At 36.1% G+C, this 209,776-nt stretch overlaps 29 protein-coding genes and 2 long non-coding RNA genes across 42 annotated transcripts; 19 read left to right on the forward strand and 12 right to left on the reverse strand.

The window, feature by feature from the left end:
- The first annotated feature begins 6,789 nt into the window (after positions 1-6,789).
- LOC140792952 (WRKY transcription factor 6-like) lies at positions 6,790-9,131 on the forward strand. The gene is made up of 6 exons (XM_073144214.1): positions 6,790-7,170; positions 7,270-7,368; positions 7,490-7,651; positions 7,747-8,049; positions 8,133-8,246; positions 8,348-9,131. The coding sequence occupies exons 1-6, from the start codon at positions 6,946-6,948 to the stop codon at positions 8,963-8,965; spliced, it is 1,521 nt and encodes a 506-aa protein (XP_073000315.1). The 5' UTR covers positions 6,790-6,945; the 3' UTR covers positions 8,966-9,131.
- A 515-nt stretch (positions 9,132-9,646) lies between these two features.
- LOC140792955 (uncharacterized) lies at positions 9,647-14,164 on the forward strand. Its single transcript, XR_012109851.1, has 2 exons — positions 9,647-10,742; positions 13,846-14,164. It is a non-coding gene; the product is annotated as an uncharacterized lncRNA (long non-coding RNA).
- LOC140792954 (receptor-like serine/threonine-protein kinase At1g78530) lies at positions 11,055-13,984 on the reverse strand. The gene is made up of 6 exons (XM_073144216.1): positions 13,861-13,984; positions 13,483-13,630; positions 13,066-13,404; positions 12,725-12,979; positions 12,505-12,638; positions 11,055-11,461 (listed from the first exon to the last, which is right to left on the reverse strand). Exons 2-6 carry the CDS (start codon positions 13,613-13,615, stop codon positions 11,294-11,296), a joined length of 1,029 nt encoding a protein of 342 aa, XP_073000317.1. The 5' UTR covers positions 13,616-13,630; positions 13,861-13,984; the 3' UTR covers positions 11,055-11,293.
- A 578-nt stretch (positions 14,165-14,742) lies between the features above and the next one.
- On the reverse strand, positions 14,743-16,981 carry LOC140792953 (S-type anion channel SLAH1-like). The gene is made up of 2 exons (XM_073144215.1): positions 15,727-16,981; positions 14,743-15,140 (listed from the first exon to the last, which is right to left on the reverse strand). Exons 1-2 carry the CDS (start codon positions 16,921-16,923, stop codon positions 14,877-14,879), a joined length of 1,461 nt encoding a protein of 486 aa, XP_073000316.1. The 5' UTR covers positions 16,924-16,981; the 3' UTR covers positions 14,743-14,876.
- A 6,598-nt stretch (positions 16,982-23,579) lies between these two features.
- LOC140792360 (uncharacterized) lies at positions 23,580-30,444 on the reverse strand. The gene is made up of 4 exons (XM_073143312.1): positions 30,137-30,444; positions 29,717-30,045; positions 29,518-29,599; positions 23,580-23,911 (listed from the first exon to the last, which is right to left on the reverse strand). Exons 1-4 carry the CDS (start codon positions 30,249-30,251, stop codon positions 23,907-23,909), a joined length of 531 nt encoding a protein of 176 aa, XP_072999413.1. The 5' UTR covers positions 30,252-30,444; the 3' UTR covers positions 23,580-23,906.
- A 1,418-nt stretch (positions 30,445-31,862) lies between these two features.
- LOC140792662 (membrane protein PM19L-like) lies at positions 31,863-32,921 on the reverse strand. Its single transcript, XM_073143783.1, has 4 exons — positions 32,649-32,921; positions 32,276-32,495; positions 32,150-32,195; positions 31,863-32,075 (listed from the first exon to the last, which is right to left on the reverse strand). The coding sequence occupies exons 1-4, from the start codon at positions 32,773-32,775 to the stop codon at positions 31,980-31,982; spliced, it is 489 nt and encodes a 162-aa protein (XP_072999884.1). The 5' UTR covers positions 32,776-32,921; the 3' UTR covers positions 31,863-31,979.
- Positions 32,922-34,594: 1,673 nt separating this feature from the next.
- Positions 34,595-37,399, forward strand: LOC140792637 (uncharacterized). Its single transcript, XM_073143744.1, has 2 exons — positions 34,595-35,062; positions 36,760-37,399. Exons 1-2 carry the CDS (start codon positions 34,780-34,782, stop codon positions 37,140-37,142), a joined length of 666 nt encoding a protein of 221 aa, XP_072999845.1. The 5' UTR covers positions 34,595-34,779; the 3' UTR covers positions 37,143-37,399.
- A 6,875-nt stretch (positions 37,400-44,274) lies between these two features.
- LOC140792988 (mitogen-activated protein kinase kinase kinase 18-like) lies at positions 44,275-45,770 on the forward strand. Its single transcript, XM_073144280.1, has one exon. It carries the CDS (start codon positions 44,377-44,379, stop codon positions 45,721-45,723), a length of 1,347 nt encoding a protein of 448 aa, XP_073000381.1. The 5' UTR covers positions 44,275-44,376; the 3' UTR covers positions 45,724-45,770.
- A 2,194-nt stretch (positions 45,771-47,964) lies between these two features.
- Positions 47,965-49,387, forward strand: LOC140792848 (mitogen-activated protein kinase kinase kinase 18-like). Its single transcript, XM_073144069.1, has one exon. It carries the CDS (start codon positions 48,041-48,043, stop codon positions 49,385-49,387), a length of 1,347 nt encoding a protein of 448 aa, XP_073000170.1. The 5' UTR covers positions 47,965-48,040.
- A 3,035-nt stretch (positions 49,388-52,422) lies between these two features.
- LOC140791713 (probable phosphoinositide phosphatase SAC9) lies at positions 52,423-74,252 on the forward strand. The gene is made up of 13 exons (XM_073142344.1): positions 52,423-52,715; positions 54,381-54,979; positions 60,172-60,304; positions 60,682-61,925; positions 63,210-63,317; positions 63,450-63,620; positions 64,570-64,809; positions 66,461-66,925; positions 67,812-68,624; positions 71,188-71,385; positions 72,080-72,547; positions 72,638-72,868; positions 73,755-74,252. Exons 1-13 carry the CDS (start codon positions 52,703-52,705, stop codon positions 74,034-74,036), a joined length of 4,965 nt encoding a protein of 1,654 aa, XP_072998445.1. The 5' UTR covers positions 52,423-52,702; the 3' UTR covers positions 74,037-74,252.
- Positions 74,253-74,804: 552 nt separating this feature from the next.
- On the reverse strand, positions 74,805-77,182 carry LOC140791715 (uncharacterized). Its single transcript, XM_073142346.1, has 4 exons — positions 76,725-77,182; positions 75,945-76,540; positions 75,340-75,855; positions 74,805-75,110 (listed from the first exon to the last, which is right to left on the reverse strand). Exons 1-4 carry the CDS (start codon positions 76,981-76,983, stop codon positions 74,955-74,957), a joined length of 1,527 nt encoding a protein of 508 aa, XP_072998447.1. The 5' UTR covers positions 76,984-77,182; the 3' UTR covers positions 74,805-74,954.
- Positions 77,183-81,311: 4,129 nt separating this feature from the next.
- On the forward strand, positions 81,312-87,310 carry LOC140791714 (ABC transporter B family member 9-like). Its single transcript, XM_073142345.1, has 12 exons — positions 81,312-81,727; positions 82,040-82,094; positions 82,419-82,594; positions 82,804-83,025; positions 83,119-83,357; positions 83,451-83,976; positions 84,060-84,333; positions 84,451-85,123; positions 85,257-85,485; positions 85,582-85,848; positions 85,954-86,217; positions 86,369-87,310. Exons 1-12 carry the CDS (start codon positions 81,437-81,439, stop codon positions 87,011-87,013), a joined length of 3,861 nt encoding a protein of 1,286 aa, XP_072998446.1. The 5' UTR covers positions 81,312-81,436; the 3' UTR covers positions 87,014-87,310.
- Positions 87,311-88,283: 973 nt separating this feature from the next.
- LOC140792456 (uncharacterized) lies at positions 88,284-90,970 on the forward strand. The gene is made up of 4 exons (XM_073143470.1): positions 88,284-88,876; positions 89,365-89,729; positions 90,604-90,648; positions 90,752-90,970. The coding sequence occupies exons 1-4, from the start codon at positions 88,440-88,442 to the stop codon at positions 90,874-90,876; spliced, it is 972 nt and encodes a 323-aa protein (XP_072999571.1). The 5' UTR covers positions 88,284-88,439; the 3' UTR covers positions 90,877-90,970.
- A 143-nt stretch (positions 90,971-91,113) lies between these two features.
- On the reverse strand, positions 91,114-91,568 carry LOC140792849 (uncharacterized). Its single transcript, XM_073144070.1, has one exon. The coding sequence runs from the start codon at positions 91,566-91,568 to the stop codon at positions 91,164-91,166; it is 405 nt and encodes a 134-aa protein (XP_073000171.1). The 3' UTR covers positions 91,114-91,163.
- A 1,366-nt stretch (positions 91,569-92,934) lies between these two features.
- On the reverse strand, positions 92,935-94,101 carry LOC140792850 (putative pentatricopeptide repeat-containing protein At1g10330). The gene has a single exon (XM_073144071.1). The coding sequence runs from the start codon at positions 94,099-94,101 to the stop codon at positions 92,935-92,937; it is 1,167 nt and encodes a 388-aa protein (XP_073000172.1).
- Positions 94,102-95,502: 1,401 nt separating this feature from the next.
- Positions 95,503-99,075, reverse strand: LOC140792740 (ribonuclease 3-like protein 2). Of its 2 annotated transcripts, XM_073143901.1 has the most exons (5): positions 98,589-99,075; positions 98,354-98,518; positions 97,833-98,203; positions 95,829-95,958; positions 95,503-95,732 (listed from the first exon to the last, which is right to left on the reverse strand). In XM_073143901.1, exons 1-5 carry the CDS (start codon positions 98,967-98,969, stop codon positions 95,709-95,711), a joined length of 1,071 nt encoding a protein of 356 aa, XP_073000002.1. In that variant the 5' UTR covers positions 98,970-99,075; the 3' UTR covers positions 95,503-95,708. The 2 variants fall into 2 exon arrangements, with proteins under 2 accessions (XP_073000002.1, XP_073000001.1); XM_073143900.1 differs by lacking the exon at positions 95,503-95,732 and having other exon boundaries at positions 95,770-95,958; positions 98,589-99,055.
- Positions 99,076-99,577: 502 nt separating this feature from the next.
- Positions 99,578-101,829, forward strand: LOC140791754 (GDP-L-galactose phosphorylase 1-like). The gene is made up of 7 exons (XM_073142401.1): positions 99,578-99,796; positions 99,995-100,077; positions 100,154-100,213; positions 100,305-100,547; positions 100,626-100,811; positions 100,893-101,141; positions 101,250-101,829. The coding sequence occupies exons 1-7, from the start codon at positions 99,682-99,684 to the stop codon at positions 101,499-101,501; spliced, it is 1,188 nt and encodes a 395-aa protein (XP_072998502.1). The 5' UTR covers positions 99,578-99,681; the 3' UTR covers positions 101,502-101,829.
- Positions 101,830-105,064: 3,235 nt separating this feature from the next.
- LOC140793042 (uncharacterized) lies at positions 105,065-109,082 on the forward strand. Its single transcript, XM_073144377.1, has 7 exons — positions 105,065-105,179; positions 105,854-105,916; positions 106,035-106,114; positions 106,992-107,100; positions 107,882-108,041; positions 108,140-108,303; positions 108,399-109,082. Exons 1-7 carry the CDS (start codon positions 105,177-105,179, stop codon positions 108,750-108,752), a joined length of 933 nt encoding a protein of 310 aa, XP_073000478.1. The 5' UTR covers positions 105,065-105,176; the 3' UTR covers positions 108,753-109,082.
- Positions 109,083-114,064: 4,982 nt separating this feature from the next.
- LOC140793084 (DNA mismatch repair protein MSH2) lies at positions 114,065-123,171 on the forward strand. 2 transcript variants are annotated; one of them, XM_073144450.1, is made up of 14 exons: positions 114,198-114,340; positions 114,428-114,477; positions 114,558-114,590; positions 114,926-115,010; positions 115,270-116,343; positions 116,644-117,198; positions 117,276-117,386; positions 117,471-117,560; positions 117,644-117,715; positions 118,007-118,117; positions 120,262-120,388; positions 121,431-121,627; positions 121,858-122,010; positions 122,716-123,171. In XM_073144450.1, exons 2-14 carry the CDS (start codon positions 114,428-114,430, stop codon positions 122,914-122,916), a joined length of 2,859 nt encoding a protein of 952 aa, XP_073000551.1. In that variant the 5' UTR covers positions 114,198-114,340; the 3' UTR covers positions 122,917-123,171. The 2 variants fall into 2 exon arrangements, with proteins under 2 accessions (XP_073000552.1, XP_073000551.1); XM_073144451.1 differs by lacking the exon at positions 114,926-115,010 and having other exon boundaries at positions 114,065-114,340.
- Positions 123,172-124,718: 1,547 nt separating this feature from the next.
- On the forward strand, positions 124,719-125,744 carry LOC140792851 (geranylgeranyl pyrophosphate synthase, chloroplastic-like). The gene has a single exon (XM_073144072.1). The coding sequence runs from the start codon at positions 124,719-124,721 to the stop codon at positions 125,742-125,744; it is 1,026 nt and encodes a 341-aa protein (XP_073000173.1).
- Positions 125,745-126,314: 570 nt separating this feature from the next.
- On the forward strand, positions 126,315-132,419 carry LOC140792990 (uncharacterized). 3 transcript variants are annotated; one of them, XM_073144283.1, is made up of 9 exons: positions 126,315-126,442; positions 126,527-126,746; positions 127,392-127,573; positions 127,651-127,825; positions 128,239-128,441; positions 130,997-131,122; positions 131,206-131,309; positions 132,001-132,141; positions 132,228-132,419. In XM_073144283.1, exons 1-8 carry the CDS (start codon positions 126,400-126,402, stop codon positions 132,121-132,123), a joined length of 1,176 nt encoding a protein of 391 aa, XP_073000384.1. In that variant the 5' UTR covers positions 126,315-126,399; the 3' UTR covers positions 132,124-132,141; positions 132,228-132,419. The 3 variants fall into 3 exon arrangements, with proteins under 3 accessions (XP_073000384.1, XP_073000383.1, XP_073000385.1); XM_073144282.1 differs by having other exon boundaries at positions 132,001-132,419; XM_073144284.1 differs by having other exon boundaries at positions 127,672-127,825; positions 132,001-132,419.
- Positions 132,420-132,496: 77 nt separating this feature from the next.
- LOC140792717 (uncharacterized) lies at positions 132,497-135,703 on the forward strand. Its single transcript, XR_012109798.1, has 3 exons — positions 132,497-133,032; positions 133,970-134,062; positions 135,139-135,703. It is a non-coding gene; the product is annotated as an uncharacterized lncRNA (long non-coding RNA).
- A 4,857-nt stretch (positions 135,704-140,560) lies between these two features.
- Positions 140,561-142,534, forward strand: LOC140792469 (receptor-like protein 32). The gene is made up of 2 exons (XM_073143494.1): positions 140,561-141,954; positions 142,409-142,534. Exon 1 carries the CDS (start codon positions 140,666-140,668, stop codon positions 141,938-141,940), a length of 1,275 nt encoding a protein of 424 aa, XP_072999595.1. The 5' UTR covers positions 140,561-140,665; the 3' UTR covers positions 141,941-141,954; positions 142,409-142,534.
- A 494-nt stretch (positions 142,535-143,028) lies between these two features.
- Positions 143,029-148,161, reverse strand: LOC140792470 (peroxisome biogenesis protein 2). Of its 2 annotated transcripts, XR_012109759.1 has the most exons (9): positions 147,980-148,158; positions 147,778-147,891; positions 147,523-147,679; positions 146,366-146,502; positions 146,179-146,279; positions 145,464-145,581; positions 145,107-145,273; positions 143,450-143,779; positions 143,029-143,300 (listed from the first exon to the last, which is right to left on the reverse strand). XR_012109759.1 is itself a non-coding variant. In XM_073143495.1 (8 exons), exons 1-8 carry the CDS (start codon positions 148,106-148,108, stop codon positions 143,674-143,676), a joined length of 1,029 nt encoding a protein of 342 aa, XP_072999596.1. In that variant the 5' UTR covers positions 148,109-148,161; the 3' UTR covers positions 143,378-143,673. The 2 variants fall into 2 exon arrangements, 1 of the variants encoding a protein (XP_072999596.1); XM_073143495.1 differs by lacking the exon at positions 143,029-143,300 and having other exon boundaries at positions 143,378-143,779; positions 147,980-148,161.
- Positions 148,162-148,972: 811 nt separating this feature from the next.
- Positions 148,973-153,004, forward strand: LOC140791642 (eukaryotic translation initiation factor 2 subunit alpha homolog). The gene is made up of 6 exons (XM_073142249.1): positions 148,973-149,683; positions 150,421-150,507; positions 150,585-150,731; positions 150,936-151,040; positions 151,795-151,893; positions 152,645-153,004. The coding sequence occupies exons 1-6, from the start codon at positions 149,255-149,257 to the stop codon at positions 152,798-152,800; spliced, it is 1,023 nt and encodes a 340-aa protein (XP_072998350.1). The 5' UTR covers positions 148,973-149,254; the 3' UTR covers positions 152,801-153,004.
- A 747-nt stretch (positions 153,005-153,751) lies between these two features.
- LOC140791844 (protein PTST, chloroplastic) lies at positions 153,752-162,281 on the reverse strand. 5 transcript variants are annotated; one of them, XM_073142525.1, is made up of 10 exons: positions 162,106-162,234; positions 161,293-161,331; positions 160,991-161,127; positions 160,332-160,647; positions 159,210-159,299; positions 157,905-157,973; positions 155,832-155,937; positions 154,895-154,983; positions 154,156-154,268; positions 153,752-154,077 (listed from the first exon to the last, which is right to left on the reverse strand). In XM_073142525.1, the coding sequence occupies exons 4-10, from the start codon at positions 160,584-160,586 to the stop codon at positions 153,975-153,977; spliced, it is 825 nt and encodes a 274-aa protein (XP_072998626.1). In that variant the 5' UTR covers positions 160,587-160,647; positions 160,991-161,127; positions 161,293-161,331; positions 162,106-162,234; the 3' UTR covers positions 153,752-153,974. The 5 variants fall into 5 exon arrangements, with proteins under 5 accessions (XP_072998626.1, XP_072998627.1, XP_072998624.1 ...); XM_073142526.1 differs by lacking the exon at positions 162,106-162,234 and adding an exon at positions 161,570-162,103; XM_073142523.1 differs by lacking the exon at positions 160,991-161,127 and having other exon boundaries at positions 162,106-162,281.
- Positions 162,282-162,557: 276 nt separating this feature from the next.
- LOC140791845 (GTPase activating protein 1-like) lies at positions 162,558-164,867 on the forward strand. Its single transcript, XM_073142528.1, has 3 exons — positions 162,558-162,931; positions 163,528-163,623; positions 164,351-164,867. Exons 1-3 carry the CDS (start codon positions 162,818-162,820, stop codon positions 164,639-164,641), a joined length of 501 nt encoding a protein of 166 aa, XP_072998629.1. The 5' UTR covers positions 162,558-162,817; the 3' UTR covers positions 164,642-164,867.
- A 238-nt stretch (positions 164,868-165,105) lies between these two features.
- Positions 165,106-170,402, reverse strand: LOC140791636 (RHOMBOID-like protein 9, chloroplastic). 2 transcript variants are annotated; one of them, XM_073142235.1, is made up of 8 exons: positions 170,254-170,381; positions 169,998-170,102; positions 169,256-169,884; positions 168,219-168,450; positions 166,912-167,077; positions 165,885-166,055; positions 165,569-165,723; positions 165,106-165,484 (listed from the first exon to the last, which is right to left on the reverse strand). In XM_073142235.1, exons 2-8 carry the CDS (start codon positions 170,033-170,035, stop codon positions 165,247-165,249), a joined length of 1,629 nt encoding a protein of 542 aa, XP_072998336.1. In that variant the 5' UTR covers positions 170,036-170,102; positions 170,254-170,381; the 3' UTR covers positions 165,106-165,246. The 2 variants fall into 2 exon arrangements, with proteins under 2 accessions (XP_072998336.1, XP_072998337.1); XM_073142236.1 differs by lacking the exon at positions 169,998-170,102 and having other exon boundaries at positions 170,254-170,402.
- Positions 170,403-171,948: 1,546 nt separating this feature from the next.
- Positions 171,949-179,924, forward strand: LOC140791929 (protein SUPPRESSOR OF K(+) TRANSPORT GROWTH DEFECT 1). The gene is made up of 8 exons (XM_073142656.1): positions 171,949-172,897; positions 174,381-174,486; positions 175,845-176,043; positions 178,823-178,891; positions 179,002-179,076; positions 179,178-179,276; positions 179,355-179,510; positions 179,614-179,924. The coding sequence occupies exons 1-8, from the start codon at positions 172,429-172,431 to the stop codon at positions 179,737-179,739; spliced, it is 1,299 nt and encodes a 432-aa protein (XP_072998757.1). The 5' UTR covers positions 171,949-172,428; the 3' UTR covers positions 179,740-179,924.
- Positions 179,925-185,428: 5,504 nt separating this feature from the next.
- LOC140792627 (AP2/ERF and B3 domain-containing transcription repressor RAV2-like) lies at positions 185,429-186,717 on the forward strand. The gene has a single exon (XM_073143730.1). It carries the CDS (start codon positions 185,448-185,450, stop codon positions 186,552-186,554), a length of 1,107 nt encoding a protein of 368 aa, XP_072999831.1. The 5' UTR covers positions 185,429-185,447; the 3' UTR covers positions 186,555-186,717.
- Positions 186,718-197,693: 10,976 nt separating this feature from the next.
- On the reverse strand, positions 197,694-200,414 carry LOC140792806 (transcription factor NIGT1-like). Of its 2 annotated transcripts, XM_073144011.1 has the most exons (6): positions 200,094-200,414; positions 199,784-199,989; positions 199,535-199,706; positions 199,309-199,385; positions 198,668-198,743; positions 197,694-197,900 (listed from the first exon to the last, which is right to left on the reverse strand). In XM_073144011.1, exons 1-5 carry the CDS (start codon positions 200,215-200,217, stop codon positions 198,672-198,674), a joined length of 651 nt encoding a protein of 216 aa, XP_073000112.1. In that variant the 5' UTR covers positions 200,218-200,414; the 3' UTR covers positions 197,694-197,900; positions 198,668-198,671. The 2 variants fall into 2 exon arrangements, with proteins under 2 accessions (XP_073000112.1, XP_073000111.1); XM_073144010.1 differs by lacking the exon at positions 197,694-197,900 and having other exon boundaries at positions 198,508-198,743; positions 200,094-200,389.
- Positions 200,415-209,776: the final 9,362 nt, after the last annotated feature.

Consider the following 209,776-nt stretch of genomic DNA (forward strand, 5'->3'; position numbering starts at 1 on the left):
AAATTTTCCATTCTTTATGGTTTTTAGTTTATACATAAAAAAATGCTTATTTACGAATTGGATCTCACTTAAATATATTTTACAATCAATCACTCATTTGTGTATATTTTGGTCAAATTTTGTATAAAACAAATCACGTGACAAGTTATACACAAAGATTTATCGCACGTAGAGGTGTGCGATAAAATTATGCATGTATTTTAAGCCAAAAATTTATTATAATTAACATATTTACTCATAATTTAATAGCTATATATATATATATATTCTTACATAAACGTATTCAAAGTAATTATTATATTTTACAATTAAATAATAAAATATGAGTAAAATTATAGGTGTAACTAATTTACATTTACGTGGAGGCGGGCACAGAATTCTTCAACTTAAAAAACACAAAAAAGAAAAAAAAAATAGAAAAAGCAATATAAATTGAAACTCTAGATTTTAGCACACAAATTTTTGGCACTTCCTAGTTGAATGTATAAAAATCATAGAAGAATTTCCAATAGAGCATCTAGAGTTCAATTTAGTTTCTCTTCTAAAGAGTTCATTCTTTATAGACTTCTCAAAGGTGGAAAAAAAACAGGAAGATAAAAGACTTCAACTGCATGGTGACATAATAGCATAGTTATGGTTTTAATTCTCTTTAATAATGTTATCAACTAACAACTAAAGCCTACCCATCCATATTACTGTACATGCCAAAAACTAATTACCCTGTGGACTATTAGCAAGGCTCTAATTAATCTAATGAAAGTGATGGTATTGTCCTTGAATGAGCTATGATGCTAATAGTGCAATTAGTCACATTAATCCAGATAGTTTGAAGGAGCTTAATCATTGAAATGGACATTACCACCAACCACTATCATCCCCTAAACTAGGGTTAATTCAAAGTAGGTCCATTGATAAAAAGCTAATTACCCTCTTATATATTTTTTTTAGATTTTATCTAGTTATCCTTATATAAAAAACTTAGATGGTCTATTACAAAAAAAAAAAAAAAGGAGTCATAAATAAACTCACATGCAACTTAGTAAACTTATTGAGCTACTCCTTAGCTATTGAACTAGAAAAGCATGCAAGCCCAAGTTGACATGTAGATAAGAGATAAGAGAAAGTGATGTATTTCTAACTAAAATCTTCTCCCAAACTTGAGAAACTAGCTAGTAGCAATCCAGTTGTCTTGGATGGTCTAAAAGAAACTAAATAAAAGAAGTGGGCCAAATGGGATGTTAATATCTCAACAGTGTATTAAATGAGATGACTTGTAGAGTAGTTTGATAGATGCTTTCCTTCCAGGAAAGAGTCATGTGGACTACTACTAGACTAAAATATATAGTTTGGAAGACGATAGAAGGAGATAGAAAGCCATCAACCACTTGTTAGTTTTCCTCACTTAGTTGCCAACATAGTGGAACTTTGGCCCCATAGGAATAATTTTTCTTAATTTGTCTCTTACTATAAGATCACTCTCCCCTAAGTCTGAGATTTTATATATAGTTTTACTTCTGCAATATCATATGTCAGTATAACGATAATATTTTTTTTTTCTAGATGCATAACTTAATTCGCAGCTTGTGCATCCACTTGCTTTATGACCAATAGATAGTATCTTGGTAGAAGATTGATTTTTTATTTTTTACTTCTACTATGTTGGATGTCAATGTAATAGTATAGAAGTAGTACACAAAGTAAGTATGATATTTTGAAAATTTGTAGAGGCAATTATATAAAAAAAAAACTTTATTTTATTTTCTCTCCTTGTATGAGTTGGTCGGCAAAACATGTATCCACACGAAGGTGTTAGCTTATGGACAATAGATAAGATCTAATACGAATACTAATTTTATATCATTAGCTAGTCTAATATGTTCAGATGTCAACATAAATAATAAAATTAATACGTGGTATAAATCTTCTTTTATGATAAGGTATAAATCTTCTTTTATTTTATCAAAATAGTTAATAACGGGTCCAATAAACTAGCTATAATATCTTCCTTTTTTTTTAACATTTTTTTAGAAGACTCCTACGTGCCGATTTCAAAGGTGGATCAGTTCATTCATTACAAAAACGATGACCAATATATATATTATATATAAGAGAAGAGATCAAAACCCTAGCTAGGGCATGCATGGCCATAGTTTGCCTTTAAAGAGAGTCCAAAACAAAGACCCATCACCAAGAGAAAGCCCCTAGGAAGAAGGAAACAAGGTAGCAAATTGTTTTGCTAATTACTTAATTAATTAACAACGTGTTAAGTATGAAAAGGACGAGACTAAGACCAACTCTACCACTGCATGCGTTGACATGCGTGCATGCATGCATTCATGCATGTGGGGGAGAGAGAGAGAGAGAGAGAGAGAGAGAGAGAGAGAGAGAGAGAAATAATAAGAAGAAATGGGTCAGTTTCTATACTTCCAAACTCTTTTTTTCTTCTCGTTTGATCATCATCAACAACTCACAGCCCGACTCTGAGGAGGAAAGGTGGTTGAATTTCTTGTGGTGGCTGCCCACTGCATTGAAAGCTGTGGGGTTAGGGCTTAGGGTTAGGGTTTAGGGTTAGGTGATTAATTTACATCAATGAAGGAAGGAGGTTGTGAGTGTTGTATGATTGATCTCTTGCTTCAATGAAGAGTACTACTCAGTCAAAAAAGTCTTCTCCTTATGAGTTTCTCGACTAAATTCGTACTGATATGCTGACTTCTAATTTAATTTTTTTTAATTATTTTTTCTCTAGTTAAATATAAAGGATAAAAAAGAAGAAGATAAATATGCTCTTATGAATATAGAGTCTTAAATTATAGTCTTGGAAATAATATAAATCAAGGAGGGGGTTAAAAATAGAGATTTTCTCATAATTAATACTTGTTAGTGGAAAGAAAGAATAATGGTGTAAAACCATGGGGTAGTCTAAGAGTTGGGTGTAATTAGGGAAGTCTAATTCTGTGGGAGGGAAATTAATTAAGCAGCCCACTGGCTCTTCTCCCACTTTCTAGCCAATAGAAGAGGGCCCATGGATTTAATTTATTCTCATCTACCAAAGTCCAAGGATGTCAAAAATAAAATAAAATAATATATAATATAGGAACTTTTTTGTAACTTTAACTTAATAAATACAAACCCCCAAAGCCCCACTGATGTCAATGATGTTGAAATTTTGTAAGACTTCATGTCTCCATGTGAAGGTATATAGTTCATTTCACATCCTATATTATATATTTATTATGGTTTATACCCTGTAATTAATTATTTTTAAGGGATTCTTTTTTATATCATAAACTTTTTAAATAACATAATTATCATTATATTCTCTAAAATCTAGCTAATGATAGTCAAAATTGAACTTAAATTTTTTTAAAAAAAATTAAACTCTAAGAAGAAGGGTAGGAATTTTCAACCATATAAGGATCATTATGATAATATTTATGAGAAATAAACTTATTTTTAAGCCATAATAAACGCATAACTTAGAGTGTGAAACAAAAGAAAGGAATCAAATAATATTTTTCCTTTCGTTTTCCTTGGGTGTTTGGTTGGAAGAGTTTGTATCCACGCGTTGTAATTTAATGTGACAAAATATATATATATACAAAATATCTCAGTCCATATCATCTCCATCTCCAAGTACTCGTTTTCTTCTCCTACTCTTCTCATGGAATCTTCTTTGAAGTTTCTTCTACTTATTGCATTAATTACTACGTAACATATTGTTGTTTAATAATAACAATAGTAATAATAATAATAATAATAACCTTGGTCGTTGGGAATAGACTCTACTTTAGTCTTCGTGCGTTCAAGAGTTGGTGTCAAAGACTAAACTAATTAACGTGCAAAGGAGTTGATGGAAAATAAGAGGACAAAAAGTGGCCATAAGGCTCACCACTTTGAATTCCCAACACTATAATTAAAATCTTCTTTAGAAAATGAACAAAAAAAATAATTAAATAACTAAATAGAAATTTTATTCAAAAAAAATATATTCTATATTTTGTCTTTGTTATCATTCAACATAATCTCATTTGTCTTTATTTAATATTTTTTTGTCAATATATATGTTCCTTCCTTATGGTCTATATATAATTAATCTCATAAATAAATCTTATTCTTTAGGGTAAAAGGGAACAATATTTTGTTAATTAGAAATATATAAACATCATACACTAATCTCACATGCCCACTTAATTAAGAAAAAATAATAATTTTTTCTTAAAAGATGAGCAGAGATATAAATATTATTATTAATAAAACCACCAATTAAGCCATGATCTCTTGCAGCAATTTATGCGGCATGAAACAAGCCTCTGCTTCATATAAATATATATAATCACATGATGAGGCTGTTAAGCATAGTTCTATATCTTTTTAATTATACATATATATATATATATAGTTACCTAATATTTCATAATTTTCACATTGGATGCCAAAGTCATTCCCTTGTGAGAGAAGCTTATTCTCCAATTTCACCACAATATCTCAACTTCTCCAATTAATTAATAGGAATTTCCTTACACCTAATCCTTGAACATTTATTAATTTTTGGTAGCACATTATTTTTTTTTTCTTTTTTAACTATTTATTTGAGTATAAGATAGTCATATTTGATAGAGCTTAGAGGTCAGAGATATTAGATAAACAAACAAAGAAATAAATAAGGGAGTTTAGGTGTAATTAGTCCTTGTATTTGTAATCAAATTAGTTTCTAACTTTCTTTTAGATATTTTACAACTCTTAATCTATTTTTTCTTCTTCAAACTTAGCGTAAAAGTAAGTTAAAGATAGAGAAGAAAAATTAAAAGATGAAGCAAATAAGCTTGGCCTTGATGACTTCTCTTCCCTTGCTCACATGCAAGTGTGAGAATACGTTTAAACTATAAACATCAACATTAAATGTCGATAATTCCAATGGTCTCCATTATGATGAATTATTACGTATTTTCACTTATATATTTATATATATATATAATTTATTTATCATAACATATTAACCCTTTCAAATATATACATATATTTATATATGAAGAAGAATATTTTATCCTCAACTTGAACGGCCATAAAAGGTCAATAAAGTTGGCCATAAAAAATAATCTAATAATAATTATCATATATTAATATATTTTTTTTAAAATAAATAGGTTTTAGGGATAAATTCTATTTAGACTTACTACTGAATTATTATTTATTTTATATATTTTAGGAAAATTTATATATAACGTCTTTGAGTTAAGTTAATTAAATTTAAAAAATTATGAAAATATCATCGATATTTTAGTTGTTTTAAAAATAAAATATCTTTACTTAACGGAATATTCTAACGGTGTTACTTCAAATAAAATCCAACGTATTTTTTCTTACACATATTAGCTAAATTCTATGGCTCGATTTGTAAATACTAAAAATATAAGACGTAAACTATAAAAACAAAGTGTTATATAAAAATTTTCTTATATTTTTAAATATATAAGAATATAATTATCTTCCGAAGCACAGATGCTCTGCTGCTGCCGGTCACCACCCGGTCAAAGCCGCGGACACTCTGCCATCTGGCCCGCAGTCCCGTTACTGCTTACGCTGCTCCGCGCTGATCCCTCGTCGCGTGTGGGGCCGAGTCAAATGTATTGACGCTTTCTCCCACGTGCGACGCGCCGGCCCAATCGCAGGCGGTGCGGTGGATTGTATTCCTCCAACCGGTCCTCTCACCCCCCTTTGACTTTCTCTTTTGCAGATAACCCCCTGCGTTTCAACCAAATAACGGATGGGTCATCTAATTAAACGAGTTTTTCTTTTCTTTTCTTTTGATTTGATTTGAAGAGAGTTTGAAATGTAGGTCTCGAATTCAAACAAACGTGACTCGCAGAATAAAGCGAGTTTGCTTGTCAAAAAGTTGGGTAGCAACTGGCAGCCTCTATGACTTGCAGAATAAAGTGAGTTTGGATTGGAACTTTAAAGTGGGTTAGTGAGCACTAAGTTGGTTTAGTATCTAAACGGTAATTAGTTTAGGATAATTTACTCTTAAACTCCTTCTTCTTTCAGAATCTAATTACCATTTTTGCGGTTGAAAGTACATCAATTCAATTAATTATTATTTTAATTCTTCTCTCGCTCTTTCTACTCTCTCATTTTCTTGTTAATCCACCGTAAAAGAGTATTTTAGTCGTTTGATAATATTTTATAAATTTAATTCTTTTCAACTCAATTGATTTACAATTAAATATTATATTTTCTAAACCGACTTAGGCCATCTTATTCAAGTATAAAAAATGAGTGTAATTAGCCAGGTCTAGGAGTTATGTACTAATCCAAATGACACCCAAAAGTTCAAAAGGCTTATATTATTGGGTTAATTACAAATATATTGTAAATTATCATCTTTTTACACGTAAATTCTTTTAACTATTAAAAATATATTAAACAACCCTTCCATAAGGTTTTCATCATCTTTTTTATTTATAAACGATCAGATGGAAGTCCTGTGAACAGCTAGCTATATAACATGCTTACTTTTTTTTTTTAAATTTTTTTTTAATTTACCAAAAATATCTTTTTCTTATGGCGGGATAATTTAATATTTTCACCATTTAATTCACATACAATGCCAAAGTAAATTAATCAAGTAAATTAAGAATTAATTTTACAAGGGCATAAATGTAAACAAACATCCTCTCTTTTTTTTTCTCTTTTTTTTTTCTTTTCCTTCAATCCAATTCTCAAAATTAACCGCCTCAATCTTCTCGGGTTGCACCTCATCTTGACGCACCATCTGTCGTCACTCTCTCTCTCGCTCTCTCTCTCTCTCTCTCTCTTTCTTCACAACTTCTCAAACTCTTCTCTATTTATTCTCCAACCCATCTCAGCGTTAGAAGACTTCAGACCTCCCTCTTCTCTTCTTCTATTCAATCACATACCCTTCTCTAGTATTAATCATCCATAAAGTTTATGGACAAAACTAGTGGTGGTATTGGTGGAGGTGGGCTTACGTTAGACACTTCGTTGTTCCTTCACTCTGCTACTAACTTCTTCTCCCTCAAGCGCAAAGACAGCTTCGCCATGGATCACTCCGTCGAGCTGGACTTCTTCTCCGACGACAAGAACAAGAAGCCCCGCGTCGCTGACTCCGATCCCGATCTCAAGGTCCCTAAGAAGGAAGACCTCACCATCAATGTAAGTCCTTCCACAGCTCCTTACTTTTCCTCATAGTTGTTCATTGTTTGTTTTAATTAGTTAATTACTAACATACGTTATATATTTATAAATATATAGACCGGGCTGCAACTTTTGACGGCCAACACCGGCAGCGACCAGTCGACGGTCGACGATGGCATCTCGCCGAACGAAGAAGACAAAGAAGGCATCAGTGAGGTAATATATATATATATATATATATATATATTTTTTTTTTTTTTTAATATTCTTCTTCTTGATGATTAGTTTGAATGGTTAACATAGAGTTTGTAACTTTTTTTTTTGTTCTTTTGTGTAGTTAGCAGCGTTGCAAGCTGAGGTGGGACGTATGAATGATGAGAACCAGAGGCTAAAAATGATGCTGAGCCAAGTGACCACCAACTACAATGCTCTTGAGATGCATATCATCACACTCATGCAGCAAAGGAATCAAAGAACTGCTAACCAACAAGATCATGTGGTAATTATCAACCTTTCTTAATATACATAATAACTTGATTAAAATTACAATGTAAAAAAAACCCACATAATTGTATACAAATTTGTAATTTCTAGGCTGTGAAGAATGAAGGAGCTACAGCGCCAAGGCAATTCCTGGACTTGGGTCCGGCCGACGAGCCGTCGGACTCGTCGACGGAAGGCGGCAGCCCCGACCGCTCCTCCTCGCACACTAACAGAGATCTAGTCCCCTTCGATCATGAAAAAGCTACTACTACTACTACTACTACTACGATTACTAGAGAAGATACCTCTGACCCATTGCCAAAATTTTCAACTCCCAAAGGACCCGATCAAGCCCAAGAAGCCACCATGAGGAAAGCTCGCGTATCAGTTCGTGCCAGGTCCGAGGCTCCAATGGTAAGAACTAATTTATTAACTAAAAGAAATTACAACAATTGATCGATTGCATTGGATTCAAACTTAATTGTTAACTCTTGTAGATCACTGATGGATGCCAATGGAGGAAGTATGGGCAAAAGATGGCTAAAGGAAATCCCTGCCCTCGTGCTTACTATCGATGCACCATGGCTACTGGATGCCCAGTTCGCAAACAGGTATTATGATTTCTAATCATTAATTTTGTTCTCTTTTTTCTAGTGTTGTTAATTTTATTGATCATTAATTGCATGATATGATGATTTGAAAAAAAAAATAGGTGCAAAGGTGTGCAGAAGATCGTTCTATATTGATAACAACATACGAAGGTAACCACAACCATCCATTGCCGCCGGCCGCGATGGCTATGGCGGCGACGACATCTGCAGCAGCGTCGATGCTCCTCTCGGGCTCGATGCCGAGCGCCGACGGCATGATGAACTCCAACTTCTTGACGAGGGCTATTCTGCCATGCTCGACGAGCATGGCGACGATATCGGCGTCGGCGCCGTTCCCGACCGTCACGTTGGATCTCACCCAACCCCCCAACCCGGCCCCGTTTCAAAGGCCGCCGCCGGCCTCCCAGTTCCAAGTCCCCCCGCCCCAGATTTTCGGGCAGGCGATGTACAACCAGTCGAAATTCTCGGGGCTCCAGATGTCCCCGGAGTCCGACGCCGCACAATTCTTGAACCACAGGCCGCCGGTAGCCGCCCCAGCGTCGCTAGCCGACACAGTCAGCGCCGCCACCGCGGCGATAACCGCCGATCCTAACTTCATGGCCGCTATCGCCACCGCAATAACCTCTATTATAGGTGGAAATAATAATACCAACAACAGCAGCAGCACTGCGAACGCCAATGGCAATGGAGACAACAACAACAACAACAAAGGCTGCTAATTCTTGAAGAGCGTCAAAAATTCTTTTCTTTTTTCTTTTGTTCTGATATCAAGATATACAAAGATATTTTTTTTTTTTCCTTTTTGGTAATTTTTATGTGTAATCGATCATTTACGGTAAATAATAATATAAAGAGATGGAGATGGGGAAAATATATTTATAATAATTAATTTCTGGAGTTGCTTCCATGGGCGGATCTCTCGGGAGTTGGATCCAGAAACGTCGTGAGGAAGGGGTCAAAGAAAGCGCCATGCACGTGAACAACGTGGGTTGCTGGTTTGACACGGAAATGGCCTTTTTTTTTCCCCCGAATCCTTTCATTGGGCCGCACTGCGGGGCCCATCTTGACGAGGAGATAACGTGGCAGTTGGTCATTTGACTGGTATGCTGATTCGGTGGAATTAGGAATAAAAAAAAAGAGTGCGAGAAAAAGATGGACCGCTTCTTTTTGCAAATCACCCCTCACCTCTTTACAATATTTTTTTTTCCACCATTTATATCACAGATATAAGACTAGTTTGGTGTCAAAAAACTAAGGATAATTCATTTAGGCCAATCTGGACATCAAAAATATATGCATTTAATGGTTAGCCCCCCACTAAATGCCAATTGGGAAATAAAATTATCTCTAAGAATTTCACTTCCAAGACAACTTGAAAATTAATAGTTGCGTCGAGAAGAAGAAGAAGAAGAAGTGAGAGAGAGAGGAGAAGACTTAAGGAGGAAGATTGGGCGTTGACGAAAAGTACACCGGGAATGAGGACAGGGGGTGGTGACGAATTTGGAGACCACGACGGCACCGATTTGCAAATTAAACGATAAAGAAATATCCTTTCTCCCAATTTTGTCTCTTTGTGAGGGGTGGAATTGAATAATGCATGGGATAAGATGGATAAGAGCGAGTGGATGACAAATCGGCAGAAAAACTTGGAGTCCGATCGACGTATGCGAGTTTAACACCGAGGAATTTGAACGGAAGATGATAACAAACTCCATTGTCTTCTCTTATCCAACGATGTGTTCTCGATTGCATTATTAAGCTAATCAAGTTCCCGGACAACGATGTTTCTTATCCGTATCTTTTTAATTGCTACCGAAATTATAGAGCTCTTTTTAAAAAGATTTCAATGGGAATGATGTAAAAGCCCTTGGTAGATGTATACATTTTATTCACAGAAAAGCACTTCCCTCTTGAGAATTTTTATTGTTTGTTAAGATTTATGTACATATTTTAATCTTTCATACATGCTGAAGATATATCGCTAGGATTCACCTTGCTTGTGGGACACAATTGGTCTTGCAAATTATGCACGCCAACTGTTTGATTATTTTTCTTAACACATTGGTAGATAGAAAATGTACTTCCATGAGGTGTTGAAGAATGTCTGAGTATTGTTTCTTTCCTTCTGTTGTTTATTTGTATTACAATTTGATAAACGAAGTGTGGCCATGAAGAGTTGACGAACAGTTTTGTGAACCGAAGGGAGCATAATTGAGTGTTAGTGTGCAGAATAGAGATTAAAATGTTCGTAAAAGTGTCGATAATCATAGCATTGTTCTTTGATAAATTTATTTGGTTTTGTAAAAATGTAACATTGGCGTTGTAGAATTGTTTTCAGTTTAACAGACAGACTGTATTCGTTGTTATCTGACCTTGACTATGATTTATCTGCTGAATAATTATTTTGCATCCTTTTGCTGCAGTCGAAGAGCTGAATACTTTATGGAGCTCAACTTCCTGGTTGTTTGGAGTCATCCTGAATTCTACTTGGTGCAGGTGTGCAATTCTTGAAACTTGTGAGAAATTGTAGGACAATGGGATGGGATTTGAAATGTGAAGTAGTTTACTAGATTGATTAGATTCTGAAAGTTCCAAAGTTTTGCAAAACCACTCAAACATGTAGTTAAGAGATAAATTCCTCCTACCTACACTTGAAGATTCACTTGAATAAATAAATTTTAGGTTAGTATAGCTTGTAATTCCAGAAAAAGAAATATAATTTTAGACTTTAACTACCTGAAGTTTCATAAAACCATATCTTCTGCATCACTGAAATTATTTTGTTGACTAATTATAGCGTAAAATAAATTTGGAAAGAGAAACAGTACCACAGCTCAGATATTCTTTATGCATGTAAGATAGGATCAGTGTATATTCAAGACAGCACTTTCTCTTATTACCTGCAATATCATAACTTGTTAATTTCTTATTACACGAGGGACTAACTAAAATTTGGCTATTTACTTCAAGGGTGGTAAGAACAGTTAGTAACAGCGACGGTTGATTGCATTGGACAAAACAACTTAAATATAGGTTATCTAACTTATTTATTCAAGCATCTTAAGAACCTCAGCCATTGTTGGTCTCATGGAGGGATCTGATTCTAGGCATTTTTCTGCGACAAGGAAGACTTTCTTAATTTCTTCAATTGGGAAATCTACAAGGGCCTCATCAATTGCATGTTCTTCCCTCTTTTCTTCCATGATTTCTTTCACCTGTTACACCACATTTCACAGCATTAAGTCATTAGCATGTTGAAATGCAGCTTATTAAAAGAAAGGGACTGGAAAACCTGTACGATGTTACACTTTGGTGACATACAACAAATAAAACTATTATCTAGAGTAGAATGCTCAATGAAAGGCAATGTCATGCTTATAGTCCTGTAGTGCTCATCAAAGCAATGGCAATTTCTTGTCAGGGCAATGACATGCTTATAGTTCTATATAGCTCAATTTATTCATAGCATAGTGTCATACTTTAAAGGGGAAAGTGTTATTCATGGAGAGGCCCCATAAGGGAAAAACTGCAGATATATGGTGGGTGGGTGGGGGGTACAATTGAGTGAAACAAGTAAATAGAATAGAAAAAAGGCAAGTAAAGGTACAGTTCAAGACTTCGAAACTGGAAAGGTTTAGACAAGGTAATTCATTGTATCCTAGAATGGAAATAAGCATATCATCTAAAACCAGTAGTCATGTTATAGTGAAATAAGAGAAAGTGGCCAGGCACATAGAATAGTGAAACAAGAATTTGGGCAGGTTGACACTGACTCTAGTGTCTCATTTTATTTGAAGAAATAACACTACCTTCTGACAGTGTAATTCTCTGTCTCTGTTCAATATCATGTTGACAAGCTATACTATGAATAATCTTTTACCAATCTGGGATGGGTTCTGAATACTATTTGTCAAGGAGTTTCATACTAACAAATCCAATAATTCGATACAATTAGGAGATCAAAAAAAATCATGGAATAGTGTTAAAGTGAGAGAGAAGAAGATAGTCTAATTTATCTCCACTGACAACATTTATGATTACTTAGAAAGCTAAAATTAGCTCAGGATGCATCTTTTGTATAAAAATGAGTTTGCAGAAGAATATAGAAGTATGAATTATATGCCCTTGGATAAAAGAACTTTGTTTGAATTTATATATTTGCGGAGATACAAAAAGAAATGCATTATTACTAGTGGTATGAACTTGGTTACTCAAAAGTTTGACTTCTGGAAGATAGACTTATGAGTTGGAAAGTTACCCAGGTCACCAACTTTGTGCCATTCTCGATGAATGATTCATCGGTTGGCCTTTTTCCGGTAAGAAGTTCAAGCAAGACCACGCCAAAGCTGTAGACATCACCCTTTGTCGTTGCTTTGCCCGTGTCGAAGTATTCTGTCAAGAATTCATAATAATAACGCACTCTTTCTTCCTAACATTTGTGGAAAATACAAGAAAAGAACCATTATCTAGCACATTACCAGGAGCAAGATACCCAAAAGTTCCTGCAACAACTGTTGATACATGAGTCTGATCTGGTTCCATCAGTGTGGCTAGTCCAAAATCTGATACACATGCCTCCAAGTTATGATCCAATAGTATGTTGCTTGACTTAATATCCCTATGAATTATATGTGGAATACAATCGTGATGAAGATACGATAAGCCCCTTGCTGCACCTACTGCTATTCTGTACCTTGTAGGCCAATCCAGAGGTTCTTCTTTGCTAGATTTGCCTGTATCAGTATGTCATAAGCATTTAGAACTGAAAAAGAATCTTGAGGACAACATATTCTCATTGGCTAAGTTATGGTCATACTACCATGAATTAGTGTATCCAAGCTTCCATTTGACATTAATTCATAAATCAGAAGATTAAAGCTTGGTGCTATATAGTATCCATGGAGAGGGACAATATTTCTGTGCTTTATGTCACCCATTGCATTCAGCTCTCTTTCGAATCCACACTCTCTGTCTTTATTTCCCTTGTTCAATTTCTTCACAGCAAATGCAATAGTATCATCTATCACTAATCTGTACACAGTGCCATAACCTCCAGAACCAATGATATCCTTGTTTGATAACCTCATGGTCTTCTTCATGAAAGATTTGGCGCTGAGAGACCGCGTCGTTGCAGATCGAAACATTACCATCTTTCCACCTGTTGGCATACATTTCATTCTCTGTTCCATTTGTAATTCTTGAATTTTGCACTATATGTAAAGAAGAAATAGATTACCTGATAAGCTATTTTCAATAATTCTTCGCTTCCGAGCCCACTTTTTGTAGAGAAGGCATGCCACAATAATCTTGGATATCACAAATGCAGTGCAGCAAATTGTAACGTAGAGTGCCAAGGTAGGACCAACCATACTTCAATCCTGAGACTACATAGTAAGTAAATAACTGTTAATTTAGACATACCATTCTGAATTGGTTTTTCTTCTATGATGCAGAATTATTTCCACTGTCAGCTAACATACTCCTACATTCCTCTCACATATTGAAGCAGAATAAAAACTTTGTTAATACTTGCAATGATGCCTACATCTTACAGCATAGAAAACTTCATGCAAATGTATTACTATTTGAATGCATGCAGATTGCGGAGGCTTACCTACAAGAGAAAAACCTTGGAGATGGAGAAGTTTGAGCTCAGAAAGAGAGGAACAATGGAAGGTACTACTACTCTCCTTTTTATGTGGACTTTGGAATCACCCAGAATGGGAAAAGAGAACCAGTTTGGTCTCAGGAGGAGGGCCTATGTGGACATGTGTCCATTGTGTGAGGTGTTAGGTGTAAAAGTTAGAAGATCCAACCAATCAAACGGGTTGAATCATGTGAAACTCTGACCTATACCCTTTCCCTTTCTCTATTTGCTGGCATATCTCCAGTTTTTTTTTACTCAATCATTTTTTTCATGACGTGTCTAAACGAAGTGGTGTCCGACCGGACACGTCAGATGTGATGCACTGGTCGGATGAGATTTTATTGCCACGTGGCCTTCGTTTATTAGGAAAATGTCGAGCAAATTACATTTCACACCCTACATCTTCACAAATCTACTATTCGTCCACTTTCTTCTTACTATTTACAGTTTGAGACGTATGAGAACAAATATATGAGGGCTTGGACGTAAAATCAAGTTTATTACCTTCCCTTCAACTTTGATTAATTAACTTGGGGTGTGAACTGTAAACTTGTAGAAATATAAAGGTGTGCAAGAAAATAAATATTCAAACCCATTTGATTAATAGAAAAGGAGCTGTGCGCCTGTGCATGCATTTTGATGTGATACCTGCTTTAATTATATAACTAAGTGTAGGGCTTGCTTTTATAGCTATTGTCCTATTTCTTCTTATTTTTTATATTAAATTATAATCGATATATTAAAATAAATGAACTTTCTTTTTAAAAAAATGTTCATACTTCAATCAATTTATGGGAAAATAGTGCTTCTAGTCTTTCATACAATCCATCACAATGGAAAGAATGGTTATAGTAGGCATGCATGATAAACTCATTGTACCCATAAATATATTTGTTACACTCTTAAATGCTTCCTTCGATCTCGCTAAAATACTACAATAATTCATGTACAAATCATCGTTGCCGTCGATCATCATCATTAATTTATTTCATTATCCGCGAGCATGCAAAAGGATCGTCGTGCGGTAATATCTCGTTCGTTTTGATTGCTGTGAATACTAACAGAACCAAGGTGACGACAACAGAGAGCACGGAGAGGACCAACATGAGGAGGTCCGCCATCCCTCCCTTCACCTCTTGGGCATACTCGGTGGCGGCGAGGGCGAGAAAGGTGAGCGGGAAGGAGTAAGCCCACCAGGCCACGTTGAACCTTCTCATGGATTTTTTGAACAAGGCCGGCCTCGAGACCTGCATGCATTGCACACATATTATCATTTATTGTAATAGATTTATTATAATTTTATCATCTAAAATGTAATCAGTATTATCTTTAGTATATTAAAAAGTTTATTAATTTATCTACAGTTTTGTTTTTAATGAGTATTTTCAAATTCGACATATAGATTAATTAAATATAATAAATAAAAACTTTTAATTCAAATATAATCATAAGTTGTGAAGTGAATTTAAGTGTAGTGAGGTGCGAGTAAAATGTACTTTTCCATGAATTCAAATTTTGCTTCTCTAAATATAAGTGTGTTAAAAGTTTTTGTTTTGCCCGAAGGAGTGGAAAACAAAAGGAGAAGTGACGTGGTAGCGTAAGTGGCCATGCAACACTAAATTAAACAAATAGCGAGAAAGAAGGAGAAGACAATGTCTTTAATGGGTAAAGCTAAGAACACAAGAAACATTTTGTCACCCGTAGAAAGCTAAAGAAAACTTAATAAGATGGCAAGAGATGTTTTAAGAAATATATACGTATACTAGTAATGCAGTCGTGAAGTGAATTGAAAAGGATAAGATTGTATAAGAGGAAAGATTGATTATTAATTACCAGGGAGGCGAAGAGGAAGAGGGAGAGGAAGAAGAGCATCTTGCAAGAGGTGTCAAAGGAGTGATTGATGGAGTCCCAGGCGAGGCTGGCCATGCTCGGCGCCGCGAAGAAGAGGAAGAACACCGGCCGGAGCATCACCGGGAGGCTGTCGCTGCCGAGGAACCGTTGGTACAGGGTGACGAAGAGGACGAGGTAGTGGGCGATCCCGAGCGAGAACATGCACACGGCGCACTCCCTCCGGCCCATCTGGGCAGCCGCCCTGGCGCCGACGAGGTTACCGATGACGGTGATCTGGCTGGTGGGGTTGGCCATCATGGATAAGAACTTCTTCCCCTTGGTGAACCACTGGCCGTAGATCTTGACGTCGAGGATGAGGATGGGGAGGGAGAAGAGCCACCAGAGGAGGTGGTAGCAGTCGGAGTTGGGTCGGAGGAAGGGAGTGGATTGGAGGAGGAGGAGCCACGAGATCCAGGGGGCGAAGAGATAGTTCATGCCGACGTGGTGGGCGAGCTCCGCGCGGATGCGGCGGGGGGCGAGGAGGCAACGGGCGGCGAAGAGGAGGGAGAGGGCGGCGAGGGAGAGGAGGGCGAGGGACCAGAGGAGGACGAAGGCGGCCGAGGGGAGGAGGCGGAGCAGCGGCCGGAGGGCGTGGGGGTCGGTCGTCGGCTCGCTCAGCGTCTTCCACAGCAGGGCCTGGCCGCAGAGGGACAAGCTGATGCGGAAGTAGCCGGCGTGGAACCGCTTCAGCATCCCCCCGAATCCCGGTGACGACGTAGACGACGACCCCTTGCACCCTTTCCTAGTGCCCTGATGATTTGTTGTTGTAGCCTGTGCAAACAAGCCATCAATCATCACCTTCCCCGAGTCCAATGGCAACCCCTTTTTGATATCTTTATAGTCTGTTGTGGCTTGTGTGGATATACTATCAATCATCATCTCTTCAAGTTCCAATGATGACTCATTTCTAGTATCTTGACAGTCTGTTGTGACTTGTGCGGATAGATAATCAGTCAGCATCTCCTCAGAGTCCAATGACAACCCCTTTATATTATCCAGATGGTCTGTCACGGCTTGTGTCGACGAGCAAACACTCTTTCTATCATCCGAATAATCCATAGCGGCCTCCGTAGGCGAGTGAGGAATAGTGATGAGGAGGTGGCGGACTTTGGCGTCCTCCATGGGAGGAGGGTGATGCATGGATGTTGGTTTATTTGGGAGGAGCTCTATAAGCACACAAAGGGATAAGTTTGAGGATGCGTTCATGGCATAGTGCATGGCTTGGTATTTATAGAGATTTGGAGGGGGAGCTAAGATGGATGGTGTCCAGTAGATGCTGACCTGGATGCAAGTGAGCAAGAATAAGCTGACTAGGTGCAACTGCAGCTAGAATTTTTATTATAACTTTTAACTATTCACTAATCACTATTAATTAAGCTTGAGAAGGACTTAAAATTAATAGCCTTGGCTAAGTTGGCTCAGCTTTGGAAGCATGGGCTAAGCTAAGCTAATTATTCGCTGACTCAGCTTTGGCTTTAGTTTTTCTTCTTATCTTGGACTATGGCAGTGACGTTGGATTATACGTCTACTCAGGTTGCATGGGCGGCTGGAGTTTTTTTTTTTTTTTTTGACCATTATAAATCTTTTAAAATTTTTTAATTACTTCATTAATTTATCTGGAAACTTAAATATGAGACTAAAAAGAGTTGCATGAACGATTTTGCTGATTTAGATGGTGTTTCATTTGTACATAAGGGATACTTATTTATGAATAAAACTTACTTAAATATATTTTATAACTAAACACTTACTTATTAATGAATTATGACTCGCATGATAAATTATACACAAAGTGTGACAAAGTTATGTATATTTTTTAAGCAAAATTTTTAATTTAATTAATATGCTTATTTATAGTTAGTAATTAAATATAAAATTTTCACATAAATTTATTCAAGGTGATCATTATGTTTTACAATCAAATAACAAAATGTAAGTAAATTATAGATATAATTATTTTATATTTAAAAGATGTGTATAAAATTATGTTTAGAAAAAAACTTATGCACTAAATAAAAAAAATCTAGAAAGGGTTAGTTTGGTAAAAGAAATATTTCAAATAATTTCGCCATATAAATTTTATTTTATATCACTGCGGTGGAGGTATTATCGCAGATAGTAAAATGTCTTAAATAACCCTACTTCAATTAATCAAAGATGAGTATAAATTACATTTCTTCTTGAATCTTGTCAGGAGTAATGAGGAATGCTTAGTTAGTAAGTTAGGATTAATTACCCTCTGTTTTGAAAGAAAACTAGGTTTAATTTACATGTGTGGACATCAACAGAGTCTACCTTAAAGGATCCAAACCTGACACAGCCCTTAATTTTTTTTTAAAAAGTGCAGTAATAAAGTGTAGTAATATTATATGGCTGTGAAAAAATTTAATCCCCAAATCTTTTGCTTTTAGAGGTGACAAGGTATGGAGTTGGTCAGAATTTATAGCTAACAATGTCCCAAAAGGAGTGTAGTAGCAGTGGAAGCCTTAAAAAAAGAAGAAGATAATCTATAGTTAATTGCAAAGTATAATGAGATAATTTGAAAATTAATCTAGGATAAAAGAATAAAATGAGATTTTTTTTTTACCAAATCAGTCTTTATATTTTTGACTAAAATGATACCGTTAGATTCTCTGTCCAACGTAAAATGCTAAAATACCATTTATATTTGCTAAATAGATTGATTAGAGAGAAGGATAATTTGGGTATTTTACAATTTTACTTGATTTGTTATATTTGGTATAGATGAATATTTTAGTAATTTGTTCAATGAAAATTTTAATAACTAGTTTGATAAAAAAAAAAAAGTTGTATAGAATGGTACAGTAATGTTGGATATAATTACTTGAAGGTAAATGATATTTAATTTAAAAGATAATTTTACTTTGTAGGTTGTGAATGTTCTTTTTTTGTCCTCAGTACCTTGTATTGATCAGAGATTTATATTAGATAACCTGACTTAATAGCTTAAACTATTAGCTTATATTGTGCCCTACTAAATATCAATGACGAATTAAACCCAAAAATGGTTCAAGTGGGCTTAAACTAATTCCAAATTTGAGATTGGATGGTGAGGATTATGAATAAGTCTAAAGTTTCATTGTTTCATGACTTTATTTTCTTTGTGTGATAATTCAAGAGCCCGTGAGATATAGACCGGATAATTAGGCCAAGGCCAACCCTCTTTACTAGTTTGCAGGGCACGTGCCGATCGCGTTCTTCTTTCGCTATGGCATTATCGAGAGGAGGGGGAAGGAAAATACCAGTGACGAAGAGACCTCATCGTCTTCCTCTTTTGCGGTGCGGTAATCCTCGTGCCACCTGCCAATACTACTAACACGGCATAACGATCGTTGCTTTTAATTATTAGATTAGATGACTTATGTCAACCCCCTTTCATATAGAAATAGACCCACATAAGCACTTAGACTAAGATAATATATGCTAAAAATGCGACTAATTTATAAAGGTCACTTGGAGAGTCTAGACTCTTTTAAGTAGAGGCTAAATTAGTTCCCCAAAGGTGTCTATGACCAATATGATTAAGCTAATCATTTTTTAAAAATGTTCAATCTAAGGCATGCATGAGGATTGTTAGTGCTTTGTTCATGATAATTTTTTCTATTACTTTTGGTAGACTAAGCAATTCTCTTTCTACAAACAGGTCATGAGAGTCCTATTTCTTTTAATTTCCTTCCTTATATTATCCAGGGATAATGATACCTAGAGCTCTTAGAATTATTACTTTTGTTTATAATGTTAGATGAAAAATATCAAATAACCATCTAAAAGAATAGTAAAATGATCCTTAAATTGCCTAGTTATATAACAGGTCACAATGATATCTTTTTTAGCTAAGAAAGTTTATATGCCACAAAACAAAACAAAAAACAATAGCTTGAAAGATCTAAGTATAACTATCTTTATAGTCAAGCTACTTAACATCAAGACAAATAAAAACAATGGGATTATTTAGGGTATGGAATAGACACCAAAGATATGCCCACAGGATCAAATCTATCTTTGGGACTATGAACAAAAGTCCAAGGCACCAAAGATCTCAAAGTCATAAAGAGGTAATCTCATTTAAAACCTAGTTGTACTTTCCAACCCTAGTGCATGGAAAAGCTAGCAGCATACTTTGACTCTCATAACATAAGCATAATAATAATAATAATAATAAAGTGCCCATAAGCAAAGCAACTTATGAGAAGCCACACATCTTATCCTAGGAATATTTAGTGCACAAACTTAGTGGTGGACAGTGACTTTGCCTCACTAAGGCACAGAGCTGAGGTATTCTGACCCACTCTTTACAAAGTTGGAAGATATAATCTAAATATAATGTATATCTTCCATGTCAATATACCCAAGAATATATGTTGCTTTCAATTGACCTTATTTCTTTCCCTCAATATATATATATATATATATATACATTTTTTCTAATAATTGGGACAAAGTGGCCAATCTTGTAAGGTAACTAGCTGCTGCTATCAGATTGATCCTAGGAAATATATCATTTATCTATGTGAAATTTTGTTAGAATAGTTCGCCTAGAGCTTAAGCTTTTAAAGTAGCTGACGAGTTAATATAATATTATATCACTGTAGAAGTCTAATCAAACCTATTTATTATTTAAAATAGAAAATCTTAAGTCTAGGAGTGAGAAAGATTTCGGAATGTAAAAGATAAAAATATGTGGTTTTCTAATAGTTTAAGCTTTTAGAGTAATCATCGAGTTAATTAACAGTTCATTTAAGTATCACATTAGCATCTATTACTTGGAAGTCACTAATGCTGTCTCCTTTTACTTGATCAAGAAAAAAAGTGTAAGGATCAACCATATCCACTTGTAGGCATGGGTAGTTTTACTATGGAACACTTTCTAAAATTAGGAGTCCTCAATTGGATCCAATAGGAAGTGGATATTGGAGGACCATGAAATCCACTAAATGGAAGAATTAGGTATAAAGGAAATGTTATGGAAGTGGATGATAGTAATTAACAAGTTGGCTAAGTAGCTAAGCTAACATCTATCTATCAAGTTCTGGCTTGTGCCAAAACTACTATTAGCTTTTAGAAAATAATTAGTGGAAGTCATCATTCCACCAAGATTATCCAACTTATAGTAGTTCATAGATTGACTTAAGATTATCCAAGCCATGAAGCTTCTATGAAAGCATGCACCCTAAGATTATCCAATCTATATCTATCTATGTATATATATATATGACAGTTTTAGTCAGTGTATCTCTATCCTTATACTTGGAACTATTTCTCTTCCTCATCAAGGAATTTGGTAGGAAAAAGAATTGGAGGACCAACTATGTTGATTCTTTTTTTATTTTCTTAAGAATGACACAAGTATGACAAGACCCTTTACTTCTTGAAAGACTACACAAGGATGCAATATAAGGCAATATAAGAAGGTACCCAAATGGCATTGCCTAAAATGAATGGCTACAAAGAATTATGATCCCCTAGCTTCTATTATAAGGTTTTCAGGTTAAGTTTCCTTTTAATTAACATGATCAATTATTTTTATTTTGTTATTTTTTCACAATTTAGGTTTCAAGCTGAGGGCTAAAATAAGTCTGTTTTAATGTATTTGTCAGAAAAACTTTTAAATAGTTATGATATAAAAGGTTTTCGAGGTAACTTTTCTTCTAATCAATATGATCTATTATTATTATTATTTTTTTTAAAAAATTTAGGGTTTCGAATTGAGGGCCGCAAACAGAGTTGCAATATAACAGAGGCTTATAAAATGATGCAACATGACTACCAACCATCAAACAAAGAAAATATTGAACATTCTTAGGCTGCTTGAAAAGGCAATTCATTCATGGCTGAGATCCTTTCAATTTATGGTCTGCCCTACCATAATTTTTTTTTTCAAATTTCTAAACACTATTCAAATAAGATATAAGATTTTCAAACTGTTGGTGGGCCTAGGGTTTGCATGTAGATCCATTTGTTGTCTGCCTATAAAGAATGAGGTGGATTTCCTCTTCAGAATTGACCAACCAAAACACAACTTAGTTCCTTCAATCCTTGACCACACCTTGTGCTGTCCACTTCACTTCATCCCCTTACCCACTTTGCATTAGAAAATAATAATAATAATAATTTAATCTCTTTTATCACCTTGTTTTAATAAGTGGAGGTTGCACAACTTGAGATTCTTAAACTCATGCATACACCTAGCAATTGCACCAGTTAGGTCTAATATTAGGTTGAATAGTAACTCCCATCAATCCCTTATCCTTTTATTCTTTCCATCCATTGTCCAACAGTCCATATATCAACATCTCCATAGATTTTAGTGCATATTGGTTTCTTTTTTTGTGAGTGCATGATCTCTCTAAATTCATATTGTTCTTGGTGGATAAGAGCATAGAGATGTGAGGATAATAAAGTAGCATTATAAATATAAAATATAAAAATTATTATTTTCTAACCGTTTAAGATTTTAAAATAGTTAGTGAGTTGTTATAGTATAAGATCATAAGTTCAAATTGAACTCATATGTTGTTAAAAATATAAAAATCCACTTTGAAATATCTCAAACCTAAAAAAAGTGAAGTGCATGGATCAATCTAATGGTTGGTGATACTACACCACATTAGAGTTCTTTCATGTTATTTAAGTAATTCACTTGAAGAGAGTTTACCACTATAGTGCTAAGATCTGACCTAATTGGCTATGTCATTAAGCATGTAAACAAAATTAAAGATTATAATAGGTTGTCATAGAACACCAAGAAAGTGTTGCAATTTTTTTTTTTATGTAAAATGTTTTGATCAATGACTGGATGCATGAACATTATTAAATCCTTAGATTGCCAAAAGATAAATTAAACCCTAGAAGATCATCATGTCCACAGCTGGATATGAACACTTTTTCTAGGTCATTCCTTGCTAATTATTATGCTTCTTTGGTTGCTAATGATGATGATAATTTTCTAACCCTTTTTTTCCATTCAAATATGATGGGAGGCTACCAGATACTGATAGAGACTTCGAAGGTACAACTAGTAGTAGTATCTTCATTCCACCAAACATTGGTGCCTAGTTTGGTTGGTTGGTGTAAAAGACAATAAGGGATTTATGCATATTTTTATAAGAAAAGAGGTATTGATAAAATTATCACACCAGCTAAATTATGAACATTGATCTAAAGAGAGAATAGTGTTTGAATACTATTAACAGAGAGTTAATTCATAAATAAGAGAAACTTTGTGCACTAACCAATTAAAGCTGAGTGATTAGAGAGGAAAAAGAAACCATGAATTAGAACTTTCATGTGTTAAGCTCAAAAAAGTTTGATGAATTTTCATGGGCTAAGCTTTATTTTTTTTCTTCTTCTTCTTCTTCTTCTTCTTCTTTTTCTTTTTTTTCCTTACACCCGAAAATCAGGGCTTTAACTTATTGTCATAAAAAACTGGCCTTAAGAGTATACAACTTTTGAAGGGCATACAGGAAAAAAAAAACTTTAAAAATTTAGAACCCCTATTTACTGGGCTAAGCTCAAAAAAACATTCAACCAATATGAAACTCCATTATTGGTAAACAGAAGATAAAATTATTGAAAATGTACTTGGATAAGCCTGTGATACTTCAACACTATACCAATACCCAGTTTCAAGCTGGACTAGATTAAGATGCCTCTCAAAAGACAACAGATTGAGGAAAGAGCTTTCCAATTTCTAATAATGGGCATTGTTAATATAGCATCCACATATCCACACTCCTCTGAACTGACTATATCATCAAGCTAAATGAAAAGAAGAGTACCAAGAATTTAACGAAGATTTGAATAAAATTTTCTCGGAGTTTATCTATGTTCACAAGCATATAAACCAGCTAGACAACCAATCTACAAGCAATAGCAATGCCAGAACCTTGAAGCACAAGGCATCTAGCTACTTCAGGTGTGGATTATACCAGACTATACACGAGAAGACTGATCACAAGACTATCGATACAAAGAAGATAAACAGCTAACCAGAAAGCAAACACACAAACATCAGATGGCGATTACCACCAGCTTCCATCCTCGATCATTAATCCTCTAAAGCTTCAATAATTAAACCTTTATTGGCAGCTCTCGTTCATGTATCAATCTGCTTGTGTGATAAATGAAAAAGAATCATATTATACAGGGTATTGTAGTCTTGAGAGAAATGCTACATAATGAAAAGTATGAGCAGCAATGTATTTCATTTGTACTAACAGGTATTATTTGTTCGACATTATGAATGGCAAATAATCTTAAACTAATTTAGTTAAAGAAAAATTGATATAAATCACCTACTTTCCTTATAAGAATCCAATTGAAGGTAGAGAAAAAAGGGATAAACATTAGGAGGAAGTATTTAGACTATACTGTGCATGAGAAGAAAAGTACTTTGATTAGACATGTTACATCCCTAGCATATTATTTTTCTCATAATTTAGCTGCCACCTATGAAGTACAGATGCAGATATAGAATACGGGGATACGAATACAAAAATACGACAAGTTTTTAAAAATAAGATACGGATACTGCATTAATATTCTAATAAATAATATATTTTCAATATGTTGTCAAGCAATATAATATATGGTGAAAAGACTACATCCTAGAAATGATAGGATAAAAGAAAAGAAAGCTACAAATTTAACATCTAGATGCCCTAAACTCAAGAATAATACTGTAACAAAAACTAATATGAAATTCAAAATATTAGTGAAACATTAAAACCTAATTCAATTATTTATCTATAATTAATTTAGATTTTTAAATGACTTTCAAGTTATATGTTTAATTCATTATTAAATAAACAAAGTCTTAAAATATCATGAAGGATTAGATAATCATATATGCATATAAACTATATGTTTTTTATCATATGTTTAGCCAAAATAAAAGGATTGGATGATTAAGTAATATATCGGAGTCGTACCACGCCGTATCAAAAACTAAAATTAATATTTAAATTTGAATACTCCTCCAGTCATATCCGATACGTGTCGGGTAGTATCGGAGTCTGATACATATCAAATACTACTACAGAGGGGTAAATAAAGTATATGTGCTTCATAAACTACCACAAAGAAAATGATATAAAACAAATGGTTTTAAAAAGTCAAAGCATAACAGTTTTTATACATTTGACAACAAAGCTAATAATCTCAAGGACAAATTAAAACAATTAGTCTATTACATTCAAAAAAAGTAATAGTGAACTAATTTATCATGGTTTTATAGTAAATGAGTCGAGCCTCAGTGAGCCAGCTCTAGCTCAGGCTTGGCTCAGCTCAAATCGAGCCGAGCCAGACTAAGCCCGAGTTTGATTGGAGGAGGAGGAGGCCGATGGAGAAGATTGGGTTTGTGAGGGAGAATATTATTAGATTTAGGGTTAGATAGAGATAGGAGCCATTTGATCAAAGATCTGATAGTTATAAATATATTTATTATATATAATATTAATAAATATTATATTTGACTTGAGCCTAAGCAGGCTCGCTCAGGCTCGGCTTGCAATTCAAATCGAGCTCAAGAACATGTTCAGGCTTGGTTCAATTCAAGCTGAGCCGCGTCAAGCTTGAGCCCGAGCCGAGCTCGGATTACTTCCATATAACTCCATCTTTTATGTTGCAAAGTTATTAGTACTACTGGAAAGCAATCATCCTGACCACCAGAGGCACATCTGAAAACATTTTCTGTTTGTACCATCACTCTTTTTGGTCAGATACTTTTCATGAACCAACATAAGATTGACACACAATTGCTTCTTGCTCTTCCTAAATTTTAGAATATAGCACTCTAATAGTAAATCTTTACTCCTACTTTGCAAGAGGCACATCTGAAAACATTTTCTGTTTGTACCATCACTCTTTTTGGTCAGATACTTTTCATGAACCAACATAAGATTGTGACACACAATTGCTTCTTGCTCTTCCTAAATTTTAGAATATAGCACTCTAATAGTAAATCTTTACTCCTACTTTGCAAGCTTAAACCTACTGAATTTATTGTTCATCTAACAGAGGATAGTCACAAGATAATCAAATTTCCATGAGCTTTGACCTTAAAGTTCACAAAAAGGAAAGCAAGAAAGTGCCAATAATCCAAGAGAAGCAGCCAAGCACTAACAACTTGCTGACACCATGATAAATGAAAGATAAAATCATAAGCCTAAAAAGCCACAAGAAAAAAATATTAACATGCCTAGTTAGATTAAAACTTTCATTTTATAACAGACCTTCTGAAAGAAATAATTTAAAACAGCACGCACAGTTTTCTGTGATAAACAAAGCAACATCAGTTATCTCACAACTTAAAGAGGAAAACTATAAACATTTTTTAATCCTAGTGTATTTTTAAAATGTGTAAGCTAATGGAGAGGATTGTTCCTTCATGCAATAAAAATTACCAGACTAATTAGAGAATATTCATGATGACACAGGAGACAAACAGTAAACAAGGAATCCCAGCATAATGTTCGACTAGTTAGGTTGTTTCATTGAATCAAATCCACACCACCAGGGACTGTTTATTTGGAAGCTTTTTACTTATTGAGCTCTATCTTGTGTGCTGCCCTCTGAATAAAATGGGCCATCCTAACTATCTTTATAGCCAGGTACTTTTTGATCTTCCACTCCCATTCCAATATCACCATTTATACTAGCTCATTTCTCCTTACCCATGTACTAAGTCTCTTTCTTTGAAAAAGAAGGATCAGTTGGATCATAGTTTCAATTAGACTAATTTAATGTAGATTTACCAGCTAGGCTCTTAGAGAACACATCGATTACCTCAAAACTCCCTAATGCAAAGCAAATGTGCAAAGCAGTACAGAAGGAAAAAAGATATGCTCAATCAACCAAAGAATAATGCAATATGGATGTCAGGATTCAGCTTGATGGTGTTTCAAGTTCCAGTTTAGATGCCCACTGAAATATTTCAATCTCAGAAATAAGAGATGGTTATCATTTTTAAAATAGGTACTTGCTTTGTTGGTATTAGATGAAAATTTGAGTTGGCCATCTCTCCCTATAATGCCTTAGTTGTATAAACAGTTTTATGACAAAGAATCTGCCTTTTCATAACAATCACTTCAAGCAGTGGAAACAACAATAATAAATGAAGTGCATCTTCCTATATGTGGGATTCCGTGGTAGTAATCTAAGACTTCAAAAGCCAGGTGTTAGGCCTAAGCCAATGGTAGTGTGAGGCTTCTAGGTACCACACTGGTTCTTCTACCCTAGGCTTATGTTAATTATGATTTCTTGTGTTTCTCACATTAAAACTTCACATGTGATCTTTAAACTAGTCTAATCCCTAAATTATCATATCCAATTAGCTTTGCACCTTCTGTCTATTAACCTTTAGATTTTTTGTATAAGAGAGTTTAATGTTTAATTGATGATGCAGTTTGAATGACATTTAGACAATTATATAACATCTTTGATAAATCCAGTAATGGTAAACCTTAAAAGACGTCTCAGGTAAAACTAAGGAGTACACTTCTCTAAAACAAGGACATTGTGGATTTTTTATGTTTATTATGAACTTTTCCCCATCCCCATGTTTGCATGTTTCTTAATGAAGTATCCATCTCACCCACTTTCCTAATGAATTATCCAGTCAATCACTAAGGTGGAATAGATGCAACTCATCCCTTGCCCCACCCTATACACTGTGCTGTTGGTTGACATGAGTAGCATCCTAGGCTTCCTCAACACCTTGCTTTGCTACCATGTTTGCCACTAGTTCTTTCAGTTTTTGAGCTCTTTACCTCTTTCGAGCTCACGTCTTTCCATACCTCACTATACATATCTGACAGATCTTCAACAGAAACCTCCATTTAGATGATGTCTCTATGCTTATGGGGATGACCACCCTACAGCCTTCATGTTATATTTTTACAATATATATACCACTCTGAGAAAAACCCCGTTCTCTCTCCTTGTTAATGGTTGTGACTTTTGAGATCTATCCACCATTAGAACCCATGGAAGATGGAATAGAGGGATGCGGATTCAAGATATTGATTTAATAATTGGAGCTTAAGTAAACCTAATAAAATAGATACTTTGACAGTAATAAACACGATGTTTCTCTTGGAATATAATGACTAACTGGGTAGTCATTCTAGGAGCAGCCATGTGACCCTATTGCTTGCTAGTTATTCAATAGCATAATGTTGTGCTCCTCTGCATAGTATTGATTGGGTGGTGAATGACGGATTCTAGAAAGACGCATATGACTTACATGGCATATTGTCAAATCTCTAATTTGTGGGGAAATGGCTGGATGTATATTAGGTTGATGCTATAATATTAAACAAACTAAGAACACGAAAACAAGTGTTTCAAAAGCTACTACTGAAAAATGCACCTAGAAATCAAGGCTATGACCTCTATTCTGCACATGCACACAAAAAACTAGCATTTAGCAACCAAAAGACCCATAAAAGTGAATTTAAGCACAAAAATAGAGCAGCGGTTAATTCATTATAGAAGAAATTGGGATGCTTATCTTAGGCAAGCTGAGCAAGAGTTGCTGAATTTGCACCAATAAGCTGAGGTCAGAATCAATGAAACAAGGGACAAGATCAGATGGAGGTTTGATAGTAGAGAAGTGTACTCTGTCAAGTCCTTGTATAAGTTCGTAAAAAATGGGGGTATGATCATCAAGTTGAAGGTTACTTTGAAGATTAAAAGCATTTCAATGGATGGTGGGTTAGAGCAAATATGTCCTTGTGAGAAGAAAGAATCAATGAAGCGTCTGTCTTCTGAAGTACTGCTATGTGAGGACTAGAGATTGGTAGGACAGGAGGATGGTTTTCTGAAGTGTTTCCATGTGTTGCTATTTTTGGGAATAGGACTCTGGAACATATTAAGGATGTTTGGTATGTGAACTCTAAATTGGGTTTGAACTTTGAAGGGTGTTACAAAATGGTGGAAACTTTAGATGGCTCAAATGATCTGGTCAATTTGATTAGAACAGAATAGAGTTGTGTTCTGTTAGAAATGGAAATCTTGGGAGGAATTATTCCACAATATTAAAGCTCTATTCATGTGTTGCGCAAGTGTACAAAGAGAGGAAAAACGGAAGGCTAAACTGCTATATGTGTATCAATTGCTTCCTTTGACTTTATCAAATTCTTAACTAGGAAAGTACATTTAAGGACACATCTAATTTTTTTTTAAACGTCCCATATCACAAGTACCGCCGAGTCCGGGGCCATCACAAGGAAAACCATAACCGAAATCTTTTTTATCCGGTATTAATTTCGAACCGCGTGCATCTAAAGCAAGGGATTGACTTTTTTCTATGGGGGAGTGAAAAATGAAAGATGACCGTGGTGAATGAAGCTGGATGAAGACAGAGCTCGTGTGATCATTCTTTGTTTGTTCGTTATACAGTTGATGGTATGGTACTATGGTTATTTTGTTGGTCGATGTTGATAAGGTATCCCTTGCTTAATTTGGCAAGCTCCTTCCTTTGTGGAGGGGTGAAGCCGAAACCGACATAGCAAGGTAAGGTCAGGAATTAAACTTTGTAGCCGAGCAAGGTGCTATGATGCTCAGTACGAAGACTATAAAGAGTTATCTATAATAACTACTTCCGCATGTACATATGTAAAAAAAGAAAATCTAGGTATTCATCTCGTTCCCGTAACAAGGCCTAAGAATAAAAAGGATTAATTCTAGTGGACAGAAAATGAAAAATTTTACCTCTCGATCCTGCGAATGCATCTAATAATCCGCAGCAATTCCAAAAGGAAGTCCGATGCTTTAAAAGTGGCGCAGCAACCATCTAAAGAATCCAATTGAACCCCCAAATAAATAAAGAACATATTCCAATCAAATAACGGAACAAGGAACAGATCAAATAACTCAAAAATCGAGGGAAAAAAAACTTTTTTCTTCATACCTGAGGAGTAACCACCTCTGTTTCCCCACTCTTTTCACACACTTCTCTCCCCTCAGGAATCCCCTCAGCCGCCGCAGCCGAAGTTTCCGAAACCACCGCCTCTTTCGCTTTGCTCTCGATCTCATCACTCACCAAAACGATCTCCTTCTTCTCCTCGATCCCGATCTCTATCACCTCCACCTGCTCCGATTTGACCAACTCCACGCTCACGGCTTCCACCTCCTTCGTCTCAATCTCCTTCTTCTCCTCTCCGATTCCCCCATCCGCCGCGCTCTTCTCCTCCCTCTCGTCACTGCTGGTGCTGACGGAGCTCAGATCGCCGTTGTTCTCTTCAAATCAAGAACAGGACACAACAAGGAGACAAATCTCAAGACCAAGCATAAGAATAAAGGAAATCGAGATAAAGGATATGGAGACTACCATGAGAGGAAGATGTGGTAGGAGAGTAAGGTGGATTGATGGCTTCCTTCTCCTTCTCCTTCTCCTTCTCTTGCTTCCTCCTTGCTGCTTTCCTCTTCTTGGGGCCTGACGGCATGGCTGATGGACTCGATTTCTTCTTCTGGTCTCCCGCCGAATGGATTTGAAGGATTGGGAATAGGAAGAAGAAGAGAGAATATTAATGGCGAGAGAGAGAGAAAGAGAGAGAGAAGAGTTATCTAGAACTGAAGTGAAGAGGAGAAGATGATGAGATTCCGTGGGGTTTTGATTATTTTTCCTTCGTTTTCATTGAACAATTACATTTCCCACCCTGTATTTTTATAATTTGTTTTCTAAGCTACATGTTATGGATTGTATTACCAAAATGCACCTTATGTTAAATTCAATTGACAAAATGCACCTCAGAGTAATACGAGAGGGTTCCAATAAAATGTTCTTCTCTTTAAGTTAAATCTTAAATTATTTTCGAATATTTCTTAGTTAATCTTAAGTTTGAACCTTGCCCAAAAAGTGTTAAAAGAGTGTTCGGTCGTAAAGCTAAAAGAATTAGCAAAGTGTAATTATATGTAAGGTAAAGTGTTTGTTTTATTTTAAAGTAAGATACAAAGGAGGAGGAGCAAAATGTAGATATTGAAAGGATAGGGTTCTAAAAGTAAATTCATGAAACGTGGGGGTGTAAAGTATAATATTTCTACGTTTGTCCTTTCCTAGTATTGTTTTGTAATGTTCTGGATGGATCACGTGCGCAGTTCGCTGCCAGCCACGTGTTGGAGATTGAGTGGGGAACGAGGGGATTCTCGCGAATGACGCGCGTAGTAGTCGGCATAGTTTGGACCTTAGATCGGTTTCGATGGCGTTTTCAAATTTGAATTAAAGACCGCCTTTGCAAGTAGACCCCTTTCATTGTATTATTTTACTGACAGCTCCTCCTTTTTATCCTTTTCTTTCTTTCTTTTTTTTAACTTAGTAATCGGGTCGGATCAGATCGGACCAAGCATAACCCTAAAAATTTAGATTATTTGGAAATCGAGAAAAGATAATTTTGGTCATCGGATGTTAGAATGCACTTACGGGGATAAATAATATCCGATGAAAAGTACCGCTATTGAAAGGTAAATAATGCTTTTTGAATGCACTTATGAATTTTTACTTTTATGCAAACTTCGTGTGTAATCTTTTAGAACTATTTTGATTATGCATGACAGATGTATATAAAAGAGTTTTAACCTAACTTAGGAGATCTGGTCTAATATCTTTTAAAGATCATTGTAGATCACCTATCTTTGGGACGATCCATGATTGAGCATGCTGATCAGTATTTTTATCTATATCATAATTTTCGGATCTTAAAAACTTCATCTCAAGGGTCATTGAGATTAGAAATCAATTATAGAAAGCAGTACATCGCGGATTTGAACAAACAAGATCTTATTAATATAGCCGTGGGTATCAACGACTATCTATAAGTCTATTTTGTAACTGTTATAATTATTTAGAAATTGGTTTGATCCCGAAAAATGAACGGCAGTATCTAACCTAAGTTTTAGGTATTTTTTATATAAAAAAAATCTGTGTGTTTGAGAATTGAGATTGCCTTTTTCTATGTTCATTATTTTTCAATTTTTATTATAATAAATAAACAAGATGGCTTGAGAAATCTACCCATTCTCAGGCTTATTATCAACTCTTTTTTTCTTCAGATAATCCATAAACTAAATCACTGCACACTGGATTAATCACAAACACCACACAACAGAGAGAAGAAAGAAGAAAAATCAAACAATCAAAAGCAATCATAATTCTCAAATTGGAAGAGTCTCCAAATTCAATTCCTGACTCTTCTTTGATGTCCTCCATGGATGGCAAGAATGTAAACAAACTGAGTAGCTGAGAGGATGATCATAAAAGACTCCATTGTTCTCTGCAAAGCAAATGTTAGCAATTTCAAATTAATTGATTAAAAATTGATATACAATCTCTGTCTTAATATCTTACCAGTTTTGCATTTCTTCCACCAAGATTAATTTCCTTACAGGCCAAACTGCCATTATAGAGATAAAGACCCAAGTTTAATTAGATCAACCTAATTAGTGTAATAATAGTCTTTTAATTACTACTTACCCCATGGCTACAAGGGTGAGAATCCATGCAATGAGAGCTGAGGCTGCAGCAGGCTGCAAGCTATCATAATTCCAAAACCTAATGTGATTAAATCCGGCGATCGCCGCAGCGGTGCCGATGGCGCCGGCGATCACCGCAAAAATCACGAAAAATCCGGTGGCCATGTTTCCAATTGGGAAAAAGATTGGAGGGAAATTAGCTGGAAGTACTAATTCTGGACCTGTCAAACTTAACAATCTCAGTCCTTTATAAGTCTTGAAGAAATGAGGTGAGACTGTATATATATATATATATATGAGAGCTTCATGCACTGGGATGCAAGATAGTAATAATGAAAAAAAAACAAGATTAGTGAAAGATTAGGGAAATATACCTATGATAAAACCTCGATTAATGGCGAGGTTAATGGCCCATCCACCAATGACTGCAACAATGGCATACATGCAGAAGTTGAGGAAGAGAAGAAGGGAAACAATGGGCTTTAATTGCTCATTAGCCATTGATGAAATTTTCTTATGATGAGCTTTGAAGAGAAGATAGAGTAATGGGATTAGATGAGAAGGGTTACTTGTTCATCATCATCATCATCATCATATATATATATAGTCTAGTTTGCAACTTACAACTATAAAGTTTTGTTCTTTTCTTGCCAATCCTTAGAGCAAGTTGGTTTTAAGGAGGTTGTAAAGATGAAGAGAAGAACTTCAAGTTCAAGGAAAGAAGCTAGCCATGGAGTTGGTGTTTTTATTTGAATTAAATTTTCACTTCTTTATTCCATATTCCTTTTGCTTCCTTTTGGTAGAGGCAAGAAGAATTCCCTTTAATTAATTAGCTTTCAGTGTAATTAGCATTGTTTGAAAGTTAATTTGAAGGTCCAAAGTAAAAGTTAGAGACAAAGCTGCCTTTATAAACTAAGCACAATATGATCTAGAGGTTAGAGAAAGTAAAGAATAAAGACCCTTATCAATGAATTAGGGATCCTATTATTCATAGTTTCTGCTTAAAAACCATCAAATCTAATATAACCAATAGACTCTTTATTCTAGTTTTCTTATTCTAACTTAAAATTAGATAACAAACCAAAGGAGAGGACTCTCTATCCTAGTATTGGAACATAATAGAAAATATAACTCTTTTTTAAACCACAGATAAAAAGTAAGTATAATATTATTCATGAATTACCTTCTTCTTCAACCATAAAAGTGAGCATATTAATTCAACTAACCCAAATTGACTAGTGCCATTAATAACAAATTTAAACCATTAAAACGACCATTAACTACCTCAAGATTAAACTACTATTTAGATAGGTCTTAGCAGAAAAATAATAGATACATATACATCTATATATATATATATATATATGATAATTTTTATTATATAAAGAGCAAACTTAAATCTCGTTATCTATAATGACTTTTTTATCTTGTAATAAATTCATCTAAGAAGAGCAAAAAGTAAATCAAATACTGCACTGTAAAATATCAATTCCCATATTTTGTAGTAAATTAAATTTGATATTTGAATTCATTGAAATACTACGTGAGCTTTGAAACTATTTCTGAGGAATAGATTTGGCGATGTATTCCCACTGCTATAGTCTATGTCTATCTTGTGATGCAGCATATTCCCAAACAATCGAGTTGCCCACTAGGAGGATTTTTTTTCTCACACACTCCATGGACTAAGTTATCTGCCGGCGGCCTTGCTCCTTTACTCCAGTTTTAGTCTAAGAGTTCATCAGCTTCGGTCATACTAAAAGCTACTACTCTCTTTGCATCCAATTCTTCAAGACCCAACAATCTTCGAGAGGGTGGTGTACATGCACTCCATTTCCATGATTTATATAAGATAGAAGTAGGTTCCGGTGGCCCTTTATTCCATTGTCCGTTCGAGGTTGAACTCATAAGCATTTTATATTTTTTACATTGAACTTAAAGTTCAGTGTTTTTCATCTGCGCTAAAAGACTAAATATTTTATCGTTTTATTTATAAGAATCTATTTTAAGTTAGTGTTTTAGCTATAACTTAAATTAAAATTTTATTTTTATATAAAAATGTTTATCTTTATATAAAATATTTATGAGTTTAAAGTTTTTTTATTGGGCTAGGGTAAAATAGAATTACTTTGGTAGTAAGTTTGAGAGAAGCTTTACATTGGTAATAAGTTGATAAAAAAAACTCGTAAATCTCAGCATAATTTGTGTATATTGTCGAACAAAAAGCAGCAAGAAAAAATGAAAATAAACAGTTGCCTCGAGATCCACACCAAACTCATTGGGGGGTATTCATCGTAATTTTTCACCTTTCGCTTTGATTACTTCCTCTTTAGCTTTAATTACTTCCTCGCTAAGGAGGACGACTCTCTCTCTCTCTCTCTCTCTCTCTCTCTCTCTCACGCGTTACCATAAACCTCCCTCCCTTTAATCCCCACCATTCTTTCTCAGATCCGATTCCTCCCTTTCGATCCAAATCAAGAAGAAGAAGAAGAAGAAGAAGACGAGATGATCCAGCTACTGTTCACGATCTTAGCCGCGGAGGTGGGAATAGTGGTGATCCTCCTATTCAAGACCCCCTTGCGCAAGTTAGCCATCCTGGCCCTCGACCGCCTCAAGCGCGGCCATGGCCCAGTCATGATGAGGACCATCGCCGGCACCGTCTTCGTCGTCCTCTCCTCCAGCATCTACAGCATGGCCAAGATCCGTAACCGCTCAACCGAGGTCGGTCAGCTCACACCCACCGACCAGGTCCTCATGAGCCGCCACCTCCTCGAGGCCTCCCTCATGGGTCGGTAAAGAAAATCTTGCGACTTTACCCTTTGAATTGTATCCTATTTGGTGTTTTGGTTCACTTCTGTTGGTTTAGGGTTTCAATTGCCTCATGTTCTTTTGATGGATTGATTAAAAGAGTGCCGATTGTAGTTATAATGGATGTTAGGAACCCAGTCTAAACCTGATGAGTAATAGATCGAGGATTGATATATAAGTATTAGGAACCGTTAGCTTTTATTGTTAGCGTCACTAGATATTACTATGATTACATTCGAAAGTCATACATGATGTATTCAAATATCTTTTTTGTGAAACTATAATTGTTGTAATGGAGCAAAATTTGCCAGAACTCTTGATGACATCCATTAATCAATTAGATGGTATGGTTAAAGTTTGCAAACATTTAACAAAGTAAACTATTCCTTCTATTTATGAGGTCAACACCATTGTGCATCTGTGAGCAAAAGATTTGATGCACACTTATCATTTACTGATATACCTTCATATACAAGGGCATATTTTGGTGACAATTAACAGGAGCCTTTTAAATATGAAAACTTGAGAGGCTACTTGTTTTTTCTATTACCTTTGCACAAAAAATAATCTAGAAAACAATCCGTGATCAGTTCTATTAGTAGGGGAAGTTCCAAGTTCCAACAGTTGATTTCATTATTTTGCCTTCACTGAGATCCACAATTCTATTTTGGTTTATAAACCATTTTTTTTTTAAATTTAATCGAGAAGGAGATTTGATGTATTCAGAGAGCAGAAAAGGTGCAGTTTTTGTTGTCGTTTTGTCTATAGAAATACTTCACGTGCAAGTTCACTTCCTATTACACAACTTTTTGTTTATTTTGTCTTGTTCAAGTATCCTACTTTTCATTTCCAATAACCGACTCCTGTCTGGAACTGTGTATTGTTGTTTGTTGGTATGACTTGTTGAGTTGGTCAAAATAATCTTTTGTGTGAGAAGTTAATTTTCGAATCTATCCTAAACTCTAACAGATCGTGGTTTGGAATATATAGGTTTTGGCAATCTGTACCTTGTAGGCTACATAGTGGATTAGACAAATTAACTGGTGGTATTAAGCATCAATTATATTACTAAACTAGCAAAGAAATCAGTCACTAGGTTCAACTTCTATGCTTTACCAACTTCGTGGAGGTATTACTTTGGATTTCATTTTCCTTCACAACGGTTTTTCTCAGGAGACAACCTGTGCAATTTGGTAGGTCATATCCTTATATTCTGAGTTTATGCTGTGATTTATGTGCATGTAATACCTTTCTGTAATTACTCTACAATTTGGTCATGACAAAGAGGCTCGCATTCTCCCACGACCATGTCAATATCTTTTAGTTTCTATGATTTTGGATAGTTGACTTGCACTTTATTGGCCATTAGTTAGAGGTTATCTTATTATTTACTTGAAGACTGATCAGCCTTGGGCATGGTTATTAGATTGGGGGAATCAACCCTTGTCCTTTTTTATTTGAATTGTATGATGATTATTTCTTACTGCTGTATTTGTGGACGAGCAGTCCTAGTCATTAGCCCCTTCTGTATTACATTTGTGCATATGTTTCTTTTTATCGGAATATTTTCTAGATGAATCAATCTTTTCTTTCAGAACCCTTTGTGTTTGACTCTTTCATATTATCTGATTATTTCAGTTATAATTGAATACGATATGTTTTATCATATTTATGCAGGATACTCCCTATTCCTTTCGCTAATTATTGATCGGCTGCACCATTACATTAGAGAGCTGCGGATTCAAAAGAAAAGCATGGAGGCTGTAATGAAACAGAACAGGATCTTAGAAGAAGCAAAAAGCAGCGGTTCAGAGGAGATGAAATCACGCGAGAAAGAGATTGCCAGTCTAAATGAACAAATAAAGCAACTGAAATCCGTGTCGCAAACAAAAGTGGAGGAGGTCAAGGTGGCCGAGGCCAATGCTTTAGCATTGAGGAAACAATCTGAGGGCCTACTTCTTGAGTATGACCGCCTGCTTGAGGAAAACCAGAATCTTAGAAACCAACTGCAGTCCATAGACCTGGGAATATCGCATTCTGATAGCAAGAAGAATACTTAAATGACACTTGAAGAAAGAGATCTTTGCTTTATGGAGCTTCTTTTGCTTGAGATGATCTTCCTTTGATAGTTATGATTATATATATGTTGTTGGTTTTCTGAGTGAGTTTTACTAAAGCAGCCATTCCTGAGAAATAATAGATGATATGGTTCTTTGTGCTCTAAAAATTACATGGTGTGGTGAGCAATTAACATGTGTTTATTACCAAGATTTGAGTTCAACTGAATTATAATTCCAGCTCCTTGTTGAGTAGTTCATACTGGTAATCCTTAAGACCCCAAGTCTAATTGTGGTCAGGCTCTTAAACTCTCGTCAGATTTGGCTTTTGAAAGCTTTCCTTGTAAAACCGGTGATCTGTTTTTCTTTAAACAAATTTTTGTTTTAATGCTAGTTTATGAGATAATTTCACTTGGATCCTCTAGATTATTGCTTATTTTCATGTAACACTTTCGAAAGTGTGTGTGTTTTTAATACACAGATCTTCTACATTATTGAAAACCTATCAAATTTTTTTTTCTTCCATTACGTTCTCGTTTTAAAAGTTACTATGTAACTCACACTAGTATACACTTTTATCTTTTATTTTTTATGGAGGGAAGAAAAGGAGTAGAATGTATAGAAGGTTATTTTTGTCTATTTTCATTTCTTTCGTTAAGGGCATCGACAGGATCAAAGCTTTCCAAGAGTTGGGATGTCTGTGTGAAAATATGCAGATAGGTTAAGTAGTATTATCTCTTGTTATAATATAAAAAATAGAATGATTTACATCCTATATTTTGATCTTATTATCATTAACACCTTATTTATGTGTATTTATCATTTGACTATATTTTTACCTCCTAGACTATTAAAATATCTCGTATCATTTTCATTAGACTTTCATTATTTTCACCATATTTACTCTTATATTTTAGAGAAAAATTAGAGAAAATTCTTAATTTACCAAAATTCATTTATCTTGTCATAAGGTTACTTTAATTTTTTTTTTAATTTTTTATCTACGACGTTAATAAAATATTTTTAACAGTTTAAAGAGTTCATGCATTATTAATAAAAATATAGAAAAATGATAGTCAAGAAGTTCTATATGTAATAATATCCTTTCTATTTTTTTTCAGCCTTTGATGTCATAAAATGGAGAAATTAGCTTCCATTACGCAATGGTTATGTCATGAATTCGTACCCAGAAAAAATAAATAAAAATTCGTTATAATAGACTAATAGAGTGACGTTGGGTAGTCTTTCTCTAAATTTTCTTTTAATTTTTTTATTTCCCCTCTTCAACTCCATCTTAGATCAGCATCTTTTTCTTTTCATTAATTTTTAAAATTAGACCCTAAAAGATTATTATTTATAATCTTATTGCGTACTCGCTTATACGTAAGTTATTACGTATCATCTCAGTACAACTTGGCATTGGTCTTACGCCACCCAGGTTTACCGGTAAATTATTATATATTTTAGAGAAATTTATCAAAAAACAACATATATTTTGTCTTTATTATCGTTTATACTCTAGGAATGTATGTATATTTCTTAACGTTTATTCCATTTAGACCCTGCACTATTTCCACATACACTCTCTAACTTTTTTTTATTATAAAAACATACCACCAGAATAGGGAGCTGAAGGGGTCCAAACATAATAGCTTAATATTTTATAAAAAATAATAATAGTTCGGGGAGTTGAATATAAATATCTCTTGAATTTAACTAAGTTTCAACTATGATATTAATTAATGTTTTCTTTTGGACGGAACTTTCCATCTCTTAACCTAACAAAGTGTCAACATAAGAGAGAGGAAGATGAACTGTTCTTCTTTTCTTTCTCTTCCGTTCATACTTTTCTTTTTTCTTTTCTTTATTTTCTAATTTTATTTTAACGGAGTCTTCTTGAATGTTTCTTAAAATTTAGAAAAAATTGTATGTAATAAAATTGTGATTTACACCTTATATTTTTACTATTTATAAAATTGAGTCATATAATTTAGCAAATATACGTAGAAAATACTATGTTGTTCGATCTGTAAGTTAACTATACTAAGAAAATTATGATAATATACTCAACTAAATCATACTGAGGATATTTTAGTTATTTTAAAAATAAAATATATCTACTTAAGATAATATTCTTACTGTGGTAGTTCAAATCTAACTCGGAGTATTTTGTACACATATTTTACGAAATTATATAGCTCGATTTGCAAATAATAAAAATATAGAATGTAAACTACGATTTTATTAATACACAAGGTGTTATATATAAATTTTTCTAGAATTTAACATCCAGTCATTTAATCCAATAGGTTTAGATTTATTTAGTTGGTGGACATTTTTAAGTTAGGACGATATCAAATCAATAGGTGGATATAAACAAAATAATAATAATAATAATAACAATAATAATAATAATAATAATAATTATTATTATTATTATTATTATTATTATTATTATTATTATTATTATTATTATTATTATTATTATTATTATTATGTCCTTAGAAGAATACAAACTAAATCAATGCAAGAAATTAAAGTTTTCCCATGGGAGTACTTTTCAACCATGTGACCAAGAAGAATGGCATGGTCATTGATTTACACCACCAGCAAGACTTTTCTTTTTTCTTTTTTTCTTTTTCTTTTTGTTTGTTTCGAGTCCGTCGTTAGGTTAGGCTCGCGTCACCACGATTAGGATTTAGTGTGGACCGATCTATGCGAGGTCAATTTAGGCATACCCCTAGATGTAGATGCAGGCAAATATATCGATCATATATTAAAAAATATTTCAACTACTTCCGAGGTGTTTTTATAAATGTGTCCGACGAGTAAAATATTTGATTTAAAAAACATTATATTATATAAATACTATCGAAGTTCGTTAACCAACGATACCTAATAGTTTAATCCGGACACCGTAGAGTTGCCGATATATATATATATATATATATATATTTTTTTTTTTTTTAACAAGAAAAAAATCAAAAAATAGAAGAGAATTAAATTAGCACATCATTTTCATGAGAATTCTTCCATCAAATTGGACCAAGTCTAAGTGGTCCCAAAAGAAAATTAAAAGAAAGAAAGATAGAATGGTCCCAAAGAAACAATGCAAATTGGCATCACATCACAAGGACTCAACCACAATGACTTCAACTTCAATTCTTTCTTTTGGCATTGCCATCTTAATATCATAACTTTTCCAACAGTGTCAATTATTTATTATGTATAAATGCAACAAACTTAGCTTGATATGAACGCCCATCAACCATCACTATTGGCCGTTGGAATAGCACACGAGGTGTGGCCCACAGCAAACCCACCGCCGGACGTTCGACACGTGGACACAAGGCTGCGATTTTCGGCATCAATAAAAAAATGCCACGTGAGGAAATCTTTCTTTTTAAAAAAAAAAATAATAATTCCAATCATGAGATCAAATATGAAAGGTTGCTATCACTCGTGCAGTCGTGTGGGTGACCATAGGAGAATATATATATATATATATATATATATATATATATATATATATATATATATATATTAAGAGAATATAGTTGTATAATAAAGTGTAATTTTTATGTAAGACCAAACGAATATTAAGAAAATAGTTTCAATATATCCCGACGACTAAGGAGATTGTATGGTCAGTGTAATTATTGTGGAAAAAATTATTTAGTAGTTTGGTGCTTAGGCAATGCGCCGGCTTGAAACAATATTTTGGCGACATTTATTCCAAACAATCACTAGTCGGGCACACATAGCTTAATATATTAAGTCAAAGTTTAGTTAGACCTAAGTATCTCTATATCAATTATATAAAATAAATAAATATATATTAGGAAAATAGTAATTGGATGTGTATTTTGTGTATAACAGATCGCTAACTTTTATCCTAACAGCCGTAGAGGGAGTGAGATTCAATTTGGGTCGTTCTCGTATGAGTCAATTTGTGTCGCCCGATAATTTGTTTATGTATAACCTACTTAATAAACACATTGTATTCATATTTAAATTTTTTGACCCAAAATGGGTCATGCTCGTATTAGCACTCCACATTCGACAATTCTTATTGCACCCGCACTAATACCCAATTTCAAGCATGATCATGATCATCATATGATTGGACAAATCAATCCACACTGAATCTCAATCCACGGTAGACGGTCTACGAACTAACGAGTGATTATAAAAAAAAAACACTTAAATACAAATCTTATGCCCTAATCATAATCATTGCACATACTGCACCATACTCCTTAGAGGCATCCTATCAATTGCACAGGGTACTCTACACTGAGATCAATAAACTTTGTCCAATTAAGTACCATAATATGCTTAGATTATGTTCAAATGAGCACGTTTTAACTGCACCTAAGATTCCATTAAGTCCTCCTTCACATACCTCACTCAGATCTAAATGTGCAACTCTCTCTCTCTCTCTCTCTCAAACTTCAAAGAATTATTGGAATCCACCGACTTTTAAATTTTCAGCTAAAGTACAAGTACAAATTTCGTTCATAGTGATATATTATTTTTGATATCTTTATTTTAGAATATAAATTCTTATACTACACACTAGTTTAATTACTAATTTATTTTTATATCAATGATAATAACTTTATTCTTAGAGTAAAGTAGTAAACTTAGTTATACCTGACATCTTTTTGATGAAAAACTTAAGGGTCACAACTCAGTTGGAAGGATGCTGCATGGGGAATAGTAGTGATTCTTAGATGTAGGAAAATTCTAAGTAATGAGAAGCATGCCATTAAGATGGAAGAATGGATTAAATATGAGGAGAAAGATGATTCACGTGGACTTTGGCAAGTTGAATATAAAAATAGAATACAAACATTTGTTCAATAATAAATATTGGTACGTAGTTGCATGGTTAGCTCAGTGGTCAAATCTAATGCAGTTCATATTACACCTCGTGTTATATTATATGTGTGTGTGAAATTAATTGCTCGATTAATTGGTTGGAGAAGTCCACATCTTATCTAATTAATACTGTAGGTGGATGGCAATCATACCCACTTTTTTTTTCCTTTCTAATTTTTTTAATTCATTTATACTAATTCTCTGTATTAAAAGATGGTTAGTTGCAACTAAGCCTATCAATTTATCTCGTTGTTGTTGTGGGTCGCGAATAATTTATGTTCGATTTGAAATTTAAAATCTATTAACTAATTAATAAGTAATTTAACTATTAGATTGATATTAGTTCTCAATTTAACGAGTTGTGGTTTGAACGAGCTGGACTTAGCTTGTTAGGCCAAACGGGCGAAACACGAGCTAGGGTTTTCGGCTCCCGGTGCTACTCCTAGTTATAAATTCCCTTACTTTTAAATCTTTTTCTTTCCCTCTCTAGATTGATCGACTGTGCTGTTCAACTAAAATTAGTCAGCAATGAATGTGAACTAATTTTCTTTGACTACACTAAAATTAAAACTTGAAACTACATAATAGTATTATATATCAGCACATAAGTAACAAAGGAGATCTATTCAGATGAGTGTGAAACAATTTTCCTTTTATTATGTTGTGAAGCCTAGAAATACAACACAAAGATTTTTTTTTTTTAAATTATTTTAAGTGCTTGACTTTGATCATGTCAATAAATGGAGTACCAAAACTGCAAGGATGTGTTTCTAGAGTTGACCTAAGTTTTCTCTACATCTTTATGTCCTCCTGTTCTTCAAAAATTAATTCAAAAGTCTCATTAGTCCTTTCCCATTCACCTAACTCTTACTTTGGTCCACCAACCAATTAAATACAACTTATCTACCTAATTACGTGTTCATAAAGTCAATCATTTTGATTGCCCTAAGTTGGTATTCCACATCTCCCTTGGTGTTCCACATTAAGATAATTTTAGATATTTCAACCTTGGAAGAGAGAAGAAGAAAACAAATATATTTAATATTTTCACAAGACTATTATGGCTTAGTTACACCTAAACTCTTCTTCATTTTCTTCATTATTATTATTATTATTATTATTATTATTATTATTTTCTCAGACTCTAACGGTGTAGACCGAGAACGCTAAATAATAATTTTTTCGTTAAATTTTTTCTATTTATTTTCTCTAAAATTTAAAAAAAAAAGAGTCTATTTGACAACATGATAGATATTAAAAATAACATATTTGGTACTACCAAATCCCACCTAATAATTTTGGTATAACGCCATCTCCATAACTCCCCCCAACTTCCCTTCTCACCTCTCTCATAGTACCTCCAAGTGTTTCAATTAGGGCCATACACGTGGACTAGCTAGATTGGCACTTGGGGCCAATGTTACTTGCACACTTCTATTTATTTCCAAAAGAATAAATCGAGAATAAATAATAATAAAAAATATGCCAAAAAGCTATGAGAGGATTATAATGTAACACCTTAACTACCTAATTATTAAAAGGGAATAAAAGGCACATATCATCTGACTAAGATTTTTTTTTTATGCTTAAAGATAAAATTTTTACCAGTCATATTAAATGTCAGTGCATCGATAATTTTTTTTATATATAAATGTGCAATAAGAAATCACGTGGAAAGTGCAGGTTGTCGTGGAATCCTATGCTAATCATTTGACATAATTAGCCCACGAGGTAGATTGCAAGCTAATCACATGTATGACGTCAGGCTGACCTATGCCTTGATTTATTGTGCCAGCTTTATGACGTAATAATAATGATAATTTAAAATAATTTTTATACGGTAGAGTCAATCTCGCACATTATGACCGTCGCCAGGGGTAAATGAGTAATTTAGTATCTAACTGTTAGAAGAAAGAAAGAACAACGAGTAGCTTCGAATAAGCATGGTCCATGTGTTACCAAATGTAATAGTGGGGATAAAAGAGTAATTTACTAGGGTATGTGAAAATGAGGAGGACAGGACACAGGACACAGGAGGAAGATAGATTGTTTGGTAAAAGTTGGCATGGTCTTGGCGGCGTAGACTTTCGACACGTGGGGGAAAAAAAAGAAGGTTGAAAACCCTTCCTCTCCTTTTCCTTTTCACATTTCCGGACACGCCCAAATCTTAATGCAAACCCTCTCAACCAACCAAAACCCACCAAACTATCTCTCTCTCTTTCTATATATATATATATATATATATATATATATATATATATATGTCCAATAGTGGCAAGTACTAACTCAATTCTTCTTTCCTCTCTTTCTTTCTCCCTCCGCTCCTTTCTTCTTCTTCTTTGATCTGTTATCAATGGTGGCCGTTGGAGAATGGCGGAAAGGCCGCATCTTGGGGCAGGGATCGTCGGCCACAGTCTCCCTCGCAGTCGACTCGTCGACGGGGGAAGTATTCGCCGTGAAATCGTCTGGCCGCACCTGCGCCGGAATGTTGAAACGGGAGCAGAGGATCCTCTCTGGCCTGAGTTCTCCCTACGTAGTCTCGTATCTCGGCTTCGACGTGGCCGCGGACGGTGGCTGCCAGCTTTTCATGGAGTACGCCCCCGGTGGATCCCTCGCCGACGAGATCAGGAAACAGGGCGGCCGCTTCGATGAGCGTGTAGTCCGGTGCCGCGCTTACGAGATTTTGCGCGGGCTCTCCTACTTGCATGGTCGCGGGATCGTGCACTGCGACGTCAAGAGTCAGAACGTGCTGATTGGGTCCGGCGGGCAGGCGAAGATCGCCGACTTCGGATGCTCGAAGTTGATGATCGAAGAAGAAGAAGATGGCAATAGATTTGGCGGTGAGTTGAGAGGTACGCCGATGTTCATGGCGCCGGAAGTCGCGCGAGGAGAAGAGCAGGGGGCGCCGGCCGACGTCTGGGCTCTCGGATGCACCGTCGTCGAGATGGCCACCGGAGAGCTCCCCTGGCCGGCTTTCTCAGACGCCATCTCCGTTCTACACCATATCGGATTCTCTTCTCAAGTGCCCAAATCGCCAGAATGGATCTCGGAGGAGGGGAAGGATTTCTTATCCAAGTGTTTGACGAGAGACCCCAACGAGAGGTGGACTGCAGAGCAACTCCTCCAACACCCCTTTCTCAGTTGCTTGCAGCCAAAAACTTGCGCCGATGACTTCTGGGTCTCTCCAAAGAGCACACTCGATCACGAATTCTGGAGCTCATTCTCATCCGAGGAAGAGGATCAAGAAGAAGACCTTCCAGTTGTCGAATTCCCAATCGAGGATCCATCAACGAGGCTTCGCGATTTATCCGGCGACCGCGAATTCGACAAACCCAATTGGACTTGGGACGAGAACTGGGTGACGGTGAGGACCAACCACGAGGAGGAGATCGAGATCGAGATTGAGATCGGGATCGAGATCGAGATCGAGATCGCCGGCCAAAGCCATGGTGTTAGTACAAGCAGAGAAGAAGAGTTGATAGATTCTAATGAGGATTTTTACTTCAATTCTTTAGCTTCTTTTGTTAGTGATAGCAATAGTAACAGTAGTAACATTGATGGCAAAGAGGAAGGACTACGATTCCTCCTCAGCTTCTGTAACGGTAATTTTGATTCAAAGAGTAAGAGTACAAGCAATGCATTCAATTCAAGGCTTCAATTTAGTCTTTCTTTAGTCGTCTCCTGGTGGTTAGAAACTTAAGAACGTTAGAAGGGTGGTTGAGATCTAGAAACGAGTAAGAAAATGCTAATCACGTTGGGATAAACCCAATTAAGAAGAGTTAAAGAGTCTTGTTAGAGTTGAGAATTTGGAAATAGTTTAGCTTTGTTGGTGGAAGTCTTGGCTTCGGATTTGTCTACTTGGTTAGTTGAATGGAGAAAGGAAGAGTCAACGATGTTTTGCTCAACGCTGCCGTCTATGCCTTTCCGAGTATTTTCTCTGTACTTCCACGTGTCGCCCGGAGAGGCAAAGAGAGTCTAAAGGTCCTTTCAACGGTTGACACCGTGACAAGGGCAAAAGAGTCATTTACTTGACACCAACTACAAAAGCAAGACGGAATTGATTTCAAACAACCAACAAATCTTGCAAAATATCATAATTGCAGTCAAAATTATAACTCTTTAAAATTTATTATTTTGTGATTAAAAATTATTGATAAAATTTTGTACTCTAAAATTTAATAAATAAGGGTAATTTAGTAACTATGAAAGAGTTTAACATTTTAAAAGTTTTTAATAGCAATTATGTAAAAAAAAAACTCTTTATTATTTGGTCAATGCAGTGGAGAATATTTTCTTATTTTCATAAATAAAAAATTAAATACTTTAACTATTCCTCGGTGAATTTGTCCACTTGAGGGGAAATTAATTTAATTGAGTTTTCCTTTTGTATTTAATTTAAATGTAAATATGTTGCACTATATATTATTATTCTTCGAATTATGTATTTATTAACCTATTTAATTTAACAATTTCTAGCTATGCCGACATCTTCTCTGGTAAGGGAAAGGATATGGTATAATGGTAGAGTGTAAGTAAGAAGAGCATCAATGGCAGGATGATGATCTCTAAAGCAAGGTGTTATAATTATTCTTTTGTTGATTGACTAATAAGATAAATCACCTTTGTTAATTAATTAAGAAGAAAAGGTATAGAGAAAGGTAATTAATTGGTAGCATACTCCTCCTCTGCTTCGCTTCACTTCGCTGAATCCTAATTATTCTAAAAGAAATAAAAGAGTATACTTTTGTCGTCGTCCGCTACTGATAGTATGCTCGGACCGGACCGCACTAGATTGGTCCGCATCGAATCCTAATTAAACTTTTGTCGAAATCTTGAATATAAAAATTGCAGTCTAGTTCTATATAATTGAATTGTACCAAGACATTATATTAACTCTAGAAACATTGGTTATGCTTTAGGGTAAGAATGTTAGCTGACCTAAAAGACAGAGGTGTATATGGCATCATGTAGTTATGGACAGATGCTTTGGTATCACCAGCCCTAGCTGTTAACAAATTTGGTAGAAATCATTAGCTCAACTCTCCATCCAACCTCCCTTCACCATTTCCTCACTCCACTCCTCATATCTACATGAATTCAATAATTAGATAACTTTTTATGGGCAATTTGGTGGCAGTTTGGCATTATTCTTTATCTCTCTCTCTCTTTCTTCTACTAAGTCCTCCGTGGTCTGTGGATGTCCACGTGGACTAGAATCCATCCATTTTCTAGGGTTCTTAGGGTCCCCCTTGTTACTTAGAGATCAATTTTTAGGTTTGGGAAAGAGATGCTTCTTTCTTACTTACACTCTACCTACTATTTGTTCCTATGATCCCTTGCCAAAGAAGGCGTCGGTGTAGCCCAATTGAAAGCAAAGGAATTAACTTATTAATATTTATATGCAAGAAAAGAGAGCGACGAGAGTTGGTTAGCTTATAACTTGAGCGTGGATCAATCGCTAACATTGAGAGAGAAGAGAAAGGAAAAAGATAATTCTTAAAAGTACAAGTTTCTAGAGAAATTACTTCAAAGAATATATAGCGGTGTCGTTTTCTTTTCTTTTCTCAGGAGGACAGTCAATTACATCAAAGAAATAGAAACTTCCAGTGATTTTAAGAAGGCCATCACTTTCTTTAATTACCTCGTAACAAATAAACATTCAAGAAACTACTAGTTGTATATTAAATTTATTATCTTAATTTTATTACATGTCAGATGTCATCGTATCAGAATTTTTGTTATACCTTTTTACCTTCATTTTTCTTATTATTTTATACCCACGTGGAATCGCAAATAATCTCAGCAGAGTTGCGTGGACTTCTCGTTTTACACGTTCCAGAGACTTAGAATCCACTGTGAAACTTCCACCTCTCTATCTCTCCTCTTTCTCTCTCTCTCTCTCTCTATATATATACACTTAATTGCTAATACTACCATCCAAATTCGGGCAAGAAAAAATTGAGCTGTGAGCTTAGACCACTTCACTCCTCTTCGATCTCTTCTCTCCTCTTCAAGCAATGGCAATTGGGAGAGACTGGGGCCGAATCCGACGGCTCGGCCGTGGCTCGTCGGCCACCGTCTCCCTCGCCGTCGACTCGTCGTCGGGGGAAGTATTCGCCGTGAAATCGTCTGGCCGCACCTGCGCCGGAATGTTGAAACGGGAGCAGAGGATCCTCTCTGGCCTGAGTTCTCCCTATGTGGTTTCGTATCTCGGCTTCGACGTGGCCGCGGACGGCGGCTGCCATCTTTTCATGGAGTACGCCCCCGGCGGATCCCTCGCCGACGAGATCAAGAAACAGGGCGGCCGCCTCGAGGAGCGTGCAGTCCGGTGCCGCGCTTACGAGATTTTGCGCGGGCTCTCCTACTTGCATGGTCGCGGGATCGTGCACTGCGACGTCAAGAGTCAGAACGTGCTGATTGGGTCCGGCGGGCAGGCGAAGATCGCCGACTTCGGATGCTCGAGATTGATGATCGAAGAAGAAGAAGAAGATGGCAATAGATTTGGTGGTGAATTGAGAGGTACGCCAATGTTCATGGCGCCGGAAGTCGCTCGAGGAGAAGAGCAGGGGATGCCAGCCGACGTCTGGGCTCTCGGGTGCACCGTCGTTGAGATGGCCACCGGAGAGCTCCCCTGGCCGGCTTTCTCAGACGCCATCTCCGTTCTACACCACATCGGATTCTCTTCTCAAGTGCCCAAATCGCCAAAATGGATCTCGGAGGAGGGGAAGGATTTCTTATCCAAGTGTTTGACGAGAGACCCCAACGAGAGGTGGACTGCAGAGCAACTCCTCCAACACCCCTTTCTCAATTGCCTGCAGCCAAAAACTTGCGCCGATGACTTCTGGGTCTCGCCAAAGAGCACACTCGATCACGAATTCTGGAGCTCATTCTCATCCGAGGAAGAGGATCAAGAGGAAGACCTTCCAATTGTCGAATTCCCAATCGAGGATCCACCAACGAGGCTTCGCGATTTATCCGGCGACGGCGAATTCGCGGAGCCCAACTGGACTTGGGACGAGAGCTGGGTGACGATCAGAAGCAATGGAGACATCCAAAACCTTGGTGCTTGTACGAGCAGAGAAGAGGAATTCATGTTTAGCACTAATCACATGTATAGTGAGGATTTCCAGTACAACCCACAAGATTTTAGCTCTGTTAGTGATAGTAATTGTGAGGGTGGAAGTGAGAAAAAACAATTACTTACATGTAGATTAGAGTTTAACTTCTGTACTATTAGTGATAACAACTCTAATTCGAGAAGTAAAACATTCTATTCAACTTGGCTTTTTTACTTTGTGTTGCTAATTAATGATCAAAGTAGAACCATATATGAACATAGATATATTGTTGAATATCTAATCTAAAGTTTAGTCCCACAAGTTTAAAAAGGCTTGAGAAAAGTGAAAGCATTTATATACTTTTCTTTTGCCACTCATTTAATTGCTTAAGTTTAAGGTTGAGTTCGATTTTAAGATTTGTATGCCTTCCCAATAATTGGTATCAAAGTTGGTGGGGTCCTTTTTATGATTGTTGATCTCTCTTGTTAGGTGGCAGGTGAGTATTAGTTTGGTAAGCTAAGCTCTAACTGCAAGTATCCCACTAACTAACTTAGTACTTATGAGCTAAGAAGCAAGAATTATAGCACTTTATATATATATAATATATATTTAATATGGAATATGGAAAATTTTCAGGTTGGTATGAATGTGAAAGCCCAACAAACGCATGCTTAAAACGTGGACCATGCATTGCGTTTTTATTTGTGCTTTATAACAGTATAAAGTTGTTTACTTCTTTATTTTTTAGTTTAATTACACTTACTCATGAACTATGACCTAAAAGAATTAGTTTTAAATTTCTATGTTAAATAGTTAAATTGCCCTTTTTTTATTTTCTAAGAGTCGTTCTCATATTACGCGGTAGTTCAGGTTACAAAAAGCTCCGTTAGAGTTCGAGACCAAATAGAAGATCAAAATGAAACCTCATATCTCCGGTAAAATTATAACCCACGGTTGTATCATGATTTGCTAGCCAATCAGTAGCATGATTAATTTATCTAAAAATATGTTGAACTTCATAATTTTAATAATTACAAGTGAGAAATTTGATGTCTTCGACGATAGCCCTAACTAGCCGGACGAGCTTAGCTGCATCATCGTTCAGATAGTTGGCCACGGTAAGCGAGCCTGACTCAATGATAATATTTAACAATAACGCTTTTTACCGCTCATTACGCGGTAACTTAGCCTCTTAGGATATAAAATTTGGTTAAATTTATTAGGAGTTAATTAATAAATTAATCATGAAAAGTCACACACCCTGTGTGCTTTTACCAACCAATAATTCAAGGCCGACAAAAATAGTTTAAACTACTCATATCATATGCAACCTCGTGAGTTTAGTTTATCATTGCAGTAACTTTTCTCCAAGCTTTATCCAGAAATATCAACTTCAAGCCAGCATAAATACAGCTTGATTATTATTAGATGAGTTACACAAGTCATATTCATATTTATAAACAATATATTTAGATTATTAACAGACTTATCCGAATTACAATCGAGTTTATTCGTGATATAAACAATATATTTAAACTATAATCAAGTTATCGTGTTATAATGAGGTTATTAGATTATAAACGGGTGAGTAAATATCTATTTGATAATTGGATTAGGCTGACCTATTTATAACTCAAGTCTAATTATATTAAATCTAAATTGATTTAAAACCTTTATAAAAATTGTTACTCTTATATAGAAGTGTAGAAAAATATAATATGAACATGATCACATGATAAATATAGTCAAACTTAGTTTATGAGCTATAATTAATTAAAAAAAATAGATAATTTTACTTAGATCTCTGAACTATCACTTTTTGATTACCCACCTATACCTCATAAACTAAGAAAAATATTCATATTTACCACATTGAACTAAAAAAAAATATAATTATATGGAACTCTAAATCAAATTTTTTTTAGTTAGGGGCCTAAAAAACAAAGTAGATGAAAGAAGTAGAAACTATTCACTAATGTAACATATTCTCCAATAATTATTTCAAGATTCAAGAAATAATGGCTGGCAAGTTGCAATTGACTCAATACTCTTTCTTTTCCATATAGTAGTTTATTGGTTAGTATTAGAGATAATTACACTTAAACTCCAGAGTAGTTTATTGGTTAGTATTCGAGATAATTACACTTAAACTCTTGAACTATCGTCATTTTTCACGCAGACTCTGTAAACCATTGAAAATATCTTACACTCTTAACGCCATAGACGAAAAGGTTAAAAAGACTAAGATACCCCCATAAAAAATAAGTGTATTTTAGTAAACTAAAATGTATTTCTTTTTTTTTTCTAAAACATAAGAGTAAACCTGTCATATAATTTATAGATGGAGAAAATACTGAAAACCTAATATAAAAAAGGGTGTTTGAGATATTTTCAATAATTCAGGAGTCTATGTGTCATAAAAAAGTGATAGTTTAAAGCAGCTAAGTGTAATTAACTCTTAGTTTTATTTATTTTTAAGATTTAAGCATAATTCATTATTGGGCCAGGCCTTCCATCAAGTTCTATTGGGTTGAGATTGCAAGCTGGGTTTGAATGGTTTTTTTTTTCCAGCCAAGTTTAAAGAAAGACTTCTTTTTAAAATGACAGATATGCCCTTTCTTTGAAGGGTTGATTTCTGTTAGTTTTAAATTTTGTGATGCTTTGACACCAGTATAAATGGAAACATTAAATTACCATCTAATCCATAACTTTTTTCTCTTTCTTAGAGAGTAAATAATCATTAAAATTACTCACTGATATTTTTTATAAAAAAATATGAAAATAAATAAGCAACTAAAGAGAATAGGCACTTCCTGGCAGGTCAAAAATATTAAACTTTGAATTAATTAGATTTAATTCGAGTCCATTTTGAGCTTGAGAGTATTTTTAGCTGTTCGACTAGCATATTCAAATTTATTGTTTTATAACACAGATCTCTGAACTATTAAAAATATCTTAAATATCTATTTCGTTAGATTTTCGTTATCTTTTCTATCTATAAATTGTCACGCGTAAGTCATGTGAGTAGTTGTATAATATATATACCTCTATATTTTTAGAAAAAATTCTCAACGGGTATTTTTGGTTTTTTTAGCTTGATGAAGTATTTTTAATAGTTTAAGTGGTGTATGTGTCAAAAAAAAAATTAGGAGAGATATATGAAAAGGAATGATAGTTTAAGGATCAAAGTGTAATTATCCAAAAAAAATTGAGATGATTTAAAAAAGGGCAAGGAAAACAAGGGTAGAATTGTCATTTTGGTTTATCCGAAACATTACAATAAAATAGGAAAAAAGAGTGTCCAAATTCCAACACGCACGTCTCTCTCCTTACCGTTCAAAGTCACGTTCCCAGCACGTGATTCGCAGTCCGCCGTATAATAGTCTCCTCCTCGTCTTCCTTCCTTCGGAGCCCGATCTCTCATCTTGGGCCCCTTTCTTCTTCCAAATCCGATCGAAACCAGAGATCTGGAAGGGTTACTCTTCGATTGGAGCGTCTCGGCGCATTGGCAGATGTTGGGATCTCGCAAATTTCGCCCTTTGCGGATCCAATTGGTGTAATTTAAGCCAGAAGTTGCGATCCTTGGACTTCTTGGGGGTTTAAATTCAGATTTTGACGTCAATGAATTCACCTGGTAACTCCTCGGATCAAAAACTTGTAGCTGAAATCTTTCATGTTGCGTTGCGTGCCATATTTTTAGTTGTATTAACTTTTCTTGGAAAGTTGAGATCTTTCAATGTTCTAGTGTTGGCTGATCTGTGTAGAATTAGGGGGTAGGCTTTTTTTTTTTAAAAAAAAATATATAATTTTTATCTTAGCAACGAGTGGTAGGAGTAATTCATGACATATCTTGGATTCTTGTTGCTTTATCTGGAGAGATTGCGTAATTTATCAAGAATTTGTACGTATTAGACGCCAGTCTGAAAAAAGAAACGATTTTTCGTGTGATTCCATTTATTTTTTGGTTTTAGAGGTCTCTTAGAGCCTCGCCATACTCTATATGCGCACAAGTAATGCCCTTGTCCCTAACATTGCCTTAGGAATTTTGGTCAAGAAACATGTGATCCCCTAGTTATTAATTTGGTCGTCTAGTTACCTAATATCTAGGTGCTTTTGATGTTTTCTGCCTTTGAAAGAACGAGAGATTGGATATGGACTAAAATCTCATTTAAGTTCTTCAGAAAGGTTGTATATTCTTTCAAAGGCCTCAGAATATTTTGAGGGGGTTTAGAAATGGTGGGTTTTGTACTGTTCGTAAAGGCCATATTGTGGCTCATGTTAGTCATTGAACTCAAGGCAATAAAAATAGGTTTGGGTTGCTTCACTTTCACTCTTAAAGAACAGGACCGAATGAATCTCAATAAGATGCTCTAGTAGGAAGACAAGTTATTTTCCTCAAGCAAAGGAAGACAATAATATGTGTCTACTGCTAACTATGCATTTGACATTACAAGGATTACTTCGATAAGAAAACTTAATCAGGCCTACATAACACTTTCATACCAGAGATGATCTTATTAGGCTATCGTTATTTCCATGAATACATGAAGCTTATTCCTACCCACCGTAATGATGAGTAACTTGCCTAACTTCTTTGGCGCATTAATTTTTTTAATTATTTATTATATGATCCTACAGGGATTGTTGAAATTTTTCACTAGTTAGGCCATTTGGGAAGGTTGAGACATACTTTAAGTGGCTCATCTAGTCTTTGAGTGACATTACTTTGACAGTTCTGTTACTTTCATATTGTGCTTGAGCTTTCACAGCCGACTTGACAGTCTACTTTTATTGGAGATAACTAAATCATGTGTGTATCTTATAATATCATGGAGTTGAAAGGTTCTTTAGAGGGAAGAACTATGCATGTGTCTGATAGTGTATTAGGAGTTACTGCCAATCTTGTTTAGCATATGTTTTTGCAATCCAGAGCTGTGGTAATACTTCTGCATAGATGTGATGCTGAAATTGTTGAGAGGGTATGTTCACCAAGATTCTATACAAGGTTATAGTTCTATATATGTACATATATAAATGTTCATTTGCAATATATAAATATGGACACCTATGTGCAGTCATATATATATATATATAATTATGATTTACTGAGATGGAAAAATATGTCGAGGTAGTTTTATGTAAAACTCAAAAATGGTATCTTATTGTTCATATGCCTACCTTAGTCCAGGAAACTTATTTTATTTTATTTTATATATAAGACTTCTCTTTTAGAGGTTCTTTTCTAAATTTTCAACATATGCGGTAATAATTAGGCAGGTGGATTCTTGATTTCTTTCAGGTGGTTCTTCAAGGGACACATCTGTTGTTGTTGTTGTGCTCGAAACTGGTGAAGTATATATCGTAACTAGCTTGTCCACAAGGAGTGACACCCAGGTAGTTTACATTGATCCAACAACTGGTTTGTTATGTTATCTTGGGAAGCGCGGGCAGGATCTTTTTGATTCTGAGGAAGAAGCGTTAAACTACATAACCAACGGGTCAAGGTTCCTGTGCAAGAGTACAACATATGCCAGGGCACTATTAGGTTATTCAGTATTGGGGAGTTTTGGACTACTTCTTGTTGCAACAGGGCTGACTATCAGCGTACCAAATCTTCCTGGTGGTGGGTGTATATGTACAGTCACAGAAAGCCAGTGGATTAAGGTTCAGCTTCAAAATCCTCAACCCCGAGGTAAAGGGGAAATAAAGAATGTCCACGAATTGGCCGAACTTGACATTGATGGAAAGCACTACTTTTGTGTAACGAGAGATATCACTAGACCGTTCCCAAGCCCTATGACTTTACAGCATCCAGATGATGAGTTTGTATGGAATGGATGGTTTTCAAAACCTTTCAAAGACATCGGGCTTCCAGAACACTGTGTCATTCTTTTGCAGGTATGTTACCCACTGCTCCATTGCAAGTGCTTGACAAGCACGCGTAAAGCTTACATAGACACAAAGTACTTTTTTTTCTAGACATAAGCATTAAGATAAGCTAGATTAATCTAAAATCTTATATTTGGTTCCCAACTTTAAGTATAAACAGAAAACTTTTGAAGTGGAATAGCAATGAACTGCTTGGACTGATCACAAGTGAAAGAATAGGTCAAACTTCAATCTAGGTAGATTAGCATCCTACAGACCACTTTTCTGCAGTATTAGTTGGCTTAAGCCATATCTAGTTCTCAAATGGAATCTATGCTACATAAATCAGAGATCTAGGTTTTCGCCCTAAATTGTTTATAAATATGTTGGTTTCTATGGGCTTCTTCAATTTCAACATCAATTAGGGATGTGTAGGAGAATAGAAGAGAGAGGAGAGGAATTTAGTGGGGAAAAGGAATCAAAGGAGAAAGGAGCCATACTGACGGGATTGGGAAAAAAATTCTCATGCACAGTAATTCTGAATTCTTGGTTATTACGTGACCTCTTTAAGCCCAACTTGGATTCTCATTTAGGAATAATATAAGAATCATAACTGAGAATCTGTATGCCTCAATTACGTAGTGAATCAAGTGATTTGAATACGTAATATGGTTTCCTTCTAAGAGTGACCTTTTCATTTCTTGTTTGCTTCATGTAGGACCTCCAAAGTGTTGGGTGTTTTTCTATCCTATGAACTTGATCATAGTATCCCTCTATTTGGAGAAGCTTTTGAATTCTTTTCGTGCAACTGGTTGATGTGTTGTTGTTAACCCACTGCTAGCTTTTCTTATGGAGCAGAGACCAATCCTTAATTATCAAAATAACACCTAATAATATCTTCTGGCTTAAGAGTAAGTCTGATGGCACAGCAAAGAAAATAATATGGCAGAAAAAAGGAATAAGAAGACAAATGCCACCATGCAAAGAATTGGTTTGGTGCGCCTAAAACTAGGTTTAATTGAAAAACAAACTTAGATTAATTAGCTAAGAAAGACTGACATGCAATGATGCAAACAACTTGCATTTCACCCTTCTACAAACTCATGTCATGGAATAGGTGGGTTTTTTGGTAGTGGTTAATCGAAGAAAAAAAATGATTTCTCACATATGAAACCTTGAGAAAATCAGTTACTTTGACTGCTAAACAAGGTTTCGGATATCGGGATCGGGATCGGTATCGGCTGTATCAACCGCTCGTATCGGATCAGACTATTTTTTAATTATGTAAAATTTTAAATATTACTTAAAAATACAAATTTTTTTTAAATTTAGAAAAAATGATAAGAAAATAAAAATTACTCACATATGAAGCCTAAAAATTAAAAAATGTATTAACTTAAAATTTAAAATTTTAATGAATACTGAGCTTGCTATTGTAAATTTCTGTGGTCTGCATCATCATAATCACTATAAGTTTGTAAATAATGATGCTTACAATTTTGTGCTCCAAAAAGTGATACCATCATTCTAGTCATATTGTATGAATTTTATTGTGTGACTTGTGTCTAAGGATGATAATAATAATCACCATATGGATTTTGCGTCTGAGGATATTGGGATAATGTATCAGCTTTTGCTCTCATTGTGGTCTCCTCCAGTATCTTATCTATATATGGGTTATCTCTATCATATAATAATCTATCATCTACTTTTCTGTTCATGAAGTCAAGGGGTCTTCTTCGTTAAAAACATAATTTAAATCAATCAACTGTTCACTTTCTGTCTTCTTAAATTTCTCTCCCTCAATCTCATATTTTAATGACATAAATATAACCTTTTCAATCTTTCCATTATCAATCAGTTGCGTGTTTTGGTATGAATTAAAGAGAAAGTAGTCTAATTTCTTTTCCATTGTGATGAAGACACAGTTTAACTTAAAATCTTCTTTGCTATTGGTGTCAAATTTGATGTCTTATCCCATCCATAAATAGACCATCAATCAATGAGAATTTGGCTGCGCAACTTTAGCAGTAATGAATTGCCCAGTTCTCAATCAATATTTCTTAATCTGAACTTAGAAAAATATTATTACAGACATTTAATAAGAAACTGATTATATTAAAAATTAAAATAAATAATAACAAAATTATTTAATTAAATCATAACTTCTATATTGCAAATGATTTGTTTATGAATGTCGGGTTCAAGCCTGCTGATTAACTTCCTAACTCCCAATAAGACTTCAGCATCATAATTGATATTTGTATATAATTAAAATCTTATATTAAGAAAATACCCTGTGACAATTTAAAATTTAAAATTTGTAAGCATTCAAATTTTAAATATTCATAAATAAAAGTAAATTAGTATCTTAAAAGCACATTTACTAACAACGTGTGTATCTCTATGTAGTTGTCTGTTCCATTTAGAGTCATTCATTTTTCACCACTTCCTATAATTTTTGCCGATATTTTTTTATGATTAATTCTTTTTGCTGTCTATTGCCTCATAAGAAATTCATCTTAGAATTGTCATCACTATCTATAAGTCGTAATACATTGACAAGATGCTCAAATATTACTGTGACAATTATAATATCATTCCAAAATTTATTTCCAAGAGCCATGTTCTTCAAAGTTTCATCTAAAATTTTATCTTTATGTTTCATATTCTTAATTTTTGTAGATCACTTCTGTGATGTAAACATCTATGTAATATTATTCTTGTAGCGCATGATGCCCTCTAATGTTAAAAAATAGGTGACAAAACTAGTAAGGCCGGGTCTGATAATTTTCTTTCTACCAGTCATCTGTCTAAGTAAATTAAGAACCCAACTATGGTTGTATATAAAATTTGTTAACCTCTGACCTTCATATATGACTATGTCAATTCAAGCTCTTTTATAATATTTTCTAACATGATATCAATATAATATGCTGCATATGACGTTCAATGTAAATGGGGTCTCTTTATCATAAGTAAATTTTTAGTAGCTTTATAATTGAGCCTATTATCAGTAACCACTTGGACTATTATTTTTTCACCTATGTTTTGTACGAACTCATCCATCAATTAACAAATATAATTTGTACTTTTAAAATGAGCAGTAGCATCCACAGACTTCAGAATTATTGATCCCTATGCCTAGACATGATCATCGGGCGGGCGGGCCGGGCCGGGTTCGGGTTCGGGCCGGGCTAGAATAGTCTAGCCCATTACCGCCCACCGGCCCGTGAGAGATCGGGCTAGCCGGTCGGGCCGGGCTGGCCCGACCAACCAATCACTCGGCCCAACCCATATTTTAGCTATTTTTAGAATTTTTTTAATTATTAACTTATTTTTTTAAAAAATATTTATATTCCTCCATTTAAAAAATAATTAAAATAAATTAAAAAATTTTAAAGGTGTGCTTGAAATAATGCAAAACGGTACAATACTAAAATTGTTTACTGTAGCAACGGTAAATTACTGTAGTAGACGGGCAAAGTATTGTAGCAGACGGGCGGGCTACCGTAGCAGAATGGGTGGGCCTAGTTGCGGGCCAAACGGACGGGCTTTCGGGCCGAGTCGGGCGGGCAAAGGGCTGGCCCGTACCGCCCATGGATAGTTCGGGCTCGGGCCGGGCACGGGCAGGCTGGGCCCTTTGATCATGTCTACCTATGCCTGAGTAAACGAAGAAATTAATTATATTTTTACTATTTTGTGTACACCACCTGTCACACTTTAGTGTACAACTAAATTCATCCTAATACCGTTTAAATTTTTAAATATAAATGTGAATCTCATTTATCTCTAACTCTAGATATTTAGTAGCAATATCATTTGAATTAGGAGGCAGAACACTAAGCCCTACTATTGTGTAGCTTGTTTATCCTTCTTTTTGTCTATTGGATGAGCCAATATCTGCTTTCTAACTTCTACGGCCACTTGAGTGCAAACTGTTACAATTCTTTACCTTTCAACTAAATGTTCTTTTAAACAGCCGACACTCTTGCTCATTTTCTTTCAATACTAGTTGCATTTAACACGTTTTTTATCTTGCCCAATAATGCTGCTGAAGCACTTAACAAAGCCTTTTCATCTACTGTTTTTCTTCTCTAACCTCTTTGTCTTAGTTTCTTGTTGGTCCAAACTCTAGAGATCTACTGACTGACTACTATCCATAAGTCTAAATTATGAATTCACGTTCTCTAAGCCACAAAGTCAGCAGGAGGGAAGATTCCTGAGGATGTCAAGTTCAAAATCGAATTCTAGATAATGTATCCCACGACATTCAAGGTGCTTGAAGCTCACTTAGAATGACATCCTTATGATCATCATTAAACTTCACCAAGTAAATCCTGGACTTTTTTGCTTAATAACAACAGAATATCGCTAGGTCAAATGGGCATTGTTAGTCAATTAGCTAACTTCTTTTCCATGTTCAACCACTACCAGAATCTGAACTGAATTCAAATTTTCTTCTGTGACCCTTACTGGTGAAGGACCGAGAAAATTACAAATATTCCAGCTACTATTTGTTGAACACTTTTCCTGTCACATTGCATCTTCTTCAGAGTTATAAGAGGAGAATATGAAGTCGTTAAACAGCTGGATTCCGATCATTCAATGTACACATCATAGAATCATAAGGATCTTGGTCTCAGTTTGGAAATTATGTGACGATATCTTTTTGATAACTGAATCATCTTTATGACATGTAATTGCTCTCACAGCTTCTTGTAGCGTCTCATTTGAGGAGGAACTTAAGGTAGGTTCAATTAATTTGGGTAGCATCTCACAGTGTTCTTTTAATGCAAATGATTCAATTCTCTGTAGCCACTATTCCCTATCTCAAGCAGTTTAGTTCCCTTCTTGCTTCATAATAAGAATTTGGCAACTTCTGATAAAGCATTTTGTCAGCTACGTGATTTTGATCAATCATGCATAGTTATTTAGTCATGTAAGCAAGTTCTTGAATTCAAATGACGGATACTGACATATCTTGTCCTTCTATGAGATATAAGGCAGGGGTCTTCTTTCTTCTATCTTGTCCTTATATATCTTTCCACTTCTTGTTATGCTTCATTTTAGATTTATATCATCTTTGTTGTAAGCATCCACATCCTCTCTTAAGCATATATACATAATCCAATTGATAGCTAATGTTCTTAACTTTAATGGATCAGTACCCATCATCTATATGATTCACTAGTTGGCTCTCAAGTATATGCTGCTTTCAGGGGTTTGCTGAGTGCCGAGATTTCCGAAGCACAAGTCAGCAAAGTGGAAGGGTTGCTCTTATTGCACGCCGTAGTAGATTGCATCCTGGTACCCGTTATTTGGCTCGTGGGATAAATGCATGCTCTAGTACAGGTCATATATTACTTCTTGCCTTGTTATGAATAATGCTTCATGGCCCCAGCTTACTTCCTCAGTAGGTCTTCACACCATGTGTGGTGGGAACATGGTGGGTTCCATTTCCAACCCAACTTGGTACCCACCCCTTGAATTATACTCATTCTCACTGGCCTGAAGACTTATTGAAGGTTGGATGGGGGACTATAGCTTTAAGTTTATTCTTATTGTTGGTTATCAGTATAGAAAGGTCATGCACCACTTTTTGCTTATCTTTTTCTGAATCAGTCCATAATCCATATAATCTTTTGGAAGGGTAGGCATATTAGAAGATAATGAAGAGGTGCTCTATTTATGTTTTGTGCTTCATGGATGTATTCTTTTTTCTTTAACAGGGAATGAGGTGGAGTGTGAGCAACTTTTATGGATTCCTCGGAGAGGTGGTCAAGATGTTCCTTTTGCCTCATACATCTGGCGACGTGGAACTATACCTATTTGGTGGGGTGCAGAACTAAAACTTGCTTCTGTAGAAGCTGAAATCTATGTTTCAAAACAAGATCCTTATAGAGGAAGCTTGCAATACTACCAGAGATTAAGTAGGAGATATGGTACTCGGATATCTGAATCAAGTGAACTCAAGCAAAAGAAAATGCCTTCGGTTCCTATAGTGTGTGTTAATCTACTTAGATATGGTGAAGGGAAGTCAGAAAGTATTCTTGTTGAACATTTTAATGAATCTCTAAAATATATTAGGTCTACTGGGAAACTTCCTTATACTCTGTTACATCTGATAAACTATGATTGGCATTCAAGCGTAAAATTAAAAGGTGAGCAACAAACAGTGGTGGATCTGTGGAAACTTCTTAAGGCACCCACCATGGGCATTGGCTTTTGTGAAGGGAATTATTTTCCTCTAAAGCAGAAGCTCAAGGAATGTAAAGGATCGGTTGTATGTAATGATGACATTGAGGGTGGATTCTGTGTGAAATCACTTCAAAATGGGGTGATACGTTACAATTGTGCCGATTCTCTAGATCGAACAAATGCTGCTAGTTATTTTGGGGCTCTTCAAGTTTTTGTAGAACAATGTAGACGTTTAGGCATCTCCCTTGACACAGATGCAATTTTTGGGTTATCTTCCACGAATAGATATGCTGAGTTTAGTAATTATGTTGGAAATTCCAATCCTTTGCCTCCAGGGTGGGAAGAGCGTTCTGATTCTGTTACAGGGAAGCCTTACTATATTGATCATAATACACGGAGAACCACTTGGGAGCATCCATGCCAGGCAAATTCCCAGGACAAGCCATGGAAGAGATTTGACATGACATTTGATCAGTTCAAGAGCTCAACCTCCTTAGCTCCAGTAAATATATTGGCTGATCTTTTCTTGCTAGCGGGTGACATCCATGCAACACTGTATACTGGCTCGAAAGCAATGCACAGTCAGATCCTGAATATATTTAATGATGATAGTGGGAAGCTCAGTAAATTTTCAGCTGCACAGAATGTTAAAATCACTCTGCAGAGAAGATATCAAAATGTTATTGTTGACGGTTCTCGCCAAAAGCAGTTGGAGATGTTTCTCGGATTGAGACTCTTCAAGCATCTTCCCTCCATCCCTATTCATCCTCTTAAAGTAGGTAAAACTATTTATCTTGTTCTAATAATTGCAATACAACTCCATGGAAAATGTTTATTTTCAGGCGCCCTTTTTTCTTGTCAATGGTTTGATTAATCTGATGCTCTTTCAAGTCATTGCTTGTGTTGATAATTATGGTGCTTATGCCAAAATAAATAAGTGATATATCCAGGGAATTGTGAACTCTGGAATGTGCATGTCTAGTGGCTGCATTTAAGATGCTTCTTTGGCTTGGATATTTATTGGTCTTCTTAGTGTCTAAGTGTAGCAGATTCTAGTAGCTTTAGGTTATATGAAAATGAAATCACACTTGTTGCTAAGAAATGCTTTCAGTATTCCGCAACATTCGGGTACGAGTTGTTTGACTTCTATTCTATCCTTAATTGTTATACCTACTACCTAAGAAAGTGTCCTTCTATCATTTATCCTTTTCAAATACTTGAAACTTTAAGGTGTATTTTGTGGAACATTATTCATTAGACATTTATGTCATGATGTAATAACTTGATATTTGAGTTTAGTGTGTTATAACCTGGAGTTATCCACAAAACCTATGATAATATCTAGTTCTTTTGATGGAACATTTTTAATTCGACACAGCACTTTGCAATTTGCATTGTATCGAGATTAGTGCAAGAAAGGGATAGTTGACCCCAAATATTGGGGCCAAGGCTTGGTTGTTACTATAGTCTGGACCATTTGGTGTTGATGACATGTTTTAAATTACCTAATTTAGAGTGTTGCTGTGCTTTTGCTTTTCCTCGTCAGTTTATGTAGGAAGAACTTAAAGCAAAAACTCCTGCATGATCCTCTATTTTGTCAAATTTGTCAATTAGTTCTGCATGTCTTTTGCTTGTCCTTAGTTTATGTTGGAGGAAATTAAAAGCAAACTCTCCTGAATTATCCTTGATATTGTCAAATTTGCAATGAGGTCTGCAACATGTAATTTTTGCAAAAGCAGCAGTTTATATTCTATAGCATGTTAGTCTTCAGAATACATGGCACTGGCTGAGTGTTGATTTAGATAATTAGTTTGAAGATCTCATCAAATTTATCAACCTTATGTTTTATATTCAGAACTTTACTCGATGATAATTCTTCTTGGCAAACATGTTCTGTTTACAGATGAATGATAATTGTAATATCTGAAACTTTTTTAAACTGGAAAATCTCTTATGACTTCTATATCTTTTTTCTCTGCGTATTTTTTTATGGATTTGACCTTATCGCTTATGAAAATCTGTCTTAACACATTCGACTGAGCTTTTGGATCCATTTCAGGCATTATCACGGCCATCTGGATGCTTTCTGAAAGCAGTTCCAAGCTTCTTTCCAACTGCTGATGCTGGATCAAGTCTTCTTAGTTATAAGAAGAAGGATCTAATTTGGGTATAGTGCTTTCTTTGTAAGCATTTTAATGCTTATGCAGGGTGCTTCTTTTAGCTACTGGTTTCTTTTTTATTTGTTCTGGTTTCATTTCCTAAGCTTCTTCTGTAAGTGTAGGATATGTTTGTTTTACAGGTCTGTCCACCAGCTGCAGATGTTGTTGAACTTTTTATCTATCTTGGAGAACCTTGCCATGTTTGTCAGATACTTCTAACAGTCTCACATGGTGAAGAAGATTCGTCATATCCAGCAACTGTAGATGTTAGAATTGGATGCAGTTTAGATGGGCTTAAGCTTGTTCTTGAGGTTCTCCTCTTACTGTTATGTCTCTTTTATATAAGTTTATGCTGCAAAAGTTATTGAAATTTTTTGCAGTAGTTGATTTTAGGGATAATTACTCTCTTGGAATAGAGAAAATCAAAATTTTAATTAATGATAAATTGTATCTTCATTTTTTTTCTCTTCCCTTTCTGTTTTGCTTGATTTTTTCCTGTGATTTTTTTTCCTTAAAGCTGTCCCCTTCTTGGTGTACTATGTTGAATGCTTGTAGCACCCCAGAAATCTGTCTGAATTTCCCATAATCCATTCTCCAGTTACACATAATTTATCTAGGAAAGCTTCTAAAGTGGGCTCTTGTCCTCTCTTATTTTTTGGATCCCAAAATCTCATTTTTACTGATATTTAATCATTAACTTGATCAATTCACCTCATATGTGACTTTTTAGGGATAAGATCATAGATTAGTTAAGGCCATTAGGTATGAGAATGGTAGTACTTTTGTTCTTAATAGAAGGGCTCTACTTGAACTCTTCTGACTTTTCATTATTTCATCAGCTTACGATCAACTTAGTTTCCTAGTCCTTACTAATGGGTTAAAAATTAAAATGAACATTTTCATAACCATATTGAAGACACTGATATTTGTTAGTTCTTTGTTAGGATTGTGTTTTAGGAATGTAATACTGTACTTACTAAATCATTTATTTCTGAATCTTCTGATTCTTGTGGCTTTCTTGATATGGCACTCCATTCCTGTTATTGTGTGTGGTTTTGCTGATGATAACTTTGGTAATGTATATTAATCCATTCAAAATTTGTAGACCGACCTTCTAACTAGCCTCCTTCCAAGCTCCATTGTGCTAATGTGCCCCTTGGTCCTTGTTGTCATCTTTAACAAATTGGTGCAGATATTATTGTATAAATCTTTCAATGCCAGATGAAACCTGAATAACATGCGGTGTCTTTTCTGTTGTAGGGTGCATGCATCCCACAATGCTCAAATGGAACAAACCTTTTGATTCCTCTCACAGGAAAAACTGATCCAGATGATATAGCCGTCACTGGTAAAGGTGCACGTTTGCATGCTCAAGAAAGCTCTTACCTTCCTTTGTTGTATGACTTTGAAGAATTGGAGGGTGAATTGAACTTTTTAAACCGTATTGTTGCATTAACTTTCTACCCATCTATTCCTGGAAGGCCCATTACTCTTGGTGAGGTACAAATTTGATGTTGTAACTTGTAAAACTAGATACTTTGAAAAAAGCGCGTCTTTTTTATTAGATCATTTAGTTCTTCTTGTTGTATATCTTGTTTTCCTTTCTTTTTTCCTTTTCTTTTTGTTGGTTTTTACTATAGTATATATTCTTTTTCTGTATGGTCATTCTTTTTACTTGTTATATAAATCAATCTTCTTTTGTTCACGTTCTTTTTAGTCTTCATCATTTTAATCACCCTGTGATCCAAATGAGAAGTTTAAACAAGCAATCTCAGGTTGATGACAATAATGCTTTATTATGATGGTGCACTTTACTTTTGGTTTGCAAAATCTTGAAAAACCTTATGCTTGCCATACTTTATTCTGCAATCAAAGAGGTGGAATTGTCTTCTATTTGAAGTTATCTTCTCCACTTTATTAACTTGGCAACCATTTTGTGTAACTATCTGGTTGGTGAGCAACCTTCAACTCTGATCAAATGACTAATTCATTAAATTTCTTGTCTGTGAACTGACTAATTGCTTGTGTTTTTTGAGAGAAGTGGGCGCAGATAAACCATTAAGTGTTGTTGGGATTCAAATCAGAATGAGTCTCTTTAACCATCTGAGCACAGTACAGTTGGCCACTTAAGTTGCTTGTTACTGATAAATAGATGAATCTAGTACCTTTTAGATTTTGCATTTAGGTTTTAGGACGGCAAACTTTAAGTTGAATAGCAGAAACCTCCTTTCAATGGATTACATGTTTTTGAATCTGTTAGAGAAGATCAGAAGACTTGCTTTGACCAATACCAGGCAGCTAATAATGATTTTTCTTCGTTTCTTATTATTTGTTTACATGCAAATGCAGCCAAGGTGAATCAGAATACATGACATCTTCCAGTAACTGAAAGTTGATTGTTTATTGTTTTATTAGTCAGAGATGTCATGATTGAGACACAAGAGACCTAGAACTCTTCTCTTTCCTCAGCTTTTTTTTCTCTTTTTTGTGCCAATTTAGAATCTTATGAACAAAAATATCCTCTGTAATTCATGGGGTACAATATACATGATATATGGAATTATTGACCACACCGATTTTAATGCTGGCAAACTTTCCTTTTCCTATTAATTGTATTTGGGTAAGTGCTCGGAGGTCAGAACTATGAGTTTGTACTTTGTTTCTTTGTTAACTAATGATGGAGATAACTTTACCTACCAAGTCGTGAAACCACAATACATCCATGCCATGTCCCCATTTCTAGGGAATGGGTTTCATATTGACACGGCTTGTAAAACAAACCGTAAATCATTTTGGAGCTCTAGTGTGTTTTATATTGTATGCACTGCCACATATATCTGCGAAAGGACTTGGATGTGGATGATCATAAAGATGTTGACAACATGTAAATTTCTTTCCTTTTGTGCAAAATTTGACGGCTATTTCACTAATAACATTGTAGTGCTTCACTGTGAATAAGCCCTCGTTTGTTTCTGTAATTCATTTGAGTTCTGGTTTGCTTTCAATAGATGGATCATTGCTGATGCTGAGCATAGTTAATATCTTTTCATTTTCAAATTCTTAATTTATGATGGATAGAATTTTATTTGGTTTGTTCTGTAGTTCATTCACCTTAGATAACTAATAAACTATGAATGAATGTCTCTAACAGATTGAAGTACTTGGAGTTTCTCTTCCATGGAGTGGTATATTTACTAATAACAAACCTGGTGCTGAGTTCATCAAGCTTCTCCAAGAAAGATCCAAGAAGGCTGAAAATCTTCCATGTGATTTAGATGTAAAGGACTCCACAAATCCTTTTCTGTCAGACTCCTATAACAATGCTGGAGCTTCTTGCAATCAAAATAGTCTATCATTAGTTGAATCAAGTGCTGCAAACAATGTTTTTGATTTTCTCACGGGAGATTACGTACTACCAAATCAGCCAGAAATTTCAAACAGTGGAAATAGTCCTTTGAGCAGTGGAGTAATTGATTTCTTTGACAATTCTGTTTTTGAAAACCCTTTTTCTGCTGCACCGGATGTGTCCACTGAATCACATAGTTTAAATATACAAGAATATGATGGCACTCAGCTGTACATCAACATATTCAAATCCTTTTATGAATCTAATAAGGTAATGCTGTTTCCTTCACAGCATTTTCTGTTTTATGGAATTCGATTATGTATGTTTTTGTTCTTTCTATTTAGCTGATGTTAACTTATTAACCTATTTGTTCTGACTATATTTTATTTGCACTAGTTAGTTAGTTAATGAGCTGCGCCATCGCCATCTTGTGGTTTCTCCAATATCTGTTTCCTTTTCCTTTAATTTCTTGTAGATGCAATTTTAATGCTCTCAAAGTCTTTAAGAATCACGAAGATGGCTTTTATTATAATTTTATCTTGTATTTTATAATGGACTTATGTGAACTTTCAATTTATAAGAATCAGTCTTGGTTCAAACAAGTTTTGGCTAGAATTGTTTTTCTCCACTGTAACTTCAAGTTCAAATAAATTTTCTCTTCAGTTGAGAAATTTTCACATTATCTCTGGTTCATATCACTCATCGATAGCCAGTGAAACATATACATTTGCCAGGAGCACTTTTGAATCAAATCATGACAACAAATCAGAATGGTTTACAAAAAACAGTTTGTGCATGCTTTCACCTGCTAGTATTATGCAGCTGCTTGGAGATCAAGAAATGGCAATGTCAACTCTGCATATTGTTGTTTATTTTCATGACCTTACATTTGTTTTCTGGGATTTTTCCCTTTAATTATATTTATCTTTAATCTTAATGTTCTGTATTCATTGGTATATATGTGCTAATTGTTCTCTCTTGCTGTTAGCTATACATGAATATGTGCTTAGTAGATTTCTAATAAGAAATATTTTATAGGATTTTAGCTTTTGTATACTCCCGATGGAGAATATTTATCTAGCTAAATGGCTAAACTGCTTCTGTTGCTAGTGATCCTGTTATATCTATTTTATTTCTCACAACACATCATTTTTAGGGGAAGAAAATTGACTTTGAGCAATCGCTGAAGCTCGAAATTGGGCGCCTTCGCTTGAATCTTTCTGCTGCTCAAAGAGACAGAGCTTTATTGTCAATCAGCACTGATCCTGCAAAAATAGATCCAAATCGCTTGGTTGATTATTCTTACTTAGTGAGATTATGCAACTATGCAGATAGCCTGGCATTGCTGGGCCATAGTTTTCTTGAAGATCAGATTAATGCTTCCATTGGTCTTGAACAAGTTGATAATACTGTCATAGACTTTTGGAACATCAACGAACTTGATGAAATCTGCTTTGGTGGGATGTGTGAAGTTCATTTTGGTACTTCAGACATTTCTTCCAGTAGACCTTCAAGTGGAAGCTCTCCAGTGTTTCTTCTTTGTTCTCAGTGTGAAAGAAAAGCTTGCAAATATTGCTGTGCTGGAAAGGGAGCTTCTCTTCTACTAAGCAACAACTACAAGGATATGAAAATCTACAGCAGTTCATCAAGCCAAAGTGGATCTAATCATGGAGGCCAATCTGAATGGCTTAGCCATTCAACCTCTACAGATGGAGTTATATGCAAAGAGTGTTGTAGTGATGTTATCTTGCATGCATTGTATGTAGACTATGTCAGGGTACTGAATAGCTTGCGGAGAAAAAATCGTGCAGACAATGCAGCAAATGAAGCTCTGGGTCAAGTTCTTGGACATGAACTTAGCAGAATATCTAATTTGCAAGGTATTGAAATTGGAAAAAAACAATTAAAGAAGCTATTAAATGGAGCTGAGTCCCTTGCTGAATTTCCATCAGCAAGCCTATTACATACGGTAATATCATTCTTTCCTGATTCTTTGTCCATTCTCGATGTGAGGGTGACCAACTTTTTCTAATATATATGATGGGTCTATACAATTATCATATGTAAGTTGACTTTTAAGAATCCAAATTTTATGTTCTGTTATTTTAACTTCTAAAAAGAATGTACAACAAAGAAAAGCATGAGAACTGTTCTTGTGGATCTCCTCAAGTTGACAAAATAGTTCCATCAAGGAATATGAAAATCATGAACTTGTTCTAGCGCTTGTTTTAATAAGAAAATCTCCCTTTCGGTTTGAAGAAATTTTGATTTATATACTCGTTTAGTTCAGAAATTTAGTATATTCTAATTTTTTTCCTATGTAGTAGAGAATTAAGAATGTTTCAAGAAAGCAATGATGGTTATGCCAATGGCATGTGCCGGTCGGCACGGGGCGTGGCGACCAGCGTGTCAGTGGCACACATTTATAATATTTTTAATAAAAGTTTTGGGATATTTTATGTATTAAAACCTATAGTGTTTTATTTTTAGATTATTTTTGTAAATGACATATTTTATTAAAAATAAAGCAATAGTTAAATATATATATTATTCAACACATAATATGATTGAATACATTTATTAAAACTAATATTAATGATTGAATACTCCATAATATAATTGAACACATAATAATATTCAGCACATATTATTAATTAATAATTATTTAGTAATTAAAATTACTATATAATTGAACGTAGAATGATGAGGAGGATCAAAGACTTTATTTGTCAGCACAAGAATAACACGAGAATGTTGTATTAAATATTGTCAATAATCTTTAAAACTCATTCACTGATAAAATTGATTGTAATGTTCCACATAGTTTTCATACAAATAGGAATTTTATGATATGATATGAATAGTGAACATACACGGGAACAACTAGCATCGGCATAGGCACATCATAAGTATATGTAGATTATAAATATGGAGCATAATAAGGGTGTTGTAGCTTTAGTGGGTGTGGCGATATAATGGTAATGATGATGAACTAATATCATCCTGTGACCGCACCTCTCCTAATGCTCTGCTTGATATGATGGCAAATCTTGTGGTTGTCTAGGTCTGGTCCCGTGGTTTTAATCTTGGGTGGCATGTGTAAAGTTTTTCTACTCTGTAAAAATAATACTTATTAAAAGGTTGTGTAGCAAGGATGCATGTCTCATCTTCATCATCACCGTCACCAGACCGAGTTTTGTCATTATCACTATTATCATCGTCTCTAGTTTCATTATCATTATTTTTATCTAAGCCTTCTAAGTGATCAATTGATCATGAAGATAACTAGTCATGAAAATCTAGCTTGATTAGTAGTTAATTGATGATGATTAATAAAAATAAGATTTTTTTTTTAAAATGGGCACGACGTGTTATATCATGTTTGTTAAGAAAATGATCAAAATTGATTTGATGATGATTGATGAAAATATGAAAACTTTAGAAAAAGGGCTCCACATCGGCACAATGACCGGTACACGGCTGTGTTGTGTCACTAATAAGAAGTTGATTTCAATTGAAAGACCCAAAAGCCCACCCCTTGCCCCTCCTCTTTCATCGCTTATGTTATCCTGATATCCTCATCATGCACTTGAAGAATCATCAAACATAGTGAATAGCTTATCCTTGATAGTTAAGGCATTCTCAATTTTAATTTTACTTCAGCCATATATTTGATATTTTGATGAATTTCATAATTTTATTGGGTCAATTCTAGTTGCTTTGAGCTGGACCATTTATTTCTTGGGAAGAACATTTTTATCCAAAGAATGATATTTTTACCGTTGATGTTTAGTTGGTGATCACATATAGAAGGTTACTTGTTTTATTGCCTTCTGCATTGATGGAAGAGATCACTTGCTGTTACATTTTTTGTGGTCATAGTCATCATCCTTTTTCTTTCGTATCTCCAATTACTTTCATATACCATATCTTTGAAGTTTGAATATTACAAGTAATTGGTAATATCTCGTAAATCTAATTTGTGGTTTAGTAAAACACTTTGGTATAAAATGTAATTTTTAAAAATGCTACCAAGTAATTTGATACTTATTTGGATTCATAATTTATTTTCTCAGTGAAGGCATATTGTTTAAATTACGTAAGGATGTGTGTCATCACAAGGTCAGCATCTCTGCTGCAATAGTTGTAAGATGTAGAAAACCATAGTGTTTTCCTCTACAACTTAGAATCCGTTGCTTATATAAAATCTTAAATGCCCTCCTGAAGCACTTAAAGAAAATGCATTTATATCCTGTAATCTAGCTTTTATCTCTTTATATGTTTATATAGATACCAGGGTATGTGATATCATAAGGTGGGGTCTTTTTTTCGCTTCATTATTCTCCTTTCTCATTATCGGCCCAATTTAGTAATTCAACTTTCGGCATTCGACATGAACTTATAATTTCAATGAACATGTCATCATTTACCTTTTCTAAATGGGTCAAATTGAAGTTTCAGATGAGAATTGCCTAGTTTACAAAAATCTTACCTGGAATTGGTGTGCATAATTCACTAATCTGAAATTGCAGGTGGAAACAGAAGTGGGATCTGAACCATTATTAACGCTACTATCACCTCTTGGTCTTGGAGAACAGCATTCTTATTGGAGAGCTCCACCTGGTCTTTCCTCGGCAGAATTTTCAATTGTCCTTGGAAGTTTATCTGATGTTTCAGGGGTTGCAATGATTGTCAGTTCGTGTGGTTATACATCCTCTGACTGCCCTATTGTAAGAATCTAGCAGCATCCTCTTAATGTTAGTATATTCAGCATAAAATATATCAGTTTTTCTGAAATAACCTTATAATTCTTTTGGAAAACTTCTATCTGCTATCTAACTAAAACAATTAGAATATTTGTTTGTCACAATAATTTCACATTCGTTTTTCACTATAATCTTATGAGATATCATAGGAATTTTTTGTAGAATTAAACAAAAAGAACTAATTTGCAGAAATTTACTACTAGGTTTTGTTCCATATAGTGCTATGCTGATGGTAAACATAGGTAAGGCCAAAAAGGAAATGGACAATGTTTAGCGCTTGTAGTGAGAAAACATATTGTATTATTGACTAAACCCAATTCCCCAAGCAAACACTTCCTAGGCCCTACTAAGTCATTTAAGTTTATTGGACTTTTAATATAAGATATGCCCTAGTGGAAAACCTACTCATATATTAGTTAATCAAATTCAGATGTAATGTAAGACTCTAATAGGACTATGATGATTGGTCTTTGTTATTTCTTTTGTGGTCTCAATGGTCCATTACTCTGGTAATTTCATTCTCTATGTACTTTTAGCTTCATTTTGGATAAAACACTACTTTTTATGTAGTCCATCTCTTTTTCATTGTGATACACTTTTCCCCAATTGCATTTATTTCTCTTACATTCTATCACTAGTGCCATCTGTCCTTGTACAGGTACAGATATGGGCAAGCAATACAATTCATAGAGAAGAGCGTTCATTCATTGGAAAATGGGATGTAAAATCACTATTATCATCCTCCCCTCAACTATATGGGCCAGAGAAATCAAGTAGTGCTGGTGTTATTGATATTCCAAGGAATATGAAATTTCACTTTCCTAATCCTATTCGTTGCCGCATCATCTGGATAACATTGACTATCCAAAAGCCCGGTTCCAACTCAATTAAGTTTTCTGAAGAATTTAATCTTCTATCTTTAGATGAGAGTTCAAGTACAGAAATTAAACCACCTGGTTCTATGAATATGACGAACACTAAAAATTCAGTCATCCATGCAAAAAGGCTTATAGTTTTTGGCAAGTCTTTGGGAAAGGAGATGAGCCAGAATGCATCACTTCAAGTTCCTGAAATGATGAGAATGAAAAGTTTGTTGGATAGAGGTCCACAACTGGGTCGATTTAGGGTAAAGTTCTCTATGGCTTTTGGTGATGTGATTCTCTGAACTTCATTTTAATTTTTTCCCAGAACTGATTCTATTTTTTTGTTCTTCCAGATTCCAGTGGAATCTGAAAGGTTAATGGATAATGATCTTGTCCTCGAGCAGTATCTCCCGTCTGCTGTGACTGGAATAGCAGGATTTCGCCTGGATGCTTTCAGTGTGATAAAACCGCGAGTTACCCATTCCCCCTCTTCTTTTGATGTAGATATCTGGGACTCTTCAACATATCTAGAAGATAGGTTCATCTTGCCTGCAGTTCTATATATTCAAGTTTTTGCTCTTCAGGTAAGTCCATGCTCAGTTATTGCATTTGCATGGTTATTCGATTATATTTTCTGTTTTCTCTCCTCTTCTTGGAATTATTACAATTTTATTGAAAATCTATGTTTTTATTTACGTGCATTTTGTTGTTCTCTTTTTTTATTTGATTTATTCATATGTTCTGGTTTCCCAGAGGACAATTTATATTATTACTTTCATTTGCTTGATGTTAAGCTTTCACATTATTAATTTCAAAGGCACTTATATTTGGTAGGAAAGTACATATAAGTTTTGCTATATGATTGTATACTGATCATGTGGAGGTCATGACGTCACTGTTGACTCTTCGCTAATCTTCAGAGTTCTCTTCTACACTTTCCAATTTCCATACATCCTAGAAAATTACAAGTCTTCTAAGTTATCTAGATCTGAATAGATGATCAAGCTAGGCAGTGCCATATATCAATACTATATATGATTACAATCTGAATCACATACAACAGCATTTCATGGAAAAAAAAGAAGAAGAAATGCAGAGCAGTATGTAAGCATTTCCTGTAATATTACATAGTCATGCACATGTGTGATCAGAAAAATAATTTTTGATTTCATAACAAGTTGAATATACTCTGTGTCGAAAAGAAAAATACTTAGTGACTGGTCAAAATAATAGAATGATCAACTAGACACACAATCGCATGGTATCCCGTCAACCTGTCATAGTCGCAAAAATCCCTAGATGACCATTCCAGCAAATTAAATAATCAAAAGTCACAAACATCCCTGAACAGAGAGTTCAGTTAAGAGTTCAATATTCTTACATTAACAATCCTTTGCTTCTATACTTTGTTTTTTAAACATGAGTCTTCTGTCATAACATATCGCCTTTGTATCGTTCTGTTTTTTACAGGAACCAAGAAACCTTGTAACAGTAGGAGTGTTTCGGTTACCGGAAGTAAAGCCTATGACGGCCCTCTATTTCGATTTTCCACAACCGATAGAAGCCAGGATCATGATTTTCAAGTTATTTGGTGATGTTACGGCCTTTGCCGATGACCTTTCTGAGCAGGAGAGCTCAAATGTGAGGAATTTTCCTTTGGCCTTGGGGTTGTCCTTGTCAAATAGGATCAAGTTGTATTACTATGCAGAACCATATGAGCTGGGAAAGCGAGCAAGCCAATTTGTAATTTGATTGCCTTCAAGGTGAGGGATGTACTTTCCTTTTTCCTCTCTCTCCCCCTTCTCCTCTCCATTTCACCACTAAATCCATCTACATTTTGTTTGTCATTTTCTTGTCTGTACAATTGTACATGTCATCATAGAACATCCACGATGATTATTCGGCATTTGGATGCAATGAGGAATTTTTGCTGGTGCAAATATAAGACAAATATAAGCTTTTTCATAAGATGTACAATCTTTTTTTTATTGTCTATTCGAGAGCTTTTTTTTTTATTATAAAAAATCCTCTTTTATTTCACTATTTTTAGTTTGACCCTTCCTTTTTTTTCCCATTGAAACATAGAAAATGCTCTACTTTGTTCTCTCTTTTGAAATCTAATATCAGATATAAATGTGGGTGGTTTAATTTTTTTTTTCTGATTTGTTATTAAGTTTTTTTTTTCATAACTGCTGTTGTCATCATGATTAGTTGTTGACGGAATATCTATAGGATATTTAATTTGTTAAAAGTTAATAAATATATAATAATTAAGTTATCTTTATTTTAATATTAAACTTTAGAGCATAAAATATTATCACTGATTCTTGCAAAAAGTAAAATTTCTTTTCTTTTCTTGTTCATACTATAAATCCTAAATCTAAATCCTGTTGTAATAGTGATTAGTTAGATTTAAAAGAGCTTAATAATGTTGGTGATAATTATGATATTTTGAAAGTTTTTGAGAGGGATTACGTAAAAATTCTTGTTATTTAATACGTAATTAAACACATAATTATGTGGGGGTATCAAATGAAAATGTCCCTTTATTAACTCATATCCATATCATCCTCTTATAAAAAGAAAGAAGAAGAAGACGAGAAACTTTAATTTATACTTATTTCTGGTATGGAAAAGATTGGCCACCTATTTCCACCGACCACAATATATCTACATCAAGGAAGTATCTACTTCTCTGTATGTCTTTGGAATTATAATATCGAAGTCGCTTATCGTCCACTCGGCCATTGCGTTGTTGCTGATGTAGATCTCGGTGCCGACATCAAGGGACGGCCATCTCCTCTTCGCCGGCGGCGTGCCTGGATCCTGCACCCAAAACATTAAATTCCATCTTTAATTAGAACTAGAGGATCTTGCCCTGAAGCAAATATAGGAGGTCGTAGGATTAGAGCGAGTATGTTCAATGTCTCTGGATGTATACGATTGATGTATTAATGACGGGATTGGCGTCGATAAGAAGAGTAAACTCTCACTATCGAGGACCCGAGAGTAGAGCCGACCATCGTTGCTACTGAAAGTGGAAAATTATCCTGACCTGATAGAAATAGAGGGCTTGAGACATCCCCCCGACATCAAGCTCCCATGTTCTTGGATCACCGATCCACCCCTCCCCCTTCTTGGTCGGATACCCGTACTCCCCCCACACCGGATGAGGCAGTATCTGAACTATCTCCTGCGGCTGTGGATTGCTGTACGGGTCGCAGTACGTCGTCGGCTGCTCTGCCTGCGCCGCATTCCCCGGCGAGCAGTACACGTGGTACGCGTCGTACGGGAACCTCGCGGTGTCTCGCCGGCTGACGCGCGTCCCGTTGCGGAACGTGTGGTACGGCGGGCACTCGTACAGCCGGTCCGGCCGGCACCAGGCCTGCGTGTCCGGGTTGATGATCATCTCGCTGTACCGGGTGACGTCGGTCGTCACGTCGCCGTCGCAGGGCCGGCCGTCGTTCTTCCAGCAGCTGCCCATGTCCATGAGGTAGAACTGGCTGTTTGCTCCCCCTCCCTTCTTTACCTCCAATGTGATCCTCACCTTAAAATTAGGCGACTCTGGAACCTAATCAGAGCGAGAGCATATAGTAAGTATCAAAGCGAAGGCAAAATAAAATAGCAAGGGATAAATTCTATGGATCCGTAGCTACTTACTATTCTGGTCATCCCTCTGGTGTCATAATGATAGCCCCCAGAGAACCCCTTGGTAGCATCTGACCTCAAGTAGAGCATGAGCCATGGATACTTGCTTGTGGTCTTGAGCACATGGTGGAAACGCCAGCCGCCATTTACGCCACCTACCTCCTTCTCCCATGTCACCGAGAAGAAGGAGGCGTTGTCGCCGGCGCCGGCGCCGGAGAGGTCGGCGTCGAGGTCATAGCTCCCGAACATCCTCCCTCTCAATGTAGTCCCTTCCAAACTGGTGAAGTTATGATACACCAATGGTTGGTTCATGCACCCTTTTCCGAAGCAGGGGAACCTTCCGGGTTGGGGTGGGAATGGAGGGGTCTTCTTGCCATTCTTGGGGCAGAGAGCTGCCGTGGTGTCTAAGTTTCCATTCTTGAGCATGATCATCCAGAACTGCCATGGTGGGTTGTCTTCCACCTCACATTTCTTTCCCAAATACACCTCCTTCATAGCGGCATACAAATCCACGTCCGCTGCGTTCGCCGCCGGGTCCCCGGGAAGCGGATCGCCGACGCCGAGGGAGTTGTCCGTCTCGCTGACATGGTGCATTACTCCATCTTTATCTGCATGGTGAAGTTGAAACATATAGAAGCTGTAATTAGAAACAGAGGAGATGGATGCAGAGCTGCGGATTGATAACAAAGAGAGAGAGAGAGAGAGAGAGAGAGAGAGAGAGAGAGAGAGAGAGAGAGAGAGAGAGAGAGAGAGAGAGAGAGAGAGAGAGAGAGAGAGAGAAAGAGAAAAGACCCAGATCGAAGCAGTCGGCGCCGCGAGGACTGCCCATTTGAGGGGCTTCTTCACCAACCTCATTGCAAAAATTCCAAGCTTCCCAGGCAACTCTTAAGCCATCTCTTCTCATGCCTGGATCTCCCACAGCTGAGTAGTATTCTTCTTCTTCTCCTTCTCCTTTACCAGCTCCAGTAACTTGGAGAAGGAAGGAGGAGGAGATTAGGAGGAGGAGGAGGAGAATAAGAAGAGAAGAGATCGACCCATTTGAGATCGCCATTGATGAAAAGAAGGTAACAAACAGAGCTCTGAATGTTATAAAGACAGAGAACAAGAGAGAGAAAGGATAAGGACAGGAAAGTAGGTATAGATTAGTTTAGAAACCAAAATTGAAGCAAATTACATAATAATACACCCCTAATTAGTATATATAAGTTATATAACACCCTAGAAATCTGGTTGGTTTGAACTTTGAAGACAATGGAGGTCACGGGTTACATAAGTTATATAATAATTGTTGCAGTAATAGAAGGTTATCCACTCATCCTCACTTCTAAGCTTAAATTTTTTGGTGAAAAAATATAATTAAAATAGATTATGTCTATGTGCTCTTATTTTAGCCTGTTGTGTTCTCCAAAAAGACAGGGATTTTGCAATTCAACCCTGTATTTTTTTGTTGTTATTTACACATCACACCTAGATTTGTTACAAAAATTGAGATATTCTGTTGGTTTAAGAAGATATGGTTAAATTACATTTCTATTATTTGGGAGGTGAAGGAAAATATGGAAAAGATGGGTGCTTACATGCAAAATTGCCTATTACTTTTTATCCACTGCGGAACAATTTTGAATGTATTTTTACATTTTAGTCCCAAGTTTTCTTACTACTTTTCCTTTTGTCCTCATATGGTCATTTCATACACTTAATTATGACATACCACTCAGCCTAAAGCTGCCCTCCATTAAAGTTATCCTTTTCTTACATGTAATAGATCTCATCCTTTAAAAAGGATCAATTTTTAAAAAAATTTATTAAAGAATTGAATAAGCTTTAAAATATATCTAATATAATACTGATCAAATTTTACATAATAAAATTATGATTAAAAAATTAGTACTTTTAATATTAATATTAATTTTGAATAAAAAAGCTAATGTTTGCGGATAGTTTGAAACTACGGGGAACTAATTATAAATAAAAGCACGATATACTTTAAATCTTGTTAATAAGAAGTTATAATTTATAAGTTTTCCTTTGTAACATTCACCTATTGAGTTTATTTTTAATATTTTATTAGCTCATAAGCTAATTAAGATTAGATAAAAGTGTTAACTTCGTCTAATATATAGATTGAATAATTAAATTTTTAAAAAAATTTTTTTATTAGATATCAATTTTAATATCTGCCACTCAAAATGAAGTGTCACGCAAGAGGGAATGAGGAGTGAAATTTAAGTTCTATAATTTGTCTTCTATATTGTGTCCATCTTGGCGTGCAGGATAGGTAAACATGATGGAAAGAAGCTAAAAAAGAGAAGAGGTGTTCATTGATTTATACTGTCTGTAAGTTTTAGCCTTTTCTTGCTTTTAGAAATGCTCCAGAAGATTTGCATTATATAAGCTAGATACTAAGCAGCAACACAATTAGTCCTCTGTATGCAAGCAACCTTTCTATTTGTTCTTTTCTTCTTCTTCTTCTTCTTCTTCTTCTTTTAATCATTAGTTTGAAATATGGACTGCACTCCATTAAAGATTATGAAGTACAAAGGAGATCTAGCTCTTGGCAAGACCAAGTTTTACACATATTTTTGCTTAAAGCAAAGTGGGCCAGCATGACTGCATGACCATTGTTCCCTCTTCCAGTATATCTAACGTGGATACGAGGGTGCAGGGAGAGAAGCTCTTTACTTTTACTTTCACAGATAATAGAGTGAGATATGAAGTACAAAGGATATAAAACTAGATAATTTAACAGTAACAGGGAGAGAAGCTCTTTACTGTTACTGTTACTTTCACTTTCACAGGTAATAGAGTGGGTCTGTTAGTTGTTTTCACTGCGATTTAAGAATCACTAAAAATCCAAACCAAATTCTGCCCATCCAACTTGATAGCTTCCTTTCAACCAAGCAAGATGGCCAAAGAATTCCCCATAGAGCGCGTTGATGCAGAAGTTTAGGAGGATAGAGAGACCATTTCTTTCGTTGGTGGAGCCTGGATGGAGGAAAATACCTACTCCCCCAGGAAGCTGCTATTCGAGTTGGCATCAACCCATACAACTAGATCATTTAGATCAGGATTTGTGTGTGTATGGTGACGCTTAGAAGCAAGTTCCTCCGTAGTTATCTTATTTATTTTACTTATGTAGTTTAATTAGAGTTTAAGTAGGTTAGAATTTATTTAATCATCTAAGTTTAGTTCAGTTAATCTCTGCGCAGTTTTAGAAAAATATTCTGCAAATATTTATGAGTCGATCGAATATTACTAAACCACTTAGAGAATATTGAAGATGTCCTTATCTACAACTTTTATATTTAAGATTTCTCTGGATTAGGACTCTATCTATTTCTTATCGGAACGAAAAAAATATTCCGATAAGGATAAGAAAAGATGATTTAACTAAGTTATGTTTATCTATAGGATATGTTTATCTTTTTAATGTAAGCTCTTAAGGCAAATCTTAGTTTGAGTCAATTTAGGACTAGCAATGCAGCCCTAATTATTTATGTATTGAATGAATATGAGTTTAATCAAATATTTTTTATCGTCTTTATCTTTTATCGTAGCCATTAGATTGTCTCTATCTTCATAAGAATATATCATAATCGTATAACACTTTAAAGCATCCAAACCCTAAGCACCACATTCCTCCAACACTCACCCTACTACGATCGTTAACTAACCACCCTTGGCCGTTCGCCACCATTCGATGACGGCCACAATGTCGGTTATTTATCGTTCTGCCATATCTTAGGAATATTTGTATACTTTTATAGTACAGAGGTAAAATGATACCGGATCAAAGTATAAGGAGACAAAATATAATTAAGCCTATTTTTATTGATTATGAATATTTAAAGGTATAAAACTAGATAATTTAACTAGTTCTTCTCGATATATATATAGATTAGACAACTAGACCAATTCTAGTAAGAAATTAGCCAATAAACTCAAATCATACAAAATATTTATAGAAAAAAATTAAACTTTCAAATCCTTTCCATTGTGTGACAGGAATCTCACTATAATATTAGCAAACATTCTCCTTACATCACACTTCCCCAAAAAAAATCCGACCTAAATGGAAGGGAAGCCAACCACTCAATTCAATGCCTTCTACTTCTAGATATCAACTCTATTTTGGGAGAAAATACCCATCAATGCAGTTAACAGTTATATCTCCACCACTTCTCATATATGGCAGGATTGTAACTGTAAATATAGCTTAGTTGTAGGGTTTACAAAGTTGGTTATATCCGATAATTTGACAGGTAACTCATTTTTTTTAATATATTTAGATTTAGTTTAATCATGTACAAATAGTAAATGGTCGATAAGATTAACCTAATTATTAAATGGATCATGTTTGTGGTTATTACTTTAAACCATTTATTACTTCGACTTTCCGATCTATTTATGACACAATAACTCTATTTATCAACATATTTATAACATAAAAAATTTATTTATAAATCGAATAACTCATAATAAACTTGTTTAATAAATAAATTGTACTCATATTTAAAAATTTCTCTCTATTTAATAAACGTGACGTGCTCGTGTTTATATTTAGAAAATTCCTCACCTAACTCAAATCCGACTATTTGACTCTTACCACTCTCTGGCGTTTCGGTGTGGTATAACTCCTAAACTTAGTTAGTTATTTGCATTTTTTTTTAACTTAAATAAGGTAATTTAAATTAATTTAGTGGTTACATGATTATACTTGAGGGAGAGAGAGGCTATTCCAATAATAGTTGATCAAAATAAATTCTTTTAAGAAAGAGATTAAAATATAGATAGAGAGAGAGAGAGAGAGAGAGAGAGAGATTGTTCTTTGTGTAGGGCCAGCTAATGCCTATTAAGATTTGATCACTATTTTCTTTCCAATATAATTTTCTTTTGATATTATATTACTTTCCATTGACGCTGACTGGTGAGCTGGGGTCTCTTCCACCGTCATTACTTAATATTCTCTATGACAAAATGACAAATAAATCTTATTGGGACAATAGAATAGGATGTGTCTATGTAAGTCGTTTTTAAACTATTTTAATATTATTTGCATCCTACTATATACATTGTACTTTTAAATGTGTCAAAAATACAAGGAGTTGACTTTGAAAAATTAAATTTTAAATATACCTAAAATATCTCCTACTTTTACTATAAATTTTGGTTCCATGATAAATATGTTGTGATAATAAAAATAAAATGTAGGGTGTTTTTGATAAAATTTCATTCTCGTGTGTATTTATATTCTGTCGCTTTTCTTTTAGGAATTTTCTAGACGAACTAGTGACTCACTGATTCGCCATCGTGACGTGGACGGCTCAGATTGAAGTTGGGCCTCTCCTATATATATATGCCACGTATGTGTGCCTCCTCGCCCCCTTCTTCTCCAACAATAAGGGGGAGGAGTTTTATATCTTGTTTTCCTTTTACACGCTTCTATTGTTTGCATGGTCTCAAGAACGTAGAATAGAATAGAATAGAATAGAACAGAGTAGAGTATGAAGCAAACGAACGTGGTGGAGAAGGAGGAGGAGGCGGGGATGTGGGAAGGAGAAGGAGATGGAGATGGAGATGGAGGGAAGAAGCGAGGGGGAGGAGGGGACGAGAAGATCCCGCTGTACAAGCTTTTCGCCTTCGCCGATCCCCTCGACGCCGCGCTGATGGCGGTCGGCGCCGTCGCGGCGATGGTGAACGGGCTCGCGATGCCGATGATGACCTTCATCTTCGGCCAGCTCATCAACGCCTTCGGCAACGCCGATCACGATTCCGTCGTCCACGAGGTCTCCAAGGTAATAATCGCGTCGATTCCGGTTCTTTATTCATGAACTTATCGGTTTAATTCCAGAGGAAAATAAAATTAATATTTTGTTATCTTATCAATCTTCTATTAGATTTATTCCTTCTGTCGCAAGATGAATCCCTCAACCATAAGTGAGAGGATTGCTTTTTAAGGATAGTAAATGTAGTAGCTAGTGGTACTTCATCATAAGAAAACCTAGCTAGCTTTAAGGATGAATGCTCAAATTTATTGTAATGGTTCTTAATTCAATAAATTGAGAGGTATTCTGTGATCTGAGTTAATTTGTACAATTTTGTTTCAGGTTGTCGTCAATTTTCTCTATCTTGCTGCTGCCGCCGGCGTCTCTGCCTTTCTCCGTAAGTACTAACTCTGTTTGCTTGATTTTGATCCATCCTTGCGTTATTTCCTCTGCTCCATCAGAAGAATCCAGCAACATTCTAGAAAGGATGCGAAAAACCAGTCAACTTATGATGTTTAAACTATTAAGGATATCATCACAAAGTCCTAGAGAAGTATTGTCGTATAGGAAAAGGGAGACATGAGCTTTCATTATACGTACTTGACTCCTAAGTTGTTTTCCGTCTTAGTTTAGTTCGGACTTGTCTTGAAAGCTATCGCAGGACAAAAATTACTAATGGAGATTAGGAATTCTGACATAATAATATTAAAATTTCACGCAGAGGTTTCGTGCTGGATGGTGACTGGGGAAAGACAAGCAGCGAGGATTCGTGGGTTGTACCTCAAAACAATACTTAGGCAGGACATAGCATTCTTCGACAATGAAACAACGACAGGTGAAGTGGTTGGTAGGATGTCTGGTGACACAATACTGATCCAAGAAGCAATTGGTGAAAAGGTATCTGTGGCCCAAATGAATGTGTAGTCAATGGTCAACCTTATTAAGCTTTTCAATGATTATTTTCATCACATACTGAAATAAAACTGTGTATTTCTGCAAGAAAAAAGATATCATTTAGTTTGTGCACAGAATCAGCCTTAGAGATGATGAAATAAGATCTATCAATGCGTGACTTGTTTTGCTAATTGCTTTGCTTCCATTTCAAGGTCGGGAAGTTCATTCAATTGGTCTCAACTTTCTTTGGTGGCTTTATCATTGCATTTATAAAAGGCTGGCTTCTGTCACTCGTCATGCTATCATGTATTCCACCTATTGTTCTAGCTGGTGGAATAATGTCGTTAATAATAACCAAATTGTCAAGCCGTGGCCAAATGGCATATGCAGAAGCAGGAAATGTGGTCGAGCAGACCATAGGATCGATCAGAACAGTTAGTATATGTTCATGTTTTGCTTTATCTATTATATCTGATGTCTTTGATTAGTTAGCTTTATCAATTTTCCTTGGCACACATAATTTGCAGGTTGTTTCTTTCACTGGGGAGAAGCGGGCAATTGACAAGTACAACTTGTTCATAAAAACTGCATATAGATCTGCTGTTCATGAGGGGACTGCTGCTGGCATGGGAATTGGCTCAGTTCTGCTCATTGTGTTCTGCAGCTATGGTTTAGCTATATGGTTCGGTTCCAAACTGATCATTGAGAAGGGCTACCAAGGAGGAAATGTTATTAACGTCATGATGGCTATAATGAGTGGTGCAATGTAAGTCTTGTCAGTAAGATATCTACGCAAAAGTTCATTCAGAATGCTTACACTTAACTATATTTGCCTCATCTTGCAAAAAATTTTCATCAGGTCTCTAGGGCAGGCATCACCATGTATAAATGCCTTTTCAGCAGGACAAGCCGCAGCGTATAAAATGTTCGAGACAATCCATAGGAAACCAGAGATTGATGCCTACAACATGCGTGGCATTGTGTTAGAAGACATCAAGGGTGATATTAAACTCAAAGATATCTACTTCAGCTACCCTGCTAGGCCTGATCAGTTGATATTTGATGGCTTCTCATTGCATGTACCTAGCAGCACAACTATGGCTTTAGTTGGACAAAGTGGCAGTGGAAAGTCGACTGTGATTGGTTTGGTCGAGAGATTTTATGATCCCCAAGCAGGTGAAGTGCTCATAGATGGAGTCAATCTGAAGCAATTGAAACTTACCTGGATAAGGGAGAAAATAGGACTCGTCAGCCAGGAGCCAGTTCTATTTACCACCACTATTAAAGAGAACATCTTATATGGAAAGGAAGGTGCAACACCGGAAGAGATTAAGAGGGCTATTGAGCTTGCTAATGCTGCAAAATTCATTGACAAGATGCCCAACGTAAAATATATTCACTTCAATTTCATTTAAGTGTGCTAGTCAATATAGTTTCTAATGCGTAATTAAATGTTTGTCTACTGCAGGGGCTTGACACAATGGTCGGTGAGCATGGCACCCAGCTCTCTGGTGGACAAAAGCAGAGGATTGCAATTGCAAGGGCTATTTTAAAGAATCCGAAGATATTACTTCTGGATGAAGCGACGAGTGCTCTTGATGCTGAGTCAGAGAGAATAGTTCAGGATGCGCTTGTAAGGATCATGGTAGACAGGACCACCATTGTTGTTGCTCATCGTTTGAGCACTGTGAGGAATGCCGATAAGATATCTGTAGTGCACCGTGGACAACTGGTAGAACAAGGTAGTTGCCTCTTTGTAATTATTTTATTTCATATGTCTATCTCAGAAGCAACTTATGAATTTTCCAAACTGTGACTTTGCTACTTGTATTAATGTCACTGATGTTGGGTGTAAACAGGTTCACATGAGGAGTTAATCAAGGATCCTGATGGAGCGTATTCCCAACTCATACGTTTGCAAGAGATCAATCGGCAAAAGGAAGACGCAAACTCAGTGGAATTAGAAAAATTACGGCCGACCTCTAATGCTTCAAGCTCTTTACGACAATCTAATAGTAGAAGGTTGTCTTCTGATAGATCAATCAGTAGAGGTTCCTCATTCGGAGGAAGCGGTAATCATTCTTTTGTAATCTCCTTTAACTTGCCTGCTGCTGTAACACTCCAGACAGGTAAGCCAACAGAAGAACTCAGTGAACAAGATCAAAATGTTAATAAAGTGAAGGAACCAGTATCTATTAGACGACTGGCCTATCTGAACAAGCCAGAGCTACCAATTCTTTTATTGGGATCCATTGCTGCAGCTATCAATGGAGTTATTTTACCTGTGTTTGGGATCTTGCTTTCAAGTGCCATCAAGATTTTCTATGAACCACCGCATATGCTGCGAAAAGATGCACGGTTCTGGGCACTGATGTATGTGCTTTTAGGTGCCATTTCTCTTGTTATAGTGCCCATACAACAGTACATGTTTGGGGTGGCGGGTGGGAAATTGATAGAACGGGTCCGTTTCTTGTCATTTCGGAGGGTGGTGCACCAAGAAATCAGCTGGTTTGATGAGCCTTCAAATTCCAGGTCTCCTTGCCTACAAAAATTTTAGTTTCAATTTTGATCATTCTCTGATGCATGTTTCTTTTTTACCGTCCGACTCTTTTAGAAATTGAGTTTGGCCGTCTGTCATAACCATTTGCCTATCCTTTTCTTTCAGTGGAGCAATAGGTGCAAGGCTGTCAGCAGATGCTTCATCGATTCGAAGTCTTGTAGGAGACTCCTTGTCATTGATTATTCAGAACATGTTTACTGTCATTGCAGGCGTTGTAATATCCATGGTTGCCAATTGGAAGCTAGCCCTCATAGTCTTGTTCTTTCTTCCTTGCATGGCCATGCAAGGATATGCTCAGATGAAATTTCTCAAGGGATTTAGTGCAGATGCCAAGGTAAATTCTCCTTTATTTGATCCTACCTGCATGCTTCCACACTGGTAATATGAATATTTTAGGTAGATGACACAACTAATGTAAAGTTGGCTACAGAAAACGTATGAAGAAGCCAGTCAGGTGGCAAATGACGCAGTTAGTGGTATAAGAACTGTGGCTTCTTTCTGTGCTGAGCGGAAGGTTATGACTACTTACCAAACTATGTGTGAAAATCCTGTTAAACAAGGAGTCAGGCAAGGAATTATAAGCGGCATAGGCTATGGTTTCTCGTATGTGTTGCTCTATTGCTCTTATGCTCTGTGCTTTTACATCGGTGCTCGTTTCATACGTGATGGAAGTGCAACTTTTGCACAAGTCTTTAGAGTGAGCACCTTTCGTTTATCGTTGTTATTAGATTGTTTTACATTGTTGTTATTAAGATTGCTTTGCATTGTCAACTTGCTTCACCTGTGGTTATGCAACTGGCAGGTCTTCTTTTCTTTAACCATGACAGCACTTGGAGTTTCACAATCAAGCGCATTTGGTCCTGATGTCACAAAAGCCAAGGACTCAGCTGCTTCTATTTTTGAGATTCTTGATCGGAAGTCCAAGATTGATGCAAGTAGTGATGAGGGTTCAGAGTTGGCAAATGTGAGGGGAGAGGTTGAGTTCCAGAATGTGAGCTTCAAGTACCCAACACGTCTAGATGTGCAGATCTTCAGAGACTTGTGCTTGACCATTCCTTCTGGCAAAGTATGGTGACAGAACTCAATTGTTTTTAACTATGTTCAGATGGAACTGTCTTCAATTTTCACAACTAATATAGTTCCAAGTTGGTTATGCTACTTCAAATTCTTTCTACTTTATCCTTCTAACACTAGATTCCCTTTGATTTTTGCTTCAGACTGTTGCACTTGTCGGCGAGAGTGGATGCGGAAAATCGACAGTAATAGCCCTTCTGGAAAGATTTTATGACCCGAATGCAGGTACAATCTTGTTAGACGGTCTGGATATCAAAACTTTGAGACTTAATTGGCTAAGGCAGCAGATGGGTTTAGTCGGCCAAGAACCTGCGTTGTTCAACGACACCATAGGCGCCAACATAGCTTACGGAAAGCAAGGGGAAGTATCGGAAGAGGAGATCATTGCAGTTGCCGAAGCGGCCAACGTGCATCACTTCATAGCATCACTCCCTCAGGGTTACAACACACACGTCGGAGAGAGAGGTGTGCAGTTGTCCGGCGGACAGAAGCAGCGCATCGCGATCGCCAGGGCAATCCTAAAGAACCCAAAGATCCTTCTTCTGGATGAAGCCACGAGCGCTCTCGATGCGGAGTCGGAGCGCGTGGTGCAAGAAGCGCTTGAGAAGGTGATGGTAGGAAGGACCAGTGTCGTCGTGGCTCATCGTCTGTCAACTATATCGGGAGCCGACGTGATTGCGGTTGTCAAGGATGGTGTCATCGCCGAGCAAGGACGACATGAAGCACTGATAAAGAAGGAGAATGGAGTTTACGCGTCTCTTATCGCACTCCAGTCTGGTTCTTCGTGATGATCCTTTCCTGTTGTGATTTCGATATTTATCTTCGAGGAGGGAAATTTTTCATTTGATGTTTGCCTGGTTCTGATGAACTAAACAAAATAGATACGAATCAGGGGATTATAGTTCCCAATAACTCTCGACGTTTTACTGTCAAGCTGGCGCAGGTATTTAGTTTTGAGTTATTTTTATACTATATATATTTACTTCTTTGTAGTGTTCTTTGCAGTGTTTCGGGTTATATTTATTTATTTGTATCCAGATAGAGATTGATGAATGAAATGAAAACTTGTAAGATTTGGTGTGAAACCAATAGCTTGAAGATAAAAGAGTTCGTGTTTAGATTTACAGCTCAGCTGGATACACAATGATTCTATGCTTACCTGTTTGTTTCTTCTTCTTTCCCTTTTTCTGACTCTGAACAACTAGTTGTTAATGCAAAAGAGATTTCATCCACTTCATGGTGATGTTTGTCATCTCTCACATTATGTTTTTACCATTGATGATATCTGTATATATATATATAGGATTGTTTTGGAATCAAATTACAAGCTTAATACCGTTTCTTGGGATGAATGATGATTAAACTATCAATGTTGGTCTACAGAGTAATACATTTCATAACAATGTTCTTCAATGATGACAATATATCAAGATCCTCTCTGGGGTATAAATGCAAAGAAAGTAGTGACGAGATAAAAAGATATACATGAACTATATGTTGCATATTTTCATATTGATATTCTTAATTATCTAATTTTTATAATACTTTGACCTCTTTTTAACTATTTAATATCCTGAAATCATAGTCAAGGATGGCAACTAGATCAGTTGGAGTCAGATTAAGATAATGCAAACACAAATACAATCTACTTAGATATTTATTAAAATAATTATAAATAGATTATCAAGTGGGACAAAATTATTCAAATTTATTTAAATTATTTGGATTATAAATTATCTTTTTCGAAAGAGATTTTTTTATATTATAAAAAGGTTCTAATAACTTATAAATGAGTTAGCCAAGTTACAAATGAGTTTAACATATTGAGATAATAAATACTAACACAACATATTTAATAATCGAGTTATACGAGTTAAATTATTTATGATTTAAACTCGATTAGATTAAATTTAAACCCATCCAAAAATCGAGTTATTTGGTCAGATTAATTTTTGTCATCCTTAGGCCCAGCAGAGCCGAGCTAAGATAATTAAAAGCAAATTAATAGAAACTTACGCTAGCTTTAATCCATGCAATTGCACAGTAATTAACACCACCGAAAGCAAAAGCAAAGCAAGCCGAAACAAAGGCAAAAGCCATAGAAAGCAAAAAAAGAAAAAGAAAAAAAAAGAGAGCATTAGCAAACCTCCAATAGTCTCTTTATCTCTCTTTCTCTCTCCCTTCCTTTGCTTCACTTCATGTCTATCTCCATTAATGGACACTCTCCTCCTCTTCCTCCTGCTCCTCCTCTCCGCCATCACCTCTTGCTCATCCCAGTCCTCGCTCTGCCGGACGTCATGCGGCGGCATCCCCATCAAATACCCTCTCTCCATCGACGACGGCTGCGGCAGCCCCTACTACCGCAACATGCTAACGTGCTCTCCCTCCTCCGGTTTCCTCCACCTCCGCACCCCCTCCGGCACCTACCCGGTCATCTCCGTCGACTACGCCGACCCTCACCTCGTCGTCGCCGACCCTTCCATGTGGAGATGCCACTCGAGTCGTACTACTCGAGTTTCCAATCCGTTTAGCCTTGACACGAGCACGCGCTTCTCTCTTTCCACCAAGAATGATTACTTGTTCTTCAACTGCGACAGAGATGAAGTCATCGTCGAGCCGAAGCCCAGCTTCTGCGAACGCTTCCCGGACAGGTGTAATCTCTATCCTTTTCCAAAATAACACCTCGCATTTTAATAATTTTATTATTAACACCCTCTCTCTGAGGGTGTCAAAGAAATATTTCGATAGAATACGGGGATTAACATCTAAAATGCTTTCAAATATACTAAACTTCCTATGCTTCTCCTCCATTTCTCTTTCTCTTTGCTTCTGAAATATTAGTAGAGAAGCTAAAACTTATCTAAAACCATTTTCTTAAGATCATTTTAGAATCTTCAAATAATGATTTTTGAGTTAAAATTGAGCCAAACCATGGGAGGATTAATTTTCTTTTAGTCTTAATTTTATTCAAAGACTTGAGTACTAGCGATAGTGACTTAAAGTGATATAATAAGAACTACAGGCAAATAGCTTAAAAATGAGGCGTTAATCACAAAATCACTAAACTATAGGGGAGTTATTATTTATTATTTTATTTTTTAAAAAAAAGTTCCTATAGATGAACATTGGTAATTAACAGGTGCGATGCGGCGTGCGATACTGCCGGATATCTCTGCCGCAATCTCCCAGAATGCCCAGATAAGTTGGCGGAGATGAACGTCACCTGCTGTTCTTATTATCCAAAAGCTTCAGAATCCCTCCGGGTTATGCTGCAGCACTGCGAGAGTTATACGAGTGTTTACTGGAAGACAGTGGGGGCTAATTTGCCACCTTATGATCAAGTTCCGGAGTATGGGGTGAGGGTGGACTTTGAGATTCCGGTGACCACTCGTTGCCTGGAGTGCAAGGACAGTGCTAGAGGGGGAGGGACGTGTGGGTTTCACACCGAGTCAAGGGGATTTCTTTGCCTCTGTCAGGATGGAAATGTCACTACTTACTGCTCAGGTGTGTGTGTGTGTGTTGTTTCCTGTCTTGCTTTGATTTCTTCTGCTAGATCTGAATAGAGGATAACTACAACCAGCTAGACGTCTTATTTGTTAATTCTTCGTGCCATATTGACCTCCTTTAACTATGTAAAACTTTCCAAATAATCCTACTCTTCCATTAACTGCCGAGTAGTTGTGACATGATCAAATTTGGATGAGAATCGTTTTAGAGAAGTTGAGAGTAAAATGAGAGATATTAGATAGTTCAGAGAGCTTAAGTGTAATTATTATTATTATTATTATTTGGAGATAGAGAGAGAAGCGAGAACTTTATGGTTTTGTAGTTAGATCTTTAGGAATCACTGGAATTCAAATCTGAAAATACTCATACAATATCAAATCTTTATGGTTTTGATCTTGTCAGTAGGCAGGAGAGCAGGAGATTAGATCTTAGACCTAGTTTTTTGAGAAAAAGAACAGACCAGTTTTTGTTCTCTAGAGATAGGAATCTAGCTAAGAGGTGATTTTGTTGTCTAGCTTTAGACAGCATCAAGTGATAAATATTCTTTTCTTTGGACAACTTTGGCATCTCATTCCCGTATCTTATTCTTTAGCTTTTGTTTTAGAGATCAATACTTAATGAGTCTCTATGGTCAAGTTTCAACTTTTTAGAATTGATTGCATACTTAGAAGAGAGACCCACATGGTTTGCAATCTTTGGTCTGTCTACTCTCATATATGAAGAAATATTCTAATAGAGATTAAAAAAAATGAGATTGATAATTTGATATAATCAAGAAATAAATTTACACATTGTGATATTTTAGTTTTTTTTTCTTGTTTATTTATGACAAAATTTTAACAATATTAATTGTCACATGCTGCGTGCTTAGATGGTGGATCATCAAGGCATCAAACATCAGCAGCAGTAATTGCTGGTAAGAGATAATTTGAAAGAAAATATAGTTATCTTTGTTCATTAGAGTGCATTTGTTGATAATTAAGCCAATAAAAAGACTAAATTCTTAAATTTTATTGCAGGGACAACAGTCTCTTCTGTGGCTGGAGCAGTTGGCATAGGAGGCCTTGTATGGTATCTACGAAAGATGAGAAGCAATAAAGTAGTGACATGTGGAGTACAAAGCAATGAAAACAGACTATTTTGATCTTGCTTCTTTCTTGTTATATTTTCTCATCATCTTTTTCTTGTCACTATTTTGAGCAGAAAGAGTTACTATCAGACATTTATTCTTCCAACAATTTTGTTATGTTAGTAATCATAGAAGTATCAATCTTGAATACAAGTATCATCATGTAAATATATTCCATTTATTAGAGTATATGAATACAACAGTTACATTGATCATAAATAACAAATAACAGAAATTAACATCATCCACTGCTAGATCTTCATGGCATAAATTAACCAAAACAACAATTAATTACTTCCATCCTATGCATAACTGCACATCCCATAGTTGCAAAAACTTCCCTTCTTGCACTTATTCTTGCAGCTGCCGCAGTTCTTAGGATCATACATCACACTAACACACCTGCCGCCGCAGCACGTCTCTCCGTAATGGCACTTCCTCCCACACTCGCCGCAGTTGAGGCTGTCGGCCATCACGTCGACGCACTTCTTCCGGCAGCAGTCGGGCCCGGGGCTCCCCCTCGCCCGGCAAACCCGGGGAAATCTATCGCATGTTGCGGTGGCGTCGCGAGGATTATACTGCGAAAGCCAACGGTAGTTAACCCCCCTGAGTGACTCATTTTGATCATTCTGGAGAGTGGTTGCAGAGGCTAGAAATAAGCTGGCCAAGGCAACGAGTAATGCCAATGTGAAGCAGGTCTTTGACATCATTTTGATATCTAGGAGTGAGTATATGAGGAGGAGTACAAGTGCTAAGAGGAGAGGAATTTAATTTACTTGGTGATGAGAGGATAGAGTTAATGGTTATGGGTATTTATAGAAGAGAACTAGAATGGAGGGAACGTAGCAAATCTATGGCTGTTTCCTTTTTGAAAACTTTTAGTAGCAATTCAATTCGTTCAAGTTATTGAGAAGTTAGGCATCTCAATGGTATGAGCTCCAAAAAGCTAATTAGATGATAGAAGTTGATTTATCCATGAAACTTAAAGTTGCTCATGTATGTCTGCATGGTGCTTGTATGCATCCATACATGTTGTTTCGTGTTTGGTGTGAATTTAGCTGATCTGGAAGCTCATCGTCTGTGGATTGGAAAGTCAAAACAAGGGATCTATGTATGCGAAAGTCAAATGGCAGAAACTGCTGCCACAATGGTCAAAGTCAACCAGTTCAAGATAGTGGACGTCTACCTGTTAATTAACTAGTTACATTTGGCGTCTCCGCCGTCGTAATCCTAAAATACTTAAGCTAATCTTAACAGCAGGAAGAGAATTAGAACAAGAAATAGCAGAGCAGATGATTTTATTAGTGGATAGTATCGTTCCATGCATATATTAGGGATTATTAAGCCTGCCCAAGAGTTACGTGTGAAGACTGAAGACATCTCAGAGTTTATACGTAAATACCTTGTACCTAATTGGATAGGTCAAAAGGAAGACGCCAACTTGACAAACTTAGACTTCTATTGGTTTTCCAAACCTAGGTCAAATCGAATCAGTTAGAAATATTGGTGGGTTTCAATCCGAATTGTTACCCAATAATTGACTAACATGCAACTTTTCAAGAATCAAAATCTAGTTTATTTTCTTCTCTGAAAGAAAGCATCAAAGTTCATGGAGAAGCTTAAGATTTAAAAATCATTGCACGCCACTGCTTGCAGAAGAACTAAATGTTGCTAAAATCTAAGCTGCTTCTTTTTTTTTCTGAACAAGAATTTCTTCTCTTTTGGAGAAAGTTAGTGTGAGATTAAGTACACAAATATATATAGATAAAAGGACAAAAATTTCATGCAAAATTTAAACAAGTTGTGATTTATGCTAGTGACACATACAAAAGAGGTTAAGGGGATCCAAGTTTCCTATTTTATACGAGGAAGATTCCCATACATATTGACATATAGTTTCCTCTCATTCTGTGTCCATGACTGTTAATTACTGCAGCCTGTAGGTAATCCAGAAATCCTTGTAACAGAAACTTAACTCTATCTTCTGCTCAACTACTCTGCTAAGTTTAACTGGACTTCCTTGTTCACAAGATATATATTTAGAAAAGTATTGAAACTAATGCCTGTAATTAGCTAAGAACAGCTTAGCCCTGTAATCTTCTTCACTCCTGCCTTCTCCATTGCCTCTCTCACTTCCGCTGCATCACTCCATCGGCCTTCCCCCGCATAGATATTCCGCAAAAGCATATATCGACCAGAATGCAATGGCTGCAGCATGATCAATTGCCGCCCCAATTCAGCTCCGAGTTCTGTCTTGCCATGGAGCTTGCAAGCCCCCAGAAGTGCACCCTGCACTGAAGCATCAGCAGCTATTGGCATCCTCCTGATGAATTCAATGGCCTCATTCAGATGGCCAGCCCTGCTTAACATGTCGGCGATGCACCCGTAATGCTCCATCGATGGAGTCACCTTATATTCATTAACCATAGATTCAAACAACCTCAACCCTGTCTTCACCAGTCCTGCGCGAGCACAAGCCGTCAGTGCCGCAACCAATGTTATATGGTTAGGTGACAGCCCTTCAGCTTGCATTCCGACAAATAAATCCAATGCTTCAGCCTCCTTTCCATTGCCAGCCAATGCAGATATAAGAGCATTCCAAGTGCAAATTTCCTTCTGTCTAACCATTTTGAACACATTGCCGCAACAAGTTAGTTGACCATGCTTGCCATACATATCAATCAACGCTGTGCCCAAAAACGCAGTTAGTTGCGTCTCATGTTTAATGATGTAACTGTGGATTTCCTTCCCTAGAAACAGACCTTTGGGGCCTTCCAAATTAGCACAGGCAGAGAGGACGCTAACGAATGTAGCTTCATTGGGTCTCACTTCTCTCTGCCAATTCTCATGCAACAATCTCTTGAATTGCTCAATTGCCTCTCCAAAGCATCCATTTCTTGAGAAACCACTAATAAGGGTCGTCCAAGAAATAGCATCCCTACAAGCCATATTCTCAAAGAACCGAGTTGCAGAGCTCATGTCGCTGTTACCGCACAGCGCATCAAGCATTGCATTGCAAGAAGCCACGTCCGGGTGAGGCATTTCAGCGAATATTTTCTCTGCATCAGCAATGTGACCAAATCGTGCATAGACCTTGACGATGGAGCAGTTGACGAAGTCGTCAATGACTAGGCCACGATGAATGCATTGGGCGTGGAGGGCACAGCCATTGGAGAAAGAGGAGGACTTGAAAAGAGAAGGGAAGGTATGGTGGTTGGGTCGGGCGCCGTGATAAAGCATTTCGACAAACAGGTGGTGGGCAGCATTGGGAGGGTGGCGAGGAAGGCAGCGACAGGCTTGTATCAAGCAGTTGTAGGCAAAGGTGGTACTTTTGGTAGTTAAATTCCATCTATAACTGGAAGGAGTTGATAAGGAGAAGAAGCCGGAAGTGACGAGAAGGGTGTGTATTTGGCTAAGTAAGGAGGGCTGAGTAAAGTACTTCTGGAGCAAGAGCTCAAGGCATTGCATATGGTACTCTTAATTATTTTGGGCTAATAATGTGCAATGGATTGGAGGTTGGATTTTTCATAAGAGAGAGAGAGAGAGATTTCTTTAGCCTCTCTCTACTATACAAGGCTACGCTCGTTTGAAGAAGATGAAGGGTAGACTTGGAATCACGAATTATAGTTGTCAAGTCCAACCTCCAATCGTTTAAACCATTTTTTTTTTGATAAAATTATTGCCATATTAACTTATTATCCTTTACATCTTCCGTATTTATTTATTCGTCCTTACCATTTTGCTTTAATGTTTCAAATATATTCTCGGTTGAAACAGTAAATAACAAAATAATAATATTTCATAACTTGAAAAATAAAAATATCTAAAATAACTTTTACTACTACTGCCTTTTACTTTTATCTTGTTATTAAATATTTAAGTCTCGTTTACTTTAGAAATAATATTATATTTAAAATATGTATTCTTTTTTATTATTCTTAAAATAAATTTTTTATTAGACGAATAATTATTATTATACTTACTTGTATTCTAAAATAATAGCATAATAATTATTTTTAATATAATATAAAAAGTAAAAAAATATGAAAAAAAAATTATTTTTTATAAAATTATTATAAATAATTTTTAATTTGATATAAAGTAATATCAAGAGTAAATTAATAATTAAGTTGATAAATGGTATAAAATATAATTTTAATGAATAATATTTTTATTTCAGAATTGGATTATTACGATGTATAACTGTTATTCTAAAAAAAATAGTTATATTTTAAAATAAGGAAAAAATTATTCCTAAAGTGATGGAAGCTGTGTTAAAGTCATTTTATATTAAATAATTAAAAGTAAAACCCAAAGATGGAATGGCAAACATCCATTTGGTAGTGTAAATAATAATAAAGACAAAATGTTAAAGAGTATTAATAAATTTCCTAAATTTTTATTTCACGGCCATTCTGTTGTTTCTTAATGAGTCTTGTATATCCTTAAAAATGTTCAGATAAAACCATGCCACAAGTCTAGATAATACCTCTAATTCCACTCAATTGGGACCAAATATATTTGCTAGAAGGAGAGGTAATTTGGGAGTTGCAAATATTACACCAAACAAATAGAATATTATCTTTCAGTTCATTCCCTTTAGTTTACTTGTAAAAGAAATTGGCCATTGCTATTGAGCACTTTTAACAAAAGACAGAGTTGATTTAAGGAATAGTGAAAGAAGGATCTATAACAAATAAGTTATCAATAAGTCAAGATGCAATTAAGTTTCCCTAATTTTCCTTCGAGAGACAAAAATCCCAAACATCCCCTCACTATTGCTATGTTTTTTTATCAACTACATCGTGCATATTAGATGCTACTCCGAGCATCAATGCCCACTGTAATCACTGTACAGATTGCACAAAGAACTACAAATGTAACAACAATACATATTAGACAGCAGCATTTAAGATGAAATATCAAATCTATTTAAACTTGAACCAGGATCTACTCAGTAAATTTACCATCGTGAATGCAGCTGAATTCTGTGCATCTTTCACCTTTGACTTCCTGTCACCCATTGCTGCAATCGTACCAATCGAAACCGAGCACATGAATTTTTTTGCATGATCAGGGCCCTGTTCGTCCTCTATTCTGCAAAACCCAAAACACCAAGTGACCAAGAATTTTTGGAGTGCTGGCAGTGTGACAAGAGCATTTCAGTATAAAATTAATGATACTATACACTAGTCTAAAGACATACTGAGGAAACAAGAAGATTCTTCACACCCTATTCATTTGATATCTACAATTTTTCCGGTATCGTGACAGGACATATTGTTGAGTTTGATGTCGTTGTAGTTTCAGCATGATAAGATATTGAGGTTTCCGGTGAAGACATGGTAGATTAGTTGATCCATGTATTGATCTTGATCAAAATACTTGATTCAACTCAGTCAACTCTGATTTGAGTAGAACTCCAAATGACAGTGTTGGTCAACAGAGAAATCCAGAGAACAGTCATGAAAACTTGCTGAAGCAGGCTAAGATATGGTAGATTAGTTGATCTATGTATTGACCTTGATCAAAATACTTGATTCAACTCAGTCAACTCTGATTTGAGTAGAACTCCAAATGACAGTGTTGATCAATAGGAAAATACAGAAAACAGTCATGGAAACTTGCTGAAGCAGGCTAAGGCATGGTAGATTAGTTGATCCATGTATAGACCTTGATCAAGATACTTGATTCAACTTAGTCAACACTGATTTGAGTAGAATTCCAAATGACAGTGTTTGTCAATAGAGAAATCTAGAGAACAGTCATGAAAACTTGCTGAAGTAAAGACAACTTTCTCCTCCTCCTAGCTAAATGTGGAGAAAATATATGTTGGCAGCTTTAGGAAAGAAATGATGCTGAACTGTGACTTAACTGCTTTCTTGCATAATCTCATCTGTCACTGTTAGCGTTAGGTACTCAATATACAATTATTTGGTAGACCTACCAGGACTGAATATATGGAGTAATCCTAGTCTGTGTTGCTGAACTGTTTTCATGTTTGTGACCATATGATTATCACTTAAAGTCTTAAACATGCATCAAGAGAAGAAAAATTTACAGTGAAAAATGCCATGTCTATGCCAAAGGTAGATAAGGATGTCCATTGGAAAGGGAGGGAGTTATCGATATGGTAAAATAGGAAAATAAGACGAATAATCGAGTTGACTGAATCGCCCTTTTGTGTGGAATGATAAGAAAGCTGAAAAAGAGGACTCAAGAAAAAGGGGAAAAATCTCTGCAGAATAGCCGGTTTAATAAATAATGAAGATCTTGATTGAAATCAGAAGAAAGCATAAGTTTTTGTAGCCTCTCCATAGAAAGAGCCATGTTGTCTATGACCATGTTGTGGGCTTCATAATCGTGAATTAATTCTAATAAACATGAGGTACATGTTCATCACGGAACTATGAGAAATATGTTTCATTTTCCAACAGGGAATTCGAGATATTTAGTAAAAGTTTCTTCTTGATAATTTATTAGCTCTCACCAATACAATAAGTTGAATTGTACTCAAGCATCTAATAGGTCTAATCTCTAGATTGTCATTGGTGCACATAAAGAATGAACTAAGGTCATATCATTCACCATCCAAAAACAGAGTGATATTAACCTGATGCACTTCTGCGATAGAGCAAAGAGAGCCAATATTCAACAGGTTAGCAAATTATTTCATTTTTTTTTATCTAAGACTAATTGACTAACACAACTTAACAATAAATACATTCTTTCCTACAACAAATTTAATATGCAGTTGATGTTGCTAAGAGAGTTTCACATAACCATCGAGGAGATCCTAAAAGTTAGACAGAAAACAAGAACGATAATTTTAACAAAATCACTCAAATATCAATCCATTGGGTAAAATAGACTTGGAAAGAACAAAGAGTCAGTCAAAGATAATATATAGGATCAAAATCTACGGAAGTCATGCAACTTATATATGCAAATTAAAGAAACCAGAAGCTTACTCATAAACCGGATTGGGGAAACCCATCTTCCTGCATAGCACATTGAGTCTATCTTTCCAGACCTTCTGCTCGCCCAATTCAGGACCTGCCACCGATACCTTCCCGCCCGTCAAGAGAGCCAATTCTTCCGTCTCCAACCTCTGCAGTGCAGCCCTGGCCGCATTAAGCTTCGCAATCTTCTTCTGCTCCGACGACCCGATTCCGAGAACCTGCTCATCAACAACCACCTTCACGATATTCAACTTACCGTTCCGATATTTATTGAACACGGCCTTCTTCTTGTGCTTCTGGCACAGCTCATTGAGCATCGTCACTGGCTGCTGGTCCAACGTCTCCACCGTGACGATAGGCTCCAAGATCACCCTTATAACCTACAAATCCTTCCAAGGAATCACGCATTATACTCTGCCTTTGAGTGATTTTGTTCGAAACCAATATTTTCACACAATTTGCTAATCAAAATCTTGTCTTTTCGGTAAGATAATAATAAAAAAAAGGAACGAAATGGGTATATCGAAAACCTTCCATAGCTTCTCGAGATCGAAATTGCAGTCCATGTAGACGGCAGCGGCGATCGCCTCAACAATGTCGGCCAAAACTTTGGGCGCCTTCATCGTGCTGCCGCCGTAAGGATGCCCTCCAAGCTCCTTCGGCTCTCGCATCACCTCCTCCGTGAATTTACTCACCTGCGAAAGAGAAAAAGAATCAATAAGGCAATAACTTGTACACTTGTGCATAATGAGATATGAGACGGACGAGCTTGTCGAGATCAGGAGTGTTGTCGCGGCGGAGTAGGGAGTAGAGATCGTGGCGGACGGCGACGCGGGCGAGCTTCTCGGTGGAGATGTTGGCGGCGCGGAGGTCAGTGAGGGACCCGGGGGGGAGGTCAGGGTCTGTGAGGAAGAAGTACTTGGAGAAGGCGAGGCCGAGAACGGCATCGCCGAAGAATTCGAGGCGCTGGTAGGAGCAAGAAGAAGAGGAAGAGCGATGGGTGAGGGCTTCTTGTAGAAGAGTCCGGTTCCGGAAGGAGTAGTTGAGGAGCCGCTCCACCGACGAGATGATGGAGGTGAAGGAGTAGGCGAGGGGTATGTTTTGCTGTTTGTCTTGTCGGCGATTGCTTCCATTGGCCGGCTTCATGGTCGTGGATTCGTCTTCGAGATCTTCTTTGCTAATTTTGAGAAGACTGTAGGAGAATCAACGAGGTGGAGAGCGTTTACTTGGGAATTAAGTTTCATACTAATTTGAGCGTTTACTTGTGAATTAAGTTTCATATTAATTCAGTTAATGCTTATTTTTTAAAATTTTATAAAAGAACTTATTTGATTTAGATTATAATAGAGTTTAGTTGTAATCTGATGTAGTTCGTAATAATGATTTAGATAAAATTTATTTTCTACTTAAGTTGCTATTGAAATATTTCAAAATATCGTATTTTATTATTGCATAAATTATTTAAAAATAATTTAAAAGCTACTAATATTGTATCTAATAGTTATAATGAAATATATCAATAAATATTTTGATATAAAAGAGGAGGATTTTTTAGTTACATACGTGTTCATTAATTTTTAATAATAATTAAATTAAAAAGTACTATAATAACAATTATGGGAAAATTTAAAAGATTTTAATGGTAATTCTAATATTTTAAAGAATGTAGTGACAATTATGTAGAATGATTTTGCAACTCATATATTTATAATACCAAATACTTTTACAATTTTACTAAATCCAAACTCATTTAATTAAAAATTGGCAGCTTTAGTTGTCCACTTGCTGGGCGACTAGCAAATAAGAGTGAGAAGCAAGGAGGTCAACGCGGCTTGGTTCAACATCGAGATCTTCAGCTATGTTCTCAAAAGACCAACAAAAGGAGCGCATCGTTGACTGTGAGGAAAGTGGAAGAGGTGGAGCAGGAGATGGCTCTAATCGCAACTACCTCTCCAAGTCCTGCATTCTGCAAGGTTGATTCATATAATAGATGCACAACATGTGTTTGTTATAATTCCTTAGTGTAGGTTAATTCTCATCTGATATGATTCGCATGTTCCTTTGATGAGTGAGTCCAATAATTTGATTAGAATTACGTCATATCTCACTTAGCTGACAACTTATAAATTACCCTATAAGTTTCTTGATGTGCTTTTGAAATCCTTCACTAGGAGCTAGGCTTCCACTATACTGCTTCAGCAAGATTGACTCGAGAGAGCCTCGAGCATTGTTCCTTGATAGGCTTCTCAAAGAGGTGGGTAGGACCTCACTTGAAATCATATCTATGATTTTGTTATCGAATTTGAGGTTGTTGGTGGATTTGCATGCAGTGGGAGGAGCGCAGGATGAGGGGGTTATTCCACCATGACATAAATGCTTGTGAAACAAAGGTCGATTCTCACTTCACTTGCTCTTCACTCATCTTTAGACCTGTTAAATTTGCTACAGCTTTTGAGTCACATCTGATTTCTACTTGTATAGATACTACCAGGGGAGCACAATTTCATCGCCACGTTAGTTGAAGGGCGTGACTTGAAGAAACGGCCAACTGAGTTCAGAATGAACGAAGTCATCCAACCATTTGATGACAGGAAGTTCAACTTCACAAAAGTAAAGCAAGATGAGCTCATCTTCAGATTCGAAGAGAGTGAGAATGGTGAGGCAAAATACTTTGAAAATAATCCTATGGATGTTTCAGCATCTCCAAATATTGTTGCAATCAATGTGAGTATTTGTCCTTCATTTGAATCCTACTCTTCCTTATGTATGCAAGAAATAGTTGTAACTGTTTCTTGGTTGCAGGTGAGTCCAACTGGTTATGGCCATGTGCTTTTGATCCCTCGTTTACTGGACTGCTTGCCGCAAAGAATAGATCGAGAGAGCTTTCTACTTGCGGTCTATATGACGAGAGAGGCTGGGAATCCTTACTTTAGAATGGGTTATAACAGCCTTGGTGGTTTTGCCACCATTAATCACCTTCACTTCCAGGTTAACCATCTGCTACCACCAGGCTCCATCTTAATCTTTGATATGCTAGCTAACGGGCTGATCACAACCTTGTGATATCAGGGTTACCTTTTAGAAGTATCATTTCCAATTGAAAAGGCTCCCACTCAAAGAATTGCAACTTTAGGGAGCAGCATAAGCATTTTCCAACTGATGCAGTATCCTATAAGAGGTCTTGTATTTGAAGGGGGAATAGCTCTGCAGGATTTATCAGATGCTGTTTCCAGTGTCTGCATTCTCTTACAAGAGAATGACAGACCCTACAACGTCCTTATCTCTGAATCTGGCAAGAGGATTTTCCTCCTCCTGCAGGTAGTTCATTTAGATACTACTTCAACTCCCTTTGAAGCTATGATCCTGGTAAGAAATGGTACTGACTAGAAAGCTTAATCTTACTGTATGTCTAAAATGAATGTCCAGTGCTATGCCAAGAAGCAGGCTTTAGGAGAAGTAAGCCAAGAGCTTCTTGAGACCAGACTTTATCCTGCAGCATGGGAGCTCAGTGGCCATTTGGTGTTTAAGAGGAGGGAGGACTATGCTAAAGCGTCCGAACAGAGTATATGCAAATTTTTGGTCGAGGCAGCTCTATCCAAAGAGCAATTCGAGGGGGTGAAGCAACAAATCTTGGATTTCTTGTTCATTGGAGCAGCTAAAGATAAAACTGGGGAGTGATTGAAAGGAATCTAAAAGATGCTACAACAGATAGTTTCTTCTCCGATCACTCTCTACAGCGGCATGTGTCACCATTCTTTATTAATTGATCGTCACAACTCGCAACTAGCAAATATGAATTATAAGAAGATTGTTTTATTTGTCTCCTTGTTATAATCTTTTGGTGTTCAGTGTTCTTAAGGTTTACTATATTCGACTGTTGTAGTAGCAATATTTCTCAAATTACAGTTCGAGTTCTTAAATGGACATGAACATTGTATTGGATGAAAGGTTCTTCACTACAATCCTTTGTATCAAATAATTTGTCACTAGCACAGAATTTAGATTATGAACAGTTTCTAACTAATTGTAGCTCAGTTGTCAAATCCTCATGAATGTAATGATGTAAGCAGCAGTTATTTTAACAATCCTTTCTTCGTAGGTAAAGGGCATATGCAGAAAGTTTGGTTGCTCCAGTAAGGATCCGGAACATGAATATCATTTCTCAGATGACCCTTAAGAACAACAATGTTTGGTTGTGTCCAAGAAGGGATAGACCTGGATTTTGGGGTTGGAGGCTTGAAACAAGAAGGAAAAAATTCACCTACAATGAGCATTGTTGTGAGGTATGCTATAGATATTTAGAAGGAGGCTATCAGAAGTGCTCGATTGAGATTTGTCATTGGATCTCATTTTACAACCTTTAGCTCTTGTGCCGGTTTCACATAGTTTGTAACGGTCTTATGAATACTTCAAGAACTGCAATTTCTACAGCCGGCACAAAAGCCTTTTAGAGTTCAGACAAAGTATAGCTTCTTTTCATGGTGGCATGCAACTAAATAAGCTGCTGAAGCTGTTTGTTTTGCTATATTTGTACATATTTTCTTTTCTTCTTCCTTTTCTAGATAGGTTAGGAGGAGGTAGTAAACAATCCAAAATTTACAATCATCTAAGTATTTGTCTTTGTTTTCAATGCAATCAACCATCTTCTTCTTTTCAAATGTGGAAACTGTATGTTACCAAAAGAGTGATCTGAATATATAAATGACTAGAGGAATCATCAGTTATAATTTTTCTTCTTTTTTCGACAGATTGTGTGCCTGTGTTTGTGGATCACTATGTGCATATCAAAGATCAGTTCCAGTTAAAACTATTGCTTACGTCCATAAGCTTTATGTTCAAAGCTGTGTGCCTCCCTGTATACTCATTTTTATTGAAAATTGTTTGCATTCATAGACTTTATGTATAGAATCTTTTATCTAATTTGTTGCACCCAACTCGAATGATATTTTTAAGGGATAATTTTTTTTTCACTCCCTGAACTATTACTCATTTTCATAATGATTATTTGAACTTTTTTTTGTTACACACTAACCTCCTGAACTATCAGAAATACTTCATATTCTGATGTCATTGACAAAGTTAATAAATTAATCAAATTACCCCTCAACTTATAATAATGGAATAATTAAGTGGCTTAATTAATATTAAGCATTCTATTTTTTCTAATTCCTTCATTGCCCTCTACCCTAGTCCTTTTTTGAAACGCATTCCTCTCCCCTATGAGCACATCACATCTCGACAATGCATGCCTATGTCGGTCACTATGTCGATAGGAGAGCAAGACGTGACGCATGATAAGGGACGGCCAGCCACGCCCCAGCGGCTGATGAGGTCGAGCGAGAGGAGGGCGCTTGCGGTGAATGAGGTCGAAATCGGTGTTGTGGGCCTCATTGTGCATGAACTCGAAGTGGACGCAGCCAAAGTTGACGGGGAAGCCGCTGTCAGCGGTCTCAGGGTCAGCAAAGGTGGAGGAGGTGATTTGGCGGTCAATGGTGGAGGTAAGGAGAAGGTGAGGAGGAGACCCTTAGCAGTCTTCTTCTTTTTATCATTTTCTTGGTGAAGGGTGCATTGTCACCACGCTCATCCCTCCTCCTTCTCCGAAGCTGTGAAAGATGAGCACGGTGGATTCGAGCTCTAGCACGTCGCTCCTGACTGATGGTGGGCTGCAGAGAAGGCGATAGTGGTTAATGCCATGGAGGCGGTGGCTATGGTAGTGTTTCACTTGACCCCCGCCTCCCTATGGTAGCGCCGCTATGGCAATACGGCTTTGATAGTGCCGCTCCACAGTGGTCAACGTTATGGAGGCATTGTCATCGTCGATTATCCCTCCTCTCTTCTCAGAGCTGTGGAAGATGAGCACGGTAAATTTGAGCTTGAGCACATCGCTACGATGGAGGCGGTGGCTATGGTAGTAGTAGGCTGTGGCGGAGGAGTCAACGACGTTTGGCTAAGTAAGAACAACTGACCACAGTTATAGAAGGAGAGGATGAGGAGGGGTTGTTTCATCCACCTAAAATTTTCTCATGACTTGCATGTAACTTGCACATGTATGAGAAGGTAAAATTATCATATATTTGTTATGTGATTACTATGTGATATCTTTTGGACAAAAATGAGTAATAGAATCTTAACGAAAGGGGTCAACTAAGATATTTCTAATAGTTCAAGATCTCATTATGTATCAAAAAAAATTTAAGGGATTATTATGGAAATATGTGATAGTTTAGGGGTGAAAAGGAAATTATTCCTATTTACAACCTATATCGTTTGGTTTGAGCTCAGGGAGTCCCTAAACTGGTTCAAGAACCAAATATCTTTTTATCTTTTTATACCTAACCAAATTCATTCTCCAAAAAATTAAGATTAAAATATGAGATCAACTAATCATAAGAATTCAATTATCAAATGGATAAAAACCGAATTTGCTTGGATTTTATCCTATCGTTTTTACTCGTATCTCTATTCCAATAAGGCAATAACTATGCACACCTGCACAGGGATAGTTTTGTCATTTTATTTATTTACAAAATAGTCCGAGTTTGAGTCTTCGAGAATCGAGAGCCTGACGGAACCAGTTCTAGCTCAAGCTCAACTTGAAATTAATTTCGAGCAATCCAAAGATGTTTAAGCTCGGCTAAGCTCAAAGCAAGCCATATCGAGTTAGAGTCGAGCCCGAGCTTGATTAGAAGAGGAGAAGGCGGAGGAGGATGAGAAGGAGGAGGAGGGGATGGCAGGATGAGGAAGTCGAATTAGAGGAGAAGCGGAGGAGGATGAGAAGGAGAAGGAGGATGAGGACAATAGAGAGGAGAAGGCGGCGGCTTATTGATGGAGAACGAGGATAAAGATTGGGTGAGTTTGTTGGGATATTTTTATTAGATTTAGGATTAGGGTTAGTATAATTAAAAATCTAATGGTAGTCATTGGATAAAGATCTAATAATTAATTTTAAATATCTAATGGTAACTATTGGATAAAGATATAATAGTAGCCATTGGATAAAGATATAATGGCTAATTTATATATAATATTAATATTATATAATATTAAATTATTATTATACTTAAGCCGAGCCTGAGCGAGCCGGTTCCAGCTCAGGCTCGGCTCAAAATTAATTTCAAGCCTTCTAATCCGGCTCGGGCTCGCCTCAAAATTAATTTTGAGCCTTCTAATCCGACTCGGGCTCGGCTCAGCTCTAGCCGGGTCGAGCCGAGCCCGAGCCGCTCGTTTATTTGGACAGCCCTGTCCGAATTAGAGTGGTCATCTCGACCCTTTTATACCTTCGCGCCTCGTCGTTGGGAGATCAAATCGCCAAACCAACCGTAGCCGATCGGATCCCTTCCCTAGCGATCAAAGATGGTAAGCATCAAATTACTCGCGCAGCAGTTTTTTTTTTTTTTTTTTTTGTTCTTTCGATTAATTCACCTTATTCGTTCTTGATCGGTAGATTAGGGTTAGGGTTTCTCAGGAAGATTTCTTGGTTGATGAAGATTACTGTTGGAATTTTGTGCTGCTTCTATTGATATTTCTACCATGGTACTGGAATTTTCGAGTCGTTATCTGTATCTAATCTTCTGGTCGATTGATTAGGGTTAGGGTTTCGACTCTACAGATAAAGAATTCTTTTTCGCTGAGAGGTATTCTTGGTTGTAGAAGCTTTCTTGAGATCTCTTCTTGCTTATGAATCTCTACTTGTGTGATCGAATAATCGAGTCGATTGATTAAGATTAGGGAGATTTCTTGGCTGTTGATGCTTATTCTTATATCAACTGTAATTGGAATATTGAGTTCCCTTGAAGGTTGAGAACGTTTTGTCCTTTTTTTCGTGGTGCTTCTTGAGAAAATACGGCTTTAGGATGATTGATAAGTTGTTGGCTTGGGTTTTCTTGGAACTCCCTAGGGTTTCGAACAGAAGCCCCAGTTTAGGTTGTGCAAGTTGAATCGGAGTTATCTTATTGGAAACTATGCTAGTGGATTTTACTTTTCTTAATTATATATATATATATTTTTCTAACGAGTTTCCACTTTTGCAGTCTTCTCTTGCTGCGGCCAGAGCTGATAATTTCTACTATCCACCAGAATGGACTCCCAAAAAGGTATCTCTATCTCTTAAATCTTGCATCTGGTCTTCTGATGTGATATCTCTTAAATATTTTGTTGTACCATCTTTTGGTATGTTGGTTGCTGATCATTTGTCTTTTTCAACTTGTGAAGGGTTCACTGAACAAATTTCATGGCCAGCATGCTTTGAGGGAGAGAGCGAGAAAGATAGACCAGGGCATCTTAATTATAAGGTAAACGGAAGAACTTTGTCAATTCTTTAGTTGGTCGATTCTTTCTAATTTGTCTTTCTTCTTTTGCTAGTTTGTTGGGATTATTATATTGTTTATATACTTGAACTCTTCATTGCAATTTTCTTATGTAAGAGGATGCAAATTTGAACAATGGTTCTCAGTAGCATTGTTTCTGTGTGCATATGCTATAATAGAAGTGTGTTATTATCTACGGGTTCTTGCTTGATAAACCAGTTTGAAAACCTGCTCATTGCATACTAATTGATATAGTTTATGTTATTAAGTTCCAATTATTTTTGTTGATTTTGTAGCTTTGACTTGATATTCTCATTAGCGGGATGTGGTGTTAGATTTGTGGGTTAGTTATTTTCTTCGTAAATCTGTGTTCTATCTATTTTTCTAGGAAATCAGCATCATTTAGTTCTCCTATTGTACGTTTGCTGTTAATCTGGTCATATTCCAAATGTCAATTTCAGACATCAATTTGGTTGACACTGACTTATGGGGATATTGCTTGTATTTTGGCCGACTTGTGTTGCTTGTATTTCATTTTTATATTTGTTCTCGAAGAACAAAATACTCGAATTGAAGGCTTCTTTTTGTTTTCTGTGAAACTGCTAGTCGATGTTAAGGTCAATATGAATGCAAAAAGTATTAATATTATATATATCTGTAATTGTATATACACATGTATATGCATTGTATTTAATTTTCAAATTTCTCTAATGAGTAAGGCCAGATGGGTAAGGTAAATGTCTTGAGAAAGCAAGAAGCTTTTACATGAGTTTGTCATGTGTACACAGTTCTCTTATAAGTTCTGGGCCATGCTACAATTCTTGTCTTCTCAGATGCTCATGTTTTAACTTTTCACTTACAGATTCGAGATGCCTTACAATATATGGTGTGGTGGATGCAATTCTATGATTGCGAAGGGTGTCAGATTTAATGCAGAAAAGAAGCAAGTGGGAAATTATTATTCTACAAAGGTAAAGCTCCTTGAGAATATCTCCTGTTTTCTTCTTATGACACCAACACATTTAATGATGTCAATCTGATTGTCATGGTGTTAAGTCTTTCAAACCTGATTTAGAATTACTCATCTCTTGCTTAGTGGTCTGCAGAACTTTCTCATGTTCTTATGCCAAAAATTTTCTTTGATGACATTCTTCCATTCAGTTATACAACTTTTATCATTTCTAGTATGTTGACACATTCCCTAGCTCTGGAAATTCAAACCCTTATATCATGTTTGCAGTGATGTTGCTTTCTGCCATTGCTTGAGTAATATAGCTGTAGCAATTTATTTTATTAAATTATTCTCTTGTACAGAATATCTTAATTTAGGCAAATCGTGACAATTGATTAATCTTATGTGTTTTGTTATTGTGCAATTCATTACTTGTTTGCATCTTACTGGAGGAGTTTACTCTGTTAGTAATTATGAGAAGCTATCAAAAACATAGCAGTGCTGTGTTTTCACTACAATTTGTTCTTTCTTTTGTCACTGGGAAGATTCTAGTTGTGCCAGTCAAATGTTCAATCCTTAAATTGCTAGGGTTGTAGGATGCTGATGATGTACTCTACTTTGTGTTTCTTTTGCACAACAATTAGGTGGAGTAACCTGTAGATATTATGTGTATAATAGTTTTATTTGTTCAATTCTGCTTATTTTTAGTTGTGTCTTCATGCAGTAACATGATCTGTTCATCATTAGATATGTAACTACTTATTCTCAATCCCTGATATTCTTTTTACCTCTTTTGCTAGATATGGAGCTTCACTATGAAGTCAGCGTGCTGTAAGCATGAAATAGTCATTCAGACAGATCCTAAAAACTGTGAATATGTCATAATAAGTGGGGCTCAACGCAAGACAGAGGACTTCGATGTTGAAGATGCAGAAACATTTGCTCTTCCAGCAGATGAAGGTTGGACATTTTGTCTGATTTGTTTATCACTATCTGATGTTTGTAATCTTTTTCTTTCTCTTGAATATATAATGTATCTTATGAAAACAATGTTGCAGAAAGGGGAAAGCTTACAGATCCCTTCTACCGGCTTGAGCACCAAGAAGAAGATCTCCGTAAAAAGAAAGAAGCCGAGCCTTTGTTAGTGCGACTTCAGAGAGTTTCAGACAGCAGGCACTCTGATGACTATAGTCTTAACAGAGCACTCCGTGATCGTCTTAGAGTGAGTTATTCGATGAACTTATACCCAGAGTTTACTTCAAGCAGAAATCAAATTGCATGGAATTCTGATCTGTCTTTTTCTTTTTCTCATCCTAGGGCCAAAAGAAAAGGGTTGCTGATGAAGAAAAGTTTGCAAGAAAGATGGGCCTTGGAGTACGACTTCTTCCTCCTTCAAAAGAAGATGCATCAGTTGCAGCTGCTGTGAGATTCCCCTCAAAATTTGATCGGAACAGGAAGGATAAGCGGGCAGCAATTAAGGCATCTTCCATTTTTCTGGAGCCATCTTCAAAATCTGGGAACAAACAATTAGAACTCGAGTCTAAGAGGAGAAAAATAAATGCAGCTGCAGCATCTGCTTTGTTGGCAGGGAGAGTGAAGCCATCGTCATGGCAAATGGATCATCATTCTGTTAGTTCTAAGCACAGATCAGTCACTGTAATTCGCAAGTAGTTCAATAGATTTTAGTGACCTAAAGTTTTCTGGTAGCAACTGCATGATGAGGGGTAGTTCAAGATATGGAGTCGTCATTTCTGCATGATTTGTTGTTGCACTTTCGGAAATTCAGGAAATGATGCTTTCTGTAAGTGGGTTTATGCTGCTGCTTGTCCTTCTAAAATGTCAATAATGCAGCAGAAATCCAGGTCCGTCTCTTTGTTGTTTCTCTGCAAAATAATGTCTGTTCAGTTTAGTATTTGGGCCATTGTGAAATGTAAGAAACCACGTGTTGCTAACTTTGTTATTGATAGACTGTACAGTATTTGAAGAGATTGATTTCCACAAGTTCCTTGTACTTTTCAAATATTATACCGAGCTGCTATTAGTTCTTAGAGCTACTTGGCTGTTAATTTATTGTTTTTCCATTTGTAACGCTCAGTTTCCTATGTAAAAGATCTCCAGTTGAGAATGATAATAACAAAAGTAATATCTACAAGTGGAGCAAGTCTACAGGTGGTGTGAGTCAAAGTTCGTATTATAACACTGGGGATGTTGCCATGCTTAAGAACCAGAAAGAGCTTATGCTGTATTTAAATCTGTTTGTTTGGAATTTAGCCTGTTTTGTTCATGTGATATATCAGGTGAACTGTATGTATACCATGAAAAACCCCAAAAGCTCATATTATTCTTATAGAAATGCACATCTTGATGCACTGTATTCTTCTGCAGCAGTTGCAGCTCTTGATTTCCTTCTTACAGGAAAATTCTAGCGATGTATTAGTTCTCCTATCTTGGTGCTACTCTCTGCGGATATGTAAATATGTGTTTCCAAATATTCTGTACAATTGTATGCCACTTGCAGCTTTGAGTTGTAATTTGCAGTTCAAATATTCCAGTGTTCAGTAGTTCGTGTCCATAGAGATTGGCTCCTTAAAAGCTGGTATATCCTCTGGGTTCGTTCTGGAAGTACGATTGAATTGTATAATCTAGGCCACCACTCATTTTCCCTATTCCATTTGCTTGGCTCAAGTAATTTTATGCTCAGTTTTATTTACTTTCCATAAAATAATAATACAAAACATACTTGCACCAATCCACCATATGTATACTAGTAGGTCCAAACAAAAGAATGCATCCACAAATAAGCACACACACACACACACAAAAGAAGGAAGAGTTTTAGTCATAATTTCATGTAGAAAGAGAATAGCACCCAGATCCCAGCCTTGACCAAGATGATCAATTTCCACTAGGTTGCATATACATTGGTAATCTATTCCCGGGTCTTCGTTTGACAATTTGACTTCACCCTCCCCCTCTTCCTTAAACGTCAAGTTATTTCAACATGCAATTAAAAGTTTGCCACTCGACCAATGCGGAGCTCTGCTCCCACCCCCATCCGCAAAAAAAAAGGGCCCCAAAAGCCTCAAAATCCCCCATTTCTTTTATATCTCTTGTAGTTGAGTCTCAAATAAGCAAACAGCCCCCTTCTCCAATTTCCACACCCCCCCATATACCCAATTCATAATATTTCTTGTGTTGGTCTACTACCTCAAGCTGTCAAACCTCTCTTAGCTCTCTCTCTCTCTCTCTCTCTCTCTCTCTACATCTCATCAACACATGACTCCTCTCTCATATCTCCAATTCTTCTCCACCTCCTCCTCTCTACCATGGCTTTGAGGAGGTCCCTTCTCACAGTCTTAGGCCTTCTCCTCTGGCTGAGCTTCTTCTCCTTGCATGGGTGGAGCCATTGGCGAGTCAGGAGCAGCAGTACCACTTCTAGTAGTAGCATGTTGGTTTCAAGAAAATTACTTCTCGAAGCATCCAAGTTTAATCTTGATCACCACCATCTCCACCACCACCACCACCACCACCACCATCACAGCCGCCAGAGTTCACCGGCATTCGACGGCGATGATGAGATCGACCCGCGGTATGGCGTCGAGAAGAGATTAGTCCCCAGCGGCCCGAATCCACTGCACCACTAGCTAGACAATTGGAATGAAAGGTAGTAATATGGGTGAGTGCTGCGCATTCACTTCTTGTTGCTAAGATGCCATTCTTTGTGCAAGTGCAAAGATATCAATAATAGATCTCTTGCGATGTTTATGTGTACTTTTGTTGAGAAAAATTATATGTTCATATATATATATATATATATATATATATTCACTTTAATAGAATTCGATGATCAGTTCTTCCAAAAGTTTATGGTTTGCTATGGAAGGTGGTGGTTGTTTATATTTTACTCTACAAATGGTGTAACTTAAACGGCAAGGAGTGGCACAGATCACCATTTGATCTCAGTTTGGAATTTTTGATTGGTTAGTGGTTAAAATAGATGTTGACTTGGAGAAGTAGGGACAGGAATAATTAATAAAAGGTCGGTGGAAACACGGATTGCATGGGTTGTATGTGTACTCGGATCACAGGGTAAGACAAAAAAAGTCATAAGCTTTTATGTGTGAAAGAATTATAAATGTAAATGGCTTTTTTGCATCTCGCCCCCCTGTTTTTAGTCTTATTGTCAAACGCCTCCTTGTTTGATTACTTATTTGTATATATATCAATTTGTAATCATCCATATTCAACTTTAGAATTTGATTCTCTTTTACTTTTACTTTAATTTTAAAACTCATTTGGCGCATCAACATTATTTTGCATTTTTAGTTAACTATCTAAATTATAATTGTTGTTTAAGAAAACTAATAATATAGTATTTTTACGGCATTAAAAATAAAATGTAACGAATGAATAATAAATATTAATATCATAGAGTGCGAACAATAATAAAGGCAAAACACAAGGAGTTTTTAATAAATTTTCTTAGTTTCTATTATGCTTTCTTCTCCTTCAATGTATACCTGTGGAGTAGACTAAAATCACTTTATATTGTGGAATGAGGTGGTGTCTTAGATTTGTCCTGGTTGTAGCCATCCAATTGATCATTGACTTTGGAAGTGGCCAACAACTTCATGAGGCAAATGTGGATGAAAGCATAAGCATAAGCATGGCTAGTGATGAGAAGATAAGGGAGAATTTTTACCCACTTCCGTTTGACTTTGTGGGAAGTCGGCTGGATTAAAATGGTAGATGTCACACCACCATTTGACTAAAGTCTTCTCTATTTCTCAATTAAAAAATTAGATACTAACTAGCATGTTGATCTTGTCTATTCGACTTTTCTGATCACATCCATTCAAATCCTATGAACTCCTGTATCTCTTTTCGAATGAATTTAAAATTATAACGCTCGGACTGACCTACCGTAAACCTACCCGGTTTGGCCATCACTCAATGTAAGATCCTAATTGAAGAGACTATTATCCAGATGCCACTCCTATGTAAGGATCTTATAAGTTGTTTACAACCATCTTAAGCTAGTCAACTCATATGGGCACTAATCCTATACTTGGATGTCTTCTTAGAGAAAAAGGAAACACTATTTACCGAAGAACACTCTCTATACAAGAATAATTTCCACACTTAAACTCATAATTGCACCACTAATTGAAGAAATCATCCTTCAACCCTTCAACCGATGTTTTTTTTTATACTCCCAAACTATCCTTCTAATAGTCCATGAATGCACTAGGTGGATTTTCTCTTATTTTTCTATAAATATTTGTTATACAGTTAGTTATAATAACACTAGTGCTTACTATTTAGCCGGTATTCGTGAGGAAATCTATAAATAATGAAGAGAAATTTGTATACAACATCTTGTTTTATAACGTAATTGTGGTTTACACCCTATATTTTTACTATTTACAAATCGAGCCCTATGATTTAACGAAAATGTGCAGAAAACACTATGGATTAAATTTGAACAAACACCGTGAGAATAATTCGTCAAGTAGAGATATTTTATTTCTAAAATAACTAAAATATTCTTAGTATAACTTGGTTGATGGTATTTTCATAATTTTCTAGTATAATTAACGTTACTTATAGATTTACTTAAATTTAACTAACTGAACCTTTTTAAATCATAATTTCATTATACGCAAACTTTCTAAATAAATATTCGGTCGAAGAACCTTTTTAAAAAGAAAAAAAAGAAAAAAGAAAATCCTAATAGCGTGAAATGATGAAAAGATTTAGATTAGAGCAAGGAAACTTGCAAATTAAACCATAATTCTCGGGTTATGCTTGCTACTTGCCCTACAACAAACATTTCTTGCTCATCGACCCTTCAATGCGTTTGACTCTATTTTTCCCAATACTTAATTGCAATTTGAGAAGCTCTTCTACGCCACCCTTTCCCTTGTTCTCTGCTAAGATTTTAATTTTACTAAGCAAGCTATAAGCAAACCTTTTCTTTCTTTCTTTCTCTTTATCCGAGGAAATAATAAGAAAAAGTATTCAAGAGAATGTTAATATATAATTTTAATAGAGACAGAGAGAGGTTTCGTGAAAACAAACTTAATTCACTTTCTTTTCAATTTTATGCACGTAGATTTATCCTAAACTATCTAAAAATAAATAAAAATATACCTATTATCGTTCACTTTTTAGAAATAAGATCAATTCTAGAATATGTGTTTCTCTTTATTGTTTTTAATATAAAATTTTTGTTTCAAAAATAATTATTCTTATATTTTAAGTATAAATGTGTAATCATTACATATAAAATGACAAAAATATGAGATTTTTTATGAAATTATTATGAATGTCTTAAAGTAAGTTCACGAGAGAGATTAGTGTGTGAGCGGTATATAATGTAATTTTGATAAATAATATTTGTATTATAGAATAAGATTATTATAGTGTTTAACTATTATTCTAAAATAAGAAGTTATATTCTATAATAATAAAAATTATTCATAAACGAAAGGGAGCCAAATGTGACGTCTTATCAAAATTTTAGTCGAAATCGAAGTGCCATAGTAGCCCAAGAGCATTAAAGATGTAGTAACAAAGCCTAATTCAAATGACATTATGATATTTAGGCCAGACTCAATCTTATCTATTACTAGATCGATAACGGCCATGAGTAACTTAATATAAATTTTTTTTATATATAAAAGGTTTGAATCCACTATTTGTATTTTATCTAAAGTTTAAATAAATGAAAAGAAGTGAAACTTTATCGAGATAGTTTTTCTCTAAGTGTTAGTAACGAACTTTCTCACTTTTTTAGTTCTATACTGACTTTTTTCTCTTCCAGTGGAATTATCAAAATGGTAAAACGCTTTAAAGATACTTATTTACTCAATTATTTTGTAAATAGAGCTACGAAAACTTGCTTATTTACTCATTGTTTATTACTCAATTATTTTCAGAAGTTCCTTTTATAAAATAAGGCTATATTGATCCCGAATCCCGAGGCACGTATCGCGCCGTCGCGCGTTGCATCCCCTTCCCTTTCCCGCCAAACTGCAATATCCCATTATCCGTCGGTTTGATATTTCGTCGAACACTTGGCCTTCGTTGCCCCTAAGAAACCAAAAACCCTGTCAAAACCCTCCTTCCTTCCGCCCCTCAAAGAAAAGAAAAAGGGGAAAAGGAGGAAGAAGAGAACCCTAATCTTCTCCTATCGGGAACAGAAATGGAACTCGATCACTCGCTCGAACCAAGCAAGCTTCCCGAACTCAAATTAGGTATTCGAAAAGCTAAATTTTTCCTTTTTTTTCTTCGTTCTTTTTTCGTTTTTTTTTCATGATGTTCTTGTGATTTTTGTTCTGTAGATGCCAGGCAAGCCCAGGGTTTTATTTCTTTCTTTAAGAAGCTTCCGCAGGTAAGTCTGTCCTAACTAAACCCTAAAAACTAATCAGAACAATTTCTTATTTTGTGTAATTTGCTTTTCCGGGTTTGAAGGATCCTAGGGCTGTGCGGTTCTTCGATCGACGGGTGAGCTCATTTCTCTCTTGACAGGAAAAGTACACATTTTTTTTAATGTTAGAATGCACTTTTTAAACTTCTTGTGCATCATATCGTATTCACCTAAATCTAGAAATTATATTTCCTTTATCAAAACAACTTTTTCAATGCAAGATTCGAGTACAGGAAGAGGTTTTCTGGCAATAAATTGCAGAATTTGCTCACCTGATGTAGCTGAAAACCAGCCAACTGATCTGCCATTACTCGCTAATTGTTATGCTAAGCCTTCTTGTTTCTCTATTATTCACAATCTATTTACTGCTTGGATGCTATATATTCTCACCTATTCTCATTATCTATGTCAGTATGATGCCCTGCCAGTATTGTTTATCATTCTTGCACATGTATCTACTGTATGGCAATAGGGGAGGAGAGATATCACATAGTGGGGTAAGATATGTTGTTCCACTAACTATCATGAAAGAAAGCTGCTTTTACTGAAGTTTCACATTTTAATCCAGCTTAAAATACTGTATTAGACCGTAATTGTTGTTATTTTTCATCACTTCTTACTTTCTGGAAATTCTATGGTTTGCTACTTATATTGGTATAGTTCTGTGTGTTGTGGAATTTTTACCTTTTAATTTCACCTAGAATACACCTTATAATAAACTGACAAGTGACAATAACTATTTCATAATTTGATTAGGATTATTATACTTCTCATGGTGAGAATGCGACCTTCATTGCAAAGACATATTACCACACTACTACTGCTCTGCGACAATTGGGCCATGGCCCTGATGGAATATCCAGTGTAAGTGTAAGTAGAAGTATGTTTGAGACTATTGCTCGAGATATCTTGCTGGACAGAACAGATCTCACATTGGAGCTCTATGAGGGAAGTGGATCAAATTGGAGGTTGACCAAAAGAGGAACACCTGGCAACCTAGGTAGTTTTGAAGATGTTTTGTTTGCAAACAACGACATGCAGGATTCCCCAGTCACTGTTGCACTATTTCCTATATTTCGTGAAAACCAGTTCACTGTAGGGTTAAGTTTTGTAGATATGACTAAGCGAAAGCTTGGCGTGGCAGAGTTCCTTGATGATAGCCAATTCACAAATGTTGAGTCAGTACTGGTTGCTCTCGGTTGCAAAGAGTGTCTTCTTCCCATGGAAAGTGGGAAATCAGTGGAACTTAAACCTCTTCAAGATGCAATTTCAAGATGCAATATACTTTTATCTGAGCGAAAGAAGTCTGAGTTCAAATCACGAGACCTAGTGCAGGATCTTGGTAGGATTGTCAGAGGTTCTATCGAGCCAGTTCGTGATCTTCTTTCGGATTTTGTTTATGCTTTGGGTGCCTTAGGGGCTTTGTTGTCGTATGCGGAGTTACTTGCAGATGATAGCAACTATGGCAATTACACCATTGAAAGGTACAACTTGGGCAGTTACATGAGACTGGATTCTGCTGCCATGCAAGCCCTGAATGTTTTACAGAGCAAGACTGATTTAAACAAAAACTTTAGTTTGTTCGGACTAATGAATAGAACCTGTACTGCTGGAATGGGAAAAAGACTCCTAAACAGGTGGCTTAAACAGCCTCTATTAGATATTCATGAAATCAATTGCAGACTTGATTTGGTTCAAGCATTCGTGGAGGATGCAGAGCTTCGTCAAGGACTCAGGCAACACCTGAAAAGAATATCAGATATTGAGCGTTTGGTGCATATCCTGAAAAAGAGATCTTGTAATCTGCAGCCAGTCATAAAACTCTATCAGGTGATCTTACTCATTTCTTTTATCAGAGCAGATTATTATGAGCTATCACTTGCTTTTGCAGATGGTTTACACCTCATCGAGTTAATTATGCTATGACAAAGATGGAATATCCATTGGCATTCTCCTATCTTCCCTTGGATCTACTTTATAATTTCAATATAGTTTTGTTGTAGAAGCCTTGTGGACTTGTTGGTTTCCTCCAACATTTCATATGTATTCTGCAGGAGTTTTGTCTATTTTCATGACTAAACCTTCATTTGTTTTTCAAAATTTGATATTATCAAATTGTCTCTTGTGCAGTCAAGCATTCGACTACCACACATCAGAGATGTTCTTGAGCATTATGAAGGGCACTTTTTGTCATTGATAAGGAAAAAATATCTGAACAATTTAGAATTTTGGATGGATGAAGATCGATTGAGTAAATTTATTGCTCTTGTTGAGGTGTCTGTAGACCTTGATCAGCTAGAGAATGGTGAATACATGATATCGCCTAGTTATGATCCAGACTTAGCTGCACTGAAAGATGATCTTAGTGCAGTTGAACAACAAATACAGAATTTGCACAAGCAAGCAGGAAAGGATCTTGATCTTTCTCTTGATAAGGCACTGAAGTTAGAAAATGGAACACAATTTGGACATGTTTTTAGAATCACAAAGAAAGAGGAGCAGAAAGTAAGGAAGAAACTCAGCACCCATTATATTGTTCTAGAAACTCGGAAGGATGGAGTGAAGTTTACAAACTCCAAGCTTAAAAAGTTAGGAGATCAATATCAAAAGATACTCAATGAGTACACAAGTTGTCAGAAAGGGATTGTAGCTCGAGTAGTTGATACATCAGCTACCTTTTCAGAGGTATTCGTAAGTGGAAACTTGAAGGTTTTCTTCTTTTGTATTGAAATGATGTCAGTCATAAGTCTTTTTTCTTATAGGTGTTTGAAGCTCTTGCTGGAATTCTCTCTGAACTAGATGTTTTGTTAAGTTTTTCGGACCTAGCAACAAGTTGTTCTGTTCCATATGTAAGACCAGACATCACACCCTCGGTAAGACAGATGAACTAAAATGTTTTTCTGGCTGAACTACTTCTCTGTACTTTCAATCTGTTCAAATAAAGTTCAATGTTACAGGATGAAGGAGATATAATACTAGAAGGGAGTAGGCACCCTTGTGTTGAGGCTCAAGATGGTGTGAATTTTATACCTAATGATTGTACTCTTGTAAGTACTCCTTTTAGAGCCCCTTCTGTTGAAATAGTATGAGAATCATTCTCAATTTTGGGGTTGTTTATTCTCCAAAACAGGTGCGCGACAAGAGTTGGTTCCAAATTATCACTGGGCCTAACATGGGTGGTAAATCAACATTTATTCGACAGGTTAGCTACTTATCTTTGTATTGGTGCAATAAATTTGGTAATGGTTTGCTTACAAGCATACTTATAATAGCTATAAACACACAAGACTTGGTTTGACTACAATTATTTTCTTACTGTGTGCGTGTGCTATAATGACTCTTTTTAGCAAGTACTGCTCAAGGCCAAAATTGAGTAATTCTTCTGCAGCTGCTGTTGCTTGTGCCTCATTTTACCAAAATCCTTTTGTGAAGCTCAGATAGTCTACCTGATTTTGGATATATTCATCATCAACTTTTATGCTCGCATTGACAGGTTGGTGTCAATGTGTTGATGGCACAAGTTGGCTGCTTTGTTCCATGTGATAGAGCAAGTGTTAGCATACGAGATAGCATTTTTGCTCGTGTTGGGGCTGGTGATTGCCAAGTAAGTTGTCAGTTCAATCCATATTAACTTCTCCCTTTCCAGTAAGATGGTACAATTTTCCTTGGTTGTCTAAACTATAGATATAAAAAATACTATCCTAATACTAATTCAGTTACTGCTATTTTAGTCTTTGTCATGGAAGCCCCATTATGCGACTGTTTTGGGTATTCTTTTTAGTTGAAGGCAATTGGTGCATATAGCATTTGTCAGACTTAGATAACAACCCTTGGATATAGAACTATTGGTGTATGATCTTTAACAAGTTTCTATTCATGTAGTACACTCTAATCATTGATGGACTTGCTACTTTTGTTGGACTATGGACTAGATTAGATTTTAGGGGTCAAATGTGCTTTAAATACTTGTTTCCACCTTTATGGCAATTCTTTTTAATGATAAATTTATTGGGTCCTGAAGTGTACAAAAAGATGGTGAATTTGAAGTTACATTGTTTTATTGGTAGTCATAAGCACTAAAAAAAATTATGAACTTGTCCTTGGGGTTCAAAAAGCCTACTTAAGGCAAGATGGTTACATGCTTTGAAGATTTTATCCTGGTATTGCCGTTCAATACACTCTTTTAGAATGATTGTCTGGCAGCAACATGACAAGAGCAATTTTCTCTAGATGCTCTTTTGGAATGTGGTATGACCTCAGATTAGCTTTTCAGGTCTTTTATTATATCTCTATTAGCTACAACAGAGGAGTTATTATAATGTAAACGACAAATAGAAACTAACTTATTGTTCTATTATTATCTTTAATCATGATTATGCCTTCTTTTTAGGGGTGAAAACGGATCGAATAGTGCTCAACCCACATCCGGATTCATATTTTAAGTCCGAATTTGAATTCGGATATGGATATTGGACAGATAGCAAAATTTAAAATTATATTTTATCTAAACGGATATGGATAATTTTCGGGGATCGGATAATTTTTTGATAGAGGATCGAATTCTTAAACGGATGCGGATTGAATTTTAAACAAATTATGTCAATTCTTTTGAAGACAATTAATACAAAATATTAAGAGTTTCAAAAATAAGTAATTTTTTTGCATGTCAAATACATATATATTTAGCAAAATCAATTAAAAAAATATGTAGTTAAACGGATATTCGATATTCATATCCGTATCTAAAAAATTATATTGGACATGTATGCATATATGAGTTTTTTTACCCATATCCGAATCCGTGTCCGGGTTTTTTTTCAAAAATTCTACTTGTATTCAAATCTGTATCCGGGTTGGGTAGGAATTTTTTATTCGAATCTGATCCGAATTGAGTCGGATAGCGAGTTAGATTGGAGTTAATTTGACCCGTTTTCACTCCTACTTCTTTTCCAATCTGATTCTGTTATTGACTGGTGTGAACTGTGAACTGTGGACATATGATTAAGTCAATGGATACACAGAGAAATGTCTATAATTTTACATTATATAATTTGTTTTAACTTTTGTTTCAGACTCTCAGCTCCTCAATGCTCATGCGTTGTCTTAAGGCCGATCCAATTCTCATTTTTTTAGCCCTGAAATACTTTGTGGAGTAGGTGTAACAGATGGAAATTCGTCTGATTTTGATCCATCTTGTGAGCCACTGAAGATATTTCTGCTCATTTAATTTATCACCTTTAAGATTGTGGGAGTAATTCTGGTAAAGAATTGAATCTGTAAGGCACAATTTCTTTTGAAGTCATCAATTGAAGCAAAACCACTGGCGCTAAGGGTTGTCCTGCTGATAAAGGGCTTGATGAATCATTAACTTTTTGGATCATGTACCGCCTACACGACGTATTTTTTGTTACACTCATGCATCAAGACACATTGATGCTTTATAGAATTAGCATGAATATGTGATTGTGGAAAACTAAGTTTTGACATTATCTCTTACTATCTTTTTCTGTCCATCTTTAATGCAGAAGTTCTAGTGGAATAAATTTCTTGATCTTCAAAGATCTAGATTTCTTTTATAGGACTTAACCATAACCTGCCAGGAATCTTCAGGTCAAAACCTAGGCATGACAAGTTGGCTTCTAGCCTTGGTTAATGTAGTGTTTGAATGTGGTTCATTTATATTAGTTGTTAGAATATATTGTGCACTTTTTTTTTCTCATTTTTATCATCTGTACATTTGTTCTGCAGCTCCGTGGAATTTCCACCTTCATGCAAGAAATGCTTGAAACTGCGTCCATCTTGAAAGGTGCCTCTGAGAAGTCACTAGTAATTATTGATGAGTTGGGTCGTGGAACATCTACTTATGATGGATTTGGTTTGTCCTTTAATCTTTGCTACTTTTCTTTTTCTTTTGGAGAATAATTGGCACATCTGAGTAATTCAAGTGTAATTTAGTTTACAATTTCCTACTTTTCTTCATCGATTTGCAAGTATAAAAAAGACAAATGTTATTATAGAATTACAGAATTGTTTTATAATTATTTTTAGGGGAAAATATAGTTTACCCTCTTCCAGTTAAGTCAAATTCCAAAGCGTCCCTGAACTTTCATTTTTGTCACCTAACCCTCTTTTACTTGTAGTTTTAATCTATGTGAACCTGTTAGTTTTTCATCAAAACTAACAGTGAATATAATTTGCTATTAATTGTTAAATTTTTGACCATATTTTCCTTTGTATTATTTATCTTTTTTTTTTACATTTTACAATGTCCAAAATGTAAACTTGAGAAATATTGAGATGAAAGAAGCATAAGATAAAAAAGATTTTGACAAAATAAGTTGATGTAAACAAAAAGGGCATTTTGGTTATTAAAATGAACACAGGTTTGAGGCACTTTGAATTTTGACCTAATCATGTAAATTATATTTTCTCCTTATTTTTATTAGGATTTTCACCATGCAAGTCTGTCACTTTTTAGAGAATGTATATTGTACTAATAGTAGAGATTAACAGAGAGTGTCACCTAGTACAACAATAAGGCTTTCCCTTCCATTCAAAAAGGTCATTGGTTTGAGTTATCAAAACATGATATGCTATGATTGCTTGAGAGTGCTGATGATTTAAGATAGAAAATGGGAGCTGTTGAATTAATGCCGAGGATTTGGTGAAGTATTTATTGTATGATGTTAACTTTTTTTTTTCTAATGTTGCCATGATTATGGGTTACGACCAGATGAGAAATATAAATTTAACATATTTTCCCATTTGGTCAAAGTGCTCCTTTAGTATTTATTGCTGTGTCATATTTGTTTAGAGGTGTGATATACTTAAGTTTGCCTCAGGTTTTTGTCAAGGAAAGATTCAGCTCATAATTTATGTCATAAATTTTATCTTATTCGAACTCTTTCTTTACTCAGGTCTCGCTTGGGCTATTTGTGAGCACCTTGTGGAAGTGACCAGAGCACCAACTTTATTTGCAACTCACTTTCATGAGTTAACTTCATTAGCTCACGAAAACGGCCAAGAGTCTCACATTTCTCATCTTGGAGTGGCAAATTATCATGTTGGTGCACACATAGATCCATCAAGTCGCAAGTTAACTATGCTTTACAAGGTAGTACTTGCAATATATTGAACAATTACTTTTATAAATATATTTACATGACCTATTTTAGTTTTCTCTATTATGTTGTTAGTCGCTTGCCTTCTGTGATTTTCTTATTTCTTTTAATTTTCTTTCTGATGCTGTAGTCTCTTAATTGATTCATATTTATTTTATTGCTATTAATAGAGGCACTGACTTAAAACCCTTTCTTTCATTTTACTAATTTTGTATCTCTTTAGGTTGAACCGGGTGCTTGTGATCAAAGTTTTGGTATTCATGTGGCAGAATTTGCTAACTTTCCTGAAGCTGTTGTTAGTCTTGCAAGAAGTAAAGCTGAGGAGTTGGAAAATTTTTCTCCAACTCCCATCCTATCTGATGATTCAAAAGAAGAGGTATGTAGAAGAAGACAATAAATCTCTGTATTTAATTTTTTATTTTGTTGATATTTGTGGTTAGTGTCCTCCTGTAAGTAATTGCTTTGAATAATTTGCTGCACCAGTTTCTATTTTTGTTTTGTGCTCTAAGAAATTAAACCAGATCTTAGTTCATGTGACTTCACTAGTTGCTTGCTGTCTAATTGCTTCCTACTCTTTCTGTCATCTTCCTCAGTTTACTTATATTAGATACTTTCCTCTTGATTTGTATGCTTTTGTTTTATTTCCTTAGTGCACCAAATATTTCTCTAATTCAGTCTTCTAGTTCTCTCTTAGTTATTTCCTCTGCTCCTTGACATAAGCTTCTTCCCTAATTTCATTCTTTTGAATTCATACTTATTTGTACTTTATGCTTGATTGTTTTAAATTTGTGCATCTCCTTCCTGACGTTGTGCATTGGATGCACATTTTACTGTTAAGACAGCTTTGAATGGGCTCACACCTTTTTAGTGCTGTTCATTGGTATTAAATGTATTCCTATCAATCTTGTTATAAATCATCGGTATGAATTGATTGAGTGCATAAAATTCAATTTCTTACCCAATCAGATTTGATAAGTGTGTGGCATAAGTTTACAGTGTAATTCTTCGTCATACTACTATTTGGCATGTTAATGTACAACTTTATACTTCACTCCAATTTCGGTTTTCATCCAACCTGCAGATTGGAGCCAAGCGCAAGCGAGTATTGAGCCCTGATGACTTGTCTAGAGGAGCAGCTCGGGCTCATCAATTCTTGCAGGAGTTCTCTGCTCTTCCCTTAGACCAGATGGATTTGAGCCAGGCCATGGAACATGTTAGTAAACTTCGGTCCGATCTTGAGAAAGACGCAGCTAGTAATCCTTGGCTGCGGCAGTTTTTCTGAATCTGGAGTCTGACTACTCTCAAGATCTACTGGTTTTGTGTCTGTTTATCATGCTGTGCTTCCTGTTGTCTAGAAAAATTATGCAAGGGAAGGTACATACAGGAGTAACAACAGAAGGAGTGAAGTAAAATAGATGCCTGAAGGTGGTGTACAGATGTGAAAAATCAGGTCCAAGTAAATTACCAGGTAGAGTCATTTTTTGCCCTTGTTTATGGTTTGCCTGGATGATCTAATGAAGTTGTCATTTTGGCCTCATTCTGCATTCATCTGTCATGCATACTCATACATTCAACAAGTAAATTATTCGCCAGAACTGGATCACTTCATAAAAACATGACACTTTTTTCTTTTAAGATAAGATATTAACAAATGATACCTAGGAGTCTATGTTAGGAAAAGTTTCTAGAAGATAATGTCTTAATTAGCAAACTGGATCAGTTACCTCATTATGAGTATGACAATGCCTTAATTAGCATGGAAAACTTTATAGAAGATAAAACAGCCATGCATGCAAACCGGATAATATTCTAGTGCCTGAGACACCCAATTTGTATATAGCGCTTTAGGTTAACAGGCACAAACAAATAGAAGAATTTTTATTTCACACCTTGTATTATAGATTTATCCTGATCCAATAAAGTTGATCTTTTCTGAATTGTTCAATGATAACCTAAAGTTAGGCAAAACGTAACATCTCAAGCTGCGAGTTTTGAAAGACGGAACGCCTCCCATGAACTCCTCTCATCTTCTCTCAATAAATGTTTTCAGAGTGTTAAAGTATCAAGTAGATCTCTCTGAGCTAAGGAAAATTAATTGTTAGTTGTTTATTTTTTGGTTGAGAGCAGTGAGAAGCTTGGGAAGAATTATTAAGTAGATGTAGTCTTTCAAATCAGTTGATATTTTGATGTGATATTATGACAGAAAACTAATTTAATGTGGTTACCATTTAGTTGGTGTACTTCTACACAAGGCTATAAGCTAGGAACAATTTGGTAACTTGATACTTGTTAGATGGATGTGGCAGCTAAAAGAAGTATAATTATAATATCCATTAATGAGACAACCATAATCCTGTTAGAGAGTTGTAGCCTCTTCAATCTCAGTGCATGTACTTTGATACTAGACCAGCAGCAATTTGGCTACTTGGTAGCCAACTCCATGGTCACTGCATTACAAGTTTGCAATTAGAGTTTAATTTGAGTGAAGAGATAACTACATTATAAAAAGATGTAGACTCATGCGAAGTAAATATTTCTTTATCTGATACCATTTTTTTTTTTTTTTGAGCTATTTGTTCTTAAAAAAGCACTTTTAAATTAAATAACTACATTATAAAAAGATGTCTATCTGCTATGGTTAAAACGAAGAGCTTTTTGAATAAATGTATCCATTTCTTTGTGTTAAATATAATCTACTTTCCTAGAAAAAATAAAATAAAGAAGGGGTAATATAAGCTTTTCAGTAAAAATAAATAAGAATATTTCTTATAAAATAGTGAGAATAAATTTACAACCCTGCTTGATAGCTCATTTAATACTTGTTTGATTGTGAAAGCTATCCATTCTGCCATAACTTGTATCCTAGTAGTTGGTATCCAATCTCCACATGGCTCCAAAGTCCAAAGTCGAATAACTCATCCCATGTCAAACTCCCATCCTAATAGCATCTTCCAAAAAATAAATAAATAAATTTCAATAGGTGACCACTTATTCCAATCAAAATAATCTTTATTTATACCCCCCCTCTCTTCCCTCTATTCCTCAACTTATCCAAAACTTTCTCTCTCTCTAGCTCTATCTCTCATGGCTAACGTTGGAGCTTCTCTCTACTACGCCACTCCACTTCCAAAACCCAAATATTCCACTCCATTATTATTATTAAAAAATAATTCCAAGGCGATCACTAAGTGCGTACTGACTCAAACCATTAAGCAATTTAACTTGGAGGAGTACATGACGGCCAAGGCCAGGAGAGTAAACGTAGCCTTGGACGAAGCCATCCCCCTCCGCCACCCGCGGCGGATCCACGAGTCCATGCGCTACTCCCTACTCGCCGGCGGCAAGCGCGTCCGACCCATCCTCGCCATCGCCGCCTGCGAGCTCGTCGGTGGGGATGAGTCCGCCGCCATGCCGGTCGCTTGCGCCACCGAGATGATCCACACCATGTCGTTAATCCATGACGACCTCCCTTGCATGGACGACGACGACCTCCGGCGCGGCAAGCCGACGAACCACGTGGTGTTCGGCGTCGACACCGCCGTCCTCGCCGGGGACGCGCTGCTCTCCCTCGCATTCGAGCACGTGGCGAGGAGCGGGCTGTCGGCCGGGCTCGACCCCGAGAGGGTAATCCGGGCGATATCGGAGCTGGGTTCGGCAGTGGGGTCGGATGGCCTCGTCGCCGGGCAAATCGTCGACATAGCGAGCGAAGGGGAACTGATCGACTTGGATAAGTTGGAGTTCATCCACGTTCATAAGACGGCGAAGCTACTGGAGGCGGCGGCGGTGTGCGGAGTTATAGCGGGAGGAGGGGAGGAGGAGGAGGTGGAGAGGATAAGGAGGTACGCGAGGCGTATTGGGTTGCTGTTCCAGGTGGTGGATGACGTGTTGGACGTGACGAAGTCGTCGGCCGAGCTCGGGAAGACGGCGGGGAAGGACCTGGCAAGCGACAAGGCGACGTATCCGAAGCTGATGGGGGTCGAGAAGGCGAGGGAGTTCGCGGCGAGGTTAGTAGAGGAGGCGGAGGAGGAGTTGGATGGATTCCGATACGCGGAGGTGGCGGCGGCGCCGCTCTATCATCTTGCCCGCTATATTGCATACCGGCAGAACTGAGAGCCGGATAACTTCGCCGATAAAGCTGGAGTTATCCGGTTTCTTCACACCCCGTTTGGATTCATCAAACTAGTCGAATTCAATTGATTTGAAATTTTAGATTCATTAAATCACTGTTTGGAACCATTTAAGTAATCTTATTTTAATTTCATCAAATCTTCATCTTAAGTATAAAGATTTTAATTGATTTCATTGGATTTGGATAGATTCTACCTAATGAAATACAATGGTTTGAGGTCGGATTTATATGAAATTTATTTGCCATCCTTATTAAAGCTTATGAGTAAAACAAAAGGAAGACATTTTTTAAATGAATTCAATTGAATTCTCTCTAAATGAAATCAATGTATTCTATATCTTAGAATTGATTTCAAACAAAGCCTTAATCTTTATCAGGCTTCTTATTCTAGTAAAGTTGTAACATTATCTAAATTGATCTCAAATGTCTGGTTAGGTTGTATTTGAAACTAATTGAACTTGATCAATTAAAATTTCCAAACTACCCTTCTGCAGGAATATCCGATAAATTTATCCCAGGTTGCGTGTGTTTCTTTCTCCACTTTCACCTCTCCGTTGACACTCGAATATAAATAAATATTTATCCGCTGCTCGAATAAAACGAAACCCAACTATCCGCCAAACAACTCCGAAAGCCATGGGCGGCGGTCGACGGCGTACTTCCCTTCCTCTCGATCCAGGTACTCCCCAAAATCTCGATTCCTACACCGTCATGCAAAACTCTGCACCGAACCTAACTCGTCGCCGACTTCATATAACCGCAGATGTCGTCGATGCCAGTATCGAGACCTTGACTTCTTCTTCTTCTTCTTCTTCTTCTTCTTCTTCTTCTTCTTCGTCTGCCGAATTCCAATCCTCCCACGACTCGTCGCTGGCGGTGGAAGAGCTGCGGCGAAGCGGGGTTTATTTCGACGTCCTCAACTCCTACGCGCTCTCCGCCGCTCGAGCTTGCTCGCTACAAGATACCAAAGATTTGATCCGAAGGTAATCTAAGCTAACAACTTTTCTCAATTTTGGGCTATCTTTTCTTTTGTTAAGATTTAAGTCTTTTATTTGTAAGATTGGGAATCCTAGGAATGATTAAGCAATTGAATGGCAGCTTTATTTTGTTGTACTTCTGCAATTTATAGTTCAACATATAGAATAAGAACAAGAGATATAATAGATAATTATCGACTTAATAAATTTGGCCCAATGGGTCACTGAATATAGATCCAATTCGGCCCAATGGGCCGTCCGGGGTTTAATTAATAAATATATCTTAAAAAATATTTGATTTTTGCATGGATTACCCTTAAATAAAAGATACAGGACGACTGAAAGAAATATAAAGGGTGAAACTTAGACTATGAGGATAATAAAAGATATAGGGAGATTTATGCTTCCCAATTTAAGTACTGAAAATGCAGGGTGTGCAACGAAAATTTTGAACATATAGAGTGTGAAATGCAAATCTCCCACCTTAAGATAATTATTCTCATTATAAGTTGGAAAATAAAGGCTGAAAAGAAATAAGTTTGGGTATGAATTAGAACTAGTTAAATGGGTAAGAGGGTAATTTTAGAACTTTCTTCCAACAATTTTTTCTTTTTAATCATCAGTTACAAATTGAAATTGGTGTGCTCATAGGTATAAACCTGGTACATGGATTGAGGAGGTCGGCAGGGCCAAAGTTGATGACTATGAGATTCCTGAAACCACTGCACTTCTTCTAATTGGCCCGAGAGGATCTGGAAAGAGCACACTTGTCAATAAGATTACTAGAATCTTTGACAATGACCCATTTAGACCCGACAGAGCTCAAGTGTCCCGTAATTTTTCTCTTGGTGTTGTTAACTGGCTTTACTTTAGTAGGGCATTAATGAATTTATCTGTACTTGTGTCATAGATAATTTGTCGGCAACAACAGGGTCTTGTTTCCTGCAAGAGTACATGATTATGAGGAATTCAAAATCACTTTGCATCTATGATACACGGAGTTTGTCAGAGATTCCGTCTGATAACTTCAAGCAGCTGCAATGCTGGATGACCCAAGGCGTCAGACATGGAAAGATGGTGTTCTGGTAAGAGGATCTCAAATGAACAGCTAATTTCAAGTTAGATTGGAATTGTGGTTATGAAGTCCTATGGACCATTATGATGTGACATTAGTGAACTTATCTAGTGAGTTTTCACTCAGATTGTTATTTTCTGAAGTGTTCATCAGCTCACCTTTCATGGTAAGTATGCTTGATTTCATAATTCAACCTTTGGTATTTCATGGTAAATTTGCTTGATTTCATAATTCAACCTTTGATATTGTAATTCCAAAGGCAGTATTCTAGAAGGTAAAATGTTTTGAGAAAATTGTAATGTTTGATCCTTCATTTAATTTTCTGTTTAGTTGGTGAATTATTTGTTAACGGGAGATATATATGTCGAGAATAAATCAGGTAAATGGCATGCTTAGATAACATTTATTTATTTTCTATGATAGGGATTCAGACAATGCTGTTATGAGAAAGAACATCAAATCCAGGGAACGACAGGGTCAATGCCGCCCTTTCCAGAAAAGGAATGTGAACTTTGTTATATTTGTTGTTGATGGAACCTCTATTCTCAAGTCAATGGATAGAAAGGATCCACGATATATTGACTTCCTTGCTGAAACCTTTAACTATCCATTCATGTCATTCAGAGGTGCGGATATTTACTGCAACTGGGCATTATATTTCCTTTTTCCCCTAATTTATTAGATTTAATTTTGCTTGTATTAAATGTCCTCTCTTTGTGATGCTTGACTAATCTTTCTTGTGCATACTTTTAGCTCACAAGAGTAAAGGGATGAAATGGGACAAAGAGATACTTAATCATCACATGGGAGAAGGATACTTAAAACAAGTAGGAGAGCATAAATAAGTTCCTGAATATTGATCAAAATCTTCACTAGAATACATACTTTCCAAGTATAGAATAAGGGTTCAGAAAATTAGCACCAGTCCTCAGCTTAAATAAAATGATCTTCCTTGTACGGATCTTTTATAGGACCTCAATGAGTTATCTGGTTGACCACTAGGTTTCTAGTTTAAAGTATGCTGGTGCTTTGGTTCTTTGAACTTTCTCAGATCTACATGTACATGGTCCTAAGCTTTCTTCATTTTTTCAGGTTTAAATTCTGAAAAACAAATTTCGAATATAATCTCATTAAAACTACCAATTGTAGAGAAACTGAAAGGATATGACAAACCAAAGTTAAGTCGAACATATCTTGTCCACTCAGCTGGGTCTGCATTCTTAGAAAACCAGCCTAGTTTTGTATCTGTTGACAGACCCATCTTCTCACGTCTTTACTTTAGAAACCCAACAGCAACCAATAGCAACCTTACCAGACGGAAGAGGAACAAGATCCCAAATGCCATTCTGCTGAAGGACAGTAAGTTCTTCAGACATTATCATTGCCAACATGGAATAGCGGCTGCCTGGCTCCCTAGTTTACGGAGGCTCATGGAAATAGGGCTGTCAAAATAAACGAGCGGCTCGGGCTCGGCTCGAGCTCGGCTCGACTGAAGCTTGAGTTCGGCTCGGCTCACTTAGAGATGAGTCGAGCCCTAGCCGTCAAAATCAGCTCAAAATTAATTTCAAGCCGAGCCTGAGCTAGAGTTGGCTCGCTCAGGCTCGACTCATTGGGCTCGATAGGCTGTAGTAATTTTTTTTAGTGGTGTAGGTTGGTGACATTTCATCATTTCGTACTTTTTTTAATAATTAATAGATGAGAGATTGAGAGGTGTCTCAATTGGTGGGGCCCGCTCATGTGAAAGCCATCTTTTCCTTTTGTCCTTTATTTATCACTTTTCTAAGGCGTTATAGTCGAGGCTTTTAATTTTCAATGTCAGACTTCAACTTGAATGCCTGATGCACGGCCTCTAGTGGCCGGCCTTGAGCCAAGCCCTTGCCCTCCCTTCCTCTGCATCACTAAAATCGAGCCTCCCTCTTCCAACGGTCGGGACGAGCTCCGTGGGATCGAGATCAAGCTAGCTGAGCTCGCGTGCTCCGTGCACGTGCGCTTCGCCTTCCGGGGGTCGCGGTGACCCACCTCGACGACGTGTGCCCATGGATGCTCCACGTCAGGTGGGGGGAGGCGGTTGCTGTCAACTCCATGCTCTAGCTCCGCCACCTCTCCGTTAGCCCCAGACCACAGCAGCACTAAATAACCCAGTTTGGGCTGTTGGGTCTCATTACATCGGTTGCAGCCTAACAAAACAAAATTTGCCAAGCTCCTCTCCTCCTCTAAGAAGACCAAGTACGTGCTCAAGCGAAGAGAAGAGCCCAGGAGACCGACTGTTGCTACAGAACCCACTAGCTTACAATGGCCATCTGAGGCCTTCATTGCCGGACCTCCACCCTTCTCCCATGGGTGCAGACGACAATAGGCTCATTTGAGGCTCGAGCTGGCCCGGCTCGGGCTCGGCTCGAGTTTAGCTGAGCCGAGCCTGAGCGTAATTCTACGGCCCGAAATTCATTTTGAGCTGAGCCTGAGACGGAGCCGGCTCGCTCAGGCTCGGCTCGTTTACACCCCTACATGGAAAGAGTGAACGACAACTAGATGGGCACAATGAGAATTGGAGAAATCAGTTTGAGTAAATATTCTAAAAATTTTCAGTTCACTAATCTTCATTCTATCTTTGTATGATTTATTGTTGTGATTAGATCATTAAGTGGAAATTGATAGTTTGCTTGCTCACACTCAGAGACTGAATTATTTCTTCAATTGATAGCAGTCTTCTTAATGTGGTGAATGTGGAGAAATGCACACGATATCATCATAGGCGTATCATTTTCTTCTTTTGCTTCATACCCACTCCAACCCCCACCCACCAATTTCCCATCTCTCTCAATTAGACTACAGCTAGCTCTGATCTTTGCGGACTACTGTATTAATGCTTTACAGTTTTCCTAGTAAAGGAAGTTTCATGGTGTAAATTACAGAAATATTGTTGTGTCATCCTCATTTATGCTGCCTTTAAAAAATAAAAGAATTACTTTTTACTTATCTCAATAAGCCCAAGGGCTATCATAGAAAAATCGTGTTAAGAATTTAAGATATGCTGAATGTTCCTTCAATACTGTCGAGATCTTTGAAGCATCAACTTCTGTTTTTACTGTCAGTGTGCTCTTCCCTGTTTCTAGTTACTGCTGCCATCACCTGGTTAATCACATCTCTCAAGAGTAATTCTTTTTTTTTTTTTCTTGTGTAGATAACCGGCCAGTTGTTGTTGTCACCCATGGAGAGGAGCTCTCACTCCCTGAACGTGCTCAAGTTCGAACTCATCTAGGAGAAATTTTGGGAATCCCTCCTACTAAACAGATTTTTGACATCCCAAGTGATGTTTCATGAATATTACATCTTGCTAACATATAACTATCTAAGTACAATTGAAATAATGAGTAGAAATCCTTTATGCAGATATAGATGACCATGACACTGAGTTAGCTGTATTGGATATGCTGCATTGTTGCATTCAACTTGCTGACCAAAATCTTCCTCTTAAACAGAATTTACTACTAGAGGTTTGATTTCTCTTATTCAATTTATTTCGTTCCCTTCTGAAGCTTTAGATCTTTATGTCATAGAATGCGCTACTGGTTATTTATCAACTTGATTAATTTCAAGTTTCAACAGTTGTGGTCCCATAAGTTTTTTGGTTGCTTATGCTGAAGTTCTAGTTACTTCATATTCGCAAGGCCAGTAGCATTACTGTTGACTAGTGATATTCATGGCATTACTTTATTTTATTGGAAATCAAATGTCATTGAGCTGATATCCTACAGTTACCTCATCTCTGTATATAAATGAACTGGAAACAGAGATAGAAGTCTGTATCTTCTAGCTCAATATTATATATGAAGGCACAAAAAAATATGAAATTATAGGTTCTTGCATCTGAATTTCTTATCACCATGGATCATGCCTTTTGAGGAACAACATTCTGTATACGTTTTCAGGTCCTTGTTATAAAATACAGAAGATGTAGAAAACAAACTACGTATGAGTATGTGGTGGATCATATTGTTGTTGTTGGCAGTAATTTATCTGCTATCAGCACCGGATGTGTGCGCTTGTTAACATGCTGTAATTTATGATTCATGTACTATTTGAACTTCTGTTTATTCTGCTTCCTTATATGCATAATTCACGTCCATTTTGTCTATATAATCTCAAAACATTGAACTCTGATACCTTTTTATCGATCTGTGACAGAAATTTAAGATCTCTACGAAGATGATGGGTGGATTACTGGGCTTTGATTCTGTCCTCGAAGTTGTCATCATTTGTCTTTGCATCTTAATCCTTTTCCTGCGGGCCTTGGCGATTGGTAGATGAATCCACATGTACTGCCAGGTCCAACACGACGGCTCTGAATTTCCTGTGTGCATAAGATCTTGTCTATATATAACTATACAAGTTATCATTTTTTCTTTTCATAGGTGGAACTGCTGTGCCACAGTTCACAAAATTTAGCTTCCATTAACTTTTCTTTTCAATTGTCCCGATTATTATCATGTAAATTAAGGTCTATTAGTCACAACATTTTGTTGCTTGACCACATCTTTGAGAACATGAGGTATTATTTCCTTTATCCTGTGAAAACAAATGGGTACATTCCATCCTTGGTTCCACTATACTCTTAAGATTCATTTCCAATCCATTTAGTTATGGCATGAATGGTCCAAAGGGTCAACTATTAATTGGTAAATAAATATGTGGGGATAATTACAGATTATACCTTTTAGATTATTGCACATTTTTATAAAATCTCTTTAATTTATTTATTTTAAAAGAGAAAGAGAAAATTTAAGAGTAAAATAGTCATTTAATGGTTTCCATTAACATTTATAATAACAATGAGCTATAGTTGAGGGGTCTTAGTTGCAATTAATCCTAAATATAATTTGTTTTGTAAACACTTTGGACGTTAAGTACCAAATGTTAGGATCGCTCAAGAGGTAATGAATGATATGTAAAAATTACAGCGGTTAAATTAGAAATAAACACATAACTCAGGGTGTAAAAGGGAAAAAAATTGAGTTTTATAATTAAGTCCCTGAGTTCACCTGAAATTACGAGATTTAAGAAACTTTCGAACTCGCTTCATGGGAACTTGCTTAAAAATAAGAGCCTTCCGCCGAGCTCCGCGCTGCTTCGCTGCCGTTCTCTACGACATTCTTGGTTGATGAGGACTCGGGAGCCATTCTTCGTCGGATTTATTCTTTCGAGGGCATGCTCGACCAGGTAATTAATCTCTCTTCTCCCTCCCTCCCTCTCTCTCTCTCTCTCTCTCTCTCTCTCTCTCTCTCTCTCTCTCTCTCTCTCTCTCTCTCTCTCTCTCTCTCTCTAATCTATTCTTGCTTTCTCGCACTCTTCTTTCTCTGATCGCTTTGGTTTTGAATTCGTAAACCCTTACGACCAGAATGATCGCAATTATTTATCAAAATGATTCTTAAATCAATACCTCAGGATGGTTGGTAGATAGGTTTGCGGATTGAGAAATGTTTCCTAATCTAGAGACGACTACCAGAACGAAGGAAAATTGTAAGATTTGGGTGGGCATGGGTTATATATCTAAGACACTTAAGATTGATTCAAAGTGCAGGGTATGCTATAATTTGACAACTTTATTAACGATTAATTTGAATAGATAACCGATGAACAATCTGGTGAAGTTCACGGAATGTCAACATACTTTTGATATCTGCTATCTCTTGTTTCCATGGAAGGTTTTAATCATTCAATTAGCTTTATAATTGATATTTTTCTGCTGCACTATTAGCAGCATGTACGTAGACTCCCTCCAATACGGGATTTGGGGAAGGCAACATGTACGTAGACTCACCCTCATCATTGAAGAGGCCGAAATTATGGATTATCCCACAATTCCAATAAGAGCTGTTATTCAAACAACTATCCTAGAATCTGATGATGGAGATTAGACCAACTAAAGCATAAATTAATTAATTAATAGAAGGCTCCAGATGGAAATCAGATAATGATCATGTGCTTGTATGTTCTGTTTTCCACCTTTCATGATATCAGTTTATATGTATCATGTGGTATCAATAAACTCACATTATCTTTCTTCTTTCTTTTTCATATAGGTTATTCTTTGGATCCCACGTGATGTTCTTGTAAAACTTAATACTGTCTCAAATGTTACCTTCTTTCCTAACAGCTGCTACAATGACTTCATTGGAAGCAATGGAGGGGAATGTGAGAGTCCAAAAGATGAACCTTGACGGCAACAGAAAAAGATTCCAGATAAGATGTATGGCATTGTACTTTGATGATAAACTCTGAGCTTCTTGGTTAGTTTGTTTCTTTTTTACTTTTAGTTTAGGTACTCAGAAGTGTTTTTCTTTGTAGAAGTTGCTTTTCTTTTACTAATTTTTCCTATTGGTGAGATGCCAATACAGTGGACTTACCTTCTATGTCATATTTTCTCTAACATATTTTGACTTATAAGATCTTCTCATCTAATTAAGTTATATGCATCCTCACTAGTATAAAATAAGGTCTTACAGAGGTATGCCTAGCTTGCTAACAATATGACAGCCATATACTTTGATTCCTGACTCAGATACAAGAACTTGCAACCTGAAAGCAAGAATAATTCCCTGCTTAAGGCTGCACAGACTTGACTATTCCATTAAAGTAAAGGTGGGCGCAAATGGGGGGTTAACAGGACGGTAAATATATATATATATATATATATATATGGAAACATGATTCAATCATCTTGCCACTTTCTGATTGGCATGCGGATACTTGCTTCACAAATTATGCTAGTGCAACCAAATCTGTGACAATTATCTCAGCCTTCCAAGTTAGAATTGTTGTCTGCTCAATTGTTCATTCACTTGTTCATACTTCATAATCATCACTGGATAGTAATTTGGGCCAATGGTGTCCTCTGAAGAATACTGTTGATCAAACTTGAAGTACACTTTGTAAATCAGTTATATTTACATCATATTTTATTAGTTTCTGATATCTGATATATATATATATATATATATATATGTATATGTATATGTATATACCATCCATAAATAATTGTCAATTCCTAATTTTGCTTAGATTTGCCCAGTCTTGCAATGGATAAAATACCAACAACATAGGAACTAGCATGAGTCTGTTTTTCAAATGTGATGCAGTTTGGTACTCTGTGATGTAAAACTCAATCAGACAATTCTTAATAGCAGCCACAATGATCTTGATGCCTTGATCACTGCTAGATTCGAAATACTTGATTACAAACTCTGAATATTTAGAACCAATCAAAAAGATTTACCCCCCTTTTAATTTATTAGTCTTGAATAACTGATCTTCTATTTTCAATAGGGAAAAATTCATTGATGAATGCGGCAAATTTCAGATTGACATCAAGGAAGGGGAGAACGAGGAGCTAAGTCTATTACAGGAGAAAGAGGAGGTGGAACTTGAAAATTTGGGAAATTTGAGATTGAAAATCAACACCCTACAAAATTCTACAGAAGAATATGCTGATGAGATTCTTGAAGAAATTCATAGTTATATTTCTGGTACATGCCTATGCTTATAAAGTTTGCTATAGTTTCAGTGTCTCTGAAACTTGTGAAGATTCTCTGATGAATGCAGTTTTTGAGGCTGAGTTGCAACATGGGTTCAAACTTCATGGAAGTTCTGAAGGATATTAATGACCTGAAGATTTTATTCAGTTCTATAGAGAGTTTCTAATTGTCATCACCCATCCGCTATATTATATAATCCATTGGCTTGATGCACGAGTGTGCATAAGCCCCTTCTCCTTGGTTTTGGCAATAATCCATGTATTATGGATAATGCAATCCCACAAAGTATTCTTCTTCATATATTTAGTATAATGCATTTAGTCTGTGGAAACAATCTCTTTAATAATGCAAATAAGGCTACCTACATATTTTACTTTCTACATTGGCAGAAGCCTTGGCATCTGGATGCACTTGTTTAGTTGCTTTCCCTGTTGGTTCTCAGTAGACAAGGTAGTTGTGGCATTTGCCTTTTCCAAGATCTATTATATAAGTTAATAAATTCGTTTGAGGAAAGCGTTCAATTATAGCTTAAATTAGATTCCATTTCATGGTATTTTTTTTATATCTTAGTTGTCTATTCTATTTAATGCCATTAATGTCCTTTTTTCCTTTCTACTGTTACTAACAATTAATACTCTCCAACTTATATTATGTCGAACAGGCAGCCTGAGCAATAGAACTTCTAACTAGTAATTGTGATTTAGAAATCTTATTGTGTCCAAGTGGTGATAAGATGGACTCTGAATCAAGTACCATATAAAAATGTCCAAGAAAGTGATCGAGAAGATATTCTGGTATTAATTTTTTAATTTGATCTTCTTAGGGCCAATGGTTGTGCCTTTCCCTGTGAATGCTTGCAGATCTCATCCTACCTTTAGCTTTTATCCTTTTGATGCACAACAAAGATCATTTTCCATGGCACTTTTCTGCTATATGCTTTGCAGAAGAGGCATTGGCTGTCAATATTGATCCAGTTGTTGCTCATCTTCTTCTTGCAGATATCATTTTCGCTGTTGCACTTCTCTCTGCTACATTTACAGACAAGATGTCGAAAGGTATGAAACTATCTTGCAGCATATTTCTTCTCTACTGTTTGACACATTAAATACATACAATTATCCCATCTTACGTTAGGATGTTTCCCCAAATGTACGTATTGAATCATGCACTGTGGTGAATTTTCATGTAGCCTGTTCCTTTGGCACAGGCTTCATTTTAAAGTAGGCATAATTATATTTTGACCCCTCAACTATTATAAAGAACTCTGATATAAATAATTTTAAAAAATTTCCTAGCTTAATATCTCTGTTTTATTGTCATATCTTCCAATCTTCTCCTTTAATGGTCTCAATGACAATTTTTATAAATATCAAACTCTAAAATCTATTTCTTATTTTGATTTATCTAATTAATTAGTCAAACTTTTTAACATTTTTTAAATAAAAATTTGACTTAATGACATAATTAGATAACCCGGCGATGTATATGTTTATTTCTTTTTCTTTAAGAGGGTAAAAGTAATACATAAATCAAAATATAATGAAATCATTTATAAAAAGAAAACAAAATAAACTAGAAACAAGATACGATGTACCGTGTGGGGAAGACCTTCCAGTGGATTGCGGTCCCTTGGAGCGGTCTTTGTTTGTAGGCTTGTAGGATCTAAAATTGTCTTTATTTTTTAACTTACTGACAGAAGAGACTTGTACAGAATATTCACATGGCAAGTATCACGCGTCATGTCTAATATAGATTGTGTCTTATTCATTGCATCCGTAGGCCAAACTGATAGCGTCCCCATTGCCCAGTTGGGTGAATATGGATTGCTGCACATGACACGTCAGCATTACATGGCGTGCATAGGCATCATGACTCTTTTGGTTGATAGCCACATATATATATATATATATATATATATATAGTATTTGATCAAAATAGGTCTCTTTAGAAACTTATTAGTGACAGGAAATGATTTACTCCCTAACCATGGAGAAAGAGAGTTTTTGACCAAAGTAGCTCTATTTTATATTTTATTTATTTAAATAAATTCTACCTTAAATTTAATACTAAATTTAAGCTGAGGCACTGCAAAACAACGATAAGTTTAGTATTTTACCTTTTAATAAAAAATTTAATTTTTTTTATAAAATGTTTAACTATTCAGCGTTTTATGTTTAGAAAACGTTGTAGTGTTTAAGTGTTTTATTAGAAAGAATTAAAAAAAATTAAAAGTAAAATTTGGAGGAGCTATGATATTTTTTCCTATCTTCACAGCAATATATTTAGTGACTAAAATAAATAACCGAGCACAAATTTATGATATTACAAACTCTTTTTTTTTGTGTGTGTATCTTTTTCTAATAAATCATTGAATTGTTGAACATTTTTTCTTTCAATAAAAACACTGATTATATTAGCATTTTTATTTTAAAAATGATAATTTAATTAATGTTTTACTTTTGGTTGCGTAAAATGCTTAACAGTTTAGCGTTGTATTTAGTGCTACGGTAAAATAGATATTTTTTGGTATTAAATTTAAAGTTTAAGCTATTTCAATAGATAAATTTAAAAACTAGTCTAGTTTGGTCAAAAACTAGGCAAAAAAATGCTATGTTATTTAGTGTTTTACCTTGAATTTAAAAGGACTAAGAAGATCAATGGCTTTTTTAAAACTAAATCGCTGAACAAGTAAATTTTTTTTGTCAAAACTCGATACATTATTATTGCAGTAATATAAAGACTTTAATTGAGACATTTTAGATAAACTAAGAGTCAGTAAGATCAACATTTTATATGCAAAAAAAAAAAAAATTTACGAATGCTTTAGTTGTAGCATAGATTGTAGAACACTAATAAGTATTCAAGAGTAGCATCTTTAGGTATTAATTTTAGGAGGTATATTATTTAGGTGCATAAGTTTCTTTTAGTTCAGTAAAAAATTAGCTCATTTTTTCAAGAATATATATATTTCTTTGGTTGCATCTACAGTGCTTACGGATGGTTTGACACGATTTTGGCAGTCGTTAGTGGATTATGTATGGGCTTAAAACGTGCCTAGAATATAGAACAGAGCTTGTCTCTTGTTTAGCCTATAAATAATCCAATATGAATTGAAGATAAGGTAAGAGCATAATTATCATCTACCACTATGGTTTGAGAAATCATTCAGAATCTCTTTAACTCTTTTCATTCGTGGGTCTCATCCTTGTCGGTTTTAGGGTATGATTTTGATTATTTAAATACAATAGAAGATGTGAAGTATGTTTTACTGCTGGAAAAGGTATTTTTGTTATTATATCTGTTGGATGGAAAGTACATCAATATCTATCAAGTTGGCCGGAAATACTAATTGTTGCTTAGCACCTTGGGACCTCAAAGGGTTTAAATGCAACAATTGGGAATTCAAAAGGTTACCTTGATTTTGGATCTAATCTAAGGGTAGAATATATTTAACCCTGAACTTAAGTATCATTTCTATTCCCCCTCCTCATTTATTTCCTATTTCCTAGTCAAATAGCCTCATTTAATATACTTTGTCCCATTCAGTTCTCAGATTGGAGGATTATCTACCCCTTCATGTTTGAGTACCCCCCACCATGGCCTATTAATTGAGTGGAAAATTTTAATATCCCCCCTATGCTGTGGATTGTTATGGTTTGGATTCTACCTTATTTTTATTTTTCAATAATTAACACTTTACTGTCACCACCATAGCATCCTAATATTACCATCAAAAAGATTAAGTGCCTATAAAATCAGAAAAGAAAAATAATTAAATATAATTATCTAGCTTAGAAATTTTACAAATATCATCTTGAATGTAACTGAACATCGTTTCCTAAATTCTTTTATTTTAAAGTATTAAAAATAAGAAAACCGAGAGATAGGGATAGTCCAATCACCCTCATTTACAAAAATAAAAGGCTGTTTAAAAATTCTTATAGTTAGCCATCCTATTTGCAATATTAACAGAGAGAAACTCTTCAGTAATATGAGGAAGATATTAAAATGATATATATATATATATATATATATATATATATATATATATATATATATATATATTTATGAACCAAAATAAACCTATGAGGCAGGGGGTTCTTAGCAAATTTCCCCATATTTAAAGCAAACACTGTTGATCCAAGCCTTGCCTTTTTCTACCGATCAAAGAAAACACTACTGTTGAAGTGTTGATCCAATCGGTCAAAGAATCTTTGGGCCAGCCTCACCAACCCTCCAATGGAGGAGGTTTTACTACCATAAATAAATAATAAAGAAGAAGTTTTACGTACTATAGTGATCGTGGAAACTAGACAGCAACCAGCACTCCCATGCAGGCATGCGTATTTGAAAGAGATGTAGTGTGACCACGTGCAACTGTCCTTTTTAAGCATCCACATGGGCTGGCTGTTCTAAAGAAATGCTGTCATAAATACCAACCAAATTAAATAGTAATATCATTTAAAATTTGTTTACATTTTATAGTTAGTTTATGATGCTGTATGTTCCTTTTTGTAGCTTTATCTAAAGTTTTTATTGGACATGGGTTAGAAAATGTCGACTTATCTAACTCCAACTCATACTGTTACATAGATAGTGCAGTCATGAAACCTCAGACTGCTTAAAAATAAAAATAAAAACCAAACTCATATCTGCTAAAATTTTATAAAATTATAGGGTAAATTATAGTTAACTCCGTTAGGGTCTAAACCGAGGTATTTAGTAAATGTTGGAATTAATGTGGTTTATTTGCGTCAATATTTATTTAGCGATTACGGGCCGATTTGGTTGGATGCTGTAGATTTAGCATACTATTTTTTGTTTTTGTTTTTGTTTTGAAATAGTTATAATTTTAAACATACTTAGGTATAGCTCCGATTCAATGAGGTAGATCTCCCTTCCCTTCTAATTGAATGGATGTTATATAGAGACTCTCTACATAAGAGGATCCATAAGTATATAATTAATTACATTTAGGCCTTCTTCTTACTTTTTACATTCATAAATATTCGTGTTTTTTAAGGAACATCATACCAAACAGCCCCTAATTAAGTTTCTTTTTTTTTTACATCTCGTTAATAACAGAGATAAACTGTAGTCTGTATCTATAATCATCATCTGTAGACCCCCCCTTGTCTACCAACCGACCAATGGATTATGAAGCCAGTCTGCCAGGTGGATCCCCACACCCTTGTAGCTTCCTCCCCCTCACTCTCTCTTCCCAAAACCCTCCTCCCCCAACTCCCAACGTTATATAACACAAAACACCCCCACAAAACTTGAAATTTGGATCTTCCACCGTTAACGTTCTCATTCTCATGGCTCACTCTTCCCTCCTCCCCATCATCCTTCTCTTCCTCTTCTTTCCTCTATCCCACCAACTCCAACTCCATCCCACCGACTACGCCGCCCTCTTCGACATCCATCTCACGCTCCGTGACCTCCCCGGTTCCACTTTCTTCTCCACTTGGGACTTCCCCGATGGTTATAACTCCTCTTCCTCTCGACCGTGTCAAAATTTCTCCGGCATCGTTTGCTCCTTAGCCGACGACGATGAGTCCTACCTCCGCGTCTCCGTGCTCACCCTCGGCACTGGCCTCGCTGACTCCCCCGGACTCGAGGGTTCGCTTCCGCCCTCCCTCTCTAACCTCACCTCCCTAACCGACCTCGTCGTCTACCCCGGCCAGGTCTCCGGCGAGATCCCGTCCGACCTCGGCGCTCGCCTCCGCCGCCTCAGGCTCCTTTCCATTTCGAGGAATCGTATCTGCGGGGGGATCCCCGCCTCTCTCGCCGGCTTGCCGGATCTCCACACGCTCGATCTCGGCTACAACCGTCTCGAGGGGCAAATCCCGATTCCGTTGCTCTTGCCTTCTTCGACGAGCCTCAAGGTGCTCATCCTTGCCGGGAATGGCGGGCTTTCCGGCGAGATCCCGCCGGAGTTCTCCGCGGCGCAGCTGCTCCACCTCGATCTACGTGGCAACTCCGTATCCGGTGGCCTTCCGCCGATTCCGTCCACGCTTCGCTACCTCTCGCTCTCCGGCAACTCTATGTCCGGTCTACTCGACTCCTCCTTCACTCTGCCGCTTCCGGATTTGGAATTTCTAGATCTCTCTTCCAACAATTTCTCCGGGGCGATCCCGCCGGTCGTTTTCTCGCTCCCGCGGCTGTCGTCGATACTCCTCCAACGGAATAAGCTCTCCGGCGGGGTCGAATTGGCTCCGCCGCCGCCGCCGCCGCCCCCGCCGGAGTGGTCGGTGGTGGATCTGAGCCATAACTTCTTGTCCGGGGAGGTGCCGGCGGGGCTGGCAGCGGCGGGGAGCCTCTTCTTGAACGATAACCGAATGACCGGGGTGGTGCCGGAGGAGGTTGTGAGGATGGTGTTCTCGGGGCGGATGACGACCTTCTACGCGCAGCACAACTTCCTCACCGCCTTCCCGGCACCGCCGCTGCAACTGCCGGAATCAGTCGCTCTTTGTCTCTCCTACAATTGCATGGAGATCGCCTTCGCGGATGCCTCCGCCGGGTGCCCCGTCAGTGCCGGCACTTTGCTTTCCCGGCCGCCCTACCAGTGCCACGGCGGCGGCGGCGGCTGATGGATAATGCAAAGGTTCTTTCTATAAATTAGTTTTTTTTTTGGAAAACTTAATAATTAAACAGGTGAGATTAGAACTCTGGTAGGCAAAATTATATTTCAGATCCTACTAACAAATTTATGATTCACATCCTATATTTCTTTTAGTATTTAAATTAAATTTTGCGCCAGCGCCCTATTTTATTGACTACTAAAGTATTTTTTTTAAGTAAAATTTAAAATATGGGACTAAAAATATAAATACTAAGAAGATAGGGTGTGAATCATAAATTCGTCAACATGCAGGGTTTGAAATGTAATTTTCTCTCCGTTTTAAGATCCCCACTTGTTTAGATATTAAGTTCTTCGTGAAACGTTGTTTAACGAAGGAGCTCACGGAATCCGACCGTCTAACGGTCGAATTTTGTGTTAGCTTCGTCCATTGCCAGTTTGCTACTTGTGATTGGATTTGTTTTTATTTGCCGGGCAGCGCTAACGGTCGCATTTGATCCGTGGATTGATGTATTACTACTTGCGTACAAGATAGTGGGATGGTTGGCAGAGGAGTAAAGCCAAGTAATTAAAGGCTTGCTGTTCCAATGCCTATTTAACTTTATTCACTCTCTTTGGGTCTCGCTTTAACTCAACCAGTGTCTCTGTTTGTCGATAGTACATGTACTCCTGTCACTTTGGATAGTTTGAAGAAGTAGTTATCCAATTTGGAATGTTTACATAATCGCCACCAAAAAAGATTTAAAGTTTCATAATTGCCACAGAAAAGCACTTGCAAAATATCATTTCATTAATTAAATTTAACTAAACCACAATAAAAACCAGACTTAGATTCAACAACACAGAAAAAGGCATCTTACCATTTTGCTTATAAACAGTTCCATAAGTTATCTAATACTTTATCCGATATTATAATACAAGGAAACATATCTATTTTTCATGCAAGACATAAATCGCTTATAAGTATATCACTCTCTAAATTTCAAGAAACAAAAAATATTTAAGTCGTTTATATATATTTGTTAGCTTTAACAACAATTTATTTGAAATATTCTATGAATATGGCGTTTCTCACAATTCTGCAAGAATTAAAAGGTCTTAGTAGCAATTGAAATATTATATAGAATATGATGGCAATTATAATATTTTAAAATTATTAGGTTAAAAAAAAAACCTTTCTAATAAATTAAAATGATTGGAGTTGCAAAAAGAAATAAGAGCAGCCTTCTTTTACAAAATCAAAGCATAGATGTCTTTTCTTGCAAAAAGCTCCGGCACTGTCGTAGACTCATAGTCCTTACTTCGTAAAGGAGAAGTCGGTGAGTCTCCAAAAAGCGATTAGCTCTCATCAAAAGCGCAGGCAGCTCCTCCTATTCCTCCAATAAGAAGTTTGAAGAAAATAAACTTTGCAAAATGGGGTGCTACGCAATAACTGCATACTAATCAATCAAACAAAAGAAGCAGACAGGAGCTACATATGAATAGATGAGAATTATTAGATACATTATTTTTAGCTTACTTGTGAGGTTCCTCAAAAATAATGAATGTAGTGCCACTTTATGCATTTTATCATGCGTGCCAAGTGCTTCTGCAATCCCTTCACCCTACAGCAAAGTAAATTCAGATTGCCCAGTGATTTTCTTGTGGTCCAGCGGTAACAGCATCTTCATCGCCATGAGCGAAAAGCTTTGTGATGAACCACCCACCGGCACTAATAATGATAATGTCAATCTAACAAAAAACCTAAGTTGATCCTTGTCGTCGAATGGCAACAACAGTTTCATTACAACGTGCACATCTATATGAGCTAGTTGCTGCGCAGCGAGTTCGGAGACAGTAATAGCAGTACCTGTAATCAGAAACTATATTAGGCTCCATACGTTGACAATAAGAAATATTATGTCCCAGAAGGATAATGGAGTACAAAAGAATCAGAGATATTACTAATCTTCTCTTTGGGTTACTTAGAAAGGAACCTTACTAAACATGATGACTACGGGTGTAAGCGAGCCAATCTCAAGTACGCTGAGCCTAGCTCGGCTCGGCTTGAAATTGATTGAAGCCAAGCTTGAACTCGGCTCCAACTAGCTCGGTTTCAAAAACTTTCTTTAATATTTGCTTCATAATCATATCATTTACACATTGACTTTTTGAGAGGCTATACATATAAAAATTTCTATTTCTATATTTCTTGGTGCGGGGGACTAAATGCCACTCAGCCAATTTAAAACATTAATCGCTTTTACTGTTTTAACATTACAAAAACCATGACTTTAACCCGCCTCACCTGATTTTACCTTGAAGCACAATAACTAACTGCATGACAACACATCTATGTATATTATTAAACAGACATTCATATCAAGCTAATTTGAGCCAAGCTTGACTTAAGTCAATCTCAAGCTGAGCCGATCTTGAGTGGCTCGCAAGCTGACGAGCCAATATGACACGCCTAGTTGATGACTGACAGATGTACTATGTTACAAATTACATCTGTTTGTTTCTGATTTATATTTGCAACTAGAGAGAGAATAGATTCCCATGCCTATGTTAATCAGATGCATGTACATGTAGAGATAGTAAACAGACAGCTCCTAAATAAAATTGACTTATATTTGGGCATCTCAAATGATAAGAGATAATCCAACGCTTCAACTAAGGGTTCGTTTTGGCCTCTACAAAACATGCTGTAGCAAATCTTTATCATAGATAAGATGGCTTGCCAAAGATAGTATTTAATATCATAACATCAGAGTTCACACTTCAATGTGCCTTTCATGGAGGGCATCCTAGTGGAAGGGCTCAGGGCTCATACATGTAAAGAGGGTCCATTTGCAATCCAGCTCATTTAAATCATCTTCAGCATTGTAATATCACACTTTATCAAATGCTCGAAGTTAAGCCCAGACTGAGCAATTATTTAAGAATGAGAATGCATTGATGCAAAGAATAATTGTCATCACATGATTGTATTTGTTAACCATTTAGATAGATCACTTAAAAATATGGATTTCATTTTATTGCAGGCAATTCACCAAATAATGATTGGACAATCTAAACTCATTTAGTTTATTAGACATAATAGTCATAGAAGTAAAACCATCAGACATCTACAAACTGAATTGATTCATTCACAACAAATAACATTAACCTATACAGATGAGAAGTACAAGTACCTGTGTTGACAAGGAATAGCTGTAAAGGGAATGCTAGGAGTTGAATGACATATGGGGCACTCTGCTTCATCATTGGAAGAGCCAAGGGATTTATCCTTAGAGAATGGGAGAAGAAATTTCTTGACAGAGGATGAGTTTAAAAGAGGAAGAAGCAAAAGCAACATTTCCTGTATAACAATAATAATTTTATTATTACATCATAACATAATAAATCTTGAAATAATGTTGGTATGAGATTTTTGAAACCTAAAGCAAGAGAGTGACTTTTCATAATCAAGAAACAAAAGCTAAAGTTTATCCTAATAAATCTTTGAAATAATATCAATTATTTGCTAGAGTTCAAGAGATAAGTAATACCGAAAATTCATTCCACACCAACTGGCGATTCATGTACTCAAAGCTGACAGCTCTATTCATATTAGGACTTCCATAAACAAGCCTTGCTCGCAAAGCCCTTTCAATAATACTTCTATATCTGTATATATCATACATCACATTTGTGCAAAAGTCAGAACCAAAAAATGTACTAACTGCTGCAAGACCTTAAATATCACACATGAATCAGTAGATCTGCTTTTCCAGAATTTGAGCTAAAATTGAGCAAAGATCAACACTTTATCACAACACTATTGTGGTTCATGAAAATATAACATCAAACCAAACATCCTCTTCTATTCACCATTTATTACTTATAGACTTTATTATTTATTTTGCTTTCAGTACCTTTGGAATTTATATTGATTCTTAGCCTTTTCTGTTATATTAAATGTATTGAGATAGCTGGCCTCAACTAGATGCAGTTAGCTGCTTATTGTTGATTTTGGGTTAGAAAACTTAGACCAAAAGAAAGCCTAAAACAGCTAAAACCAGTAATAAATTTTGTTAATATTTAAAAATCAACATGTTAAGCTGAGTTGGGATGTACTGGAAACAAAATTTTTTATTTGTTGATATTTTAAAGTCTATAACTGCTAGGCTGAGTTGACCAACACATTATTTTACTAGAATTTTACAATGTGGTCATTGAGAAAGAAAATTGAAATAAGAAATATTAAATTATGAAGAAGTATACCTCCCACTATAAAGAAATAGCAACAGGTTACAGAAAGAGCAGGCCTTGTATAATCCCTCCATACGTTGTATCAAGATCCAAGCTCGACGTGCCAATGATCTCTATGTCACAAGAGAATATAAGTTACACTAAATTATTAGTGCACTGATATTCATAATAAGCTTGAAAGATAGGGGCGAAAAATTACCCGTTCAGAATCACCCCATCGACGAAAAGCAGAGAATGACTGTAGACGGGACCAGATATATTGGCCACCTACAGTGCTTAGGCAATACCATATCTTTTGAGAAGCCGAAAGCCCAGGACCTTCCAGTCCTGTTCTAACTGAAGAAACATGACATAAGATAGTTATTTTGAAGATTTGACTATTTGAGCCATAAAAAGGAGACATAAATAACAGTAACCATAGGCAACTATCATTAGGTGGACATATTAGTATCCTTGTCAACGGAAATACACGTGAACATTGTCAGACTATTAAGTCCTGTATTTGTCACCCTCTCTTTTTATTGTTTAATTGATGATAAATCAAAAAATTGAAGGTGCAATAAAAACAGCACTACATTTAGTTGGTGATGTAATCCATTCCATCAAGTATATAGATTTTCATGGGCAGTTCAAGTACAAATTAGTTTATTAAATTATCATATCAAAAAGCAAGCAACACGAAATCTACCTACAGCACCTACATGCTACTCAGATATATTTAGACTTGTTACATAGAAACTGACTTTCCGATCATCAGTAATACCAAATCCATATGTACAGTTAATACACAGAATCAACGTGTGGTTTCTGCATCTAGTCATGTGATCCAGCCAGATGACCAAGCCATGCCAAATCAATCTTTGTATGATGCTAAATTTCAGCCAAAAGATCAAGCTAGGTTGATATACTTTTGAGTCAAGCACGGTTGTGCTTGACTTGAAATGAGATCTCAAATTAAAGATCGCCTCCTACATCACATTCCAACACAAAACACTCAGCGAGTTACCAATAAAAAATGATACAGACGACTGTTAATGACACTGCAATAGCCAGCAGTTTGGGCACTATGCTAGCACGATTCAGCAACCACAGCCACCATATCTTACTTACAACATTCAACCATACCATACACTTCCTTTCAATAAATAAAAATAAGTCCCAAGTAAACGGCCATACGCTCTTCAGCAACCATAGGCTTAATTATTAACATGAAGATAAATTTTGGATGTTCCCATGCACGAATCCAAAAGCATTTCCAAGCAATAACCAACAAATCCCTCATCCAATCAAAAGCTAAAGCATTAATATACTATAACAGGAAAAATCAAGTTAACTACCATGGGCAAGGATGAATACCTTCTTTTCCTCCAGCGGGCACTGCACGTTCATCTCTATACCTCAAATTCATCAACGCATTCCCTGGAGTTGGCTTATCCACCCAAATCGAGAACCTCCATATAAGAAACTCAAGGAAAGCATCAAGCTCCGGCTCATATTGAAACAAGAATCCTGGCTAACCCCAAACAAGAGGATCACAAACACAGTGATTACTACCGCAAAGAACATCAGAACCAAGAACTAAACTCCCAATACTAAAAAATTTGAAAGTACCTTCATCAAAGAGAAGACTTTGACCAACTGTTCTTTCAACATGGCCGACATCTCCACGTCCAACCTCGCCGCATCGAATTGGTTGACTCTAGATATCGAAATCGGAATAGAAACCTATCGAGCAACAAGAATTTATACAGCTCAAGCCAATTGGACCCGGCTGACTTAAAAATCGAGAAAATAGATGAAAACAGATAGCAACCTGAGAAGATTCTTGCAAGGACTTCCATCGAGGGTACAATCTGTGGAACTCGGCGATCCAAGCGTCTCCGGAAGGGGGATCGAATCCCGAGGAAGAGGATGAGGAGGGAGCTAGGGTTTCTTTGTCCATGGAACGTGCGGTTCCAAGTCGCACAAAGAAGACAAAGCGAGAAAAAGAGTCACAATGGGAGCTTTTTATTAGAACTTCAAGATATTTAAGCTTAAGGTCAGCTCGGCTCGGCTCAGAGCTACCATATAGGCTGAGCTCCATCCTACGGCTCGGCGGCTCGCTTAATGGAGCCAATTGTTGGAATTTTCAAACTCATCTTTTTTTTTTTTTATTGTCCCCCAATATAAAGGCACTTACGCCCAATTAAATTTTAGCTAATATATTAATCCGCCTAGTTAAAATTTTAAATTATATGTCCAACTATTACTCTGAACTAAACACTGTTGAGCTATTATAGTCATTGCGCTGCCGAACTGCTTCTTCAAATTAATCCCACAGTGCCAAATTATTGAATTAAAATATGTCACCAAATAATTTTCTTCCATAATAATTATTTAGAGTTTTTTCTTCTTTTTTTTTATCATAGGGATGTAATAGAATTTGGTTGGTATTTTCAAACTCACTAACTACAAGAGTAAACTTGAGCTGAGCCAAGGTGGAGAGAAGATCCTCTGCATTGCCTGACCTGACTGTAGTTAATTGGTACGATCATTTGTTAGCACGATGAGTTGGGTAACATTTCTTTATTTATATTTTATGGCGAGCCTCGCCACCGGAGCATAACCGAATAATAAATGACTTACTTGCTGTCATGTACCTTAGTGGTTAAAAGGAAATGATTAGCTGCAATCTTAGATTTATATTTTTAAATTACCAAATTTCCACTGCATTCTTAATTTCTTATATATTTACATATAAAGTTAGTAAACGACATAATAAATTGATTAGATTAGAGAAAATATGTTTACATAACAGGAAGGGGAGAAGAACTTTATTATATCACTGGAGGGATACACACGCGAATAAAGAATTTAGAGGGGTTTATATGCTAAAAAACCCAAATGATATCAGATTGTAAATGGATCCGGGTCTTACGGTGACCCGATCCGAATCCGACATGGGCTTTCTACTTAATGTGGGGCCCATTGCCGGATCCCCGCCTTCGGCTCCAACAAGAGTTGTGCTTTTCTCCTCCTCCTCCCTCCTCCTCCCTCCCTCCTCGAACCCCACCGAAAACCCTAACCCTAATCCCTCAAGAATCCAACAATGGCGAACCTAGATTGTCGCATGTACGAGTCCAAGTACCCCGAGGTCGACACGGCCGTGATGATCCAGGTGAAGAACATCGCCGACACGGCAGCGTACGTCTCCCTCCTCGAGTACGGCCACATCGAGGGCATGATCCTCTTCTCCGAGCTCTCTCGCCGTCGGATCCGATCCATCTCCGCCCTCATCAAAGTCGGGCGCATCGAGCCCGCCGTGGTCGTCCGCGTCGTGCCCGACAAGGGCTACGTCGACCTATCGAAGCGCCGGGTCACCGAGGAGGACGCGGTCACCTGCGAGGAGCGGTACAGCAAGAGCAAACTCGTCCACTCCATCTTCCGCCACGTGGCGGAGACGCTCGACCTCGATCTCGAGGACCTCTATGTTCACGTTGGTTGGCCTCTCTATCGGAGATATGGCCATGCCTATGAGGTCCTTCTTCGATTCCTCTTCCGTGAATAATTTTTTGGGCTCTTGTTTTGCATAAAACACTAAATGTTAAAGAGTCTTCTTGCAAAGAAAACCCTCCTTTTGACATCTTTGCAGAATGCTACCTTCATTTTCAAGTATATTTGCAGAAGACTACTTCTTAGTACTTTTCTTTTTCTTTTGAGTAAAATGCGGCGCTGCGCTCCCCTGTAACCCACCTTTAAAAGAAGAAGAACCCCACATGAAGGATCTTTTTGTGAAAATAATATATATTATGGGGACGTTACTTAATGAGTTATGAGTGTAAAAGGTGGATTTTTTTTTTCTTTTGCAATGTTGGGGTTTCCACCATCTATTTTACATATACGTCATCTCTATTTGATATTTGCGTGTATACTGGTGAAAAACCTTGTTCCAATCTGCATGTATACATTTAAAAATCTTTAATTATATGTTGATTTTCTAGAACCAACAACTAAACATTATTTACTTGATAGGTATATATGTAAATAAGAGACTTATACAAATATCAAGTTTGGTGAGGGTACTAATAAACACATAAAGGATCCAGAGGCGTATAAATATAAATATCAGATTCAGAGAAACATACACAAAAGCAAGGATTTTAGAGGGTTATACGAAAACCTCTATTTTATTTTGTTTCTCTTTTTCTCTCTTGAATTCTTGTAATTGGTGATTAGTTAAATTTCAATAAGATGTAATTTGTCATGTTTATGTAGGCGTTCAAGTTGATTGTGGCAGATCCTGATTCAGTTCTTGATTCACTTACCCGGGAAGTGAAGGAAGTTGGGCCTGATGGACAAGAGGTGGTGCTGGATATGCTATAACTTACTGCTCTTGTTCCTGGTTTTCTTCTTTTATGCATAACTTATTGGCAATGCAGGTGAATAAGATGGTGCAGGCACTGTCATCAGAGGTTAAGGATGCATTGGTTAAGAATATCAGGAGAAGGATGACACCACAGGCGCTGAAGATACGTGCTGGTATTGAGATGAAATGCTTTCACTTTGATGGGGTTCTCCACATCAAGGTAGCAATGACCGACTTCTTTCTGGTTATTCCTTTTCATGTCATGCCATAATTTATGAGTGCTTCTCTAACCAAATTTTTATGTTTTGTCTAATTTTCTACACTTCGATGTTTAAGAATGTTTGCCATGAGTTAGATAGGTGCTTTTGATGAGGGGTTAAACACTTTTTGATGAGGGGATAATGTCTGACTGATTGCTTTTCAGGAAGCTATGAGGACAGCAGAAGCTGCAGGATTTGATGACTGCCCTGTGAAGATCAAGCTTGTTGCTCCTCCCCTTTATGTCCTGTATACACAGACTCTCGACAAGGTCGGTGAGAAGTGAATAAACTTTTTGACTCATTGGCTCGTTCTGAATTTGTTTATGTAGAGAGATTCTTTAGGAACATTTTATTGGAAGAAATTAATAAGATTGACTCATTGGCTCGTTCTGAATCTGTTTATGTAGAGAGATTCTTTAGGAACATTTTATTGGAAGAAATTAATAGATTGTTGTTAGTTAGGGAGTATCTCATTATGTCCAGCACAAGGATTCGTAAGGACAACTCCATAAAATTGGTCTTTTCCTTCCAAATGAATCAGGAAGAATGGCAAATTTATTTGTTTCCAGTTCCTGATATATTCTGAGGGAGCCCCTTAAATTTGGCTCCTAGTCACAGATTAGTCCTTAAAAGTACTTTTGAGTGTGATGCCATAATAGTGTAATACTACTACTAGTAGTTAAACTTTTTGAGAAATTTAAGTGGGGAGGAGATCATGAGTTCTTAGTACAGAGTTTGATGTGGAATTTGATTGAACTTTTTTCAGCAATATAGAGATAAAAGTGAATTACTGGAAATTGATGTAGATTAAGTATCTGATTTCAGTGCTTCTGTTTTCTGTGAGGTTTCTAAGTAGGCAGGTTTCTGCTAAAATTAATTATATGGGTTTGATGCATGACCATGTCTGCTAAATTTATGCAATTATATTTGCTGCTTGTAACGGGAGCATGGACTGCGCTAAGATTGTAGTTATTGTGTTCTTCCCGTTCCTCTATGTTTATTCATGCTCTCATCACTGGACAGGACAAAGGGATATTGGTTCTTGGTAATGCAATCAAGGCTTGCACTGAAGAGATAACCCGGCATAAGGGAAAACTCATAGTAAAAGAAGCGCCGAGAGCTGTAAGTTTTATTTACTATTTAGATTGAGTTCGTTTCTTTCTAGTTCTATTCTACAATTTCATTTGTGAAGATATCTTTTCAAAATGTATGATTCAAGAAATGCTTATTTCTATGTTTGCTCAGAGCAAAGTAAAAAAAATGAAAACTCACAGAAGTCACTCAGATACCAAAGCAAAAAGCTTAAATATATGCCTGCATAAAACTATGAAAATTGCATTGAAGCCCTTATATAGGTTGATATCATATCTAAGATGGGGAAGTGTGCAATTTTGACTTTCAGAGGGTAAATGTGCAACTAACCAAAATTGATGGCAATGCATGATAAGATACAAGTAAATCAGATCTTACATGTTGTCTCTTTATTTAGTTATTATATCTTTTGTTATGTTGCACTAATAAAAGTTGATTGACAAAGTTAACTTACCTTGTCTTAGTTTGTTCTAGTTTTATCAATTTTGCCATTATTGAAATTGTTTTGTTAATATTAGCATCATTCAACACCACTGTCATAAAATTGAGCATCACATGCTGTTTACTTAACAAAATCTCATTGTTTCCATATAGCAGAACCAATTACACTTTCCAATTTGATTTCAGTAAAAACCCAATTGACTCAGGAAACCTGTATTCCTTTTCAATCTGGAACGCATAGAATGCACCTTTTAAGATGTGAACCATCTCTGTTTCTTCCTATATAGTAAGTGTTTCTGCGTGCAGTTTATTCAACCGTTTGGCTTGATGTTTCCCATAGGTGAGTGAACGAGATGATAAGCTATTTGCAGAGCATTTGGAGAAGTTGCAGTCGACTAATGAGGAGGTCGATGGAGATGAAGACAGTGAAGAGGAGGAAGATACAGGAATGGGAGAAATTGATGTCGAGAATCCTGTTGTTGGAAGGGCTGACTAGAATATTAACTAATTGGTTGATTTTGAACATCTTCCTATCTGAGATTAGTTGTATAGCACCAGGTAAAACTCAGTGCTTGTAATAGTGTCAACTTAGGTATTCAAGATGGTGAACCGCTGCCTTTCCTTGATATTTTTTTTACTGATGCTTATCTATCAAAACTGGAAAAGTTTGTTCTTTTAATTCATGTGGATGCCTTAATAATGATGCTTTCCCCTCTAAGTACTAGTAATTTTCATTACCTGAAACCTAGAAGCTAATATATTCCTGTTGGATCTCAGCTTGATTTTCATTACCAAAGTTCTTTCAGCAAAATTTGAGTGAATAAAACGTTTCGGTGGGTTTCAGCTGTGTTAATCTAAATCTCGGTTCGTATTTATTTTCATAAATTATATCATTTGTGCTGCTAAGATATTTTGCCTGGTAAAGGAACTAATTGTCAACGTCTTTTAGATTGACTATCTGATTACCTAAAAGAAATTCCACGTTTTCATCTTCCTACCTGTGACGGTTCAATCTCATTAGATGACCAACAGGTTTCCATAGCAAAATCTGTAGGGCAACACAACTACCCAATTTTTGAAAATACTCTGCCCATTGGCTCATTATAATCGCATCGACTTGTCCTCGTTCAAGCCCACCTGGTTAACAGGATGTTCAACGAACTAGAGGGAGAAATCCTGATATCTACCCTTAACCCCCTTGACATTCTCGGTTTGTAAAATGATTAAATTGCACTTAATATGTCTGAAAAGAGAAGCAGTAAAACAGAACCGGTTATAAGATTTTCTTTTCTTTTCTTCTTTTCCTGTGAGAGAACAATGGCAACTTAATTGGTGTCATCCCATTGGCCAGAAGCTGAGATTAACGATTTAAAAATAAAAAAATAACAACGTTCTATGCTACTGCCAGCCAAGGCAAAAAGGGAACGTAGACATCATTAGGTATCTCTTTTGAAGACATATATCACTTATATTAGGTACAACAAGATGTCGAGAGAAAACACACAGAAGTAGACGGCACAAGTCTATATCGTCAAAAGAAGAAAACGAAAAAGAACAAGCACAATAAAAGTGAAAAGAAAAGAAAAGAAAAGAAAAGAAAGGCTTGAAATGCTCCAAATCCAAGCAAGCGTGCTTTACATGATAGATGACTGCAAAACACACTAGGGAACCTATTCTACAACTAATAGATTGTTTTTCAGCATACCATCACCGATAGTAGGAAATTCTGGTGATAACTGCCAGTCACCATCAACCATGAACTTGATCTCATACCTTAGTTTTGAAGAGAAGATAAAATGTGTTAAGTGTCATTCTAAACATGACGAATAGGAGCTGTTGAGCATAACATACCTTCCAGGTCTCAGTTTCAGTGTGGCTGAGAATCTAGGATAGTCACCGGAATACTCTGGTGACATCTCCTCTCCCTGGGTCCAACCGTCGAAGGACCCCATTACTTGCACACTCTGAGATTTGTAAAAAAAAACATGTGACTGAAGAAAATAAAATAAAAGAAAAACCTAAACTTGTCTTTTCATCCATGACACTGAATCATCCATTTGTCTGGAGTTCAATTAGGAATTCACATTTTGCATTTAGTGAGTGGCAGGTAAAAAGATAGAATTTGCACTTTATATAAGGTTATAGAACACAACCTTTTCGTCTCCTATAATAATAATTGCAATAGCTCAATGACAATATTTAATATTTGAACCATAAAAAAAGAGAGAAAAATTCTACTAGATGTAGAAAGCATGCAAATTTCTGTAATGGAAAAGCTCGCAAGAATTTAAGGTGACAAAAAAAAACCACCAGAAAATTTGCAAGGACACGTCTGCATAGCAATTTAAGTACACAACAAATCATGAATTAGAATTTTGGACATCACTTGGTAATCTTTACCTGAAATTTTTTCAAAAGCAGAGTATGATTGAGATCAAATACACAAGTAGCAAATAAGTTTACAAATAAAGAGAATCATGAACCAATAAGTAAAAGGATATCCTACCGAATGTAAAAAATGGAAATCAGCTGGTCAGTGATCAAGAATATTTTCAATGTAAAGTGATGCATCAACAAACAGGACAGTTACCTCAGCCATGCCAACCCAGCATACTGTAATCTCGTGGAACTTTAAAGAGTCAGCGTCCTTTATTTGTTCCTGTACTTTTTCGAGGACAGCTATGGATTGGACAATTAAGTTTTTGTCAGAAAATAATAAAGCAAAATCGCTCAGAATTAATGACAAAAAAGAATTAACTCATTCATAGATAAGTTTTAAGTACTTATTAATATTGTGTTACTCAAACTTAGCCCCAAGTGAACCACCATTCTCATGTTGTCAGTGGCCTGGTCTTGAGTTGGATTGTGAGTTGTGACCAACCTAGGCAGGGTTCATACTAAAACTGTGGCGTAGACCTGTATCAAGCCCACAAAAGTATGCTCAACTCTGGCCATCCAGCCAAGGAAAACCCGAGCACAGGCCAACCGAAGTATCCAACTCCCAAAATCCATGTTATTTTTTAAAAGCATGAATGTTACTCTGTTTCCACACAAAAGGAGATGACTGAGAGAAGGCTTCAGGAAATTTCTCGAATGTAGATGATAAATTTTCTTCTCTCAGAAAGGGAAAAGATTCATAAAACTCTGTTAACACACTTTTCCTAGAAGATGCATGAAAGTAGTATTATAATTATAAAAATCTCCAAGAACTTCCTTTTAAGGCTTGATATTAGCTAAGATTAAAAGAAAAGGAAGAAACATAATGTTGCTGATGCCTCTAAGACTCTAACAACTCATTTTCATATTCTTTTGTTCTTAATTAATGAGTATTATATGTTAGACTTATAGATCCTCTTTTGATTAAAGTTGAGTATTACACATAAAAGTTAACCCTAAGAAGAAAGTCCACAGTGTGAAGAATTAGCTGTCTGTCTTGAATGTGCAACAATTCAACGTCATAACTATTATTGCACATTCATAATTAGGAACTGCAATTCCAATGTATATAAGCAATGAAGGAGTACTACCTTCTAGTCTGGAGTAAAGATGAGACTGTATATACTTTCCATTGATCTTTCTCGAACCAAGTTGGATGCCAGAATTAGCTACCTCTTCTGCTAGCCCAACCAAAGCCTGTTAACAAAGTGTTAAGTCATGAGCTATTCATAGAGAAAAACAATGTAACTAATAGTTAAAACTCTTTTTTTTTTATTTTTTTGTTGACTTGCATCTCCTAATATCATGGTCTGCATTTTGCTGGAATCAAAATGTATGCCTAACAAATAACATGGCCGAGATTCCTTTGCATCTGACTATTTTTCCATACTCCACTTAGGTTAAATTTATGACTCCGAATCCAGTATGTACTATGTACAAAACTATGTACTCCATTCATACAAGACTACTTATCCATAATCCACTTAAGACAAACCTATGATTGCTTGCAATACCTACTTCACCGCTGGCCCATAAGGTCAATACTAGAAATGTAAAGTTGGATCTTTTATTACTACCATGGCATAAGACGTCTTTGCGCTCTTTTCCTCAAAATATTGAATTTTTTGCTGTAGCCTCCTCAAATTTGCATCAGTCTTCCTACTCAAAACAGAGTTACTTTCAAGTGGCACTCCCTTAATTTTCCTTGGAATGAAATATTAGAATTCCTTCAGTGCACCTATCTATCATTTTATTTTCGCACTGAGAAGCAAAGAACAGAAGTTCCTATTATGGCATGTAATAGCTTCCTTATAATGTAGGATTATCATTATCTAAAATATTTTTTCTTAATTCAGAGTTCTGGAAGGACGCAAGTTTTTACCAGTTCAGTACGACCTCTGTCAAACCAAAATAAGTCCTCCATGATAATAGGTAATATTGCCTTCATCAAATTCAGATCTATTTTGAACCAAGACAACTGAGAATTTGAAGTGTATATCCAAATTAGAGGTGTAATCCCTTCCGAATCTAACTAATTCGGATATAGATCTTAATTTATTATCAATATAATAATGGATCGGATTCGGTATTAGGTAATTTTGAATCCGGCCGGATTTGGATTCGGATTCAGATTCAAATTCAGATCTGATCGAGGAGTGAATATTCATCGGAGCTCTGATGGATATTTAGTTTTTTATTTTTGTTTTATATGAGTTCATAGACAATGGATATATATAGTCTAATACTTAAATTATGTAAATAGAAGCCTTAGATTACTCTGATTCCTATAGTATGAGTATTCTCAAGTCTCTAAAAAAATAATCTTCATATTACTATTATGTTAGCTTAATATGTTAAGCTTATGTCATTTTGGGTGAGATAATTGAAATATTGTGCTCTAATGTTTAGCTATTAAACTATCATAATTTAGTACCAAAAGCTGTGACTTGTTGCTTTGGAATAATATTCTTGTATTTTGTTTATTTCATGGTGTACTAGTTATTTGTGAGAAAGAATCCAGTCTATTATCCGATTATGAATCCGATTTGAGTCCAACATAATCCCAGAATAAATGGACTCCTATCCATTTAAAATTCAATTAGAATCTGAATCCTACAAAATCAAGTGGATATGAATCTAAACATTGTACATTATTGACTGAACCTGATTCACTTATGCCCCTACAAGGCATGCCTCCAAGCCTTAGCAAGCTCTAACTTTTATGTGTCATGGCATGTGCATTGTAGGGATAAAGCATGTGCCATGGTGATATAGGCCACATTATTGATGACACAGCAATCCTTCATTGAAATTGTATCCTTAAGTTGATTTTGCTTTTATTATAGTGGTTTGGAACTTCATTATTCCTAGGAGGAAAATTTATGTGGCAGCCTTGTAGGAAATCTTCCAACTCATTTGCTTCCAGGATAGGTACTCCTATCCTACGGAAGCTTCAGAGTTTTACACCAACAGGTGAATTAGAGTTTCAGCTCTGGATGAAATCCTGCACGAGTGATGTTGCAAAATGGACTAATGTACTATACTAATTATTTTACATGATCCATTTGAGTTGTACAAATCATAAGGACTACTTGTGGGAATTCTAGAAGCAGCATGCCGAGTTTGCATAGTTGAGGACAATGTAAAGCTACAGAATTGCTAACCTGAAGCTCGAGCTCCAAGACAGCAAGTTCACTTTTGAACTTGGCTAGTGTATCATCTTTTATTTGTAACTGCAGTATAGGAAATTAAAGTTAATAAGTAATTACTGATGCAGATGATAAACAGGAAACATGTTAAAGTGCCATGCAGATTGTAAGTTTACAAAAAAAAAATCACCCTTTTTCTGGTTTTAATTCTAAAATTACCCTGCAGATCAGACGTTTTAACTAGTCTGCTAGGCAGGTTTGTTCACAGGAACATCAGAAAACTGCCAGCTACTTGAGTGCAAGCACCACTTTGAGTTAGCTGATTGAAATCAAACAACTACTGTTTTTCTGGTTGGCCTACTTGCATTTTGTGGTGGGTCAAAGGATGAAACAACTGAAAGTCAAACAACTTCTCTCAAAGTGAGGAGGATCAGCAAGTGTTCAAGATATAACTGATACAGAAGGTAATGAAGGGGAGTCAAAAGGTAATTTTCACAGATAGAACATTATGGAAGCACTTCATATAACCAGAATATAGTTTCAGAAATTTGATGGAAAATGGAACTCTTGAAAATTTGATACATATGGATCTCTAGATTGAATATTGCAGAATTATTGTTTTCTAGTAAAAAGATAGAAGAGTTTTATTTTTCCCGTAAAAACATTTTGAAATATGGTGCCCCTAGTTCCCGTGTCATCTATCTCTTCACATAGTTAAGCAAGACACAAGGTTTGTTAATCAGAGTTACCCCAATTAAAAAGCACAATCTGGGAGACACTTCTTCCATGAGCACATCACATTCTTTGGTGAATTTTTCTAGGTAGAGAAGACATCAAGACACTTAGATTCTTTCTTGTAGGTATTTTATATGTTCTCAGAAATTTGATCGTGATAAATGGTACAAATAAGCTTAAAGTCTTAGGACTATGCCTTAGGGTAATTGAAGCCATTCTGATTTAAATGTAACTACAAATCTTTCATATTCCTAATTTTTTATGAAGAAAGTTCTCCATCAGAAACAGGGACAGTTGCATATATGCACTTTGTTTAGCATCTACGAAGCATATCACAGACATCCTATTGTCATGAATATAGCAGTACAATAGGAAAATGAATATCACACACATTTATTAGTAAAGTAGATGTTCAGGAGTTGTCAATTCTCCTAAACTAAGTGCAACAAAATAGATAAGTTGATCATGTGTCAAATTAACTATGCTTGATTGTACTCAAGGAAATATGCATCCACACATGCTTAAATCTGGCATCCATATTATGTAATATATTGAACAGGAAATGAACAATTACTTCATTAATACCTGTCGCTTGAGGAACCTGTTATATGAATTAGCTTCGCTGAGCTTCCTTATAAGCTTACTTCTTTCGGAGTCAGCCAGTAGTGACTTCAGCTATACAAAGAAACAGAAAAAGTAAAGAAAAGTCAACATAACTTTGAGTTGACTAATGACAAGCCAGAGGCCCAGTCCTTACAAGGCATTATTTTAAGCCCAATTACAGGAGAATATGATAGTTCATCCTGTGGCAGTAGATATACCTTTAAATTAGCTCTCAATGAGTCTCTATAAATACTATCAGTCCTACATTCCCTTTGATCATTTTCTGACGTTGGAGAAACCATCCAACATTCCAACTTCTAGGAAGACCATTAGCTAAGGCTTACATGAGCCGTGGGAAACAGAGATTCCATATCACTTGATACTAACTATGTAAGGTTTAGAGTACCGTTGTTCTTCCTTTCAGAACAAAATGATGCATCATATCACCAGAAACTAGATTCTTGAGAACCAAAGGCATGGGGTCCAGCAAGGGAAACAAACATGAGCAGGTGATGGCCGGTTCATAACATGGGGTTGAGACAATCTTAAAGAAAGTATTAAAAATAGCTCTTAAGAAGAAGATGCAAGAGGAAGCTTGTGAGAAAATTCTGAAGTGGATCTAAAGACTAAACAGTATTCTTCTTGAAGATTACCTGCCAGCTTGTGAAGGCAGTATCTTTGTAGCTCATCCTTGCTTCCTTCAACAGTCTTCTAAAATGCATGCAGTTAGCTTTAGCATACTATAGATGCTTATTCTAAACTTGGGGTATCATTCCAACTCTATGCTAGCTGATCAAGGTTGTGATCTTTGTTGGAGAGAGCTATGTTCTTATCTTCATTGGGGTAAACTTTATGGTGTTAACTTACACACTGAATCCAATTTAGAGATAAATAATTCACATGATTTTATTTTATCAATTTCTCTCCATAGACTTTAGAGAAACCAGATATGGCATAAAACCATAGATCACAATAAAAGAATTAGAAGGGGTAAAACCATAAAAGCCATTATTAGTTCAACCAACTAATGTCCATTTATGCTCATGGATCATATACAATAACTGGAAAAATCTGAAGACAATTCTTGTGGTAAAAAAGTATTACCTCATCAGAGGTCAATCGCCGTGAAAGGAGATTTCCAGATGCATCAACGGAAACAAGTTCACCATCATCATCCAACTGCTCTTCTTTTGATGACGATGAAGGTTCTTCCTCCAAGCTAATACTTGCAGCAAAGGCTCTCCAAGATGAACATCTCGGAAAAGGTGAGTGCAAGGGATTGATCACACTAGCAAATTGAAAGTGTCGCCTGGATTTTGCAGAAGCATCGTGCACACAATCTAACCTTCTCGGCACCATCCCTAGTCTATTAGCTGACAAATAACTTGAAATATCGCAACTGTGTTCCCATGGCAGCTTGCTTGAATGGCAAATGATCGTATCGTGTCACGGTAAAGCAACGTAACAGTGTTAGATCCTAATATGATTAATTAGAAGGATAAATGTGCAATTTGATGATTAAAAGTTAAAACAACACATTTAAAAATAAATACTCAAAAACATTAATAAATTAAAAAAAAACATTTCCAGAAGTCTATGCAGTACAAAAGGCAGAACTTATGGAAGTACTCTGTTAGCAGGTTTCTCACAATGAAAATACTGAAAATATTACTTCAATTTTATAATATAATTTAAATATATCATTGAAGAACTCTCACAAAAAATAAAGAACCAGTTAGAGTGTTTTGTATATTGCCACTTACATAATATTGCAGAAAACCTACATATCTTTATCTATTTGCAAGTCAGCTCCTTCTTTTTCAGTTTTTGTTTGCAAAAGAACCACTTGCTATCACCATCAATGCTCTATTCAATGTAGACATGAGGGACTGCAGCTGGCCTTGTGCCAAAAGAATTGAAATAGAAGAGAAAATCTCCGCAATAAGATGATAATGTATGCGGTGATATGCATGAACCTCAAGTTTTATGGTCTACATCAAAGGAAAAAAACATGGAGGGAGATATTGATTTGTAGAGGATTCTTCGCCAGTTTAAAGAAGTTCACCTTATCGCTCCAGTCTTTAAGCACTCCATAGTAGATTTGCTGCACCAACAACAGAATCAAAATAGCAGCGAAAGTTAATTTCACTATGATAAGATACTTACCAGGGTAACAGTTTGATCACATTATGAAGAAAAGGTACATAGAGACAAAATTAATTCATAACGAAGTCAAGGAAATTTACAATGATGACTAATTCCAATAAAGGCCAACAACTTTCTAAAGATAAAAGGGATTGAAAAGGAAAGAGAAGCACATGCTACGTGTGACAAGAATTTACCAATTAAAGTCTCACGGCCTATGATTGTGGCAATGTTCCATTTCCAAAATTCATCATCTACAGTTACACCACGCAATAGCTGTGGGTGATATACAAAAGACCTAAAGACATAAAGTAATTTTCTAACCCACTTTATCCAGACCTAAGCCACAAAACAATATGTAATTTGAATCCAGTAATTATATCAAGAAATTCTTTATTATTCAACTTAAAATCAAAAGATATAGCAGCAGTTCCGCAGTAGGCAGCAGTCCACTAACTCCATATCTCTAGAGGGTTCCCTGTAAAATAAAAAAAAAGAACCTTCTTTCTCTTAAATTACTTCAATCATATGACATTTCCACAACCCACTAAAACTACTCGTCCTCGCTTCTCTGACAACAATTCATGTGATACGAAAAACGTGCAACGTCTATCTAATCGGCATTTCCACAAGCATATCGAGGGCATCGGCATTTCCAGCAAATTAATGCATGCCTAAAGAAGCTAAGCTTGTAAGTGAGAGAACTCGCATCAGGAAATTGAGATTTTCTTACCTTTACTTAAGCTTACGCGAGAAGCGGGAGCTATTGTGTCATCTAGCACAGCAGATCACTGTGATAGTTTATTCGAGAGAGTTCGAGAGAGTTCGAGAGAGAGAGAGAGAATGATTGGAATATCTACTTGGGTTTTGGAGGTGAGAAGCAGCTTCCGGTTTGTGCGGTCAGGACTCAGGAGTGGGCCGATCGATCCCTTTCCGGTCTACTCTTTTTCGTACACGTGTAGAAACAAGTACAAGTGTCCATCTTGACCTTTCTAAAAGAACTAGGGCCGTAGCCCGGCCATCCCCTAGTAAAACCGAGCCCAGCCCGGCCCGGCCATCCCCGAGTAAAACCGAGCCCAGCCCGGCCCGGCCCGGCCCGAGCCTGACTCAGATCCGACCCGTTCAGCCCGTTTGCACCCTCCCTCGTTTCTTCCTTTTTAACTCTTCTTCTCCTCTACGCGTCTTGTGGTGTCTTTTTTTTCCTCGTTGTCTGTGTCCTCTTAGATATCTAACTGGACCATACTATGCGTCTATAACTCATGGACATAATGACTACCTAAAAAAGACCAAGGCATCAGAGTGATAGTACAAAGGGGGCTCTTTCATCTCCTGAGAGAAAAGGAACAGATGACAGAGATAGAGTTTGGTATAGCTTGACTTGGGCCTTCAGAAAAAGGAAGAATAGATATTGAGAAAGAGAGAAGAAGAGGAAGAGGAAGGCAGCAATGGTGGAGAAGTTGCTTGGGCTTCTGAAGGTGAAGGTGGTGAGAGGAATCAACCTGGCTGTCAGAGACTTGAAGAGCAGTGACCCCTATGTTATCCTCAAGATGGGAAAACAGGTTGCTTTTTTTTAAAAAAATTTTAAACCTTTTTCTCTCTTTTTTTTTTCTTCTTTCCCAATTCTGTAGCCATTGTGGTAGTATGATGCTATTTAGCAGATACCCAACTTATACTAGCAGAAATCTTGAGATAGATGTGGGTTGAAAGTTTAAGGTTAGGCCTGGAAACATATCCTGTAGTTAGAATTTACCATCTGAGCTAAAATTGTAGGTTATCAACTTCCCCTTTCCAAGTTTCTGGTCACATTGTCATAGATGGATGTTCTTGATCTTAATTTTATGTACAAATGTGTTCCGTTAAGCTAAGTTATGTGTTACTTCAAAGCTACCCTCGAAGTTGCTTTGCTTTTAAGTTTTGCTCTTTAGGATCTTCTTGTGTTGGAGAGTGTGAATACGTTTGTTAGATGCCTTTCCTTGGGGTTCTATATGATCTGAAAAGTAATTTGTCATAGTCTGAATAAATTCTCTTATGAAGAATTTTTCACTGTTGATGATCTCCTAGTAGTCCACATTATATGAATTTCTGACTGCCATAATGCGAATTTTCTTTTCTTATGTTAGAAATCTCTCAAACTTTGATATCTTTTTTTCTGCAGAAGTTGAAGACTCGAGTAATTAATAGAAACATCAATCCAGTGTGGAATGAAGAGTTAACTCTTTCTGTTGAAGATCCTTCGCTCCCGATTAAGCTTGTATGTGTCCCTTACTAATTCTGCTGCTTATTATTCTAGATGATGGGAGGATAATTTGTTTGTTTTGATCATTAACCTTGATAAAGAGAAGGATGGGCTATTTTACATGGAACATATTACTCTATTCATACCATTAGGTATCACTTGGTTGGGCCTTTTATGGGTCTTTAGCAGCCAAGACCTCTGTCCACTCCATTAGATTTCTACAAGAACTTCAAGGATATTTCAGTATGTAGGTGCTGTCTGGATCAATGTTCGCTCCTCAATTATATCAACTTTATATTTGTGAAGTCGAGTTGGGTACTGATTAGTTGCAGATAACTGTAAGCATGAAGATCTGACACCAGTTCCATAATCAGACAACTTTCCTCGTAACACAAAATTGACCACCCTTATGAATTTGAGGATGCTGGCTTTACTTATTCCTAGATATAGCTGAAGACTTGGCATATATGGCTTTGTAAGCTTTATTATAAGGACATGATGCAACTTCTGGCTTCTTTGTGATGTGAAGCCGCTGAGGCCCTGAGTGGTGAAATATGAATATGGGTGTAATCGAGTCGAGTTCTATTCAAGATTGAATTGAAATTAATTTTGTGCCTAACCCAAAAGATCAGGCTTGCATTGATTAATATCAATCGTAAATATGAGATAGTCTATAATGGTTAGTTTGATATAATTACTGGAAGAAATAATCATATTTCGCTAATGTAGTGTAAACTTTCAGGAAGTTTTTGACAAGGACACTTTCACTCCTGATGATCGCATGGGCAACGCAGAGTTCGACATTCGACCATTTGTGGAGGCTATAAAGATGCACTTGGAAGGCCTTCCAAATGGCGTCATCATAAAGAAGGTGACACCAAGCAGGCAAAATTGCTTAGCTGAAGAGAGTTTCATATACTGGTCCGAAGGGAATGTTGTTCAAGACCTCGCTCTCAGACTGAGAAACGTAGAGTCCGGTGAAGTTGAATTACAGTTGCGATGGGTGAGCATTCCTGGTGCAAAAAGCTTGTGAACTATGAATATGGAACTTTCTAACAATGGAAATTTAAGTCTTGAAATGTCAAGATGCCCTTCATCTTTGTTTGCAATATCTCTAACATATTGCATGCGGTGTGTATTCTAAAGAATGTATAAGTGCTCAAACAGTGATGCAGATGTATCTTCAGACTGCAATTCATGTGTTATTAGCCTATATATATATATAGCATAAGGTATCTTATAAAGGGCCCTTTCTGTTATCTTGTTGTTCCTAGTTGCTTGCAAAAAGGATGAAGTTTTAATATGGAAATTGTGTTTGATCACACCTTTCTCTGTTTTGCAAAAGAAATTTTCAAACGAAGTTTAGTGTTGATCTCTCAGCAAGATTTTGTTTTTAACAGGTTACCTCCATGTAGATTGGCTAAAGGAATTATATCATCAATCATTGACAAAATTTATCTCGGTCTGCTCACACTCACCACCTAAGCACATGAGAAATTCACACAACCACAGGACTTTGATTTAGGCTCATTAAGGCATGCTAGGCTCAACTTGCTGGCCATTATCCACAATAAAACAAAATATATCAAACATATATACACAAAAATATATCAAACATATATACACACTCACTTACTCTCAGAGAAAGCTATCCAGATCAAACATCTGAAGCTGTGTTCCATAAACAAGCACTAAGGATGTCAGCAGAAGTATGCATAGGGTAAAAATAGCCAAAGATTTGCGAGGATCAGCTTGTCGCTGGACGAGAGCGATGCCCTGCTTCTGTCCATTCTTTGAAGATGTATCATCCAGTTCAAGACTGGGACATGCGATATATCCAAACGCAAGGCCTGAAATGGTGGCTCCGAGATGAGTCCTGCCATAAGAATAAAATCATCATAATTCTAATTCTTTCTGATAATCTGATGTATGAAAACTCTCATCAAATATTATTATGTACCAATCATCTATTCTTCCAAAGTAACTCAACATGAAGCTCAAAGCAGTGGCAATCACAGCCTTTTGGAACATGCTTTCTGAGACATCTTTTGCTGAAACTTGCTTATTCTGAATTTGGTAGGCAAGCCAAGCTCCCATAAGAGCAAAATCTGGACCCTGTTATAGAATGAGAAGGTTATATGGACAAGAACGAGGCCATAACACAAAAGTTTGAGAAAAGATTAATCTCACAAAAGCCAATCTCAAGCGACAAGCAAAAAGTTCCAGATGGCTATTAGTAAAATGAAGATGCAAGAGAAAGCCAGGTTTTAACTTACTGTCCCACAAACAGTTAGCTCTGGAGTGTGAATAAAGCTTGTAAGATTGCCACAAACTCCTCCAAGTAAATAAATAAGGAAAAAGGTCAATTGACCATATCCTCTCGATACTTGAGGCCCAAATGAAATCAACATCCAACAGCTAAGAGCAACATGTAGGAATCCTGAGTGCTGCAAAAGAACATATCTGCTAAGGATATTGTGCAACCTTCATGACACTAGTAACAAGACAGATGAATGAAATTGCAAATCAAGAAATTGAGGATGCATTAAGTTAAATCATCACCACCATCATGTTGAACCTTCTCCCAACAATATGTAGTTAGCTGGTACTAGTAAGATCACATTAACTATGTACCAGTAGTGGCCGCTGCTATCAAGGACTACCTAGATTACCAATGCAATAAACTCAAATCTTTTAACAGCACATAGTCCAAATGACAATTACTGTTGTGGCAAGATATTTTTTCTCAAAATGGATAGCTAGAAGTATATTGTATTCCAGCTTTAAACTTAAAACATTTCAAATTTCATCTAGAACTTCGCAATAAAAGTTCAAAACTGCTTTCCATATAAGATAACCAGATGACATGATTTGGAGATGCAGATGAACGGCATCAGTGCTTAGACCAGATCATCAAGACGTTGAGTATTGATGGTTTCTAACTCCATCTCGAAAATGGGCTTCATGCAGAAAATGAGACTCTCTTAATATTCCTTAGTCTTAATAAATTAACACAAAATCTGTGAGACAAAATTCTAACTGTATCTTGGAAGCACCTTAATTCTGACTCATGATTAACTAGCTGCATCTTATTTTGCCTGCACCTGATGTATGCAGCTAATTAATCATGAGTCAGAAAATTCTATTTATGCCCTACAATCCTCATGGAATTAGATGCCTACAAACAAAAAGTCAGATAATTCTTTAACGATGCTATTGGCATGATGCAGCCTTCAATTTACTGAAGAGAATCAAATCAAGAATACGATAATTCATGCATAGTCTCAAATTATTAAGCAATACCAGAAACATTGGCGTTAATAACCTCCACCATTCCCCAAGAAGGATCAACTTATTTATTTTGGCACCATAGAACAATGGCAGTGTCAGATTCTCTATATCAGAATTCCTAATTGGACTTGCTATCTCAAATAAGAAAACTGCGATATTTATAGCAGCCAATAAGTTTCTGCAATTAGGGAGGAAGCATGAGTTAATCAATTAAAAATATATATATACAAAGTGAAAACAAAAATCAGACCATACAAGAAAAGTATAGACAACACATAATATATTATTATTATATTTCATGGATTGCTGAGCCGGTCGACACGGGTCAATATGTATCGTGCCAATGAATTATTGGTACCGATAGGGGGAGTATCTTGAAACTTTTTTATGGCTAGACATCGATGTGTGCCATGAGAATTAAATATATTTTACTTTAAAGAAAAACTAATTTGAGGTCTCTTTCATCCTTTTTAATACCTCTTTGCATTTTGATGTTTGATCTATATAAATTATTTTTCAAATTTTATAAATCAAAGAGAAATTTTGGTTTTTCCTAGGGCATCATTTACTTTAGGAATACGGTCAATTCTAGAATAGGTATTCCTCTTAATTATTTCTAAAATGAGGTCTTTATTCCAGGAATAACTATTCTTATGTTCATTTGTATTCTAGAATAAGGGTTTAATAATTATTTTTAATATAAAGTAAACAAAATAATGAGAAAATTGTGTTTTGTTTTTTTTAAAATTACAACGAATACCTTTGATTTGATATAATATAGGTTGATTGGTTAGATATTAAAGGTAAATTAGTAATTGAGTTTGTTGCGGCATAAGATGTAAATAATAAAAAAGATATTCCTGAAGTTTGCAGGGGCTGCCCGAACAAAGAAATCTGAGAAAATTTAGGAAAAATCATGAGACTAAATCTAATTACATATGTTATACTAATATATAATATTGAAGGATTTTAATTGAGCCCCTAAAACCTATTTTAAGGCCCTAGAAAGTTTAATGATTATTTTTCGACGTGTCACTCAAAAATATTTAGTGTGTCAACAACACGAAGTTGGCCTGAATTACCCCATCTATCCTCCTGAAGAGAAGTTGGCATGGCACATGCCAATGATACATACCATGCCGAGCTAAGGTCGACATGCCCCATGCTACTGGCACAATAATTCTTATTATATACAAGAGTCCTTTTTCTGAATCACAGATTCGACCATATTACTTTCAAGTTTCAAGTATCCATTGAATTTTGAAATGAATCTAGTAATACGTAGGAATAAAGATAAAGTAAAACTGTAGAACACTTACATCAAATAGAAACCAGAAGCTCCATCATCTATTTGTTGGTCTTCTATATTCTTTTCATCAAGAAGCATCGTTTCATTTTTATTTATCATATTCTCTAAATTGGCATAACTCTTTTCTTTTGCTATCACATCTTTCTTTTCATTATATTCTTCAGTAGCAGAGTATGCAATTCCCGTTGGCTTTTCCTCAGCTGCTTCTTCATTCCTAGTTGATGAAGTGCTACTTTTAACATCTATGCAATTGTAAAGAAGTGCTACAAGTCAGTCATCTTTATGAAAATAACCAGAGCAGTGACAAAACATTGGTCAATCACAAATATAACAAATTATTTGAGTAACAGAAGTGGCAACATGTTTGCCAAAAGGATCAATAAAATCCATTAGCACCAGAAGTCAAGCCTTGACATGAACAATCATCGCCAGGCTAGATGTTAAAATGTTAATAGTTATGAACCATATATGATAGCATATACATTGTTGGCAGAAATCAAGCCAAATAAGTAATAATGGATAGAAGAATATATATATGCCGAGAAGAGAAATTAAATACATAAACTTTCCTAAATGGAATGAATAGGTTGGCAGGTTGAGACACTTTGTATAACTTATGTCTGTTTTATAGCTTTCAGAAAAACTATCACAATATGCCAGGATAGGGTTTAGAATCTAGTATCATGATGTCAAAGGAACATGACTACAATCCATACTTGAGTTCTGAGAAAAACTCCATAGTAAGTTCTATATAACTCGATCTCTATAGTCTATACTCAAAAATATCCTACCAATACAAATTATATACATGAAAATGTTACGGGATCATGCAGTGAAGACAATAGGGTAAAACAATCTACACAGAATTCATAAGGAATGACATTTGCAAGCTAAAGGTATCAATGGTGATAACAAACAAAACAAACACAATTAGTACTTTTTGTTTGATACTATAGCACGGCAGGAAGAAAAGCTCTGAAGATCTTTTTTCTTAATAATTGGTATATAAATATAAGACTTATCAAATTCAAAAGTGAGTAACAATACTTAGTTTGTCAAAGTAATCATCCAATGAATCCAATCTGGCCTTTGACTTGTAATTATTGATTGGATCATTTGCTTCAATGTTACTTCCAAAAAGTGAAGGATCTAATTTATCTTCCAACTTGGTAGGGACAGTTTTAGATCCACTTTCAGATATGCGCGAACAAAGTTGGTAATCTGAGTCTAGCTGCAGCTTAGTAAAATAAGAATCCAGAGCTTTCAATTGTTTCTCAACATTTCCTCCTCCAGATGGAGGTGAATTATAACAAGGCCAATCTCTTTGACGTACACTTGTAGAGCTTAACCTGTCATTGCTCTCTGCATTATAGACCTCACAGACAGGTACCTCTACAGAACGTTGACATGGCAAAGTCCTGTGGTGAACCATGCAAAAAGCATCAAGCTTGTAGCCTTGTTTTGCTTCATGGTGTAACTCAGAACCACAAACGGTCGCATTCCACCTTCTGCAACTTTTATCGGTTCGAGAAGGTCGAATGTATCCATACGCCCTACAAGAGGTGCCAATATTGTCTGTTGTGCCTTTTTCCTTCTGTCTAGTTGCTTTCACAGTAGGAGGAACCTGATCTTTACAGGATGAAGTTGCCCACGTAGGAATTGAAGCCATTAAGTATCTGAAAGACAAATATGAATGACAATATCATACAACATTGACCTTAAAGTTTGCATGATTCTAAAGCTATACTGTGGCAAAAGAAATAGACAATAATCTGCATGTAATCTATACCTCCTTGCATCATATTCCTCCCTAAATTCATGGACCATGCCATTAGTTACAAAAACATATGAAAAGTTGGTCAGTGGTTTATCTTAACGAGTCTCCATTTATATCCTGACTCAAGAACACAATTTCAAAAATATGAAAAATAAGAAGAAAAATAATAATAATCGCATAATATAAAACAAGATTGGGCAAAGTTATCAGCACCCAAGATACCAAACTGAAAGGAACTAGAAAAGTTACAAGATTCTACTTTGCTTACCCTTTCAGGAGGAGGAATAGCAGCGGAAATATTAGGAGTAGGCATCACATATTGATGAGACCATGAGGAAATAATGGAGCACAAATTAGTAGCTTCCACCACTCGTTTCAAGTCCACAAATATTTGCAAGGCTGGGGTTTAAGATGGCATAAACCCGCTAGTGAAGAGGAGACGCCGACAAGGAGAAGGGAGCGAAAGCGACTAACGAATCCAGTTGGTGCCATCTCTTATCCATAATCCGATCCAAATGCCCAATCCCATGTCCCCACGTTGATACTCGTGGGGTTCACCTCCCCCTCGAATTACCTCCACCAGAATTTAGGTTTTATTACGAAAAAGGGGGCATTTGCATATAAAAGTTATTTTTTTCAAAATAATATAAATAAGTGTTTGTGTGTATTTCTTAAAGGAATGATGTGTGCTTTATTATATAAAGAATATATAACTAGTATAAAAATTAAACACTCAATTTTAAGAGCTTAGTCTTGCTAATATTAAAATTAAGAATTTTTATTTACAAATAGCTCCTGCTGAAACCTTATTTTTAACACATATATTTGGCAAAAATAACCTTCTTAGGTATATAGTTAGAATATGAAGCGAATTGCAGGTAAAAAACTTTTTATATTTCTAATCCGGAGAAATAGGCTTTCCCATTATTAAATTATAATTTTAGGTCTTTTTTTTACTAATTTAGTCCTAGCAAACTCCAAAATGACTGTCATGTCTTAAAAAACGTTACGCATCATTTATGTAATTTATACGCATCGCTAATACAAAATATACGCTATAATTTTTAACAATATGCGTATCAAGATTTCAAAAAAAGGTCACGTATCATTTATGAAATTTAGATGCATACATATGCAAAAGGTACATTCTAAGTTTTTAAAAAATGACATGCATCACATATGTAATTTATACACATCGTCAAAAAAAAAATGCTACGTGTTACTTATGTAATTTATATGTATTGCTTATGCAAAATGTACGCTCTAATTTTTAATAATATGTGTATCGAGATTAAACGGTTGGATTATGTTAGAAAAATGATAAATTAATCTACATCAATAAAAAAAAAGTCTCAATTTGCAATTCGATAATAGGAGGGCCTATTTCTGATAATTAAAAAATTGAAGGGCTTTTTGCTATAAGATGTCATAGGCCTACGGCAGCCCGGCCCAGCTTGGCCCAGTCCAACCCAGTCATCTAATCATAATTTTTAGGTTTAAAAGAGAAAAAAAATGCTGAGAAAAAAAGAGAACTCCAATTATGATAAACAAAATTTTATATAATAATAATATTATTATTAAAATAGTTTTTTAATGCTGTGGTTAATTATTTAGTAGGATGTAGTACATTAAAGAGGAACTTACCACTTATATGCTTCACAAATATGTTATTTGATGTTCAAAACTTTTACCATGAGAAAATAATAATCTACTGAGATAAGTGAAGATGCTTCCAATATTTCACATACAGACATTGAAATATATGGCACAATACGACGGTAAGAACTATAGATTCCTCAATCAAGAAGTTCTAATTTGCTCAGGATTTGCTTAACCATACATATATTTTACCATAAATCCATAGACAAAATGTAAGAATTTCCTATAATTTCCTCAATCTAGAAGTCCTAATTTGCTTAAGATTTGGTTAATAATTAATTCCACGTTAGCAGCAGCCACCACCGTGTCCGTGTGGACCAAATGACCAGAAAACCTATTGGACGACTTAAAACAACAGACCACGATCCTTTCCTCCTCTCTTCTCCATCTCCTCTGCCTCTCTCTTTCCTCTTCTCCCCTCCCTCGTCTTTCGTCAAATCAATCCCCAAATCCACCCCCAAATATGAATCAATTAAACCCCGATCTCCTCGAATCCGTCTACAATTCCTCTTAGATTTTTCATATTTTTTAGGCCTTTTGCCATCGAGATCGGAGGCGAGGCGATTCGAGACCTGTTTCTAGGGTTTCTGCGATTAAGATTTGATTGGGGAGGTTGGTTCTTGCGCGCGATTGAATCCTGAGAAGAAGGGGGTGTATAGTAATTTCAAATCTGTATATTCCGATTCTGAGGTTTGGTTGCTAGGGTTTGCTGCGATCAGATCGATCGAGTAATTGAGGCACACACGATCGGATATTAAGGAGAGGAGAAGAAGAGGAGAAGGAGATGTATAGTAACTTCAAGGAGCAGGCGATCGAGTACGTGAGGCAGGCGGTCCAAGAGGACAATGCTGGGAATTACGTCAAAGCGTTTCCCCTCTACATGAACGCTCTCGAGTACTTCAAAACCCACCTTAAGTACGAGAAGAACCCTAAGATCAAGGAGGCGATCACCCAGAAGTTTACGGAGTATCTCCGCCGCGCAGAGGAGATCCGCGCCGTTCTTGATGAGGGCGGCACAGGGCCGACGGCGAACGGCGATGCTGCGGTGGCGACGAGGCCTAAGACGAAGCCTAAGGATGGGGAGGGCGATGGGGAGGATCCGGAGCAATCCAAGCTCCGGGCAGGGCTCAATTCGGCTATTATAAGGGAGAAGCCCAATATTAAGTGGAATGATGTGGCTGGACTCGAGAGTGCCAAGCAGGCTTTGCAGGAGGCTGTCATATTGCCCGTCAAGTTCCCACAGTTCTTTACTGGTATATTCGTCTTGCCAATCTTTGTTGCTTTTCTTTCTCTTTTAGAGAAGTTCTCAATTTGGATGATTCTAATGATATATTGTTGTTTTTCATTCAATTGCATATCATTAAGTAAAAAGGATAAATTTATGTGTTGGATAGTTCTTCAAGATATTGAGTTCTTGCAGATACTAGTGGACTTGATCTAACTTATTTTACAAATCATATGTTGAATTATAAATCCAATTGCTCATTTGTAGGTTAATTGTTGTGCAAGGAAAATATTGGTTGAATTCTTTTTCACATATTTAAGGCTTTGAGTAGCTAAATTTATCATGTTGGGTTTATTATTTGTAATTGGCAATTCATGATGAAAACACACTTATTTGTAGATCAACTTAGGAAAACCTACATCTTAGACTTAATAATTTTTCACATCAAATAGCTGTTAAAGAGCTAAATTTACCTGCTGAAAGCTGCAACATTGCTTCAATATTAAGACCTTAAAAGTTTTTTTAGTATCTTTTAAGAACAATATTCTCATTTTTCTGCTGCACTGTGATATGAAATATTCTTAAAAGTATGAGTTTCTCATTTTTTTTTATTTTCAGTCTTTAGGGATTATGGTTTTTTATACAAATATATTTTTACTTCATATGCACTTAGTGTTAATTTTGTCTCTCTTTTTTGTGTTTTGCATATAGTAGAATGACCTTTTATGTACCTATGGATTATCTTTTATATTTTTCTGAGATTTAGCTTTTACTCAGAAGAAGTGCCTACCTGTTCATGTGAAGACGTAGAGGAAGTGCCTACCTGTTGCTCACCTCCATAACAGTGGGTATTTCTTCTTGTCCTTCACATGAATGGTTTAGATCAAGTACAGGAATGGTATTGGTGATGGTGAATTTGTGAAATTGAATTGATAAATGGAGGGAGCATTGCCTAGATGCTACTTTCTACTATAATTATCATTTTATCAGCATCTACTGCAATGTACTTGAGCCTTAGTTCTATTCCCGTAAGCAGGTTCTCTTAATTTGTGACCTGTTATTTGATTTTTTTTGTGTGTGTATGTGGAAGAGATTAGATGGGAATTGAAGGGACAGGGAAGGGAGGTTAATGTAGTTAATAGGAAAAAAGCTTTGTTTTCTTCCAGTCAAAAGTTCATTGATCTATGAAAAAGTCCTATATTATTCTAATAGATATGTTTAATTGAACATTTAAATCATCTGAAAAGAATCAAAGATGCATGAGACTGAGTAAATGAGGTGGGGCATCAGAGGAAGATTATATTTGAAGTGTGATTTTGCATGGCATCAGTTTTAGGATTACCAACATCTGCCCTAGTTAGCTATGCAATTTTTATCTTTGTAGTTTTGATTTATGATAGCTATACATATTTCATAGTTAGCTATTCTTTTTATTTAGGTTGCTATTTGCAAATGAATTGGTATTTCTATTTCTTATTTCATGCTAAGTAAATAGAGTCTCTTTTTCTTAGGAAAGCGAAGGCCATGGAGGGCATTTCTTTTGTATGGTCCACCAGGAACTGGAAAGTCATATTTGGCCAAGGCTGTGGCTACAGAGGCTGAATCAACATTCTTCAGGTATCATTGGTTATTTACTCTGATAATAACTTAGTATTAAATTGTTTTCTACCTTTTCCGATCTTGGTTAGTAACTAATATTTCGTAGATTTTAATAGCTTCTCTCCTAACAAGAAAAAAGTTGCTTCCACCTTATACATCCTTAGTTCTGATTATCTATTAGATTTTATGCTGCATACAGTCAATTATCAGCATAAATAATATAAACTTGCTGTAGCAGTTGTTTTTTTTCCCACTTTTTTCTTGTTCCTTTAGGCCTTGTTCACATTAGGAATAGATGTGAAATAAGAATAACAAATAGAAATTGTTATTATCAAAATGAGAAATTTATTCTAAGAATAACTATTCCTATATTTTCTTGTATTTTAAAATAAGGGTGTAATAATTATGTTTGAAGTAATATAAAGCGAAGGTAAAAAGAAGCAAAAATTACTGAAATACCCTTCGATTTGATTTAAAGTAGATTGATATAAATAAAATATAGTTTAAATAGTAAATATATTATTTTACCTATGAGTTCATATTTAATTCTATAAAATATTAGTTTATTAGTGTTATATTTTTGATGTTATTAGTACATATAAAAATTATTTTAATAATATGATAATTTATAAATAAATATTATATCAATTAAATACTATATTATTAAGAATTTAATAATATTTATATGTATGTTTAAGTATATACAATTAAAATAATATTTAAAAATAATACTACTTTTTATGAAATATTAAATTATTGACATTTATGCTGTTTAAGTTGAATTTATTTATTTAATGTAAAATAAAAATATTATAATATTTAGTTGTTATTCTAGAATAGATTGTATTCTGAAATAATGAATTTTGTTCTTCCTAAAGTATAAGATTTAAAGTGACAAAAAATACTGAGCATGTGGTAATGCCTTTAAGGTGAAACTATCAGGATATGGTGTTATATATCAGATGATGCTTTGCTACATCTAGTTAGGAACTGAGAGAACAATTAGAGACAGGTAGATGGTCTGAATTATTTGAAAATTCTTTTTTTCAACTAACTTTTGCACTAGCAATTTGAATCAAACAATGAAATGTAATTTACTAAGACATTTCAGGTTGTACTTTTACAATTATTTGCAAACTGGATAACTTCAATAACTTGTAAATATTTATGGGAAAAAATAGCAGCAAAAATCAAGATATACTTGATTGGTGCAAGTGCATTTTTTGGGTTCATTCGTAAAGGATTATAATTCTGTCTACCTAGACTTGCAAAATATCTTTCTTATTTTGATATATCTTTTAGGCAGGTCCTCCAGTATTACCCCTCAGTATTTTTATCTTCAAATTTGTTGACAAATATTGGATAGTATACTGCAGTATATCTTCATCAGATCTAGTCTCAAAGTGGATGGGCGAAAGTGAAAAGCTAGTTGCAAACCTTTTCCAAATGGCTCGTGAAAGTGCTCCTTCCATTATCTTCGTTGATGAAATTGATTCCTTATGTGGTCAACGTGGAGAAGGCAACGAAAGTGAAGCTTCTAGAAGGATCAAGACTGAACTTCTTGTGCAGATGCAGGTGAGTTTGGAAAAGTGGTTGCTTGAACATTAAAAGTTACCCATTTCAAGCTGTGAAAATAGTTTTAGAATTATTATTGTTTCTCTTATACTGTTATATGAATTTTTTTATGTAATCTAGTTAGTGAATTGCCATCATCATCCTGGAAAACCTACTGTCGTCTGTAGGTCATTCTAATTCTGTAGAGAGCTGCTAAGTACTAATTTCAATTTTCTCATTTTAATGATGCTTTGCAAAAATTATGGAAGTTCTAGTGAACTTTAAGATTTGTCATGTGTTGGCTTCAAACAAAAGCTAATTAGGAATGTAAGATATTAGCCACTTCTCACTAGATCTAGAAAACTTTCCTGAGCATTCTAAATCCTCTACCTTGTATTGATGATACATGATTTGAGGTACTTATAGTGTACTGCCTTTGAGAAACAGAATTTGGATTCTGCATGCAAGTTATCTATAATTATCCCTAAAATCTGATCAATAAATGGACATCAAACTCAGCTGTAGATCATCGACTTTCTTGGTTTTAGGGAAATTCTAGAATACATACTGAATACTGATGACTTTCTTAGCTGCAAGTATTCCTTATTTTCCCTCTTGAAGATTTCAGATGTTCAGCCTATAATAAGTGCTCTTTGCTCTGGTCCTTCTGATTTCAGTTTAAGAGGATGCTGGTTCTCTGAACTCAAGGGAATTCATTTTTCTTTTAAAACTGAATAGGTGTATCCTCTTTCAAACATACAAAGTTCTAGAGATGTGTTGGTAATCCAATTGTCTTGGTTGAGGAGAATTATGATAAGTTAAAGGAACTAAAAGGTTCCTGCATTCATGTTCTTGATGTCTTTGCAAAATTGAATATTGTGATGTTGTAAAGTACAAAGAGAAGTGAGTATGAAACATCATATATAGAACATTTTATGCATATATGGAAAGACTACCTAGGTTGGTTCTTTTGATTCCTTTTCATTGTTATTACAGTCACAGTGGAGGGACTAGATATTCTTAGACATAGTCTAGGCTTTGGTAGATTAGATTCCTTGGCATTTGCATGTGGTTGGCATTCTCAGTCACTGTACAGATATACCTTCATTTGGTCTGTTTCAATTATATGTCCCTGGGCAGGAACTTGTTAACTTGATATCTCATCCATTCTGTAATTGCTTGCTGCTAAGAGCTTGTTTATGAGCAATAGTTTTCAGTTAATATATTTGAAACGAGAGGAGGGAAGGCGCGCTACCGTGCTACAACTAACAGCCTACAATTTTTGTATATTATACTTCTTTTTCTGGGCATACTTGCTTTGGTATTGAAGTATATGTTGACTAAAATACATGTCTGAGCTCTGAAAATGTCTTGTAAATCTTCACAACTTTTAGTAATATGGGGATACAAATTTTTTTGCAACTGAGAGAAGTTTATGCAATTTGTGAATTTTTTTGCTTGTTATAATCATTGATTTGATAGTAAGACTTACATCTGTATCAACAAAGTCATGAGTTTAAGTCATGGAAACAGCCTCCTCAATAGTAAGTTGTAGGGCTGGGTATCTTCGCCCCCAAGACCCCATATTGGTGGGAGTCTCGTGCATCATGATGCTCATTTTTCATTATAATTAGTGTTGTGGTCCTAGCCAGAGGAGTCATTTATAGTGTTGGAATGAACTCGATGGTATGTAAAAGGATAGGGAAATTTGCATGTAGCACTCTAAATTTAAGTGAATTTTTGGTTAATCCTCACTTTCGCTATCTTCAAATTTTGCCTTGCTGACACCCTTTTGCCATGTTTTCCGAAAGGCTTTATCCTGCATCAAGGGCACTACAGTTACCAAACTCAGATAATGGATAATTCCTTTGTGATGCAATGCATTTAATGTTAATCTTAACTCAAGCCCATGTGGTTTTTTTGCTTGTTTTATGATTAGGGTGTCTTTTATAACTGGTGAAAATCATAGGGTTTAAATTGGAAAATTGCCGAGACGTAAGATTGTAAATGTAAGTGTCCATAGGCAGACATCTATTCTAAAAGCTGAGAAATTTATTGTAGTTGTAATTGGAATCAGATCTAAATTTCTTGGTATACTGTGGTAGTTATTTGTTACCAATAATTTGTCAACTAGTCTGTTTCCCTGAGAGGTCCAAGTTATCTAAATTAATTGCTAAACCTTATCCGGAATCCTCTTTTAGATGTCCTAAATTAGAACTGAAAGTGTTTCCAAAGTTAATTGCAATGGGCAGCCATTTGGTGATTTGCTAGTTAGATGAGTTATATGTCTTTCATGAACTATATTGTTTGGACTACTGTCATCAATGTTTCTTACCTGATTAAAATTTAATTTTCCTTCTCTTTTTCTTTATTCACTTGGACACAAAAGGTTGTCATTCCTGATTAGTATTTCACCTGCAAGGATTATGTGAGCTTTCATCGCCTCCCTTTCAGGACCCCTGGTAATCTTGTTCCATGGTTTGTCTTCTGTTATTGTTAGTGCTTCATCTTCTGCATGATTAGCACATTCACTGACAATTTCGTTATTGAGATCAATCATACTTATGTTTTTCTTACTTCCTAAAGTATGCAGATATCTACTCTTATTTTAATGAAAGAATAGTAAGAAGAATTGGTCCCATAACCATGGTATAGGGTATTAAATTTGTTTACTGATTCCTGTTGGGATAAAGTTTCGTTACGCCAGTCCTTAAAACATGTAATTTCATGGGAAATAATTTTTTTTTCTCTTTGTTGCTTATTTCTTATGTTAATTGTACTACATTCTCTTTCATTCCAGGGTGTGGGAAATAATGATCAAAAAGTTCTTGTTCTTGCTGCCACGAATACTCCGTATGCGCTAGATCAGGTTGTGTGAAACCTTTTATCGGTGTTTCTTGAATAGTTGTCTTAAATTCTTCTTCGAAGTCAATTTCTTTTTTCAATATTTGGTCTTTTGCTTACGATTGCTATCTGCAGGCTATCCGGCGACGATTTGACAAGCGTATCTACATTCCTCTACCTGATCTGAAAGCTAGGAAGCATATATTCAAGGTATTGAACAGACAGACTAGGACAGTTTTCTCCACAGTTTGGTCATTCCTGGTGTAGGTACCTCTATTTGCCATATTTGAAATCCTTAATTTGTGATACAGGTGCATCTGGGAGATACCCCTCACAACTTGACAGACAGCGACTTTGAGAGCTTAGCCCGCCGGACCGATGGGTTTTCTGGTTCTGATATATCTGTTTGCGTAAGTAGTCTCTCATAGTTTCAGAAGGTCGTATATCAGAAAGCATAAGTGTATCTAATTCCTGCTCTTCACTAACAGGTCAAGGATGTACTGTTTGAACCGGTTCGCAAAACCCAAGATGCAATGTATTTCGTCAAGACTCCAGATGATATGTGGATGCCATGTGGACCAAAACAACCAGGCTGTGTCCAGACCACCATGCAGGATCTTGCTGCACAAGGTCTTGCTGCTAAGGTGCCAACAACAGTACAACACTTCTAGTAACAACTTACTTTTGCTTGCCTCTGTATATTTCGTGGGCTATTATGACAACTTTTTTTCTTCCTTCCACGATCAGATCCTTCCTCCCCCAATCGCAAAGACTGATTTCGATAAAGTGCTGGCCCGTCAGAGACCAACCGTCAGCAAAAAGGATCTTGAAGTGCATGAGAGGTTCACCAAGGAGTTCGGAGAGGAGGGCTAATTTGCCGAGATTTACTTATAAAAGAGGCAGAATAATTGTATATTATGACTTGATTGGTCTCTGTGGAGTTGTATTTTGTTATATAGTGGAGTATGCCATCTCCTTGACATTGAAGAGCTCTTTATTGGCTATTCATATACTAGCTTCAACTTTATATTTATCTATGCAATTTCTACTGGCCACAATTGATGCTTGTCCCTTATTTATTTTCTCTTTTCTGGTTTCAATTCTTATGGATGACTCTTTTTTCTCTTCCCGGTAGGGTAGTGATAACTCTTCTCAATTACCAGCAGGATTTTTTGGAATCATATTTACAGGTTATGACTTTGGCATTTTATACCGTGAAAATGTAATACTTTTAGCTCCTAATAATCATGATTTAAATACTTTAGAAGGGTCTTTTTTTTTCCTTTCCATTCATGTTCTCCTAATAATCATATCAATATGCTTCTTTAATGAGAGGGTTAATTATGTTTACATCTCCTAAAGTACGGCCAATTTTTAGTTACACCTCTATATTTTCGACAATATGCCCCCTCAACGATGAATTTGTAATATATTACACCTTCCGTTAGTTTGGTCTCTACCTTATTAATTGACATTGCTGGTAGAAGGTTAGTTTGTCGTCTACCTTATTAATTGACATTGCTGATGTGACGCTGCCAATAATATTTATGTGCCAAAATAACCTTTAGATAAAATCTAAAATATTCCACACTAGTAGACGAAATACCCTTCTTCCTGTAACCTCCTCTCTCTTAAACTTCTCTCCCTCTCCTTCCACCATTCAGCATTCATCTCCTTCCCACAAATCTAACTCCATAATAAGAGACACTTCACACTCTTTTCTTCTCCAATGTTACACCTTTCTTTCCATCTTCCCAAATTCCAAAAAACCTCTTTTCTTCTCCAATGTTACACCTTTCTTTCCATCTTCTCAAATTCTTAGGTTCACGTGTTGTCCGTTTAATGACAAAGCATGCATTCCTTCAGTTCTAGCCTTCTAGGCCGTCCTCTAATAGTCTAATAGCGCTATGGACTTCAAATAAAAGTAGAGGAGTGATTGGAGTGAAGAAGTTGACAACCTCTGCCACAAAGCCAAGAAGAAATGGGTGAATTTCCAAAAAAATGGGGCGGGGAAAATAAAGATGGAAATAAAAGAGATGAGGGAGATAGGAAAAGGAATATTTGTGCAATATGTTAAATACATCTGACCTTCTTGTACCTAAAATCAGTTTATCTCTTTGGATAATTTTTTTTTACCATCTCAATTCCGATACCGACTAAAGTCAAATCATAATAGCGCGACTAAATTATTAAAATACTCTGTTATATTTGTTAGATAAATAATTTTAAAAAAAATTTGCACTTTAAAATTTTATTATATTTAATATAAAGCAGCATTTTGGTAATTTGGGTGGTCCATGTTATTTAGACAAAAATTCTTAATAGTTTTATTTTAGTCATAAATGCATGAATTAATTTAGTAGAAACAATTATACATAAGGTAAAATAATTTTGGACATAAATACATGAGGGGTAAGATGTATTTAACACATAATTTTAGCATCTTGACTTGGTAGTTAAGCATGTACTAATCTTGCCTTCTTTTTATATGAGTAAAATAGTATTTAGCTAATTTTCATCAACACTATCTTAAGTTTTAATTTAATCCATAGTAGGGACAAATAAAGGGGTATTATTGCGTTGACCCTAGTAGAACTCTCTGCTAGGGTTTGACGATTTTTTCTCCCTTAGAGAAGTTCCCTTACCACAGCTAGCAGCTCTTCCATCTCCCTTCTCATGGAGGTTTTTTTTCCATGTTCTTTCCTCTTTGTTCCTCTTATTCCTCATCCATCATCCTCTAACTTCACTATTCTTTCATTCACACTCATCAATGTCCACCTCGCAATTCTCTTAGTGGTCTCACTCTTCATCACCATCCACCTCATCATCGTCTATCTCCCACTCTATCGTTGCCCTCTCCATGACCTTATTCCCTTCATCGATGTCCTCTTCTCAGTCTAAAATTCTTCCACTTCGGTGTCATCCTCTCCATGCTCTCCCCCCTTGCTGTTCATGCCTCTCCCTCCGCGCTTATTATGGTGCCACCATTCTCTTTCCCTCCCTTTTGTCAATTTCACTATCATCATTGCCTATGCCAACTGCCCTCGAGTTTGCCCCTTATGATCCCTTATCTCCCTTCCGTATCTGGTGCTAGTTCCGTTGTCATCACTCGTGCCTAACCATCCTCATTTTTGCCTACCTCAACTTTGCTCCAAGCTCCGACTCCCTTGCCATGCCTCTGGCCTCGCTGGTTCCTCTATCGCCATGAACTCTTTTCCCTCCATTTTGTTTCAATTGTATATATGCATGCTTATGCGTATGTGCATGTGTGTGTATATGCATTATGTATGTAGATATAAATATCAAATCTACCCCTACCCTCCTCCTCCCTATTCCTACTTATATCACAACAACATCTTTCAAATAAAATTTTGATCGAGGGAAATCTTTCCTGTTTGATCCAATTTGTTATTTTAATTATTTTATTATCTATTGCCTAGTTTTACAGGTTTGTTTGAAACATGTCTTTTAGTAGTCTAGACATAGCCACTAACTCTGTTCCTTATGAGATTACGTTCCTGCCACGATTGGCTCTGCTGTAGAGCTAAGACTCTTATTGTTCTAATTTATTGTACTAGCGTAGTTGGCCAAGCAGGAGTCTTATTTTTAGAGCTATTATCCTACCCTCCCCATCTCTTGTCGTGCTGTAACACTATTTCCACTTTTCTTTATATATCAAGTTATAACCAATCACTTGAAGCTAATAACGTTATCCGTCTATGAATTTAATTTCTTAAAAAATTAATCTAAATTGGCGGGCACATTGTAATAAAAAAAAAAGTTTAGAGGGATGCATTTGAAAATTGGTATAATAGTTTAGGGGTTGTAAAAATAATTAACTCTACCTCCCTTTGTCATTATATCATTATACGAGATTCTTTGACTGTGCATGCAGTGGAGGACTTATTCTCGATTTGGATATTTCTAAGATTCTTTTGAGAAATTTTATCTTCTTGAGTTGCTTTTCCATCTTGTGCGACAAACTCTATACGACGTAATGTAGATAAGTACTAATTGGTCCCTATGATCCCCCACCAGCTTTCTCTTCCCCAGCGGTCATCACAATAGTCTGCAAGATGGAAATTAGTACTATAAAACAGTAAAGTACGCCCATCTAAATAGTATCTGAATGTAACCAAGAGGGCAAGAAGCGAGCCACAATATATTCCCCCTTTAAGGGCCCATGGATGCAATTAATTACAATGGCAGGAGTGCTCCAGGCCTGATTCCTCATGCTTATGAAGATTATGGCATTGAGATGAAGAATTCAATACTGAAGGTTTCCAAATACTCCATTCTGAATTAACTTCTTAGGTTTTCTTTGTTAACTTCTTATGATCGAAATGGAGATGTCCTTTAATGCGCTTTACTACAAATCAAAGAAGACATAAAATCATTTCTATTATATATCTCAAACTGATGATTCATAAATTGTTTGGATTTCTTAGCAAATTTCATTTGCGTGTTGAAAAAAAAAACTTATAAACAGAAGAGAAACATATCCTAGAGATATATTTCAGAATACAAACAGTGATATCTATATTTGTACTTGCTAAAATTTTATTTTAACAGCCTTTAGGTGTCGGGCGTTTACTTGGACTAGTTCAGATCCACTTGATGTTCAAGTAAACCTATATATGTTTGTTTTTTTTTTCTTTTTGGCTTTGTTCTGTTATATATAGTTAACTGTATTTCATGGGGACTTCTAGTCAATGAATTCCTACTACATTAATCTCAAGAATTTTCTCTTAGAATAATCTACTAGACTACTTGCAATAAGATTTATTGACTTTTGAAGAACTAAAATTCATACAGTTGTCATGAAATATTCCATGAAGTGTAATTTTTTGAAGTCCTCGTGTTTGTAAGCATAGATTTCTAATCTTAGTCAAAATTAGTAATTTTAAAAGTTGATCTTTTATGTTTAACTTGTTCTACATGTACTAGTAACAATGATTGCCTTTTTTTTATATCCAATTGCTAGCCCAAATAGTTGGGAAAAGAAATTTATATTCTGACATTCCCAATTTGTATCTAACTTCGAGTCTATTTATATATACATGCAAATCATCCTATCGATATATGAAAACTAATAATTCGATTTAAAATTTACAAACACAACGTCATGCTCGAATTAAATAGCACGAAATATGTTATGCTAGGGGAATAAGTCATTGCTAGCTAATACACCGTGACAATTGGACACTATGATCGACTAGGATACTTTGGCCAAAGTTAATTATTTAGGGCTTCAAAATAAGCGATTCTTCTATTCCTTTTAGGAAGATTTGTTACCTTGGTAACTATGAACTCAGTAGAGGATTAATTAGAGTTCTTAGTTTTCTCTATAAATATTTATTTATCATTCTTGCTCCCTATTTGTGGATCAATGAAACCAAAACTATTGTTTCTTCTTCACTATTCATTGCTCTATGTTTCTGGGCAAACATATTTAAAAAAATTTAATTTGCAAATATACAAAAGAAAGAAAGAAAAAAAAAAGCTGAGGTTACCTTAACATGTTTAGCAGTTCATATCCTCTATATTCTGGAAATATATACAGGAATTCCATCAAATATTCTCTCCGCCTCTAATCGGATAATGAAGTTTTAATAATCAAAGAACCAACCAAGAACCCATTAAAATTAAACCCTCTAGGGTCTATTTTCACTAGGGCTTTAGTATACTCTTGGTTCTTATTGCTGTTATTAAGTTATTAGTCAGTTAAATGGTGATCATATTCTCTCTCTAGCTAGATTTCTTTTTCTTTTCCTATTATGGAGTTTGTCAACAGCATATATACGTTTATTTGGGAGTGTCATAAAATCTAGATATAAAAGTAAAAAGACCTCCAATGCCTTAATTAGGAAGGTGGTGAGGGCCTCAAAGCAAGCAAGTTGCCCTCCAACTCAGTGGCTGGATCACTAAAATCCAACGCCCCCCCCACATCACCTCATGCGTAAGTTTCCTTCTCCCAGAACTCAGAAACATTGTTGCAGAGAACACTCAAAATGTATCCATTTCCCATCAAATATTAACATGACAAAGTAACAATGATAACAATAACAATATAATGTAATATAATATAATATAATAAATACCCTCCAACAAAAGGAATGACAACAACAGCAAAGAGGCTAGAGAGCTTGCCATTGTAATTTGGTCATCTCCATCACTTTCATCTCATCCAAGCTCAGGGGGGATGCACTTACCACCCTATTTTGGACCACTCCATCATGTGAATCCCCCCCTCCCTCCAAGTTGCAACTCTCTTATACCCCACTCACATCTCACATTTAACACCCTCTCCCTCTCTCCTTCCAATGAATCTTCTCACCAATGCCTTCCAACCTCATCAGTTGACCTATACCAAACTCTCTCATCAATCAATTAATCGAACCCTTCTCCCCCTATATAGTAAATTAAGTAAAACATATTGATGTGCTCATAACCACACATTTTATTTGAAAAAAAATAAATATTAAAAAAAGAAGAAGAAAAAGTTCAACTCCTCTCTCTTATATCTATATATATCCACTTAGGGTCCTATATTGTTGTACAATAGCAAGTTTATATCTACGATGGGTGTGGAATTGGATAGTAGCTGCATTGAAGAGGTTTCCACCGAGTCTGAGACTACTCAGACTCCGGAGCCCATGACGCCCGCCGTGCTCTCGCTGCAACGTATGGGGAGCGGGGCGAGTACCGTGCTCGACGCGACCCCAGAAGGCGGCGGCAGCGGCGGGGGAGGGAGTACGGAGGCGGAGTCGAAGAAGCTCCCGTCGTCCCGCTATAAAGGGGTGGTTCCCCAGCCGAACGGGCGGTGGGGGGCGCAGATCTACGAGCGGCACCAGCGGGTCTGGCTGGGGACCTTCGCCGACGAGGCCGAAGCCGCGCGCGCGTACGATGTCGCGGCCCAGCGGTTCCGCGGCCGCGATGCCGTCACCAACTTCAAACCGTTGTCCGACTCCGACGAGGACGGCGCAGCCGAATTGTCGTTCCTCGCCGGGCACTCCAAGCTGGAGATCGTCGACATGCTGCGGAAGCACACGTACCTCGACGAGCTCCGGCAGAGCCGCCGTAACCACGCCCTCGGCCGGTGCGCCGGGAAGCGCGCGGCGCCGTGGGGCGCACGTGGGTCCGCCGCAGCCCGGGAGATCTTGTTCGATAAGGTCGTCACCCCGAGCGACGTCGGGAAGCTCAATCGGCTCGTCATTCCGAAGCAGCACGCGGAGAGGCATTTCCCGATCAAGAATCTAACCAGCGTGGCGTGCAAAGGAGTGCTGCTAAACTTCGAGGACGGCGGTGGGAAAGTTTGGAGGTTTAGGTATTCGTATTGGAACAGCAGCCAAAGCTACGTATTGACCAAAGGATGGAGTCGGTTTGTGAAGGAGAAGGGGTTGAAGGCTGGCCATGTCGTTAGTTTTTGGAAGTCTTCGAGCGGGTCAGAGAAGCAGCTCTATATAGACTACAAGCCGCGGGCGGCGGCTGCGGCGGTGCCGACTTCGCCGGCGGTAGGGCAAGTGAAGGCTGTCAGGCTATTTGGGGTGAATATAATCCATGCTCATGAACAAGGAGAGGGGGGAGGAGTGAATGGGAAGAGGAGGAGTACTTGGGAGCAAATGGAGTTGTTTCCATTTCCACCACAGCATAATTTCCTAAAAAAGCAATGTATCGGAGGTTTATAGCTAGTGGTGTCTTTGTTTGATCCTTTTGATGAACTCCCTTTTCTTTTCTTTCTTTTTCTTGTGTCAGCTTTGTTATTCCTGGTTGGCTAGATCTCTCATGTAGATTTTGTCTAGTTGCTGTACATTTTGTGTGATCAAAGGAAGAAAAAAGTAGTAGCCCCAAGCGGAATAGAGTTTTGATTGAGGAATTGAATCTCTTGGGAATTCATTTAAAGGAAAGAAAATTTAGATGATCTCAAAGCTACGTTCCATTTGCTCTTGCAAACATATTGAGTGGAAGTTAGATTTTAGATCATTCGCTTATGATTTTTAAGCTTTATTAGCCTATATGCAGGTCAAAATTTGAATATGAGACCTCCATTGAACTAGGGAAAGTGTTCGTTCTTATGGAAGGGACGAAAACATAAAAAATAAACTAATCAAGTAGCCAACACAAAATAATATTTTGTTGCTGGTGCTGCTTCCACTCTTCATCTTGTTCTTGTTCTTAATGCTGCTACTTTTGTTGGTGTTCTAAAAGATAAAGAGGAAGTTAGTTACATTTTGGTCATTTGGCTATGATTCTTTAGGTCAAATTATGATATCTAGACCCCCATGAGCTGGGAAAAGTGTTTGTTATAATGGAAGGAGAGAAACTTAAAAGAAGAATAAGAAGCAGCAGCAGCAGGTGCCAAACACAACATTATGTTATGTCGTTGGTGCTTCTAGAGATGAGTCCCATAAGTTCTAACACATATATTTGATACTTGATTTCTATCACGGGAACAAATGAATATTCTTTTTATTTTTCTAGAGCATTAGAATCCATTTTAAGCTACAATTGCCCTAGGTATGGTCAAATGCACTCCATCGGTAGTAGGTGAATGCTATGATAAGCTCTAGTCTTTTATACTACTTGTCCTTTTTTTATTGTTCTCCGGTGAGTAGTTAAGAGAATCCATAAATTGAGAAAGTTTTTCTAGAGAAGTGCTGATGAAATTGCTAAGAGGTATTATTTAGTAAACTAAAAGTTGGTTTGCTTAACAGGACCTTCTTTCATAGCTGGTATCTATAAAATAGCGGGAGATGAAAAGAATATTGAGTTATGTAAGGCATCGTTTACTCTCGTTAATTCTAGAATAAATATTTATTTTTATTATTCTTAAAATAAGTTTTTCTTATATGAATAATTATTTTTATGTTCACTTATATTCTGGATTAAGATGTAATAATTATTTTTCACGTGATATAAGTGAAGAAAAAGATGGAAAATTTATATTTTGTTTTCATAAAATTATCATAAATACTTTTTGATTTGATATAAAGTAGTTTGATGAGATACATATTAAGGTAAATTAGTAATTAAATTACTGTGTAATATAAAATATAATTTTGATAAATAGTATTTATTTTCTCGAATAAAGTTATTATGATGTTTAGACGTTGTTTGAAAATAAGAAGTTGTATTCTAGAATAAGAACAAAAATTATTTATAGAGTTAGTGGGAACTTAGTCTATTAATATTACATGGGATAAAAATATCCATATTGCGAAGATTTGAGTTAGAGGAGTGACATTTTCATCACGAAGATATCTAAATGATAATTTACAGTAGACCACTTGAAGCAAATCTCGAATAATGGCTATCAACCTAAAGTATGTGGGCATGCTATATAGATGGAGATTTGATGAAAAAAAATTCTGTTATTTATTTGTATTATTTTTTAATAATGGTGGGAGAATTTTCATATTAACCCTAATATGTGGAAGTTGGGATTCTCTTAAAGATTAAAGCGTTCTTGCGGGTAGTTTGCAGTAATAGATGCTCACAATAGATAATCTGGCAAAAAGAAATCGACATGAAAGTGTTGCATATACTTTCTGTAGCCATAATGAAATTGAGAAGCATCTGTATTTGAAATGTAGCTTTGCTACACAGCTTTTGATGCATGCGAGGAAGATTTGAGGAAGGTTTATGCTGCCAAAATAATATTATTGACGTTCAGACTATTGGAATGCGTAAAAGGAGTGACAAATAATTGCAAAGACTTATAAAGGGTGTGGATGGCTACATATTTCTAGTTAATTTAGTTAGGAAGAAATAGTTTATTTATATGTCGGACAGACTTAAGAAGGGAGGAAGCTCAGAAGAAAGCAAGACTCCGATTGTATAGTCAAAAAAAGGATGCTATTAATGTAGATGATTAGGTGCTGATCCTTTTATTTTGTTTAGTCGTGAATTGGTTGTGAGACGATACTTTCATTCACCGGATGTGTTTTTGTTTATACCATTTGATCTACACAGATGTAACTTTTTGGGACTTGTTGTAGATCTATCTCAGATAGATTCAGTTATGAGGTTTTGTAATGAAACTGAGTCAGCATCCTGGCTTTTGTACAAAAAAAAAACCCCCTAGATATGTATCATACTTTTAATTAACTAATTAATATGTCGGCATCACAAATAAAATATTGTTATAAATAAACTGCCACTAGGATAATATTTTTCAGAATGGAAGATAAAGATGATGCTTATCATGACTTAATTCTTAGCAAAAATTTTAAGTAATTAGCCTCTATCAAATATATTGTCCTCCTCATATAATATCGAAATAATTGCGAGAAAGAAATGTAAGAAAATTGACATATGATTCTGTGTAAATTTGTAAGGTGGCAGTCAACAAACACATCAAATCGTATCTCAACTTGCTAAGCGTCCTAGTTGGCGAAGGAAAATAGAGCACTAGGCGCCAAAATAAAGAGAGAAGACTTAACTATCGAGGTGGCTGTCAACAGTTTTGAACATATATAGGTCAATGGAAATCCACAGGAATGATAGTTTGCATGGATTAAGCTGTTTACTAAGTAGTTGGTCAAAACTCCAACTGTATTTATACAACTAATTCTCTCACTCTTTTGCCCTTAATTGATTTCAACCCTACATTTTTGTTGTTGCATGCCAAGAATAAATCCTAAATTAAGAATATATAGGGCCTTAAATTCCATAAGGAACCTCTTTAATGACTAAGTCTTCTTTACAAACTTGCATGTAGATATATACACGTTATGACACCATCATAGATCTCTCTAATCCTTGAACAGGTTATCCATTGTCACGTAATATTGAAGTCTATACATTCGGACAGTGCTTAGTTTAATTTAATTTCTTACATCAAATTACGCTATGCTACATATACTATATATATATATATATAGGTCTCCTAGACATTGGTCAGATCTCTCAGAGCTCAGAATTCAAACACCAATTTAATTATAGGCAAGTGACAAGCTTCAAGAGGGAAACTTCTATAATTAACTACAAGGCTTTTGATCACATTCTAATAGGATAAATTTAATATGTGGATGGCCAATTAGTCAGCTAAGTATGACCACAATTAATTCTAAGAGCGTATTAGGGCATGAGGCTTGCTAGAGGTTGGCCCACTAGAAACAAGATGACTTTAATGCTGAATGATGCTTAATACCCAAGTAGTTGTTCTTTATTCATTTTTGCTATGCATATTTCTCTGGTTGGTGGGGGTCCAAAGTAAGTGTGATAGCAAAATCTATAAGATCGAGGATAGAATAATATTACATGATGCCCTATGATGTTGCTACGTAGAAAAAGATATATATGTCATCAAAAAAGAGAAAAAATATAGATGGTAATTATAGATAATGCCAAAGATCCGACATGTAATGGAAGACTTTAGGGTACAGGAAATAGAGAAGTGGAAAAGTAGGACAAATTAATTTACTATTTACTGAGGAGAAAAATATTGATATTAGTACAACAACTACTAATATAGCCCATATTAAAAGTTCTCGATAAATTGGTAAAAGAACGGGTTTGATTGGACCATTTCAAGCACTAATGACTTTACCGACCGTACAATCACTTTGTATATTAGACTCTTGAAACGCTAAAAACAAGCGTATATATATAATTAATTTGTGAGCAAGTTCTAACCGCAGTTAATTTGAGGCTTTGATTCAAAATCGATGTTATAAATCTTACTCCTAAACCATATCCAAACATTAATAATTTGATAGACAAAACATTTTCCCCTATAATGCTTAAAACGTTTTTTTCCCGGCACTATATATTTGAGTTAGTTACACATTATTATTGGTGCTGCTGAATTAGAACAATATGGGATAAATTTTACCAGAGAAACTAACACATAAACAGTATTCATACTTGTCGTCTTCATAAATCTTCATGCCTTTACTTTCAATATATTGTATACTCTTGTCTCCATGTGCTAAATTCCCAGTAAAGTTCGATTCTTTTATCGTTCATCTATCAAGAGTGATTGAAAAATAAAGCTTGTCTTTGGCTGAAGGGTTAATTTCATCTGCTTCAATAACTTTGAATTGTTAGGTGACTGATAACAACCTTCGAGAATCATGTGCTCTTGGACGGAGTAATTAACTTGAATGGTTTCAATTCCATTAATTGGAAGAAAAAGGGACCAACTAGACACTGCTGCAGTTGCTTTCTTTGTTAGCTCAAAGTATTCTTTCTTGTCTTCTTCTCCCATGTTTGTATCTTCCTGGTACTCTGTACATCTTCCTATTACGTCCTCTTCCTTTTCAGCATCCTTCCTATTATGGTAATTAACATGGTACGAATAATGAATGATGGGATAGATTGCCAAAATGAAAGTGAGAATATATATATATATATATATATATATATATATATGTGTGTGTGTGTATTAGTGGGCACAAACTTAACTTTCTAAGTTGGTTGTATCACCTTTCATAAATGCGTGTACCAAGTCCTCATCCATTGCTCCTAAATGTGATAAACATAACATTAAGTTTTATTACTCTGGCAGAAATTGAAGTCAGCCACCTAGGCAAAGGAAATTAATTAATCTGTGTAATTTGTAGATTAGTTAACAGCTTAATTAGCACATAATATTTAACTTTCAAGAAGTAGTTAGCTCACAAGCTTCTCAACAAAATTTGAATATAATAGATGCTATAAGAAAAACATGTTGAGATTTTGTAGGGTTCCATTGCTTTATTATAAAGTACTTAGTCTGGGAAATTAGCTTTCGTCTTTTGTTTCAGAAGACTAAAGGTTAATTAATTCATTCTAAGGTTGGTTGTCGACCATCAGAGTACATGTATGTTTTAATGTTAGTCCTCTTGCGTTATAAATATAGAAATTTTTGCCATCACTTTCTAATGGTGAACAACAGTATTCAGTTGATACTAGATGCAATTTAACTGCTGAAAGTATAAGTAACTATGCAACAGACATCGAGAGTATGAGTATAAATATTTGTATGCAAGAAAAAGAAAAGCCAACTCAGTGGGTATACACTAGCTGTTACAATATTAACAGTTGCAAGATTGCATGCCATTGAAACAATTTTTAAAGTCTTTTCCAGGAAGTCACACCTGCAATTAGTTACACGTTCTTTTGACGAAGTCTATGAAATTGATCATGAAATATGCGTTACTTTCAAAGAGGTTTCGCACGCAATACCACTTGCCAATAATATTGATTATTTATGTTTTAACTTTTTTCCATGGTCCCCATCCATAGGGATAGGTTTCTTTCTCAGAGAGAAGAAAAAAGAAAAATCATCAGCAAAAAGTGAGTAACTTAAATTATATCAAGGACTGAGCTTTGAATCAATCAATATCACATGTGCTTGACTTATTAATTGATTATTCTGGTAAAGGTAAGTTATTCAACAAGCTTATGTTGTACATGTTCTTAGTATCTGATCGACATTATACAAAATGAAATATATTCTTTTTAGGGATCAAAAAGTGCAAGGATATCGCAAGACTGCTGCTAGATCCTATAAATATAAATGTTTCTTTTGCATTTCATGAGCTGCAATTTATTCCATCATGCAATGTAGCTGATGTCATTGCTGTTTGCTTTTCTAAGTTACTTCTCATCAAACTTATGCTTTGGATTCTCAAGTGACCATGGTATAATTTAAGTTACTTCTCTTCAACTTCCTTGCTGTTTGGTTGTCTATATCTAATCATCACATGTTTCAAGTACTACCTTATGATTCTTATTTTATGCATGCATCTTGGACTCAACTGTACTGCAACTGCAACTGGTAGTCCCATCGAATACAACCCAAAATTAAATCCGTGTTTTCGCGTGTATGTGTGTGTGTGTCTCTCTGTGGTTCAAGCAAAAATTTAATCTTGTATATAAAGCTTGCCTGGTTACTTGAGAGGTTTGTTTCTAAATTAGCTAGGGTGGGTAATATATATATATATATATATATATATATATATATATATATATATATAGCTAATAAGAATCATGCAACCTAATTCGACACAGCTTAAATTATACACTGTAATGAACTAATTGGAGATCAAGTTGAAGATATTTAAGATACTCCTCATGGCGTAGACGGAGACACGTCGCCATTTACGTCAAACTCTAATCTCTGCTTGCTTGAAAAGCATGTGTTATCATTTTAAATTTTATCGTCGGCGGATCAATCCGTGGAGCCCCATGGCTTTGTGGCCACTTGCAAAGAGGGATAAGCATTGGAGATTAATATCTGAAGAGAGGTACCAACTTGGGTGCTGAATGCAGCTGCAATGTGCAGCAGAAGTATCCGGTTTTGGCCAACTTGTTTGGATACCATGTGCTTGGTGGAATTGGAAGTAGCTAAGTAAAGAGTGGAAAGGCCCATACATTGGCTGTAGTACTGCAAGTTGGATATAAGATTGGCTTAATCTGGACACAAGTGAGCGAGTGGTGTGGAATTAACGTACGACTCGGCACTTTTTGTTGTCTAGTCTTTTGTCGGCTAAAAACGTATTAAAGGGGGTTAGGTTGCAGGTTAACTATTAAGAAAACTGCACTTAATTGTGAAGCTTATACAAAGGGAAAGAGATATGGCCAAGGGAGATCAAGTGGATATTTAACATGCATGCATGATCGATGATTAATAATGACTACAGCTTAGCATCTTATATATGGAACTACTAATAATTTTGGGCTTAGTGATGGGGAAAAAAATAGTTTCTTTTCCTTCCTTGTTATTTAGGTCCGTGGGATATATATCCTTTGGGGCCGGGGCCAGGTCCGGTAGAAGATCTACAAAGCCTTTAAGCCTTATTTACTTTGAGTTCTCTAATCTAGTTTAGTAATTAAACAATTTTTTTTATATCTAACCAAGTTTCACTTTTTAAGAAATAAAATTAATTAATTAAGGTCGGGGCTTAGCCTCAATTAATTTCCAATCAAATGGTCACCTTGCTATATTATTGTCCATATATATATATCAAATGGTCATATCTAAAGAACTTTTCTCTAAGTATTATCTAAGCGTAATATTGTAGGTTCCGTTAATTAAGAAAACTTTGGCAATAAGTGTTTCTTTTGCTCTGAAAGATGCAAAAGCAATAGCAGCAGTTCAATTTGCGTCTCTTTTAGATTCTCTCTTCTGTAAAGTCCAACATGGTGTTCTCTTGATAGTGATGGATAGCTTCTATGCTTGGCTAGCTTGTCTAGTCAGCATAATCACTTTTGCAAAAGCGAGAAATTAAGACTGAAAAAGTAATATATTTGATCACTATTATTAGCATAAATATTGTGTGCGTGAGGATCTCAAATATATACTTGTCATATAATTAAGACATAAAACATTTCTATTTTGAGGCTCGAGTTTGCTTCATTTTATATGTATTTTCCCTAAATTAGTCCAATATATATAACTTTGTGAATTCTTTTGGTAGGGCTATCAAAATAATCAATTTCGATTAAACTTGGCTGGAAAGTGAGTCAATTTAAACTTTGGTTTCTAAAATCAGGCTAGAGATAATTTTGGGTTAAGCTTCATTATAAGACGGCTCAATAATGCTTGATCAAAATCTTCTCTAAATACATGAATATTTCTATTAGTTTAAAATAATTAAATCGACTTTAGCGTGGCTCAATAAGATTCGATCAAACTTGGCTGAAAAGTGAGTCAATTCAAGCTTGACTCAATAAGATTTCTATAAATAGGTTCGGAATAAATTTTGGCCGAGCTTCATTATGAGTTGGCTCAATCAAATTCGGTTCGATAATACTCAATCAAAGTCCTCTCTAATTACATGAATATTTATATTAATTTATAGTTTTACAGTTGAATTACATTTTATTCTAAGCTTAATTTAGTCCAACTAAATTTTCTACTCACCTCGCCTCATCTCGGGCCTCCGTCGTCGTCTCTCGCCTCAACCTCTGTTGCTGCACCTCGCCTAGCTTTCAACTCCATCGGTGCTAGGATCTACCTTGCCTTGTCCTAGTTTAGGCCAATTTTTTTTGTGAATTAAATATCTGTGTGGATGTAATATGATGTAATAAGAGATCTTTGCTCTCCCTCTCAATGTTTTTTCCTCTCACTTTTCTTCGTTTGCTCGTTTTATTCCTAGATTCAAAGGTCTACTAAAATGGGGTTTTTATATATTTTGTTAGATTCATTGGACTTCGTTACTAGCGTGTTTGTATCATTGTCTAAACTTACTCCTTATTTGGGTGCTTAGCTTCTCAAGACTCATGTTATTTTACCTGTAATTTTATCGGTTGGCTAAGCAAAAGCTTGCTTCTAGAGTGTTGCTCTATCTCCTCTTTTTTTTGTGCTTGACTACTTATTTTGATTCTTACGTTAACTTTTGTTCGGTCTGTAATGCAGCTAAGTATGAGGATTGTTCTTAGAGTTTTTGCTCTGTTCTTTTTTTCATCTTTTGTATCAAGTTGTAATCGATTAATTAAAATAAATAATATGAACTTTATAATATATATATATATATATTAAAAAAAAACATGCAAGAGCATCTAGATTTCTCAAGCTTTTTTAGTGCTAATTTCTTTTACTCTTCAAGTTGTACATCACGTAAAATGTTTAAACTACTGCTATGATTTTAAATCAGTTCTCAGTTGGACTACTCAATAACGAAAATACTTTGGACCATGCATGAGGATTGTAGAACGGACTTCGGCCCAATATAGGAATTGGATGACAAGTGCTTGTCATTGCATTCTGAAATCTTATGGCCTCGACCACTTTAGATTAAGGGAGCATCTTTGGTAGCTATCCTAAATTTTTATTTCTAAAATTATACCTCTAATTTAGAGTAGGATATTCTAATACTTATAATCTATAATAGTGGTATAATAATTACTTTTGATACAAATATAAATAAGAAATAAAAATAACTTAAGATATATTTTTTAATTTGATATATAAATTAAAATTAAAATATTCTTAATTATTGAAGATATGTATTGCCTTGTTGCATATGTTCAATACATACTTACAAGTATATAAAGAGATATGTGGGTGATAGAAGAGAGAAAATAGGTGAAAAAAATTGTGCATAAACTTTTGATACGGAGAATGAGATCGGTAGGTGGTAAGAGGGAGAGAGAGAGAATTTTTAAAATACTTTTAACCAAATCGAAGGTAAAAGCATAATTAAGCTTATGTGTAGGATAATTTGAATAGTATTTTTAATCTAAAATAGTATTCATTAATCTTCAATAAGAAGAGAAATAATGTTAAAGTAAATGGAGGCGAAAAGTCATTCAGAAAATATAACGGATCTTAAAACTGCAAAGTATCCAGGTGCTATTACAAACTTACAATCATATTAACAATAAAGAATAGATGGAGATTGATCTTATAAAGTGATATGGAAAAATATTTATGCTGAAATAGAGAGCTTTTCAGCTGACTGATTGCATAGCTCTTTGTCTTTAGGAAAAGGCTTTGGCCCACTATTTCATTAATAAATGAATAGTATCTATATATACACAACATTATGACAAGAAAAGATTATATCTTGGGACAGAATTCTTTAGTTTATGTTAAATGACAGTTTTTCTTTCATTCTTGGTTTTCAGATGAACAACAAACATGAAAAACTTCAAACTGAATTCTGTTGAAATATAAGCTATCATGTTTAACTAGTTAATTAGATTAATCAGTTAGTACAATTCAAGAATAACTAATATTGGTGCTTTAGTTGTTAGGTGACTTTTGAGAAAGATATTCTCTACCACTTAAGAGTTATGATAACCTTTTGAATTCTTTAATAGTTGGGAAACAAAAAGTTAGTACAACTTAGAGTCAGATATGAAAGATTAAGAGTCATGAAAACCACTATCTATCTATATATATATATATATATATATATCAGCTTCTCCTATGAAATGATAAGCAAGTGAAGTGAAGAAAAGTCTTAAAAAAAGAGTAAATTCTCCTAACTAAGCTAATTATATTGTTTCAATTTTCAATAAAAAAATATACCAAGGAATCTCTAGCCTGGGAAAAAGTAAAAAAGAAATCAACAAGACTATATGAACAAATCATTACAAAAGCTTAAGCTGAGAGAAACTACCGGCAGTTATGACGTTTTATCAACTCAATATTAAGAGACTAATGCGACAGATAATCAGGAATTTTGTATACGTATTCTCCTATTATATTTGAGACATACTTATAAGTAACCCAACTAGACAAATTAAAATCCTAAATTGACAAGGATATTATAATTCTTCGACTAAGAATCAACTCGCAGATCCTTTTAGTATAAATCCTCCATAATCTTACACGACCAAATTATCTAGAGTTGACAACTAAATCATGGTGGATTGGCGTAGAAAAGGCCAATTAACATTGATATTTAGGAGATGTTGTACTTCCTCGAATGGAAGTCAATGGTACTACCCAAGTTCGGATAGCACTAAAAAATTTGGCAGTAGAGTTGGTAGTCTTATCTTAATTAATTTATCACTGATTCCTTTTCATATTCGGTATATTCTTCACTAAGAAAAAGTTTAATAACTTATCCAACCATAGTTAATTTGCATATAATCTTATCCAACCACCTAGATGCAGTTGTGTGCCACAAAGTTCAAAATTGATCTAGTCCTTGATGGTCATTGTCCAAATACTTTATTTTATATTTCATATTTTAGTTGATATGGCTAGTCCTCGGATGATGACATTTACGTTTGTGATTGATTAATTAAAACTATTGTGTTGGCACCTAAGATTGGATCGAAATATTACTGTTTTGTGGTAAAGCTAGCTAGCTAATGATGGTTAATGTGGATAATGGCCTGGTTTAATGTGTTAAAAGTTGCATAATGAGAATGTTTCTGCCTTCTTTTTTTAATAAGAAAAACTTGTAGGTGAGATCTTATTCAATTCAAACCAGATTAATACAAGCCCAATTTCATAAGAAGAGGGGATATATTTTGAATAAGTTCCAACAACTTAACTGAACAACACATAGTGTGCAAGCATCAAGAGCAAATATAGATAAAGCAAAATACAAACACCACCGCCTGGCTTCCGACGGCTCCCTCACGACCTAGAGGATCCAAACCATCTTTAAAGCATAGTATCACAAAATGACCTCCATGGAATGACATCCACAACAATTAACATAGAAAAGAAAGAGGAAGAATAATAATTAAAAAAAACTCAAAATAGACAATAGTACAAGGCTAACTCGACGACAAATATAATGATAGTAGTAGTGAGCCAACTATACCTCAATAGCGAGGAGCAAATTGATAACAACAAAGGTGGGGCGGATGGAGTAGAGGAGACGATAGAGCCTCTAGCAAGCATCGACGAATGAACTAGGAACAGTGGACGCCAAGAAGTGTAGACCTAATAGTGTAGACATAGGTGGAGAGGGGTTCGAATGAGAGGAGGGTGGGAACGGAGATTGCGACTAAAATAAATGGCGAAAAGAAGGGAACACTTACTATAAAGAAAGGAAAGATGTCACAAAAGTGTAGTAGAAAAAAAAGAGTTAAACGAAGAGAAAAAAGAAAAAAAAGAGAAAGTGGAGAAAGAGAAAAAAGAGGAGAAGAATGCGGAGAGGAGATCACCTACACGGGCGAGGAAAAGCCCCCACTAAAGGAGGAAGAAAAAAGACAACCAAACCATCGCAAAGCTAGGGCCGGCTGTTTCAGGAAGAAATCTGACTCTTTAAATCAAAGTGCAAAATATTGTGTTTCTCTTGTTTGTATACACACGTAATAGTTATGATTAATTTCAAATGGCTATTGAAATGTACAGAATACTACACATTGTGTACACAATTTAAAGCAACATAGGTGGCAAAACCTTGTCACAGAAGATGATGAAAATGGAGATTCCTCTGCGATGCCGAGCTTGATCGTCTCGCGTGAAGCCGATATTTCTGAGATTAATCAAGAATGAAAGCATGTGTAAGAAGATTAAAATCCAATTTGTTGTCATAAAAGTGTTTCCAATGTGACAGAAAACTAACTACTTGAACTAAATTTATTAGGATCCACCTTGTTTTCTAATTTTAGTTGACTATTGTTACAATATGCCTACCAGTTAACATCTTCCAAAGTAATCAGTTATGTTCAGAGAAGTTTGGCCTCAATCTATCACTCTCCATCAATTAGTACATAGTGCTGATGGTTATATACTACTTCCTTAATATTGTAGCTCGTGTAGAGGATCACAGATCCAGGTTTCATATTCTAACTAATGTTCTAAAAGTTCTTGCTAAAGTGCCCAAGAGAAGTCGAAGGAGAAGCTGAGAGCAGGACAAATTAAATCTGCCATGACCACACCGCAAGCATCAAATGTAAAGAGAAACAAAAGAAGAAGAGAATATTCTAATTAGTGTGTATCAAAGGTATATGCAAATGGATCAAAGCTAGCATATTCTATTAGTGGATTACAACACATAAAGCTTTCCAAAAAGAAAGAAAGAAAAGATTAGGGCTAACCTGCAAATGACTCTTGATTTCATCGTTTGTAAGATCATCAACTTTCATCAGCTCCCTGATCTGCTTTGGTGTTGCTGCTGTTTGATCAGGTTCAGAAAGATGACACGCATGAATGTTATATATAATGGAGACTGAAATCATGATCTCTTTAATGATGAAAATAAACCAAAAAAGAGTTTGAGATGGCAACAATAACTATATATATGCCTATGATCATTAGAGCTACCATATGAGCCGCCGAGCTGCTGAAGTGCTTCGATGAAACTGCGGTGGAGTTCCGCCGACCAGCACCGCCTTGCCTTCTTACGAGGTTGAGATTTCTTCTCTTTCTCTTTCTCTTTCTCTTTCTCTTTCTCTTTTTCTTTCTCTTCTTTCTCTATCGCCGTCGTCTTCTCCATCTGCGAGGGCTCCTAAATTAGTACAAAAGAAAAGAGGAAAACAGAAACAACTGAATTAGAATTAGGCATGATCTCACCTCCATAGGAGTTGCATCATTCTCTTGGTTCCATAGTTGCACAGACCGCAGCCAATTTATCTTCTTATTATCTTCATGATGAATACTTCCCTCTTTCGCCAAACACAAGCTCGGCTTTAAGGGGATGAACTCCTCCAACACGGGCATATCTCTCTGCATCTTCTCCATCGCTATGCTCCTTTTCTGCTGTCTAACGCTCTCGATCACTAATATAACAAACAAACAAAGAAAAAATCATCATCATCATGAAATTTTGCATGATAATTTTTTTTTTAAATCATCTTTAGGAAAAGAAACAAGATTTGCGTACTCTGCGTGACGAGATGGAGGCAAAGAGGCAGCTCGCGGTGGAAGACTTGTATCTTTCGGCGCTCCTCTTCTAATGCTTCGATGTAATCTTCACGTCTCACTTGGGCATCTTCCATATCTATCATTTCCTTTTTCTCGGAAGCAGTAATTTTAGCAAGAATTAACGGGGAATTTATTATGATGAGTTCCGATCAACAGCTTATAAAGTTGTGGAGGGGGATAAAGGATTTAAGGACGAGAACAAAATGGTGATGGAAGAAACGAGGTCGAGGCGTCGCGTATGGTGAATCTTAATTTGATGAAGAAATGGATGGAGAGAGACGAAGTAAAGACGAAGAATAACAATCATAATTTAGGAGGGTGGTTTTGAATATTCCACGGAGCGATGCCATGTCGCCACGATGGCGGATGGGCGTCAGCATGAGTAAAAATATTCATGTAGAACCCTGCATTTAAGCAAATTTGTACTTTGCAATTGGAACCCTATAGTTTAACTATTTGAACACGGCATCGTATAGTGCCGTTTTGATAGACTAAGCTAAAAGCACCTCTTCGGTAGTAAGCCATCCTACCCTTGCTTTAGTGTGTTGCTATGTTTGTTCTGTCTTCTCTCCCCTCCTTAAGGTTTTTTTTTCCGCTTCCTCTCTCTCTCTCTATCTATCTCTGATCATCTTCTCCAAGATCTCTGTCAAGATCTAAGCCTTGTCACAACTCCATCGTCACAACCCCCGTCTCAACCTTCTCTACAGTCATGTATCCAAGCTTGCTCAATATTGTCTGTTCCCCCTACCTTCCTACTCTGATCACATCAATATCTCCCGGCATCGCTCTCCTCTCCTCTTTTGCCTGAACATTTCTCTCTCCTTCATAGTTGTGTCACTATTGTCGATGCACACTGCCTCCATCCCTCCCGCCCTCTTCCTCTCTCTAGCTACTTCGAATTGCTTGGCTTGTACCCCTCTTAGAGTGGATTCAGAGGGTGGGCCACTTACAAGCTCCCTCTTGTCTTGTCATGGAAGCAAGTTGGTGTTTATGTGGTGTCGGAGTTGGGATTTTCTTTTTCTTTTCGTCACCTTTTCAGTTTTGATATTTTAGATTGCCTTCTACTTTCTCTCACTTTTTATATTTTAGATTGCCTTCTGGAACTCCATGCGCACGAGCTTTTCATATAAAAAACTTTTGAAAAAAAAACCCCCCAAAAGCACACTTACTATATTTTTTGTTATTTGCCATATAATACGAGTCTACCACCTTACATCTTACTTCTTAGATTAATTGGTTATTGGAGTCGATTGCAAATGGGAATATTCCTTATGAACTATTGGCCCATTTGAGTTCTTTCTGTAGCCTTAGAGATTGAAACATCCTTTTTAAATGAAAACTATTGTGTCTTCAATGTAGTGGAATGCGAATTTGTTCAGATCTGCAAAGTAATTGACGGAATTTGGTTTCTTTTTTCAGATTGTAAGAATGTCAAAAGGATATCCAATTTGACCAAATAAGGTCAAATAGAAGTTTATGCCTTATGCTAGTTTGGTCGCAGATATATTTAATAATAAGAAGCAACTATTTATTTGCAAAACAACCCACCAGAAATTAATTCATGTGAGTATCATATTATCTGAATGGCCACTATCTTACCGCCGGTGAAATATATTTCAAAATATATTTATATAGCTCAATGGTTAAGTTTTACTAAACTTTAGCATGATTAGCTTGACCTGCTTATCTGACATGCCCGAATGGCCAATCAAGTCAAGAATCTACTTGGTCTCTTATGCAAGTCCATTGGTTGGAGAAGCTAATGCCGTATTAGAAGGTATCAAGGAATTCTCTAATCTGACTGATATCAAAGCAACCAATTCTCTTATGCCACAACCAAATTATGGTAAATATGATCAATAACATAGACAATAACTCTGAGTGCACTATTCCAATTGTTCATGAATGTAAGGGTAGATTTTATGAGCAAGTATAATAACACTAATGCACCATCCATTCTCAATCTTCGACCGTATGGATCGGTGATTAACTGTATCTTATCTAAAATTCCTTTATAATCAGTGTCTATGAGCCTTAAAAAAAAAAGGTTTGAAATAATACTTTATGGAAAAAATGAATAAAGACTAGGGACCAAATTAGGCACCACACGAACCTAGAATTTTCAAATATAAGAGGGAGAATTTCTTAAATGCATATAGTTAATAAAAGATGAATCTTTTACTAATGTGAATTGAGATGATAGGAAAATATATCAACAAGTTTCCAATCTCAATAGAAATTTCTCCATTCAATTATAACACATAGTGCTAGTCACATGCCTGATTATACCCTTTGAAAAAAAAAAAAAAAAGAAAGAAAGAAAGAGTGAAGTGCCTCTGAGAAGAAAATAAAATTGTTTACCAAGAAAACAAAGAGGAAAGAAAGTTTTATATCATTCATTTTAACTAGAAAATTATAATTATCATATTACAACCAACGGATTATAATTCTGATACTTATTACAAGAGTAAATAAAAGGCTTTCATGAGCTCCGTCGAGATTCTAGCGAATCTGAACCTGGCAGTGAAGCAAAACAAATAAAAATGAAAATAAAAAACCATTGGCTGCCATTGCGGTTGTTACAGTTAGCCAGAAGTGGAAGGGTGACGACAGCGGCGACGTCAACCCTGTCGACGAGGCAGGGGAGGAGGGAGGCGATAGCAATGCCGGGAGGTAGGCTGAGAAAGGTGGGAGCGAGGGCGACGTCAGGGGAGATGGAGATGAACTGAGGAGGAGGAGAGGCGGATCTAATGTCGGAGAGGTAGGTGATGATGGAAGTAGCGGACACCAGCGAAGCGACAGCAGCGGACACTGGCAAAGCATTTGCAGTAGTAAGCGCCAAGACCACCGGTGATGCGGGCAGAGGAGGAATCAGATGACAGCAAAGGCAGAGAGGAGGTTAAACAGTGGAATTTACAGGACAAAAGGAAGAAGAGGGAGAGAGAGAGAGAGAGAAGAGGAGAAGAAGAGAAAAGAAAATTGAGAAAAACCTCTCAAAGAGAGAGAGAGAGAGAGAGAAAGACATCTCCTGCTAAGAGAGAAGAGGGGAGGAAAACGCCAGCAATAGCGAGGAAGACCCCTCTAGATGAAAGAAGAAAAGGAGTGGCCGAAACCGTTAGGACCTGCTGCTGTGATCGAGTTCTCAATAGCTATCTCAGTCATATATATATATATATATTTGTCTCAGTCCACAACTTGTGTACTTCTTCTTTTCTTTTTGAGTTGTTTATGTTGCAGAAACAGAGCTTAAACTTAAACAGAAATCACCTAACTACTAAACATTTATTAACCCTTTCAAAAGCTCGAACTTAGCTGGTACTTAGTTACAAGAGACACTAGACTTGTTCGGCAATCCTAGGCTCCGTGGCCTGTGAAGCTGCTTCATATATAACTTCTTGGAGGAGTAGATGAATTGTTACTATCTTCCCTTTCTTTGCTATCCATTGGAGGAGGTGATAAGTTTGAGCTAATACCTTCGTGGGATGCTTCTCTGTTCGTAGGCTTTAGTTGGTCTACTGCTGCTGGTGGCGTCTGCACTGAGGGAGGTGGAGTGCTTGGCTTTGATTTTGTCTTGATCACGAGGCATGAGAAGCTCATCTTAATACACATGGCGGTCTCTCTCTCTCTCTCTCTCTCTCTCTCTCTCTCTCTTATCAAAGTTGGGGTTGTTTGCTGAGTCTAATGAGTCATTATTGGAGAAAGTAGGGAGAATTATATAACACGCAGATCGACGCACTTCATTCATACTTTGTTTGACTGCATTTTAAGATGCTAACTAGCTTCTTGTGGAATAACATACTGTCTCGTCACACTGGACATACAACTGTCTTGTCAAAACTCTTTTTAATGAAAATGCATTACTTAACTGCCACGAGAATAAAAAGAGGGTCGGTAGTCTCGTAGAAGACCTGGAAAAATATAGTCTTCGATTATGGACGTTATTATAGACCCATGGTACCGTGTTGACTAGAGTGATCATCAAGCGGCTTGGGCTACCGTCCAACCGGATTGTGCACTATATTCGTCAGCCTATCTACTAGTAGGTTTGTGGGTTAGGTTGTTGGATTCAAGTCGAGGTAGAATAATATAGCTCATTATCGTCCGTCAGCTTGTCACAGACCGGGTCGGCCGGTTTGGGGTTGGCCTCCTTCCTCTCTCACTCAAGCTTCTTCTACCACCCAACAATAGAGTATTGATGTGGATTACCAGCTCTGCAGCATCGACTGGCCTAACCGAGCTCCTCTTTGAGTCGCAACTCACCGACAAGGTCATGTTCAAGTACTCATGCTGAGGTGTATTCATGGCAATGAGGTATTAATGTGGTCCTTAAGGAAGAATCCAAGCGTGAGACACCTGTTGTGGTGTGCTTCGATGACAAGAAGCGATCCATCAAATCGTAGTCTCCTCCCTGGAGCAAGAAAGCCCATCCCCTAGCTACCTTTGTGAGTCTCTCCTCTAGCTTTCCTCAGTTCAGCAAACATAAGAGGAAGGTAGCCTCCGATGTCTGGAACATCAAGTTGAGCTCCTTTGGCAACCCCTCCATGGCTTCACGCCACGTAGCTCGCTGAAGATAGAAAGATGACTGTGTCAACATCGTCCAACACGTCGACGTCGTCGCGACCACATGATGGTAGGGCCTCCTCACCAACTATTCACCCTAAATCCCCAAAGCTCTAGCAGATAGAAGTCTAGAAGATATTAAAATCTAATATATATATATAACTATTTTGAGATACTATTCATAGAAATAGTTAATTAAATAACTATATAAGCATATACTTAGATCATTCTAGACAGTCGGATATTTGATGGAAACAGCTAGTGTGATCTAACGATCTAGAATCACTTGTCTAAGTGACTAGTGGAGTATTCTGGATGGGCAGGCTTTTTGTGCAGACTGACAAGTGGGCTTCTAAACCGAGCTTTTGTGTCGGGTCGATGGACGGGCTTTCGAGCCGGGCTGGGCGGGCAAATGGCTAGCCCATGCCGCCCATTGGTAGTTATGGCTCAGATCGGGCTTAGCTTGGTCCAAACCGGACCGAGTCATAGGCGGGCTAGGCCGTTTGATCTGAGTCTAGTGTTGACCGAGATTTTATACAAGCTGAATTCAAAATTGAATTAGGCTTAAATGTATTAGGTTTGATTAAGAATAGACATGAACCTACTTATCAAGATGGGCTCGAAATAAAAGTAATCAATTCAAGATTAACTTCATCTTAAGATGCTCATTAGCTTCTTGAGAAAGCCAACGGAGCAATGTCGCGCCTCCTTGACAAGTGATGAGATCAGAGTTTGGCAGCTGGATTATAGCTTGTGCATAGCAATTAAAGCAAAAATCTTCAAGTATTGTTGGCAAATGGGCCGCAAATGGGCCGCAAATCTGTTAACTAATCCAGGGTCTCGGGGCCGCAAATCTGTTAATCTAAATCAAGTTTGATTTAGACCCTACGCTTAATGAATATGCTGTATGTTTGGACTCTTTATTCTTGAAAAAAAAAACCCTCTAAATCAAACTTGATTTTTTTTTAAAAAAAATGCCTCCTCATATATATTTTTTTTGATAAAAAGAAAATTATGTTAATCACCAAAAAGTGCCTAAAAGTATGTCAAGTAGGCGTATTCCGATACAAGATCTAGTCAGCTTGCTTTGAGGGACAAGTGAGACGATATGTTAGAATATCTAATAGTGAGCTGAAATATTTTGATGACCTCTTAAAAATAGACTTAAATTTAAATGAGCAAAGATTGTATATTTTAAATGACATATAGGTTTAGTGGAATTTAAACTCAAATTACTGTTCTAAAGGTCTAAGTCGTCGGAATATGACTTTTTATATTTTATACTCTAACAGTTAATATTGAGATAGTAATCCTCCTTTTTTTTAACACTTTAAGCTATTTGTGAAAACAATGCTTAGAATCGGATATCTGAATTTTGATTAATTCTAATGTTACGAACCGGCTTGATCCGATTCGAAACGGTTCTGGATTAGATTAAGGGCGTAACTTTCGAAGGAAGCTGCGAATAATTTAACCATTGGATTTTTTTTCTGAATTTTGAATATGTTGTCACCCTTGAAAAGAGATTTCCAACAAATTTAAAATTGCAGGATTTGGACGGTTAAATCTTAAGCTATCGACCAAATAGTGACTCAAGATTAAATAAACCCTAGCTTGTAAGCCCTCCAATAGCTAGATAAGTGCTAGGTTAATTCATTGAGGTGAAGTTATTGTAGAAGAGGGAGGGTTAGAAGTTAGAAAAAATAGACCAAAGACTTGGGCGATGGAAGGAAGGAGGTGGGGGAGGGCGTCAATGGCTAAAAACAGATGAGAAGAAGATAAGGGTACAATGCTGAATTTAATTATCAAATTCCTCCTTAATTAGGGTTTTCTCCACATATTTATAGATGGTCACCCTATGGACTCATCAACTAAGTTAAACAACCTTCACAAACCAACAATTTTTGTCGCGGTGCATTCGAACGTGTCCAATCGCGTTCGAACGTATAAATACAGATATCTGTCATTGCGAATACGTGCAGGCGTTCAAACGTGGGTCCGTAACGTTCGAACGCCCCCTTGGCAAAATGTCTTATTCTCTCAAGTAAACATAAGCTGGATAAATAGGCTCATCCTAATAAATCTAATGCAGCGAGTGGATCCAATCGGATCGAGTCATATCATCTAATCTTTATCTTGCAAGACTAACAAATAAGCATATGACAGTCAACAATTTGCTTTAGTTTGAAAGGCGAATCTTCTTAGAAAAGATTATTCCAGTGTTTGCCCCATTATTCTTGGTGCCTAATTTGCTTTCAAACAATATTCTTAGAACCATACAAGTGGGCTTAGCATTATACCAGTGTATAATATTATTGATCAGCCGAATATATTTATTCCAATGATTGTAGAAAACAGAAACTCTTTCAAGATGCTAAGATCGTCCTCAACCATTAATTTCAAGTTTAATGTAATACTTTAGAAAAACAAACTGAATGAAGATTAGGAGCCAAATTAGGCACTCAACTAACCTAGACTTTTCAAATATAAGGGGGAGAATTACTTATATGCCTGTAGTTAAATAAAAAGATGAATCTTTTACTGATAAGAATTGAGAGAGAGGAATATAATATACAGTACTTGTCACAGAGTTGGGCTTGAGTGCTTGACTGTAATTCCACTGGCTCAACCAAACATGGTCATCTAAAACTAGATTGCTCTCCTGATAACTATTATTATTTTTTATATACTTTTTGATTTTTTTTCTTCTTTGTTTAGAGAGTGGTTAGTTTTTCTTAGTTCAGAAAAGTTCAAGTAAAATTATCTCTAAGAAGATTACAACAAAAAGAAAGAGAGAAGTGTAAGAAAATAAAGTTCAATATATTTTTCATCAGTGCACAACTTAATAAGTACTTCTGTTCTTTTTTCATCTGTTTATATTCAGAAAACAGAGCCCAAACTTAGAAAGTAGGAACATAGATAAGTAGAGGAAAAACAAACACCACCAGAAATCATCAAACGACACTAAGGAGACACTACTAGCCTTGTTTGGCAACCAAGGGCTCTCTGGCTTGCGCTGCTGCTTCATAACTTGTTGGAGGAGTTGGTGAGTAGCTACTATCTTCTTCTTCTTCTTCTTCTTTGCTATGGGATGGAGGAGGTGATAGGTTTGAGCCAATACCTCCAGTGGATGGTGCACCGTTCTCTTCCTTCTTTTGCGTAGGATTTGGCTGCTCTACTGCTGCAGCTGGCTTTTGCACTAAGGCAGGCTGAATCTTTGGCTTCTCAAAAATTCCTGCAGATGGCTTCTGTGGTGAGTGGTCTACTGGCTTCTGATAGTCAGTTCCATCATCTGTCTCAGTTCTGCCTAAGCATGCGAAGATCTTAATACACATGATCACCTCTCTCTCTCTCTCTCTCTCTCTCTCTCTCGACTCTTGAAGTAAAGAGTACCAAAGTTGGGTTAGTGAATGAGTCTAATGAGTCATTAAAGGGGATAGTAGGAAGATATATATATATATATATATATATATATATATATATATACGTATGTGTCCATGAGTACACATCTTTGATACTTTGCTTATCTGCAGTTTAAGATGCTAACTAGCGTCTTGTAGAAGCCAAAACTAGACCTTAGTCAAGACGGTAAAATTCAATTTAGTTGTATGTTTCATTTCAAAGTGTAAACTAGTTGATCAGTTATCAAGTGGTTCAAAATAGGGTCAAAATGGGCCCAAGTGAAAGATAATCAATTCAAGATTAACAGCATTTTAAGATGCTTCGTTAGCTTCTTGACAAAGCTAACAGAGCGATGCCTGAGAATGGACCGGCAAGGAACTGATTCCCAACCTTATAATACTGGCAAGTGATAAGATCAGAGTTTGGCAACCTATTTAGTGACTTCTCTTTCCCCCAAGATTCCTTATGCTACAATTATTGGGAGACGTTTGCTAATTAGTTTAGGCCACCAACTCTTAGCCGAAGAAAGTAAAAGGCAATGGAGGATTTTACCAAGTAAATCACAGCTACATTAAACCTTGACGAGTTCTTCGAATGAACACGGTATATTAATTTGGAGAATTAGTCTTTCTACATCAGATGATTGGGCTGTTGTGTTGTGTTAGCCTTTTTCACAAATTCCTTCTATGATATATTTAAAAATCTATGTTCATAATATTGACCTAATTAGATGCTAGACTTTCTCTTCCTTTCCTTAAAGCCTGCTTTGGAATGTCTGAACATTCTCGTGCTAATAATCTCCATTAATTTTGTATGTTTCGGTACAAAAAGTCCAAAACACAATCCGACATTCTAACTTCATTTGGAATTTAACTATTCTATTTCGAATCTTTTATACAAGTTGAAATTTACGAGGCACGTTTACGTTCCTGTTATCTACACCAACTTGAACTCAATGATGTGAAATGGAGAAAAGTAGTTGGTAAAATTATACTAATACAAAAATAAAAATGAATTGAAGAGTCTATACCTATAGAAATTAATAGCCAACAATAAATGATGCACATATATTTAGTTCATCCTTAGGTAATAGTTCTAGTCAAACTTATATGTAGGTAATATATAAAAGTTAGGGCAAGGTATAAAGGAATAGTTGTATTTTAAACTTAAGCATTTTATCATTTATGGTCTAGAATAAATTATTATAACTGACCCAACTATCCCTACCATTAGTGACACTAATATTTTTCGTCATAACAAGGTATTAATCGATTAAACTATCCCTACCATTAGTGACACTAATATTTTTCGTCATAACAAGGTATTAATCGATTAAACTATCCCTCTCATCATCATATCAGATTATATTTTTGTAAGGGTAATTAAGTTTTTTATGTCCTGCTAATTGTTGAGTGACGGTTGCAATTTAGTTAATTTACTCAGTTCCTAGTATATATATATATATATATATATTACAGGGCTGGTGGCCTCTTTAATTTTTTATTCTATTGTTTTTTTTGTACTTTTTATTTTTTTAAATCTGCATATTAGTCATATTGAAACTGTTTTGGATCTCTTTTCTCATGTCAGTTTGTCAATTAATACAAGAAAAGCCTCCAGTATATGACCTTTTCATACCATTTTCCTTACATCAAACAGTTGACAAACATATAGTGGGCT

This window comes from Typha latifolia, chromosome 7 (genome assembly GCF_019914945.1).
Source record: "Typha latifolia isolate L0001 chromosome 7, TyphaL0001v2, whole genome shotgun sequence".
Lineage (NCBI taxonomy): Eukaryota > Viridiplantae > Streptophyta > Magnoliopsida > Poales > Typhaceae > Typha > Typha latifolia.

What these genes read in the sequence shown, in the direction of transcription:
- LOC140792952 (XM_073144214.1), top strand. Translation starts at nt 6,946, where the DNA reads ATGGACAAAACTAGTGGTGGTATTGGTGGAGGTGGGCTTACGTTAGAC. An exon ending in AGGAAGACCTCACCATCAAT is followed by an intron (nt 7,171 to 7,269) that starts GTAAGTCCTTCC and finishes ATAAATATATAG; the next exon opens with ACCGGGCTGCAACTTTTGAC. An exon ending in CCAGGTCCGAGGCTCCAATG is followed by an intron (nt 8,050 to 8,132) that starts GTAAGAACTAAT and finishes TAACTCTTGTAG; the next exon opens with ATCACTGATGGATGCCAATG.
- LOC140792954 (XM_073144216.1), bottom strand. Translation starts at nt 13,615, where the DNA reads ATGGTTGGTCCTACCTTGGCACTCTACGTTACAATTTGCTGCACTGCA. An exon ending in TTTTGGGTATCTTGCTCCTG is followed by an intron (nt 12,639 to 12,724) that starts GTAATGTGCTAG and finishes AATTCTTGACAG; the next exon opens with AATACTTCGACACGGGCAAA. An exon ending in GCACAAAGTTGGTGACCTGG is followed by an intron (nt 11,462 to 12,504) that starts GTAACTTTCCAA and finishes GTGGTGTAACAG; the next exon opens with GTGAAAGAAATCATGGAAGA.
- LOC140792953 (XM_073144215.1), bottom strand. Translation starts at nt 16,923, where the DNA reads ATGCATCACCCTCCTCCCATGGAGGACGCCAAAGTCCGCCACCTCCTC. An exon ending in TCTTCCTCTTCGCCTCCCTG is followed by an intron (nt 15,141 to 15,726) that starts GTAATTAATAAT and finishes CAATGCATGCAG; the next exon opens with GTCTCGAGGCCGGCCTTGTT.
- LOC140792360 (XM_073143312.1), bottom strand. Translation starts at nt 30,251, where the DNA reads ATGCCGTCAGGCCCCAAGAAGAGGAAAGCAGCAAGGAGGAAGCAAGAG. An exon ending in TACCACATCTTCCTCTCATG is followed by an intron (nt 30,046 to 30,136) that starts GTAGTCTCCATA and finishes CTTGATTTGAAG; the next exon opens with AGAACAACGGCGATCTGAGC. An exon ending in CAGAGGTGGTTACTCCTCAG is followed by an intron (nt 29,600 to 29,716) that starts GTATGAAGAAAA and finishes TGGATTCTTTAG; the next exon opens with ATGGTTGCTGCGCCACTTTT.
- LOC140792662 (XM_073143783.1), bottom strand. Translation starts at nt 32,775, where the DNA reads ATGGCTAATGAGCAATTAAAGCCCATTGTTTCCCTTCTTCTCTTCCTC. An exon ending in TAATCGAGGTTTTATCATAG is followed by an intron (nt 32,496 to 32,648) that starts GTATATTTCCCT and finishes TAAGTTTGACAG; the next exon opens with GTCCAGAATTAGTACTTCCA. An exon ending in CTCACCCTTGTAGCCATGGG is followed by an intron (nt 32,196 to 32,275) that starts GTAAGTAGTAAT and finishes CTATAATGGCAG; the next exon opens with TTTGGCCTGTAAGGAAATTA.
- LOC140792637 (XM_073143744.1), top strand. Translation starts at nt 34,780, where the DNA reads ATGATCCAGCTACTGTTCACGATCTTAGCCGCGGAGGTGGGAATAGTG. An exon ending in CCTCGAGGCCTCCCTCATGG is followed by an intron (nt 35,063 to 36,759) that starts GTCGGTAAAGAA and finishes ATATTTATGCAG; the next exon opens with GATACTCCCTATTCCTTTCG.
- LOC140792988 (XM_073144280.1), top strand. Translation starts at nt 44,377, where the DNA reads ATGGTGGCCGTTGGAGAATGGCGGAAAGGCCGCATCTTGGGGCAGGGA.
- LOC140792848 (XM_073144069.1), top strand. Translation starts at nt 48,041, where the DNA reads ATGGCAATTGGGAGAGACTGGGGCCGAATCCGACGGCTCGGCCGTGGC.
- LOC140791713 (XM_073142344.1), top strand. An exon ending in CCTTTTATGAATCTAATAAG is followed by an intron (nt 66,926 to 67,811) that starts GTAATGCTGTTT and finishes CATCATTTTTAG; the next exon opens with GGGAAGAAAATTGACTTTGA. An exon ending in CATCCTCTGACTGCCCTATT is followed by an intron (nt 71,386 to 72,079) that starts GTAAGAATCTAG and finishes GTCCTTGTACAG; the next exon opens with GTACAGATATGGGCAAGCAA.
- LOC140791715 (XM_073142346.1), bottom strand. Translation starts at nt 76,983, where the DNA reads ATGGCGATCTCAAATGGGTCGATCTCTTCTCTTCTTATTCTCCTCCTC. An exon ending in CGCCGACTGCTTCGATCTGG is followed by an intron (nt 76,541 to 76,724) that starts GTCTTTTCTCTT and finishes TTCACCATGCAG; the next exon opens with ATAAAGATGGAGTAATGCAC. An exon ending in CCAGAGGGATGACCAGAATA is followed by an intron (nt 75,856 to 75,944) that starts GTAAGTAGCTAC and finishes CGCTCTGATTAG; the next exon opens with GTTCCAGAGTCGCCTAATTT.
- LOC140791714 (XM_073142345.1), top strand. Translation starts at nt 81,437, where the DNA reads ATGAAGCAAACGAACGTGGTGGAGAAGGAGGAGGAGGCGGGGATGTGG. An exon ending in GATTTAGTGCAGATGCCAAG is followed by an intron (nt 85,486 to 85,581) that starts GTAAATTCTCCT and finishes AGTTGGCTACAG; the next exon opens with AAAACGTATGAAGAAGCCAG. An exon ending in TGACCATTCCTTCTGGCAAA is followed by an intron (nt 86,218 to 86,368) that starts GTATGGTGACAG and finishes TTTTTGCTTCAG; the next exon opens with ACTGTTGCACTTGTCGGCGA.
- LOC140792456 (XM_073143470.1), top strand. Translation starts at nt 88,440, where the DNA reads ATGGACACTCTCCTCCTCTTCCTCCTGCTCCTCCTCTCCGCCATCACC. An exon ending in TGTCACTACTTACTGCTCAG is followed by an intron (nt 89,730 to 90,603) that starts GTGTGTGTGTGT and finishes CTGCGTGCTTAG; the next exon opens with ATGGTGGATCATCAAGGCAT. An exon ending in ATCAGCAGCAGTAATTGCTG is followed by an intron (nt 90,649 to 90,751) that starts GTAAGAGATAAT and finishes ATTTTATTGCAG; the next exon opens with GGACAACAGTCTCTTCTGTG.
- LOC140792849 (XM_073144070.1), bottom strand. Translation starts at nt 91,568, where the DNA reads ATGTCAAAGACCTGCTTCACATTGGCATTACTCGTTGCCTTGGCCAGC.
- LOC140792850 (XM_073144071.1), bottom strand. Translation starts at nt 94,101, where the DNA reads ATGCTTTATCACGGCGCCCGACCCAACCACCATACCTTCCCTTCTCTT.
- LOC140792740 (XM_073143900.1), bottom strand. Translation starts at nt 98,969, where the DNA reads ATGAAGCCGGCCAATGGAAGCAATCGCCGACAAGACAAACAGCAAAAC. An exon ending in CTCCTGATCTCGACAAGCTC is followed by an intron (nt 98,519 to 98,588) that starts GTCCGTCTCATA and finishes TCTCTTTCGCAG; the next exon opens with GTGAGTAAATTCACGGAGGA. An exon ending in ATCTCGAGAAGCTATGGAAG is followed by an intron (nt 98,204 to 98,353) that starts GTTTTCGATATA and finishes AAGGATTTGTAG; the next exon opens with GTTATAAGGGTGATCTTGGA.
- LOC140791754 (XM_073142401.1), top strand. Translation starts at nt 99,682, where the DNA reads ATGTTCTCAAAAGACCAACAAAAGGAGCGCATCGTTGACTGTGAGGAA. An exon ending in CAAGTCCTGCATTCTGCAAG is followed by an intron (nt 99,797 to 99,994) that starts GTTGATTCATAT and finishes ATCCTTCACTAG; the next exon opens with GAGCTAGGCTTCCACTATAC. An exon ending in TAAATGCTTGTGAAACAAAG is followed by an intron (nt 100,214 to 100,304) that starts GTCGATTCTCAC and finishes CTACTTGTATAG; the next exon opens with ATACTACCAGGGGAGCACAA.
- LOC140793042 (XM_073144377.1), top strand. An exon ending in CAGAATGGACTCCCAAAAAG is followed by an intron (nt 105,917 to 106,034) that starts GTATCTCTATCT and finishes CAACTTGTGAAG; the next exon opens with GGTTCACTGAACAAATTTCA. An exon ending in CAGGGCATCTTAATTATAAG is followed by an intron (nt 106,115 to 106,991) that starts GTAAACGGAAGA and finishes TTTCACTTACAG; the next exon opens with ATTCGAGATGCCTTACAATA.
- LOC140793084 (XM_073144450.1), top strand. Translation starts at nt 114,428, where the DNA reads ATGCCAGGCAAGCCCAGGGTTTTATTTCTTTCTTTAAGAAGCTTCCGC. An exon ending in CATCAGCTACCTTTTCAGAG is followed by an intron (nt 117,199 to 117,275) that starts GTATTCGTAAGT and finishes TTTTTCTTATAG; the next exon opens with GTGTTTGAAGCTCTTGCTGG. An exon ending in AATCAACATTTATTCGACAG is followed by an intron (nt 117,716 to 118,006) that starts GTTAGCTACTTA and finishes TCGCATTGACAG; the next exon opens with GTTGGTGTCAATGTGTTGAT.
- LOC140792851 (XM_073144072.1), top strand. Translation starts at nt 124,719, where the DNA reads ATGGCTAACGTTGGAGCTTCTCTCTACTACGCCACTCCACTTCCAAAA.
- LOC140792990 (XM_073144282.1), top strand. Translation starts at nt 126,400, where the DNA reads ATGGGCGGCGGTCGACGGCGTACTTCCCTTCCTCTCGATCCAG. An exon ending in ACCAAAGATTTGATCCGAAG is followed by an intron (nt 126,747 to 127,391) that starts GTAATCTAAGCT and finishes GTGTGCTCATAG; the next exon opens with GTATAAACCTGGTACATGGA. An exon ending in CATGGAAAGATGGTGTTCTG is followed by an intron (nt 127,826 to 128,238) that starts GTAAGAGGATCT and finishes TTTCTATGATAG; the next exon opens with GGATTCAGACAATGCTGTTA.
- LOC140792469 (XM_073143494.1), top strand. Translation starts at nt 140,666, where the DNA reads ATGGCTCACTCTTCCCTCCTCCCCATCATCCTTCTCTTCCTCTTCTTT.
- LOC140792470 (XM_073143495.1), bottom strand. Translation starts at nt 148,108, where the DNA reads ATGGACAAAGAAACCCTAGCTCCCTCCTCATCCTCTTCCTCGGGATTC. An exon ending in GATGGGGTGATTCTGAACGG is followed by an intron (nt 146,280 to 146,365) that starts GTAATTTTTCGC and finishes CTTGTGACATAG; the next exon opens with AGATCATTGGCACGTCGAGC. An exon ending in TGGTGTGGAATGAATTTTCG is followed by an intron (nt 145,274 to 145,463) that starts GTATTACTTATC and finishes ATTGTTATACAG; the next exon opens with GAAATGTTGCTTTTGCTTCT.
- LOC140791642 (XM_073142249.1), top strand. Translation starts at nt 149,255, where the DNA reads ATGGCGAACCTAGATTGTCGCATGTACGAGTCCAAGTACCCCGAGGTC. An exon ending in TTGGGCCTGATGGACAAGAG is followed by an intron (nt 150,508 to 150,584) that starts GTGGTGCTGGAT and finishes TTGGCAATGCAG; the next exon opens with GTGAATAAGATGGTGCAGGC. An exon ending in TAAAAGAAGCGCCGAGAGCT is followed by an intron (nt 151,894 to 152,644) that starts GTAAGTTTTATT and finishes TGTTTCCCATAG; the next exon opens with GTGAGTGAACGAGATGATAA.
- LOC140791844 (XM_073142523.1), bottom strand. Translation starts at nt 161,321, where the DNA reads ATGGAGTGCTTAAAGACTGGAGCGATAAG. An exon ending in GGCGATTGACCTCTGATGAG is followed by an intron (nt 159,300 to 160,331) that starts GTAATACTTTTT and finishes TTCTTTGTATAG; the next exon opens with CTGAAGTCACTACTGGCTGA. An exon ending in GCTGGGTTGGCATGGCTGAG is followed by an intron (nt 154,269 to 154,894) that starts GTAACTGTCCTG and finishes TACAAATCTCAG; the next exon opens with AGTGTGCAAGTAATGGGGTC.
- LOC140791845 (XM_073142528.1), top strand. Translation starts at nt 162,818, where the DNA reads ATGGTGGAGAAGTTGCTTGGGCTTCTGAAGGTGAAGGTGGTGAGAGGA. An exon ending in TCCTCAAGATGGGAAAACAG is followed by an intron (nt 162,932 to 163,527) that starts GTTGCTTTTTTT and finishes TTTTTTCTGCAG; the next exon opens with AAGTTGAAGACTCGAGTAAT. An exon ending in CTTCGCTCCCGATTAAGCTT is followed by an intron (nt 163,624 to 164,350) that starts GTATGTGTCCCT and finishes GTAAACTTTCAG; the next exon opens with GAAGTTTTTGACAAGGACAC.
- LOC140791636 (XM_073142235.1), bottom strand. Translation starts at nt 170,035, where the DNA reads ATGGTCCATGAATTTAGGGAGGAATATGATGCAAGGAG. An exon ending in GCTTCTGGTTTCTATTTGAT is followed by an intron (nt 167,078 to 168,218) that starts GTAAGTGTTCTA and finishes CCCTAATTGCAG; the next exon opens with AAACTTATTGGCTGCTATAA. An exon ending in TATTAACGCCAATGTTTCTG is followed by an intron (nt 166,056 to 166,911) that starts GTATTGCTTAAT and finishes GTTCTTTTGCAG; the next exon opens with CACTCAGGATTCCTACATGT.
- LOC140791929 (XM_073142656.1), top strand. Translation starts at nt 172,429, where the DNA reads ATGTATAGTAACTTCAAGGAGCAGGCGATCGAGTACGTGAGGCAGGCG. An exon ending in GTTCCCACAGTTCTTTACTG is followed by an intron (nt 172,898 to 174,380) that starts GTATATTCGTCT and finishes TCTTTTTCTTAG; the next exon opens with GAAAGCGAAGGCCATGGAGG. An exon ending in GCTGAATCAACATTCTTCAG is followed by an intron (nt 174,487 to 175,844) that starts GTATCATTGGTT and finishes AGTATACTGCAG; the next exon opens with TATATCTTCATCAGATCTAG.
- LOC140792627 (XM_073143730.1), top strand. Translation starts at nt 185,448, where the DNA reads ATGGGTGTGGAATTGGATAGTAGCTGCATTGAAGAGGTTTCCACCGAG.
- LOC140792806 (XM_073144011.1), bottom strand. Translation starts at nt 200,217, where the DNA reads ATGATAGATATGGAAGATGCCCAAGTGAGACGTGAAGATTACATCGAA. An exon ending in CCTCCATCTCGTCACGCAGA is followed by an intron (nt 199,990 to 200,093) that starts GTACGCAAATCT and finishes TTGTTATATTAG; the next exon opens with TGATCGAGAGCGTTAGACAG. An exon ending in ATGATGCAACTCCTATGGAG is followed by an intron (nt 199,707 to 199,783) that starts GTGAGATCATGC and finishes GAGCCCTCGCAG; the next exon opens with ATGGAGAAGACGACGGCGAT.